Source organism: Peromyscus eremicus, chromosome 10 (genome assembly GCF_949786415.1).
Source record: "Peromyscus eremicus chromosome 10, PerEre_H2_v1, whole genome shotgun sequence".
NCBI classification, from domain to species: Eukaryota; Metazoa; Chordata; class Mammalia; order Rodentia; family Cricetidae; genus Peromyscus; species Peromyscus eremicus.
Window position 1 is genome coordinate 28,848,290 of NC_081426.1, and position 227,878 is coordinate 29,076,167.

A 227,878-nucleotide genomic window follows, 5' to 3' on the forward strand; every position below is an offset into this window, starting at 1 on the left:
AAGTCCCTGGGGCCTCAGGAGCTACTCCAGCTTCCACCCAGAACAAAGGCGAGCGTGGGCCCGCCACGGCTGGCTGATCGGGGGCTCCAACCCTGACGCCGGGTCTGTCCATCTGCCAGCACCTCCGCTGGATGGGCGGAGGTGAGGGGCACCCTCCTCTCGCCTCACTGCTGGGCTGGGACCCGCGGTCCTCTCATGGCTCTGAGCGGGGGGTGTGGTCGCGCCATTGTTCCAAACCTCCGCCTCTGTTTCAGGACCAATGGCCCTGATCTTGCCTCTGCTCCTGCTGGCCTGGACCACGGGCCGATGCCTTTGGGTGTTTATGGATCAGGGGTGTGGGGGGTGGGGGGTGGGGGGTGGGTGGGTAGCCAACTGACCCTTTCAGAGGCCAAGCTGAGGCAGCCTTGTGAACTTAATTCCCTAACACATATTTGATGGAGTGAGCCTGACAGTTGACAGGCGTTTGATTGATTTCCATCCTTTTCTCTTTGAGTTTTCTAACGCTCTGGATCTCCCTGCCTCAGCCTTTCGAATGCTGAGCTTACAGGCTTGAGCCATCCAGGGCCTGCAGTGTTTTCTGCGTATATATTTGGGGGTTGGCACTATAGTAATAGGAGTCCCAGCAGCCTGCCCTTTTGGATCTGTCCCTCGCCACCCCACCTTCTTAAGACTTTGCCCCATTGCATCTCCTCAGGAGTCCTGATGGGGTGAGTGGTGGTACTGACAAAACAGTGCCAGTTTAGGGGGCAGGTGTGACTGGTACCTGGGGTTCCTCACAGAAAGGAATCTCTGGGGACTGATACCCTGGGCTGATGACGTGGATACTAGCAAACCTGCCAAATGGTTCTCATGGCACTGATGACAAGGAGGCTGCTCTGCCCTCCCATTTTATAGCTCTAACAACTGAGGCTGGAGATCCTCCAGAAAACCAAACTAGGAACCTTGGGTAGCCATGGCATAAGGCCTGATGGACCCAAGTTAGGGTTTCCTGAGTTCAGTCATTACTACCCCAGCCTTTATGGGGCCATAAGCTCAATGAACTCAAGATGCTCAAAGGATAGTGCTCAGCATCCTGGCGTTAAGTATGTGGCCAAGAGGATTGGGGACTGGCTGTGTAGCACTGTCACCCCGAGAGTCTCACTCAGAAGCCTAGGGACTTAAGAAGAGTTTCCTCCTCCACTGTTCTGACCCTCCTAACTGCCTTCTAGATCTCAGAAATATCCTCCCAGGATCCTCCACCAAGCTGTTCCCTGCTGCCTACCCCAACTGAGTCCTTTCTCTTTTGCTTCAATTGCAGCTTCATGGAGGCTGAGGAGATGCATTGGCCTGTCCCTATGAAAGCCATTGGTGCCCAGAATCTGCTGACCATGCCTGGTGGTGTGACCAAGGCTGGCTACCTGCATAAGAAGGGTGGCACCCAGCTGCAACTGCTCAAATGTGAGTCTGAATCACGGGACTCTCCAAGGGAGGACATAATCCTGCTTCTCCTGCTTTAATGGGTCTTCTGGGGCTTCTTTCCCTTTTCTGGCAGCTGGCACACCGAGTGAACCTGATGTCAATTTCCTTAGCCTGGACCTTGTCAGGAGATCCAACATGGTATAGCTAGGCAAAGAGATAGGATGAGCATTTGGTATACAGTTCTGACCATGAGGGCTTCAGTCTGCAGCCAAGGCCTGCAGGACCTCAGGGGGACCTGATAGATCTGGCCCCTCAATGCTGGTCTTGCCTTGTGTGTGTTGTGGGTGAATTGATTGGTCATGTGGCACAGAATGAACCCATGTGCTAGATCAGGAGCCAGCTGAACGAGTGCCAGGATGCTGAAAGCAAAGAGTACTACAGCCTTGCCCAACTCTGATCAGCCGTGGACACTCCATGTTTTTGCCCCTGCAGTGCCCTGTGCTGGGGACTCCCTGCCCCTATGTTGCTTAGCTGAGATGCTCTAGGCTGGAACACTGGACTCTGTGCACATCAATTATACTATGTACGGACAGCCTCCAAGGAAGAGCCATAACTAACCTTCCCCCAGGCCTTGGTGGGTGCTGTTCTGGACGGGAACAGTAGAGCTAAAGCCCAGCTCCATACCTCGCTCTCATCAGCCAGCTCTGGGTGCCTTAGCCCTGTTCTCCTTGCCCTGCCAGTTCCTTGCCTCCCCCAACAGCCCTATTGCTCTAAGCATGGCTGCCATGGCCTCCTTAGGCCTCTGGTCCAGGCTCCACCCTTTCTTACTGTCCCTTGAGACCTCAATCGACCCCTTTTCTTTGTGTGGCCAGGCCTTCCCCAGAGTGGTGTCCCAAGACTGGCCAGTGGGCCAGTGAACTTGTCTGTATTTGACCCCACAGAAAACCCTAGGGAGGGCCAGCACACCAGCCCAGCTTCCTGCTCTATCCCTCTGCTGTCTCAGAGGTCTGGTCGAAAGTTGTCTAGGGCCTCTGGGGAGAGCCCCAGAGGGGAGCTGCCTGGTGGCTCTGTGGCTCACCCCTGCTGCTGCGTTGTCCCCAGGGCCCCTACGCTTCGTGATCATCCACAAGCGCTGCATCTACTACTTCAAGAGTAGCACATCTGCCTCTCCGCAGGGTGCCTTCTCCCTGAGTGGTTACAACCGGTGAGTGTCCATCCCGTCTGCTGACCAACCCCCGTGACGATTGTTTTCCCTCTCATCCTACACCACAGGGCCCATCCCTGGCTTTCCCGAGATGGCTTTCATCTGCTTGTGGGATGTCACCTCATATTCTGGCCTTTGCTGAGGGCAGGGGGTGGGATAATATGTGTAGGGTGAAGCTTTTATTAGGGCATCTAGACTAATGGGCAGGTATACCCTGAGCTAATGCCCACATGTTGACCTGTTGGTCATCCTGAGTTTATCCTGTGGCCTTGGGGGCTGTAGGGAGCCAGGTCCTATGCCCTGTAGCATTAGTCTGAGCCTTTCACCACCCCATAAAGGGCCCAGTCCCTTCTGCTTATTCTAAAGTTGCTCTGGGCTCCTGCTCCCCCCTGACGATAGCCTTGATGAGCTAGCCTTGCCGAAGTATCCAGGCCAGGTCCCTAGTCCAGTCCTAGGCACTAGCTAATCAAAGCTCTCTCCCTAGTCACTTTGCCCAGACCGGTGGCCCTCCTGCTGTGCCAGCATGAACTCAGCCCATTGACAGATGTGACTGGGCCCCAAGGATTGTTCAGCCCATTTGGTAGGCTGAGCCTGAGAGGCCCTGGCCAGGACCTGTGATAGGCCAGGCAGGTACCCTGCCCAAGTGCTCAGCCAGCCCCCATGTAGACAGATGTCTGAGAAAGCCCTGCATCTGGGAGCAGGCCACAGAGCAGAGAGGCAGTCCAGGGGCTGCATGGGACAGAGATGGGGAGTACTATCTGTATGAAATGACACTGATGAGCAATGAGAGTGAAGGGACCATGTCTCTGAGTTCTGCACACTGCTCCCCTGGGAAATCCTCACAGACCCAGCACCTTCCTGTGCTCGCTCGTACTCTGCTGCTCCTCTGAAACATCTAGATATTCTACCGAGAGCATGAGCAGGCAGAGACTGTCCAGATTTGCCCGTATTCTCCAGGGCATGATGCTGAGTGCTGAAATCAATTCAGGGGTGGGGTTGATGAGCCCATTTCTTGAGAGTGGACAGTCTGGTGACTTTTGGCAATGTGCCCTCAGAGTGATGCGGGCAGCGGAGGAGACAACATCCAACAACGTCTTCCCATTCAAGATCATTCACATCAGCAAGAAGCATCGCACGTGGTTCTTCTCAGCCTCCTCTGAGGATGAGCGCAAGGTGAACGAGTGTAGCAGGGTCTCAGGAGCCTGAAGTGGCACACTGATCACCAGGATTTGGCCTCCCATCACCTCCAGGCTAGGACCCAGAGGAGAAAGGCTTGGTTGGTGTATGGGTAGCCAGGTGGATTAGGCCCACAGCCTGGTGCCTGTACACACCATGAGAATGTGCCAGCAGGGGAGAGCCCCAAAAGGGCTGAGGGGCAGCTTGCAGCCCCAGGAGGGTGATTTCATCTCTGAGCCACATAGTCTAGGCTGGACCTAGCTAGGTTCCTCTCCCTGGATCTTGGTGGTTATTGCACAGGAGCTAGACAGTGGTGGGCGGAGGGTGAAGTGGGACCCCATTCTGGGCAGCATCATTCTTACTATGGCTGCTCCTGACCCACAGAGCTGGATGGCCTTGCTACGCAAGGAAATCGGCCACTTCCATGAGAAGAAGGAGCTACCTCTAGAAACCAGGTACGCCAAGGGATGTGATGGGTGGGCGATAGGCCCTAGGGCTTCTTGGCTTCTAGGACTCCCTTCCAGTCCCTGGGGGCTTGGCCTATAATCACTTCCATAAAGGCTTTTGTGGAGGTGCCAGGCAAGCTTCATGTGTGTGGAAATACATGCTGCTGACATTGTGTGCATGGTGTGCATGCACCGTCTCTGTTCTTGTCAGTCTCTAGCTGTCTGTCCCACTCTGTTGTACTTATTTGTAACTCCCGTTTGGGGGCTCATACGTGCCTTTTTCCCTCCCCTATTATAGAGGCCCAGCATTGCCAGCTCAGAGCTTTGGATTCCCAACTCCCTGTGTCCACTCTGTCCCTTGGGAGTTCAGTCAGTCCTGGTCTGCATCCTCACCTGTGAGATGGCCTGGCAAACAACAGGGACTTTCTAGGGGACATACACCAGTCCTATCATAGTCAGTGAAACTGTGATCCAGAGAGGGTTGGGCAACCCCAAGGCTGCCCTGAGGTTCTGGACTGAATCCAGAGCTCCTGGCCGTCGGTCTAGCCTGGCATCTTGTAACATCTCAGCCCAGGGTTGACTGAGCCTCCTTGGACAGGAGGTAGACATGTGGACCCAGCTCTGAGGCATCTAGCCAGTCAGGGTTGCACAAACCATGGTGAGGCAGGAAGGTGGCACCCATAGGTGGTCCCAAGCCTCCAGTCCTTATATCTGTCCTTGAGCCACATGTATATATGCGTCCAAATGTCTTTCTATATGACATTTGTGTTCTTTTGTCTATATGAGGTGTGTGAGGGATTGTCCTTGTATCTGTGTGTGTTCATATCTGTGTGTGCCCATGGGTCCCCAAGTGGATGTCAACATCTGTGGTGTCTGTTGGGAATGGGTGTGTGCACAGGTCACTCACTACATGTGAGTGCAAGGAGATCACTAGTCTAGTGCTCATTACCTGTCCCCTGCTCTGGGTTTCAGTGACTCTAGCTCAGACACGGACAGCTTCTATGGTGCAGTTGAGCGACCTATAGATATCAGCCTCTCTCCATACCCCACAGACAACGAAGGTAAGACCATCTCTGCACCATGTGTCCACTTGACTGCTGACAGTGAACCCGCTTGGGCTGCCTAGAAGAGAAATGCATGGTTTAGCTTTGCTCCCTGCCCTGTCCCCTGGCAGAGTGATGTGGCTTCTCTGCCTCCGACCTCCAGCAGTGTGAATTCAGGTTTCAAATGTTAACTCCTCCTCGTCCTCAACCCCATGCCTCCTGAGTGCCTTGTTCTCATGAGTGGAGCACTGTGCCAAAGCACAGTGAGCCATGCCATCTTGTTCTGCATGCAACGGACCTGGGCTATGTTGTGTCTCATCTTCCATTCACTACGTGTAGACTATGAACATGAAGATGAGGATGACTCGTACTTGGAACCTGACTCCCCGGGGCCCATGAAGCTTGAGGGTAGGTAGGGTAGCTGGGTCTGGGGGTCTCTGGTGGGTTGAGACTGGGGACTGGAACTAAGAACGGACCCTCTCTTACACTGGTGGGTCTTTCTGTTTGTTTGGTTTTTGAGACAGGGTCTCTCTGTAGCCCTGGCTGTCCTGAATCTCTCCTGACCAGACTGACTTCACACTCAGAGATCTGCCTGTCTCTGCCTCCTGAGAACGGAATTAAAGTCTTATACCACCATGCCTAGAAGGCTGTGGGTCTTGTTCTGGGTGGTCTCTGTTTCCTTTCCGTGATCCAGGTGTTCAGACGTTCAGGGATGATTGGCTTTGCCTGTCCACTCCTGCCACTGCCCTGGTTAACTCTGTGTGGATGGAGGGTCAGGTGAAGCTGTGGGTGGTCCTGGAGGCTGAGACTGAAAATAAAGGGACATCGAGAAGGGAGGTGGTCTGAGGCAGGTCCATTGCCATGGCAACAAGTTCCCTGTGGACCATAGCTATAGAGCAGGCTGACTACTGTGGCCTCAGTGTTCACTTCACCACCTGAAACAGTTCTGGGGCAGATGAGTGTACGGACAGTCATATGTGTGAGTGACAGCGAAGGCCAGGGCTGAGTAGGAAGGGCATGTCTCTGTCCTGCCCTCTGACCTTTACCTCTTTATTCCTTGTACTTTCCACGCTTCCTCCTCTCAGAACACTCCAGCTTTGTCTTGTCCATCATTATGTCTTGGGAGTGAGTGTCCACCTTCTGTTCCCATCCTCCATTGCCTTGTCCTTTGCTTCCCCATGCTCTCCTTTCACCTTCCTCCTGCTGGTTGTAGGCACTGGATCTTACTCCCTTCCTTGGGGTCCACTCTAGTGACACCCTTCAGGTACCAGACCATGCCTTTTATTTCCTATTCCCACACCTTCTTGCCTCAGGCCTCAACTTGACCACCAAAGAGTGGGAGAGTGAAGAGTCTCTGCCTTGAATGTAGATAGACACATGCAGAGTCCCTGCAGCCTCCACTGAACACTCCGACACTCTCCCTCTTCCTCTCTAGACCTCCCTGCTCATCACTGGCCTCGTGCCCCCACATGCCTGGCGCTCTGGCCCTTCTTGCTCTTCTATGTCCTGTGTTTACCTCTTGAGGGACACCCCTTCACCCCTCCTGTGACTGAGTGATACCTGGGCCTCAGGCCTCGTTCCTATCATTCCCACTGATCCTGGGCCTGCTCTCCTGATGGCCCATATGACATCTGGGCTAGATGTCACACAGTGCCTTTAGCTTGTTATAAGCACAGGCTTTCAGCTTCATGCTAGTGGTTCTTATCCTTCCTGCTCACCTCTTCGTTCAGAATTCACCCTTCCCCCTTGCTCAGGTGAAGGCCTGAGAATCCCCATTCTGCTCACTTTACCCTGTGGGAACCTTGATAGCTCTGTATGTGACATCAAGGCTGTAGGAACTCTGGATGGATGGAAAGGGCCAGGTAGCACTGGTGGTCTGGACCCAGGGAAACCTGGGTGGAGGGCTAGATATTGGCTATTAGGTGGGGCAAGGATGGGACCATGAAGGAGGCATACTGAATCGTCTGCTGCCGGCCGCCTGAAGGTAGGGCCATGAGGGGTGCATACCTGGTTGGCTCCTGCCGCCTGTTGCTAGTACAGGGTTGTGGTGGTCCAGCCTCTATGTGATGCCAACTTGCTTTGTGTGTGTGTGTGTGTGTGTGTTTGTGTTCTGCAGATTCCCTGACACATCCACCAGCCTACCCACCACCCCCTGTGCCCGTACCACGGAAGCCAACCTTCTCTGACTTGCCCCGTGCCCACTCCTTCACCTCCAAAAGCCCAAGCCCCTTACTTCCACCCCCACCCCCTAAGCGAAGCCTTCCGGATGCTGGCCCTGCCCTTGAGGATGCTAAGAAGGACCCGTTGGGCTTGCGGCGAATAGAGCCTGGCCTCAGGGTGCCTGCTACCCCTCGGAGGATGAGTGACCCTCCACTGGGCAATGCACCCACCATGCCCAGCCTCCGGAAACCTTGCTTCCGAGACAGTGTGCACCCCAGCCCGGAACCCTGGACCCCTGGCCATGGGACTAGCTCTGTCTCGAGCTCTGCCGCCATGGCCGTGGCCACCTCAAGGAACTGTGACAAACTCAAGTCCTTCCACCTGTCTTCCCGCGGGCCGCCCACGTCTGAGCCCCCACCTGTGCCTGCCAATAAGCCCAAGTTCCTGAAGATAACTGAAGAAGCCTCCCCGAGGGAGGCAGCCAAGCCTGGACTCTTTGTGCCCCCTGTGGCCCCCAGGCCTCCTGTGCAGAAGATGCCCATCCCTGAGGCTACAGTTCGGCCTGCGGTGCTGCCTAGACCAGAAAAGACACCTCTCCCCAACCTCCAGTGAGTCTGGCTAGGGTAGTGCCTCTGCCTGCCAGCCAGTAGGTTCCCTCAACCCAGTCTGTTCTCTATCCAGTACCCCTTACATTCTGAGGGGAAGCATCAGGAACAGGAGGGAAGGTTTTCCTCACCACCCCAGTCTTTCCCTACTCCTGGCAGATCCAGGGGTACAGGTGAAGTCCACCCTTGCCCATCGTGATGTGGGTTTATGTCTCAGGCCATGTATGACTTCTGTTAATTCTCCCCAAAGGCCTGAAGATTAGGCTCAAGAGGACCACCTGCTGCTGCCTATGCAGTGGACTGGACTCTTTACCATAGGTGTCTCTTGGGGTCAGATTGCACTGTTCTGCCTCTTTCCATCTCTTCACCCCCTCATAGCTTTGAAAGAACTGTGACTTTGCCAGAGTCCCAAAGACAATCAATTGTAGATCCTGGGCCCTGGCAGTGCCCAGTGCACTTTCCACTATATGAGAACACCTGAGCTCAGGTGCTTACCTGTATTAATGGCAGTCCTAATTTCCTAGTTGGGCTTTCAGACCTGTGATAACTCCTGCCTCCTTTGGACAGTGAGCACGAGTCTCAGAGCTCTGCTGTCCTGAGCAGTTACAGCCACAGGGCCATAGAGGGCTGGCACCAAGATGTTGATGCTAAGTGGGAACATGTGTGGAGGGAAGGAAGGAGTGACCTATCTGTGTCTGAGGGTGATCATATTCTTGTCTTTCTCCTTATTGCTCCAGGCGATCCCCCCCTGACGGACAGAGTTTCAGGAGCTTCTCCTTTGAAAAGACCCGACAGCCCTCACAGGCTGACCCTGGCGAGGAGGACTCAGATGAGGACTATGAGAAGGCAAGACGGAGTGGAGGGTCCAGGTCCCACCCAGTCAGCAAGTGGGCAGACATGGGAGAGCTGTAGGCCAGGGGCCCTTGCTGGCTATCCTGAACAAGGCCTCCATAACTCTAGATTTGAGGGAGGTGATACCATGCAGAGTACTGTATCCTGATGCAGGAGGCAGCCATTTGGGGGAGCAGTGATATTTGGAGGGTTCACTCGCGCTTTGACAGTGACCCCTGTTGACCTCTTTCAGGTGCCGCTGCCTAACTCTGTGTTTGTCAACACCACAGAATCCTGTGAGGTAGAAAGGTTAGTGCGCACGGTGCTTCTTGTCCTTGCTGTGACAGCGTGAGGTCCCTTGTCCCCCTTACTCACTTTGGTGTTGGGCAAGCCCAAGCTCAAGCATGTGGCCCGAACGAGGAAATGTGATAGCAGTGGGTCTGAATGGGTTGTTGTTGTTGTTATTTTCATAAGCCCCTCTGCTTAAATCCTCTATTACAACCTGAAACAAGAGTGGGCCGAAAGCCACGTAGTAGAGGGGGGCTAGAAGGTACTTATGAAAGCTGGCTGTCTAGGAGGTCCACCCACCAACACGGCTGTTTTACTTTAGGTTGTTCAAAGCTACGAATCCCCGTGGAGAGCCTCAGGATGGGCTGTATTGCATTCGGAACTCCTCCACCAAGTCAGGGAAGGTAGGCTGCTGCTGCAGGACAGCTGTGCCACCAGAGCCCGCTCTCTTCTTAGTTGGCACCTCAACGGAATTCTTTCTTTGGGGTCCTTGCCCAGCAGCACCCTCTCTCTGTTCCCAAAATGATATCTACAAATTGGGGGTGACTATGGCCGCCTTCCACTGGGGCCGTAGAGCGTGGATGAGGACGGGGTTTGTGCAGAGGAATAGCGAGGCCATGTGGGGTAGTAGAACTAGCAAGAGGTTGAGTGTCCACGTGTTAACGTGATACCTCACCCACCTCACTCATGTAAGAGATGGTTCCAGCTACTTAGGTCTCACCAGGGGCTCTGTAAGGGCAGAGGGACCCCCAGGGGGCGGGGCTGTCTGTGCAGGTGACTGCCGCTGGTCTCTGACTCACATTACCCCCAAGGACTACAGCATCTGTTCTTTGAGCTGTTGCTATCCTCTTAGGCTTTGGCCAGTCCTTGCAGCCTCTCTAAGCCTTCTGCTCCATATCTCCTTCCCTGTAGGTCTTGGTCGTGTGGGATGAATCCTCGAACAAAGTGAGGAACTATCGCATCTTTGAGAAGGTGAGGAACTGGGCCCCGCTCTGAGGGTGGAGTGGGGACACTGGCCTCCAGGCTTAGCAAAAGCCAAGCGAGTCCCCCTTACAGGATGCGGCAGTGGGGAACGGGACAGTACCTGCATAACATCAGCCCTGCCCTGTCCTTTGCCCTCTGTCTCCTCTGCATGGCCTCAGCCTCCCTCCTCTCCTAACCTTGCTTTATCCTTAGCTTACTCTAGAAGTGTTAGGCAGCTCTCCTTGGCCCTTGGTTTTATTCACAGACCGTGCCCTGAGAGCAAGCAGGTTTCACCTTGGACCCTTGGGGTTAATGCAAGAATACTGACTGGAGAGCTTGGGAACACAGTCGTGTTGTGCGCAGACAGGGAGGGGCGGGACGTGGACAGCTGGGAGCAAGCCTGGCTATCAGTGCCATTGTCACTGCTGACCTTCCCCTTTGAGAAAATGGGGGGAGGGGGAGGGGGTGGAGGAGGGATATACAGGCTTGAGGCACTGGGCTAGTCAGGCCCTGCTAGGCCTCATATCTTCTGCCCTTCTGCAGGATTCTAAGTTCTACCTGGAAGGTGAGGTTCTGTTTACAAGTGTGGGCAGCATGGTGGAGCACTACCACACTCATGTGCTGCCCAGCCACCAAAGCCTGTTGCTGAGGCACCCGTACGGCTACACTGGGCCCAGGTGACGTCCGTGCTACACAGCTCTTGGGTGGAAGCAGCCACGGGGCCACAGCCCTGCCACATAGATGGAGACCGGCTTGCATGGGAAGATGAGCAGGAATGGGCTTGACACCAGACCTCATCAACAAGACTCCCAGCCTCAGTGAACAGGCTGGGTCCCAGGCTGGAGCAGGCCAAACTCCTCGAGGACTGGCTGGCTGATGTGGCCCATCCAGCCCCTCCATGTCCCACCTCTCAAGAATCCAGGGCCGACGACACAAAATCCGGTCCCCATAGCATACCTACCCTGTAGTGGGGGCTGGGACCAAGCAAGGCTGGGGTAGTTGGATGGGGCCGAAGGCTGGTTCTAGGACCCATAGGAATGCTAAGACACAGGCTCAAGGAGGGACCATCGCCTCTCAATAAATCAGAGATGACTTGTCTCAATGGCCAGGGTTTGATTGGCACTGAGGTAGCAGCAGGCTCTACTGAGCATCACCGATGTCCGGGTAAAGAGCTACTGACAGCAGCCCTGATGGGTGGTCTTCAGTCTTCTAGGGCACAAGCTGCTAAGTGAACTGACTGGGGGACATAGCTCAATAGATCAGGATCCATCTGGAACAGTGTTGGCTGCACACTTCAAAGCCCCAGTTAGCAGTTACTGCGTGCCTCCTGTGTGACTGGCCTGGTGCTGGAGCTGGTTGTTGGCTGTGAGCAGCCCCTAGTCCGGCTTGGCAGAGCTTAGTCTAGAGCAGGTCAGTGAGTAGGAGGTGCTGGTGATGGTGCAGTGTTCTGAGAAGCTGTGCATGAAGGAGCCAGGAGCTTGGAATCCAGTGGGAGGGTCTGGGAAGACTTCTTACAGGAAGTGCTGGCTAGAGCGAAGTGGGGAGAGTGGGGTCTGGATGGGCCAAGGATGGGTGGGGATAGTCTCATCCAGATGCCCAAGTAGTTTGGGTGGTCCCAATTGGTCCCCTCATGAAATTCTGCCAGGCTACACCCTTGGTACAGCCATCTAGATTGGACTTTTTTGTGAAAATAAATGCATGTGGAGGTCAAGGCTGGCAAAGACCTTGGCATCATCTGGCCTTCACTGTACTTTATGTTGGAGAAGAAGAGTTTAATCTTTATTTTATTATTTTATGTGTGTATGAGTGTTTTGCCTACATGTATGTGTGTATTGTGTGTGTGCCTGGTTCCCCTGGGGGAATCAGAAGAGGATGTCAGATCTGGAACTAGAGTTATGGTTGTGAGCTGCTACATGGGTACTGGGAATTGAACCCGGGTCCTCTGGAAGAGCAGCCAGAGCTCCTTACTGCTGAGCCATCTCACTAGCCCTAGTGGAGAAGATTTTTGCCTAGAACCCAGATCAAGGACTGTACTTGTGCCCAGAGGCCAGGGACTGCTGTCTGATGAGAAAGACTTGTTTGGAACCCCAAACTCCTGCTGTATTTTGGAGGTGCGTAGTTGACTAAGTGAGTCAAATTCGTGGAAGTAGGAGGCTTTGGCCCCAGAGCATGATGGGGTGCAGGGAATGGCAGACACTGGATTCCAGTGGCCGTCTGCTTCAGGAACCGGACGGAGTCCATCCATCTTGACAGATGTTCCCTTTCAGCCTGCCAGGGGGGAAGGATCAGAATGCCATGGTCAAATTTAGGGCACATGGAACAATCCTAGAGGACCAGCCGTTTTCTCCCTGCTTTCTGTCCTAAACTCAATCAGGAGCTGGGGCCATGTACACTGTAACTACAGCATCCATTTCTGTAAAATGTAAAACAGAACTGGGTGAGAATAGGTTTTGATCCTGTGTCTAGGAATCTGCTGAGTGTGCACTGCAACACAGTGTACTGTTTTGGGGACCAGCTCAGTGGCTAACATGCCTTTCAAGCCCCGGGCTAGAGGATTTGGGGGTTCTTTGGCCCAGAGGCATGTGATGGATCCTTTAGGCTGACTAAAGAGTTGAGGTCTGTGGACATCCAAGGCCCACCTAGGGGTTTCGTACAGCTTTGTCTTATCTCTTGGGACTCTGGGCCAGCTGGTGCAGCTGACCACCTCTTTGAACTGCCCCAAGTCCAGGGCCTCATTTGCAAGATTGTGTGCAGAGGGTGATGGGAGTCCTGGCCATGGTCCTACAGCGTGAAAGAGGAATTCATAATGTGGTGGTCACCATGTATTGAACACTTCCAGCACTTGTGATGCTGAGCCGGAAAAGTAGACCCACTTTTAAGTGAGAGAACTGGGGCTCAGAGAAGCCTGAGTTGAAGCCCCAGCTTCGCTTCTCACTATCATGTGGATCAGTCACTGCTTTAGTGCTCTATGTCAAAACCATGACTCCTCATGGCTCCCTGACACTCCTCTTAGCCACCACTAATTATGGGAGTCTGGTCAGCTCTATTTACCCTCAGAGCTCTGAAGGTGCCCTCACCCACCCCAGGAGCCATAGCTCTGGGGGAAGAAATTGCTTTGCCTTCTGGTTCCCAGTGTGTGAGGCAGGGTTTGGGTGTGGGCAACAGGAGCTTCAGGTCCAGCCCTACGGACAAATTTACACCACCCTTCCTTCCTTCTTTTCCTTTTTTTGGGGCGCGGGGTTGTTCATTTGTCTTTTGAGACAGAGTTTCTTGGTATAGCCTTGGCTACAGAGAGAGAGCCACCTGCCTCTGCCTCTTGAGTGCTGGGATTAAAGGCAGGTACCACCACTGCCAGACCTTACATTCTTCTTCCTACTAAGAAAGAAAACGAAGCCCAGAGCGGGTTCCCTGACTTGCCTGCTGTCATGATATATTCAGAGATGGCTTCTGTTTGGGGCTTGAGGGAAGGAGGCATCATGGGAAGCAACCCTGAGTCAAGGCCTGGGGAGGAACACAGTTGTATGTTTCCTGTGTTTGATCTGAGAGTGTGGAGAGCCTTTCTGCCCTCTGAATTTCTCTCTCTCTCTCTCTCTCTCTCTCTCTCTCTCTGTCTCTCTCTCTGTTAGATTTTTGTCTAAAAGGGTTTTCATTTACTGTTCATTGGTAAAAGGGTTTTCATTTACTGTTTACAACTGATGGAACCCAGGTTCTTGCTGATGTTAGGCAATGCTCTACCACTGAGCTACATACAGCCCCAGCCCCATAGCTAGAAACTTATACAAGTACCAGTTGCTCCCACTCTGGACCATGTTGCTGTGAATATCCCCTGTTGATGGAACCAAGATGCAGCTTCATTCCCAGTACAGATAGCCAGTTCGACCTAATGGGGAAGGGGCTTTTGAGAGTGATGGAAGCCCTGGAGGGAATGACCTCGACAGTGCCAGGGCCTACAGAGCAGATCTAGGATGTGAACCAAATCCACATGTCTGGAGAAGGGGAAGGAGAGCATCACAGATCTGATCCTCACTGGACCCCTTGCACACATCCTACAAGCATCTGCCTGCATCTTCTGTTCCCTCCACCTGGATAAGATGCCTGGCTATGGAGTCCTTGAGGAAACCTTTCCTTGGAGACAGGGTAGTGGCCCCTAGAAGTACCACAACACCACACTATGAAAGTATATGTGTGTGGTGGTTCCCTCAAGGTACTTTCCTGTCTCTCCCTGGAGGAGACTGGAGAGGTAGAGCAGACCTCTGACTCATCTATCCTTCTGCACATCCTTTGTGAGTGCCAAAGGAACCTTCACAGGCATTCAGCTTCCTGACCGGCTGCCCCTGCACTGCCTGAGAGCTATATCCCTCACATGCCCTGAGCTGCTCTGAGCTGAGGCAACTCCTTTCCTTCTTCATTTCCTGTGAAATAAAACACACAGAAATGTAAATAAATTATAAATGTGCAGTGTGGCAAATTTCGAAGGGTGTCTCTACAGTGTCTAAGGACCAGTATCGAACACCCACGGGCCCTCCTTGTCACAGCCCTCCCCTCCTCAGCCCTGGCTCTGGTGAATCTCATGTTCTTGTTTTTCTGAAGAATCTTCACCACCCAGTTATAAACTCATCCCAGTATTTTCCTGTTTTTGTGTTTTGTAGCAACAAAATCATACAGATGCAATCTTTGGCATCCAACTCCTTTGGCTCATCATCAGATTTATTCATGTTGCCACGCATAGCTAACTTTGTTCAAGTTCATTGTTGAAACAGTGCCATTGTATGACTGTATCACTGGCCGCAGAGCCATTTCACTGCAGATGGATGTCTGATAGTTTCCACTTTGGGACAATTCCAGACAGTGCTATTAGCAGCCATCTTGCCCATGTTGCACACAAACATAATTTCTCTAGTGTTTGAGGGTCTTTCACTGCCTTCCAAGAATGCTGCTGAGAGAACCCCTTTGGCTCTATACCCTTGCCAGTGCTTGGGGCTGCCAGAACTTTTATTTTTGCCAGTCTAGGGGTGTAAAACTTTTTTATTTTACATTTAGTTATTTAGTAATTAGGTTGAGAACAAGTTCATATGTTTATTAGCCATGCTAGTCTTCTAAAAATTTATTTAATTTTATTTTATGTGCATTGGTGTTTTTCTTGCATGTATGTCTGTATGAGGGTGTCAGATCCCCGGGAACTGGAGTTACAGAAAGTGTTGAGCTGCCATGTGAGAGCTGGGAATTGAACCTGAGTCTTCTGAAAGAGCTCTGAGCCATCTCTCTAGCTCTGCCACACTAATCTTGACTTCTGTGAGGTGCCTATGCAAATCTTGCCCATTTTTTACAGGCTGCTCATCTTTTTCTTATTAATCAATAGGCTTTTTAAAAGACTTTTTTTTTTTATGTGTTTGAGTGTTTTGTTGGTTGGTTGGTTGGTTGGTTTTTTGAGACAGGGTTTCTCTATGTAGCCCTGGCTGTCATGGAACTTGCTCTGTAGACCAGACTGGCCTTGAACTTACAGAGATCCACCTGCCTCTGCCTCCCCAAGTACTAGGATTAAAAGCATGTGCCACCACTGTTCAGTGTGTTTAAGTGTTTTGTGTGAGTGTATGTGCACTATGTGTGTGCCTGCAGAGATCAGAAGAGGACATTGGATCCCCTGGAACTGGAATTATGGGTGGTTGTAAGCCTCCATGTGGGTGCTGGGAACTGAACCCAGGTCTTCAGCAAGAGCAACTAGTGTCCTTAACCACTGAACCATCTCTCTGTCCCCCTCCTCTCCACTTTTTTTGAGAAAAGGTTTCACTTGATCAAGTCTTGGATCTACCCACCTCTGCCTCTCAAGAGCTAGGATTAAAGGTGGGCACCACTACACGCTGATACTGATAGTCTTGATATTATCTGTGACATGATGTAAATATCTTCTCCAACTCTGGCTTATCTGGACTAACTGGACTAATTTTTATTGTTTCATTTTTCACTTTTGTTTTTCTGTCCTGGAGTAAAGCCCAGAGCTTTGTGTAGCACTTTACCGCTGGGTTACATTCCAACCCAATTCTTTTTTTTTTTAAATTTTTTTAAAGATTTATTTATTTATTATGTATACAATATTCTGTCTGCATATATTTCTACACTCCAGAAAAGGGAACCAGATCTCATTATAAATGGTTGTGAGCCTACCATCTATAATGTGGGTTCTGGGAATTGAACTCAGGACCTCTGGAAGAGCTGCCAGTGTTCTTAACCTCTGAGCCATCTCTCCAGCCCCCAACCCAATTCTTAGCAAGATCTGCCTTCTCCACTCCCCAGTTCTGGGATTATAAGTGAATACCACCATGCCTGGCTTCTTGGAATTAAACTTAGGCCCACATGCATATATAGCAAATGCTTTTACCAATTAAGCTCTCTTTCCGGCCTCCGGTTTTTATTTTGAAGACAGTTGAGGGCCAGTGAGATGACTCCGTGGGATGCTTTCCACCAAGCCTGAGGATCTGAGTATATTCTCTGATTTGGTAGGGCAGTGGCTATACCACTGAAGAAAATCTCTCACCCTCCTCCAGCCACCATTAATTTTGCATGGATTCTCAGAGAGGGAGAGGTCTTGTGGGCTCCTCCTCCAAGACTAATTTATTTAAGTTAGTTAAATTGTTTGCTTATTTATTTTGAGATAGCCTCTGGAATTTGCTTCCAGGCTGGCATTAGACTCACAGATCTGCCTGCCTCTGCTACTTCAGTGCTGGGATTAAAGGCATGTACCACCATGCCCAGTTTATTTTTTTTTAAAAAAAATGTTTTTTTGAAGGATAAGGTCTTATATGTTACCCAGGCTGTTATCAAAATCATAGGCTTAAATGATCCTCCTACCTCAGCTTCCTCAGTAATTGGGGATATAGATATTTGCCACTGCACACATGTCTACATACTAATTATTACTGTTCTTAGTATTTTTGGCTATTTTGACAAGGTCTCCTATATCCTGGGCTGGCCTTAAACTTGTGTGTCTAAAGATGACTTTGAACTCCTGATGCTCTTGCCTCTACCTCTCAACTGCTGGGCTTACAGGTGTGTTCCCCATGGCTAGCCTCTATATACAGTTTTAAACCAGCTCATCGTTTCTAGTAACAATTCTTTGTTATTTTGATTGGAATCCATTACAGCTATGAACTGGCCTGGGAAAATTGACATAGTGTGAAAATTCATAATATTGTGTCTTCTGAGTCATAAATAGTTCTCTGTTCATTAGGGTTGTCATTGGAAATAAGATGTTGTAATTTTGTCTTTATGGTTTTACTTACAGTTTGTTAAGTTTGATCTGTTGGCACTTTGTATTTCTTTTTGTCTATTGTCAAATTTTTCTTTATTTTTATTAGAAAGTTATATCTTGTCTTAAAAATTATTTTTATTTTGTGTCTGTAACTATATATATATATATATATATATATATATATATATATATAAAGTGCATCATGTGTACGCAATGCCTATGGAGGCTGCAAGAGGGTGACAGATCCCCTGGAACTGGAGTTATGGATTGTGAGCCACCCTGAGGGTGCTGGGAACCCAACTCCTCTGCAAGAACAACAGCTCTTAAACTACTGATCCATCTCTCCAGCCCGACATAGCACGTCTTTTTAACTGGAAGACTTCATTCATCTGTACCTGACCCCACAGCTCATTTTGTTGTTGTTGGTTTCTTTTTCAAGACAGGATTTTTCTGTGTAGCCCAGGCTGTCCTGGAACTGTCTCTGTAGATCCCCACCTGCCTCTGAGTGCTGGGATTACAGATGTGCACCACCACCTCCCAGCTTGTGTGTTTTCCTTTCTTACCCTTCTTTGCCACAGTCTTCTTTCATGTTATCCAAGCTCCTCTTGAACTCTTGGGATCAAGAGATTCTTAGTGGGGCATGGTAGCACACGCCTTTTATCCCAGCACTTGGGAAGAAGATGCTCTTTGAGGCCAACCTAGTTTACAAACGAGTTCCAGGACAGACAGATAAACCCTGTCTCAAAAAAACCAAACCAAGCCGGGCAGTGGTGGTGCACGCCTTTAATCCCAGCACTTGGGAGGCAGAGCCAGGAGGATCTCTGTGAGTTCGAGGCCAGCCTGGACTACCAAGTGAGTTCCAGGAAAGGTGCAAAGCTACACAGAAAAACCCTGTCTCGAAAAACCAAAAAAAAAAAAAAAAAAAAAAACCAAACCAAAACAAAAAAGCAAAAAAGAAATTCTCATGCCTCACCCTCCCAAGTAGCTATAGCTGGGATTAGGGGCACCTACAAATGTGTGTAGCTTCTTTTTTTCAATGGGGAGGAAGGGCAATTTTTTAAAATATAGCTTATTTTATTTATTTATTTATTTATTTATTTATTTATTTATTTATTTATTTATTTATTTTGTTTTTCGAGACAGGGTTTCTCTGTGTAGCTTTGTGCTTTTCCTGGAACTTACTTGGTAGCCCAGGCTGGCCTCGAACTCACAGAGATCCGCCTGGCTCTGCCTCCCGAGTGCTGGGATTAAAGGCGTGCGCCACCACCGCCCGGCCAAAATATAGTTTATTTTATTTTATGTGTGTGAATGTTTTGCCTGTTTGTGTGTCTGTGTATCATGTGTGTGTCTGGTGCTCACAGAGCCAGAAGAGGGCACTGGATCTACTGGAACTGGATTTCAAATGGTAGCAAGCCACCATATAGACGCTGAGAATCAAACCTGAGTCCTCAGGATAGTCAACCTCTTACTTACAGCCATCCCTCTAGCCCCATGATTTTGGTTTTAGAGACAGTGTCTTGCTATATAACCCAAACTGGTCTCTGACTTACTGTCGAGGCAGAGTTAGCTTTGAACTTATTAGTGATCCTCCTTCCTGTGACTCACAAACACTGGGATTACAGGTGTGCACCACTGCACATGGCTGTTCTTTTTCTATTCTTTTAGATTGAGCAACTTTAAAAAAAATTGTTTTATTCTACCCACCCACCCCACCCCCACACACTTTCTCCTAGTTAGAAAGTCTCTTATCTGTGCTGGGTGGTGGTGGTGCATGCTTTGATCCCAGCACTTGGGAGGCAGAGGCAGGTGGATCTCTGTGAGTTTGGAGGCCAGCCTGGACTACAGAGTGAGTTCTAGGACAGGCTCCAAAGCTACAGAGAAACCATGTCTCAGAAAGAAAAAAAAAGAAAGTCTTATCTAATTCTAGAGTTAATGTTCTTTTCTCCTTCCTAGAGATCACAAAAGTAAATTAGTAATCACTGAATCACTGAAAATAATAACCAAGTAGGCTGGAATAACTGACCCTCATAGTTTTTTTTAATATACATTTAATTATTGTATGTACATACACACTGGTAGTAGCCAGTTTCAACTTTCCTGGGTCCCCTAGTAGACAGGAACTCTTTGGAACCAGGACCTCTAAACCTAAGGGAGCTTATGGAGCAGAACTTCTCAAGTGGATCACTGGAATTACGTTTACTGGGGAGAGAGACTCATAAATCGTTTTTTGGTCCAGAGTGTACTACTTCCTGGTCAAAAGCATGCTGTCTCCATGTCAGTGCCTCATCTGAGTCTTGATGCAGTTATTCTTTTTCTTTTTTGGAGGTGGGGGTGGTAGTTCGAGACAGGGTTTCTCTGTGTAGCCCTTGGCTGTCTAGAACTCACTCTGGAGTCCAGGCTGGAACTCAGAGATCTGCCTGGCTCTGCCTCCTGAGTGCTGGAATTAAAGTTGTGCACCACCACCGCCCGGCCGAATTATTTGAATTTTAAAGTATGTGTATATGTGTATGTCTGCATGTGGGTTTCTGCACATATGAGTGCAGATGCCCATGGAGTCCAGAGGAATGTGTGGGATATCCTGTTGCCGGATCATAGGCAGTTCTAAACTGTCTGCCATGGGTGCTAGGACTCAAATTCTGGTCTTCCGCAAGGGCATTATGATCTCTTAACTGCTGAGGCATCTTTCTAGCCCCCATTTTGTAAGTTTTTGAGTCACAGTACTTGCTAAAGTACTGTAGGAAGAAAAGGCAAACCCACACCCAAATATGTAGTAATCCTTGTCAACTCAGCTTTGCCTTCTAGGACAGAAGGACTCAGTGTAATCACCTTGTCCCCAAGGGTTGGTTGGTTTGCCAAGGGGTTCAGATATAGTTTTTGATGCTTACAGGTTGGAAATCTGGTAGTATCAAGAGCTGGGTCAGCCTCTGTTAAAAGGAGTGTGCAGGGAGTTGGAGAGATGGCTCCGTAGTTAGGAGCTCTTGCTGCTCTTCTTTTTCCAGCACCCATGTCGAGTGGCTCATAACTACCTCAACTCCAGCTCTACATGACCTGACAGTCTCTTCTGGTGCTTCCTCTGGCACCAACGGATACAAACACACACACATAAATAAACATAATAAAAAAGTAAATCTTTAAAAAAAAAAGAAATTTTTAAAAAAGGCTGGGCGGTGGTGGCGCACGCCTTTAATCCCAGCACTCAGGAGGCAGAGCCAGGCGGATCTCTGTGAGTTCGAGGCCAGCTTGGGCTACCAAGTGAGTTCCAGGAAAGGCGCAAAGCTACACAGAGAAACCCTGTCTTGAAAAACAAAAAAAAAATGTAAATCTTTGGGGCTGGAGAGATGGCTCGGAGGTTACAAGCACTTGTTGCATTTGCAGAGGACCCCGGCTGGTTCCCAAAACCCACATGGTGGCTCACAACTATGTGTAACTCCAGTTCCGGGGGATCTGATGCCTTCTTCTGACCTCTGAGGGCACCAGCCATACACGTGGTACACATACATACATGTAGGAAAAACAATCACATACAATCACATGGCTTGTGCCGTCTTCATCCTGCTTCCAGGGCTACTTTGACTCTTGAGACCGGTTCATGATTGCCGCAGCTGTGAAGGATGGGGCTTGTTCACGCCAGCTGGGTGAGCTGTGGCGCTGCTTTTTCAGAGCCTCGATGGTGGATGCTGTCGAGTCAATGTGCAATACACAGATCTTCATCTGGTCTGGCAATCGGGAGGCAAAGGCAGACAGATCTCTGTGAGTTTGAGGCCAATGTGGTCTACAGAGTGAGTTCCTCAGGACAGCCAGGGCTACATAGTAAGACCCTGTCTCAAACCAAACCAAACCAAACCAAACCAAACCAAACCAAACCAAACCAAACCAAACCAAAGCTCTTCATCCTTTGTGCCAGCTCCCATAAGCCCACCCACAAGCCTCAGAGCAATCCATCCATCTAACTTCTAGATAGTCACTTTCAGGCTCCTGACCAATTAGCTAAGCCATTTACTACGGCCTCAGAGTCCAAGCCACATTCCTTTCCACACGGTGGGAATGGCCATGTTCGCTACTTGAAACTTTCCTACTGGGACATCTCCTCCTGTCATCTTTTTCAATGGAACTGCTCAATGGGGGCACAGCAGTCCTAGATTCATTTCAGCTTACACCAACACACCAGGACAAGCTTCCTTTTCTTCCTCTGTCACTGTGACATGAGAATCCTTAGTACCACACATATATATGGAATAGGAAACATTGGATCATAGTAGTGAGTGACCTGGGGTCTCGATCAGGTACTTCTTGATCTGGTTGAACCCACTTAGGGCTCAGTAGCATTTAGAGGTTAAACTTTCCCTTTTCTTTTTTCTGTATGTGTGTATGAATGTGATGCCTGTATGTGGAATATGTGCATGTATGTGTGCAAGTGTGGAACGGCCAGACATCAGATGCTTTTCTCTACCCCTCTCTGCCTTTATTCCCTTGAGGCAGAGTCTCTCACTGAACCTAGAGCTATTCTGGCAGCCAGAAAGCCCCAGTAACCACCCTGTCTCTGCTCTCAGTAGCAGGGTTACAGGGGTGCATGGTCATGCCCTGTTTTTAACATGAGTGCTGGGGATTCAAACTGAGGTCCTCATGCTTGAGCAACACCATCCTTACCTACTGAGCCATCTCCCCAGACTCCTACTTAAGCCCTTTGAATTTCTGAGCTTGAATCTCCAAGTATTCCTGCCCTCCCAGCCCTCAGCTCCATTTTTTCTGGGACTCCAGTGGCACATATACTAGGCCTATGAAGTCCTATGGCTGCCTGGTATGCTGTTCAGTCTTTCCCAGTTTCCTCTTGTTCCGAAATCGCTTCCCTATCTAATCAGCTCCTGATCCCATTCGTCATTTTGTTGTCTCAGACATCGTGCCTTTCACCTTTACATGTCTTATTTTTATATCTACATGTATCAGCATGGTCCACCCACCCACCCCTCTCTGCTTCAGCAAGCCTTCACTGACAGACATCGCTTATGGGTCAGACTTGTTTCTGGGCGCTGAGGGAACTGAAGTGATGCAAGAGAATTGAGGCTCTGTCAGAAAGTCATCTGAAAACATTCAACACGTAGGGGAAATGTTCCCAGAACAGGGGCTACTGACTGGAATCCCCAGACAACCTTCCTGACCCTTCTGGCGTCAAAGTCAGAGCTCCTGCTGTGAGGAGAGGCCTGGATACCACCCCGTTCTGCCACTTGCCAGGCTCTAGGCTTCCACCTTCAGTGGTATGAGGGAAACAAGAAGCTGTGCCCCTTTGTTTCCTTTGGATCTTTAGGACTGTGATGGGACGACAGGAGCGACAGTGCTGATCTGGTCCCTGAGGCTGGTTTCCAGGCCACTGCCAGACGGACTGGTTCTGCCAAGGCCTCGCCTAGCCCCATTCCCTGACTCTGAAGAGGCCTCAGTGTTTGATAATCCACTCATCCGGCGGGCCTTTCCTGTCAGTGGAGCCTTATCAAAGCCCACAGACGTTGCAGTCCTGACTCCACCCTGATTGACAGCTCAGTCCCCACGCAGCCTAAGGACCCTCTCTCTCGCAGCGCACTCAGACCAGGTCCATTCGCCGTGGGCGTGCACGAAGGCCCGGTCTGACAGTCTCAGTGGGAGAACCAGCGGGTAGGTGAGCAGGTGCAGCAGGCCGCCGGCCCGTCGCCTGCGGCGGCCCAGGCAACCGCTAACCCCACGGTGACGCGGCCTTCACCCTGAGGCCACAGACACCAAGCCTCTCTCCACCTCCCCGGACCCGCCCTTCCCCGGCTCAACCCCTTGCTCAAGATTGACCAATAACAGCGAGCAATGCTGGACGGCGGCGGGGCGTTCGGGCCAATGGCGCCGCGCGTTGTTTGACTGCAGCGCAGCAGGCCGCACCCAGCTGGGCGGCGGGGGCGAGCCGAAGGCTGAGGGCTGAGGGCGGGAGAGGCCGAGGGCTGCGGCAGGCAGGCGGCGGGGGTGCGCAGCGGCCAGGGGGCGGAGCCCAGCGCGAGCCGCAGGCGAGGCGCGGGCCGCACTCGGACCCGGGAAGCTGCGCGCTGCCCCCGATTCTCCGCGGAGGTGAGGCCCGCGAGCGCGGCGAGGTCTCCGGGCCCGCGGTGGGCGTAGGGCCGGGGCGGCGGTGCTGGGCGGGCCGGGCATGGCAGGGCTGGGGGGGCCTCCGGGGCGCCTTGCCTGCGCTGAGGAGGGCGCGGCGAGGTCGCTGCGGCGCGGGGCGCCCGGGGTCTCTGCGCTCGCCGCCGAGTGCGGGGGCGAGGACAGTGCAGCGTCGCTTCCCAGGCTGGTCCCCGGCGGACGTGGGCTTCTGTGGAAGTGGCCGCTCGGCTCTGAGCTGACTGGTGGGCCTCCAGGGGTCCTCCCGTGTCAGCATTGTGCTAGTGGTGGCCCCGTGCGCTGCTCACTGCAGAGATTGTGGCAAGGCGCATCTGGGTCCCGTTTGTCGGCTCTTTTTAAAAATGACACCGTCTGTCCAAAGAGAAAAAGCCAGCCCTGTCCACGGATGATAGTAAAGAGGTGGTCGTGGAACTTCCTGGAGATGGGGCTTGCCTTTCCTCTTTGCTTTTTCGTTTAGACCTCTCCCTAAAACACTTTTCGTTTTTTTTTTTTGTAATTCAGTTCCTGGTTCAAGGTATTTCGTAGGGTGATTTGTGTTTGCTTTATGCACACCCATCTTGAAATAAATATTTCGGTTCACCTGAAACTGCTGTTGGTTTGACCATACGATTTTCGGCCTAAAATTGCTAATTCCCGAAGACCAGGAACAGAGCTAATAGCTGTATGCATTACTGCTCAGTTATTACAGAGAGATTTTTGCGTTTGTCAAAAGTGGATTGAAATCTTAATCCAAATAGGAACTAGAATGCTGACAGATCGGCTGTCTCCTTTGTAAAACGCGTGAAAACAAGCCTGGAGTTCCGAGTAGATTCAACAGGCTCTGGGAAGAGAAGGACATTTCAGATCGGGAGTGAATTTTATAAGGGTGGGATTCTAAAAATTGCAGCCAGTGTTGTGTAAATCACGTTTGAATTCTAGAATTTTGAAGCACTCCTTTATGGGTAAAGTTGTGTGGATGTGTCGTGGGTGGTTCCCCCACAAGACAGGCTGTTACTCTGTAGCCCAGCATGGTCTGGAACTGAAATTTTCGCCCTCTGCCCCCTTAGTTCTAGGATTACGGTGTGAATTGATGCCACACCCTGCTAGTCAAGTTGTTTTTTGAGGAAGTGAATGGTTTTGACATTCAAAGGGCTTCCCAGGTTTTAGATGTGGTTTACAGTGGTGCAGGTGGTGTGATTTGTTAGTTTACTAATGTGTGTAGGTTAGTGAGATTCAGTAAATGAAATGAATCAAAATTCTGAACAGTCTCCAAACATCTTCCTTTCTAAAATCTGTTTTATACAAACTATTAGATTTTCACTTAACTCCTGGTATTATCTGATACTGTTGTTTAGTTTTGTTGGCTTACCACACAAAAACCTGTACCTTTCATAGAATCATATTGAATCAGGAAATTAAATATGGAAATGCTTCAAAAGATATTGTGCTGGCTAGGTGTTAATGTCAACATGACATAGGCTAGAGTTAAATTGAGAAAAAGTCCCCACCAGATTGGCCAGTGGGCGGGCCAGTAGTGCCTCCTTCTCTTGGTTGAGGTTGATGTTGGAACTCACAGTGTGGGTGGAGCCACCACTGGGCAGGGGGTCTGGGTGCTGTAAGAAAGCAGTCTGAGCAAGCCCTTGGAACGACCCTGTAAGCCTGCCCCTCCACGGCCTCTGCAGCAATCAGCTCCAGGTTCCTGCCTTGAATTCCTGCCCTAATTCCCTGGATAATGGACTACAAGCTGAAATAAACCCTTTCCTCCCCACTTTGATTTGGTGTTTTATTATAGCACTAGGAACCCTAACTAAGACAGGTTCCCAGGTATTTTTACTATATGAGACTTAGTTTGTACTGATGGCCCTTTTTCCTTCCTCTGCCATGGTGTACTCTTACATAGCCACACATTCATGTTTGAGAGAGTAGCATTAAACAAGTCGTTATTTACTCATTCAGTTTCAACAGTTAATAGCTGGATATCTACAAAATGTGTTACTCTACTTTTAATATACATTGTGTACTTGTAAACATCTAGAAAGACTAGGAATTCCAAGTAAGGACTTAAGTTTGCCCTGTGTATGCACATTAATGTTGAGTAAACTACATACACAGAAGTGATTATATCAGAAACTGCCTTTTTTTTTTGAGACCAGGTCTCTCTCTCTCTCTCTCTCTCTCTCTCTCTCTCTCTCTCTCTCCCTCCCTCCCTTCCTCCCTCCCTCCCTCCCTCCCTCTCCCTCTCTCCCTCTTTTTTTTCTCTTCGAGACAGGGTTTCTCTGTGTAGTTTTGCACCTTTCCTGGAACTTGCTTTGTAGATCAGGCTGGCCTCGAACTCACAGAGATCCGCCTGCCTCTGCCTCCTGAGTTCTGTTCTGCTGATGCCTTTTATTATTTTATTTTATGTTTTGGTGATAGTTTAATGTAGCCCAAGGTGGCCTTGAATTTTCGATGAGAGAAGGCTAGCCTTAAACTTTTCAAAATTAATTTAAATTTTTTATTTTATGAATGTTTTACCTGTATGTGTGTCTGTGAACCACTTGCATTCCTGGTACCATTGGAAGCCAGAAAGGTTGTCAGATCCTTTGAAACTGGAGTTGCAGAAGGTTGAGAGCTGGCATGTGGGTATTGGGACTTGAACTAAGATTTTTTCTGGAAAAGTAGTACTTGTGTTCAAACCACTGAGCCGTATCCAACCCCAGGAAATCAAAGTACTTGGAGTTTTTCTTAGAAATTAACAAGTGCTCTTAATTGCTGAGCAATTTTTTTTTTCTAGCCCCAACCTTTAAGTGATGATCCTGTTTGCTGCCTGTGCCCCTGGGAGTGCTGGGATTACAGTGGTGTGTGTGTGTGTGTGTGTGTGTGTGTGTGTGTGTGTGTGTGTGTGACCAAGTACGCTACCACCTGAGTTACAGTCGTGCCTTGAAATTGTTTAATAATAGCATCTAATTGTCATATGATTTTAAATGTTAAAAATTTCAGTATTGGGACTGTGAAATGCTGTTTTAATGAAAAATAGGAGCTTTGCATCCCTAATTAAAAATCTGAAATCTCAAGTGCTCCAAAGTCTAAAACAACATGGATTTTGGGGTTTCTAGGCTTATTTATTTTATGTATATAAATGTTTTGCTTGTATGTATGTAGCACATATGTTTAGTGCTGGAACATACCAGAAGATGGTGTCAGATCTCCTGGAACTGGAGTTGCAGGTGGTTGTGAGCAGACATGTGGGTGCTGGGAACTGAACCTCAGTTTTCTGTAAGAGCCCAGTTCTTTTAACCACTGAACAACTCTCTATCCTCGGGTTTTGGAGTTTCATTGTGACCCTGATCAGGTGGGTGGTCACAAATGCAGGCCTGTAACACATAGTTTACTAAACATCTCCAAAGCAAAAAGACCATTTCAGCCCCTTTAGCTGTGATACATAAACTTTGTTTCATGCACAAAATTATTTAAAATACTGTGTAGGGCTGGATGGTTAATTCACTAGGAGAGTACTGGTGTAGCATGTATGAAATCCTGGGTTTGATCCCTAGCACTGAAAAGAAAAAAAAAAATGTACACAGCTACATACACCTGTGTTTATAAGGTGTGTTGTTTAGACTGTGGTTCTGCTTCTGACATATAACACATGGGCAAATATTCCAACCTGAAATCAATTTTTTGATCCTATGCATCTTAGAACACTTAGACTGTGTTTAGAAACTACAATTTGGGCATTTGGGTTGCTCCTTGCTGTACCAGTTTAATCATTGTTTGAGCTAAAACTCACTAAGGCCAAAAAACAAGCCACCAGGGCTGGAATTGTACCTTAGCTGCTAGAGTGGTTGTGTAGCATGCATAAAAAAATGGTTCACTTTTTGGCATTGTATAAACTGGGTGTGGTGGCACACATTTGTAATCCAAACACCTGGGAGGTGAAGGCAAGAAGATCAGGTCATCCTTAGTTTGAGTTTGAGGCCAGCCTCATCTTTTTCTCAACAAAAATGAAACAAACCAACAGCACATTAATAACTAAATCTTACATAAGATATGGTTACTTAACATACATAAATATTCCAATGTCTTTTTAGTTTGGTTAGAAACATTTTGTTAAAATAAGAATTTAGCGTGATTTTTAACTTTAACAGAACTGTTTGATAGTGTTTGTTCTGACCTTCTGCAGTTAGGAAATATGGAAAGAGTAAAAGGAAACAGGTTTAGTTCAGTTTGCCTTTGAACTTTATTTTTTTTCAGAAGTACGATTTAGAGCAGTTGGTATGAGTGACCTGGAATGTATTGATAACTTGCTCCCCTCAGGTCTGAAGGAAAAAACAACATTGTTACTGATAGTTGTTGGGTTAACAGTGTTGGGCATGTTCAGATCTGGCTTCCTAGGAATCTGTGCTACTTAGGGGTAGGGGGAAACTACATCTTAAATGTAGGACTGGAGTCTGTAGGCCCGTCATCTTGGGTCTTTAAAAATGATACTGGGGCTGGAGAGGTGTCTTAGTGGTTAAGAAAAGCACTTACTGCTCTTCAGAGGATCTAGCATCAGGTCCCATTACCTGCATGGTGGCTCAAAACCATCTAACTCCTGTTCCAGAGGATCCAGAGCCCTCTTTTGAACCTCCACAGGCACCAGGCATACATGTGATACACATACATACATGCAAGCAAAACATTTTCATAAAATCAATAAATCTAAAAAAAATGAAGATACTAAGATGGGGTTCTAGGAGCTGGAGAGATGATTCAGCAGTTAAAGAGCACTTGTTGCTTTTATAGAGGACCCGTTGGGTTCCAGGCATCTGCACTGGGTGTCTAATGCAGGTTTCTACTGCCATGATAAAACACCGTGAGCAACTTGGAGAAGAAAGGGTTTATTTTGCTTACACCTCCACTTGACAGTCCATCAAAAGAAGGCAGGGCAGGAACTCCAGCAGGTCAGAGGTAAGAACTGGTGCAGAGTGCTCCATATCAATCGTATCCATCAAGAAAATGCACTAGGGCTGGTCTGGTGGGGACATTTTCTCAATTGAGGTGTCTTCTTCCCAAATGACTATCTGGTGTCAAAATGACGTAAAACTAGCCAGGACAAGGGATGAATCCTATTAAATCCAGTTCCAGGAGTTACTACACTGTTTTTGTTTTTTGTCTCATTAGGCACTTGCACACACACACACACACACACACACACACACACTCATAAATAAGAAACCTTAAGCCAGGTGTAGCACATGTGTTTATCTTGGCACTTGGGAGGCAGAGGCAAGCAGATCTCTTGAAGCCAGCCATGTCTCCACAGTAAGTTAGAGGCTAGCCAGTGCTACATAGTCAGACTATCTAAAAAACAAAAGTCATCTTTAAAGAAATAACCGGCTGGGCAGTGATGGCATAGGTCTTGGATCCCAGCATTTGGGGGGCAGAGGCAGGCATATCTCTGTGAGTTTGAGGCCAGCCTACTCTACAGATCGAGTTCCAGGACAGTTAGGGCTACACAGAGAAACCCTGTCTGGAAAAACAGACAAACAAATGAAATTAACTGGAGGGGACTGGAGAGATCGCTCAGCGGTGCACTGGCTGCTCTTCCAGTGGACCCAAGTTCTCTTCCCAGAACCTTCATGGCAGCTCACACCTGTCTATAACTCTAGTTCCAGGGGATTCAACTCTCTCACACAGACATACATGCAGGCAAAACACCACATAAGAAAAATAAATTACCCCCCAAAAGACAAGGAACTGGTGGTGATGGCATACACCTTTAATCCCAGCACTAGGGAGGCAGACGCAAGTGGACTTCTTGAGTTTGAGGCCACTTTGGTTTACAGAGTGAGTTTCAGGGCTACACAGATAAACCCTATCTCAAAAAACAAAAAGAAAGACAGACAGACAGACAGACAGACAACATATAGGTAAACTGGGATTATAACACACAGGTGGTCTGACTCCGGGGCCTAAACTGTAGACATGAATCCAACACATTTTAAAATTAGCATTGGGATGGTAATGGAATTTAAAAAATTTTTTAAATGACTTTAAAAACAATTTTTTTATATACTATTATTTTGATATTATTCTTTCCCCTTGCCCAATAGTAACGGAATTTTGACAGAATCCCAAGCCAGGTTTTCTGTACCAACGACAAAACACCACAGATTTTGGAAATAATAAACAAGCTAGGGTGCAATAGAGTTCACTTAAATTTGTCCATTTACAGATGGATGGTTTATCTCTAGTTGCCTCACCCATTGTTTTCCAAACCACACCCTTTGAAGGCTGTTCATTTAGGGGTTGAGTTGAAGTGAGAATCTTGTGAAATCTTGGTGCTACATGTGTTGCTTCAGACAGAATACGGTAGTTTACCTTAAAATACAAAAAAGGAGAAATAACATGAATATACAATAGAATGTTGTTTCTAAGGGCTAGGCATGTAGCTCAGTGGTAGGGTCATTACCCAGTGTGTGGAAAAGCCTTGGGTTCAGTCCCCTGCACTGTGTCCCCACAAACAACAGCCGTAACAACTTAAAATATTTTGAAGAGAGTTTCCTATAGTCTAGGCTGACCTCAGATTTGCAGTATAGCCAAGGATGACCTTGAACTTCTGATCTTCCTGCCTTCACCTTCAGAGTGCTGGGCTTACAGTTGTGTGCTACCACACCTGGTTGTAAGAATGGCTTTTGGCGCTGGGAACTTAACCCAAGAGCTCTACCACTGAACTAAATCCCTAATCCCCCAAATGAAGTTTTTATCTTGATGCTTCTATGTTCTGATCAGTGCTAGAATAATGAAAACATTTACCACTTATAGGTTATGCATTGTATATACACCAGACACTGCTAGATATTTTATACATACTATTTATTATTATTGTTGTTGTTATTACTACTTTTTCATTTTAAATAAGAGATTTATTTTGGCTCATAGTTCTGGTTCAGGCTTGAGAAATCATATCTGGTGATGGTCTTTTTGCTGGCAGAGTCCCAAGACAGGGCAGGGCAGAGGCAATTTGAAGTGGGAGACACCCTAGAAGTGTGTCTTGAGAGCAGATGGTATCAGTGTGGGGTTTCTCAGCAGGAAGCCAGCTATCCCTCCAAGCAGCTAACTTGCAAGGGAATGTTCCATGACTGCGCTAAAGACCAGGCCTGGATGTGGACCCAAGGCTATATTTTTTGACAAGTGCCTGGGAATGCTGTTGCTGTTGAAGGAGTAAAGTTCAACAGTTTTGGTCCAAGGTCAAGAAGCCACATCTGGTGATGGTCTTCTTCTTGATATAGTCCCAATACAGAGTCAGGTATCATCTGAGGAAAGAGAAGAAAGCCTCTGTGTGTTCCTGCCTGTTTTTGGAACATGGTTTCAGTTTGTAGCCCAGGCCGTCCTTGAACTCCCAATCCTCTTTCTTCCCTGTGCTGGCATTGTGGGCATAAGCCACCATGTCCAGCTTCACTTGCTATTTCTAAAAGGCTCAGCGGTTCTGGAATGCTGCTAAGTTTATTGCAAATGAAACTGGGCACAAAAAATGATAGGCTTTCCTGATGATGAAGCAGTTAAGGCACACTGCTGGTAGTGGAAGGTCAGGATGTGCTTCATGCAGCCCTGGAGGGGAGAGAAGAAACTGACCCACCTCTATGGGAAGGAGGGATCATTGGATCATTTAAATAACTAATGTACACATTCATCAGAGTCTGAGGATTAAAGGGGAAGGTTTGAAATGAGAGACACTGGGGGAAAGCAGATGAAATATTTAATAATGCTTTAAACCTTTGACAGCATTTTCTTTAATGTGTGCCTATGAAGAAGTGGTATTTTTTTATTTCTTTATTTTGACACAGAGTCTCACTGTGTAGTTCACGTGGGCTTGAAGCTCACAAGGTTGCCCAGTTGCCTAACCATTCCTCTGCTTCAGCTTCCTCGGTGATGGGATTACATGTGTGCAAAACCCTGCCCGGCAATGTCTTTCTTTTACAAATATTTATTATTATTTATGTGGGGGGCTGTGCTTGTGGGGGTTCAGAGGACATCCTCGTGGAGTAGGTTCTCTCCTCCTGTCCTTACAAGGGTTCTGGGGATCAACTCAGGTCACCAGGCCTTCACGGCAGGCGCTTTACCTCTTGAGCCTTCTGCTGGTCTAGTAACTTTCCTTTGAAAAGTAGAGGTCACTATGGAAAAAATGTACAAGAGTGGGTCTACTCTGGAAGCTGAGGCAGGAGGATCAAAAATTCAAAACCTGCCTGTGGCAAGTTGGTGAGAACCTGTTTCAGAAAAAGTACAAGAAGAATTGTAGATAAGGCTGAGGGAGGCCAGGGTTTAATCTCCAGTCTGACAAAGGCAAAGAAGAGTTTGCTGATGTGACTAAGTAAAATGTTAAACTATTTGCTTTTTGAAAACAGTGAAATTACAGATGATAATCTAGGGCAGTGGCTGTATTTAGTGCCCTCTCTACCCCAAGACAGGGTTTCTCTGTGTAGACCTGACTGTCCTGGAACTTTTCTCTGTAGATTGGCCTTGGCCTGAAACTCAGAGATGCATCTGCTTTTGTAAGTGCCACCACCACCATCCCCCAAACCCACCCACCCCCCCTTTCTTAAAATTTTGTTTAAGACAGGGTTTTACTATGTAACTTTGGCTAGCCTGGAGCTTGCAGGCTGGGCTGGAACTCATAGAGATGCACCTGGCTTGGCCTCATGGGTGCTGAGATTAAAGGCATGTGCCACCACACCTTGCCCTCTTTGATTTTAAAAATTTATTCTTAGACAGTTTCATACAAATAAACAATACACTCCTTCAAGAAACCCCAGCTCCTTCCTCCCACTCTCCCAGGAACCCCCAGCATGCCCCCCCTTTTTGTGAATAACCTTTGGAGTCTGATTCCTACTGCTGGTTGGAATGTTGACTGACCTTGTTGACTTTTATCTCATGGAGGTATCACAGCTGCAGTGCGTTCTGTGTGCAGTGGCCATACATGTCCCAGTGACAGCATTTCACAGTGCTCTCCTTATCCTGCTGGATATTACATTCTTCCTGCCCTTCTGCAGTGTTCCCTGAGCCTTGATGTGGAGTGGATGTCTCTCTTAGGACTGAGCACTCACTCAGTAGACACTTACTTTTAGCACTTGGACCAGCAATGAATCTCTGTATTAACTGCTGACCACTGCAGAGAAAAGCCCTGGCCAAGGTAGAAGGCAGCATTAAATAAATGTATGTATACACATAAATATTTAGAAAGCAGTTTGACAGCATGTATAGCAGAACAACAGTTCCTCCCTAGAACCTGTGACCTCTCAACCCTGGGCTTTTGAACCATTTTACAGTACCAGGTATGAATTTCTTCTTGTGGATCAGGCCTCAAATCTAAAACAAAAGCAGTTGAATAACCTTCACGCCGCAATTGTACCAGTGGGCATATCTTACCTGGTGGTTGGTATTGTAGCGTGCAGGGCTGGTGAAGGGATGCCACTGATGTCTTCTCCAGCAGTCTGCATAGTATCTTCTGGCACTGTGAAAGGTAGTCAGCAGGGAAGAAGGGTTCAGGTCCTTTCCAGCTTGATTTCTTTGTATCTTGTACCCAAAGTGTGTCTTCAGCAATAGGGTCTTACCATCTAGTTCTGTTGGGCAACAGACAGAGCAATGGCAGTAGGCCGTGTTGTTTTCAGAGGTCTGGGGCCTCCCTGACAGAGTTCATAAGGAGGTATCCCGGGCCTGATTCTCTTTCGTGATAGGGTCTCACAGTGTGGCCTGGCCTGGTTTGGAACTTGATTTGCTGTCCTTGAATTTAAAGAGATCTGCTTGCCTCTGCCTTCTGATTGTTAGAGTTAAAAGTGTGCACCACCACACCTGATTCCATTCTCTCTCTCTGCCGTGTGTGTGTGTGTGTGTGTGTGTGTGTGTGTGTGTGTGTGTATGTGGCGTTACTGGGGATTGAACCCAGGGCCTTATCTAATTATTTTCAAATTTATGGGAATAAATACATCAAGATTGCAAAAAATAAAAAAAAGAAATGAATGAAAGATTGAACCTAGGGACTTGTGATAACTTTACAAAAAATTATAGAGATAAATACATACAGATGCATAAAGGTTTGGTCTTCCCTCTTCGCAGATACACCCAGAAGTGTGCGTTATAGTTGATTCTAATCCAGTCAGGTTGGTAAGGAAGTTGAGCTGTCAACCCTGACAGTCTACCAAGCAGGAGAACTTGGACTACACTGCTGCTTCCTTCTGCATGTGTACTCCAAAAGAAAGTGGCTTTGACTGAACCCCAGCTCACTTTCTGCTGTGGGACTTCCCTTTCCTGTAACAGATGTTTCCAGTATCGGGATTGCCCTTTTGCTTTTTCATTTTTTCTTTTTTGTTTTGCTCTTTGAGACAGGGTTTTTCTGTGTAGTCCTAGCTGTCCTGGAACTCACTCTATAGACCAGACTGGCCTCGAACTTAGAGGTCCACCTGCCTTTGCCTCCCAAATGCTGGGATTAAAGGTATGCGCCACCATGCCTGGCAAGATAGGCATTTTTATCATCCCCCATTTTCTTTGGAAAAACTGAGGTGCACATAGTGACCTTGCCCAAGAGGTGTGTCTCATATGTATCAGCCAAGAACTTTTTGTTTTGTCTTTTGATACAGAGTCTCGCCTTGTAATCCAGGCCTGCTTGGAATTCTGTCTGCAGTCCAGTTTGGCCTTAAACTTAATTAGTCCTGTGTCAGCCTCCTAAATGATGTGTGTCACTGTCCTAAGAGTTGAACCTTGGTGACACCTAGATTTACCATTTCTACCTCGTACATTCCAGCAGTTAAAGGACTTGATGAGTGTCTGCTTACACACTACTGGCTACCACAGAATGTCAGATTACAGGTGGAGAATAGTCGTTGGGACCAACTGGCAATAACCCAGCAGATGACTGTAGAAGTTACAGAGAGAAGAGGGTGACAAAAGTGTGGAGTAGCTTAGTAAATGTCCTGGTTCTTGTCCCTGTTGTGTATCTGCCTGCTCCATGGCTGCAGTACAGTTGTGTGTGTGTGTGTGTGTGTGTGTGTGTGTGTGTGTGTGTGTGTGTGTGTGTGTGAGTGTATGAATTCCAATGTGTGTATGTGTTTGTACACACGTGGAGGTGAGGAGTCCATGACAAATGTCTTCCTCAGGTGCTTTCCACCTTAAGTTTTGAGACAGGTTCTCTCTGTCAGCCTGGAGCTTACCAGTTGAGGCAGTGAGCTCCAGGGGTCCACCTGTGCTTACCCAGAGCTATGGTTACAGACGTACACTGCTCCTCGCTTTTCCCTGGGTGCCGCGCACCCAGACTCCAGACCTCATACTTGCCTGACAAGCACTTTACTGATAAGCTGTCTCACCAGTACAGTACAGTTTTTTTTTTTTTTTTTTTTTTTTTTTTTGGTTTTTTTGAGACAGGGTTTCTCTGTGTACCTTTGCGCCTTTCCTGGAACTCACTTGGTAGCCCAGGCTGGCCTCGAACTCACAGAGATCCGCCTGGCTCTGCCTCCCGAGTGCTGGGATTAAAGGCGTGCGCCACCACCGCCCGGCCAGTACAGTACAGTTTTGTACATGCTATTTTAACAACAAATTATTGGCTATTCACTGATCGTTTAAACATTTATTTGATTTCTGGGGTAGGATCTTAGTTGGTAGCCTAAGCAGACCTGCAACTGTTTGAATCCCCCTGCCTTAGACACATGCAACATCATCTGGTTTTATATCACCTTTATTGCTGGGGAGTAGTGGTGCATACCTTTAATCCCAGCACTTGGGAGGCAGAAGCAGGCAGATCTCGTGAGTTCAGGCCAGCCTGGTCTACAGAGTGAGTTCCAGGACAGCCAGGACTACACAAAGAAATCCTGTCTCAAAAACAAAAAAGATCATTTTTATCTTTATTTATATTTAGTTTTGGTTTTCTGAGATAGGGTTTCTCTGTGTGGCACCAGCTGTCCTGAACTCACTCTGTAGACCAGGTTGACTTCAAACTCAGAGATCCGCCAGCCTCTGCCTCCCGAGTGCTGGGATTGAAGATGTGAGCCACCACCACTGACTAAAAAAGATCACTTTTATTATATATTGTTGTCATCTTGTCCTATAATTATCAATCATCCCAATATGCTCTTTCCATATAGAATCTAATATATTGACTATTAATTGCTTATTATATGTAATGGGAATGTGTAGGTATATCCTGTGTTTATATCGTTTGTGGTTCTGGGGACATGCTAGGCAAGTTACCACTGAGCTACATTTCTAGTCCTCTGATTTCCACCCCCCAACATTCTTACCTTAGGCTAGTATTATTGTCCCTCCTAATGTGTTTAATTAGATTACAGAAAGGCCCCCCTCATCAAATCTGTTTAGACTTCTTTATGCTGATGTGTGTGGTCAGCCCCTGCTTTCTGAATTAGCTGGGTCTTCTGCAGACTTTGTGGGTTCACTGTAGTGCTTTGCAAGCTTAGTTGTGGTGCCTGTGAGGTCTAGAAATCTTTTCTTTTCTCCCTCTGGGAGTTACACATACTCTTGTCTCCAAATCTAGTCGGCTAGAGACAGATAAAGCTGCTTTTGTTGTACATACTGACTTTGAGAATTGACGTAACCCTTTGAAACAGAAAACCCAGTTACAGAGATACACAAACCCAGTTTCATACACAGTCTGAAATTCCTTTGTGGATGGTAAACTGAAATGTGGAACCTGTTTGTTAGTGTATGACTGTATCTGTCCCCAGTGTCTTTTGAGTTACATGTCCCGTTGTGATTGAATGAGTTGAAACAGTGACTCTTCTCACAGCCAGATGCCCCTGGAATCCAAACAGAATTTGAATGACGTTGTCAGTCCAGAATGCTAGACCTGGAAGTGTACTTACTCAGGCCTTGGTATTCCGATTGTCCTGTGAGTAAGGCAGGGGTGGGGTGGGATGGTTTTTTGCTCTGTTGGGATTGCATTCTAGTGAGGGAAATAGTGCATTTTTGATCTGTTACTAATAGTTAACTTCCCCTCCCCTCAGTACTACTGGAAATTGAATTTAGGGTTTTACTTTACCACTGAGCTTTTAATACCCCCTCCTTTTTTTTTTTTTTTTTTGAGACAATGTCTTGTGATGTTGCTAGGGCTGGTTTTAAAGTCTTCATCCTCCTGTGTCAGCCTTCCAAGCAATGGGATTACAGGCCTAAACTATTACAACCCAGTTTAAAACAGCTATTTTAAAGATGCTTAATGAGGACTGGAGATGGCCTAGTGTGTAAAGATGCTTGCCATGTAAGAGATGAGTTCAGTGCTCGGAACCCATGGGGAAGGAAAGAACTGACTCCTAAGAGCTGTTCCCTTCTCCACATTTATGTACACACATGAAGAAAGTCAGGAAAATAGGGCATGTATAGAACTGGAGAGATGGCTAGTCAGTTAAGAGCATGTGTGCTCTTGGAGAGGATTCTAGTTCAATTCCCAGCATCCGTGATAGGAGGTTCACAACCACCTGTCACTCCGGGTCTGTGGTTCTCAACCTTCCCGATGCTGCGACCCTTTAATACAGTTCCTCATGTTGTAGGGACCCCCAATCATAAAATTAGTTTGTTGCTACTTCCTAACTGTAATTTTGCTACTGTTAGGAATTGTAATGTAAATATCTATTTTCTGATGGTCTTAGGTGACCTCTGTGAAAGGTAATTTGATCCCCAGAGGGATCAAGACCCATAGATTGAGAACCACTGTGTCTTCCTCCAAGAGATCTGGTGCCTGCAGCCATGTGCACATATCCCTGCCCTTCATGGAAAGTTTTTGGGTTTTTTTTTGTGACAAGGTCTCACTATGTAGCTCTTGCTGTCCTGGAACTTGCTTTGTTGACCAGACTGGCCTCAAACTTAGAGAACCACCTTCCTCTGCCTCCCAAGTGTAAGATTCAAAGGCTTGCACCACCATCACATGTCTGGAATTTTTAAAAATGTAAAGAAAATGGTGTAGTAACAAATTCCTGTAATGCCAGTACTCAGGAGTCTGAGGCAGGAGGCTCTGGAGTTTGATGCAAGCCTTGGCTGTGGAGTGAGACTGCCTCAGAAACAATCATGGCAGGGTAGAAAGGGAAGCAGGCAGGGCACAGCAGCACAAACCTGTCATCCTAGTACTGGAGAGGCTGCGGCAGGATATCAAAAATGTGAAGCCAGGCTGGGCTACTTAGAGAGGCCTGATCTAAAAGATGTAAAAACAAACAAGCAAAAACTGGGCATGGTGGTGTAAACCTTTAATCTCAGCTTTGGGAAGGCAGAGGCAAGCAGATCTCTGTGAGTTCCAGTCCATCGTGGTCTGGTCTGGTTTATATAGTGAGTTCCAGCTAGGACTATATGGTCAGACCCTGTTTCAAATAAAATAAGATACCATACGATGTAATACTATGCCACACCATAGAATAGGTATGATACAAGACAAGATTGGAGGAAATGCAGAGTTCTGTTTTGAGTAAGTTAGGTGTGAGTGGACATCTAAGTACATTATTATTATTATTATTATTATTATTATTATTATTACATACACAAGTTAGATTGATGGTTAAAAGTTTAGTAGTCCATTGGTATACATAGATCAGAGATTTTTTTTCTTTTCTTTTTTTTGGGGTTCAGGTCTGAAACACTTGAATGGCTTGCTAATACTTAAAAGCGTTGATAATTGGGTCCTGCTTTCAGAGATTTGTATTCCTTGGTTCTGGGCTAGTTTGTTTGTTTATTTTTAGAGCCCCTCCCCCCTCTGCTGCCCACATTGTAAAGATTTAGGGCTGAGTGTACTTGAGTATGTGTGTGTGAATCTGTATGCAGGCATGTAAGTGCTGGAGCAATAACTGAGAGCTTACATCTCAATCCACAGGCAGGCAGGCAGAGAGAGGAAAAAAAAACCTTAGCAGGGAACGCCATGGGCTTTGAAACCTCAAAGCCCCTCCCCCCCTTAGAGACACACCTCCTCCAACAAGGCCATATGTCCTAATCTTTCCCAAACAGTGTCACCAACTGGGGGCCAAGTGTTCAGATGCGAACCTGTGGAGGCCATTTTCATTCAAACCCCCATAACCCGAGTGGAGGTATACCCTGTGTGATTCTTACATGGAACAGTCCTTGTAGGCTGGAACTTCACTGCCTTAAGCAAGATGGAAATAATCTCTACCAAGTGGGGCTAATATAGATTCAGAAAATACTCAGTTTTATTTAGGCCAGGCTTGGTGGCACACACCTTTAATCTCAACACTTGGGTAATAGATACAGGGGGATCTCTTGTGAGTTCAAGGCCAGCCTGCTCTACATAGCAAGACTTAGGACAGCCATGGCTATACTTTGAGGCTGTCTCAAAACAAACAAACAAAGAAAAAAAAAACCAAACCAAAACAAACCCAGATACTCAGTTTTAATCAAGCAGTGTAGATTTAGAGAGAGAGAAGTCCTTAAGAGTTATTTAGATTCAAATGGAGACATTTTAAGCAGAGACCAGGAAGGGCCATATTTTGTTCAGTATCTTCTCAATCTAATTTAAAAATTTGTCTAATTTAGTATACTTATTTTAAGAAACAGTCTTTTGTTTTTTGTTTTTATTTTTTTCAAGACAGCTTTTCTGTGTGTGGCCCTGGCTGTCCTGGAACTCACTCTGTAGACCAGGCTGCCTCGAACTCAAGAGATCCAGCCTACCTGTTGCCTCCTGAGTAGTGGAATTAAAGGCGTGCACCACCAGTGCCCAGCTAAGACACAGCCTCTTACAAGCTACGTTTTATTGTCTGTGAACTTAGGTGAAGGCCACACTACTAAAACACTTCGATCACAGAATATATTTTCCTACCTGTGTAGACTGTAAAACCTGAAGCAGGTGGGGATGATGGCAAATGGCTCAGCAGGAAAGGTGCAGCCGTGTGCATACATGGCGACCTGCGTTGGATCCCTGGACCACACAGAGGTAGAAGGAGACAGCTGCCTCTACAGAGTCCTGTGGCCCTCCCTACAAGGATTAATAAATTAAAAGAAATCTTTAAACAAACGGGTTGTCATTCTGCTGCTGTCAACACTGTGCAGGGCATCCTCTGTTCACTGTGTACCCTCAGTGATGCTTATTATTTTATTTATTGTCTTAAGTGGTGTTTTATTTATATTTTGGTTTTCCGAGACAGGGTTTCTCTGTGTAGCCTGGCTGTCCTGGAACTTACTCTCTAGACCAGGCTGGCCTCAAACTCAGAGATCCACCTGCCTCTGCCTCCTGAGTGCTGGGATTAAAGGTGTAGGCCACCATTGCCCGGCTTATTTTTAAATTATTTTTATAAATTAACTATAAAATGTATGTATAATACATACATCCCTGCCCTCTGTCTTGTCCAATTCCTTACCTCTCTCTAGTGCTCTACTATTTTAAATTTCTTGTGTATTTTTTATTTCTTAATGCAGATATAATTGAGTTTTTACTTACCCCGCACATATCCCATTTATGTACTGTTTTGTGTATCTTGCTCTTTTCACTGAATAGTATATCCTTGTTTTGTGAAAACACCTGTACACTTAAAATTGCTTGATAGTACAAACCTCTGATAGTAATGTGGTGGCTTTTCAGAGAGCATACTTTTGACAGAGTTTTACTTAAACTTGTGTTTGAGGTTTTAAATGCTTCCTGCCTGGATCAAAAGAGGAAACCAGGCTCCGTCTTTAGACGCTTGAGAGCCGACAGAGCAGCACACGTAGCCTTTGCGTGTGCAGAATAGAGACTCGGTCTCACAGCCTTCAGCTTTGTGCTGCTCTCGTCCAAGTCCCAGAGCTCTCTTTTGTCCTTACTCCTCACAGAACCAATTACTTCACAACTAGGAACATCCAGACCATTGATTCTGGGGAAAATGCTTGTTTGCTGTGGTCAGTATTTTATTCTTTCTTACCTATAATCTTGCCAGACTTCCCCACTTACCCTTCCCCTCAGAAAAATAACTGAAAAGGCAGACCAAATTATTACTTAGCAACCGTCCTCATGGGATGTCCTTCAGAAAGAGTTTGGGTTCAGGGTGCGGTTCAGTGGTCGAGTATTGGCTTGGCACCCTTGAAGACCTGTGTTTGATTCCCAGCACCAAAAGGGGAGAAAAAAAACCATTACAGAAGTTGAAGCCTGGTGTGATCCTTTGATCCTAGCATTTGGGAGGGAGCGGCAGGCAGATCTCTGTGAGTTTGAGGCCAGCCTGATTTACACAGTGAGTTCCAGGCCAGCTGGACCTAGATTGTGAGACCCTGTCTAAAAAAAAAATTACAATAGTTCAACAGTAATCTAGTAAAGAAGCAAAAATAGAGAAAGCAGTTGGCATTATTGCAGGATAAAGTTGAGTTCTGTTATTCTTTATCCTCTAAGATTAAAAAAAATATGTGTATGTGCCTGTGCACCTGAGTTTGGTGCTGGTGGAGGCCAGAGGCATGCGAGCCCCTGCATCTGGAGTTACTGTAGTTGTGAGTCTCCTACATGGGTGCTGGGAAATGAACTCAGGTCCTGCAAGAACAAGAATTATGTGTTCATTATGGTCTGCCCCGTGGACTTCTGTCTTCATCTTTTCTTTTTTGAGGGGGTGGAGAATGAGTTAGACAGTATCTTGCTGTGTATTCCAGTCTGGCCTTGAGTTTACAGTCATCTTGCTTAGACTTCCTGAGTGCTGAAATTTACAGGTACACACCACAATGCTTGGTGATTCAGCTTTTTCCTACTTGGAAGCTGTCATGGTGTTTGACTCAGAATATGAGACCTGGTACGGTGACTGTGGTGAATAAACTCATTAAACACTATGTCCAAAACCACTTCCTTTAGAATGTCATTACTGCCTGCTTTGTAGAATTACTTTGTTCCTTCCCTCCTCTCTCCTCATCCTTACTCTTCCTCCCTCTCTTCCTCTGCATTTTGTTTTTCTTTTTATTATGTACTTCAGGTTGGTCTTGAATTCTTGATCCTCACGTCACCTGTGTGCATGGAATTTCTTGAAAGCATTTGCTTTAGAACATTTGGATTATATGTGCTCATGGGCCGTGTGAAGATAATGAGTATCAACTTAAGTGGATTTTGTTTTGTTTTTGTTTTTGTTTTTCAAGACAGGGTTTCTCTGTGTTGTTTTGATGCCTGTCCTGGATCTTGCTCTGTAGACCAGGCTGGCCTCAAACTCACAGAAATCCACCTGGCTCTGTCTCCTGAGTGCTGGGATTAAAGGCATGTGTCACCATTGCTTGGTGATTTTTTTTTTTTTTTTTTTTTTTTTTTTTTAAGATAGAGTTCCTCTGTGTATTCCTGACTGTCCTGGAACACTGTGTTTAGGTCAGGATGGCCTTGAACTCACAATGATCTGCCTGCATCTGTCTCCCAAGTGCTAGAATTAAAGAAATGCACCACTGCACCTACCCAGATATAATCTATATCTATCTATATCGTCCGTCCGACCGTCCGTCCAGTTGTCTGTCTATCTATCTATCTATCTATCTATCTATCTATCTATCTATCTATCATCTATCTATCTTTCTTTCTTTCTTTCTTTCTTTCTTTCTTTCTTTCTTTCTTTCTACCTATATCTTTCTATGTTTCTATGTTTTCTTTTGTTTTTTGGCTTTTTGAGACAGGGTTTCTCGTGTAGCCCTGACCATCCTGAAACTTGCTCTATAGACCAGGCTGACCTCAAACTCAGAGATCTGCCTGCCTCTGCCTCCTGAGTGCTGGGATTAAAGGTGTGGGTTGCTGCTGGCACCACTACCACCAGGCATTTTTTTTTTAAATGGAAGTAAATTTGGTGAAAATAAATGATGTAGAATAATTTTTGTACCTCTTTAACCCTCATTGAATAGCTGTTTTCTGAGGTCTGTTATATGCCAAGTAGTGAGGAGATGATGCTGACCCAGACAACAGCCTTGTTGTCTATACTGGTACTTCCTGAATTTGAATCTGACTGCCTGGGCTTCAGTACAGTAGAGTTCAGTTCAGTTCAGTACAGCATTGGAATCAGTGGTCTTGAGTCAGGTTCTGAATTCACTGATTTTTTTTTTTTGAGGCCTCTGGCACTTAAAACAGTGTGTGATGGGGCTGGAAAGACCATCCAGCAGTTACGAGCACTGAACGTTCTTCCAGAGGACCTGGGTTTGATTCCCAGCTCCATGGGATCCAAAGACACAAGGCACATACATGGTGCACAGACGTACATGCAGGCAAACATTTATACACATTAAAAACAAACCCTCCCCAGGCTGTTTTTTTCCATCTGCAAATAGAGAGACCTTACAGGGATGCTGGAACTAACTGTGGTGATGCAGCCATGCAGGGTTCATGACATGCAGTTGTCTGCTGCTGGACCTGTACAATTTGTGCACAGGTCCCTCTTCAGGATCCCTTGCGTTTCTACCTTTATTCTTTGCTGGGCTTAAGGAAAATTGGGTTTGGAGTTTGGAGGGTTTTAAGGATGAGGATTGTGTCTCTGTCTTGCCCCTATCCTGTTTCTAGTTTAGTTTACTCTCATTTGTAAGGGTGGGGGAGGTACCTTTACCTTAGTATGTGTGAGCCTTTAGCGTCATCCCAACCTGTGGGCTGAGAGTCCTGTGTCAGCTACCAGAAGGCAGGATAGTGAGGGGCTGAGGAGTGCTGGCTTCCATACCTGTTCTCAATGTCAACTTCTCATTTCTCTACTTAGCTGCCTGTTCAGTTGGAAGCAAGTAACTGGAATCTCTCCAGTAACACATTGCAGAATTGGTTGATGCAGTAATTAAAGCAACAGAACAATGTATTGTATTTAAAAAATAAAATGTGGAAAATTCAGGCTGGGAGGCTGTTAATTCGTTGTCATAAGGGAGCAAGAGGGTCTGCACAAATAATCAGTTCCTGGGATGTATTGCTTTTATTTTTAATTTGTGTCTTTGGAATCCTGTTCTTACTTGAGTTTTCTTAAAATAGGATGGTGAGCAGTGTGCATTGTTGGGAGGAAAGGGAACTCTGGAGCCAGACCACCTGAGTTTAGACCTGTTTGCTTATCTACCTTGTGCAGGGAAGAATAGTTGATACATGTAAAAATAAGTCATAATCAGTGTGTGGTACATGGTTGGCAGTGTTGATTTTAAAGGATCTTTTGAGCACTTTTCATCAGTAAGAGACATGGGATAGAAATTAAACAATCAGATTAATAAAAAGTCTTTATTGAACTTAGGTTCCTAGCAGTGCATATTCAATCAGTCTGAGGTGTTTAAAAATCTCCCGTATAAGGTGAGTGTTTCTCTTTTTTTGGAAATGGAGAACTGCATGGCTAGACATGGAATGGAAACCCTGTGAGATTGTAGCTAATCGTTTTATTTAGGGGAAGAGTACCAATTTGGACTTGCTTATTCCAGTAGATAGTAGGGATTCCCTTTCATTGATTGGCAGCATCCCTTTTAGCAACACCCTTCCATGTTTTTGTGTCATGGACTTCCCCATGATTTCTTAGGAGGAGGAGGAGGAGGAGGGCAGGATGGTCTAATATAGTGCTAATGAAGCCTAGGGGACTCAGGGATTTCTTTTAAGCCCTGAAACCATCTACCAGAAGGATAAGAGATTCTCATGTTCAGAAAAAGAGCCATGGAACATATTTTTAATATTTTTGTTTCAGACATTTATTTATTGTTTGACTTCAAAATTACACTTGAGCGGTGGCTACACACACCCTTAATCCCAGCACTCGGGAGGCAGAGGCAGGCAGATCTCTCTGAGTTTGAGGCCAGCTTGGTCTATAGAGCGAGTTCCAGGACAGTCAAGGTTACACAGAGACCCACTGTCTCAAAAACATACAAAAGGCTATCAAAGGGCTAGGGATGTGGCATAGTTGGTTGAGTGTTTGCCCAACATGCATGAAGCCCTAGGTTCAAACCCCTTGTACCCTACAAACCTAAACTGGGCCTGGTGGCACCGACCTACAATCTATAGCTCTTGGGGAGGTAGTGGCAAGAACATTAGGAGTTCAAATTTATTTTGGATACATGTATTTTAGGCTAGTAGTCAAGGCTATATAGACTTGTCTGGTAAACAACAACAGGTTTTGGAGAGATGAGTGAATGCTTAAGAACACTTGCTGCTCTTGAAGAGGACCTGGGTTTGGTTCTCAGCACCCATTTGCTGGCTTACAACCATCTGTAAACAAATTCCAGAGGTTTTGACTTCCTTTTCTGACCTCCACTGGTCAGAAAGGCATGTACATGGTATGTATACATACATGTAGGCAAAACAATCATACACATCAAATACATCTAAAACAACAGAACAGAACAGCAACAACCAAAGCAAACTGTAATCTCAAATCACGCCTGTAATCTCAGCACTTCAGAGGCAGAGGCAGCAGGATTGCTGTGAGTTAGAGGTCACCAGAATTATAAGTGAGACCTAGTCTCTAAAAACAGAAAGATGGGGTCCACAAAATGGCTCAGCAGGTAAAGGTGACTGCCATGAAATACTGAAGTTCTGAAATACTGGTGATCTAGAACCTTTGATAGAAAGGGACAACAGACTTCTAAAAATTGTGTGACTATGTACAAGCACACTCACATGATAGTAATACCAAAGGTCAGCACCGGATCATAGCAGGTTTGGTGCAGTTCAAGGCCTGTCTTTTCATCTATGCCCTTCCTATCTCTCTCTCTTAAAATTTATTTACCAGTGTGAGTGTCTGTTTGGGTGCCTGAGGAGATCAGAAGGTGTTGGATCACTTGGCACTGGAGTAACAGTGGTTTTTAGCTGCACAGTGTGGGTGCTGGGAGCAAATCTTGGTACTCTGGAAGCGCCACAAGTTCCCTTAACTGATGGGCTGTCTCTCCAGCCTCACCCTCCTGTCTCTTTAGGGCTTTGTTACCTGTGTTTCACGGATCTCACCACTGCTGCACTCGTCATCTTTATCATCTATGGTGTAGATCAGAGAGTTGAAGAACAACAGTTCTGGGCCTTGGTTTGAATTTCAGTCCTCATATTTTTCAGCTGAATCAATTTCCGTACCTTTTGTTTCTTTTGAGACAGGGCCTCATGTAGTCTAGACTGGACTGGAACTCAGGAGATAGCCTATGATGACTTTGAATTCCTGATCCCCCTGCTTATATATCTTAAGTGCTGGGATTAGCCAGGCCATGGTAGTGCCTTTAAACCCAGCATTTGGGAAGCAGAAGCAAGTGGATCTCTGTGAGTTCCAGGCCAACCTGGCCTACAGAGCAAATTCTAGGACAGCCAGAGCTACACAAAAAAAACCTTGTCTTGAAAAACCAATAAATAAATAAATAAACAATAAACAATAAACAAATAAATAAATAAATGAAATGAAATAAAATAAAAAAAAGTGCTGGGATCATAGGTGTGAGCTACCATAGCCAGCTGCCTTTTCTAATCTTTAAAAATGAGTGTGGTGCTGAGGGGATGGCTCAGTGATTAAGAGCACTGGCTGCTCTTCCAAAGGTCCTGAGTTCAATTCCTAGCATCCATATGGTAGTTCACAACCATCTATAACTGTAGTCCCATGGGATCCAATGCCTTCTGCTAGTGTGCAAATGTACAAATAGACAAAATACCAATATACATGAAGTACATAAGTAAATCTTAAGGAAAAATCAGGAAGTGTGCTGGTGTGGGTGTGGTGATGCACAGCTTTGAGCTTTGATTCCAGCACTCCAGAAGCAAGTGGATCTCTGTGAATTTGAGGCCAGCCTGGTCTTCAAGAGTGCGATACAAAACTACACAGAGAAACCCTGTCTCGAAACAAACAAACAAACAAACAAACAAAAACACACGAAAAAAGTAAAAAAAAAAAAAGTTTGGGTTGAGTGGTGGTGCATGCCTTTAATCTCAACACTTGGGAGGCAGAGGCAGGTGGATCTCTTTGAGTTCCAGGACAGCTAGAGGTGTTACACAGAGAAACCTTGTCTTGGAAAAAAAAAAAAATGAGTTTAACACTTCCAAAATCTGCCTGTCAGTGTGGGATCAGTCTAAGTGTTAATTATGGTCAAGTTCAAATTTCTAATTCCTTTTGGATTTGTCAGAGGACATACATAATAGCTTTGTTAGATTGTTTTCTATGCTCTAATAAACAATGGTCAGAACAAAATACAGCATTGATTAGTGGAGGGCGGGGAATGGTTGACCAGTCATGTGCTTCTGAACTATAAAGGAGCCAGCATGTCCCCACATAGAAGAATGTATTTCTGAGGTTGATGTACACATCATGAAATCTTAGTGAGCATTGATCTGAACACAAAAATGTCTTTTATTTTCATTCTGTAGGACCCTAGAAAAATTGTACCATGAATGGTGATACCCGGGCCGCAGTGGTGACCTCACCACCCCCAACCACAGCCCCTCACAAAGAGAGGTACTTTGACAGAGTCGATGAGAACAATCCAGAATATTTGCGGGAGAGGAACATGGCACCAGACCTTCGTCAGGACTTCAATATGATGGAGCAGAAGAAGCGGGTGTCCATGATTCTACAAAGTCCTGTAAGGATAAAGTTTGTTTCCTTCTGATTCCTGTGCTCTCAGGCCTGTTGTGTGAATGGATTAGTCAGTTCCTCACCACACAGCACATTGATGCTTCATGCTTACAGATATGTGTTGAAAGAATTCTGCTTGGTTCATGCTACCAGACATAATGACAACATTTTAGAATTATAAAGGATCGATGTTTATTTCTACTTTGAACTGTCTTGACTGTTTGTCCAAAGTGTTTTTATAAATAGAGGGACAATGTAAAACCCACTGTTTTCTACAAAGTACAGGTCAAGCATCCCTCTTCCAAAAATCCAAGACAGTTTTTTTTTTTTTTTTTTTTTTTTTTGGTTTTTCGAGACAGGGTTTCTCTGTGTAGCTTTGCGCCTTTCCTGGAACTCACTTGGTAGTCCAGGCTGGCCTCGAACTCACAGAGATCCGCCTGGCTCTGCCTCCCGAGTGCTGGGATTAAAGGCGTGCGCCACCACTGCCCGGCCCAAGACAGATATTTTAAGCATCAAGATAGTGGTTAAAACATTTGGATTTGAGAGCATTTCAGTTGCTTGAATTAGGCATGATCAACTGATAAAGCCTGTGCAGATATTCCCAAATCTAAGTTTTTTGATGCTCAGTGTGGCCTTCACTTGTTCTTGGTCCTACCTAGACTAGTAGCACCTGCTTTGTTAATGTCGGCATTGTGAGCCACAGTCATTCCTACCTGAGTGTCTTCTAGATGTTATGCAGTTAAAGCAGCCTTGTCCTCACAGCTTTCTCATGGTGATGCTATTCTTACCTATGCTGTACATTCTCCTCCCCCCTTTCTTCCTTTTGGTCTGGTTTTGCTTTGTCCCTTTAATTTTTAGGAGGTGCCATTGGCCTTTTAAAAATGATATTTATTGTCTCATATGCTGTGAGGACATACAGATTTGACTTATGAGCACCTAGTAGATTGAGTTTGATTGTATTGCTGTTATCAAGGTGTAATGAGCAAGTACTCAGATCTGTGCAGAACTTGATGAATTTTGACATACAAAGGACACATGCAGTCACTTAGATCAGGGCACAGACTTGACATTCCAGTTGATGGTGATGAAGAATAAAAACAGTCAAGTCTGAAACTGAGTGTGGCTGGTCAGAAGAGCCTCTCTGAGGAGGTTTGGCTAACAGGACTCTGTAGCATGGAGGAGCTGGGCATGTAGGTAGGTATGTATCTAGAAGAGAAGCATTCCAGCTTGAGAGATGGGCTCAGGTGAATTCTTGGAGTAGGGATGTGCTTGAGGGGACTTGAAGAGACAAAAGTTAGTGTGGTTGGTGCCGCCAAGATGGATTCTAGCAGTTAGAGAGACTCTGGAAGGCTATGTAGGTTGAGATAGGAACTTGAATTTCTTTCTTTTTTGTTTTTGTGAGTTAAAATAACACAAATGTATTATCTTTCACTTCTGAAGTCCTAAATTGAGGTGTTGACAGGGCTGGATTCCTTCTGGAAGCTCAGGAAGCTTTTCTTGAGACAGTATTTCTCTGTGTAGTCCTGGCTGTCCTGGAACTTGCTTTGTAGATCAGGCTGGCCTCAGACTCCCAGAGATCCTCCTGCCCCTGCCTCCTGAGTGCTGGGATTAATAGCATGTGCCACCACCACCAGGCACTAGACTTATTATTATAACACCTTGCCCACCTGACCTCTTTGGATGATGTTTGCTATTAGCTTTCACCAAATAAAAAAGGGCAGGGAAAATCAAGTTAATCAGGTTAATCTGAAGGGGGAACTTGAGGTCAGAGGTCATGAACTTGCAGTGAGACAGGGTAGGGTGTTGATGTGGTCTGGTCTTCATTTCTTCTTTTACCTTTGTGAAACACTACCAGAAGGGAAGAAACGTACTATTTAAGTGCTCTAGGGTTTTGCCACATGAAATGATAGAGAGTTGGAGAAATGATTACTGTGGGTCTAAGCAGGGTGAAGGGCATAAGGATATAGAGAAGGTGAGGCGTGGCGGAGAGTGTTAGAATCACAATGAATACTAGAAAGGGCCAGTTAGAGAGTCCATTTTTGTCTCTGAGATGGAATAGGGTACAGTTACTAGGAATGAGCAGGTCTAGAGTATGACTGCAGAAGTGAGAGGCAGAGGTCAATTAGAGAATAGAGTTATCACAGGAGAAAGGCTTAGCTGAGAGAATGTAGATTTGTTACCACAGTAGCACATAAGATCCTTGTGTGACTGCTGGCTAGAGGTAAATCGAGTTAACCGTGTGGGTATCTCCAGGCTCTCCCTCATCACTAAGTTCAGCTCTGTGCCAACCAAGCATATGGCATATAAACATTGCCTGAAATGCTGATGATGTAGAAGACCCTCATAACCTGCTTTTTTTCTTCCTAAGGCTTTGAGTTCCTTGATGGTGTGCATTGTCTTACCTATCTCAGTCTTCAGTGTCTAACACAGGGTCTGACGTTTGAATGGATTTTCCATAGATGTATATGTAGATTTGGAAAGCATTGAAATGGATTGTTTTAGTTTTCAGACTGAGAGTTCATGAGGACAGGAATGTTCATTGAGACATAAGTGTATCACCATGCCCAGCTTTTTTCCCCTTTTTCTGTTTTTTAAAAGTAGTTCCTTATGTAGCCCAGGCTGGGTGTGAGTTTGCAACCCCTGGTGATCAGTAGCTTGTGATGTGCAGTGGAGAGCAACAGCTCTGTAGACCAGGCTGGCCTCGAACTCACAGAGATCCGCCTGGCTCTGCCTCCTGAGTCTTTGTGCATGTGTATTTGTATGTATTCCCATGCATTATGCATTGATAACAAAGACCGATCAGTAGCTGTGTTTTTGCTGATTTATTTTACTGCTTTCTTCTTGGTTTTTCTTCTATCATTGACTAACGTAAGCTGTGAGCACTGACTTCATTTATCATGGGATGGTAGATGTTGGCCGACACTTCTTGATACCATTCAACTAGCAGCCATACATTTGTTTGTTGTGCGCTTCTCTGAGTGAGAGAGATGTACTACACTGCCCTTTGGCTGTTTCTTTCAATGAGTTTTCAGATTAAGCAGTGAAAAACTACAAATAAGTTTAATTTGGAATCACTAAGTACTTACAATTAGATGGCTCATCATCCAGTAAATTCATGTTTTCATCCGAGATAACATTCAAAATTATTTGAAAAAAGATTTATTTCTTTATAAGCTTTTTGATAAGTTATAACAGTCTGAGGGAAGTTAAAAATATCTGAGCTAGGTGTGGTAGCATACACATATAATCTCAGTCGTCAGAAAACCAAGGCAGGAACATCGCTGTAAGTTCAAGGCCTGGTCTACGTAGAGAGCTTTAGGCCAGCTATGGCTGAGTAGCTGCTAGACTTTGTTCCAACAAAACAAAACCACAACAAGATAGAGAAATCTGCCCTATTTAACTTCATGTTAAAATCCTTACCAAGCTATTGCATGTTTTTGCCTAATTTAGGATTATTTAATAAAAGATATAAATACAGGGTTTCTTTTGATGCTTTAGTTGACAGAGTCAACTTTGTAGCTCAGGATGGCCTTGAACTTGTAGTCTTCCAGCTTCAGCCTCACAGATTCTGGGATTACAGGTATGTTACCATGCTCAGCTTTCTTTTTCTACTTAAAGAAAATTGTTTTGAGATAGGGTCTCATGAGGGCTGAGGCTATATTTGAACTTGTTATATAGCGTAGGATGACCCTGGGCTGATCTCCTGCTTCTACCTCTCCTTCCAAGGATTACCATGCCAGTTCTTTTTCTACTTTAACAAAACACTTCCCTATTTTGAAGAAAATACTAGAAAGTACAAAGTAGAGTATGAAAATTATCAATAATCTTGTTACTGAGAATTGTAATTATCATTTGATATACTTTTAATCTCCCCCGCTCCTTACAGGGTTTCTCTGTGTAGTTTTGGTGGCTGTCCTGGATCTCACTTGGTAGCCCAGGCTGGCCTCAAACTCACAGAGATCCGCCTGGCTCTGCCTCCTGAGTGCTGGGATTAAAGGCGTGCGCCACCACCGCCCGGCCCGACTGTATTACCTTTTTACTCAAAAAATATATGAAGAGCAATTTTATGCCATTTAATTTTTAAGATTTTCCCATTGAGTGCATCTGTAAAATTCCCTGTGTGTCGAGTCAGTTCTTTAATTTCTGAAATGCGGCTACTTTTTAAAATCTGTGATGCTGAGCTTAATTACCTTATAAATAAGTCTTTAAGTAACATTTCCAATTATTTTGTTAAAATAGATTTCCATGAATTGAATCCTGTTCTAAGTTTTAAGCTTTTATTTTGTTAATACTTAGAAAAAAGACTATACCAGGTCATATTCTCAGAAGTGAAATGTGAGTACCACTGTGTGCTGTCCTAGCACTGGATGAAAATAAACATTTATCTGATAGTTACACATGTACTCTGGGCCCCCAAAAAGTGTTTGATTATTTTAATATGCATTGTAGGCCTTCTGTGAAGAGCTGGAATCTATGATACAAGAACAGTTCAAGAAGGGGAAGAACCCCACAGGCCTGTTGGCATTGCAGCAGATTGCAGACTTTATGACAGCGAATGTACCAAATGTCTACCCAGCAGCTCCACAAGGAGGAATGGCTGCCCTGAACATGAGTAAGTAGTTCCTGGCTTTGTGTGTGATCTGTAACTTTCCAGATAAAATCCTGAAGCTTTCTCAAGTGAGCCACATGAGTATGCAACAGTTGTGACCTGCCACGTGGGTGCTGGGAATTGAACCCAGGTCCTCTGGAAGAACTGCCAGTGCTCTTAACCACTGAACCATCTCTCCTGTCCCCAGAAAGTCTTTTTTGTTTGTTTTTCAAGATAGTGTTCTTTGTATAGCCCTGGCTGTCCTGGAACTCACTCTGCAGACCAGGCTGGCCTCCAACTCACAGAGGTCCTCCTGCCTCTGCCTCCCTAGCACTGAGGATTAAAGACATGCATTGTTATACTCTGCTTACTAGAGTACTTTTAATCTGTGTTCATAACTGACATTGATGTGTTGTTTTTCTCATAATGCCTTTGTGTGCTTTGCCAGGTAATGCTATTTACAACGAATTGGAAGGTGTTCTAGAAGAGGTGGTTGTGGTGATACTTTATTTGTGCTGTAATGTGTTATTTTATTTGTATGTTAATAAATAAAGTTTGCCTGGAGATCAGAGGTCAGCAAGCCATTAACAAAAGTCAGGCGGTGATAGCCTATGCCCTTAATCGGATCACATGGCAAGCAGAGTCTCTGTGTGGTCAAGGACACAGCCAAACGTGGTGACACAAGCCTTTAATCCCAGTACCAACCATAGAGACTTGGAGGTCTGTATAGACAGGCAGTGACAAGGGAGTCATGTGACTGGGCTTAGAGCCAACGAGAAGGCAGAACAGGAAGGCAATGAAAGCTCAGTTGAGACAGGAAGAAGGTCTCTCTGTGGACGCTACTGCTGGTGGTAAGCTAAGGCTAGTTGTGGCTATTGCTCTGATCTCTTTGGCTATTACCTCTGTATTTGGCTCTGTGTTTCTTTTTTCTTTTTTTTTTGTTTTTGTTTTTGTTTTTGGTTTTGGTTTTCGAGACAGGGTTTCTCTGTGTAGCTTTGCGCCTTTCCTGGAACTCACTTGGTAGCCCAGGCTGGCCTTGAACTCACAGAGATCCGCCTGCCTCTGCCTCCCGAGTGCTGGGATTAAAGGCATGCGCCACCACCGCCCGGCTAAAGATTTATTTATTATGTATACAGTGTTCTGTCTGCATGTGTCCTTGCAGGCCAGAAGATAGCACCAGATTTCATTATAGGTGGTTGTGAGTCACCATGTGGTTGCTGGGAATTGAACTTAGGACCTCTGGAAGAGCAGTCAGTGCTCTTAACCGCTGAGCCATCTCTCCAGTCCGTGTTTCTTATTTAATAAGACTGTTTAGAAATTCGTCTACACGTGGTATTAATTTTTCCTTGAATATTTGATAGAACTCACAGTATCCTCTGGGCCTCGAGTTTTCTTTGTGGAAAAGTTTGCAACTGCAAATTCAGTTTAATAGAGATACAGGTGTTTTCAATGCCGGTTTCTTCTGCAGTAAGATTTAATAGGTTGTGTCTTTCATCTAAGCTAAGGAATTTTGATGTCATAGTTTGTATCATTCCTTTATTATCATTTTCATGCCTATAGGATATATAATGATGTTGTCTCCCTCTCCCCCACCCCCCAGGCTCTCAGCTCTGGCTGGCCTGGGACTCACTGTGTAGACCAGGCTGACTTTGAACTCGCAACCAGTGCTCTTAACTGCTGAGCCATCTCTCCAGCTCCAGTTTATTTTATTTTTAATTTTGTAATTTTTTTCTTCTTTTTTTTGAGACAGGGTTTCTCTCTGTAGTCCTGACTGTCCCGGAACTTGCTCTGTAGACCAGGCTGGCCTCAAACTCAAAGATCCTCTTGCCTCTGCTTCCCAAGGGTTGTGATCAAAGGCATGCACCACCACCGCCATGCATTATATAAATTTTTAAATCTTTATCTTTAAACTATAGGTTTTGCATGACTTGAAAAGGAGATTGTACCAAACAGTGATCAAAGAAGAATCATCCATTCTCTGCCTTTTGTCTGGTCACTCAGAAGTATAATGTTAAAAGCTGTGATTGTTGTTGTTGCTGCCTCATATTGTTTTTAGCCATGTATTCACCATAATCCACTTTCCCTCCCACAAATATTCGAGCCCCCTTTTTACATACTGATGTACCACATTTCTGAGGCCTAATCAAAACAGTGATATTGTGTGCCATGATATCTTTTGACAGATGTCACCCATCTGGTCTACTTCACTGTCCCCTGATCACCATATCTCATTTGTTGCTAGGGGAAATATCGTTACTGAGTTTTTCTTTCTACCTGTTTCATGACTCGGTCCTGACCTACTTGCTATCTCATGACAGGGTCCTGGTCTACTCACTGACATAACTGAACATGATTCAGAGATCTTTCATGAACCAAACTGCTGGCTCTTTCGGACTCATGTCTTAGAAACTGATGAAATACCTGTAAGACAAGTCTTTGAAATATGGCTTCGGTTTTTTTTAGTCTAGTCTTTAGGCTTTTCCTGACATGCAGCACCCGACAGCCCCCCTACCCCTACCAGAGGCTGTAAATTTTCTTTTAATCTATTCTTTACTGCATTTCACAAATTTGGCTACCTTTTTCTTATCTATTTCTGAACTGTATATTAATGCTAGAGAGAACATCGTCTTTCTGTCATTGAAGGTTTTGAAATTTTATAGTCTAATGTGGACAATAAGTAGCACTATTGTAATTGGCTTACATTTGACAAATGCAAAAAATAAAAATACCAATAAAAAGTTTTAAAAGAAAGTTTGACTCTAGTTTTTCTGTATTTTAGGTCTTGGTATGGTCACTCCTGTGAATGACCTTAGAGGATCTGATTCTATTGCATATGACAAAGGGGAGAAGTTACTGCGGTGTAAACTGGCAGCATTTTACAGACTAGCAGATCTCTTCGGGTGGTCTCAGCTTATCTACAATCATATCACAGTGAGTACTCCAGACAGTAACTGGGCGGTGTAGCTCATCCCACAGTAGCCCCTGGGTGACGAGCGGCTCGTCCCACAGTAGTAACTGGGTGATGAGTGGCTCATTAACCGTCTAGCACCGTCTGTTCTCACACAGCGTTAGTAACTCTTAGAACACCCTCTCTTTGGATTCCTTACTACAGAACACAAGAGTTGGCAAGTGTGGGTTAAAAGTTATGAGAGTAGTTCTTTAAAACGTCTTTCTTGCATGCTAACCTAATAAATGAGTGTTTGTTAAATTATAAGCAGTTCCTAAAATTTATGACTTACAAATCTAACAGTAATGGTATTTTATTCCTGACTCTGGTCAAAGCTTCTCTGCATTGTGCATGTTTTTTTCAGCTACTCCACTTTTGTGCCACTTTGCAGCACTATCGGGGCCTCTCTATTCCTCAGTTTAGTTTTGTAACAAATGTTACTGTCTGTCTGCTCTCTGTACTAACTGTTGTTCAGCTCAGGTTGTATCAGGGAACAGCGTGAGTCCTGCCCTTGTAAAGGTTCCTTCTGTTGTCTAGCCGGGCAGCCCATCCTTTCTGTTTTATTGAGCTTGTTTTCATGGTCCATCATTTCAGTCAGGCTCTTTGCTAGTTTTATGCCGCCTGGGACAATCCCTGGACCCACACGGTGGAAAGAAAGAAAGGGACAGACCCTTTCATGTTGTTCTCTAGCTTTCACACAGGAGCTGTGGCATGTGCTCACCTTCCCCTCCAATAAATAAATACATGTAAAAAAAGGAAATTCAAGATTGTCCTTGACTGTATTTCAAGGCTAGTTTGAACTCCATGTGATCCTGTCTCAATAAACAAATACATAAACCCAGAGAACAACAACCTCCTGCCCTGCTTTGAGTTCTTTGAGCAGTTGCCCTCATCGTGTTACAGAAATAAGGGAACTCTTGCTGTGTCTGGCCACATTTCTGCCTGGCGGGGCATCCCGTTGCCTCCTTCCTTCTAGACTCCTAAGGGACTGCAGCTTGCTTTCTCTTTCCTTATTCTGTGATAGTTTTTCCAGCTTGTCTCAATTTCTTGTTTTGTATTTTTTTTTTTCCGTTTAGTTTCTTTCACTGGATTTTTAAAAACTTTACTTTTGTTGTTGTTGTTTTTGTTTTGTTTTTCTAGACAGGATTTTTCTGTGTAACAGCGCTGGCTGTCCTGGAACTCACTCTGTAGACCAGGCTGGCCTGGAACTCAGAGATCCACCTGCCTCTGCTCCTAAGGGCTGGGGTTAAAGGCGTGCGCCACCACCGCCTGACTAAAACTTTACTTTTTTTTTCATTTTTTATTTTTTTTATTTGGAGCTGAGGACCGAACCCAGGGCCTTGCGCTTGCTAGGCAAGTGCTCTACCACTGAGCTAAATCCACAACCCCTAAACTTTACTATTTTTAAAAGTGTATTTTAGTGTGTGTGTGTGTTTGTGTGTGCATGCTTGTGCTGAACTTGGATCCCCTGGAAGAGCAGAGAGCACTCTGAACCACTGAGCCGTCTCCCCCACCCTCAACATTTACTAGTTTTTGAGGGTGGCCTTTACTCAGTATATGACCTAGGCAGATCCCCAACTTGCAATATTGAATTTTTAAAATTATTATCATAATGCTTGCTTATTATAACAAGTATGCCTTATGTAGGTGTTGCAGATGTCTAAAGAAAACCTCACAATCCTGCCAAACTTGTGTTTGTCTTGAGGTAGCCAGTGCTTGAGTCCTTTCTCCACATACATCTGTGGAGGTTTTCCACTGTGAACTCACGACTAGTGCTTAGCTTAGCTCCTTTCTGGGCTCAGAGGAATGCGAACCCTCCTGAAGCTGAGGTTTGGGGCCTCCCTGGTTAGCAGTGTGCTGTGCCCCTGTCTCTTGGAAGGCATTGGTCTGTACTGCAGATGCTGAGTTGCCTCCTTCCTGTCTGTTTGCTACGTTGCTGTTCAAATGAACTTTTCCAAATGCCAGCCTGTTACTGTCTGCTGTACTCTGGTGTGGTGTACAGTGTTGTCCTGCTCTATTCCCATGTAGCAGTGACTGTTAGCAATCTGTGCACATTCTTATGGCCTAGTTGTCCACAGGAGTGTCAGCTCTGTAAGCAGGGCTGCTGTTGTGTCTCTGGCCTGGGACCAGGAGCAGTGCTTGGCACAGTGTAGGTGTGCCCTAAAACATTAAATGCTGACCAGCCTGGGCTGACCTAAAATTACTTTAGGAAAATTGTGAAAAAGAATTCACTAGAAACTGTTGATAGCTGAACAGTAAGTCCAGTTAGCTTCATTCTTGTGCCAGTGCACATCTTGGCATGCTGGGAAGTTGTTGGCCTTTCTGGCTGATTATACTGGACAGAAAGCTTAGATGGAGATTTAATGCTAATTGGTTCCATGCAGATGTTACAGCTGTAATAGGAATAGGAAATGTGGTCCCTGCTTTTAACAGTAGCTTCATTATTTGTGTGTTTTTAAGATGCTGTGTAGAACTCACCCTGTTATGAATGCTATTTTAGTGATTTTGACTCAGATTGTAGGCTTTCCCCTCTCCCCTGTAATTGGTTTGGCATTGACAGAATTAGAATGCCAGTTAAATGTTTACTGTTCTGTCTTTAAGTGACCTGCTTGGTTATTAATACAGTGTTAAAAAAAACCCAAGTTAACAAAGATATTTTTTCTATTTTATGAACTAGAACCAGAGTCTTTGAAGAAGAAAGCACCCCCACCCCTGGCTTGGCTTTTTAAATTTTAGAGTGTTTTTGTTGTTAAGATTTATGACATCCATTTGTTTTGCCATTAGACATCATCTAGGTATTATTATGTAGGTATTATTCTTAACAGGGAAGAAATATTAACAATATCAGTGCAAAAATAAGTGCTAAGAGGTCATTCTGTCCTTTCTCTGAAAGAGGATCAGGGATTTTCTGCTAAGGGGATTTTAAAGTGCTGACAGGTGTTGTAGGCTTGGACAGGATAGTCTGACTTAGATCTTTAACATTGTGTCAGATTTAGAGAAGCCTTGGAGATGGGGGAAGGACAAACCAGGGTGGCCCAGCTGGGGTTTGGGGCTGAGGTCCTTTCTTGGTGATCCTTTGCTGGTGCGTGGCCTTTCTGTCCTGTGTTAAGTCTTAGCAATGGTAGATCATCACAGATGATTGTGTCCGCTCTAGTCCGGAATTTACCCTCGGGCCAGTGCACTGGGTGTGGGGATACAGTATTGATCTCTGTAGCCATACAGCCCACCTCTCCCTTCTGAGTGCCGGGCTGTGTTTGGTTTTTAGGAATGGCTGAGGGTCTGAGGCTGTCCATCCTCGTTTACAGAGGAGGGATGGTAGACGAGGGTAAAGACAGACACAGAGACCACTGCTGAAGAAGCCTGCTTTGAAATGGTCTTCTTTCATCTGATGTCTGGATTGTGTGTAATCCCTTTTGCTCTAGGCTAAGAATTTCATATTTTAAGTGTTTTCTGTTAAAACATGTACATCTGTTAAGCTTACAATTGGAATTGTATATTGTTGTTATCTTTTGAGAAAGGGTCTTACTATATAGCTCTGGCTAACTTGGAACTTGCTGTATAGACCAGGCTGGCCTCAGGAAAAAAGAAAAAAAAAAAAAAAAAAGGAAAAATCAGCATAAAATGAATAAAATACAAGAAAATAACTTTGTAAAAAAAGTTAATATTTTATCATATGAAAAATTGTCCAACTCATTAGTAACCAGGAAATTCTTCTCCCCTCCCCTTGTTTCCCCTCCCTCTATAAATACTGTACCTAAGCTTAGCTAGTTTTACAGTTTGTTAACTAGTAGCAAGTATATAACATGCTTCTGTTTAGTCTGTAAGAACTTTTTTTTTTTTGAGACAAAGTCTTACCTAGGGGCTCTTGAGAACTCAAGATCATTCTAATTTAGCTTCCTTCCCAAGTGCTGGGATCACAGGCATGCTTCACCATGGCTGCCTTGTTGGAGAGGCACTGAAGTCTATCCAAACATCATTGCTTATGAAAATGAGATTTCTTTTATTGTGGGAAGAGTCCTTTTTCATTGCTGTATTTCCACTGTCTGGTATATGCTGGATAGACAGTGCCAGTGGTGCTGAATGCATTGTCGTAGAGAGACTCACTGAGGATGATGCAGAAAAACTAGAGGGTGATGCTCTTTTGGTACAGAGACTTTCAAAACCACATCAAACCCCGAGAAAAGAGTGTGTTCAGTTGTGCTCTCATCTCTCCATGGTCCTACAGGATTGCGTGTTATCAAAATCTAATTGGAACTTTTACTCATTATTTATTTTCTGTGTATGTGTGTGCCTGCTTGTCTGTGTGCAGGCACATATGTGCTCGTATCTATAGCAGGCTTTTTCTTTTGGGTCACCAACTAGCTCTCAAGTCATGACACAGAGACTTCTTATTAGTTATGAATGCCCGGCCTTGTCTTATGCTTGTCCCACTAGCTCTTATAACTTAACCTGTTTCTCTTCATCTACGTTTTGCCTCAGGGCTTTTGACTTTTCTTTCCTTCTGTGTATCTTACTTTCGCTGCTTCTCCTGTCTGTCTGGCGGCTGCCTGGCTTCTAGCCCTGGGCGTGTCCCTCTCTTTCTCCCTCCTTCTCTCTTGAGCCTAGGTTTCCCCTAGATAAGGTGGAGCCTACTTATTCTCTCTGCCCACCAGCCCCGCCTATCCCTCTCCTGCCTAGCTATTGGCCATTCAGCTTTTTATTAGACCAATCAGGTGCCTTGGGCAGGCAAGGTGAAACAATGCAACACATCTTCACATAATTAAACACATGCAGCTCAAACAAATGTAATACATCCTTACATTGTTAAACACATGCAGCATAAACAAATGTGACATATCTTTACCTAGTTAAACAAATATTCCACAACAAGTACCCACAGAGTCCAGAAGTGGGGTTGGATCTCCTGGAACTGGGGTTATAGGTTGTTGTGAACTGTCTGATATGCGTTCTGAGAACCAGACCTGGGTCCTCTGCAAGAGCAGCAAGTGCTCTTAATTGTTAAGCCATTTTTCTAGCCCCTTGAAAAACTTTAAAAAGGGTTTTGTTTTTCATTCTACTTCTGAGGATTGACACATTTTGCCATGAGACTGATAGCTACAGAATAACTTTACAATGACTAATTGACATGTCAGAGGGGGTGTTGAGCTGGGTTGTTTGGCTCTTTCCCTATAAAGTCAGTTTTCATTGGCGTGACCAGTATGTATTTGATAAGTTCAGTTGCTGTACAGTACAGTAAGTGTTCAGCACATCTTAGCTTTGTGATAGACTGTATGCTTTAGTTCCTCCCTAATCATTCACCTGTGACTTTGTGTCCTGTAAGTGACACAGTTAATCTTAGTTGGACTTCTGTGCTAACTCAGACATTTTCCCATAGACCAGAGTGAACTCCGAGCAGGAACACTTCCTCATCGTCCCTTTTGGACTTCTCTACAGTGAAGTGACTGCATCCAGCTTGGTGAGAATGCCCTTCTCTTTGGCATTGTGTTTATAAAGATTGTATTGAATCTTTTAAGTGCTCTCACGTTTTGTTGCAGAGCCTAATTGAATAAACAAAACTGTGGTTAGTTTAGAGAGGAACCTTTAAAAGAAGTTATAGACACTTTGAACTTGGCTTTCAGTGTTTTCTAGTAAAGGTACCTTGAAGTCATCTTGAAATTTAAAGGTTTGCCTCGTTATTTACAGGTTAAGGTCAATCTACAAGGAGATATAGTAGATCGTGGAAGTACTAATCTGGGAGTAAATCAGGCTGGCTTCACATTACATTCTGCAATTTATGCTGCACGACCAGATGCTAAGTGTATTGTGCACATACACACGCCGGCAGGGGCAGCGGTGAGTGTGCTACCCTGTGGCTTCGCAGGCTTGAGTTTTTTACTTATTTACTTACTTATTTATTTAGTTGTTGTTGTTGTATTGTTTTGTTTTCAAAACAAGGTCTCACAATGTATCTCTGGATGTCCCGGAACTCACTCTGTAGACCAGGCTGGCTTCAAATTCACAGAGATCCCCTTGCCTCTGCCTCCCGCATGCTGGGACTGCAGGCACACGACACTGTGTCTAGCTTTCTTCGAAGATTTTAAAGCTTTGACTTGCTCTTGCTTGTTATAGCAATTAAATAATTCTAAATTCTTACATATTTTTATACACACACACACACACACACACACACACACACACACACATATATAAAATGCTTGGAGCTGGGGAGATGGTCAGCAGATAAGAATGTTTACTTCTTGAACAAAGGACCTTAGTTCAAATACCTAGCATCCACATAAAACAAAAAAACTGTGTGTGGTGCCAGGTGGTGGTGGCGCACGCCTTTAATCCCAGCACTCAAGAGGCTAAGGCAGGCAGATCTTTCTGAGTTTAAGGCCAGCCTGGTCTACAAAGCGAGTTCCAGGAAAGGCGCAAAGCTACACAGAGAAACCCTGTCTCAAAAAACCAAAAAAAAAAAAACCCCAAAAACCAACCAGCCAAACAAACAACCTGTGTGTGGTTATGTGCATGCCTGTAACCTTATCACTGTGAGGGGCAGGGAAAGGAAGATCACTGGGCCTTGATGGCTACCAGCCCAGCTGTAGGTTTAGTGAGAGACACTATCTCAAAGGGAATCAGGTGGAGAGTGATGGAGCAGGATACCTGCTGTTTTTCCCTCGTATGTGCTTGCACAGGTATTTACCCACACCTGCACTTTCCTGTACGTCACAGACAGTCACACACAGGAATAAAAAACTTTCAGTGTTTGACTTTTCTCTTTTAAAAATCTCATTTCTTTCTGTGTGTATGTGTTGCTGGGGATAGAAATAAGCCTACATATAACATTCAGCCTCTAGTTTGACTTCCCTCCCTCCCTTTGCCCCTCCCTCCCTCCGTCTCTCCCTCCCTCCCTCCCTCCTCCCTTCATCCCTCCGTCCTGTCCCCCCCCCCCCCCCCCCCCCCCCCGTCGTCCCGTGTCCGTGTCGTGTCCCCCCCCCCCCCCCCCCCCCGTCCCCCTTCCCCCTTCCTTCCTAAAAGATAAGATTCTTGCTATGTAGCCCTGGCTGACCTGGAACTGTATGGCAACTTGTAGCAATTCTTTTGCCTCAGCCTGCTAAGATAGGGTCTCCTTATGTAGTCTAAGTTGGCCTTGAACATGAGCCTTAGCTGCTCAGTGTCAGGATTATAGGTCTACTCCATTGCAGCGGAACAAATGTTTCCTGTATTTTTATTTGTTCTTACTCTGTTTTTCGAGACAAGGTCTCGCTGTGTAGCTCTGGCTATCTTGGAACTTTCTCTGTAAACCAGGATGGTCTTGAACTCACAGAGATTCACCTGCCTCTGCCTCCAGGGTGTTAGGATTAAAGGCTTGCACCACCATGTTTGGCTTAAATAAATGTTAAAAATTAACATAGTTTTGGACAAATTTTTGGGGAATTTTAGGAAGTATAAAGGCTGGGTAAATTTTTGTTTGTTTTTTTGTTTGTTTATAGTACTGAGGATTGACACCGAGGCCTTATGAATGCTAGGCATGTGCTCTACACTGAGCTATTCCTTAATTTCATTTTTACTTTATATTTTGAGTCAGAGTTTTACCCCTGTAGCCCAGACTGCTTTTAAAGTTGAGATCATTCTACCTCTGTCTGTGAGTAGCTAGAGTGACAGTCCCTACCATGCCTGGCTACTTATTTTTTATTTGAGACTCAACTTTACTTTAAAACTTTCTGTGAGTTCAAGGCCAGCCTAGTCTACAAGAGTTAGTTGCAGGACAGCCAAAACTACACAAAGAAATCCTGTCTTGAAAACAAACAAATAAAAAACAAAACAAACAAAAAACCCAAACCCTTTACTATGTTGTCATAGTGGTACACGTCAATGGCACAGGCAGATAGATCTCTGTGAGTTCGAGGCCAGCCTGGTCTACATAGGTGAGCTCCAGGACAGTCAGGGCTACACAGTAAGACCTGGTCTTGGAAAACAAAACAAAACAAAAACAAAAAAAACCACTACTTTATTTATTTAAATAAGTATAAGAGGAATTACAATTATATAATTGTCAATTTGTTAGAAATTTTTATCTAATTTTCAGATGTTTTTTCTCTTATCTACAGCCTAAATTAAAATGTGAAAAAAACCCTGTAGCCCTTGAACTTTTCCCTTTGAGACACACCTCCTCAGAGAGGCTGCTCTGTGCTCCTTTCATGAACCCGTGACTCACTGTGTTAATAAGAACTGACTAGCATAGCATTTGTGATCGCTGGAAAATTCCAGGCATGGATTTTCTCCCAAGTTCTCCCAGCTACTGTCAGGGGCCCTAGAAGTAAAGTTTATATTTAAGTTGATGGGTTTATTTATTTCCAACAAGACAATGAAATTAAACATATGTCACTGTCATTTTATTTCTCTGAGGAAAGCATTTGTGTGTTATGAGTTGCTGTTTAACTGTGACTTTGCTTTGTCATGGTGACCATTTGGTGTCTAGGTCTCTGCAATGAAATGTGGGCTCTTACCTATTTCCCCCGAGGCACTTTCCCTTGGAGATGTTGCTTATCATGACTATCATGGCATTTTGGTTGATGAAGAGGAAAAAATTTTGATCCAGAAAAATCTGGGCCCTAAAAGCAAGGTCAGTAGCATCTCATGGTATTTCAGTTGTAGAGCCCAGAATGATCAGTCTTGGTGTCTTGTCACAGATCTCCCTCACTTTCTCTAAGGTTCTCATCCTCCGGAATCATGGGCTTGTGTCAGTTGGAGAGAGCGTGGAGGAGGCCTTCTATTACATCCATAACCTTGTGGTTGCATGTGAGATCCAGGTAGGCCATTCCATTTAGCTTATAGTTTATTTGGATGTTTCTGGGGTTCATGTGGATTTTCTGATACTTGACTTGCAAGAATGAAGGGTTGAGCAATCCCTTAGCCATGATGTGCTCATGGTTTGGAACTTACAAAAGATTGCTGGGATTTTTATTTCTAATTTTTCATCCATATGCATGCATATATCACTTACGGAGTATTGGTATGTGCTATATCTTTATGTATGCCACACACATATATACATATATATTGTGTATATATATATGTATGTATGTATGTGTGTGTGTATATATATGTAAATATATATGTAACTGCTTTTGACCTTCCCTCACGATCCTTTTGAAAAAGCTGGAGCAGAAATGTAGAGGTTTTTTGCTTCTCAGCTTCAGTGTTCCTCACACTGCTCTACTCTGCCTCCAGCTCCCACTGCCCCCACCACTCATTACGGACATCTGTCAGGTCATGAGGAAAAGTTCCCATTTTCTTATGAGTGTCCATATTTTGTCACTGTAAGGAAAATCTCTGAAAATGGCCTTGTAATCGGTCTGTCCTATACGTTGATTGCTTTCTGTGCGGAGCTGTGTGTGTGTTACAGTTATCTCTTCGCGGTCTTCGGAGTCTCTTGCTCTCCATATGGGATCAAGCCATAATGTTTGCTTGTTTTTGAAAAGGTTCGCACTCTGGCAAGTGCTGGAGGACCAGACAACTTAGTTCTGCTGGATCCTGGGAAGTACAAAGCCAAGTCCCGTTCTCCAGGGACTCCAGCAGAGGAGGGCACTGGATCACCTCCCACGTGGCAGATTGGGGAGCAGGAATTTGAAGCTCTTATGAGGATGCTCGATAATCTGGTGAGAATGGTGCTCGCGTTTGGCAACTTCCTGGTCAGCAATCCAGGCACCAGTGAACTCTGAAGGCTGCAACCAGAGTATTGGCTAGGCCTGGCTTCATCAGGAAGCTCAGCTGAGGGACGATCCACTTCCAGAGAATATTTCTGTTTCTTAATAGCTGCAGTATCCATGGTAGCTTGCTTTTTCAGAGCTAGCAATGTGGAGGGAGACCCACAGAATAGGCACCATTGTTTTTGTGTGATCTATGCCTGTTACCTCTAGTGAATGCCAAGGCCTAGGAGCACATTTGGAAGATCCACCTAGGGTCTCCTGTACAATCTCTTTGCCCCAACTGTTGGGTGCTAAGTATTGGGTATTTGAGATGAGGAAGTCTCCAGCTATCTGTGAGGAGTTAGCAAACAAGCTGACCCAGCAGAAGTGTGGATTAGGTGGGGCACATCTCCAAAGCATAGCAGAGGATCATAAACTCCAGCTGAAGACTGAAGTCAAATACTGTGCTCTAACATCGGAGTTCTTGAGATTCTGTGTGTGTGTGTGTGTGTGCTTGTGAAAGCCAAAGGACAGCTTTGGGTACCAGATACCCAAAGTGAAACCTTGTTTTGAGATCTGGAGTATTGACTGCTTTTTCCTCTGCTTGGGCCCTAGGGCTACAGAACTGGCTACCCTTATCGATACCCTGCTCTGAGAGAGAGATCTAAAAAGTACAGCGATGTGGAAGTCCCTGCCAGTGTCACAGGCCACTCCTTTACTAGTGACGGCGACTCGGGCACTTGTTCGCCTCTCAGACACAGTTTTCAGAAGCAGCAGCGAGAGAAGACAAGATGGCTGAACTCTGGCCGGGGTGATGAAGCTTCTGAGGAGGGGCAGAACGGAAGCAGTCCCAAGTCGAAGACTAAGGTGTGGACGAACATTACACACGATCACGTGAAACCCTTGCTGCAGTCTCTCTCGTCCGGTGTCTGCGTGCCAAGCTGTATTACCAACTGCTTGGTCTGTGCCTACCTTACTGTTCATAGTTAGATGATGTAGAGCAAGTTGGGCAGCTGGGGCTTCGGAGGCTTTGGGAATTTCCCTTTCGGACCTCATTAATGAGCACTGCTTGTGTGACTTGCTTCCTTCTGAGCCAAAACCTGTTTTGTGTCTTAGCTAAAATCCCAGTCAATACTGTCTGCTTGAAACTGCTTAAGATACAATGTACCTCTTTATTAATTCCAGCTAACCTAACCTCACACATAGCAAAAGTACTAAAAGCACTTACATGAGTTAATCTAAAAGCAGGAGTTCTCCTCTAACTCAGTGTGTGTCTGAGGAACCTTGTACTTACGGCATAAACCTTATTCTTCAGTGGTTCAAACTTGGTGCTCGGTTGTCAGAACCTCTTGGTCTTCTTACGCAGTTTGTTCTGGTGGCTCGCTGGCCTTTCTTTACTGACCCTGGTCCTCGTTCAGCATTGTTGCCTCCCTCTATCCCACAGCCTCCGAATGCTCATACCAGCCGCCCTCTGCATGGACTGTTGCATGTGAGTAGACGGCCATGGTGGCGAGTCTTTGGACTCCTGCTGGGTGTGGCATGACCCAAGTGCAGCGCAGGCCATCTACAGGCACCAGCGACAAGACGCGGCCAGGGGTGCTGGTTTTATTATGATTGCTGCTCAGGGTTCTCATTTGCCTTGAGGGATGCTTGATGCCCTGGGGCCGAAACATTCCTCTGAGGATGGGCCATAGTTTTGTATAGGCTAGCTTGGACAGTCGGCCCAGATACTGATCTGGTGCTCAGATACTGATCTGGTATGGAGCAGAACTCATTGCCACAGTCCCTTATGGAGGGACACTCTGTCCATGCATGACAAGCTCAACTAGCCCAGCTTGTCCTGAGGCAGGGACAAGCAGACAGGAAAGTGTTCTCCTTGTAAAAGTGCTTTTACTTTAAACACTTAAAAGAAAAAGAAGGTTTTCTCTTTTCTAGGTGGTTCTGGTGTGGTGAGAAGCCGCCATGCTCCTGAGCAGCTGTGTCCTGTGGGCAGGCACCCTGCTTGGCTGCAGCTGGCCTCAGGGCTGGGGTGTGCGGCTCTCTTCTTCCTTCAGCTTGCCCTTGTTTTCTTTATTTGATTTGCTTGTAAAATGAAGTGTACCTTACAAACAAAAGCCCCGTCTGCTGATGCTGGGAGCGCTCTGCATTGCCTGGAGTCTTTGCAGTGTGCGTCTGCAGCAGAAGCTGTGAGTGCTGGGACTTAGCTTGAAAAGGCAAGTTTTTTGAGCCATTTAGTCGATGTGTGCCTCAAAGGGCCTGGTCAGCATATGTCTGTGTTTCTTACTGTTCTGGAGTAACACAAGTTCTGTGCAGTGTGCCCAGGTTGGTATATTTTAATTTATAATAATTGCTATTTTCAAATGTGTTTGAGCTTCTGAGTGGCTGTTTTAATGTTTTACTGAAATTATTTTTAATAAAAAGCTGGAGTTTTTTTTGTCTCAGAAGATAAGCATCAGTGAGTACCCACGGCTCCACGCCCATCTCACACTCCTTCACAGTGGCTAAGCATTTGACTGCTTTGTTGCTTCCTTTCAAGTCTTATGGTTTATGGCTCTTTTATTGCCTCTCAAAAATATTCTGAAAGGCATAACACTTGCAAGATGGCTTGTTTTACTGTTCAGTGCCCACTCGTGCTTAAGTTTTAGAATTTGGCTAAAAAGCTCATATTTTATTGGAGAGCCAAAAATCAGAATAATGAATAAAAAGTGCAGCATGAGGACAATGCACTGATATCTAAAACAGCCTTCGAGGACTCGTGAAGCGCTTTAAGTTTGGTTGGGATATTTTTGTAACACTTAAAAGTATTAAGTTATATAAAATATTTGACATCACCAAAATACTAGGTAGCTACTGTATTGGTGCTAATACAGTACTTTTCTTGGGTTGAATAGTGTATAATCGGTACATTCTGATGCTATCATTTATTTTAATGCAAAACTTTGGTGATGCCCACTCTCGCCTCACAGTGCAGACTTTGCCTACCTACCCCTGGGGTAGGAGCATCACATCGCTTCTCATGGTTGTCATCCCACGCTTCCAGTTGGCTTTGGTGTTGGGTGACTCTCAGGGCGGTGAACCAATGGTCTCTGAGGGGCCTTTTCTGGCAGGTTCATGGGTTATGAGGCTCAGCTGTGTGGTCACCTTTGCGTGCCAGATTTTGAGCTTTCTTCATGACCCTTTTTATCAGTCAGGACTTTAAGTCCCGTCACTTGCTAGGTTTTTTTTTTTTTTTTTTGGGGGGGGGTACATCCCATTCCTATGGTGACTCCACTGGGTGACCCAGGAAACGTGGTCATTGGTTCCGTCCTGTGATGTTCAGTGCATGATCAGATGTGAGATCATTTGGACAAATTGGATGCTATGGTTTCATTTAGTGCTGTCATAATCCTGACTTTTCACCTATTCTTGATATTACAGTGGACTAAAGAGGATGGACATAGAACTTCCACCTCTGCTGTCCCTAACCTGTTTGTTCCATTGAACACTAACCCAAAAGAGGTCCAGGAGATGAGGAACAAGGTGTGTATTGCTGTCGACGTTTGGTGGGCATGTGGGTGTAGAGTTGGGAGGGGTGTCACATGCTGTGGGGTAGAGAGTGTGCTTGCTTGTAGCAGAGTTATCTTTCCTCAGCGTCTCTTCTGCTCATAGTTTGGGGTCCCAGTGTTTCTTAAACTGATGCTTGCTAAATAGCAGTTCTGAAGTGGAAACTGCAGAGCCTGATCCTAATAGGAACAGACCTCTGCTTCTGCCTTTCAGGGTTCATTCAGAGAGCTGTGAATGGTATTTGGTGTGTTAGATCATGAGATCCATCAGCATTCACAGCATTAGTAGAAGATGGATGCATAGCAAGATTTCCCACTGACTTACTAAGTACAGTGAAGGGTCTGTACCTTGCCAGAGCTATATGGAGGGTATGAACAGACAAGAATAGTCCAGCCCTTCATGCCTGTAGTTCATCACCCCTCTGTGCAGTTAGGCCGGTACCCAAAAGTAGGTGTGTCCTAGCCATCCTACCATCATGGGCCTAGATAGAAGTACAGCTTGCACATGGCCAGAGTCTTAAGTGTGTAAACAATAGGATTGGAAATTACAGCTTGCCTTCTTTGTACTGCTCATGCGCCTCTTTTCTTCCTATCCTCAGATTCGAGAGCAGAACTTACAGGACATTAAGACAGCAGGACCTCAGTCCCAGGTTTTGTGTGGTGTAGTGATGGACAGAAGCCTTGTTCAGGTAAGAGAACACAGTGTCTCTGACATTAGTGGGTGGTGACTAAGACCATCCTCCAAAGTTACTCATATCTTGGGAGAGAATGATGTTATAAGGTGAGTATTCTAGGACAGTGGGTATCTTTGTTAAAAAATATTTATGATAATCCAGACACTTTACTTGAGTTCTAGACCAAGTATAAGCATGCCGAGGGTGTGTCTACCCTTCTAGCCCTGCTCCTTATAGTGCATGCATACTCAAGGGGTTCCTATGCCACTGCTTTGAAACTGGGTTTCCTGGTAACCTCTGGGTGCTGTTTAATGCTAGGAGAGGGGTGGGCTATGGACCTTTTTTTTTTTTTTTTTTTTTTTTTTTGGGTATCTATTCATGTCTGCAACAAAGTGCTGCTTGGGATGCAGAGTGGGTGGGTGCTTGTAAATGTGGCCCATCCACATTTACATGCATTTCTGTAAAATGACTTACATAGAGTGGCACATTGATGCTAATTGTGTAAGTAGTTATCTCTGAAAATCAGGATGCCATCTGATGCTTTCAGTCTGACTGCAGGAGTAGATGATTGTTGTTGCATATTTTAAATTTGGCCAGCTGTGGTCCTGGTTTCATGTCCAATGTCTGCACGTACCACTGTCATCACCAACCCATGCCGTTGATAACCTCCCCTGCTGCATGCTCTTAGCTGGCTTCATCCTGTGGTCTTGGTTGATATTTTTAAGGCTGGGCCTGGTGTGCTCTGATGACTCAGTTTACTGTTGCAGGACGCACCCCTCTCTGACTGTACGGAAACTATCGAAGGGCTCGAGCTTACAGAGCAGACCTTTAGTCCCGCTAAATCTGTCTCTTTTAGAAAGGTACTCACTGCCTGTCCTTACCTACCTATTGGTCCGCGGTGCTCTTTCCCTTCCCTCCCCCAACCAGCTTCCCTCTTTAGGCTTTGTCTTCGTTGATGAGCAGCTTGACGAGGACCTGTAAGTCCTCTGTGAGGTTGTGTAGAAGGTGTGCTCTGCCTCCTGCCTTTTTTTTTAATAACAATTTTCAGCATTCTAAGTTTTTCCTGAAGTGGCCCACTGGAGCCACATGGTGCATTTGTGAAGTCTGAGTGTGACCTTGGTCAGTGCTTGCCTTTGGGTGTCCGAGTCTTCCTCTTACAGGACTCCAGGTGTAAACGGGCTCGTCTGGGCGCTGGCGGTGCCTTTGGCTGTGACCTTCCCTCACTTGTTCAGCTTCGACTGGAGTGGTTGGAGGCCAAATAAAGATGTCCTCTCAGAAGGATGAAAAAGAAAACATGGCAGTCTTTGTCAGCCCTTGTAAATAAAATGCATTTATTTTTAACTTTAAATAAAATCTGATCTAACACTTGGGAGGCTGAGGTATGAGGACTGAGAGTTCTAGACCAGCCCGAACCATATAGGCAGATTTATCTCAACAAACAAAGGAGTAAGGCATAGTGGCACAGCCAGTAATATAGGGCTGAGGTGAAGAGGGTTCAAGGTCTGCCTGAGCCTCAGAGAGGCTCTTTTATCTAATAATAATAATAAAATAAAAAAATAAGATAAAGTAAATAAAAAATAAAAGAGAAACAACTTAAAATAAAAGGTGCTAATTCCTGGCTCTTCAAGAGATTGACGTTGGGTATTCCAGGTTCTCTCTGCATTCTGCACACTTGATGTGGAATTCCAAGTATTGATTTCAAGGTGTTTTGATTGCCAGATAGAATTAGATAAGTACTGGGCTCCTTAATTCCTGCCTAGAATTTCTCACAATAACATTATTTTGCACATTTTCATATTTACATGTCAATGAATCTTGCTTTCCCACTTTAATATTTATTTCTACCTACTTCTTGAAGGAATCTGCCAGAGAACAGGGGAGGGGTTACTCTTTACCCTCCAGCTTGCCTTTCCTGTTGGTACTTTGAGCCATAAATCATGTGATCCTCTCAGTTAATAATAGTCTTTCTCTGCTGTATGGGAAGTTGGGTGTGATCTGCAAGCCCCAGATGCAGTCTGTGGTCTGATCCTCCAGCTCTGTGGGCTGCAGCATAGTCACAGTCACAATTGCTGTTCTGTCTTTTGGGTCTTGTGGTGCATTTCATAGATTTTGACTTGTCAGGGCTATTTGGAAAGCATCAGGGTAGCCAACTCTACTAGAGGGTACATCTTGGGCTGGTTCTTCATCCCGTGCCAGCTTTATTTCCTGTTCCTAGCCCTGTTCATATAAGGACAGGTCATGTGGCTGCTTCAAGGGCACGCCCTTACCGTCTCAACAGGTTCACACCTCAGGAGAGCACATTGCAGGCCAACCCCAGGTAACTCACATTGGGTTGGGGACATGAGCCTCCATGACAAGCAGGCACACTGCTACTCAGCTACTCACCCAGGTCGTATGAAAGCTTCTTACAAATCTAAGTTCCCTGCATTAGTTACTTTTCTTATTGCTGGGACAAAACACCCAATGAAAGCAACTAGGAAAGGAAGGTCTGTTTGGCCCAGAGTTCAAAACGGCCTGTGTCCTGAGCGTGCCCTCCCGGTGAGGCAGGCACAGGGGACTGGAGGACCTGAGAAAAGGGTTTGAGGACTTGGGAACCTGTGGCTTTTTGGGAAGGAATTGCTTAGCCTTGGACTTTTCCTCTTTCTGATGGCTGTTCACCAGTGCTGGGATTGCCTTCCTCAGGCCAAGGAGGTACCAGAGCCTTTCTACTTACCTTTTGCACAGCCTGCTGTGGGACCTATAAAAATCTGGGCCACCTTCTGGATTTTATTGCAAGTGCATTAAGTGGTAGAGCAAGGGATAAAGGCTGTGTTGCCGTCTGCTATCATTTGATGACATGAACTTGGACCGCCCCTCAGGCCTGCCACCCTTCTCATTTGGTTGTAGTCCTGGCAGCTCTCAGGTGCTGACAACACACTGCTGTGTTGACAGAACGTCGTTGCCTGGAGGGTCTTGCTGATAGGATCCTTTTTGGATATTAAGGCTGAGTAAGGCTTTTGGACAAGAAGGGGCTTGTTTCAGCCGTATTAGCAAGTGACAGAATTCTAGTTCCTTTCTATCTTGCAGTGGGTGGGCTACTGTAAATGAAAAGTCAGTCATCCTTACGAGAGACCTAAGGAAGGGTCCCTTCACCATGAGTCTCGAAGCTCTTCAGCAAAGCTGCCATTCAGTATGTTTGCCCTTGTCGCCTGTGGGCATCTGTCTGTGTCACCATTTACACTTGGGGCACCCTAAATACTTTGTCGTCTATTACCCAGACACACCAGCTTCTCCAGCCAGTGTCTGAAGAGTAGTTGCTGATGTAGGTTGACTGTCCCTAGGAACTGGCACTGCCAAAATGCCGACTCCCCCTGGTGTTCACCACTTGCCAGTGTGTGATCTGAGGCCCCAGGCCTCCCTACCATCTGAATGGTTGGGATACCTCTTTTCATAGCTGTCATTTAATTATGTGCATATTCGTGTCTTCTGGGCCTGTTCTCGAGCACTTGAGGGCTGCGTTCCTCCCTGGCTGTGGGCTGGGATAGGCTGCCCTCCGGCTCACAGTGTGGGTAGGTCTTTGCAGTCTGCCATCTTGTCTTTGGCGGTGGTCAGGAGCTGCCTTAGTGCTTTGCTTACTTTTTTAGGCTGTACATTTTCAGTTTGCAGATTCATCAGGCAAACCTGCTATTTGGGGGTCTTTTGTTACCTCTGAATGCTGTGGGATAAATTCAGGAACTGGTTGTAAACCAGTCAGAAGGGCAGAAAACTTGTTAAACTTTAAGAACCTAAGCAAATCTCAGGCTAGGCATGGTGGTGTTCACCTTTAATCCCAGTATTTAGGAGACAGAGGCAAGTGGATCTCTGTGAGTTCGAGGCCAGCCTGGTCGACATAGTGAACTCCAGGACAGCCAGAGCCACATAGTGAGACCCTGTCTCCAAAAACAAAACACAATAAAAGAATGTAAGCCAATCTCCACACACTTTGCCCTGATTGTTGTAGGATGAACATTTTCTGAGGTCACGTGGGACTGGATTGCTTAGTAAGCAGTACCCAGGTATTCCTGTCTAGGGGGCAGAGGAGGCTGCTCCTCTAGGGTGTCTGTGCCTCTGACTCTGTATCTTAAGTGCCTTTGCTTTTGAAATCTGCCTTGGCCTTGGGCCCTGGCAGTGCGGTCCAGGAATGTCTGTGTGCTCCTGGAAAAGACCTCCACCCCCTGCTGCTGTTTGCTCAGGAGGAGGGAGGCCCCACAGGGCCAAGTGGTACAGTCTTAAGTCTGTGTGCTCCTGGAAAGCCCCCATCTCTCCCTGCCTGCTGTGTTCCTGGGAAGAGGGTGGTCCTACCAGGTCAGGCTCCTGCATACCAGTCTCTTTGTCCACAGGGGGAGCTGGTGACGGCCTCCAAAGCTATCATTGAGAAGGAATACCAGCCCCATGTAATTGTGAGCACCACAGGCCCCAACCCCTTCAACACGCTCACAGACCGTGAACTAGAGGAATACCGCCGAGAGGTGGAGCGCAAGCAGAAGGGCTCTGAAGGTGAGTGCTCTTGATATCTGGATGAGGGCAGCTCCAGAAAGCAGGAGAGAGTGTCTGGAAGCGTCTCTGTATGAGAAAAGTCTTGTGCATGAAGCACAAATCTTGTTTGGTTAAGACCCAAGGGGTATGTTCTCACAGTCCTGCTCTAGTCATTTGGGCTGGAAGAAAAGAATTACAAGCTTAAACACACTGGTAATGGTGCTTGTCAGGATGGACTTGTATAAGGGACACTCCGCAGTGATGGGTCCCAGCACATGTGTATCATCATAGCACAGTGTATGGAGAGGGGGTTCTGCCCAGAGGAGGCTAAGCTGGAGATCAGCTCTGCTCTTCCAGAAGCTGCAGTGAAGAGAGGGTTGGAGGACTCAGCACTCGGACTGGGGGTGTGCAGAGCTGGGCATTTGGGATTTCTATCCATTTGACATCACTGATTTGGATTAGTTATTGAGAAAGACAGCTTAAATACTATGTCTAAGAGATGCTTTTTATTCGTGAAGTATTTGTGCCAAAAGTTTCCCTGAGAAGAGGCCTCCTAATTCATGTGATTCATTAATGCTTATTGGTCACAACTAATCAGTGCAGTCCTGGCTGTCCTGGAACTCCTTCTATAGACTGGGCTGGCCTTGAACTCAGAGATGTGCCTGCTTCTGCCTCCTGAGTGCTGGGATTGAAGGTGTGCTCTCGGTTGGACTGTGATCTCTGTCCCTACTACAGTGGTTGTCATAGTTGGATCTTGGAGTGTAGTCCTTTTCTCCATGACCCCTCTCCTATGGTCATAGGATGTGAATTAGAGTGTTGGGAGTGCCGGGGGTAGTCATGGGCTGAGTTGGTATGCTGATTGCTCTGGCATGTTCCCAGACTACGTCAAGAGTAGCATTGCATGCTGCCATGACCTCTTTTCCTCTTGGTCACCTTTTGACAGCATTGGTCATGATTTTGTCAAGAGTTATAGGACGGTTTTACAACAAATGGGAACAGAGCTAAGTGTCAGAACTTGATAGAACAGGTACCTCCAGACTCTGGTTTTGAGAATCAGACCCTAACATTTGAGAACTAACAGAAGCTAACTCTAGACTGTGGGACAGCTTTTGTGGGGCCACATTAGCCTCTCTCTGAGTTCCCTGCTCACCGTGCAGTGGGAACCATTGACTAGTACTGGGAGGACCCTGGGGCAGAGAGAGGTCATGCCCGTGAACTTTTATGCCAGTGTTCTCAGAGCCTTGAGCTGGGCTCCAGCCCAGTCCTTTGTACTGAATCCCAGGTGTGCTCCTTCTCCTTAGCTAAGTGTGTCGTGTGTCGTCCCCCCAACCCCCCAGCACAGCCTTGCAGGCAGTTCTTAGTGTGAAGGGCGGACCACCCTCCTGGCCATAGGGCTCCTCAGATGACAGTCTCATTAGACTCAACTTAGTCTGGGCTTCTTTTAGACCAAGTACTGCGTCGTGTAGCTGCTGAGGAAATGCGAGTTATATGGAAAGTAGTCACTCAGTCACTCGGTGTGCACCACACTGTCACTTGCCGCCATTCAGGTCTTGACGCAGTGTGAGGCCTCAGAGGGGCTGCTACGGTGGTCCTGCTCCTGTAGTTGGGGCTTGTGCAGGTTTGCCCTCTGATGCCTCTAGAGTGGCTTTTTTTCTTGAGTCAAGCAGCGCACAGGAGTTTCCCTACATTTGAGGCCCTTGGCAGGGGTGGAACGGAACAGTAGAGTGGGACTTGCTTTGCCTGTGCCCTGTGACCAAAGCTGGCAGTAATGGGAGTGCCATAGGGCACTGCCCGGAGACTTGCTTGCTGTTGGTGCAGCTCCTGGCAGAGGGGTGGCTGTGGTGAGGAGCTGTTCCCATTGTTTTCTCAGAGGGCATAGGAACCTTTTGTCCTTAGGCTACTCATAGAAGATTTTTAGATGAAAGGTGGAGGGAGATGTAAAAAATTATGATAACAATTGATTGATATATATATATATGATATATCATATATATATTCCCTTATATGAGAAGTAAATGGGGTTTTCTGGATCTGGGGTCCCAGTTTCCTGTCCTTTTTTTTGGTCCTCATCAGTCTAGTTTATTTTAGAAAATTAGAACAAAAACAACACTGGAGTTAACAAGTTTAAATTACTGGTAGGGGTCTGGGGAAACGTCTTAGAGGTCAAGCACTTGCTGCATAAACCTGGATCCAAATGCATCTGTAATCCCAGTAGAGACAGGAGAATTTCAGGAATCTCGTGCGTAGCTAGCCTGGAGTCCGCAGGCGCACACAACAGCGATGAGCCTGTCTCAGAGACTGGAAGTGAGGGCTGACACTCGGGCAGTGCTCTGACTGCCGCCGCTGATGCTCTGCACTCACTTGTGTGAGCACACATACAGATTATTGTAGGAAACATTTTATGTGAGAAACTGAAACCTGCCGGGCTGTGGTGGCGCACACCTTTAATCCCAGCACTCGGGAGGCAGAGGCAGGTGGATCTCTGTGAGTTCGAGGCCAGCCTGGTCTACAGAGTGAGTTCTAGGACAGCCAGGGCTATTGAAACCCTAAATAATGCTAGTGTGACTTCCTGATTGGCTGTGTGTAGGTGTTACTTTGTAGCCAGAGGGGCTTCACCCAGAGGACATTCCCACCAGTCAGTCACAGGGCAGCACTGGAGGAGTCTCTTTGAGTGATGAAAATTATTTTGTTAGTGTGTATGTGAGTGTAGGTGCACACATGTCAAGATGGGTGCGTGGAGTCAGTCAGGGTAACCTGTGGGAGTTCTTGGCTCTCCAGTATGTGTCCCCAGGATTTAATTCAGGTTGCCTGGCTGTGTGGCGGTTGCTTTTACCTGCTAAACCATCTTTCTGCCCTGGATATAGTCTTTGTAATAAGGATAGAAATTAACCAAGTGTGGTGGCTCATGCCTGTAGTTCTAGCACCTGAGAAGCTGAGGCAGGGTAGTTGCTAGTTGGAGGCCACAGCTGGTTAAGTTTTTGAAATTCAGTCAGTACCCCAGTTGTGTAGAAAGAGCAGATCCCGGGCTGGGGGCCCAGCTGACTTCTGTGCTGCTAAGGAAGGGGGTAGGTCCTGGACCCCATCTCTGCACCTGTGCTCACTTTGTTTACATCTGTAGAGAATCTGGACGAGACGCGGGAGCAGAAAGAAAAGTGTCCCCCAGGCCAATCAGCTGTGCCTAGCACCCCCCCCAGCACTCCTGTCAAGCCGGAAGAAGGTGAGTCCTGTGGGAGGTATGGCGGCAGCTCCACGGTGCAAGGGTGCATGGCCTGTGTGCACTGGGAATGGAATGTGGCCATCATTCCATTAACATGGATGAAGACGTGTGCGTTCCACAAAACCAGTGCGGCCGCACACAGCTCCGGAAACCTCAGCTGTTTCTTCTGTACCTGCTCCGTCCTGGGTAACCCCAGTCAGCATAGTTTTTGAGCTGTTGTGACTGGGGGAGGGCAAATTTCAGGGAGTGCCCCACCATCTTGTCATGTCTGTTTTGCCCTTTGCCTGCACACTTCCAGCGTTGACCGGAGTCTGATGACACATTGGTGCCTTCAGTTGTGTGGGCATTGCAGGACTCCAGACCTGCTGCATTAATCAGTCCCCTGAGAGTGCTGTATGTGCCCCTCTGCCTCTCAGACCACCGCATGTATGTGTTGTGTGGTCCAACACGTGACACGTGTGTCCCTTAGTCTCCCGTGTACGTCTGTGTCTCCTGGTCCCCTCACCCCAGTCTGTGGTCTATAAGAGTGGCTTGGCCTTCTTCTTATGTAACCCAATGGCTGTGACTGAGTGCATCGATTCTCTACTTGTGCTTTCTTTCTTGTGGCCGCCTTACAGCAGGAGACGGATGTGCTAAAGAGTACCTGTTACCCTAGTAAGTACCCGCGCCTGCCTCTGCTCTAACCAGGTGCTTGCGCTGTGCCTTGCTTTCCTGCTTCTCTGTTGCTGTGTTTTCTGTAAATCCAAAGTAAAAACGGGACCTTGTTAATAGGCCCAGTTTCTCAGTGGCCTCCTTGGTCACTAGAAGCTGAAAGCTTCTGCTTTCCAGGATGCTCCTGGCCCCTATCACAGTGCTGCCCAGAGTACCCTGGGCCACAGAAAGCTTTTAGCTTAACCTTTGAGACTATTTCTTGATTGCTTGGTGGGGAGCTTTTGCCATAAGGGGTCAGGAGTAAATGTGTGGACTGGGTTCTGACAGGGTAGATCCTGCCACCTGCTGGTTTGGAGCCTTGTTTGGACCTGTGCTTAAGTGGGGACTGGCGACTTAGTGGGCTGGAGTGATGGTTGTTCTGCGGTGAGCTTGGCAGAGAGAGCCCCGGTGCCGGAGTGTCTGGAGCCTATGGGCCTGCAGCCCTCTCTCTGCCAGGGGTCCTGGGTCAGAGGATAGCCATCCGCGTGCTCTCTGGGGCATCTCCAGCCTCCCAAGCTTAAGCACTTATGTTTGAGGCCTGGAGCCTTTGACAGCCAGGCTGCTCCTAACCCTGCTTAGCTCAGCTGCTCTTGGTCCTGATCTTCAGCTTGATTTTTAAGTACTAAATGGTTTGGTGTTGCCTAACATGCCAGTTGCTTATAATTTTACAGACTAAATGTCTGTAACACTGGAGTCCCCTGGTCAGTGTAGAAATGTATTGTGCCATAGATGGAAACCTGCCCTCTGTTACATTTTGCTCCTTATGTTTAGCTATTCAAATTGTGAAGGCGGCTTACCTTACAGTTTATTTCACAGCTAACTATAGTTTTGTTTTATTGCATATGGGATCTAATAGTTGACTCATGGTTTTCTATTGACTGCCTTGGGGGAGATCAAATGTTGTAGAACCAAATTTAGACCTAATTCCTGGACACAGGACACAAGCAGACCTCTCTTCATTGTCCAGCAGAGTGGCATGTCCTGATGGGGTCTGTTTGCAGAAGTAGCAGGCCATAGCTCTGGTTTTGTCAGTATGTTCTTCATGAGAAGGTACTAGAACCCCTCTGAGGTTGGGAGGTTTTATAATGTGCTCTCTCCAGCTATAAAGTAGAGTACACCATATGTCACATTTCTGGTCCAGGGAATATCTAGAAACTACCAGAAGTTGGCAGCTCTGGTCAGTGCTCTTATTTCCAACTGCTCTGTCCGGATTTTAACCCATCTCTCTCACCGTCACCATCAGACCTTCCCCAGGAGCCGACATCCAGGGATGAGAGCGACGCCACCACCTTCAAGCCGACTCTCCCTGACCTCTCCCCCGATGAGCCTTCCGAAGCACTTGGCTTCCCAACAGTGGAGGAGGAAGCCCATGGTTCCCCAGACCCCACTCAGCCCCTTGCTGAGGCTGACCCTGAGCCAGCCTCCGCTTCAGCTCCAGGGGCTGAAAATGTAGCCTCCCCTGCCACTGAGGAGGGGTCTCCCATGGACCCTGGCAGCGATGGGTCTCCGGGCAAGTCCCCATCCAAGAAGAAGAAGAAGTTCCGCACCCCTTCCTTCCTGAAGAAGAGCAAGAAGAAGAGTGATTCCTGAAGGCCACCTGCACATCGTCATGTCTCTCGTCTTGTGTTCTGTCCTCTTGTGTAATGGAATGCAAAAGCCAAGACCTCCATGTACCTAGAGCCCCTCCCCTGTGTGATGAGCCCCTTCCCAGTGCTAACCCAGTGTGTGCTCAGCCCCCTTACCCTGGGCCTTGGGTTCTGTGGGGAGATGGGCTTAGCCTGCACCTGTGAGTTGTGTCCCCTGCAGGAGGGGGACACTGAATCCTGGTTCTGGCTGGAAGGCATTGGAGGCTTCTGCCAGCTCTGGTTACAGCGTCACCCTCCTGAGCCTTGCCTCTCACTCTCCTTCTGTCGTGAGTATCGAATTGTCTGCTCGGTTTCCCTCCACCCCGTGGAGTCTCAGGTGGCTGATTTGGACTTGGCTTCTGCTGGCATCCGCTGCTCAGTGTGTCAGCTATCCCCATTCACAGGGAATCCAGCCGTGGTCTGAGAAAACACTCTCATGCCTATCAGCGGCCCAGGGCACTGTGGCTGCCTTAAAGAAGTGGGTTGAGCCTGCTGCCCTAGCAGCGAGCAACCCTGTGTACACCCAGCACAACGCTATGCATGGTCTTACAGGTGACCCCGTGACCAAAACCAGATTCAGGCGCTCATAGTTTATCTTACTGGAGTCTTGGATTCCAATCATAGGGAACAGACACCAGGAGGGGGGAAGAGTCCTTTCTAGAACTTTCTTTCAGCGGGTTTGCAATTTAGCCTACATTTTGACTGTGAATTTGAACAGGCCACTTTTTGCTTTAGTTTTTGTTGTAGAGCCTGTGACAGACTGCAGAACACTCTTGACTTGTGTGGGGAGGTTTTATAGTGGAGCAGGGATCTTAACTGAGTCCGAAAGATGCCCTGGCTTTGATAAAAGGTAACTTATGGTAGAAGCCAGCCTTGGAGGTGCCAACTAATGTCTTGCATCATTCATGGAGCCCATGACTTTCTTGATCCATCCTATTATGAATTTTTACTTTCATCCCTGGAAAAGGGCTTGAAACTGCTTGGTGGGAAATGCAGGGTGGTCAGGTGGAATCCTGAAGGGGGCCCTGTTCCAGGAGCTACCACTGCCAGCCTGACTAGGAGTGAGGAAGCCTGTTGGAGCCCTAGACACCCTGCTGGGGTTGGGGCTCTGTAGAGAAGGTGCTAGGGTGTGGACTGAGCCATGTGACCCCCACTAGGCCAGGCAGGACCCACAGCCTGCCACAATGCTTGTGTCACTCGTCACCAAGGTGGTATGCAGTTCTCACCCTGTCCTGATTGCCTCCATCCATCCGGACTCTCCTCCTCCTCCTCCTGCCCTTCCTTCACCCACATATGCAATGACTTCTCACTTTTGTAGTCTAACTCTTTGTATCACACATGAAATACCGTTGCATATATGGACAGACTTGGAGGACAGGGCCTGGGTGTCCTTTCCTCATTGTAACAGGTTTTACTCACAAATAAAAGTCTTTAAGCAGTTTCCTTGTCTGAGGTTGGGAAGCAGTTTTATATTTTGATGTCTTTGTTCCCTTAGTTTATTTAGCTGTATGAATGTGTGTAGGCATGTGTGTTCTATGTTGTGTGCATGAAGGTCAGAAGAAAACCTGAGCCAGTGTGTTCTCTATCATGTGGATTCTGGGGACCAACCTCAGGTCATTAGGCTTTGGTGACAGGTGCCCTCCTTGTCCACTAGGCCACCTTGCTTGCTCTAAAATAGGGTTTTCTAAGTTTGTCTTGTGTTAAGAATCAAGAACCTTAATTCTTATGTGCAGTGGTGTTTTTCTTGCATATATTGTCTGTGCGAAGGTGTCAGATCCTCTGGAACTGGAGTTACACAGTTGTGAGCTGCCCTGTGGGTGCTGGGAATTGAACCTAGGTCCTCTGGAAGAGCAGTACTCTTAACTGGTGAGCCACCTATCCCACCCAAGCCTTTATTTCTTGATCAGATGTCACCAATAGTTACGAACTGTTGGAATCCTTTTTACTGTGTACTTACAGCTGCCTTTTTTGTGCATGAAATTTGGGCCTGGCAACATTCCATCACTGATGGGGAGGAGCTTGGTAGGCCTCACCCTTCCCTAAGGATGAGCCATTGGAAGTTAAGGTTGCTGGGGAAGGGAGTAATTTTTCTACCGTGATGTGGCCCGTGTTCCAGTAAATAGCCCCACACCATACCCACACTAGTTAAATTCCAAAAAAGTGAAAAGGGGGTGTTGTTGGAGAGTGGTTCATCAGGAGTGGGAAGGGGATAAAATGGTAATGGGGTATATATATTACCAGATAACATTAGTATGAAATTATCCAAGAATAGTAAGACCAAAAGAAAGGCACTTGGTACAAAATAGCTGCTTTATTGGTCATTCAGAAGGATGACAGATAAAAACAATCAGAAGCCTAAAAGGCTTTGGAGTAAGAAGAGAGTGTAGCTGCCCAGGCTTCCTGCTGGGACGCCATACTGAGGGGATGTGTGTGGCAAGCCTTCCTGGACCTGGAGGAAGGAGTGGCCTAGGAGTGGCGAGTGGTCCTGGCCCAGGTTCCCACTTGGCAGCCAGGGTGTGGCAGCTCAGCTACTCCTCCTTGAAAGTCTGTGCTGGGTGCCTCAGCTTCCGCAGGAGAAGGAAGGGGAGTAAAAAGAGCCCGGAGCACACAGTGAAGCAGACCTGGGCCCCAGCCAGCCAGTACACTGTGGAAGAGAAAGGTGTTCACCCAGGCTTTTCAGAGCCCTGTTCCTGCCCCTGTTCCCTCAGCTGCCAAGACTGAGCAGAGCAGGCAGGTGGGCGTGGTTGCTGGAGGGACACAGCCAGCCTTGAGCACCAGCCTACAGCACTTACCTGAGGCGGCCACCATGGGCCCCACTGCCCTACCTAGGGCGCCGAGGCTCCGCAGTATGCCCATGATTGTGCCTTTTTGCCCTGGAGAACCTGAGGGGAGAGGACTTGTCAGGTGCTAGTTGGCCCTCTACTACCCTGAGTAGCCTTTGGGGGAGGGCTCTCACCATAGCTGGAGACCATGGTGGACAGACCGGGCACCACAACAGCAGCAGCTGGTGGGAGAGATTTGGGAGGCACCTGTCAGCTCAGGAGAGGCATGGGGATGGCCACACCAGCCCTGGCAGGGCCCACTCACCGAAGGAGTAGAGCAGCAGCCCCAAGCCCAACATGGGCAGTGAGTGCCCCCAGCCAATGAAGAGAAAGGCTGGTACCAGCAGCAACAATGCCTGGGGAAAACAGAAGTCTCAAGACCAGTTCCACAGCCTGCCAGAGTCGAGAGCACCACCAGTCCCAAACTGTAGAGAAAGGAAGTCCCTTACCCGCTTCACAGCTGCAACTTCCTTGCCAGGGCTGATTCGTCGGGCGTAGGTGCCCTGTATGGTGGCCATGGTGAGGCCGATGAAGAAAAACATCTTGCCCTGCTGCAGGCTAGGAGGTGGAGGGTGAGCACCCAGCCCCCTAGGCTACCAATTGCCTGGGGGATGGGCAAGGCCAGGATGCTAGTGGGTGTGCCCCAAAGGCTTCCTGGACCTGGGGTCTGAGAGCCTTGAAGCAGAGCCTGAGATGGGCACCTACCTGCTGAACTGGAAGCGCTGGTGTGCAAGGAAGCTGAGTGTGTACTCCAGGCCCGAGAACAGGAAGAGGTAGAGGAAGTAGACGAGACCCAATCGGCGTAGGCTTCTGAGTCCTGCAAGCCAACACAGACCACAGGTTGATCTTTGCTCATGCTGGGTAGTCAAAACACCGAGCTCTGTAAGGGGTAGGTAGCCTCCTTACTGTCTTCAGCAGGTGGATCCTGACTGTGGGTAACGGCTGCAAAACGAAGCAGGGCCAGGGGGCTGAGCAGGTTCGCGGCAGCATGGAAGCCCAGGGTGACAGAGGGAGCCTGTGGGACAAAGTGAAGGCTGGTCAGGAGGCAGGAGCACATGACCTGGCAGCCTAAGGACCAGGATGATCAGCTCACACTGCAGGAAGCTGAACCTCTGAGGCCTTAGGGGCAAAGATCCAGGGAACCCAGGAGGTGCTGTGATGCTAGCAGCTTGAGGGCAGGACAGTCTCCCTTGGCACTGGCACAAATAAAAGGAATCCCTTCACACCTACAGAAGAAGCCCTCACCCCTGGACCTGGGCCTACCCGCTTCTCCTGGGGCAGTGTCTCTGGCAAGAAGAAGAAGATGAACAGTATGTCGGAGACCGCAAAGAGTAAGCTGATCCAGGGAACCATTTCCACAGACAGGAATGCTCCAAGCATGGGGCCCACGGTAAAGGCCAGGGAGAAGGCTACTCCGATGACTGCCTAGGGAAAAGGTGACTTGAGCTGGGCACAGAGACCCAAGCCTAGACATCAATCCTTTTTCCTTGGCTCTTTTCACTCACCATGCCTTGGCTTCGGGTTGGAGGTGAGCCCAGGTCAGCAACGATGGCTGTGGAGAGGCTAACGTTCCCCTTGCTGATGCCTCCTATCACCCGGGAAGCCAAGAAGGCTGTAAAGCTCCGAGAGGCAGCCCATACTGCATAGGAGATGGCCAGACCTGTCTGCCAGTGGGTGGAGGCCAAGTGGCAGGAGCGGTCACTTGAGGTCAGGAAGGTAAACAATATAACACCCCCAGACCCATGCCACTTGTGTCCCCCATGCCTTCCTTAGTCTATTTAGCTTGATGTAACACCAGGGGTCAGAGGTCCCTCTGGAAGGGATGAGAACCTGCTGTTGGCGGAGGAACCCACAGCCGTATCCTCTCCTCTGCCTGTGGGCATCTGGATCCAGAGACTTACCAGGGACAGCAACATCATCGGGCGCCTCCCCAGGCAATCAGAGGCAGCTCCGGTGAGCGGTGCAGAGAAGAACTGAAGGAGGGAGAAGGCTGAGCCGATGAGACCTGAGACAGAGGTCACCATCACTGGTGGCTTTAGCCATGTGGATCAGTCCTAGAGTGCAGACCACACCGAGCCTTACACTCACAGGCCATCGACTGAAGCTCAGGTGGCCTCAATGAAAAAACAGAACTGCCAGTCAAAGGAGGCTCTGCAGGAAAGCAGCAGACTGGCAAGAACCCAGGGCGAAGGGGAGGGCTGACCAAGAGCACAGAAGGAACAAGCTCTCCAAGAAAGGGTTGTGGGCCCCAGCCTGGCACACAGGGACATACCTCCGAACAGGACGCTGTTGTATCTCTTCTCGGCTGGCATCCCGATGGCTGTGGCAAACCAGTCTACCCCGCGCTGCCAGGAGCCATAGAGGGGGTCCTGGGTGGCAAGGAAAGCAACTCCAGCTGGGTGAGTCTAGTAGGCTGGGCAGGGGGAGCGCTCCCGCCTTGGGGGAGGGGCTCACTTGCTGGCGGCCGTGGCTCTCCAGGAGCCCTGGCAACAGAGGTAGCAACAGCGTGAAGGCCAGGAGGTCGAGTAGCAGGCCGAGGAAGATCACGGTGACCACGCGGCGCTCGGACGCGGGCCGAGGCCGTATAGGAGGACGCGGCGTGCATCCTGCATCTCCTGCCCATCCCATGGTGGAAGTTCTGACCCTGCTGGGGTAGGGAGGGTGTGGTGAAGACACAACTGGGTCGTAAGCCCCCGGTTTACCTTTCCTTGAAAAACTCAATTTCCACGTTCTCGCCAGACATAACGGAAGTGCTTCCAAAGGGGTCCCGGGGAACCCTGCAAGGCTCGACTCCCTTACTGACCCAGGGTAGCAGTAAGCTCTAAGCCGTAGCTATCAGGACCCCCTGTTGCGAGGCGGGTAGCAGGAAGAAGATGGGGAAACCCTGATTGGGAGTGGGGCACGCCCGGAGCGCCTGTTCCGCGCGCCACTTTGGTCTCTCCGTGCGATACCTAAACCCTTGCCTCTTGCCCACCCACCTGGGACCTGTGCACACGTGCCGCAGCTCCTGAACCGGGACCCACGGGTGGATGGACAGGGAAGATCTCTGGATAGCGGCCACGCCCCGGAGGCTTTGGAGCAGGAACCTCCTCTTCCGGGAGGCCAGGCGGCGGGAACCGGCGTGGATCCTCCCAGCAGACAAGTGTAGGGGCGGCTCCTCGGCCTCCAGAGGCATTAGAAAGCATACAGTGAAGTTCGGGAGAGTTAATGTATCAAAGAGACAGCTTGCCTGCCCAGTTCTGTCTCCTTGGCACTTAAGTATCTTTCTTTTGAGTCAGGGTCTCAGGTAGCCACGGCTTTGAATTCCTGATCTTCCTGCCTCCACCTCGCTTATTCTAAACCATGCTGGAGCTGGGCATGGGTGGAGACAGGAAGACCAGGATTCAAAGTCACCCTCAACCGACTACAAAGTTTGAGAACAGCCAGAGCAGTGCAATGTTGAGACCCTGTCTCCCAAATCCAAAACAAATAAACTAAACTTTCAGATAGAGAAACCGTCAAAGTCCTGCCCCTCCAATGCTGTTATCCTCTTGCAGTCCACATTGGTTCTTTCCAGAGGATACACCAGAATGCACCCTTGGGTGATGGCCTCTTCTAGCTGTAGTGTTCCCCTTCTGATGACCCAGGACAAAGGCTGGGGCTCTATGAGCTTCTCATTGGCATGTCCCCCACTAGATACTCAGTACCAGATTTGTGCCCCTACCCCCCTGCAGTTGGATATGCAGAGGGCAGAACCCTGTGGCTAGTTTAAAATGGAGGAACCCAAGGCTGGATGATACCTGCAGTGTTGCAGAATACTATTTTAAGGTGTGTTACTTTTGTTTATGCTGCGTTTGTTTAACTCTGAAGTTGTGTTACTGTGCCTGTCTAAAACACCTGATGGTCTAATAAAGAACTGAATGGCCAATAGCAAGGGAGGAGAAAGGATTGGCGAGGCTAGCATGCAGAGAGAATATATAGGAGAAAGCTGGGAGGAAAGAGAAAGCAGCCGCCAGAGAAGGAGGACTCCAGAGGCCAGCCACCCAGCTACACAGCAAGCCATGGAGTAAGAGTAAGATTTACAGAAGTAAAAGAACGGGAAAAGCCCAGAGGCAAAAGGTAGACAGGATGATTTAAGGAAAGCTGGCAAGAAACAAGCCAAGCTAAGGCCAGGCATTCATAAGTAATAATAAACCTCCGTGTATGATTTATTTGGGAGCTGGATGGTGGGTCTCCTACCAGGGTAAAAAAGAATAACACTGTAGCAAGGTGTCAACCAGCCTAGCTGGTGTGTGTCAGGCCCCAGGATTCATGGCCATGCAGACTCCATCTCTGAAAAATCCTTAGGGAAGTGATAGAATGAGTACATTCGGTTCAATGAAGCCTCTGCAAGCCAAGCTGCTGAGCATACGCCCCTCTAAGGTTGTTCTTGACCAGCTCATTCTGAGCTCCAGAGTACCCACAGCCAACTATCCTGTGCTCTAATGGTGGCTTCACCACATCCAAATCAAATTCCTAATCAGCACCACCAACTGCTGCACAAGATCTCATACCTCAGAAGCCACAGCAGGTGACAAGACCCATCTGGACATAACGATCCAGTCCCGTACTGTCATGTGTGATGAGATGGTCTCAGAAGTGTGCAGGTAGGCGACTTGGTTGTACAAATATTATATGGTGCACTTACCCAAACTATGAAGGCTTGTCACAGTTTTATGGGACTGCATAAAATGTCATTCTGTGGTGTGGCTGTCATCTAACAGTGAAGAACTCTCTACAGTACTTCTAGTTCTGAGCTCACTGTCATTGGAATTTGCTTTGTAGACCAGGCTAGCTCCAAGAGATGCGCCTGCTTCTGCCTTCCTGAGTGCTGGGATTAAAGGCGCGTGCCGACACCCCCACCCCCTGGCAATGGAGGCTGTTTTAACAGGTGCTGAGGCATGGCAGGGGGACAGGATCAGACACTCCACAATGTCCCTCCAGAACCCTTCATTACAACACATTATGCAACCCTTGCTATATTTACAAAACAATTTATTTTTTAAACTTTTTCCTCTTCAGAGCCTTCCATTCACCTTCTTGTGTGGCCAAGCTGTTAAAAAGCTGTTTTACTTTGCGCTTTCTTTCCGCATCCCTAAAAAAAAAAAAAAAAAGAAGCAAATGTCACTTTTGCATCAGTTTTCAGGATATCTTGCTTTTCTTCTGTTTGAACACTAACAGTTCAGAACCATACATATTTGGCTCAACCCTCAGCCTTGCCAAGGCTGCCAGATACCAGTCACCATGCTTCCTGGTACTGAGAAAAACCAGTGGCCTATGAGTGGTGCCCTAGTCCCCCCCACACAGTCCTTCCTCACCGTTCCATGATTTCTGAGAGCTGCATCCTGGCCAGGAACTGATTGTCCTTTCGGATCTCCCGGACGGCGCCTTTAAATTCCCGCTTGTGTTTGTGGATTAGTCTTTTCCTTTCCTGCTCTTCCTTAGTGCTGCCTTGTTTCCGTCCAAACTCAAGCCTAAAGTTAGAGAGTCAACAAGACTATGGAGGTGAGCCTAGCCGAGCCTGCCCCCGAGTGCAGCATCTCTCCTCTCTCACATGCTGCAAGCAGATGCATTGCCTGCCTCTAGCCCGTCCACAGTCCTGGCCTTCTCAGGGCACCCAACACTTACACTTTGACTAATCGGGGGGTGAACAGCTTTAGAGGGACTGGCTTGCTCTTCTCGCATATCAGCGGCCGACAGTGCTGCTTCTGGCTTTCCATTTCTGACAGTATGCTTCGAGACAGCTCCTGAAGAACAGGATAATAAATAGCAGGTGCTGGGACAGCCATGACAGCATGGCTTCAGAGGTCCTCCTAGAGGCCCCACTTGCCACTGCCTGCTGCAGCTTGGCTGAGTCACCATCTTCTACACAGGGAACCACATGCGATAATGGTCTCTTAAAATCTGAAGTGGGCTAGTGAGATGGTTTCACCTGACAAGGCCTTCTGCCACCAAGCCGAAGTTCAATCTCTAGAAACTAAATTTTGAAGGCATTGCCCTCTGAACTCCATACATGTGCCAATGCATGAACACCTCCCACCCCCAGTGAGAAAATTGTAAATGTGAGGGCTTGTATCCAGAGAGTAGCAGATGGCCTCTCTGCCAGGGAGACAGTGGCACGGCACCAGCGATGACTTTTAAACTGCAACTTCAATGACAAAAAATGCCACTAAGCTGGTGCCAGCCACCTAACAGTCTGAGACCAGGGCAAGACGCCTAGTTGCCAGTAAGGCTCACCTGAAGGTCTTGGGGGAGGCTACAGTCCACAAGATGCTCTGTCAGGAGGGCTTGGTGGGGCCTGATGATGGCATGGAAGGATGGCAATACACTGTACATGAGCACACAGTGCTTCAGCAAGGTCAGACATGAGGCCAAGCAGGACAGTCTGCAAGGGCAAAGGACAGTGAAAGGGACAAGCTCATCACTGATAGGCCGACAATGCTGGCAAAATGGAAGCTCTCCCCACAGCTTAGGAAACCTAAGTGGAATCATATCAGCAGAAAGGCTAATGGCTCACTATGGTAGTCAAGACGATATTGTTTGCCTGGAGACCAAGGAGGCACAAGAAATGCAGCGATGTCTTTAAAGGGGACTCAGTTTCAGTTCCCAATCAAGTTAGTACACTTTGAAAATAATGCTATATATGTTAGGACAGTCACTCCAAGATGTCCCTGGGGTATCCACACATACCTGGTATGATTGGCTTCAGTCGCTGTCATGGAGCTTAGTCTACTTGCCCAATGCAAGGAGAGGCTTCCTCTCTGCCACGTGGCCATATCTGCTTTGTCAGAGACCACGAGCAATTCCGAATTCTTCCCAAGTGCTCTAAAAGGGTGCACCAGAGCGGAACCTGAATCCCAAGCATGACAGGTCAGAAAGGACCCGGATATTACTGGCTTACCGAGCCTACTCTGTAGTGGCTTGATCTTTAAAAGTTATCTCTTCACCAAGTATCACCAGGTCTTGCTAGATACCAGTAAAGCCATTTCAACTGGGCAAATAAGCATAGAAAGGGTACCTGTTGGGGAAGCTCCAGAGGGGATAGGTGAGGCAACACACCTAACTTAACCTGCAAGCCTGCTAGCAACAGACTTCCTATGGCCTTCTTCAGGTAACACATAGTTTAGCACTTAGGCCATGGCATAGGGAAGTCAGGCATAAACAGCACCCTTACTGAAAAATGAACTAGCTAGGGAGAAAGCAAAAACAGATGCCAAAGCCAGAATAGAATGAGGAGTAGCAGGAATGCTGGAGAGTGGGTAGGCGGGAGTTCACCAGAGGTCAGAGCAGACTGAGAGGATGGACAGATGGACATTAGCAAAGACCTGAAAATGGACATCAGTTAATGCCAGAGGCAGAAAAACATGCTGGGAGAGAGTTCAGGCATGGTTAAATGGAGGTGGCTGGGTACGTGAGGGGCGAGTAGATGGTCACCTTGTCCCAACCCCCTACCAGGCCAAGGGACCCCCTTCTGATTCCACTATAGTACTCGTACTTTCTACTGCAGCACTCTTTACAGGGAACTACATCATCTGTGACAGGTCACGCTGGATGGCTTGTTCTCAACCCAAGCTTGATACCCAGGGGCAGGCAGTGTTTGGAATGTACGTAATGCCATAAGGGAGCTCTGTGCAGGAACATCATGTGACAGGAAATCCAAAGTCCGGTGGCAACTGGAAGGGTGAACTGAATAACTGGCCACCACTTCAGACTAGGGCAAAGCTGAGCTTTGTTTCAGCCTTAAGGATGGAAATGTCCACAGAAACAGAGGCCCATGAGCATGCCATGGGGATCTTGAGGAATGCACCCTGTCCCATGGAAGCTCCCAGAAGGGAGGGAGAACAGGAACCAGAGAAAGAAATCAGTTAAGATCAATAGACTTTGAACTCTCCAGTGCTCTGGCTTCCCCTAGCTCTCCTCCTTAGAGTCCCAGCTTACAGAAAATACACTGAGCAGTCCTGGCCATAAACAGTAAAAAGAGAGCTGGGTGTGGTGGTGCATGCCTGTAGTCTCAGCTACCTGGGAGGCTGAAGAAGGAATTATTTGAGCCTAGGGATTTGAGAGCAGGCTGGCCTTGAACTCAGAGATCTGCCTGTCTCTACCCCATGAGTACTGGGACTGGAGCTAAAGGCATACGCCCACACACCTGGCTGAGAATATCTTAAAAATCAAAGTGGGGAGGGCACTCAATCCCTATTGCCCCTCCTCCCTAAAAAAGTGAAAAGAGAAAGGTAAGATTAATTTTCACAATGTATTTAGTCCCCAATACTTAAAGCTCCAACACTTAAAATGTGCTGAAACACTTTACATGGCTTTGGCATCAGTCCCAGAGAGGTGAACTCCAAGTGTGAAGCTGGTGTCAATGTGTGGGCTGTGCACACACTAACAGAGAAAGTCAGTTGGTACTCGAGTGTTTTTTTTTCAGTGTTCTCTCAACTTTCCAGAATGAGTATGTACATACTTAAAAACTCTTATGCACATTTCAAAGTCTCCATAAACCACTCACCTTGGCTCTTAGTGTTTGGAGTTGCTATGTAAAGAATCCCAAGAAGAAAATTTAAAAGCTCAGGGATGAGTCTCCGAGAGAGAGACACATACTCCAGGAACAGGCAGCACACAAACAGGCCTTTTACCACATCTTGTAGGGACAGGACCGGGCACTACAAAAGAACCCACAGGCACAGTTATACTCTGGAACCATGTTAGGGAATACTGCACTGTTATGGCAGACAGCAGCACCCCACTGAGTACCACAGGAAACCCTGCACCCTGATAAAGAGGCTGATTATGAAGGCTACCTGAACATGGGGCATGGTAAGCAATGTGCAAATACAGGAAAAGGAATGGTCTGAACCCAAACCGAAATGGGGGATGAACACAGCCCCCATCAAACTTGGTAACTGTCCTACTATTAGCTTGTTTTGGAGTCACACTCCCCATCTAATCTTGTACTGCTGATTCAAACCTTCTACCCCAGCTCTCTCTACCCTGCTCCATCTGGAATAGCTCATGCAGGAAGCTCTGCGAGCGGGACAGCGCTGCTGACCGACCGTGGAACTCTTAATCCCCATGGGTTCCTCACAGGCCCTTTAAGATGAGCAATTTTATGCCAAATCTTAATGGTCAATAGCTAAGGATTTATTTTTTTTTTTTTTGTTATTTTGAGGCAGGCTCTCTATACTGTTCAAGCTGGTCTTGAACTACTGGATTCATGTGAACCTCCTGCCACCTGTAATTCAACTACAGGCTGTATCACTGTGGATGTGGAAGTACACTCTTGTTTAAGATAGTCCTGAGATGTGGGGCTGACTCTACCAATCCTTGGAAGATGGGACCCACCTTAGTAAGCATCTGGCTCATGCACATCAGGGCAGGGGTCACAACTGGATGCCAGAAATCAGAGGTTGGAAATAACAGCCCGGTGATTTTCAAATAAATGAGCTGGAAAAGAAATGTTCCAGTACAGATTAAAGGTAAAGTGATATTAAAAAAGGCCCCATAGCAAAACTGATCCTAAAAGTCCTGGCGAGATACAACAGGCACTGACAAGCCACCACACTTCACTCTAGGGCAGGGCCTCCCTCACTACCTCCCAGGACACTCTAGCACTCCCATGCTTTCCGACACACAGCTGGGCTCATGTGGAATTCCAGAGGGATGGGGCTGTTCTGTGAGCTTAGCAGGGTCTTTGTCCCTGATCTCCAACCTGCAGAACTGGGGCTGCAGGCTACCAAAGTTGGGGACACCAGTGCTTCCCTGCTGGATACCAAGTGATGTCCTGTGTCTGCTTGGAAGGAGACAGCACGTCTCAGTGTCCAATACCTGACCTGTAGTTCCACTCCAAGCACATGGGAAAGCAGGGACAGCAAAAGGCACCAGAAAAACTTCCAATGCACACAATTCACTTTTCTGGTCAGGCAGGGACTCTCATTCTTGAAGTGACTAGAACCCACCCCAATTTGGGGTGGGGGTAAGGGCAGCAGCCTTGCTGGCTCCATGGCCTGACAAGCTTCTTGTATGCCACAGCTCCTTACTGCAGCAGCAAGAGAACCACAGTATGAGCCATACAGCTACTACTATACTGGCAGCTGTGTCCCGGCACCAGCAGGGTCATGTGAAGTTTAGTGTGTCACCAGCACTCATATTAGCTTATCTGATATAATTAGGCATAATTACAATTAATACCCACCAAACAAAAAAGATGCTGAGAGGATGAAGACCCCACACATGACCATGTGGCCTGAAAGGACTGGAGACTTAACCCCAAGCAGCACCCTGATGTCCCCAACTGCAGGACTTCCCACTGGCACTCCTCAGCAGGAAATGAGCTATCAGGAGGCAGAGACTGGGTCTTCTGGCCATGGCTCTAATCTTAGTGTTCACAACAGCACTCAACAGCCTTAGCTAAATAGGTGAGTGTGTAAGAAGTATGCTAGAGAGGGTCAAGCAGCCCACCTAACTAGTCAGCTGACTAAAACCACGTATCTTTCAGGATGCGTATAAAAACCATTAGCAAAAACTTAAAAATCTGTTAACTGCTGCCAACCCAAGTCAACACAAATGCCAGAAAATGAAGCAGCCAACCCTTCTGAGTATTTATTTCTTCAAAGGTACTAATTCAGTCAAAGAAGCACATGACTATGACAAAACTGTTAAAACCTTAGAATGCAGTGGGATCACTCTGCAAAAAGTGGTTCTATTAGCCTTAAACTCCATCTTTGCCATTATGATTCAACATAGCCCATTCACAGACTCAAGCCAGAGTTCTCCTATGCATTAATCAAGAATGAACCTCCCAGGGTTGGGGATTTAGCTCAGTGGTAGAGCGCTTGCCTAGCATGCTCAAGGCCCTGGGTTTGGTCCTCAGCTCCGAGGGGGAAAAAAAAAAAGAATGACCTTCCTCTCTTCCTCTCTTGCCTGGACTGCTTAACAAAATGTTGTATTGACTGGACATACAGGACCCATAGAAAGGGGACCATCAAACTTTACAAGGCAAAGCCAGGCGGTGGTGGCACATGCCTTTAATCCCATCACTTGGGAGGCAGAGGCAGGTGGATCTCTGTGAATTCGAGGCTAGCCTGGGCTATAGAGTGAGTTCCAGGAAAGGCGCAAAGCTACACAGAGAAACTGTGTCTCAAAAAACCAGAAAAAAAAAAAAAAAAAGGGGGGGGGGATGCTGTGGGATAATGCTTTTGTACACTGGTTTAATAAAATGCTGATTGGCCAGTAGCCAGGCAGGAAGTATAGGCAGGATAAGCAGACAAGAATTCTGGGAAGAGGAAGGTAGAGTCAGGAGACGCCAGCCTGCCTGCTGTCCAGGGAGCAGCATGTAATGGCACACAGGTAAAGCCACAGAAAATGTAGTGACATATAGATGAACAGAAATGGGCTGAGTTTAAATGTAAGAGCTAGTCAGTGGTAGGCCTGAGCTAATGGCCAAGCAGTTTTAATTAATATAAGCTTCTGAGTGCTGTGGGGCTGGGCAGGACTGGAGAAAACTTCAGCTACATTCCTCTCATGTCTTGCAGTTCTCTCAGATCATTCTGGAAGGTCTAGCAAGGGGTATCCAAGCTTTCACATTTCAACATGACACTCTGATGTACAAATGTGTTGAGCCACACTCATGGGTAATCTAGGATGCATAGGCCTACAGGCTGGACACCTAAGGGACAGCAAATCTCTCAAAGCCATAAGCATGGTATCCAATGCCAGCCATTCTGTGTGATGATAAAATAAACTTGATTACTGGTGGATGAGAAGAAATGATCTGATGAACCTTGTCTATGCTTACCATATCCAACCCTGGAAACAATGCCCGGCCTTTGGTCTCAATCATTTCTTCCATCTCATGCATGGCATCTCGGAGAACAAATTTGATGGAGTCACTTGCAGATTCAGGAAACATCTGACAAAGATTATATAACTGCCTGTTAAACAAAGACATAACAGAGATGATTTTAGAGAATAAAACCAAAAAACCCAAACAACAAATCTCAAATCTATTTTCCTTTGCGTCACTTGCTGACTCGGCAAGGAAGAATGGGAAGCCTACAGATGAATACACAATTCTGTTTTGTGGTTGCTGGGTACTGAACCCCATTTCATGCATGGCAGGCAGTACCACTCTACTGCTAAACTATGAGACCAGTCTGAGGAATCCACTTTCCTTACCACCGACGGCTGACCTTTCTGGTGGTCCAGGTGATATTTCAAGTAGCATTTTATGCTTTTACATACTGTTTTTTGCCATTTCCTAAAACCTTGGTCATAGTGTTTATGTGGTGGTGGTAGGAGTATGTGAAAGTGCCATTGGTGTCTGTAATATCAGTACTACTAGGAGCATATTCTAAGTGTCGGCCATAACACTTCGTGTCTAACCTTACTGTCTCCTCACACACAGTGCAGGAGCATCTTTCTGCACATGCAGCGGACACACCGGCTAGTTACGCAGTACAGGAGGAAGTGGCTTGAGTGCCCCCGCCAGTTGCAGATTTTCACTGACCCCACCTCCAGGACACAGCTCCTGACAGAGATCTCTGTCCCTTCTGTCCTTCCAGCCATTGCACAGGAAGCAGAAAATGACCACAGGGGTCACAGGTTGTGGTAAAGGCCAGAACCTTCTGTAGCTACTTCTGTGTAGGACAGTGGACATGCTTCCCCAGCAGGCACCCTCAGACTCAAGCAAAGCACCTCCTGTGTGACTCCAGTGAGGCAAGGACTGGTGGGGCGGCAAAGGGTCCCTCTAGCATGTTCCCAAATACCTCTGAACCCACCCAGAGCTGGAGGTCCAGTGGCGAGTGAAACAGACACACCAATGAGTACTAATGCTATAAGCTGAAGGGCTCACTAGCTTTGTTTTAGATGTCAACTGGTTGGTAACTTAAGGTTATCTCATCCCTGCAATGGTAGCAGCATGTGTCAGAGGGGAGGCTGTGGGTATGTGCTGTGAGGCCTATCTATGTAGAGCTCTGGGGGCAGTCACCTGCCTGCTAAGGTCACACTAACACTCGACTGCCACAATGATGCCAAAATGTGTATTGTGACATTAGATAGGAGAAAAACTTCAATTCAGGCCCATATTCCTCTTAATACAAACATTTTTACTTACACAACCAACTTATCGATGGTCTTGAGGTCTGGTGCACTGTCTGTGGCCAAATCTCCTACGTATTGCAGAAGGAAGCCAAACAGTTTCTGCAGGGACACAGATTGGGAGATCACCCAGTGCCTAATACCAAATGCTAAACCACAGCCTACAGTTCCCAGAACACCTGCATGCTGGCCAGAGCCCATTGGGACAGACTTCTTCAGGAGAATAAACAAAATTCAAGCAAAAGCACTGCTAGAAAATGCTAGACATAGATGAGTTAAGAAAAGAAAGCTAAGGATCAGGCACATTCTTTATAGAATGGCACAGTGTATAATTCATTAAAACCAAACAAGGAGCTAGGCATGGTAGCACATGTCTATTATCTCAGCATTTAGAAGCCAAGACAAAGTTTGAAGCCATCCTGGGTCACAAAGTACCAGACCCTGTCTCAAAGAAACAAAGGAAAGCTGGTGTGGTGGCTTACTTATCATCCTAGCACTTGGGAGGCAGAGGCAGGCAGATCAGAGTTTGAGGCCAGCCTGACCTACATGAGTTCCAGGACAGCCAGGGGCACATCGTGAAACCCTGTCTCAAAAACAAAATGGAAGCAACAACAAAACAGATGAGGAAAGCTGCAGCCTTGCATTGTCTAGATAAGGACATGACAGTCTCCCCCAAGGAATAAAGCCAGTGAGAGAAACTCAGTTTTTCAGTCTCAGCCACTTGGTGGCTATGAGTATAAGTTTCTTGACAAGTGAAATGAGGGTAATAGGGCTGCTGTGAGGCAGAGAGGTGCTTGATGCCATGGGTGGCTTTCTCCTCCTCATCAAATGCTTCCCAGTGCCACCACAGTGGTATCAAATGGGAGGCAGGCCCTGAGAAGACACCAAGACACCCTGTACTGTGTACCTCCAACAAGTTTAACAGTCATAGAAACAGGATCATGCTAATACTCCCATACCCACAAATTTATCCCAGCGTACTTCTAATTTTGCTTTGTTTCCTACTGCAAGACTTGGATGGTTACATTTCTGGATTCTCTCCACCACCATAAGCTGTTGTTCTGTTGATCTTCCTGATAATAAAGACCTCAGCTCCTCATAGGATTCAGGAGCTATCAAAAACACCAAACACATTTCACAGTTAACCTTCAACAGGACAACAACCCACATGACTACTTCCACTTTATAAAAACATTATTTAACCTAAGTTTCATATAAGGTGTTTGTTTAACCGCACATATATCTACGTTTATCCAAGGAGTGTAACATTACTTAAATGGCCTATATTTGACAATCATGTACCCAAGGACAGCCCCAAAGAGAAGACAACCCTGGCTTTCATCAAGCAGGAATTTGCCTCAAGACCCACGAACCATTAAGGCAGTGCTGGTTTCAGTACATATATGTCAGACAGGCTTGGAGACTTACACAAGTCTGGTCCTTGTAAGCCAGTTTTAATCATCAGTTATCTTTTCTGGAAATAACCTTCAGTCACAGAACAAGTCAGGGTTACTTGCTGTAACTGGAGAGTTTTTCTCTATGAACCAGATCAAACACCCTGTATTTGATAGAAGCTATTTGTTGTGGCCAAAGCAGAGTGTACAGACTGTTCAGGAATCAACCACATCCTGCTGCAGAAAGGTGCCTCTTCATCTGTGCATAGTCATGGAACCAATGTCAAATTGATGCTAATATGGGGACCCACAGGTACCAAGAAGAATGACACACAGCAAAGATGTCACAAATGGGAATGTGACTATGTACTCACAATAGCATCTCCAGGGAGGAAAAACTAACAAGTACATCCTGTGGCCCATTATTTGGAAAACAAGAAAACTCAACAAGGCTGAGGACTGAATCCCAGCCCTGCAAACAGAACAGAGAAAACAACTGGGTTCTACCTGCAAAGACATAGGGTAGCTCAGCTCCAGCAGCCTTTTGAGCTCTCTGACCACCACTTGGCAGTTTTCCCCCAGCAGTCTGATGTTGCTCACTCTTGGGCCTCTCACTTTCCTCCTCACTCTCTGTATTAGACTCTAGGTCTGAGTGGCTGTCTGAGGCATCGCTCTCTTCCGTGTCCTCCCTGTTCTCATCTTCACCCTCTTCCTCATCACTCTCCTCTTCGTCCTCTTTCTGGTCACCCTCTTGGCCTGCTTCCTTGCTTTGCTCTTCCTGGACATCTTCAATGTTCATCTTCCCATCCTAGGAAAAGATCATGGTGACCACAGTCAGAACATTCTGCAGCCACACCAAAATACCCTACGTGGTATCAAACTTTCTTATCTGCTTGGGCCCTCTTGCCCATTTCTCTGAGGTACCCAAGCCACAGGAACTGAAGCTCTTCCATAGTGCTTTCATTTGGAAGCATGGTCCTCAGTGTTGTGCTGTGAGAGGGGAGGGACCACTGGGAGATGAGGCCTGGAGGGAGGTCTTTAAGTCAGTAAGTGCTGCTCTCAGGAGGAATTAGTTCCTGAGAGTGGTTAAGGAGCATGCCTGGGCCTTCTCTTTCTCCTGGACTTCCTGCATGGCCATGTGGTCACTTTCTCTTACATGTATCCCCATCAGTAAGGCCTTTGCCAGGGCTGAGCAAAAGGTGGCACCAAGCCCTTAAACTTCTACTAGAGACTATTCCAGCCTTCCAGAGAACCCTACAGCTGGGACGCTGGAAAAAGCTTAGGTTTTGCCACAGAGCTCATGGGAGGGAAATGTTGATGGTATCCAGTGGTTGTGAGGGTTTACAGTGTCCTACCACTGGTTTGGGGGCTAGTGAAAAGAGAAGACAACAGTGGCTTTGGGGTAGAACTTGTTCATGTAAATGGTTTTTTTTTTTTTTTTTTTTGGTGTATGTGTACTTTTTAAAACATCCAGTTTTACATATCAGACCCTTCTCAAAACAGTAGGCCCACCTATTTTCCTGTTCTAAGCTCTAGCTAATACACTCTAAAAACACTCATACTTTAAATGTTGTAAATTAAAAACTACACTAGTACTGAGGAAGTAACTTAGTGGCAGAGTGCATACCTAACATACACAAGTCCCTGATTCAGCCTCCAGCACCATATAATAAATAAATGGCACCTAGAAACTAATTATTTCACTCAAAAGTATTCATGGTGGCACATCCTCTAGTCCCAGCACTTGGAAGGCAGAATTGTGAGCTCCAGCCTAGCTCAGGGTATAATACACCAAGAGCCTATTCATAAATTAAAACCCAATAATAACTTCTTCTTCTTATTATTATTATTACTACAATACAGAACTCTAATCATGGGTTAGCTCTGTCAATACTATACTGAATTAAAAAAGATCATCAATATATTAAAAATGCCAGATGTCAACAACTGAGAACCAGCAAAAGTCTAGTCTGTGGTTCTGTACCAGCTCCTTCTCTGGACAGAAGGACACCATTGTTACCATCTTCTCTATAAAGTTTGATACCTGCCATGGCATAAATATACCATGAAAACATGACAGAAATTGTTTAAAAGGGCTTCAATATTCCAGCTACAATGAATCCCTTGAATAGACAATGTGGTTTTTAAATGAAAGGAGTGGGCGGTGACAACTTACTTTATAAGAAAGCAAACGCCTATCGTCTTTATCTAGTATAAAGCCATCATTTAAATCATCTGCTGACATATGTTTTGGTTTCTTTTTATTTTCATCTTCATCTTTTCCAAGCATTCTTCGAAGTCTTTCAGCCTGAGGCAGTAAGGAAAGAGAAGTCACACTCTGTTCATCAAATCTAACTAGAAACACTCAGGGTACAGAAGAGGCCTGTGACACAGCATGTTGAAACAGCTATAGAGCATTTTTCTATTTCATTTGTTTAAACACACTAAGACTTGTAGAAGGCAATGTACTCACTCCAGTGTCAGCAGCTGTTTGTGGGAGAGGTGTTACCAAGAATACCTTGGGTACTATTTTCATTTTACTTCATACTGTTACTTTTATCAATGAAAACAACATTTATGTCTGCCAATGTAAAATTAAGAACAGCACACTTCAGCAAATCTTCAAGACAAAGGAGAAGCACTTATGAAGGAGAGTCAGCACTCAGGCCTCACAGGAGGGAGCTGAGCCTCTTGGGTTTCAGCTGGGCTGTCCACTCAGTTACAGGTCACCCATACCTCTAATTTCCGGAGCCGCTCTTGCTCCTCCTTTGCCAATTCCTCTTCCGTTTTCATCCTGTTAGAGGGCTGTGCCTTCATTTCAAAGCCAAGCTCACGAACCATCATGTCATATGCATCTGGCTAAGGTAAAAATAAGATATTTTTCAGGATTTTTTTTTTTTTACAAAAAGTAAAGAATATTCTATTAATGACCAGACACCATTATATAAGGAAGGGGACAAACCATGCCTAAGTCTTTTCTTTCACATAGAAATCTGTGCTCGGGGCTGGAAAGCTGGCTCATAATCCCCCACATTATAATAAATATAATAATTAACAATAAATAAACAAAAGCAGGCTGTCCTAATTGGCCCTAAAAACTGAGAAACAGGTAGACATGTGGGCTACATGGATATTGCTGCTCATAAAAACTTTGGTTTTTTTTTTTGAGACAGGGTTTCTCTGTGTAGCCCTGGCTGGCCTCAAATAGTGGTGGCCTCAAAGATCAAATACATCTTTAATCCCAGCACTCAGGAGGCAAAAAATTATTCTTAAAACATATAAGCTGCTGGATTCCAGCAGTCAGGAGGTAGTGGCAGCTGAATCAGGAGGTCAAAGTCACTCTTGGTGAGTTCAAGGCCAGGCTTGTCCTAAATGAAAACTTATCTTAAAAGAAACAACAACAACAACAACAAAAACCCCTAATCCTCAGACAAACCCACTCCACCCAAACTAACATATCTGCTTTAACAGAAAACATCACTCAATTGAGTATTAGCCTGAAACATGGGAAATTATGTCAGTAACATCAATTATATGGCTGACTTAGAGAGATACATACATGCCATGCTACAATATAATCTAGTGAAATCCTATTTCTTTGGTAGAATCTCGATGCTAAATAAATGTACCATTTTTTCAACAGTTTAGGGGAAATGTAAAAAGCAACACTGTTAAGAGGAAAAGAAATTAAGCAAATGCGTATTAAATATATTACACATGAATATAAGGATGTGCAACAGAAGTACAGCCTTCCGATGTTTCTACCCTAAAGTACTTTTCTCCTGAGAAACACTGTAATTCACTTAAAGAAAGAGGTGACTTTGGGTCACTTCCACTCTATATAACAAACATGAGGTAAACTAAGTGAAAGCTGAGCACAGTGGCACGTGCCTTTATTCACCGTAGGAGGCAGAGACAGGTAGATCTCTGTGAAACTGAGGCAAGCCTGGTCTACACAGAGAATTCTAGGCTAGCCAAGGCTACACGTAGAGACTCTGTCTCAAAAACACAGAACAAAACAAAAAGAGAAGAAACTTCTGACTAAAAATAAGGCCAGTAAAATGGCTCTGTGGACCCGACTTTGCACACATACTAAACCCACCCTAACAGGAAAGAGCCAGTGATGCTGAAATGTCACGTCAAAAGACATTAGGTTCGTGTTGCTTCTTGTGAAGGGTGCTGCCCACCTGGGGTTTTTCCTTTTTCTCTTTGTTTTCTGACTTCTGAGATTTACGTGACAGGAGAGTCTGGATTTCTTTCCAGTCTTGGTCTAGCTTCTCTGTGAGCTCAAGGGCATCTTCTCGTTGAGCTTGTCTCTCCCTCTGGGGAAAAAAACCAGCAAACACATACCATACACCATTATTATTAGACTTCCACGAGTGGCCTGGTGTCAAGGCTAAGAACACACAATGACCCACTTAATACCAAATGCATCAGTATGAAATATGGGACTAGAAGCGAGTATCTTAAACGTAAATCTCTAAGATCAAACAGAAGTAACTTCCTGTTACTATGTACTCAGATGCTCTGAGCAGTACACTGCAAGTTTAATAAACAGTACTGTTCTGCAAATACTAAAGCCAACAAAAATCATTAGAAGTACATCCTTAATGAGACCTAGAATATTCCTTTTCAAAATGGTCCTATATTAAATTCAGGTAAAAATCAAATGCAGCTGATAAATGTACATGGGAAGAAAGTCTGGCATACTTTGGTGCTGTCCACAGTAAGAACATTAGCCGCCCACCTTCTCTTGCTTTGACTTTGCAATGAGCTCTTCAATCAGTTCCTTCCGTGACTTTGGCTTATCCCCATCCTCACCTTCCTTCTGAGAGGTATTCTTGGGAACCCCACCACCAAAGTGGGAAGCAGTCAGCTCAGCTGGAAACAAATAGCAGAAGATATTATATTAGAGCCCAGGCTCTAACTTTGTAACCATTTTTGGGTAGAACTCTGTCAACATTTCTCCAAGAGTACTTCAAAAAAAATTTATTTTTACATGTGATGTGTGTGTGGGCATTGTGTGCCACAGCAATCATGTGGACAACTCTGCAATGTCAGCTCTCTCATTCTTTCTCTCTCTTTTTTTTTCCCCCAGAGCTGAGGACTGAACCCAGGGCCCTGTGCTTGCTAGGCAAGCACTCTACCACTGAGCTAAATCCCCAACCCCCAGCTCTCTCATTCTATCTTTATGTGGGTTCTGGGGATCAAACTCAGGTTCTCAGGCTTGTACTGCTGGGATGAAAGTGCCTTTATCCAGGCTGGAGAGATGGCTCAGAGGTTAAGAGCACTGGCTGCTCTTCCAGAGGTTCTGAGTTCAATTCCCAGCAACCACATGGTGGCTCACAACCATCTATGATGAGATCTGGTGCCCTGTTGAAAACCCACCAAGGCTTACTTCTGGATTCTCAGTTCTATCCTGTAGCTTTGGGGTCACTTTAAAAAAAAAAAAGGAAAAAAAAAAGGAAAGTGCCTTTATCCAACAAGCCATCTTGCTGGCCGTCTCCCAGAATACTCTGAAATTCTCACAACTGGCATGAGGTCACGGGCACAATGATACTCAAGGAAATGCAAGCTTAGCACTCAGACTCCTTAGATCACCAACTAGCTATTATCTAAGGAAGCAATATGTAGCTTTTATTGTTCATCTGTTCTCATTTAACACCATCATATCCAGGAAAACAGACTGGAACCAGTCTTGGAGGGAGAAGAGTCCAGGAGCAACACAAGGCAGGCATCCCTGCTTCCTCCTACACAGACGAAGGCCCTGGGCCAACGGTGAGAGCAAGAACCGTAAGGGCCCCTCGTCTCCAGCTTATTCTAGCTGCCATAACAGAAGATAAAAACTGCAGGAACCGTCAAATGTGAACTACAAAGAATTTAAAAAACAAAACAACAAAACAAAACTAGTTTCTCAGATGTAAATTGATTCACCTAGAACAGAAAAAGAATGTTCAGAATCTTTTTCCAGCTCAGGTCTTATCCAGCAGCCCCCTAGAAAGCCAAGCCCTTAATCATTTGTCCATTATCCTTTTGGTCCATGTTCCCATCATGCCCTTGACCCTCTGAGCCAATCAGGCTTCCTGTGTGAGCTGCCATTTATCTAAACCAAATTCTACATTTGCTCCCTGCTGACATGGTTACAGGTGACAGCGTATCTTACCCTTTCTACTTTTCAGTCTTACAGTAACACCTCTAGAATTGTCTCTGCATCATCTTCAGTCTCCCTGTCTTCAGGCACTGCTCTGGCTCTCCTGTGGAGTCTTACTAACAGGCCAGCTCAGGAGTGCTTGATACACTGGTGCTCTCTCCAGAAAGTACTCGACTTGGCTTCCAGCCAGCATGCCCACGGCATTCTGACTTTGCTTTCTTCAACTATTCATGCTTCAGCTCTTCTTTCATTTTGTGTGTGTGTGTGTGTGTGTGTGTGTGTGTGTGTGTAGACGAGAGGGAGTGGACACTGGATGTCCTGCTCTACCGTGCCCCTCCTGTTTCCTTAGGACAGGCCTTCTCATTGAACCTGGAGTCAAGCCAACCACCTACAAGCCCCAGGGCTCCTTCTATGTCTGCCTCCACAGCGCCATGCTCAGATTTCGTTTTTTAAGTTTTTAAAAAATTCCATTATTAAGTCAGGTGGTGGTGGCGCACACCTTTAATCCCAGCACTTGGGAGGCAGAGGCAGGCGGATCTCTTAAGCTCGAGGCCATCCTGGTCTACAGAGTGAGTTCTAGAACAGCTAGGACTACACAGAGAAACCCTGTCTCAGAAAATGCAAAACAAAAAACAACAACAACAAAAATATTATTATTGTGTGTGTTTGAGTGTGTATGACTGGAGTGGGAAACGGGGTTGCTTGAGTCACAGCACACAATGGGAGGTCAGAGGAGAACTTTGTGGAGTTAGTTCTTTCTTTCTTTTACTTGGGTCTTCAACTAGATACCAGGCTTGAGGGGCAAGCATATTTTACTTACTGAGCCATCCTGCTGGCCCCACACCTGGCCTTTCTTTATGTGGATGCTAGGGATCCTCGTGCTTGCATTGTTCCCCATGGAGTCGTGTCCCCATCCCATGCCATCTCTTTTCTATGTGTTCTAGCTCCTTTGGTGCCCTTGCTCAGTCTCCATGTTGGCCTCTGGTTCCTAGCTCTCCAGCTGCTTATGGATGTTTCCCTGTAGAGTTCCCCAAATCTATCTCACAGTCCTCCCCATTTCAGTGAATGGTATCCAGTTTTCTCAGTGGATTAGGCCAAGACCTTTACAGTCATCTCCAATTTGCCTTTCTCCCTCATTCATATCCAAATTACTAGTCTTATCAGACAAAGGAATGCTGCAACATGTCTCAGTCGTTACCCTTGCCAAAAGCAAACTGTCCTAGAGCCCATAAAGGCATCAGTCACATACCATCCTAAAGTTCTAAAACAGACAAACAAAACAAAGAACAAAAGCAAAAACCCTGTGGGGCTTATCAAGAGGTTAAACTATCATATCCCGGAGAAAGGCCAATACTGAAGACATTGCCCCTTGCTCCAAGCTACCAGGTTTCTGTGGTGCCACCTCCCACTTACCAGACAAAGTTCCTCGTTCTTCAGTATCACTGTCACTATCCACAATGTCATTATGCTTTTCAATGTCAGCCAAAGACTGGCCATAATGAGTCAATTCTTCATCTTCATTTAGGTTGTAGATATTTTTTTTCTCATGATGTCGCTTGACAAAAAGGGGTTAAAATCAGTTACCTAAAATTATTACATTTACTTCCTAGAAAATTAGTTATTTTCCTCTAAATGTGAAACATGACAACACAAATCAGTCTGAAGATTATTCTGGATCATCTGAAAGATGACTGAAATACAAGCAGAACTTGTAGAGAAATTTTTTAAATAAGTCAACGGACTAGGCTAAGCTACTGCTAAATCATTCCCATCAGCAATGGTCCTCCATTCACTTGTTCTCCATCCAACAAAACTGAAGGCAAGACCTTAGCTAACAACTGTCACTACTCACTATTTGTTCTGGTTAAGGTATTTCTCTACTCATTAACTAACTGGTATCTCTTGAAAGTGCCCTTTCTCTATGTCTACCCAGATAGGACGCACCAACCGAGACATCCCCTGTACACGGCAGGCAAACAACTCAGAGGCGTCAATGAACAAGGAGAAGGGTTTGGTGTATTTGTATACTGTACTGTGATTGGTTTAATAAAGAGCTGAACCACCAACAGCTGGGCAAGAGGTATAGGCGGGACTGCTGGGCAGAGAGAGAGGAAGATGAACCCAGAGACGAAACTAGGTGCGCACCAGACACTAACGAGACGTGGAGGTAGTTGGACATACAGAATGAAAGAAAGGTAAAAAGCCACAAGGCAAAAACGTAGATTAATATAAATGGGTTAATTCAAGTTATAAGAGCTAATGGGACAAGCCCAAGCTAAGGCTGAGATTTCTTAACTAGTAAGTCTCTGTGCTGCTGTTTGTGAGCTGGTGTCTGAGAACAAAGCTTGCTACAGAGAAACACCCTTTTCTTTGGCTGGCCTTGTGTAAAATTTATAGCAAAGACACCCCCCCTACACACACACACACACACACACACACACACACACACTTTTTCCATACCTGTTGCTCCAGAGCAAACCTCTTCATCATCTTTTCCTCTGGACTCATGTTGCTATTATATTCCCCAAAGCGTTTATCTGTGAAGACATTGGACTTGTTCCTTTCTTTGTATTCCTTTAGTAAAGTCTGTGTTCGCTGAAAAACAGATCACACATAAATAATTCTCATACAAGCTCCTGTCATCTTCACTGAAGAGGCCACCAGAATGGGCTGTGAAGTTGAGAACTATACAGTATGATATCGAAGTTCATAACATGCTTTCATCCCTGGTGATGACAGAATTTTGAGAAGAGAAAAATCAATTTACACTTAATGGAAGCGAGATAATCATTCTCCTCTTTGGAATCTACTTGTCAGTGCTGAAAGTTGTAGAAGCTGTGTTACAATTTGGGAATATTTACTGTAGGCATGATTCACTTGGAAAAGTGCTTAGATTTCTTCCACAGAAAGGAGGGACTTTACTTCCCACTGAACATATCCCAGAGAATGTACAGTTGTGCTTTCATGTGTGAAACTATATCATAAATGAATTTATCAAGTGGGAGCACAATTCACTCTTTACACCTTAAAATACCTTTTATCTTGCTGGGTGGCAGTGGCGCACGCCTTTAATCACAGCACTTGAGAGGCAGAGCCAGGCAGATCTCTGTGAGTTTGAGGCTAGACTGTTCTACAGAGCGAGATCCAGGACAGGCATCAAAACTACAGAGAAACCCTGTCTTGAAAAACCAAAAAAAAAAAACAAAAACAAAAACAAACAAAAACAAAAAAAAAAAAAAAAAAAACAACCCAAAAACAAAAAAACAAAACAAACCCTTTTACCCTTTTATCTTCATATTCTAAGCACAGAACAACTAATAGCAAGTACCTGAAAATTGGGTATCCTTCTAATAGCAGTAATAAACACATTTAGTATTATTCAGCCCTGAGGTTGAATGCCCTAAGGTAAGGATGGAGGGGGAAGCAAGGAAGGGTGATAGCCTCAAGAGACCTGAGTTACTGTAATAGCAACTTTCATTCTTTGTAGAGATTCCTTTAAAAAACAAACAAACAAACAAACAAACAAACAAACATAGCCTCATAGCCCATGCTGGCCTGGGATTCTCTCTGTGGGCAAGGATGGCCTCAAAATTCTGATTCTCCTGCCCTTCCTCTAGAGTGCTAGGATTTCAGGTACGTGCCACCATACCAAGCTTTTTGCAGAAATTTTTACATTTGCCAATAGATTGTTATTTGAGAGCATTTCTACACCAATCAATGCCGAAAGTAGTGTCAGTGTAGAACCGTCAAGTAACAAAAGGCTTTTGTAACGTTCCAATTCAATGGCTTCATAAATCCACAACTAATGAGGTATCTTGTCAGCATCTGAAACCCCTAATGGAACCTTAGATTTGAGCATTTTTGCATTTTTTACTCCAGTCATTTTTACTCAAACTGACTGGAGCTCAGCCCCAACAGTAGTGACTGTGTCTGAATGAGACACTGCTCCCCAATCCTTTCTAATTTCTCCATGCCCCTTGGGTCTTGGTGTGGCATGGTCAGTACACCTAGAGCCCTTTGACTCTGTGCCTTACCCTTCCCCACTCCAGTACAGTGTGCCTCCAACTCACCTCCTCAGTCTAGCCCACTGGCCCTCCAGGGCGTGAGTATGATTCTATGAACAATTTTCTGATGTTCTACATTACTGCCTCCTGACTGTGACCTCCCAAAGTTCCCAGCTTCTACTTAGGATTTCTTCAAATATTTGAATTTCTGATGTGGGCCAAGTGCTTGGAAATTCAAAAAGGAACTAAGATCCTTCTCATCCATACTAGAGGGATGCACAAACTTTGCTATTTGGTCTGTGGGATGTGAAAAATGACACTTGTACTTTAGCACCTTTAGGAATTAAGGCAAGTCTTTTTTAAGAAATTGAGTTGCAAGAGACAAAACAAGGACAACAGGCCAAGCAGTACAAGAACAGTAGTATTTAGAGACAGCTCACTATCCACTAAATGTGCTATTTTATCTAATGCTTACAACCACTACAAGTGGCAGGGTATGTTCCATTATTGCAGGAAACCCAAGGCTTAACTGGAAAACGCAGATGTGGCTCTTTTAGAGGTTACATTATCCTATTCCCCAATGCGCCCTCTGCTATCCTTAGCCTATAGTGTATAGTGCGAATTATTAGAGTCAGTCTTTTGTGTTTCCTACAATGCATACATTGGACCATGCATACAGGACAGTGACAGCTCCTTGCAGTATGAATATTTCACCCTATTCAAAAAACATTTCATTCAATTTAAAGATCTTATGTGAAATGCATCCTTTGCAACAAAGTACAGATTAGGAGCTGTGAGGGCAAAGGCCAAGTCTTATTTATCTCCCCTACAAATATTACCAATTATTCTAACCTATTAACTTTCTCAAAGTTACCAGAAATTGTTCTTTGTTTATTTAAGTATATTTATTCATTTATTGAGACTCAACTGGAAGTTTTGAGTCTCATTATGTAGCCCCTGTTGGTCTAGAACTCACTGTGTAGACCAGGTTGGCCTTGAACTCAAGACATCCACCTGCCTCTGCTTCTTCAGGGATTAAAAGCATGCACCACAACAGGCAGCCACAAACTTCTTTTTAAAATCCCAAGGAACATCAACAGCTACATACAGAATGCCATTTGTTGAACTGAATTTGAAAGGAAGGTACAGAATACACTTAAGAAAGGCCCATAAGAACCAGGATGAAAGTTATGAGATTATCCATAAAAGGTACTATTTTAATTGGGGACAAGCTCATGTAATTCAGAGGAGGGACATTTTTCAAACATTCAAAGAGCATGGGGTCGCATACTGGCATGGTCAAAGCCATTCAATCCCAGAGAAAGCACAGGCGGTGCTATGTTAAGAGTCATGATCTCTGTGCTGGCTAGTTTAAAGCCAACCTGATACAAAGTACAGTCATCTGAAAAGAGGGAACTTCAAGTGAGAAAATGCTTCCATAAGATCCAGCCGCAAGCAAGCCTAAAGAGCATTTTCTTAATTAGTGATTGATGGGGAGAGCCCAGCCCACTGTGAGTGGGCCACCCCTGGGCTGGTGGTCCTGGCTTCTATAAGCAGACAGAGCAAGCCATAGAGAATAAGCCAGTAAACAGCACCCCTCCATGGCTTCTGCTTCAGCTCTTGCCTCCAGGTTCCTGCCCTGTTTGAGCTCCGGCCTTTAATTCCCTCAATGACGGACTACGGTATAGAGGTGTAAGCCAAATAAACCCTTTTCTCCCCCAAGTTGTTTTGGTCACGGTGTTTCATCATGGCAATAGTAATCCTTACTAAGACAGTCTCCAAGAAGTATGCAACTAGCCATTGGAGAAGCCAGATACTGGCAGCGTCCCCTTACCTTCCGGATGGCTCGGGCGCGGGACACCCCGGGCAGTCCCACATCGTGGCGCGTCTTCCTGCCGAGGATCTGGAACTTCTGCCTGTTGACTTTCACCTCAAACGGGTTTGGGTTAGTCTTCGCCGGGCCTCCGAAAGCCCCTGCGGGTGCTTTGTGGACCTGCCTCCGCGCACCAGCCCGCTTCGCCTTCCCCATGACATTCACTCTGCCACACTTTGGAATCCAGTGCCTACAGATCCTCCAAGCAGCAGCCGGTTGCCTCAAGAAACGTGTGCGGAGGCTGCAGAACCACGCCCAACCTCGTCTCGCAATAACTACGTCAGCACCCCTTACCTCGCGAGAAGTACACAAGTCCTGTAAGACACCGAACTGGCGCTTTCGTGAATTAAAGACTACAACTCCCAGGAGGCAACACTGCCGGACTTCCTGGCGCTGGGCGTTATGGGATCTGTAGTGTCCCGTGAGCTGCCACAGTCTCCTCAGGCACCGCCCCGAGGGGAGCTCTCGGGCTCCCTCTGGAGGAAAACCGTTAGCCGGGGCCAGGCTGCTGTGCGAGTTATCTGGCGGCCCCGGCGGCGGCGGCGGCGGCTGCGGTAGCCGTCGCCGCCGGAGACGGCTCTCCCGTTAGTGAGCTCTCCCGTGGGGTGGGGCGCAGCGGAGGCTCAGTGCCGCGCCAGGACCGGGCGCTGAGGCGAGAGTTACGCGCCGTGGGCTTGGGCGATGATGCTAGGAGGAATTCCAGCAACCGCGCGCCGGCGCCGGTAGCGGAGGCCCCTCGCCCGGACAGCAACGTAGCTGGAGCCCGTGGCGAGCCTTCCCCGGGCCTGCATTCGCACCGACGGCGACGGCGACGGCGGCGGCGGCGGCGGCGACGGCGCCACTGGTGGCAGTGGTGGCGACGCAAGAAGAAGCAGAAGAAGAGACGGCGGCGAAAGCGGTCGCGGCGGGCCAGCATCCAGAAGCCCAGTGCCCCGCCGGAGGTATGCGCGGAGGCTGCCCCTGTGGCTTTAGGGTCTCCTCCCCGCCAGCCTTCCCCGCCTCCGTTGCCTACACCCCCAAAAGTTCGACTCCCGCCGCAGCGGCGCCTGCGTCGCAGACTACGAGCCATGGAACTCGAGAACCTCGTGGCCAACACTCTGCTGCTGAAGGCTCGTCAAGGTAGGTGCACCCCAGGCACTCGGTCTCCCCGAAGGTAGTGCCTCCTAGCAGCTCCAGTGTTTCAGAGAATCCTGATCTCGGTGGGACCTTGACACTGTCCTCTAAGGGAGCTTTGATCCCACTGGAACCAGTCCTGGGTTCGTGCTTGCTGCTTGGCCCGTGTCAGCAAGTGGTCAGTGTGGGCTAACCTTTGTTGTGTTTTGAAACCATAGCGCTTGCCTAACGTGCTGAGTTCCATCCCATCCTCAGCGCTGCTAATTTGAAAGACAGAGTGTGGAAAGGTATGAAATGTACACTAAATTCCTAGGCTTTCTAGATTACCCAGGCACAAGTGTCTGGGAAGTAGCTGTATAAAATATTATTAAGAAGTTTCATTGTGTCAGGTGGTGGTACACGCCTTTAATTACAGCACTTGGGAGGCAGAGGCAGGCAGATCTCTGTGAGTTCGAGGCCAGCCTGGTCTACCTAGTGAGTTCCAGGACAGGCTCGAAAGCTACACAAGTCCTAGGAAGAGGTGCCATATCAAAAAACAAGGTGGGACCTTGGGTGATGTGGATGGTTCTGTAGGTAAGGTTCTTGCTGCACAAACATGAGGACCAGGGTTCAGATCCCAAGCACCCTCATACATACTTGGTGTAGTGTCACAAGGAAATAGGAAAATAGCTGTAAATCCTGTGTGTGTAAACACACACACACACACACACACACACACACACACACACACACACGGAAGTCAAAAGACAACTTCCAGGAGTTGGTTCTCTTTAACCATTCAACCAGAGCCTTCACTGACTGAACCTACCTTGGGGTGGTAGGAATAGAAATCAAAACAAAACAAAACAAAAAACCAACAGTAAAGTTGAAGCTGGGTATATCAGAAGATATATTGGTAGAACATTTGAGTAGTTAAGCTCTGATTAAATCCCCAGCACCATAGAGAGATGAGAATGGGAGAGAGAAAAGCAAAGCCTACCACCTAAACTTGTTCCTTCAGGTATCCAGGAAATGGATCTGGGAATTTTCCACAGATGTAGGAAAACCATACTCTAAAAGGGGAGGAAAGGAATACTGAGTCCTGTTCATGGGCCTGACATCTATCTAGATAAGTAAGCTCATTTAAACTCCATAGCATCAATCTTTCTGGGAGCCAGGGGCCTGAGAACTCAGAGATCTCACCTACCTTAGCATGAACACCAAGACCAGCAGTGGACTTGGACTTAGTGGTAACCTTATGCTCTTTGGGCATACCTGTGAAGGTTGGGCCAATGCTATCTAAGCTGGGTGATGGATCTAGTCTGTGTGGTGTGACCGTCTCACAGTAGGGTTGTGTGCTGCTGAAGCAGTACCATGCATATTCTGTGGTACTGGCAAGTGCTTATTACATGTTTATTTTTATTTTTTTAAAGGCTGAATATGGGGGTGGGGCGGGGAAGTAGTGAGTGTTTTGAGCATATTAACACACCATGCTCTGGGTGATAAGTATTTTGAATCCCTGGTAATGGGTTTCTCTGCCTATGCAGTAAACCAAATCAAGCCGAATTAATAAGACAAGGTTTAATCTGAGCAAGGCACTCCTGGGTGATCTAGGCGGGGGTGGGGGAAAGGAAGAAAAATCACATGGCGGGTCTATGGATGGGATCTTAAATACCCTGTAGACGTGGTCTTGAGCAGATCCAGGGAGGAACTGTGAGTTGGCAGGCTTTCTGAGGGGCTGGGTTTGGAGAGGGAGGAGGGCATGCTGAGGCAGAGCTTCCAATGGAACAGTGGGCAGTAGGCTGTTGAATTCAGAGCTTCTAGTCTTGAGATTTGCAATAGAGTATATGAGGAACACAAGATGACTGAAAGAGCCCTTGGACCTATACCTACCTGCCCTGTTCTAGCAGAGCTTTCTCTCCTGAGCTTGGCCCAACCTTTTGATGTAGCTCACAGTATTTCTAGACCACTGCATTGAAGACAGAGCTCACCAGATCTCAAGGAAATGTGGCTTTCCTCCCAGTTTTCTGAGTCTTAGTTGACACTTAAGCTACATTACACTGTTGGATGAAAGTCAGTAAAAATGTATCTTTCAGAATGTTTGAGATTAAAGATTTAATTTCTCTGACTTAAGCAAAGTTTTAGTTTTAACAGATCTTTTAAAAAACATTGCAGTTTAGCTCTTTACCCCATTCTGGTTTCATTATGAGTGCCTTTGTCCTAGTTAGGGTTATTATTGCTGTGATGAAACACCATGACCCAAGCAACTTAGGGAGGAAAGGGTTTATTTCAGCTTATACTTCCAGGTAACAGTCCATCACGGAGAGAAGTTAGGGCAGGAACTCAAACAGGACAGGAACCTGGAGGCAGGAGCTGATGCAGAGGCCATGGAGAAGTGCTGCTTATTGACTTCTGGAGGCTTGCTTAGCCTGCTTTTTTATAGCACCCAGGACCACCAGCCCAGGGATGGCCTCACCCTCAATCAATTAAAATGCCCTACAGCAGAAGTTCTTAACCTTCCTAATTCTGCAACCCTTTAATACAGTTCCTCATGTTGTGGTGACCCCCAACCATAAAGTTATTTTTGTTGCTACTTCATAACTGTAATTTTGCTACTGTTATGAATTGTAATGTAAATATCTGTTTTCTAATGGTTTTCGGTGATCCCTGTGAACGGGTTGTTCAACCCCTAAAGTTGAGAACTACTGCCTACAGGTTAATCTTATAGAGGCATTTTCTTAATTGAGGTTCCCTCCTCTCAGATGATTATAGTTTGTGTCAAGTTGACATAAAACTAGCTAGCACAACTGACTCCTTGTCAGTTTGATACACAAAAAAATCACTGTTTGTTTTTTCAAAACAGGGTTTCTCTGTGTAGTCCTGGCTGTCCTGGAACTCACTCTGTAGACCAGACTGGCCTCCCAACTGAGAGATTCAATTGCCTCTGCTTCCTGAGTTCTGAGGTTAAAGGCGTGCACGACCACTTCCCAGCACAAACACATCACTGTTAAGTCACAACCTTTCCTTTCTTGTTCATCCCCATAAACACACATTAATAAATATATCACAATATAAAACATTTTACAAACTTAAGAAGTCCCACACCCTTTAAAAATTCAAACACTTAAAATATACAGGCTCTTAAAAATCCAAAACCTTTGAAAATATAATGTCTCTTAACTGTGGGCTTACATAAAACAAAAAATAACTTAAATACTTTCTTACTTCAAGAGGGAAGAACCATGGCACTGTCACAACAAATCAAAGCAAAACCAAACTCAAACTGTGTAAATAACTCAATGTCTTATGTCTGGGATCCATTCATGATTTTTCTGGGCTCCTACAAAGGGCTTGGGTAAGTCTCTGGCTCTGCAGCTTGTCTTGGAGGCTCTGGCTGGCTCTACTCCACCGCTGCTGGTGATCTTGGTGGTCATCCCATGGTACTGGCATCTCCAAAATGGCTGGGATTTCTTGCTGCAACTGGACTGCACCAGTTGCCTCTCCTGGGCTCACTTCAGGGATCCCAGCCCTGCCACATAGTGCCAAGCCTTAGATGCTCTCCATGACCCCTTCATGCCTTCAAAACCAGTACCACCTGGGTGACTCTAACACTACCAAGTTAGCCTGCCAGCACGAGGTGAGATCCTGGCCTCTTCTGGAACACGGATTCTGTGTGCTGACCCTGAGGAAACATTCCCAGAAGACTTCACCTTGATGATGCTGGTCTCTTAATCATAGCTGATTCTTCAGCCCCAGCTGACCAACATCCATTGTCCCGGCAAAATAAAGGTTTTACTTTAGTGGTTCTGGTCTCTTGTTACTTACAGCAATTCTTCAGCTTCAGCTGACCAGACACCAGATTCTTTATACAAATGGTCTGGTAGAGTCTGCTTCAGAAGTTTCACTTTAAAACTTCACAAGCAAGGCCTCCATTGTCTGCACTGCTTTCAACATTCTTAACTTCCAAACTCCTACAGAACAGCTCATTGAACACTTAATACTCAATAGTTTTTCTAGCCTAAAGTTCCAAAGTTCCTCCGATAATTCTCCCCAAAACAACATGGTCAAGTCTGTCACAGCAATACCACACTATCCTGGTTCCAGCTTCTGTTCTAGTTAGGGTTACTATTGCTATGATGAAACACCATGACTGTGGTGGTTTGAATAGGTATGGCCCTCATAGATTCATTTGTTGAGTGCTTAGCCCATAGGGAAAGGCACTATTAGGAGGTATGGCCTTGTTGGAGTAGGTATAGCCTTGTTGGAGGAAGTGTGTCACTGTGGAGGTGAGCTTTGAGGTTTCATATATGCTCAAGCTACACCCAGTGTGGCACACAGTCTCCTGCTGCTGCCTGCAGATCAAGATGTAGAACTCTTAGCTCCTTCTCCAGCACCATGTCTGCCTGCATGTCACCATGTCTCACCATGATGATATGCATCAAACCTGTGAAACTGTAAGCCAGCCCCAATTAAATGTTTTTCCTTTATAAAAGTTGCCATGGTCATGGTGTCTCTTCACAGCAGTAGAAACCCTAACTAAGACAATGACCAAAGCAACATGGGGAGGAAAGGGGTTATTTCAGCTTATACTTCCAGGTAACAATCCATCACTGAGGGAAGTCAAAAACTGGAGGTAGGAGCTGATGCAGAGCCCATGGAGGGGTGCTGCTTACTGGTTTGCTCCTCATGACTAGCTCAGCCTGCCTTCTTAAAGAGCCCAGGACCATCAGCCCAGGGGTAGCCCCATCCATAATGGGCTGGGCTCTGTCCATCAATTACTAAGTAAAAAATGCCCTATAGGCTTGCCTATAGTTTGATCTTATGGAGGTATTTTCTTTTTTGGGTTTTATTTTTTTTGTTTGTTTGTTTGTTTGTTTTTGGAGGCATTTTCTTAATGAGAAGTTCCCTCCTCTCACACGACTATAGTTTATGTCAAGTTGACATAAAACTAGCCAGCACAGCCCTCTTCTCCAGTCTTCTAGAGGCTCTTGTCCCATGTTCTTCAAGTGTGTCCTCATGAGATTCTTGCAGGGATGTCTCCTTCAATGCTACCTAGTCACAATAGCACCTTCCACCTTTTAACTTCGATTTTATTTCATACTGTTGACCAATATTACTAATTTTTTCTAATAATTTATTATTGTATGGCTTATTAATCTTTTCTCCCTTACTTAGGATATGGGGGGCAGGGCTAGAGAGATGGCTCAGTGGTTAAGAGCATTTGTTTCTTTTGCAGACAACCTAGATTTGGTTCCTAGTGCCCACATGGTGGCTTATAACCTTCCATAATTCCAGTTCCAGAGGATCTGACCTCCATGGATGCCAGGCATTCGCATGGTGCACACATATAAATTCAGGCAAAACACTGACACAAATAAAATAAATCTAAAATTAAAAAAAATATAGAGAAGGGACTTTGTTTTTGTTGTTGAGGATGGAACACAGGCCTCCATGCATGTATGTACTCTTATCTCTGAATTCTACTTCCACACCAGACTATACTTTTTTTTCTTAAAGGGATTTAAAAAAAATATTGTGTGTATGTCTCTCTGTCTCTACCTGCTCAGTGCCCCCGCCTCCGTGTGTGTGTGTGTGTGTGTGTGTGTGTGTGTGTGTGTGTGTGTGTGTGTGTAGAGTATAGTGTCTGTAGAGGCCAGAAGAGGATATTGGATCTCTTACATTTGGAGTTACAGGCAGTTGTGAGCTACCAAATGTGGGTGCTGGAAATAAAACTCAGGTCCTCTACAAGAGAAGTATGCATCTTTACATACTGAACCCTTTCTCACACCACTGTTTCTTTGTTTTTTAATTGACCATTGCATTCTCAGTGCTTTTAACGTGTTTGACATGTGGTAGGTGCTTAGTAAATATTTGTTTAAAAATAAATATAAATATCTTCTGAACCAATGTTTATAAGTAGCACTATACAGTGATTGTGTTATGTTGGATCTAGTTTACAAATTTTGGAAATGAAAATTGAGAAATTTTATACTTAATTAAGCTGATACCTAGTTAAATAATTATAAGCTTTATTCATTTTATGTATCTACTCAAATAGTATCTACTCAAATAGATATATTAAAGACAATAGTATTTACAATACATGAAAAAAATCTTTTCTATTGTGACTACCATATTGATTAACGATATTTTAATAAAGAAACAAAAAAGAATTTTGGGGGGTCTAGTTATGATAATCTAGCTGTGTAACCTCAGCATGCGAAGGAAGTTAATGCAGAAGGATCCAGAATTCAAGACCTGTCTGGACTACATAGTAAGACCTTGTCTCAAAAACAAAAACAACACAATTTGAAATCTAAATCTTTATCTTCAACTTTAGCAGGATTTAGCAAGAAGAATGGCCGTAGTAAAAAATGGAGGGAGATGCTGAAGTTGCCCCCGATCAGCATGTGCACTGAGCTAAGATACTCCATCGGTGAGTAAGTAGTGCCTTCCTATGTCTGCAGGGTGTCTGACATTACATCAGTACTTAGATGTTATTAGTTCTTCAGTCTATATTTGCTTCAAAACTTTCCTGATAAGTTTTTCATATAACTTCTTTAGTCTTTTGTGTGTAGGAGAGATTTTAGGTTTTCTAGAGTGAAGTTAGGTAAGATGATTGCTGATTTTTTTTTTTATTAATAAAAATTAGTATATATTGAGGCTACAGAGTTGGCGTAGTGGTTAAGAGCACTTGCCGCTTTTGCAGAGTACCCAGGTTTGGTTCTCAACATCCACATGGCTGCTCACAATTGTCTGCAGCTCCAGATCCAGACACCCTCTTCTGGCCTCCTCAGGCCCTGTACACATGTGCACAGACATATATGCAGGCAGAGCACCCATACACCTAAATAAAAAAAAAAAATAAAAAAAATTTTAAGCTGTGACTGTGTATGGCTTTGTACATATGAGTGCAGTGCCTGTGGTGGCCAAAAGAAGGTATTAGATCTCTTGAAGCTGAAGTTGCAGGCTATTGTGAACCACACAATTTGAGTGCTAGAAATTGATTGATTGGATCCAAGTAGCCACCGTGACCACAGCCAAGTTCATTTCTGTGCTTTTGTTTTGTTTTGTTTTGTTTATCTGCTTCATGGGTCTTGAAGTTGAAGGCCAGAGATCTAAGGCTACTCATTTTCAAACCATTCCTGGCTTCTGATACTGCTGTCCAAATAACTCAGGAGGATAAGGTGACGATCTCTGCATTCTTACTCTCCTGGATAGGGCCCAGCATGTGTTATGTTACCAAGAGGAAACCTGGTAAAGGAAGCATGTGTTAAAGTGCTAGGGGGAACACATGGTGTCCTCCTCCTTGGTGAAATGTGAAATGGTGAAAGTGCTCTGACCTCAGAATACAGTCTGCAGGAGGTAGAGACAGTGCCCTCCACATACTTCAGGAACATTTAGAGTAAAGAGAAGCCTTTCTCATTGTTGACCCATTGAGGAGGGAAACTGAAGAGTGAGACCTCCTGTTTTCTGTACTGCAGAGGGACTCTGACCTTAGGTCTTCTCTGAAGTAGCTGAGAAACAACCACAGGAATAGACTCAGTCAGAATTCAGACTGAGCTACAATTGTCAGAAGAGTGGTTCTAAAGATAATTTTATCTTCTTTGTTAATACCAACTACAGACAGTATCAGGAAAATAAGGAGAGTGAAGAGGAAGCGGTAGCCTGTATCTTAGCAATGAACTTCTTGTTTAGGGACTATCTGCCAGTTCATTTGGGCTTGGACATTTGGGCATCTTTGAATTCTTCTCCTGTAGGTGGGAACAGAGTCCCCCTTTGAACTGACTTGGAGAATTAAATCACTAGTCAGTGATGTCTTGTAAAAATAAATAAATAAGTGTGCACAATTCAATGCTTTATTTATTTAGATATATTTTTTGAGACATGCATTTATGTAGGCCAGGCTGACCTTAAACTTGCTACATAGACAAGGATGACCTTGAACTTCTCATTTTGCTTTTACCTCCCAAGTGCTAAGATTATGGGCATGTACTGCCATACATGGTATAGATAATGCTAGGGATGGAACCCAAGTGCATGCTATATAAGCACTCTGTCTACTGAACTCAATCCCTAGCTCCCTTGCCTAGACATTTCCATATTTAAACCCAATGATCTAAAATGAATGGCTTAGACTCCCAGAATTACTTGATATTAATAAACTCTTTAATGAAGAGATTTGTTATGGTTTGCTCACTTACTGTAATTCTTTAGCTTTAGAGTTACTTTTGGGAAACCAGCTATGTTTGTCCGTTTCAAGTTGAGAGCCACTGTCTTAGTTAACCATTGTGAAAATACCATGGTCAAAAGCAACTTGGGGAGGAAAGGATTTATTTAAGTTTACAACTCTTAGGTCACAATCCATAACCAATAGAAGTCAGGGCAGGAACTCAGGGTAGAAACCTGGAGGTAAAAACAGAAGCAAAGGCCATGGAGGAAAGCTGTTTACTGGCTTGCTTCCTATGGTTTGCTCAGTTTGCTTTCATATACACCCCAGGACCACCTGCCCGGGTGGAACCACCCATAATGAGCTGGACCCACCAATGCCAATCATTAATCAAGAAAATGGCCTATAGACTTCCTATGGGCCAATTTTACAAAGACATTTTTCAATTACGCTTCTCTCTTCCTGGGACTGGAGAGATGGCTCAGTAGTAATGAGTGCTGGTTGCTCTTACAGAGGACCTGGGTTCAATTCCTAGCACCCACACTGTGGCTCACAACCATCTGTAAGTCTAATTTCAGGGGATCCAGTGCCCTCTTCTGACTTTCAGATATTCATTCACATAAAGTAAATCTAAAGAAAAATTCCCCTCTTCCTAGATATGTCTAGGAAGATTTGTATTGACAAAAACCAACCATTGTAGTAGCCACTGCTAGCAGAGCAACTGGCCTACCTCCCCTCCCCTTCCAGTCCTCTTTCCTTCCCTCCATTCCATTTCCTTCCCTTCCTTTTCCTTTTCCCATCCCCTCACTCCCCCCTTCTTTTGTTTTTAGTTAGCATACAAAATAATGTGTGGTTTATATATTATGTACCCCAATAAACTTATCTGGGGGTCAGAGAATAGAACAGCTACTATATTAAACATAGAGATTAGGCAGTGGTAGCACACACCTTTAATCCTAGCATTACGGAGGCAGAGATCCATCCTGATCTTTGTGAGTTCAAGGCAATACTGAAAATAGCCAGGCATGGTGGCACACACCTTTAATCCCAGCACTGGAGATCTCATGTCTTGCTTGGGAAAGACATATGCCTTTAATCCCAGGAAGTGATGGCAGGAAACAGAGAGGTATATAAGTCATGAGGACCAGGAACTAGAGTTTTTTTTTTAGGCTTTTTAAGCTTTTAGGCTTTTAGCAGAAGCTCAGCTGAGATCCATTTGGATGAGGACTCAGAAGCTTCCAGTTTGAGGAAACAAGATCAGCTGAGAAGTTGGCAAGGTGAGGTTGGATGTGGCTTGTTCTGTTTCTCTGATCTCTCAGCGTTCACCCCAATACCCTGGCTCTGGGTTTGTTTTTATTAATAAGACCTTTTAAGATTCATGTTACAGTAGTGGGCCTATGTAGTAGTACCCATATTTGATCCCAGCATTCTGGGGGCAGAAACAAATGGATCTCTGTGTGTTCTAAGCCAGCCTGGTCTACATAGGAAGTTGTGGGCCAGCTAGGACTACATAGTGAGACCCTGTCTCATAACAAAACAAATGAACAAAAACTAAGTAATGGGTTTCACTGTTACATTTTAATCCATAATGTCATTAGACTTTGTTCTTATTTGTGTTCTCCTGCTGCTGAACATGGTTTTCTTGCTGAAGGTTTACTTGTTCTAAACAATGCTTTTGTTTTAGAGTTTTTTTGGGGTATGGGGTGGGGTTTGAAACAGGGTTTCTCTGGGTAGCCCTGGCTGTCCTGGAACTCACTCTGTAGACCAGACTGACCTAAAACTCACGGAGATTGCCTGCCTCTGCCTTCTGAGTACTGGGATTAAAGGTGTGCCACCCCCACCCTCTGGCCAAGCTGTCTGGAACCTTGTTTTGTATTCTTCTTGACACAATGCTGGAATCCGAGGGCCTTATTCTCAGAACAATATCACTAAGGTAAGGAGAGGCAAGGGATACAATTTTTTCTACGGAAAAGAAAAAATAAGCAAATAACTATAAAAGGGGAAGGTAATAAACATTAAATATAAAAAAGATCAAACCAATAAGCATAAATATTTTAAATTTTGTTTGCAAGTATAAAAAGTAGATGGAGAGAGGTTTTTAAAATTCTGATTTAGTGTATTACTGCATATGCAATTTATTCTATATACCTAGGATGGGTGAAGTAGTAGAAAGTTCCCTTTATGTTCCTGCTTTCCTTGTGGATGGCCATCCCTAGAACTTATCTATCTCCTATATATTTTATTTTTGAAAAGAACAGTCTATTTCAAGTTAGACTTTACAGGGGTTGCGGATTTAGCTCAGTGGTAGAGCACTTGTCAAGCAAGCACAAGGCCCTGGGTTCGATCCTCAACTCCAAAAAAAAAAGAAAAAAAGAAACAAAATCAAGTTAGACTTTACAAATTCTTACAAGTTCTAGTTGTTTTTTGGTTCTGCCTTGGTTGGTTTTGTTTTTTTGAGACAGAATCTTACCGTGTAACCCAGGCTGCCCTTGAATGTACAGTCCTTCTGCCTCAGCCTCCAGAATTATAAGCGTATGCCACCACAATCATTTCTGCTTATTTTGTTTTTATTTATTCATTATTTATATTTGTGTGTATGTGTCTGTACATGTTTGTGTATGTGCATGTGTAGGCTAGACAACATTAGGTGTCTTCCTTGATAATTTTCCACCTTATTTTTTGAGACAGAGTCTCTCACTGAACCTGGAGCTTGGCAATTCAACTAGATTGTCTGGCTAGTGAGCCCCTGGAATCTGCCTTTCTTCACCTCTTCAGCCCTGGGATTACAGGAACATTCCACCATGCCCAGCTTTTTATGTGGGTGCTTCATATATGAACTCAGGACCCCATGCTTGTGCAGTAAGCACTTTGTGAACTCAGACGTCTCCCATCCCTGCTTGTGTCTTTTAAATGTGTCATAATTCAGTTTAAATTAGTAAACAGTTTAGAAATTACCATAGAAATATTGTTTTTGACTGCCATTATATTAAGTGAAAACAGAAAGTAGATTCAGAATAGAACTTAGTAGGTAGTAACTACTATGCTTGTTTCTCCCCTTTACTCAGAAAAGGATTTTAACAGCCTTTGTGACAAGCAGCCAATAGGAAGACTTCTTTTCAGACAATTCTGTGATACAAAACCAGATCTAAAGAGATGCATTGAATTCTTGGATGCAGTGGTGAGTGATTCATCTCAGGGTTGCACTGCCCGATTTTGTGCTTTTGAGTATTAAAAACTAGACTTGGCAGAGTTGGTAATTGTCTTGATGTCATATTTTCCTCCTTCTCTCCTTCCCCCTCTTTTTGAGATAGGGTCTCACTTTGTAACCCAAGCTGGTCTGTACCTTACTTTGTAGGTCAGGGCTCTCACAATGTATCTTGGCCTGGCCTTGAACGACAGCAGACCTACCTCCAACTCATGATTGCTGAGATTATGGGCATATATAACCTTCCTGGCTCCTAATGAATATTTTTATATATGAAAAAGCATCAAGAGATGAATACTACTCTTCATCTTGCTTTCTCCTTTAAAAAAATATTTTATGTGTGAAAACCTGCATGTTTGTGTGGAAGTGTGCCATGTATATGTCTGATGCCCCTTGTGGCCAGAAGATGGTGTTGGATCCTTTGGAAGTGGAGTTACAGGTTATTGTGAGCCACCATACAGGTTCTGAGAACTGAACCTGAATCCTCAGCAAGAGCAGTAAGTGTACTTAACTGCTAACCATCTTCTTAGCTTTGTTTTCTCTTTTTTTATAAGCTGGAACTCCAGCTTATGGGATAATACACTGTCCACATTTAGGGTAGATCTTTCCTGCTCAATTTATCCTTTCTAGAAACACTTTCATGGAAATATCTAGAAATATCTAGGAATATGTTCCTATGGTGGGTTTAAATCCAGTCAAATAAACAATGAAGATTAACCCACCTAACCTCACTGACTTTTCTGAGACAGTTTTTTAGAGTTTTTTGGGGGTGTGGGGTGGGGTTTGAAACAGGATTTCTGTGTGTGTAGCCCTGGCTGTCCTGGAACTCATTCTGTAGACCAGGCTGGCTTTGAACTCACAGAGATCAGCCTGCCTCCTGAGTGCTGGGACTAAAGGCATGCACCGCCACACCCGGCTCTCCCTGACATTTTTATCCTGGCATTGTCCTTACATTCTTGGAGAACTATTTAAATTTAACCCATAGAACTGTTCTCTGGTTCTGAGGGTGCCATGTTAGTTCATAGATTAGATAATTTAAAGCATTATGAAATACTGTTAGTAAGTAACATCACTAACCTTTTTTTTTCCTAATCTCTTCAATCAGGCAGAGTATGAAGTTACCATTGAAGAGGAGCAAACAGAGTTTGGACTGTCAGTCTTAAATAGATTCTTCAAGGAGGTATGGTTTCTTTTTTCTAATAAAGATTTTTGTAAGTAACATAAAGTGTATAGCTCTTTTTTTTGGATAAGATATAACAAATACATTAAAGCTTTCAATTTCTTACAAATGTTTCTCCCAGACTGGAGAGATAGCTCAGTGGTTAAGAGCGCTGGCTGTTCTTCCAGAGGTCCTGAGTTCAATTCTCAGCAACCACATGGTGACTCCCAACCATATGTAATGAGATCTGGCACCCTCTTCTGGCATGTAGTCAGAAAACTGTATGCAAAATAAATAAATAAATCTTTAAAAACAAAAAACATATTTCTCCTTTGTATTTTTGTTTGGATTAAGAAGAAATAATAAACCTTTTAGAATATTGATTTAAAGAATTTAATTGTTTTATTTGCCTAATTTGAACTAACATTTTTTCCTAAGTTTTTATAAGCATTAGTTTTTATTCCTTCTTAAAAATCAAATCCATTTACTTATTTTTTTGTTTATTTTTATTTTATTTTAGTTAGTTAGATTCATCCACATCCACACAGGCAGGAGGGTCTCTCTATGCAGCACTGGCTGGCCTGAAACTTTCTTTGCATACAGACTGGCCTCAGACCCACAGATATTCACCTACCTCAAGGACTGTTGAAATTGAAGGCATGTGCCGCTATGCTTGGCCAAATCCCTTCTGTTTTAATGTGTACCTCAGAGACTCTTTGATTTTTCAACATAGGGTTTCTCTCTATAGTTTTGGTTCCTGTCCTGGATCTTGCTCTGTAGACCAGGCTGGCCTCAAACTCACAGAGATCCGCCTGCCTCTGCCTCTCAAGTGCTGTGATTAAAGGCGTGTACCACCACCACCCAGCCATGGGGGACTCTTCTTATACATTTCAACTTAGTTTGTGTTTTTTATCATTATCACAATGATTCTCTAGTTTTCTGATATTTTGTTTTTGTTTTTGAAAAATGTTAGTGTGTGTTTTGCTTGTATGTTTCTCTGTGCACCACATGTGCACAGAAGAGGGCACCAGGTCTTCTGAGACTAAAATTATAGACAGTTGTGAGTTGCTATGTGGATGCTGAGAATTGAACCTGGGTCCTCTGGAAGAGCAGCCATTGAGTGCTGTTAACTGCTGAGCTATCTCTCCAGCCCCAGTTTTGTTTTTTTTTTTTTTTTTTTTTGTCAAGACAGGGTTTCTCTTTGTAGCTTTGCGCCTTTCCTGGATCTTGCTTTGTAGACCAGGCTGGCCTTGAACTCACAAAGATCCGCCTGCCTCTGCCTCCCGAGTGCTGGGATTAAAGGCGTGCGCTACCACCGCCCAGCCAGCCCCAGTTTTTATTTCTCTTGATTTACTAGATTCTTGTACTTAGTGTATTGTCATATTAATAGAACTAGAATCCCACACCAAAGGCATGACATGGGGTGGAGAGTATATCCTAACATGTTAGATCTAACCACTTGCCACCAAAGAAAGCATTTTTTTTTTTTTTTTGTTTTGTTTTGTTTTGATACAGTGTTTCTCTGTATAGCTTTAGATGTCCTGGAACTTGCTCTGTAGACAGAACTCACAGAGATCAGCCTGCCTCGGCCTTTGCCTCTGGAGTGCTGGGATCAAAGTTGTGCACCACCACTGCCTGGCCTCAAAATAGAAATTTGAGGAAGATGTAAATTAAGAATTTCAGGCCATCTGTGTAATGACATGAGCTTTAGGTTTAAACAGAGGAAGAACTGAGTCACGGGGTAAGGGACAAGAGGCATGTATAATGAAGTCACGCTGTGGTCTGGCTGGTTGATGTTTGTCTCAGTTCTGGTATTGCAAGATGGCCTCAGAAAAATTCTTTCCACTTCAGGGGATATTCTATCTTCAGTGATGACTACTACTACTTAGGGGTAGAGTGTGTTCTTATTGTAGGGTAATATATCAGAGAGGCTTTGCCGTTCCTGGAATCCAGGTGACTGCAGGTTTAGGGTGATATTTGGGTCTTTCAGGATCCTTTTCTAGAAACTAGGTATTGGAAAAGTTGTTGGTAGAATACTCTTTCTGCTTTTAGTCTTAAAGAGGCATGGGGCAACCTAGGTATCAATGATTAACATGCCTACATGTAAAGTTAAACAGAATCTGGCCCAAACTAAAAGAGAGATACAAAATGTAGACAAAGATGCCAGGCTTTTATCCTGCTGTTAGCTACCTTTGTTTTGGGAGGGTTTTTAAATTTTTTAAAATATCTTTTAATTGAAGTAAGATTACATCATTTTTCCCTCTTCCTTTCCTTCCTCAAGCCCTTCCCATGAACTCTCTTCATCCTCCATGTCTCAAGTTGATATATATGTATATATATACATACATACATATATGTATATATATACATACATACATATGTATGTATATGTATTTATGTATGTATATATATCCAGCAAGCTTATATGTGTACACACACACACATATTCTGCTGAGTCTATTTTTGTTGTTTGTATGTGTATGGTTTCAAGGCTGACCAGTCTGCTTTGGACAAGCAATAAGGGGGCTCAGCCTTGGGAGTGGCTAATTCTCCTTCCCTCAGCAGTCATTAGTTGCCTGTAGTTCTTTGTCCAGGGATGGGACCCTGAACAGTTTTACCCCTTTCAGTTAACATGTCTATTAATATTGCCGTTTTTCTGGTCTTGTTTATGCAACCATTTCTAGGAGGGACTGTTTCACAGCAGACTTCCTGGTATTCTGGCTCTTAGAGTCTTTCTGTTCCCTCTTCTGTGATATTCTCTGAGCTGTAGATGCAGGAGCAGTAATATAGATATATCTTTTGAGACTGGGCTCCCAATGATCTATTGATCTCTGCATCATGTCCAATTGTAGTTTTCTGTGATGATCTCCATTTTCTTTATTAGCTTCTTGGATGAGGGGTGGTAGCTACACTCATCTGTAGGTATAAGAATAAGATTTAGAATATAGTAAGGGATTATGCTTGTCTTAGTCACTGTTCTGTTGTTGTAAAGTGAGCCTTAAGTCCTTTGTAAGTCCAGATCCAGATGAGCCAATGTTTTTCAGCAAAAGCAGTTTATTAAAACTTGTTATAACTGAAATTATGTATGTATATATGTATACATATATATATATAATGCTGTGAACAACTTCCTTTACTGTGCCTTCTGTTTGGTGGCTATTTAGAAGTACTAGGGAGATGGCTTAATTGGTAAGAGCTTACTGTACAAGCATGAGGGCCCAAGTCTAGATCACCAGCACTCATATAAAACATTGATGCATACTTGTAATTTTTTTTTTTTTTTTTTTTTGGGTTTTTTCGAGACAGGGTTTCTCTGTGTAGCTTTGCGCCTTTCCTGGAACTCGCTTTGGAGACCAGGCTGGCCTCGAACTCACAGAGATCCGCCTGGCTCTGCCTCCCGAGTGCTGGGATTAAAGGCGTGCGCCACCACCGCCCGGCGCATACTTGTAATTTTAATGCTGGGCCAGTGGAGACATGAGTAACTTAGGGGCTTGATGACCAGCTGGTCTAGCCAGTCAGTAAGCTCCAAGTTCAGTAAGAGACACTGCCTCAGAAAATAAGACAAAAATAGGATGATACTCAGTGCTGACCTCCACATGTGCATATATAGATGCTTACATCTATACACACATATATGTATACACACACACACACACAGGGGGAGGGAGGGAGGGAGCGAGGGAGCGTGAGCACATCCTCAGTTCTGGGAAGGGTCCTGTGATGTAGCAGTAGAAGGGGAACAGCTATAACTATGGTAATTAACATTAGTGACTACTCCTCTAAGCCTTATGCATGTAATAAATCACTTCATCCTCAAACAACCTGGTGATGTACTTACTATTTTTATGTGATAGGATTGGAAAGCATACTTACATAACTTACTCAAATTTGCACAGCTAGTAGATATTTATGCCAGGAATCAAACATATAGAGGTATCACGTGGGAGAAGGATAGGAACTGATTTGTGAAACTAAAAAGTCAGCCTTGTAGAAAATAGGGGTAAATGGGGATGGAAAAATTTGAATAAGGGGAATCAAAAATAAAGAGTGGAAAAAATTAATTCTGATTCTCCTTTAGCACAGTAGGGTAATTATTAGTTGAAATACTGTGATATGTTTCAGAATAACTAGAAGAGTATGAAATTCTCAGGCTACATCAATAATGATTAGATAGAAATGATAGAGATAGAAATTCTTATTACTCTGATTGATGAATACATATTGCTATATAGGCATTAAATTACTATAATGTACCCAATAAAGATGAACAGAGTTTGGGCCAGGCATGGTGGTGCACATCTTTAATTTCAGCACTCAGAGGCAGAAGCAGGTGGATCTCTGTGAGTTTGAGGCCAGCTTGGTCTACATAGTGAGCTTTATCCAGGCCAGCCAGGACTACATCCTGAGACCCTGACTCAAAAAATAACAAAAAAGGGCCGAGCGGTGGTGGCGCACGCCTTTAATCCCAGCACTCGGGAGGCAGAGCCAGGCGGATCTCTGTGAGTTCGAGGCCAGCCTGGACTACCAAGTGAGTTCCAGGAAAGGCGCAAAGCTACACAGAGAAACCCTGTCTTGAAAAACAAAACAAAGCAAAAAAAACAACAACAAAAAAAGAATAAAAAAATATACGAAGTTTAAAGATAATAATAGAGAAGGGCAAAAAGAGAATGTAGGAAGGGGCAAGCCTATTCTCTAGACCAGTGGTCCTCAACCTGTGGGCCATCAAATGACTCTTTTACAGGAGTTGTCTAAGACCATTGGAAATATCAGATATTTTACATTATGATTCATAACAGTAGCAAAATTACACTTACAAAGTATCAATGAAAATAGTGTTATGGTTGGGGGTCACCACAATATGAGGAACTGTATTAAGGGGTTATAGCATTAGGAAGGTTGAGAACCACTGCTTTAGATGGACATTAATCCTTTCAGGAGGGCTCTGTACTCATGACCTAAAGATTTCTTAAAGATCCTAGATCCCAATATCATTGAAATGCCAGTTAAATCTCAACATGAGTTTTAGAGAGATGAGACACTCAAACTACAGTATATGGTGAAAGATGTTTGTGAACTTCCTTTTTTCCTTTTCCTTTTTTATGTATTTGTATGTGTGTAGTATGTGTACATGTATGTATGTGCTTGAGTGTAAGTGTACATGTGTTGCCATGTGGGTGAGTTGCCATGTGGGTTCTGGGACCCAAACTTGGGTCCTCTAGAAGAGCTAACTACTGAGCCATCTCTACAGACCCTTGTTTTATTTTTTATGTGTATGCGAGTGTTTTGCCTGCATGTATATTATATCTGTGTGCAGTGTGTCCCACTGAAGCTAGAAGAAGGTATCAGATTCCCTGGGACTGGAGTTACAGATGATTGTGAGTTGCCATGTAGGTGCTGGGAATTGAACACAGGTGCTCTGGAAGAGCAGCCAGTGCTCCTAAACACTGACCCATCTCTCCAGCCCTCTTTTACCTTTGTTTGCTTGTTTGTTTTATTTTTGAGATAGAGTCTTACTATGTAGCCCGGGCTGATCTGAAACTATGTAGACTAGGTTGTCCTCAAGCTCAGAGGTCTATTTACCTCTGCCTCCCAAGTGATGGCATTAAAGGTATGTGTTATTACATCTGGGTTTTTTCAAATTATTTATTATTGTGTGTGGCCACAATGTGTGTGTGTGTGTGTGTGTGTGTGTGTGTGTGTGTGTGTGTGTGTGTGTGTGTATGGGCCAGGGCATATATGCCATGGCATATAATGGAGGTCATAAGACAACTCTCTAGAGCTGGTTCTCTCCTTCCACCATTGTGTGGGGTTCAGGGTTCAAACTCAGATTGTTAGTCATGTGCAATAAGCACCTTTTCCCAGTGAACCATTTTGCTGGCCTCCACCTTATTCTTTTCAAGGTATTATCTTTTAATCAAAATGAGAGCTCATTATCCTGTCACCCAGGGTTCCCAAATACTAAATTAAGCCAATTTTCTTTTCTTTTCTTTTTTCTTTTTTTTTTAGACAAGGTTTCTCTATGTAGCCCAGCCTGTCCTGGAGCTCACATAGATCTGCCTGCCTCTGCCTCCTGAGTTCTGGGATTAAGGATATGCACCACCACTGCCTGGCTAATATATTTTCTTTTTTCTTTTTTTTTTTTTCTTTTGCTGAGACAGGGTTTCTCTGTGTAGCTTTGGATCCTGTCCTGGAACTCACTCTGTAGACCAGGCTAGCCTCAAACTCACAGAGATCCTCCTGCCTCTGTCTTCTGAGTGCTGGGATTAAAGGCGTACACTACCACTACCCAAAGTTTTTTTTTTTTTCCTAACATAATTTCTTTATTGAATCTTTGGGAATTTCACATCATGCACCCCAGTTCTACCCACCTCCCAGCCCAGCCAGTTCAGTCTCTGCATATCTTCCTTCTACTCCTGCAGTACCCCCCAATAAAAACAAACAAACAAATGAAAAAAAAAAGAAAACAAACAAAAGTAACAACAACAAAACCTCTTCACTCCTCCATCTTTCCCACCTCTCTAACACCTCCTCATTCATCCTGGTGTCATTGGGAGCCATGGTGTGTCACACAGCATACCCTTTTGTCTAATCAGCTTTACTTGCGAATGTTAATTGCAGTGAGTCATTGGTCTAGTTCAAGGCCTCTGGTTTGTGGTACACCATCATTACTGGATCCTTACCAAAACTCCTCTTGAATATCCTCTGTTTCCCCAGTCAGGGAGATCCTCCTGTTATTGTTCCACAGGACCAGTCCCTTCATGAGCTCTAGCAGGTCCTTGATGGGGGTAGATGTTAGAGTGGGCCAACCCAAGACCCAACCTTGGTTGACTGGTCAGTCCAGGCCAGTAGGGCTGCCTCCCTCAGGTAAGGGACAGAGCCAGCTCCCCTATACCCATGCCATCAGGGTTAGTTCTCCCACCCCCATGGTGAAGGGTGGGGCCATCTCCCTTGCTGCAGTGTCCAGTGAGGGGCAGGGCCAGCTATCTCAGGGCCAGTGAAGGATGGGACCAGCTCAGCATGGCCCTCTGATTTCACCATGCTTGGTTCCTATGGCCCCCTGAGATGACACAGGCTACAGATATCAACATAGACTCCAGCTGCAGCAGGACCACAGACCTAGACATGTCCCTCAATGGCAGCTCTGGCCTGGATATCAAAATGGCATCGGGAAGCAGCTCAGACCACTCATATCTACAAGGCCCCAGCTGCAGTATGGCCCTTGCCTACCAACATGGACTCAGGTGGCTGACCTGACCCTGGGCATCCACATGACCCTCAGTAGCAACATGGGTCACAGACTTCAACACAGACCCTGGCTGTGTTAGGATCCAGACATGGTCCTCAGCAGCAGTGTTGGTGGCAGCAACCTGTAGGTGGAAAGTTTCTCTCTTGCCTACCTGTTTGCAAATACCCAGCAGCTGCTTCTTAAATAATTGACTCTGAGGCTTAATATTACTTACAAATGCTCAGTGGGTAGCTCAGGCTTATTACTAACTCTTACATTTAAATTAACCCATAATTCTTATCTATGTTTAGCCATATGGCTTGGTACCTTTTCTCAGTGCGGCATTCTCATATTGCTTCCTCTGCATCTGGCTGGTGACTCCTGACTCTGCTCTTCTTCTTCCCAGCATTCTTAGTTTGGTCACCTTGCCTACACTTCCTGCCTTGCTCCTGGCCATTCAGTGTTTTATTAAACCAATTCAAGTGACAAATCTTTACAGTGTATAAGAGAATTGTTCCACAGCAGCAACCTGGGTCTGGATGTCACCATGGCCCCAGATGGTGGCACAGACCACCCAGACCAGCATGCATGGCCGCAGGTTGCAGCCCAGACACCAGAAATCCACATAGCTCTCATGGTAACAGACATCAACACAGACTCTTGGCTGCAGTAGGGTCACTGACCCAGACATGGCTCCCAGCTACAGCCCTGGCTTGGAAGTCACCATGGCACTGGATAGCTGTACCTGCTACTTAGATCTGTATGGCCCTGGGTGTATCATGGTTCCTGGGAACCAATATGGTCCCAGGTGGCTGATTAGACTGCAAGAAACCACACAGCCCTCAGTTGCAACAGGAGCCACAGACATCAACTCAGACCTTGACTGTAGGGCCGTGACCCAGACATGGCCCTTGGCAGTAGTCTGGGCCTAGATGACAGCATGGCTCCAGTGGTGGCATGTCTCTTGGATACCTACATAGCCATTGGTTATTGTGATTTCTTTCTTTCTTTCTTTCTTTTCTTTCTTTCTTTCTTTCTTTCTTTCTTTCTTTCTTTCTTTCTTTCTTTCTTTCTTTCTTTCTTTCTTTCTTTTTTGAGACAGAATTTCTTTGCATAGCCTGGCTGTCCTGGAACTCCCTTTGTAGACCAGACTGGTCTTGAACTCACAGAGATCTGCCTGCTTCTCCCTCCCGAGTACTGGGATTAAAGGCATGCACCACCACAACATGTTTTGATTTCTTTTATTGTTTATTAAAAAATAAAACTCCAGGGCTGGAGAGATGGCTCAGAGGTTAAGCCTTGACTACTCTTCCAGAGGTCCTGAGTTTAATTCCCAGCAACCACACGGTGGCTCACAACCATCTATAATTACATCTGATGTCCTCATCTGGCATGCAAGCAAACATACAGACAGTACACTGTATACATAATGAATAAATAAATCTTTAAAAAAAATAAGACTCAGGGATAAATATTAATAAACCTGAGAGAACTACAAGTGACTATGACACACTACCACTGTCAACTTCCCGGCTCAAAAGGCTGCACAACCACATAGTCCTGCCTCTTTCCTCTTCTGAGGGCCTCTCTTTCTCTTCTTCTGAGTCCTTCAAGAAACTTTATGATCCATTCTGGCCAGCTGAATGTGAACCCTTAATCTCGAACCAATTCCTGACTCCATTGGACATCAGACCACAACACAGACAAAATTTCCATTAACATTTCCCTCTTTTTGTCTAAAAGGGAAGGATTCTAACTCTTAACATAGTAAAACTATATACAGTAAGAATGATTATCAGATTTATCTAAACAGAAAGAAAAGGTATTAACCTTAACAAAATGAAACTATATACAAGAACAATTATCAAGTAAGAAATACATTCAAAATGTCCAGTCCATTTGAATTTGGCAAATTTAGAGAAAATGCTCTATTAGTGTCCTCTCCTTGTGAGTCCAAAGTTTCGTACCTAGTTTATTTTCTACCATAATTAAGGAGCACTGTAACTGTAACTATATAGTCTTCAACTCCATCAAAGACCTGAGAAGGATATATTACCTGAGTAAACAGGAAGTGCAGAGCAAGCAACTTGCAAAATTATTAGAAATGACAGAAACAGCTGGCTGCCTGGACAGTCACCCTAGGTTCCTCTGCGATGTTGGCATAACCAACTTCAGCCTACAGGCTTAGAATATCTGACAGACATTTCTGAGAAGCAGAAAATTTTGAAGGACTGTTCTACCCTGTCTTGGCAAAGTTCAGCAGTTGCTTTTGTTTGTGTTTTGCTGTCCAATTTGGACAGCACACTGTTAGCAGTCGAGGCAAGGGCAACTTCTTGTCCAAATGGCTAGCTTTTGCCAGAAAGAACGTAAACTCCATATAGCAATTCTTCAATGCCCAACATCCTTTTTTGAAGTAGAATGGTGCCGCCTAGAGCAGATGTGTCTCATTGTCAAGAAAAACTTTATGTTATTAAAACATTTAAAATGCCACATTCTATAGGTCTTTGAAGTGTTTGAAGATCACCTATCTAAAATATATCTCTGTATGATCTTGAAAACATACCTAACATGACTATAAGTTTGATAGTTACGGGTGACTAACTATTAACCTGTATTTTTTTATTATCCTAAATAGCTTTCATGGACTAAAACTTTACATTACATTAAGCGATCTGCATAGGTACAATACCTTAAACAAAAATAGAAATATATATGGTATAACAAAAATAACCTTAAATTTGTATCAATATATAAAAATATCATAGACAAGAGTAGAAACATACATACAATATAACAAAATATCTTAAACAATTTATATCAATATACAAAAATCCATACCAATGTAAAATTTTTTGAGATTAATAGTTGCTTTTTGGATTAAAGTAGATTTAATAATCTACCCTTTTTTTCCCTATCATTCCTATATCCTCCCTTTTCTTTTCAGAAAAAGACCCTTGAATCTAACCTCCTTTGAATAGTTTTTTTCTTGACCAAGACCAGTAACAACTTGCAACCAACACCCCTAAACAATGACAAACATTCACTATCCACCAAAGGACCAAAAACCATTCATCTCACCTCTTGGGAATGTGGGCGTTGTATTTTCTAGACTTTCCTGTTGACGTGGGGTTCCGGCATCTTTAGGGAACCCTGAGAAAATGGAGATAATAGCCAAGTTCTAGGGAATCTAGCTATTGTCCAATCTTGGTGTGAGGGAACAATGCAAGGCTATCTGAAGTCCTGGCTGGAGTAGTCTATGAGGCTGGACAATCTTAACTGTCTTGAAATTGTCCTGAGCAGTTTATAGTCAGCTTAGTGGCATTACCACAATCCAGGTGGATTCATCATTGTGGAGCCCCATCATCTTTTGGAGACTTCAAAGGTCGATGTTAGGAATGTTCATTATCCACTGTGAAAACTTTAACATTTTAAATGTCATATGCAACAGATCTTAGAGAGGTGAAAGGACCATAATCTGTTAAATACACCTAGGATATACAAGCTGAATTCCTAAATACCTGCTTCAGACTCAAGCCTGAAATCACAAATGGGAAGCTACATGAAGCCTAAGGTTAGAATTAGTTCATACTCTATAAGACCATTAATATCACAACAGAAAGTTTAAATATACATGTATATTGATCTTATGAATTTTGAAATAATATTTATACCTTAAGAAAAGTTTTTAAGTGTCAAATCCAAGGGATATGAGATTAGTGACAATATAATAGTCCCTAGATTTTGGTCTTCTTCTGTACCATATCAGGTGGCTCTTCTGACATGAGACAGAGACTTTGGATTTTCTTTTATCAAGCGTACTTGGGTTTAGAGGAGAGAGCCACACTTCAACTCCAAAGCCAACTTTAGTTTTTTATTGAGATTGGACTACATAAAGACCATCTATCTTAACATGTCTGTAGAGAACAGCAAAAGCAAACATTTTGAAAGATTTATGAAATTTTATCCTGTAAGAAGTGTGCTACACCATTAGGCCAATTTACTCCTTTTCTTGGGACATTTTTTTTCCTGATTCTTCCTTTTTCAGATGCTTCATTTGTCCAAAGATCTTCAGATTCCTTAGTTGGATGCTGTTATTCTCCTGGAAAGACGAAAATAAAACCCTGCTCCTACCTTAACTTTGGGGAGTTTTTCTTTCTGCCAGGTTGAATTGCCATGCTGTTTGATGAACTATTGACTCTCCTAATCAAGAGGTCTCTCATATTCAAATCAAATCTATCAATTTTGATGGTATCCATAGTTTTTTTTCTCCTGTGGAAACAAAAGCAAAACCTCTTCCCCAGTATAAGACATATCCTGGTTTCCATTCTGACATCAACACATCTTTAAAGTATACAGGCTGATTTAGTTCAGAGGTTTTTTGTTTTTGTTTTTGTTTGTTTGTTTTCCTATTATCCCACGTCTCTCTGTAGCTGTTGTTCCTTTTTCATTAGCATTTAAAAAATTTAAAGTTAATAAAGCATTGTGCAGTCTATCTCTAGGGGTCTTTATTACTCCTTTTTGTTTATTAAACGTATCTTTTAAAGTGCTGTTAGATCTTTCTGTAACTGCTTGTCCTGTAGCATTGTGTGGTATACCTGTAATATGCTTTATGTAGTTATGAAAAAAAGAACTGTTTCATTTTACTAGAGACATATGCTGGAGCATTATTAGTTTTAATTTGTACAACTATTCCCTTAATGGCCATAACCTCTAATAAGTGTGTGATTACAGAATCAGCCTTTTAAGAACTCAGAAATCCTAAATATGAGCCAGGTAGTGGTGATGCACACTTTTAATCCTAGCACTTGGGAGGCAGAGGAAGGTGGATCTCAGTGAGTTTGAGGCCAGCCTGGTCTACAAAGCAAGTTCCAGGACAGCCAGGACTGTTACACCAAGAAACCCTGTCTTGAAAAAAAAAAAATCCTAATTATGTATCTGTGATATGGTGCACATGCTTTAATTTTCCAAGCTCCTCAAAATGAAACACATCTATTGGCCAAATTTCATTTCTTTGAGTACTCTCGTGATTACTTCCTGCAGGTAGTGGAGTTTGGTTATATGGAGAACAAGTAGGACCATTTTCTTAAAATTTCCTTTGCTTGTTGCCAAGTGATAGAAAAATCTTTCTTTAAACCTTTGCTATTAACATGGTGTTTCTTATGATATTCTGAGGCTTCTAGCACATTTCCTACCAATAGCTGATCAATTTCATAATTACCTTGTGCTTGTAGGCCTGGTAGGCCTGTATGGGTTCCAATATGTATTATATATGGTATGATTTTTATTTCTATTTCCTGAAATTGAATAAATAACAAAGTTAGTTCTGAATCATCAGGAATAAGTTCAGTGGTTTTAATATGTAAAACAACTCTTTTTGCATTATGAGATTCAGTAGCTATATTGAGAGATTCTGGAAAATCTAATAATACCATAAGAATAGCGTATAATTCTAAATGGAATCATAAGGACTTTGAGCCACTTTACTTAAATTTCCTGACTTATAACCTGCCTTTCCTGATTTATTTGCATCAATATAGAATGTAGAGACTCCAGGTATTGGTGTTCCCTGCACAATGTGAGGAAGGACCAATTGGTTCTTTTTATGAATTGAAATCTCTTGCTTTGGGGTATTTGTTGTTAATTTCTCCCAAAAAATTATTGCAATCTCTTTGTAAATGTTCATTTTCTGCCCTTAATGAGGAAATTTTAGCATTAGTAAAAGGTACTATAATTTCTGCTGGGTCCATTCCTGTTAATTGATGAAGTCTCAATTTTCCTTTGAAAATCAATTCAGAAACCTTTCCTACATAGGTCTTTAATTTTTTACTCTGTGTGGCAAAACAAAACAAAAAAATCCATTCTAAAATACTATCTTCTTTCTGCATAAGAATTTTTGTAGGAGAATGAGTAGAAGATAGAATGACTAGGGTACAGTCAAGCTCTGGATCCAAGTGATCCACATGTGCATCTTGTAATTTTTTTTTTAAATACCAGAGCCAATTCTCTCTCAGCCTTAGCTGATAATTTTCTTGGACTATTTAAGTCCTTATCAGCTTGTAAGGTTTGAAATAAATTACTTAGTTCTTAAGTTGTTAATTCCATTGTGGGCCATAGCCAGTTAATTGGAGTTAATTGGAGATCCCAGTGATTTTTGAAAGTCATTAAGAGTTCACGATTGATCTCTTCTGATTTGTACCATTTGTGGTTGAATTTTTTGTAAACCTATCTTATATCTTAGGTAATTAATAGAATCTCATCTTTGTATTTTTTTCTGGAGCAATTTGTAATCCCCAGCAAGGCAATATTCTCTTTAAACATTTTTCCTAAGGTATCTGTGTTTGAATCAGCTAGTATGATATCATCCATTTAATGGAAAATTATAAAATTGAGAATGTATACATACATGATTGCATGCTCTCAGTTCTCTGCTCTTACACAGTTTAGGGCTGATATTCCAGCCTAGAGAGTGGTGGTGCCCATGGTGGGCCATGCCTTCTCACATCAATTAACTGAATTAAGACACTCTCCCACACACATGCCCACAGGTCAACCCAATGTAGACTGTCTCTCTTTGAGACTTCCCAGGTGACTTTCAGTTGTATCAAGTTGACAATTAAAGCTAACCATCAAGGACAAAAAAAATATAAAATTGAGGAAACTATTTACAAACTATTTCCAGTGGCTATTATACAAAATATTGACACAAGGTGGGGCTGTTTAACATCCTTTGTGGGAGAATTTTTCACTGATATCTTTTAATGGCCTGGGAATTATTATAAGTAGGCCATGAAGGCAAATTTTTCTTTATCTTGTTCTTGTAAAGGTATAGTAAAAAAGCAGTCTTTTAAATCAATCATTGCAATAGACCATCCTTTAGGTAATAGAGAAGGCAAGGGAATTCCAGGCTGTAAAGAGCCCATTGGTTGAATTACCTTATTTATGGCTCTCAAATCTGTTAGCATTCTCCATTTTCCAGATTTCTTTTTAATGACAAATATAGGAGAATTCCAAGGACTCTTCGATTCTTTAATATGTTGAGCATTTAGCTGCTCCTATACCATCTGTTCTAATGCCTGTAATTTTTCTGATGTTAAAGACCATTGTTCTACCCAGACAAGTTTGTCAGTTAACCATTTTAAAGGTAGGGCTGTTGGTACCTTTGAAAGTTTACCAGCTGTTGTGACCTGCTTATGTACAGCCTGAACAGTCTGTGACTTCTCTTGAAATACCTTCTAATATTTCTCAGAAACATTCTCTACTTTATGGTTTGCTTTTGAGATCGGAGGAATATTGATCTATATTTTCCATTTGCTATTATAAATCATGTCCCCATAAATTCATTGTTATGTTAGCCACGTTAGGTTTTAATTTTCTTATTTGTCCTTCTGGCCCTATGCATTCAACCCATCTTGAACTTTGTTTTACCTGAGATAAAATTCCAATCCCAAGAAGTTGAACATTTACTTCCTGAAGAGGCCAATCTGAATGTCAAGGTTTTGGACAAATTATTGTTACATCCACGCCTGTGTCATCAAAACCTTCAGTTACAATGCCATTTGTCCATATTTTCAGCTTTGGTCTTTGGTCATTTATAGAAGCTTTCTAAAATACTTGTTTTATTGTCTCTCTTGAAAATTTTGTTGTATCTACTGAAGCTGTTTTGTCACCCAGAGCAGTATGGTTTTTAACAACAGGCATTAGGTCCTTTAATTGCTGTGTGGAGGAGTTTCCCCTATGCTTACAAGTAATGATTGAACCAAATTTGACATGGGGCCTGCAAGAGCCACAATTAAAACATATGACATTTTGATTTTTCTTAAAGTTTTTGGAAATCACCTCTCCTATCCAAGTATCATCATGAGTATGAGATTCAATATCAACTGTATTTTGAATCCATTCATGTATGGGTGCTGATATTGCCTTTAAAGGCCTGATTACCCTTTTGCATTGTGACTTAGCATTTTCAAAAGCAAAAGTTTCAATTAATATATGTCTAAATTCTGGATCTGATATTTTATTTATAGCTGAAGTCAATCTTTGTAAAAAAAATAAGTGAAGGCTTTTTTTAAAAGATTTACTTATTTGTTTATTGTGTATACATTGTTCTGCCTGCATGCCAGAAGAGGTGCTAGATCTCATTACAGATGGTTGTGAGCCACCATATGGTTCCTGGGAATTGAACTCAGGACCTCTGGAAGAGCAGCCAGTGCTCCTAACTGCTGAGCTATCTTTCCAGCCCTAAGTGAAGGCTTCTTTTAGGCTTTGTATAATTTTAGTAAATGACTTAGTCCTCTTTCCCAATTCTTCAACCCTGTCCCAAGTATTCAAAGCTGCTGTACAGCATAGAGCCAAGGTATGTTCAGCATATATAGACTGTCTTTGCAAATCAGCATAATTGCCTTCACTGAGGAGCTGATCCTGGGAAATCTCAATACCTCTAGCCCTACTTCATTGTTCTATGACCCTAGCTTCCTCTCTCCACCATGTCTCCCATTGTAACTGAGGACCAGCTTCCAATATTGCTGTAACCAAATCTTTCCAGTCTTGTGGAATAATTCTGTTACTAGTTGCCCATGAATTTAATATCTGCCTCCCAAAAGGTGAATGCTTTTGCTTCCTTAAATCTCCTGAAATCTAACATTTCGACATGAGTCCAGTAAGCTCTTCCGTAGGAGATGCCTGTCATTTAGTGGTTCCTGTATGGTGACTGGTGTGGTGGTATTTTACTTGTACTGAAATGTGATTTTAATTGTATGTTAATAAATAAAGTTGCCTGGGGGTCAGAGTTATAGAGCCATAGCAAGTGCATGGCGGTGGTGGCGCACGCCTTTAAGGACCTGGAGGGCGGTACATACAGGCAATGACAAGGCAGTCACGTGTTTAGTTTACAACCAATGAGAAGGCAGAACATCTAGACTATTTAAAGACGTACACACAGGAAGTAGGCCTCTTTTTCGGAGAGCTCTCTTGGCTGAAGCAGGATAGCTGAAGCAGGAAGGGTAAGGCTCTTAGTTCTGACCTCTTGGCTTTCTTCTCTGAATCGGCTCTGTGTTTCTTATTTAATAAGACGGTTGGTTACATCTACAGACTGGATAAATTAAAGTTTTTGTTTTTGTTTTTCTGATAACCTTGGGATGCTCATCTTCAGTTTCATAATGTAATGATGTGATAGATTCTGCTCTGTCTCTGAATATTTTTATTATTTTTATTAAGTTTTTCCAAGGCTTGTATCTTATCAGTCAAGTTTTTATTATTTTCATTAGTAAGCAGTCAAACTTTTATTATTTTCGTTAGTAAATATTTGTAAGGCTTGTAAATTTTTTTTTTTGGAGCTGAGGATCGAACCCAGGGCTTTGTGCTTGCTAGTCAAGTGCTCTACCACTGAGCTAAATCCCCAACCCCGTAAGGCTTGTATTTTATCAGTCAAATTTTTATCTTTTTCAATAGTAAGTATTTGTAAGGCTTGTATTTTATCAGTCAAGTTTTTTATTTTCATTAGTATTTCTAAGGCTTGTATATTATCAGTAGTAACCTTTTCTAAGGCTTGTATGTTATGAATTGTAAGTTTTTTTAAATGTTTGTATCTTATCAGTAAAATTCTATTTGGCACAGTTATCAAACCATTTTTTAAGAATAAATCAAGAATTACCAAACTGATAATAATTATGACTGATATTATGTCGATTCCAGCTAAGTTGTTTATCTTTTCATTTATCTTTTTTATTTGCATCCATCCATAGTAGCAGTAAACAGGGTCTTAATTCCCAGCATTGTGATATGCCCGATTCTTAACATGGGAAAGATTTTAAGATTGTCTTTACACCTTTATAAAAAAATAATTAATTTTTTCAATTCAAAGTTTTAAAATTGCCAAGTATCTTACCAGCGCAGATGCAGATGCTGGAAGGGTGGGATTGTGCAGGGGTAATCAGATGTAGTGACAATGTTCTACCAGCAGGGGGAACAGGCCCAGCACTAAGGCAGGAGGGGAGCTGTTACTGAGAGATCCAAGTACAAGAGAATGCAACAGTTCTGGCTCAGCACCTGGCAGCCAGTAGCAAATGAGCTGTAGCCCAGGCAGCAGTGGTGGTGGCAGTGACCAGTGGGGCCAGGCAGCTGGACTACCTTCTGCCCTGGTGTTTGGCCTGAGAGAGGAGTGGTGGACACAGGGATGAATTGTGAGGAGCAAGGGGTTTGTGCCTGGGAGGGCAGCCTGGTGGCAAGTGAGGGCCCGGGCCTGGTGAGACAGCTAACCCTAGCAGTGTTTTGGGACCAGGGGCAGGCAGCAGCTGAAGGCTGTTGTAGAAGAACTGCAATGGAAAACCCCCAAATGCAGGAAAGCAGGTAGGGAGTGGCTGGGGGAAGGGAGAATAAGCTTTCTGCTCTAGTAGTGGTGTGGCAGAGTCACACTGCCTTGGCGTGGTTTGATCATGCCCCATATGGCCACCAGATATTGTGATTTCTTTTATCATTTATTAAAAAATAAAACTTGGAATAAATATTAAGGATATAAACCTGAGAGAACCGCAAGTGACCGTGACACACCACCACTGTCCACCTCCTGGCTCGAAAAGGCTATACAACCCCATGGCCCTGCCTCTTCTTCATCTGAGGGCCTCTCTTTCCCTTCTCTCAAGTCCGCCATGGAATTCCATGATCCATTCTGGCCAGCTGAATGTGAACCTGCCTCTCGAAACATCACGTGACTCCACTGGACATCAGATCACAACACAGACAAAATCCCTATAACAACGGGTGGCAGCCCAGACATTGGGCATCCTTGTGGCCTTTGGTGGCAACATGGGCCATGAATGGCCACACAGACCCTGCCTGTGGTAGGACCCAGACATGGTCCTTGGCAAGTATCTGGGGACTGGATGTCACCATGGCCCCAGGTGATAAGAAGGCCTCCCGCATCAGCCTACATCTCACCCCTTCACTTCAGATTGTCCCCTTTCCAAGCACTTGAACCATTCCGCTTCTCTTTCTCTCCCATTTTCCACCACATGCTTGCTCATTATAATGGCAGGCCCGTGGATGTCTTCCTGTCAGCTCAGGTTTTGAGGACTTTAGTAGAATGTAAAAATTTACAACAAAAAAAGTTGTAAAAATAGACATAGACACCAGAATTAGATAATCATCTACATCTTTTTTATAATAAAAGCATTGAATAAAGCAGATTTTTGTTGTTGTTTGAGATAGGGTTTCACTGTGTAGCCCTGGCTGTCCTAGAACTCACTCCATAGACCAGGCTGGACTTGAATCTGAGAGCCACCTGCCTCTGCCTCCCAAGTGCTGGGATTAAAGGCATATGCTACTTGCCCGGCCAAACTAGGATTGGAATGGAACTTGTTCAGCTTGATAAAGGGCATCTACAAAATACAGATAACATCACATATTTTTAAGTGTGAAAGATTACATGGTTCTCTCTTAAGATTAGGAACAAAATAGTTTTTGCTGCATCTATTGAGCTAGAGGTTTGGAAGTTTCTTGGTGTTGGTTCTAGCCTGGGGCAGTTAGGTAGGAAAAAGAAGTAGAAGTAGGAGTTGAGAGGTAGCTAAGCAGTTAAGATCACTGGTGCTCTTTTTTTTTTTTTTTAAAGATTTATTTATTTATCATGTATATAGCATGTATGACTGCAGGCCAGAAGAGGGCACCAGATCTCATTACAGATGGTTGTGAACCACCATGTGGTTGCTGGGAATTGAACTCAGGACCTCTGGAAGAGCAGTCAGTGCTCTTAACCTCTGAGCCATCTCTCCAGCCTACTGGTCCTCTTTTAGAGACACCCAGTTTGGATTCCCAGCACCCACATGGTGGCTCACAACCATCTGTGTCTTGTTGTAGGCGTTATAGAATAGAATCTGATATCCTCTTTTGGCCTCCAAGGACACCAGGGACACAAGTAGTACACAGACAGGTACACTGGCAAATCACTTATACACATACAACTTAAAAATAAATTTAAAAAAGAAGTAGAAGTATTCAAATTGGAATTTTATTTGAGATGATTTTGTTTGTTTGTTTTTACTTTTCGAGACAGGGTTTCTCTGTGTAGCTTTGCGCCTTTCCTGGAATTCGCTCTGTAGCCCAGGCTGGCCTTGAACTCACAGAGATCTGCCTAGCTCTGCCTCCCAAGTGCTGGGATTAAAGGCGTGCGTCACCATTGTCCGGCTTTGCCCGGCTTTGTTTTTGTTTTTCAAGACAGTTTCTCTGTGTAACCCTGGCTGTCCTGGAACTTGCTATGTAGACCAGGCTGGCTTTGAACTCACAACTCAGAGAAACATCTGCCTCTGCCTTCCACATGTGCCATCACTGCCCAGTGAGATGATGTCATCTTGTATATAGAAAATTCTAAGGAATCGACATACACATAAATAAGAAACATTACCAGAGCTAATAAATGAGATTGGCAAGGCTGGTAGGTACTAGATTGTTATATAAAATTTTGTTGTAATGTTATACACTTAGCAAATAAGAATAATAAATTAAGAAAATAATTCCATTTATATTTTCATCAAAATGAATAAAATGCTTCGATACAGCAGAATAAATACAACATTTGTATATTCAGCAATGAAACACTGAAAAATTAAAGAACATTTAAATAAATGACAAAACATCAAATGTTCATGGATCAAAAGACAGTATTGCTAACATGGTCATACTCAGCAAATTGGTATGTGTTTTTAATCTATTCTTTATCAAATTTATCTGTTCCTTTTGTGGAAATCAGTAAACTGAGTTTAGAATGCATATGTATATTTAAAGGTACCCAAATAGTTGTGGTATTCCTGGGAGGAAAAAAACATAATTGGAGAATTCACACTTCTCAGCTACAAAGTTACAATAATCAAGACTTTAAGGATAGATATATTGGGTTGGGGATTTAGCTCAGTGGTAGGCAAGGCCCTGGGTTCGATCCTCAGCTCTGGAAAAAAAAAAGGATAGATATATAGGTCAGTGGCATAGAATGAGAGATTCGGAAGTAAACCAATATGCTTACAGTCAATCAACTTATTGTAAGTCCACCAAGACCACCCAGAAAGAGAAGGCATAGTCTTTTCAACAAATAATTCTAGAATAAGTAGAAATCTACATATAAAAAAATGAAGTGGTACTCTTGCCTCATACTACAAACAAAAAGTAAATTCCACATGGATGCAGACCAAAACGAAATAGCCAAAGTATACAGCTTTCATTATTAGATATTTTAATAGTAAACTGTAAGGAACTTTTATAACTCAGTGATAAGAACCCTGAAATTAAAAAAAAAAAAATCACATTTATTTGATGTATTTGAGTGTTTTGCCTGTAATGGTGCACAAATTCAGAAGAGAGTGTTGGATCCCTTGGGACAGTCGTTACGGTTGGTGGTGAGTCACCATGTGAGTTCTGAGAATCAAACCTGGGTCCTCTCTACAAGAGCAGCCAGTGCTCTTTACTGCTGATCCATCTCTCCAGCACTAAAGATGTATTTTGTGTGAATGAGTGTTTTGTCTGCATGTATATCTGTATACTAATGAAAACTGAGACTTCTTCCCTCGGAAGCCATCAACTGTCAGTAGTGCCTTATCTAGGGGTGGGGCTTATGAGACCTTTCCCCTCCATGCTAGATTGATGACGGACTTGGTCCTGTGAAGGTTTTGTGCAGGCAACCACAGCTAATGTGAGTTCAAAAATGTAGTGGTCTTGTCATGTCCAGAGGATACCATTTTGATTCAGTCCTTCCCAACTTGTAGCTCTTGTAATCTTCCTGTCCCCTCTTTCAAGAGTACCTGAGTCTTGGAGGTAAAGAGCATGATGTCCCATTGTGGCTGAGGATTCCATAGACACTTTTCTTTACATTTTGACCAGTTGTGATTTTCTGTTTAACCACCTACCACTGCACAGAGAAAGTTCTCTGGTGTGGACTGGGTATAGAGATACAAATTTAGAGGACAATTTGATACTATGTCCACTTAGCAAAATAATAATAATAATAATAATAATAATATGTTCACCCCAGAAGACTATGAACTCCTGGATCATTAGTTTTGGGCCAGATTTACAGGCATGAGTTTCCTCCCATAGAATTGGCCTTAAATCCAACTGAAAAGTGATTTGTTATCCCCATAACGTATTACGTCCATGAATATACTTCAATATGCTGTCCATTATTGTAGCTCACAGGGTTTACAGCTGGCTAAGATTGTGGATGACTTTCTCCCTGAGAAGCTTACATGGCACCTTCTGGGACTGTGAAAGCAAATTAGTCAGGTGGAAGTTTCCAGGCCAGTACTAATTAATTTCTTGGTGTCCTGTGACCAGAGTGTGTGGTATCTGTTTCTAAGTGTATATAGTTCAATAATGTTAAATACATTTACACTGTTATGTAGAGAATCTCTAGAACCTTTTATCTTGCAAAAAGAAAACACTGACATCAGCAGTCTGATTTCCTTTGTCTCCCACACATAGCCGTCACCCTTCTACTTTCTTCCATTTTCAGTTTTACTACCCACATGTATATCCATAAGTGAAATTAATTCTTTTGGGATTGGCTTATTTTATTCAATGTAGTGACCTTAATGATCATCCATGTTGTAGAACGAGTCAAAATTACTTTTCTAATGTTTTAAAATTAATTAACTGTGCAGTGCTAGGGATTGAATTCAAGGCAAGTAAGTATTATACCACTGGGCTATGTCCTTAGCCCCAAAATATCCTTTTTAAAGTCTTTTCTCAGGCTGGAGAGTTGGCTCAGTGGTTAAGAGCACTGGCTGTCTTCCAGAGGACCTGGGCTCAACTCTCAGTGCCCATGTGATGGCTCACAACGGTCATAACTCCAGTTTCAGGGGATCTGATCCCCTCTTCTGATTTCTTTTGCCACTACACACATGGTGCCCATACATGCAAATAAAACACCCACATACATAAAACTAAATTATTTTCTCCTTTTTATGTCTGTCCAGCCATCCATTCATGGACATGGACTGTTTTTCATGCTAGGCTTGTGCAGTGCTAGGGACTAAATTCAGGTCCTGCTGCATGCTAGACAAATACTCTACCTATCAACCACATCCCCAGCCCTGCTAGCAAGAGTGACATGGCAGTAGATGTGGGTGTGCAAATTCTTCTTTGAGAGCCTGTTTTTTGTTCTATATATGTTTTGAGTTTCTAAGAACAGACCTAGAAAGCAGAAAGCAGGCTGAATGCTGGAGAGGGGGACTGGGGTGGGTGGTACTTTGACTTCTTTTATATACTTAAACATTTATAGTAGGCATGAAGTTCTTTGTATGATTGGTAAACTATGACAAAACTAATTGTTATATATTTGGTTTGTGCAACATTTAGAAGTCAGAAGTCTCCTTACCACAGATACCTTCAGCTGTTGTGAAAGACTGTAAATGGAATCTAAAGCGGAATTCCTTCCCTAAAAATGTTTTCCACGAATGTGCTAGGTAAGTGTTCTATGCTCAGCCTTGCCTATATTATGGGTGTTTGGGTTTGCTGAGACAGGTTCTTATATAGCCCAGGTGGGCCCCAAATTCACTTTGTAAGCTAAAGTTAGCCTTGAAGTTTTGATCCTTCTGGCCCTACTTGTGAAGTTCTAGGATGGTAAGCATGTGTCATGTGCTATACCTGGCTTGTGTGTATATTATCTATTGGTAACCTCAGGATAGAAGATGACAAAAAGTTTGTTTGTTTTAATTTTTTATTTTTATTTTATACGAGTTGAATTTTTTTCCCTTTGAGACAGGGTTTTTCTGTGTAACAGTCCTGGCTGTCCTGGAACTCAGAGATCTGCCAAAAGGCTTCAGCCAACACCACCCAGCTTTTGAACTTTTGTTTTTAATTTTTTTTTTTTAACAAGTTGAGTTCTCATTTGGATAGTTTTGCAATTAGAATAGTCCCTTTCAGTAATTTTGTGTAGAAACGGTTAAGTGAAGAGTAATGATCACATGTACATAAATGTTATACTGAATGGTGTCGAGCCTCAATAGCACAGCATTTCTATGATAACTCTGAGCCATCTTTCCTCCACATTCCAAAGTGCTTGTGTGGAGCTTGAAAGGGATCTAAAAATATTTTTCGCCGGGCGGTGGTGGCGCATGCCTTTAATCCCAGCACTCGGGAGGCAGAGCCAGGCGGATCTCTGTGAGTTTGAGGCCAGCCTGGGCTACCAAGTGAGTCCCAGGAAAGGCGCAAAGCTACACAGAAAAACACTGTCTCGAAAAACAAAAACAACAACAACAAAAAATTCTAAACCTAAGCAATTGCTGAAAATGGTTTTTCTTTGGATTTTTGTAGTATGGACGGGGAAGTTTTTTTTTTTTTGTTTTGTTTTTTGGTTTTTCGAGACAGGGTTTCTATGTGTAGCTTTGCACCTTTCCTGAAACTCACTTGGTAGTCCAGGCTGGCCTCGAACTCAAAGAGATCCACCTGCCTCTGCCTCCTGAGTGCTGGGATTAAAGGCATGCGCCACCACTGCCTGGCGGGGAAGTTCTTAAGAACGACATTTTGACTAAATTCAGCTTCCTTATGAACACAGGAAAAAAGTGGTTTCTGAGGAAATCTGGTAAAAGGAAGTGGTGTTTTGTGCAGCTGTGTGGATAGTCACTTGTCTCACAGAAAGGAAACTAAGGCCCAGAGAAATGTGGAAAAGCTTGTCCTGAGCGCTGAGAATGTTTAAGTGCTATTTTCATTGTGGTTTGAAGATTGCTCTGGTCAGATGTGATTCATCACTGTACCTCCTGCATGCAGTGGGTAGTGGCAGAAGGATCATGATCTGAGGTAGACTTTGACTACGTACTGTCTCTTGGGGCCTAGAGAGATGGCTCAGCAGTTAAGAGCACTGGCTGCTCTTCCAGAGGACCTGTGTTCAATTCCCAGCATCCACATGGCAGCTCACAACGGTCTGTAACTTCAGTTCTAGGGTACCTAGCACCCTCACATAGACATAAATGCAGGAAAAACACCAATGCACATATAAATAAATAAATTTAAAAAAAGACCTTGTCTCCAAAAGAGCAAACAACAACAAAAGCCAACAGTACAGAACAGAAATGAAAAACAGAAACAGAAAACATAAAAAATCTTGCTCCAGCTGCAATTTAGAAGGAGCTTGGAGGGAGGGAAAATATATGCAAAAGCTGCCCTATATAGTTGGGTATTATCTGACCCACCAATCTATAAAGTAGGATATACACAACATCAATCCATTATCTTCTTTTTTTCTCTTCAAGACAGGGTTTCTCTGTGTAGCCCTGGCTGTCCTGAAACTCCAGGCTGACCTGGAACTTAGAAATCCACCTGCCTCTGCCTCCTGAGTGTCCATCACCACCGCCCACTCACAATCCATTATCAAGTGGAAGTGGTATATATGTGTTGGACCCAGGCAGGTCCTGAAGGCACAAGCATGCTATATGAAGAAGTTGTCCAAATGCCTATGGTTTCTATTTCCATCACAATACCATCTGCTCCCAAACATGCACCTTTAGCCTCATGTGGTATGCTCTATGATCAGTTGACTAAGGCCTGGTTTACTAATGGCTCTGCATGTTATACAGGCATCACCCAAAGCTGTTTCTGAGACACCCATGAAAGATAGTGACAAAGGGAAATCTTCCCAGTGGGCAGAATTTTGGGCAGTATCCATGGTCATGCATTTTGTTTGAAAGGAGATATGGCCATATGTGTAATTTATGGGCTGTAGCCAGTGGATTGACTGGATGGTCAGGGACTTGGATTTTTGAGCATGATTGGAAAATTGGTGAGAAAGACATTTGGGAAAAAGTATATGGATCTCTCCAGATGGGTTAAGGATATGAAGATACTGTGTCCCATATAAATGATCATCCAAAGATGACTTAAGCAGAGAAAGGGTTCAGTAATCAAGTAGACAGGATGGCCTAGTGTGTGGACAGTCAGCCTCTTTCCCCAGCCATGCCTATCATTGCCTAAGAACAGAGTGGTCATAGTGGCAGAATGGAGGTTATGCATGGGCTTGACAACATGAACTTTCACTCACCAAATCTGACCTGGCCACAGCTGCTGCTCAGTGCCAGATTTGTCCGAGATATGACACCATTTCCAAGGGTGACTGACTATTAGATACTTCCTCTATGGAAAGGATAATTTGTTCTTACTGGAGTGTTGTATATCTGGTGGGGGTTCACATGGGTCCGTGGAAAGAAGGCACAGAGGCACTCTAAGGATGAAATTTTTAGCCTTTCCAGCTGCAGATGGATCATTCTCTCATGGACTGACTCACTGTAGCTTAGCAAAAGGACCTTTTATGGTTATACAATTCACACCTTTAGCAAGTCAGTTCCATATACCAAAACCTTTATCTAAGTCCCCCAAAGGGACAATGCCAAATGTAAATTCTCAGTTGAAAGACATCCTGGTTTGCCAGGTCCTCTCTCAACCAAGTTTTGCATAGGCTCTGAACCCCTAGGAAACACTCAGATAAAGACTTCAAACAGAAGGTTCCAGAGACGAAAGGTAGCAATCACAGAAGGCAGATTAAAGCTAGGTGCTAACACTCCAGAGTCAAACCAGCTGCAGAAATCTGCAGGAATTCTCCCAACATATCCCCCTTTTTTATATGCAACAATTAATTATATTGGAGATTATGTAGCTTTACAGCATATACAGCCTTTTCTCTTTCTGTTTATCAATCTTATGTAAGTAAGCCAAAAAACATTTTAAAGCCAATAAGGTTGCTATTGCTAGCACAAGAGTAACACTTGCCTAAACAAGAAATCTATTCAAGTGATTTTACAGGGTTGAATGAGGCTATAGTATCTGCATGGCTTTCCAGATCAGTTAACTTTTTTGTGAAAGTTTCCTTAACTTTTTTACTGTAAATCATAAATCATTTGAGAAGAATTAGGGTGACCTTTCAAATGCATCTTAACCTTTTTCCAATCATACTTGCTTTTATTGAACTTTAAAGGTATAATACAATAGGATGTAACATTCAAATCACATTTTAATTTTATCTGCTCCTTCAATATTTCTTTTTATTTATAAATTGTATGGCTTATGTCAGGCCTCTTGCTACCTAGCTCTTATATTTCAGTATTTCTAACTGATCTCCTAACAATATAACAGCTTGTCTCAAACCAGCTAATTCATTAACTATCTCACTATTTTATTTTGTTCAGTTCAAAGTTCTGTAGAATGTTTATATCAGTCTCTAAATAACTCAGCAGTTTGAATTTCTTTATGAAGGGCCACTCTGGCTGTTGCAGTAGTAGCAGTCAATGCAATAATTCCCATAATAACTGCAGTAGTCATTCCAACAATTTGACATGTTCGTCTTAATAGTCTTTTTGTTTGTTTGTTTGTTTGTTGAAACAAGGTTTCTCTGTGTAGTTTTGGTGCCTGTCCTGAATCTCACTCTGTAGACCAGGCTGGCCTTGAATTCACAGAGATCCACCTGGCTCTGCCTCTCAAGTTCTGGGATTAAAGGTATGCGCTCTGCCTCTCAAGTGCTGGAATTAAAGATATGCGCCACCACTGCCCGGCTCTTCTTAATATTCTTTCAGTGAGCTTCTGTACCAAGATCATCATAGTGAGTTTTGCCATGGCCTTGACAACTTCACAGGTATCCAGATTGCTGGCCTTGTTTTTAAGAATGTATAAACTTTCAGAAGTTAAGTTTAAAGACATACTAGCATTAATACAAGTATGAAGGGTACAGCATTCACAAGTGATGCTATAATTTTTAGGGTGCCATTGTATAGGCCTCTTCAGTAGCAAGTAAGGCAATGGTACACACACCATAAAAGGATGGCTTTGATTTAGTCTAAAAGACCAAGTATACGTATCATCCTTAATGTTTAACTTACCTTCCCACGCTTTAAGAGGGTGGAAGGCACTTGCTAATTTCTACAAGTTAATCTGAATTGAACTGCTAAATTGCAGGAAAGGACCTGACATTCCAACTCCATGCCATTGGATAGGATCATTAACAGAAGAACTAATTTCTACAGTTCCTTTCAAACTATACCGCTTCCATCTTAACTCTGAGTGAGAATATTTTCCTTGAGGGGAGCCATAAGGGCTCTAATAAATTACGTCTCTGTAGGAGATATTAATTAACACTCGAGGTTTCTCACTCTTACATTGTTGCCAGTGTACCTAGTCAGATTCCTTGATGGTAACCCTCATCTCATAGAATGGTAGATTTATGGAACTAGCAGCATTAATCTCCTGTCCTTTGAAACCAGATGCATGAAGCATATAAAAATTATTATGATAATCTTGGGTAGTATTGACTGTAGATAGCCACACTTGAAAGGTCATATCTAAACATCGAATTCCAATCCCCAGACAAATAGGAATTCCTTGTACACTCACAGTATAATTTTTAATCTCTTTACCCTCCTCCATTGGCTGAGCAGGACTTTGGTTGTCATAAGGACCAGGTAGCCAAGAAGATTCATTAACCACCATAGGAATATCTGTATCTCCCCAACTTACGTTACATTAATTGGAGAATTAGGAATAAAGTCCCAGTAAGTATGATCAGTTCCTGTTGCCTGTACAGTTATCACAGATAGCACGGCAAGGAACAGATTTGTAGCATTTACAGGTCTTTGAGTCATTCGAATTATTGCCTCCTCTTTGTCACATGAATTCTTTTTTTTTTTTTTTTCCGAGACAGGGTTTCTCTGTGTAGCTTTGCTCCTTTCCTGGAACTCACTTGGTAGCCCAGGCTGGCCTCAAACTCACAGGGATCCACCTGGCTCTGCCTCCTGAGTGCTGGGATTAAAGGCGTGTGCCACCACTGCCCGGCAAAGATTTTGTAGTGTTCTGCCTGTAGGTATGGCTGCAGGCCAGAAGAGGGCACCAGATCTCATTATGGATGGTTGTCAGCCATCATGTGGTTGCTGGGAATTGAACTCAGGACCTCTAGAAGAGCATCCAGTGCCTTTAACTTCTGAGCTCTCTCTCCAGTCCCTTGTCACATGAATTCTTGAACTGTCCTGTAGCTGTAAGTTTCTCTGGTCCCACCCAGCCCTGCAGTCTTGTGGCCACTTACAAAATAATCACTCAGAGGCTTAATATTAATTGCAAATTATATGGCCTATGGGCCAAGCTTCTTTCTAGCTAGCTCTTATAACTTAACTCAACCCATTTCTATTAATCTATATATTGCCATGTGGCCATGCCATTACTGGTCTGCTGGCATGTGACTCCTTTGACATTGGGCTGGTGTCTCCCCTGACTCCACTCATCTTCATCTCATCCTCAGTTCAAATGTACCGCCTAACCTTATCCTACCCTGCTATAGGCCAATGCAGCTTTATTTATCAACCAATCATAGTAACACATATTTACAGTGTACAGAAAGACATTCCACAGCAGTGTCCACAGGTGGGAGGATTAGCTGTCTGCTCCAAAGGCCTTATGTATCTTTTCTTTCCCAGAGGCATCTCAGCAGTCAAAGCATTCAAGAGACTCCTCTTGCTCATACTGAATTTTTTATCAATATTGATGGGATCCACAACCTTTTATCTCCTTTGGAAACATAAGCATACCCTCAGCCCTATCTTAATACTTTCCTTGGTTCTTATTTTGATGTTTAAACATTTATAATACATAGAATGACTCAATTTATCAGTTTTTCCACAATCCAGTGTTTTTCAGTAGCTGTTGTCCCTGTTTCATTAGCATTTAAAAAAATTTTACAGTTAGCAAAGCATTATCCAGTCTATCCTTAGGGGTCCTCATAGCCTCCTTCTGTTTAACAAGCTTCTCCTTTAGAGTGTGATTAGATCTTTCAACAATTGCTTGTCCTGTAGGATTATATGGTATCCCTGTAATGTGTTTTATGTTGTAATGTGTAAAAAAAATTGTTTCATTTTACTGGAAACATTAGCTAGGGCAATACCAGTTTTAATTTATATCAATATGCCCATTACAGCCATTGTTTCTAATAAATATGTAATTATAGAATCAGCCTTTTCAGAGCTTAAAGCAGATGCCCATTGAAATCCAGAGTATATATCAATAGTATGATGAATATATTTTAATTTTCCAAATTCTGCTATATGAAATACATCCATTTGCCAAATTTCATTTCTTTGTGTACCTTTAAGATTAGTTTCTGCAGGTAAAGGAACTTGATTATACAAAGAACAAGCAGGACAGTCTTTTTATAATTTCCTTAGCTTGTTGCCAAGTAATTGCAAATCTTTTCCTTAAGCCCCAATTATTAACATAATGTTTCTTATGAAATTCTAAAGCTTCCAACACATTTCCTATCAGTAATTGATCAATCTCTTTATTTCCTTTTGCTAATGACCCAGGCAACCCAATATGGGACCAAATATGAGTGATGTATAATGGCTAATTTCTGTCTTGGATTGCTTGTTGTAGTTGCATAAATATTAAAATCAATTTTGAATTATCAGGAATATGTTCAGCAGTTTCTATATGTAATACAACCCTTTCTGCATATTGAGAATCAGTAATTATATTAAGAGACTCATTAAAGTCTAATAACACCATCAGAATGGCATAAAACTCTGATTTTTTAAGTGAATCATATGGACTTTGAATTGCTTTTCTGATGTTTCCTGCTTTATAACCAGCCAAACCTAATTTGTTTGCATCAGTATAAAATGTAAGAGTTCTAGAAATAGGTGTTCTTTTCACTATATGGGAAAGAATCCTTTCAGTTTTTTTTTATAAATTGAAGTTGCTTACCTTTTGGATATTTGTTGTTAAATTCTCCTAAGAAATTACTACAAGCTCTTTGCCAATCATCATTAACCACCCATTACTGCACAATTTCAGCATTAGTATAGGGTACTACAATCTCAGCTGGATACATTCCTGACAATTATGTCTTATTATTCCCTTTATGATTAATTGAGAAACCTTTTCTGTATAGGTTTTTAACTTTTTACTGTTTGTGAGCTAGAAAAATCCATTCCAAAATATTATCCTCCCTTTGCATAATGAGTCCAGCATGGGAATGATTAAAGGTACAATTACTAAAATACATTTAGTTGTGAGATTTCTATTTGCCCTTAAGGCTCTATACATTTAATCCACTCTGTACTCTGTTTTACCTGAGATAAGGTTCCAGTGCCTACAAATTGAGTGGAGACTTTTTGTAAGGCCAATTGGGATTATAAGATTTTTGAAAATTTACAGATATATCAGTTTTAGTGTCTAGTAAGCCTGAAATTTCAATGCCATTTACTTGTAATTTTAACTTTGGCCTCTTTGTCAAAATATTTTCTTTCCAGTATTTCCAAAACCTCCTGTCCTATATATTGGAGCTGCTTTACCTTTAAAATCTGGAAGTAATAACAACTGAGCAATTTTACCACCAGCATTTATTTACATAGTCCTTTTCACATAAGCCATTTAATAGAAGCATTAAAATGAACAATCTCTATAGATTCTAGGAGGCAATTTTATGCAATACTACAGAGTATTTTTATAAAAAATTTTAAAGAGAAGATCTGTTTTTATAGATCCCAAGTATCATGTTAATGTAACTTGTCAATTATTAACAGTGTGGATCAAACAATTTACCTGTATTTTATTTAGTGGAAAAATAATTTTTGTAAGCTCTTTATCAGTAAGAGATCATTTTTATGAGCTTTTACCTTAGTAACCATATTACCTAATAAGCTAATAGCCCAATCTGTTGCAGGTGATACATTTTTATAGAATTTAACAAAAAATTTCTAGAAAGCAACATAAAGAGCAGAGCCACATTTTCAGTAATGATAAACAGAGTAGTGTTATGATATTGCACATGAGAGGCTCCCCGTCTGGCTGGGCCAGGGAATCCCATGTGTGAGGGAAAATATGCTGGGCAGATGCAGCCACAGGCTGCAGTGTGTGGACAATCACTCATCCCCCAGGCACTGCATCCACATGGAAATGAGTTTATTATAATAGAGAGATAAAGAGAAAGATAGGGAAAGAGGGAGGCAGAAAGACAGAGGTGGAGGAGAGGGGTCAAAGGTGCAAACCTCGTGGGAATGGAGAGAGGGTGTGGGGGAGGAGCAGTTTTCTTTTTAAAGGGGGCTTCAGGGCAGGATACTGGGCAGGTCTTCAAGGAGCAGGATTTCAAGGGGCAGGTCAGAATACTAACATTCTTCCATTTTGATTATTATAAAAAGGCGAGTTATGGATAGCAAATGTAGGAACAAGGGTGCTGAATTGAGACTGCTTCACGCTGACAAGGGGTGAAGTGGGAAGGGGAAGCCGGGAGTTACACATGGTGGCAAGAGATCTCAGGTGTCTGTTCCTTGAGGGACCTGAGGAGGCAGATTGCAGCGGTGATGTTCCAGGAGCTTGGGGGAATGGCATGCCAAATCAGGAGTACAGAAGCCATGGCATCTGCTGTTTCTCTGGAGGACAGGCGGAACAGTGACTCTGCAAAATATGCTTGAAAAATAGGTGGGGTCAAAAATGGTCTCTGGAGATTGTTAGTTTTCATCAGACCAGATTTCTTGATACAGTAGCAGAACTTTTCCCAGGAACCTGTAGGTATCTGTATGACAGCTGGAATAGATTTATATCATAGCAAAAGGGTTAAAAATCCATAGCAATTTAAGGACTCTTAACTCTTTGTAGTCAGTGCTCTATCAGTTTATCAAAACTGTATTTACCAATATTAAAAATTTGAACCACTGGAGTTATATCTGAAACTAGTCTATCCTGTACAAAACCAGTCTATCCTATACATGAAGTCTGTGAATGAGGCATACCTATCTGTATTTTTAACAGGAAACTTATTAATGAGCTATTAAGGTGCTTGTAATCTTGGGATTGGGGCTGTTAAACTGATACCCTAGTCATCAAACATCATCAGATCTGAGAAGGATAAATTTGAGAAGTAAGACAGCTTTCCAGCTACCTAGTCAGCAATCCCAAGTCTCTCCATGGTCATTGAGGGGAACAGAAGCCCCAAAGGCAGCACTTGTTCAGCTGATAAGCCCAGAAGATCTGATAGATTTTTTTTTTCTGTGAGTAGAAATTTGGGGAGATCATCCCACCTATCTTTGCAGAGAGGACAAGCGATCTCCTCTTATTCACAGTCTAGACAAGATCTCAGCTTTTCATTGTGTGGCTGGCCTTGCCATAAGCTTCCAGGTTGAAATTCTTCTGTGGCCATCTATCTTCTTGGAGAAGATACAAGATGCTGCTAGGAGTTGACATGTCTCTCTATCATTAAAAGCTTTTATATTAAATGCTATATTTTCAGATCTCTAAAGGTATTTGAGGACTAGGAGAACAAAATATGTTAGATGTATTTAAATTAACTTTGAGAGCATACATATAAATTAAATCTGAATATGCAGGTTTCCCAGTTGGTCACAGCTTAATGAAGTTAGCAAGGACAAGGTGGCTTACATTCTTAAGCCTGAACAGACCTTGAGTAAGGAGAGATATTTTTTTAAGCCGTTGACTGTGATATCTGATTCTATTACCTTTTTTTTTTTTTTTTTTTTTTTTTTGGTTTTTCGAAACAGTTTCTCCATGTAGTTTTGGTGCCTGTCCTGGATCTCGCTCTGCAGACCAGGCTGGCCTCAAGCTCACAGAGATCCACCTGGCTCTGCCTCCTGAGTGCTGAGATTAAAGGCGTGCACCACTGCCACCTGGCTCTATTACCATTTTTAAGGCCCTGTAGTTGTAATTCTAATCTTTGAGTACAGCCAGATTATAATCCTGAATGATTTATATAGAAATAATTATTTCTTAGGGTCATATAATACCTCTTTGGTTCTGCATAAAGCAGGTCAAGTGTCTTATCTTATTGCAATATTGGGTCCAGTTTACTGGTATATTATTAATGGGCATTTGGTAGCAAATTTGGTCCCCTATGCCAGGGGTTCCACCTTTAACTCAGCCCTCTAGCCTATCCTGGGAACAAGGAGCAAAGGACAACATATTTTTCTCCGTAATTGCTTCAATCTGAAACGGGACGTAGATGGTCAGAGAGCCTAGGAAGGCCAAAAGATTGGTCAAAGGTAAGGAAGGAACCCAGGCAATGGAGTATTTATCAGAAGTATGTAGTCCTCTGGCCTAGGTGTAGAGAAAGGAAATAATTACGTTTGGCTGGACTGGTCCACATCAGCCTTTAGCAGGTCCATGTCATCTCACGGGTTGAAGTCAATAGCCAATGCCTGGATGTGTCACTCATCCAGAAGGAAGCCCACTGAAACAGATACAGACTAGAGACAAGAGTTAAAATTTTATGAATTTATTTGCAACCTCTTGGCCCATGGTCTTAGTAATTGGGAAAGGGAGGCCAGGAAGGAGCAAAATACCATCCTCAGGAACAGACATGTGAGGAAACTCATTTGTTTAGAGCTCGTTTGACCTCTGTGAAGTGGATCCAATGGTTTCTTTTGATCCTGTGAAGTTTATATGAATTTTTAGTTCATAAAAGGACATAAAAGTTTTAGATAAATCAGTATTACCAATCAGTACTGAAATCCAAATTGTAAAAAAGCAGGTGAAAATTTAAAATCCTGAGCTTGTGACCCAGATAGTATCAGAATTATATAAATGTTAAAATCTGAAAATTTAAAATCTTAATATAATGATATCGCCTGCATGTGGTAATGCTGATGCCCTGGAGGGGAGCTCATACCTCTCTGGACCCTGTCCACACATGTAGCCTTGGAGTCAGATGGCTAGAGTACCAGGTGCCCCACCCATACTTGAGCCACTGACAGGAAGTGGATTTTTTGCTGCCCTTAATAAAGATGGCAGTGAGGTCATATGACCTTAGTAAAGATGTCTTGACCTTAGAAAAGATGGCATCTGCCTGACTTTGTGATGGCCCTTATCAAATATGGCAACTGATTAAAAACTGTCATTTTTTTTTTTTAAAGACAAAGTGAGCAGATAAGGAACAGATAAATTGAAGCATTTAAAAGTCAGTCAGAAACAAGTTTATGTGGCCATCTCCTGAGCCCTGGTAGCATGGTAGTGGCAGAGGGAAGGTGGGCTGCTGGAGGAGGGAAGAGCTTGGCTCAGCGTGCCTTGCACTGAGCAGTGACCGGAGCAGTGGTGGTGGCAGTGGTGGCAGGGCAAGGAAGAAGAGTGAGAAACGGAACAGACAGAGACAGAACAGTATGAGACAGTAATGGTGAAGGGATTAGACTGTTGCAGAGGCAAGGGATGAGGGGCAGTTTTAAAGGGTGTACATGCTGTGGAAACAGAGTAGCAGGCGGGAGAGAGGACCCCCCAGTCCCCTCCCCCCCATGCAGCATGGTGTGAGCTTGAACCCAACAGTGTGAGCAGCATTATCAACAGCGGCAGAAATACAGTCAAGTGACCAGATATTTATGTGGCTAGTCCTCCACCCCTTTCAATTGGCAGCTGGTAGGGCGGGCTCAGGCCTTCACACCAAGTCCTGTGGGTGGAACAGGCAGATGAGGTCCTGGCAACAGAGTTAAGTGACAGAGAGAAAAGATTTAAGAGATAAAATTACAGACAAGGAGAGGAATTTGGCAAGGGATAGACAAAGAGAACAAACTTTGCCTGGTGGGCAATTTTACACGTCACACATCACCTGGTAACAGGTGATGATGTAATTGCTTAGCAGAGTCTGGAGGAGCATGGGGAGTGCGTGATGAGGAAGGAGATGGGATAGGAGAGGTTAGGTGCGTTTTCCACAGTGAGGTACAAGGTCCAGTGGACTGATTTCCAGCATCCCAGAGGATCAGCAAACACCGATGAACGGTGCAAGATAGCCAATGGACCGTTGTAGCAAAGGCTATGGGCCATGGAATTGAGTGGGCACATACTGTTTCTATATGCCATCGCATAGGATTGGGGGCCGGAGGGCTTAAAGCCTGAAAGATACGTGTAGATACTGACACCGGTACTTTGGGAGACTCTGGTGGAGAGATTAACAAATCTCAGTTGTGGGAAATGCCCAGAAGGGAAGGGAGAAATCTTATCAATAGGGTGAAAAGTCCCAGCAGTCCTCTAGTCAGACAAGTGGTGGATGGTACAGGGTCCCAGAGTTCCTGAGACTGCTGGCAGGCAGGAGAAAGCAGTGGGAGGGCCTGCCGATGTCACAGCACCAATGCCAACGTAATGATATTGCACACAGGAGGCCCCAGTTGACCAAGCCAGGGTTTTTCAAGTGTGAGGGAAAACATGCTGGGTAGATACAGCTGTGGGCTGAGGCTCGTGGACAGTCACTCTTACCCTAGGCATTGCATCCACATGGAAATAAATTTATTATAATAGAGAGGTGAAGAGAAAGATAGGGAAAGAGGGAGGCAGAAATAGAGAGGGATGCAGGGGAGTGGTCGAGGGTGCAAACCTTGTGTGAATGGAGAGAGAGTGAGCTGGGGGGATGGGAATGGGCAGTTATCTTTTTTAAAAGAGACTTTATGTCAGGACGCTGGGCGGGTCTCCAAGGGGCTGATTTCCAAGGGGCAGGTCAGAATACTAACAAGAAGAGCAAACAATACTATAGTTTAAAATCTATTCTTTTAGTTCATTTACTATGAAATTTAAACATTAATTATATAATCAAGAGACGAGAACATCTTTATACAGTGACTGAGTAATATCTCTGGAAATTCAAACAGCATTGACTTAGTACTTTATGCCCTGACCATAGTTTTTTGTTTTGTTTTGTTTTTGTTGTTTTGTTTTGTTTTTTTTCGAGACAGGGTTTCTCTGTGAAACAGTCCTGGCTATCCTGGAACTCACTCTGTAGACCAGGCTGGCCTTGAACTCACAGAGATCTGCCTGCCTCTGCCTCCCGAGTGCTGGGATTAAAGGCAAGGACCACTACCACCTGACCTCTGCAATTGTTTTTTTATTAGAAGTTTGGCTTGTTTAAAATTTTTTATTTCTCCCATGAAGGGACCATTGATAATGAGTTATTCCCACTACTAGGGAAAAAAATAAAAAACATCTCCCATGAAGGGATCTTTAATATTGAGTTATGAACATTTTAAACCCAAGTTAAGCAAACAAACAACAAGAAAATTTAAGCTCTGGGCCTGCTGTGCTTGATCAGGCTGCAGCAGTAAGGCTGCTCTCTCTCTTTGTAATTCAGATGTGGCTCTGTGCTGACAGGCAGATCTGTGACAGAGCTGACAGGCAGAGGGCTCTGAGTTTCAGCTAGCCTTTTTTTCTTTCTCTATTTTTACTGGGAAGAGGCTTTTTTCTTTCCTTTATTTTTCATTTACAGGGCCTTTTATTTTTTAGGGCTTGATTCAATATATTCCCCATTTTTACTGGGAAAATCCTTTTTCTTGATTAAGCATTTCTCCCTTTTCCATTGGAAAATTTCCTTTATGTTGGTTAAGCGGCGGTGCTTGTGGCTGGCTGATGGATGTTGCGGTGGCAGAAGAATCATGAGCCATGGTTACCTTTCTAGAGCTTTATACAGAAGGAGAGACGGCACACCTGCTTTTTAAGGCTGGGACGCCGTTGCAGGCTGGTGATGTAATTAAGGACATAATCCTTACATCCCAGACTTATTAGAAAAAAAAAGCAGGTAGATGGGAATAGGGGCGTCGTTTCTCTCAAAAGCTGCTTCCAGCTGACTGTTGGACGTCGGTCGGCTCTTGGGGGAGTCTTCTGAGGTAGACAGGCGTTGTGGGATACTGTCTGCCATCCGTTTGTTCTAGAGACATTTATCCTTCTTGGCTGTGGCTGGGAACCTTTTGTCTGACAAGATTCTGGTGACATAGAAAAAAGCTTAGAGAGAAAAGAATCTTTTTTTTTTTTTTTTTTTTTGAGACAGGGTTTCTCTGTGTAGCTTTGCGCCTTTCCTGGAACTCACTTGGTAGTCCAGGCTGGCCTCGAACTCACAGAGATCTCCCTGGCTCTGCCTCCCGAGTGCTGGGATTAAAGGCGTGCACCACCACCGCCCGGCCATTATTATTTTATGTTGTTAGATCCAGCCTGTCCAGATGAATTTTGAAACATGTTAAGCTTTATCAGAGACAGATTATTTTAAAGCACCTGTTTCCTTTACTAGTTTGGCATCCAGGAGACAGGTGATCAATTGTTAAAAGCAACTCACAGTAATAGATGTTTACATTAAAGTCTTTTTTGTAGCGCCCAGACACTTTTGGGTCTGGGGGTGTAAATACCTTTTAGCTGTTATAGTTTCTTACTTGATGATCTCTGGACTCCAGCTATGTGGTGGTCCTGTACCATTAGCTGAACAGTGAGTTAGAACAGGGAACTGGGAAGAGAAAAGCTTGTGGTGTATGATAATTTTTTTTTTTTGGAATTAGGGACAAGGCAAAGATCAGGGCCCTGTGTGTATGCACATGAGAAACACAGGCAGTAGATCCGGAGTGAGACAATGAGCTCTTATCTTAGCTGGAAATCTTTTTCCATTAAGTAACTCTGAAAGTGCAATTAAATCTGGTGAGGTGGATAAGAGAAAGGAGAGGTGACATCCCAAAACTCCCAGGACCAAGTCAGTGGCTCTGGTGTCCCGAAGGACAGAAATGGACCGCTTCCCTGCTGCGTTCTGGGTTCCCTGCCATGTCTGTAGCCAAGCCTAGGTCTGCTGGAGGTCTTAGCTTGATGTACTCTTGGTGCCTGGGGGCAGTCAGCTGACTGGTTGTTTTTATAGCTGTTGATGGCCTAGCAGGGCATTCGTTAGCCCGTGGCCTTTTTTTCACTTAAAATAGGGACTCAACAGCTTTTGGGAGTCAGTGAGTGCCAGCACTTGGCAATTTTGTTTTCGGGCTTTTATCTCTTCCCTGGCACACCTTAAATGCCACAGATGACTCTTTTGCCTGTGGGGTCAGGAGCCTTGCTCTCCAGATGCTTAAGTTTTAGTCGGGGAGGTCTGGGGAACAAAAGACGGGTTTTATTCCGTGTCCTGAATTTTTTTTTCCTGATGATTGATGGCTTAAGGACAGCTTTTGGAAGGTCTGCCAGGAGGCAGACTATAAACCGATTCTTTTGGAAGACTTGTCTGAGGCTATAAGCTGATTTTTGGCTTAAGAGCCATCCTGACTACTGTAAACTTATTTGTATGGATCTTAGCCGCTACCAGACCGGTCTGTGTCTCTCAAGGCAGTTTGAGAATGAGTGGGTGGAGTTAAGGTGAGTTAGGGCGAGAGTCGTAGAAGCCGCCCAAGCCTGCGCATTTGAGCCCGCCCACTGCCGGAGGAAGTCAGACAGAAAAGGCAGATGCAGAAATGGGGAGGGAGAAGAGTTTAGAGCTTTAGCAGAAAGCTTGAGGATAAAGTAACTCTTTTATTTGTCCATTCACTGGCAGAAGTTTCCACGATGCTGTTATGTGGCCATATTTACCAGTATCCACCCCATCCACCAATGTAAGTGGTAAATGTATCCGCCCCTTTGTCCCATGGCTGTAGCCGAGAGAAAAATAAAAAATTAAAATAACAAACCAGGATCAGACTCCAATCCCGGGCGTCCCCGAGGAGTGAAGAGAGATGTGTGAATCAGCTCAAGTTAGCCATCCTCTTTGTCAAGGGATGGTAAGGGCTGCTGTGGCTGCGCTGCAGTTGGTCCACCGTTGGACCCGAGGCAGCATTGACCCCCTCGTCAGGAGTGAAAATGTGCCTGCTGTTGCCAGCGCAGCCCGAGGACAACCCCTGGGGTGTCCGTTGCAAAGAATATAGCTCAGACTACAGCCGTGAGAATGGCCGGACTCACTCACTGTGGTGAAGAATCATGGCAGTAGCAGTAGTAGTAGCTGTGTGTGGGTCCAGTGGAGGAGAGGGACGAGCACGTGCTCACTGTCTCTCGGTCTTGCTGGATGGGGGAGGAGGCAGCAGCGGTCACAGCTGGTCCTGGGTGGTCTATCTGAGTCACGGCACCAATGTTGGTTAAGCAGCGGTGCTCGTGGCTGGCCGCTGTCCGACAGATGTTGCAGTGGCGGAAGAATCATGAGCCATGGTTACCTTTCTAGAGCTTTATTGGGAGAGAAAGGCAGAGAGAGAGAGAGAGAGAGAGAGAGAGAGAGAGAGAGAGAGAGAGAGACCGTGTAGAGGAGGGAGAATACGGAAGGAGAGGCGATACAGAAAGAGGGGGCACAGAGAGGGCATGCCTGCTTTTTAGGCTGGGATGCCGTTGCAGGCTGGTGATGTAATTTAAGGACATAATCCTTATACTTTCCTTCCCTCTTCTCTGTTGGGAAGACTTCCCTTTTTATTTCCTTTCTTTCTCTTTTTTCTATTGAGATGGGCCTTTTTCATGATTTATTCCTTGTCTCAGGAGCCATTCTATTTCTATCTTTAATGCTTATAAAAATTGCACAGTTACCACCTTTTCTTTTAACAAGTGTTTTAGCAACTGTACATTTTGTTGCTCTTGAGATGGGGGAATTTAAATTTGCCAAGACTCTGCTAATTCTGGAGTCCTCTTATCCTGAGAGCAAACTTCCTCCAGTCCTTAATGTGTCTGGATCCACTGTTCTTCTTCAAGCCCAAGTTGGCACACCAAATGACACAGGTCCGTGGAAAGTAGGCACAGAGGCAGTCTAAGGGTGAAATTTTTAGCCTTTCCAGCTGCAAGGGAATTGGTCTCTTGTAGACTGACTCACTGTAGTTTAGCAAAGGGCCCTTTTATTATTATATAATTTATATCATTAGCAAGTCAATTTCATATTCTGAAACCTCTTATCTATGCCCCCACAAAGGGACAATACCAAATGCAAATTCTCAGTTAAAAGACATCCTGTTTTGCCCCCAACCAAGTTTTGCATAGGCTTTGAACCCCTAGGAAACACTCAGGTAAGAAGACTTCAAACAGAAGGTACCTGAGACAAAAGGTAGCAATCACAAAATGCAGATTAAATCTAGATCCTAACACTCCAGAATCAAACCAGCTGCAGAAATCTGCAGGAACTCCCCCAACACTGGGGTAGATACTTAATCTGGTTATATATTTGCCTTTCCTGCACATATTGGTTCTGTGAAAACTACTGTCCATGGATTTGCAGAATACCTTATCCACCATCATGGCGTTCCACACCATATTGTTTCTGACCAAGGAACTCATTTCTAGTGAAATGAGACAGTGGGCCCACAATCATGGAATCCACTGGTCTTACCATGTTCCCTACCATCCTGAAGCAGCTGGCCTGATAGAAAGATGGAATGGCCTTTTGAAGTTACAGAGCCAATTAGGAGACAGTAGTCTGGAGGGCTGGGGCAGGGTTCTCCAGAAGGTGGTGTATGCTTTAAATCAGCATCTAATATATGATATAGTTTCTCCCATAGCCAGGATCCATGGGTCCAGGAATTAAGAGTTAGAAAAGGGAATAGTTCTACTCACTATCACCCCTAGTGACTCACTAGGAAAAATTTTGCTTCCTATTTCTGTGACCTTAAGTTCTACTAGCCTAGAAGTTTTGGTTCCAGAGGGGGAAGCATGCCTGCTAGGAGACAGTACAAATATTCTAATGAACTGGAAGCTCAGACTTCCCCCTGGGCTTCTAATGATCTTTAACCAATAGGCTAAGAAAGGAATAACTGTGTTAGGAGGGGTAATGGGTCCAGATTAACACAAGGAATCTGGATTGCTTACCATTGGATTGCTTCTCCACAATGGAGTTAAGAAAGGTTATGTCTGGAATGCAGGAGGTCCGTTAGGGCATCTCTTGGTGCTACTATGTTCTGTGACTACACTCAGTGGGGAACTACAGAACCCAATCCTGGCAAGATGACAAAGGGCACAGACCTGTCAGTAATTGAGGTATGGATCACTCCAGGAAAAGAGCCTGGGGTGCTTGCTGAGGGTGGAGGAAATACAAAATGGTTAGTACAGGAAGGCTAAGGCCATGTGATGAGTTTCAAAACAAAGATTATAATTGACATGAGTGTTTCTGTCATGTTTTGTTAAGAATGTGTTTGTGTAGCTACTTATGTGAGAATGGAGCCTAAAGATGAGGTGGACTAAAGTCTCATGTAATAGCCAACTTTATTCAGAATACTGACAATTTATCCCCTGGGAGTTAAGGACAATCACATTAGTGAGATGTTCAACACAAGGAACAACATGCTTTTCCATAGAGACATATAAAAAAATAACAATAATCAGTTGTAATGAATAATCTAAAGTAAACTCATTTCTATCTGTTATACCTGGGAGGGGCATGACAATGCATTCCAAGAACAAATTTGTGTTTTTGAAGAAACAGGTCATAAAGCTTGTTTTCTTAGAAGCACTCATAATTCCCTTCACACTACTCCATTCTTGTACCATGTTGCAACAGTTAATCATATTTAAGTTTTGATATACTAAAAGAATATCCCTCAAAGAGACTTTGCCACCTATACTAAAATTTATAATATGGGATAAATATATCATGTTAGGCATAATCATGACCTGGCTATTGTTTTCATTTGGAAATTATGACAAAAGGAGATATGATTGTGTGTCAAGTTGATGTGGTGGACTTATAATGGCTATTCTTGGTTGTCAACTTGTCTATGTCTGTAATTAACTAAAACACAAGTGTTGGAAAAATCCCCTGTAAGGGATTTTTCTTAATTAAATCATTTGAAATGAGAAGATCCACACTAAATCCAGATCTTATGAAGTGGGAAGATGCACCTTAAATCTGGACCACACATTCTAGTGGTAACCTATATAAAGGACATGGAAGAAGGAAGCTCCTGCTCTTTGCCTGCTTGCCCTCACTCTCTCTGGGAAATTTTTTCTTTGGAATTCTAATATATGCTTAAGACCACATGAGACATCCAGCCTTGTGTGATGGTTATGATAAATGGCACTGGTGGCAGCACTAGTTATCGGCGGAAAAGTCATGGACCACGGCTGCACTGCTAAGAGTTATAAAGAGCTTTATTAGAAAGAAAGAAGGAGGGAGGAGAGCCAGGCCTGGACAGAGAGGAAGATGGTGGGAGCAAAGGGAGAACACAGAGTGTGGGGGTCTGAGTCAGGCTTTTTAACGTGGGGATTGCGTGCCCACAAGGTGGTACCACCCCGCTGATGATGTAAGATGTAAGACACAGGACCCCAATCTGCGCATGTACAGAATCCTAACATTGTGAACTGAACAACTACTGTATTCTTGATTTTCTATTGTTGAACTAGCTAGACCACAAGCCTGTGAGCCACTCTTGTACATCCCATATATTCATTCTACCAGTTCTGTTCCTCTAGAGAACCCCGACTATACAGGAGGACAATAATGAAGACAAATGAGTGAGCTTTAGAGATGCTTAGGAGACTGAGGCAATGGTAGAATCCACAGACTTTTGGGGTTTCGAGGTATGTTTGAATAATCAAACAAAGTTGAGAAATAAATAGTTGAATCACCCATGTCACCTGAGAGGCAGAGAGACTGGATCTGAGGCTTAGGAGTGACTGATGTTATAGGTCCTTTGGCAGAAAAGAATTAATGAAGAGAGACTGTAGATATCTCTACCTCTTCATCCCTGACATTCTTCAATTCAGTATGATAGCTCTCCCCTCCTTCTACCATTGGAGGATCTTTGTCACCTTGATTAGAACTGTGTTGGTGGAGGGAAGATACAGACACCAAACCACATGCATTGGAGAGTGCTGTACAATAAAGAAGCCATACACTAGTGTTAGAGACAGGCCATACGTTAGGGGTGGGAATGAGAAAAGGGTGGTCAGTTCAGAAGGGTGGGCTATTTTCAGTAGCTATGGAAATAAGAGTAAAAACTTCATTTTTGACTCCTGCTGGTATTGCCATGTGTCATGTAAGAGCTTTCAGTTACTAACAGATTACATACATGATGGTGAACCCATAAGATTGTATTGCCTAGTGATGTGGTAAGCATCAGTTTATGTAAGCACTATGTGATGTTCAGACAGCAACAAACTCCTAGCTATCAGCATGTAGCCCTAATCCATTTAATTATTTATTTGTATGTTTGTTTGTTTAATTATTTAATTTTTTTCTTGAGACAGTTTCTCTGTGTAGCCCTGGCTGTCTCTCTGTAGATCAGGCTGGCCTTGAACTCATAGAGATCCACCTGCCTCTGCCTCCCAAGTGCTGGGATTATAGGTGTATGACACCACCACCCAGCTCCTAACCATTATTAAATGACTGGTAATTACTTAAATTTTTTAAATAAATCTTTTATTTATTTATTTTAAGATTTTTTTGCTATAGGATGGTCTGTATGTCAAATACTCTGATTGGTCAATAAATAAAACACTGATTGGCCAGTGGCCAGGCAGGAAGTATAGGCGGGACTAACAGAGAGGAGAATTGAGAGAACAGGAAGGTGGGAGGAGACACTGCCAGCCGCCGCCATGACAAGCCGCATGTGAAGATGCCGGTAAGCCACAAGCCACGTGGCAAGGTATAGATTTATAGAAATGGATTAATTTAAGATATAAGAACAGTTAGCAAGATGCCTGCCACAGCCATACAGTTTGTAAGCAATATAAGTCTCTGTGTTTACTTGGTTGGGTCTGAGCGGCTGTGGGACTGGCAGGTGACAGAGATTTGTCTTGACTGTGGGCCAGGCAGGAAAACTCTAGCTACATTTTTTTTTATGTATACAGTGTTCTGCCTGCATGTATGCCTGCAGGCCAGAAGAGGACACCAGATCTCATTACAGATGGTTGTGAGTCACCATGTGGTTGCTGGGAATTGAACTCAGGACCTCTACAAGAACAACCAGTGCTCTTAACCTCTGAGTCATCTCTCCACCCCTATAATTAGTTAAAGTTTTTAATAAAAATATTTAATTATTGTTGTTATTTGTGTGTATAGTGTGTGCATACCATGACACACATGTAGAGGTGAGAACTTACAGGAGTCAGTTCTCTCCTTATACTGTAGAGTCTGGGGATCAAACTCAGGTCACTAGGTTTGGTTACAAACACCTTCACCCACAGAACCTTTTAAAGACCTTCTTATACATTTTTTTTAAAAGCCCAAGCAAGTTTTCAGATCTCTTTAGCTTATTTTGGTCTGTCTTGATGTTGTAAGTGGGAGCTCTAAAGAGAGTTAATTTCCTCATTTATTTAGTCAACATAAAGTTAAGATTTCTCAGTAAGATACTTAGGTTCTAATCAAAGAGTCAAGGTTCCCCATCTACTCTGGCTGCTTCTTGAGGTATATCACTCTGCATGCTAAGGAGGTGAATGGTTTAGATGTTAATTCCCTTCATTGGGAAATTAAATTAGCACTCCTATGCCCACAGATGGATAAATGGTTTCTACTTCTTCTTTTCTTTTTCTTTCTTCCTTCCTTCCTTCCTTCCTTCCTTCCTTCCTTCCTTCCTTCCTTCCTTTCTTTCTTTCTTTCTTTTTTTTTTTTGAGACAGGGTTTCTCTGTGTAGTTTTGGTGCCTTTCTTGGAACTCACTCTGTAGCCCAGGCTGGCCTCAAACTCACAGAGATCCATCTGCCTCTGCCTCTGAAGTGCTGGGATTAAAGGCGTCCGCCGTGTCCGCCGCCACTGCTGCCACCACGACGACGACGACAACCACCACCACCACCACCACCACCCGGCTTTGCCTCTTCTTTTCTAGCCAGGCATGATATTAGAGTAGATGTTCTCTGAAAAACAAAACAAAAAAAATTTTTTGAGACAGGTTCTCAATGTACATATAGCCCTGACTGGCATGAAACTCACTATATAGACCAAGCTGGCCTTGAACTCATAGAGATCCATCTGGTTTTGTTTCCTGAGTGCTTGGATTGAAGGTAGCACCACCATTCCAGGAAAGATTTTTAATTTTGTCATCATTTGCTTGTTCTCACGTAATATTCAAATTCCTGATGTTCTAGTGAATTGAACATCTTTCTAAAATATTTATTTATGAGCAAGAACAACAATAGACATACTAATATAACTGGAGTAAAGCCACAAGGCTTCAACGCTACACCAAGAACTACAGGCAATTAAGGAATGCTGAGAGTGGGAGAAAGTTTTCCCCAGGGAAGAGCACACCAATTGGTTATCCAATACCAAATGGTCAGCCTTAAAAATATTCAAGTAAGTACAGTACATAGACTGAGCAGATTGTACTTATATATTTAGAAATATATATAGAGGTATAAATAAATGACATATAAATATATTTATTATTTAGTAATATATATAATATGTAATATATCATAATATATATTCCTAAATAATAAATATATACTTTTGAAAAAGAGCAAGGAAGGCCATATGATAAGGTTCATTTGGTGGGGGCAGGGAGGGAGAAATAATGTGATTATAATCTCAAAAAATAGAAGAAATAATAAGGAGCAAGTCAGTAAGCAGCTCTCCTCCATGGCCTCTGTACCAGCTCCTGGTTCCTGCTCTGTTTGAGTTCCTACCCTGACTGCCTTCAATGTTGACCAGTGATGTAGACGACTTTGCTTGCAAGTGTTCACTGCCACGAATCAAGGTTCAAGGCCCCAAGGTTTTGCTACATCATCAACCAACACTGGACCCTCACTGAGACTCCTCTTTGCCATCCTGCTGTTACTCCGAGTCATGGAGATCCTGCAGTTATGGTTCTGCCAGCTCTCCCACACTGTGACTGGTCTACAATAAGGCAGAATACCATGATGCTAGCAATATGAGGATGAGAGGGCTGCTTACCATGCAATGGACAGGAAGCAGGAGAGGACCCAGAACCAGTTTTAACTTTCAAAGGCATACCCCTAAAGGACTTCCTTCCTCAAGCCCTGCCTTGGAAATAGCATTACTAGCTAGAGACCAAGTATTCAACATTTGAGCCTCTGGGGAACATGACCTATTCAAACTGTAAAAACAAGCATGTATAATCAAATTCCAAAAATTATTGTAACAATCAATTGCACAGTATTCAGATTTACTGTATTGAAATACAAGATTCTTGTTATAAAAGATGTTGGTTGCTATAGTCAAAGTAATTGCAACTGAGGATTGAATGATTAAAAAAATATTGTTAATATTCAAAAAAAGAAATAATGAAAACATTTGTGTGTGCGGGGGTGGGGGGGTATGTGCACATGCCTGCAGTGGTCTGCAGATGTTCTTTTTCTTCCCTCTCCCTTCTTCTTTCAGTTTGTCTCTTCCACACTTCCTATAGCTGAGGACCAAACTCAGGGCCTTGCCCTTGCTAGGCAAGCACTCTACCACTGAATAAATCCACCACCTCCGCTTGAATTTACTTTGCAAAAAGATGTTGGTTCTGTTTGTTTTATTCTCTGGTATCGAAGACAGACAAGGCATATAGTCTTGTCTCTTCACTACACACCTAGGACATTGTGGTTAAACATAAAACTTTTCCTTTTCCTTGATTTCAGAGACACCAGGAGAGACCTGTTCTTTTTACTTTATTGTCTTTTAAATTCCTCTACTGGGGGTGAGTCATGAACTCTTCCTGTCATACGTGCACTAAGAGGCATGCAGTGGTAATGACGACTACAGATTAGTTACTTTGCAAATATTATTCCATTTGTCCCTCATGGACATGATTTACCACTCACTCGAGAAACTGAGGCCATAGAAATTGGATAATTTACCTCAGCCCCCCTGCTTGTGAATAGCTAAGGCAGGACTTGCCTAAGTAGGCGTTCTGGTGATCTTGATTTCTGTACTGTCCTCCAGGTGACTCTTTCTGCTGTAGCTTACATATAGGAGTCATATTACTTGAGGACAGATCAGCTGACACCCTCACATGGACACATTCCTCAAGAACACACATCAGCTTGGTTTGTACAATTTTTGCAAAGATATCAATCATGAGAGAAGGTAACATCTAAGGAAAGTTTCCTAGAGACAGGGACAGGCCTCCTTGAGTCATTGGAAAACAAGGGCTGGTTTAAAGAACTTCCTGTGGAGTATTCACACTGAAACTATGAGGACACCATTCTCATTCTGAAAATCCCACCTTCATTCTGAAAATGCCTGAGGCTGAAAGCTTTTATTTTGTGGGTTATATTTTTTTAGTAAATAAGAAACAGACATTCCACTACCTTTGAGAAAAATAATATTGTATGTCCTGTGGTTGGGAACCCGCCTATCTGCTCATGAAGGAAGTTTCAGAAAAGCACAGTATGTCTCAGTGCTAGATACCTATTTACTAGTGCACACCCCTGTGAAGGCCACAGTACCCAGAGGGGATCCTCATTGTCAAGAACATATGAATTACCTCTTTAAAAATAAAGTAAGACAGAAATCATGTGACTGGCTCAGATTCTAAAACTCAGAAGAAATCATGGGAGAATTTCCAAAGCCTCTTCAATTCCTACTACCAATTTCATAAACAAACCACAGTATTTTTCCATTTGGACTCTGTGCTTGAGTACTTCCCCTTTTGCAATATCTGGGTAACTTCTGTGATTCTTCAATCCATATCCCCACCTTCTTCAGAAGGCTTCAGATCATTTCCTTCCCCACCAAAGTGACCTGTATACATTGAGCCTTGTCCCGGTAGCTCTGTCTGCCCTGTTGTCTTGGAAGTAGTGTACCTGCCCTTGTTTCATTTTTGTGCTATTAGGGAGTGAACCCAGAATGTCAGATGTTATGTAAGCACTCTACCACTGAACCATATTCCAAGTCTCCCAAATATGAATTTTAATACTCCTATAATAGAATTATAAATAAAATCCAAGAGACAGGGCTAATTTCATACAATTTCTCAAAGAAATATGTAGTGTAAGGTGATGGTTCAGTGTTTAAAGAACATTTGCTGTTAAAGCAAGAGGACCTGAGTTCAACTCTCCTCTACTCATATAAAAGCCCAGTATGACTACTTGTGCCTATAAACCCAACATGGGGGGGGGGGAGACCAAGGGTTTGGTGGCCAGTCAATGTACCGCATACACACATGCACATGCATACACAATATAGACATAATGCACACAAAGAAATATGTAGCATAAAATAATTTATTAGGTGATTTTCATTTCAAAAAAAGATAGTGTAATATATATTATTTCCCACCATAGGACAATTACTGTACATTTAAGCACTTTTGTTTTATTGGTAAAAGGTTGACTTTCTCCTGAAATACACACTTATGCAGACACCTTGAATGCCTTTTTGTTGTTTCTTGTTTGTTTTTGTTTGTTTGTTTGTTTTTTGAGACAGGGTTTCTCTGTGTAGCTTTGCACCTTCCTTGGAACTCACTCTGTAGTCCAAGCTGGCCTTGAACTCACAGAGATCCACCTGCCTCTGCCTCCCAAGTGCTGGCATTAAAGGCATGTATCACCATTGCCTGGCTTGAATGCCTTTTAAATTATTATCTTCCTATTCCAACATTCTTGTATGTTTGTATGTAGTAGATATAGTTGTTTGTACGTGTGTGCATGTGTGGATGCCAGAGGTCACTATTGAGTGTTGTCTTCAGTTGTGTTCCATCTTATTATTTGAGACAGGGTCTCTCCCTGAATATGGACATGGCTGTTTTGACTAGACTACCTGGCCAGCAAACCCCTCAGGATCTTTTGGTTTTTACTCCCCTACACATACTCCCAAGCACTGAGGCTGCAATATTTAGCTTTTAAGACAGGTTCTCAGGTAGCCCTGGCTAACCTTCCCTGGCTAACTTTGATCTCACTATGTAGTCAAAGATATCCATGATTTCCTGATCCTCTCATCTCTACCTCCCAAGTGCTAGGAATTTCAGATATACACAACCAACCCTGGCTTTTAACGTGGTTTCTGGGGATCCAAACTTAGGTCCTCATGGCTACACAGCACTCTACTGACTGAGCCATTTTCCAAGCCCCATTACTGATGGACTCTCTTTCTTGAATTAGAGTAAAGGGACTCCCTTTCTTTTAAGTAATTTGTATGTTCACTGATAACACCAGAATCTATGGACATCTATAACAGCAAATTCTGTATACTAAATTGTGTATAAACCACCTTTCTTAGTGGATACTTCTTAACTATGACACAGATATCATATGCTTACATGATAAATGTATATAATTGCATAAAATCTTTTCTAGAATTGTCTATACCTATTTGAGTGAAACACCATTTGAAGAATACCAAGACAGTATATACTTCTGTCGATTTTTACAATGGAAATGGCTGGAAAGGTAGGTTTTAATTTAATACTAAATAAAAGTAGCTTTTTACATTGCTTACTATTTGATGCTCAGGTCAGTTTTCTACCTATCACAGTACTACTGGGAATCTTGAGTTGTATGTATTATTTTACGTTCTAGAAATCTTTAGTAGGTGGAATGCTATATAATTTCTTCCGATTCAGTGGACCCTGTTCTCTCTCTCTTTTAAATGGCTTTGTAGTAATTCAATGCATTAGTTGAAACTTTGCAGTCTAAGCCTCTGTTCAAATTCTTACTAGCTGTGAGGCATTAGGCAAGTGACTTAACCACTATGAACTATAGATCCTTTTTTTCTGTACAGAGATACTTATGTCTATATCTTAGTTAGGGTGTCTATTACTGTGAAGAAACACCATGTGTAGACGAATTTCGAAACAGTCTTTTTAAATAAGAAACACAGAGCCAAACACAGGAGTAATAGCCGAAGAGATCAGAGAAATAACGAATAGCCATGACTAGCCTTAGCTTACCACCATGCTGTAGCTTCCACAGAGAGAGCTTCTTCCTGTCTAACCTGTGCTTTTATTGCTTTCCTATTCTGCCTTCTCATTGGCTCTAAGCCCAGCCACATCACTTCCTCGTCACTGCCTGTCTATACACACCTCCAGGTCTCTATGGTTGGCACTAGGATTAAAAGCTCGTGTCACCAGCTTGGCTGTGTCCTTGACCACACAGAAGCTCTGCCTGCCATGTGATTGGACTAAGGACGTGTGCTACCAATGCCTGACTTCTGTTTATGGCTTGCTATGTGACCTCTGATCTCCAGGCAAACTTTATTTATTAACATGTAAAATATCACCACAACCATGACCACAGCAATCCTATAAAAGAAAAACATTTAATTGGGGCTGGCTTATAGTTCAGAGGTTTAATCCAATATCATGATAGGAAGCATGGCAGCGCACATGAGCCTATGGGGGCCATTTTAATTCAAACCACCACAATACCCTATGCTGCTTTATTCTTGCTAGGAGATGCATGTGCAATGTGTAGCCCAGTATATGGTGCACAAAAGAAATACCACCAACATATTAGTTGCTATTAGTACTATTGTGATTATTATTCCTAAAACAACTATTTTTAAAAACTAATAGTTGACAATACCCCTCCCCTTTTGAGATGAGGCTTCATTATGTTGTCTGGTTGTCTTGGAACTTGCTATGTAGACCAGGCTGGCCTTAAACAGAGATCTGCTTGCCTCTGCCTCCTGAGTACTGGGATTAAAGGTATGTGCCACCACACCCAGCATGCATGCATATATATATATGTGTGTGTGTGTGTGTGTGTGTGTGTGTGTGTGTGTGTGTGTGTTTTTGAGAAGTTACATTTTGAGGTACTTTACTTAAAGGAAAGTATACTATGTTTATGTAGTTTTTCTCAGCAGCCTTTTGACAGGTTGTAAAGTATGCCAAAGATTGATCCATGAGCTGTAAACACATGTATTTCCTAGAATGGGCTGCTTGTATACTCATCTTAAATTAGAGAGGGTAATTGAACTGTTCTATGTTTTGTGTCAGTGACTTTAATAAATTTTAAGTGTGGTTGTTTCTCTGAGTAAAAAGTTCTGAGCTGTGATTCCTGACCATAGACACCTTTGTCTTAGGCACTCTGTTTCAGACAACATGGGTCAACAGATAAGATTAACACCAGCTCTAGGTTGGCTTTTCTATTTTAAAATAACAGTGCAATGTGAGATCTGAAACTTTTTTTTTTAATTGGTTAGGCAGCCAGTAACAAAGAACACGTTCAGACATTACAGAGTTCTAGGAAAAGGCGGATTTGGAGAGGTGAGTAACCTGTGCCAATTATGCTAGTAATTCTGTTAGAAAGGTAGCCAGTCATCTACAAACATGAGCTCAGGTAATGTATCAACTTTGCCCATACACTTATCTCCTTATTGTGCATTTTTAAAGCTTTTTATTTAAAGATTTATTTATTTATTATGTATACAGCGTTCTACCTATATATGTGCCTGCAGGCCAGAAGAGGGCACCAGATCTCATAGATGGTTGTGAGCCACCATGTGGTTGCTGGGAATAGAACTCAGGACCTCTGGAAGAGCAGCCAGTGCTCTTAACCTCTGAGGCATCTCTCTAGCCCCTTATTGTGCATTTTGAGAATAATTTGAGGCAACTTGAAATAAAGGTGAATCTTTGAGCAAAATGTACTTCTGCTTTAAGCTTTAAAACAGTAACAACAACATAATTTACTTATTTTGCCAACAGTAATTCTTTTGCTTATGCTCTAAGTGCTGTAAAGTCAATCTCCAGCTTCCTGGGGCAAGCACAGTGGAAAGCACTTGGGCTCATGGCTGGTTCCAAAGGTAGCACAGTGTGGTGAGAAGAGGGTGTACTTCAGAGCTGTACAAGCCCAAGGTCAAGTCCTTTTCGCCATTTCCAGTTGTGTAATCTTGTGTCACCATCTTGACTTCATCTTTGGCAGGAGAGTGATGGTCCCTCCTTTAGCTTCCTAAGGACATGAAGCCATTGTGCCTAACCTTGAACTTTTTAATTTAAAAAAAATTTCAGAATTATTCAAATTTTATATTCTAAAATTTTTGCTTTTATAAGAATCTAAAGACATATCAGGACATCCTTAAATAGACTCAACATGATCACATACAAAAACAAATTCCATTTGCGTCTCGATAAAGCACACTATTTCATTCACTTTACTCCTAACAGCTACTATTGACAAGAAAGTGGGAGTCAGAGGAAGATCCAGCTGAAAACTTCCAGTTATCAATACCCAAATGGCCTTGGCTTATCACATGCTGTGTCCAGCCTTTACCAGGGAAGATTATCATAGAGAAAACAGTTCACTTCATATACCCTAAAAATGTCAGGTATATATAATCCTTTTTCCCCCCTTAAACTAGGTTTGTGCCTGTCAAGTACGAGCTACAGGAAAAATGTATGCCTGCAAAAAACTAGAAAAAAAAAGAATAAAGAAGAGGAAAGGTGAAACTCTGGCTCTGAATGAAAAAAGAATCTTAGAAAAATTGCATAGTAGATTTGTAGTAAGTATTTTATTTTAGTTATGGTATCAGTTACTTTTCTTGTTGCTGTGATAAAATGCTTGTCCAGGGCCGGGTGGTGGTGATGCACGCCTTTGATCCCAGCACATTGGAGGCAGAGGCAGGTAAATCTCTGTGAGTTCCAGGTCATCCTGGTCTACAGAGTGAGTTCCTGGACAGCTGGGGTTACACAGAGAAGCCCTGTCTCGAAAAACAAAACAAACAAAAAATTTGTGTCTAAAGCAATTTAAGTAGGAAGCATTTATTTTGGCTCACGGTTTGAGAAGGGATACAACCTATCACGTCAGACAAGGCATGACATCCAGTGGCTAGTCACATTACATGTGCATCAGGAAACAGAGATAAGAATGCTGGTGTCAGCTTGTTTTCTCCATTTATTCAGTATGCGACCCCAGGCCCTGGGATGGTGCCTCCAATGTTCACGATAGGTCTTACGTCAGTTAAACCTTTCTGGAAATACTATCCCAGACAGAGTCTGTCTTCTAGGTGATTCTAAATCCTATCAAGGTGACAAAACTTAACCATCACGGTCTTCCCTTGTATGTCGTTTGAGTCATAGCATTTTGGTCAACAGTCCTGTAGTAAACTCTCATTCGAGTCATGGACTCGGGTGCTGTGTTTCTTCACTGAGTTTTTGTGGGGTTGTGCTGTCCCCTATTGGAAACAATTTCATTTTATAATGATGTCCCTCTTATTCTAGCTTGGCAAGCATAGGGCAGTGCTGATCCTGCTATCGATCTGTGACTTGTTACCAGTTTTATGCTGTCCACCATCCTATGCTGTCAGGTCTTCTTCACACCTTGATGATTCCTAATCCCCTATGATAAGCCAAGTTCATGTGTTAGCTGCCTCCCGTTGATCAGCTCTAGCCCATCAGCATGGTGACTTTGAGTTACTTGAAGGTTCTTTTTCTAGTCCTTCTAAAGTGGGCGTCCTCTCCTCTCTGATCTCAGTCTCTTTTTCATCCTTTGATTTTCTATATTTTTATTTTCTGCACCTGAAGTGTTTGCCACTGGACCTTCAACTACCATACTCCAATTGTAGGAGCTTTCAAATTTCACCCTCACTCTTGCAGATAAGAACTAAAGATGGAGTGGAGTGGTGTGAAACAGAGGAGTGATCCCAGGTTGTAGGCTCTGTGTTGTATAGTGTGGTTTCCCCACTCCTACTTAGATATTCCTTGGAGCATCTTTTGAAGTATAAAGACTGGTTAAGCCAGAGGATGAACGATGGTGATAAGACATCTTCTAGTGTTAAAATTTATTTCATTGAAGCCATCTATTTCTTGGTATCAAGATTATCTGCTTTGTAGAGACAGATGTTCCAAACCAGCACCTCTTCATAGTCAGCATCTGTATTTAGTAGAATGACTCTATGTGTTTATTATGACAGTTTTGCATGGAGTGAAATGATAGTCTTTAATAAAATACATGCATCTTAGAGCTATTTAAACATGTTGTATTACGTTGAAACATAGAAACCTCAAATTTAGCTTTATGAGAAGGATATAAGTATTTATGGCTTATGACACAACATAATTTTGTTTCTATATTTTTAGCTTCTTCCAAAGAACCTAGACATATTTCATTTTATCTGTGATTCTGGTTTTTTTTTTTTGTCCTGTTTAAAATGAATCATTGGCAGGTTCTGTACCCTTGAATCATGGTTCTTCCCACTGCCACCTCATCTATTCAGCAGTACCCTCTCCTGAGTTCCCACCTCTGTCTACACTTGCCCCTTGCTGTCTGTTCCCCATGAAGCAATAATCTGTGAAAGAGTTAAATTGGTCTACACTTTCCTACACTAACTGTCCTGTGGTCATCTTCACACTGAGAGTGAAATTTAACTCTGCTCCATCTTCTCAGGCACTAAGGCACCAGGCTCCTGCAGCCTCTACCACTCAGCTAACCAAGATGTCCCATCAGGCCTGGGAGCTGGGTGTGCCCTCCATCTGGAATATGGCCACCACCTCTGTTCATCCTTGAATATCACTGCTTTCTATTTCTGCATTAGTCATTCTGTGCTTCACTGTCTAATGTTTACAAGATAGAAAAGCAAACCCCTTTGGTGTCTTGTTTGCCACTGGTTCCTGGTATCTAGATCAAGGCTGGCATGATAAATGGTTCTCAGTATTATTTAATATGCATTAAGTGTATATAGGATGGATACTCATTCACAGGAGGGGAGAAAGTAAGGGTCTTTGTTTCTTGAAGCATGAATGAGAAATACCATTCATTTTAACTCTGGTCCAACATATGTTAGCTGATGATGAAGTGGACAGCATGGATGCTGTGGATATGTCATCCCACCTTCCTCAACCCTCTCCCTTCTACCTGCAACTTTACTCTCCTAGGGTTTAATAAAAAATGTTGACCAAGTTGGATTTATTCAAGACATGAAAATCAATTAATATAATTTATTATATTACTAGAATAAAGGGGGAAACCATATAGTCATTTTAATAGTTGTAAGGAAAGCTTTTATTAAAATCCAGGTCCCATTTATAATTAAGAGTTCTAAGCAAGGCTGGAAAGATGGTTCAGCCATTAAAGGCTAAGCTTACAACCAAAATGTCAAGAGTTCTAAGCAAACTAGCTTTACTTTCTAGTATGCATCATTTATCATGTGAGCTATTGGAATGCCTGCCCCCATGTCTAGGACACCCACTCTCACTATCTCTACTTCATATTGTATTGGCAATTCTAGCCAGTGCAACAAAATAAAGGAAAGGAGTTAGGGTTAAATTAGATTAGAATTAGAGCTAGAGAAAGAGGTAAAGGAGTAAAAGATTGTATTTTTGAACAATGTAACTGTATGTGGAGACAATCCTACACTTTCTAGATAACCAACATAAGATTTAACTAAATGACCAGAAGTAAATCAGCCACAGGCAGTTAGGAGGTGGGCGTGTGTGCATATGTCTGTATGTCTGTCTGTACATGTAAGTATATACCAAATACATACCTGTGTATATTCTCTTTTGTTTATTATTTTATTTTCTTTTTGAGACAGGGTTTCTCTGTATATCTTTGGAGCCTGTCCTGGAACTCGCTCTGTTGACCTGGCTAGCCTTGAACTCACAGAGATCCACCCACCTCTGCCTCCAGAGTGCTGGGATTAAAGGCAGGCACCACTACTCTGGCTCCCATGTACATTCTTACATGGGCCAGAGGAGTACATTGAGTATTCTGCTCTATTACCCTTCACCTTATTTTCTTGAGACATAGTCTCTGACTGAACCTGGAATTTGCTGGTTTGTTATTGTTTGTTTTTTTCCAGTTAGGCTAGCTGGCTAGCAAGCTTCATCAATCCTTCTTTTTCCCCTCCACCCCGGGACTGGGATTACAGGTATTCATGGCCATGCCCAGCTTTTTTTTCTTCTTTCTTTCTTTCTTTCTTTCTTTCTTTCTTTCTTTCTTTCTTTCTTTCTTTCTTTCCTTCCTTCCTTCCTTCCTTCCTTCCTTCCTTCTTTCTTTCTTTCTTTCTTTCTTTCTTTCTTTCTTTCTTTCTTTCTTTCTTTCTTTCTTTCTTTCTTTCTTTCTTTAAACTGGGGTCAAAACTCAGGTCCTCATGTCAACATAGCCAGCACTCTTCTCCATTGAACCATCTCCCCAGCCTGTAAATGAAAAGTGTATTAGTAACATTTATAGTAGCACCAAGAGTCATCACAGTCTAGGCAAAAGTCCTACAAAATATGCAGGACTTCTACACTTAGAAATGTAAGATGCTGTTATAAGAAATTAAAGAATGCCTTAACAGAGAGGGGAACGTGTTCCCAGACTGAGTGATTCAGTGTTGTGAAGATGCTGCCTCTTCTCAGTTGATCTAGAGATTAAATGAGTTAAGTATAATCACAACCCATATCCCAGCAGTGTGAGTTCATGTGTGCATGTGCATGTTTGTGTTTGAATTGTCATACAAGACTATAGAAAATGAGGAAAAACTTACCAGGGTCTAGGTATGTAGCTCTGGGGGAGAGTACTTGCCTGACAGATATGAGGCACTAGGTCCAACTAACAGGAAGAGGAGAAGTAATATTACTTTTGACCAGATGCACCTGTAATCCCAGCTGCTTAGAAAACTGAGGTAAGAGGATCACTTGATCCCAGGAGCTCAGGGCCAGCCTGGAAAAACTTCATTTTTTCAAAAAGCAAAAGAAAACAAAAAGCATAAAGGCGTTTCATAAAAAGGCTGCAACTGACTAATAAATTTATGAAAAACTATGGGCGGGTATTCATTGCAGGTTAAAACAAGAATTACAGTTCAAGGCTAGCCCTGGCTATATAATAAGTTAGAGACCAACCTAGGCTACATAATGAAATCAGTCTTCCAAAACTAAGGATTGGGGATATGGTTCAGCATCACAAAGCAACAACAAAATGACATAATCAGAAGCCATTGTACCTGACCATCTTTGCTTAAACCAAAAAGATCAACATCACCAAATGTTGAAAGAGTGTAGAGCAGCAAGCTCTTGCCAGAACTGCTGAATGCAGGTGCACCAGAAGTTCTTAGTGTCACTCAGTCAGACCACAGTGTGGAGAAATCAGTATCCAACTATTCACTTTCCATGCAGAGCTGCAGTGAGCACTTGGCTAAGTAAAGGTCCAGAGACATGATGTGTGGTGTGTACTTCTCTGAAGCGCATAGTGTTTGGGTGTTCTAATTCTAAACCTAACAGATAATTGAGGCTATTGTTAGCAAAAAGAGTAAGTCAAGAGTAAACAAGCAGGGGCTGGAGAGATGGCTCAGAGGTTAAGAGCACTGCTTGTTCTTCCAAAGGTTCTGAGTTCAATTCCCAGCAACCACATGGTGACTTATGATCTGTAATGAGATCTGGTGCCCTCTTCTGGCCTGCAGAGATACGTGCAGACAGAACACTGTGTACATAATAAATAAATAAATCTTTAAATAAAAAAAAATTAAAAAAAAATAAAAAAAAAGAGTAAACAAGCAGATTTTTTTTTGTATATTGTTTTTTATGTTGCTGTTGTCTTTAGGTTAGTTTAGCCTACACTTATGAAACCAAGGATTCCTTGTGTTTGGTGCTAACCATTATGAATGGAGGGGATTTGAAGTACCACATTTACAACCTGGGCAATCCTGGCTTTGAGGAGCCGAGAGCTGTGTTCTATGCTGCAGAGCTGTGCTGTGGCTTGGAAGATTTACAGAGGGAAAGAATCGTATACAGGTAAGAATAGTGCAACCTAACAGGGCCTCTAAGTGTTGAAGCCTGTTCACCTAAGCCCTGGCTTCCACTGGGAGCTTCCTCTGGCTCATACAGGCTATCATGGAATGGGAAAGGGACAACAGGGAGGCCTTGGGTGGCATTCTGAGGGGTGGGGGTTGTCCCTTAAACTCTAGGGCACAGCCAGTCAGAAGTGTACCTTGGTTTCCTTCTTACTTTGTCTTTATTCTTCTAAGAAATTGTCCTTTTCCCTTAAGCTGATCATATAGACAGTGCTATTTGTGTAAGTATGAGAAATCCTGTTTCCACAATATTTGACAGCTCTGATAAAGACATTCCAGGAAGATAACAGAATCAAGTGTATTAAAAATGTTTTTACTGGGTGGTGGTGGTGCACTAGGAAGGCAGAGCAAGGTGGATCTCTGTGAGTTCGAGGCCAGCCTTGTCTACAGAGCGAGATCCAGGACAGGCACCAAAGCTACACAGAGAAACCCTGTCTCGAAAAACCAAAAAAAAAAAAATAAAAATAAAAATAAAATAAAAATAAAAAATGTTTTCTTGGGGCCTAGGAGATGGCTCAGTGGTTAAGAGCACTGGCTGCTCCTCCAGAGGACCTGGGTTCAATTCCCTGCCCCTACACAGTAGCTGACAACTATTTGTAACTGGAGTTCCAGGGGATCCGACATCTTCAAACATGCAGGCAAAAACACCAATCTACATAAAATAAAAATAAATAAATTTAGAAAAAAAAAAGCCAGGCAGTGGTGGCACATGCTTTTAATCCAGCACTCCAGAGGCAGAGGCAGGCAGATTTCTGTGAGTTCGAGACCAGCCTGGTCTACAGAGTGAGTTCCAAGACAGCCAGGGCTGTTACACAGAGAAACCCTGTCTCAAAAAAAAAAGTTTTCTTTTCATCTTAGACTTCATTAAGAAAATCAGATTAATCTTTGTAGTTAGAATTATCTTAGTACAATCAGTATATTTAAAATTTGAAAACGGCTTATCTCTCCTAGATATTAGGATTGTTATGCAATGAATCTCATATTGATCACTCTCTCTGGGGACTTTTGTTTTCTCTTCCAGAGATTTACCTGCCGGTCAATCCTTAATGAAAATTTCTTTCCTTTTGAAAAACTGTTTTTGTGCATGTGCATGTTTGCAGAAGCACCTGGGTGGACGGCCAGGGATAGCTTTGGGTGTCACTTGTCACCTTTCGGCTTCTTTGAGATGGGGTCTTGCTGTGATAGCTGGCCTGTGAGCTTCTGGGGATTCTCTTGTCTCTGCTTCTCATCTCACCATAGCAACACTGGGATTAAAGATACTAAATCACCTGGCTTACATGGGTTCTGGGTCCTCAAACTCAAGCCCTCATGCTCACAGAAAGTGTGTTTACTCACTGAGCCATCCCTCCAGCCTCCTAATGAGAATTCCTACCCTTGTGCCTGTTTTAAAAATGTACACATTTCAGAGGGATCTATGTACCTCTTGCTCTCATCTTCTCCACTCAGTTGTCATCACTTTACTTTGGAATATCTCCATCAGTCTCTATTTTCCATGGTGAGCAGCTTAGTTCATGTCTTTCTCTTGCCAGCCAACTGACAGAGACTTGTGTTGGTCTCCATACTGCCTGTGTTGCCCCAGTGCTTTTTCCAGAAGATCCTGACAAGGCATGTTTGAATGCAAATTTGACTTCATTTCATCTTCCTCTGGCTTGGGACCCTTGTTCACCAGGTGTTCAGACCCTTAAGTAGTTAGCTTCTTACTGACTTCTCAGCCTTGTTTCCTGATGACCCACATCAGTCTCCTCAGTCCTTGTTATGCAAGTGCATTTGTGGTTTCCAAAACATCTGAAAAGTTTTTATAACTCCAGTCTTGGCAGTGTGTCCCTCTGTGGATGTTTTCTTCACTGCAACCCCTCTTCCCATCGATAAAAGGACCTCTGCTTATCTTTCCTGAGTTATTCCAGTAATGTCTCGTCATAGTCACTGTTCTATTGCTGTGAAGAGACATACTGATCAAGGCAACTCTTACAAAGGAAAGCAACTAATTGGGGGCTTGCTTACAGTTTCAGAGGTTTAGTCCATTATCATAGCAGGGAGCATGGCAATCTGTAGGCTGGTGCTGGAACAGTAGCTGAGAGCTACATCCTGATCTGTAGGCAGAGAGAAGCAGAGAGAGGGGCTTTTGGAACCTCAAAGCCCATCCCCAATGACACACTTCCTCCAACAAGGCCATACCTCCTAATCCTTTGTCAAAGAGTTCCACTCCCTAGTGACTAAGCTTTCAAATATATGAGTCTGTGGGGGTCATTCTTGATCAAACCACCACATCCTCTCCCTAGCAGTATGAGTGCTGTCCCTCCAGCATCCCTATAGTGCTCTGGAGGGCAACTCTCAGTCTGGAGTTGGTCACATCAGACTGTGAGCTTCTCAAGAGTCCCTTGTCTTGTTCATGCTACAATGATTGACCTTCAGTTTTTCTCTATTGTCTCCCACAGACCAGACACTAGCACTGCAGAGGAGCTGATACAGCCTTACCTTCAGTTACTGAGCAAGGGGGAGGTTACTACCCTGACCATGATTCCTTAGAGACAAAGGTGTCGTATCTGAATTGAGCATACCTTGTTTGCTGTTATTTAGAGGTAGAGTCAGGTCTCACTGATTTAGAAATCAAATCTGGAGGGCATTGGATTCTGGGTTACTCCTGTAGTAAATCAGGTTTATAAGTGACTTCAACTGAGACCCACCTGTTTGCCTTTAACCACAAGGTGAATTCCTGGGTTGTCTGGAGGAGTCTCATTTTCTTAATCTAGTGCCTACTTGGCCTTCAGGTAGTACCACAGAGAAGGTATGATTGGGGCATTCCATGGGAGCTGGTCTGTGTCTCCCTCCTTTGATATCCACAGTGCTTGCCTTCAGTGATGCCCTGAGTGTTTTGTGAATGAATGACTTTGAGCTTCTAAAAGTGTCTCTCTGTTCTGTTTAAACAGTGGTATAACTCAAGGAAAAGGTCTTGTGTTTATTTTTAATGTTTTATTTCCTGTTTTCAGAGTTTGCCACCTAGCAATTTATTTATTTATTTAAATTTAATTTTATTTTTTTCGAGACAGGGTTTCTCTGTGTAGTTTTGGTGCCTGTCCTGGATCTCGCTCCGTAGACCAGGCCGACCTCGAACTCACAGAGATCTGCCTTGCTGTGCCTCCCAAGTGCTGGTATTAAAGGCATGTGCCACCACCGCCCAGCAGCAATTTTTATTAAACCATGTGCCAGAGAGATAAGGTTTTGTTTTGTTTGAGATAGGATCTTACTGTGTAGCCTTGGATGCCCTGGAACTTGCTATATAGACCAGGCTGGACTCAAACTCATAGAGATCTTCCTGCCTCCACCTCTGCTAGGATTAAAGGTGTATAGCACCACTATACATGAACTTTGTCAAAACCATGATCTAGAGAGACAATATGGTTTAAAATGTTTGAATTTTCAGCATTCTGAAAATCAGCAAAAAGGAAGAACTTCTGTGTAAGGAACATGGCAGGGCTTCGATTAATTCTTTGCAGTCAGAATTGAGAGCCTAAGGGAGGTGGCACAGTGCCAGGATGTATTGCTTCAAGCAGGTACTATGACATGCTTGAATCTTGCCAAGCTGAACCTTATTCTTTCCATATATTTGCATGGGGTCAACTCCTGAGAATCTTTCTAGGAGTCCTGCTTTTAATCAGGCTGGACAATGGGAGGAAAAGGGTAGCCTGACCAGGATGGAAGGGCTTCTGTGAGCATTCTGGTGAACGCCAACATAACAGTTCACTGGAACCCACATATTTGGAAGGAGACAGACAGAAGTAATTGAGGGCCTTCTAGGTCCTATGCTATGTCTTTTTCCTCTCTCCAGAGCCCTCTTGTGTTTGTTCAGATAGAATTTCTGAAGCAAGCAGTCACCAGAGGTGCCTGGCTTAGGATGGCTCAGGAGTGCTGTCAGGCAGTGAGGCTGTTGTACTCCATAAGCACAAGCAATGAGCTGCCCAGGCCCACAAGTGTAAAACAGGATCCTGGCAACAAAGGCTTGCTTGTGTGATCCTTGAGCTGTCATGGTTGCTTTAATATCTCAGATACCTCTGCCTTATAACATACTATTTAAAATAGTATGTTATATAAAATAGAAAACAAAAATCAAGTGAATGAAATCCAGTGTATGTGTTGGGAGAGTCTTGAGAGAAGATAATTGTACTTTGTATTTATTTATTTATTTATTGTTTGTTTGTTTGTTTGTTTGTTTGTTTTTTAAGACAGGGTTTCTCTGTGCAGCTCTGTTTGTCCTGGGACTTGCTCTGTAGACCAACCTGGCATTGAAATATAGAGATAGAGATCTACCTTCCTCTGCCTCCCAAGTACTGGGATTAAAGGCATGTCCACCACCATCGAGCTGCAAAAACATTTCTTGATTTAAGAAGTCAACTTTCAGTTTAAATGAAACAAAAAATTACAAAACAAATAGTTATGTTTGTCTGGCTCAGTTCTTTACTCTCATACTCTTACCAGACATCCCAGCTGCCCACTGTTGTGCAGTGTGTCACTGTAGGTGTGCTTTTAAAAGATATATTTTTGTCCCTGGACTCTTCCTGTTCAGTTCTCTGCTTTCTGCCTACCATGAGGTGAGCAGGCTCTTCTGTCATATATATTCTGCCCACCTTGTTGTTCTTTCTCATCAAAGTCCTAAAAGCAATGAAGCCAGCTCCTAAGGCTGTGAGCCAAAAGAAATCTTTCCTCTTTTAAACTGTTTCTCTCATATCTGTCCCAGTGTCAAAAAGTCTAGCATTGGTCATTCTATTATTTTGTTTGGTTGGTTGGTTGGTTTTGGTGGTGGTGGTGGTGGTAGTGGGATCCATACTTAAGGATATATGCATGCTACATCCTCAGACTTTTACTGGCCATTCTTAAATATTCTTTGGTAAAATTTCTATTCAAATAGTTGGCACATTTTAAAATTGGGCTATATGTTGTCTTATTACTGAGTTGAATTTTTCTTTAAATATTCTAGAATCAAGTTCTTTACCCTATATAATTAAAAAAGTTCCTTCTATTGTTGTCCACCTACTTTTCCTTTTCTTTTTTCCCTCCCTTATTTCTACCCTGTGTTTGTGTATGTGCACACATGCATGCTTGTCCTTATGTATGTAGGTGTATGTGGATGTGTGTGGAAGTCAGAGTACAATCTCAAGGAATTGTTTCTCAGCTGCCTCCTCCTTCTGTTTGAGACAGGGTTTCTAACTGACCTGGAACTTCACCAAGTAGACTAGGCTGACTGGCCAGCAAGCTTTAGGGCTCTATCTGTCTCCCATCTTGACATTGCTGGGATTACAAGCATGCACATCTTTGATTTCTTTTTTCTTTTTTTAAAAAAATATTTATTTATTTATTTTATGTGCATTTGTGTTTTGACTACATATATGTCTGTGGAGGGTGTTGGATCCCTTGGAACTGGAGGTACAGACAATTGTGAGCCATATGGGTGCTGGGAATTGAACCCGGATCCTCTGGAAGAACAGCCAGTGAGTGCTCTTACCCACTGAGCAATTTTTCCAGCCCCACATCTTGCTTTCTACTTGGGTTCTGGTGATCAAATTCAGGTTCTCTTGATTGCAAGACAAGCATTTTACTAACTTAGCCATTTCCCACTTCCCTCTGGTTTGTCTTTTCATTTCCTTAATAATGTCTTTTGAAGTGAAAAAAAATTATGAACAAGTTGAGTTTATAAATTTTTCTTTTTATCTATCATATTTGGTACCATAGCTAGTAATTCATTGCCTCCTCCATTTTCTTGTGAGAGTATAACTTTTTAAATTCTTGCTAACTAATTTTTTAGGCTAGTGTGGAATGCAGTGAGGATTTGTTAATATAGCCCAAGACCATGTTTTGAAAGCACTCTCATTTCCTATTGAATGGCCATGACTCTTTTGTCTGGAATCAGTAGATGGAGAGAGGGTTTATTTCTCAAATTTCAAGTTTCTTCGTTCCATTGGGCTGTTTGTCTGACTTGAGGCCACATTCACACTGAATTAATTATAGTGCTTTTTAAAAACCACTGTGGCTTGCTTCTGTAAGGCAGAGGTGGTTGGTCCCATGGACTTAGACCATATATCTGATAATGTTGGTGACCAAAGAGGAATTACTCAACCGGAATTCCAGTCCAAATTTGACCTCACAGAGATGAGCCAATGATACCTTTGCACTTTGGTTTGTTTGTTTGTTTCTGAGTATCACTGTAGTTAGGAGGCAGCCTGCTGTGTATAGCAAAACCATGTTGGTGATGAACTAACTCTAACAAGAATCATTTACCTGTAGAACATGTAGCATTTTAGAGCAGTGGGCCTGTGTCTTAGTTTCTTTCTCCATAAAATGCCCTGGCAAAAGCAACTTAAGGGAGAAAAGTCTATTTTAGCTCACAGTTCTGTGTTAACAATCCTTCATAGCTGGGAAGCTGGAACTTGAGCTAGGCAATTGGAACTTGAGGGAGCTAGTCGCTGTAATCAGATTTCTCTTTGGCCACGAACCAGCTCCTAAATCATGATACAGAAACTTATTATTAGTTATGAATGCTCAGCCTTATCTTATGCTTGTCCCACTAGCTCTTATAACTTAATTTAAGCTGTTTCTCTTCATCTAAATTTTGCCTCAGGGCTTTTTACCTTTCTTTTCTCTTTTTTTCCCTAGATGTTGGTTTTACTTTTCATTTCTTTTTTTTTTTAATTTATTTAAGAGTTTTTAAAATTTATTTTACATACTAACCACAGATCCCCCTCTCATCCAACCTCCTGCTCCCATCCCCAGCCTATCTCCCCCACTCCCATCCCCTCCTCCAAAAGGGTAAGGGCTTCCATGGGGAGTCAGCAAAGCCTGGTACATTCAGTTGAGGCAGGTCCAAGCTCCTTCCCCCTGCATCAAGGCTGTGCAAGGTGTCCCACCATAGGTAGTAGGCTCCAAAAACTTAGCTCATGCACCAGGGATGGATCCTGATCCCACTGCCAGGGGGCTTTCAAACAGACCAAGCTACACAACTGTCTCTCATGTGCAGAGGGCCTAGTTTGGTCCCATGCAGGTTCCATAGCTGTTGGTCTAAAGTTCGTGAGTTCATACGAACTTAGTTCAGTTGTTTCTGTAGGTTTCCCCTGTCGTGACCTTGACACACGACACCACCACCACCACCACCACCACCACCACCACCACCACCACCCCACCCCACCCCAGCCACTTGCTCATATAATCCCTCTTCTCGCTTTTTGACTGAACTTCCAGAGCTGGGCCTAGTGCTTGGCTGTGGATCTCTGCATCTGCTTCCATCAGTTACTGGATAAAGGTTCTATGATGACAATTAGGATAGTCACCAATCTGATTACAGAAGGCCAGTTCAGGCACTCTCTCCGCTATTACTAGTAGTCTAATCTGGGGTTGTCCTTATGGATTCCTGGGAATTTCCCTAGTACGAGGTTTCTTCCTAACTCCATAATGACTCCTTCTATCAAGATACCTCTTTCATACAGGTCAGAATTAATCCAGGGGGTCGTGCTGACCACAGTGAGCAGGTCTTCCCATTTCAATTAATGAAATCTGGATAAATTCTGGCTGAGGTGGTCAGAGGCCTACTTCCTAGGGTTTTCTTGATATTGTTAAGTTGACAATAAACACTAATTATCACAGCATACATTGTCATTTTATCTTCCCAATGGATGGCATTCATTCACAGAGAGGAATGAGGGAGGAATGTGGGTCCAGGAGGCTCTAGTGTTCTGGTCATTTCTATAACAGAAGGAGAAAACTGAAATCTTGACTGGTAGTTTCAATGGAGTGTTCTAATTTCCTTGTCCTTTATTAAATAAGATATAGACTATGAGATTTCATCTACTTGGAATACTGTAGTTGTAAGCTATAGCTAAAGTTTTCCTGCCTGGCCCACAGTCAGGACAAATCTCTCTCACCTGCCAGTCCCACAGCCCCTCAGACCCAACCAAGTAAACACAGAGACTTATATTGGTTACAAACTGTATGGCCGTAGCAGGCTTCTTGCTAACTGTTCTTACAGCTTAAATTAATCCATTTCCACAAATCTATACCTTGCCACGTGGCTCGTGGCTTACCGGCATCTTCACATGCTGTTTGTCATCGTGGCGGCTGGCAGTGTCTCTCTGACTCAGCCTTCCACTTCCCAGCTGTATTCTCCTCCTTGTCCCGCCTATACTTCCTGCCTAGCCACTGGCCAATAAGTGATTTATTTATTGACCAATCAGCAACACATTTGCCATACAGAACATCCCACAGCAGTAAGCAATTCAGAGAAAATATTATTATAAAGTTACTAAGAAAATGAATGTTTAGCTATTTATTGAATCTCTTTGTCTTGTGAATAAATTATGGATTGAAAAACCAATGACCAGACTGTTGTCAAACTCTCCATCCTCCTACCTCAGCTTCCCTAATGCTGGGATTGCAGGTGTGATCAACTCCCTTCTTCATACAGTGGAGAAAGAGTCATTGGCATACACCTGCAATCCCAGGAGGATGGAGAGTTTGAGAGCAGTCTGTCTGGTCTACACTGTGAGACCTGCCTCCAAAGAGTAAAACAAAAGGAAAAGGAAGAGGGTGGTGGTAATAGTCTGGCTTGGAGGAGAAAAGCAAGGGGAGGGTACAGTTGGACTTCAAAGTTTTCCAGTGGTGAGCTGGTCAAATAGGCCCATAGGCAGTGTAGATGACTGTTGTCCTATGAGTTAATCAGTAGCCAGATGTATCCCTGAACTGCATGCTAGGACATACTCTGGGAGATAAGGCAAGAGATATGCCCCACCCCCAAAACTCATATCCTGCTGATGGAGGGACAGTGACATTGAATGAAGACACATGTTAGAATCTATAGTGAGTAGTTTGAAAGATAGACTATGGATTTCTTTTGTCCTTTCTGAAACTTGTATGGCTAAGGAAAGGATAACACTTTTTAAAAATGTTTTTAAGAACTGCTATGAGCCATATTCTTCTAAGTTAGAATTTCTGCTGCTTACTAAATAGTTCTCTATATACTATGATTTGAACATCTCTAATCCTAATATCTGAAATTTGAAAGGATCTTAAATCCAACACACACACACACATATACACACACACATATACACACACATATACACACACACACACACTTTCTCAGTTGTGCATAAGTATATGCTAGTTTGTGTGTGTATGGGTATATGTGTATGTGTGGGTACATGTTCATGTATGTACACATGCATGTGGAGGCTCCAAATTGACAATGGTTGTCTTTCTTAATCACTCTTTATTTATTGTAGTAGGGTCTTGGTGAATTCGAAACTCACCAGTTCCAGCTAGTCTAGCTAACCCTCTTACCCTAGGTACAGACATCCTGTCTCTGCCTCTTAAGTTCTGGAATTACAGGCTGCTGTCATGTCTTTACTTTTTTGTGGGGAGGAGTGCTTTCTTATAAACATTTAAAAGGTTTCTTTGTATAGCATTGGCTCTTCCAGAACTAGCTCAGTAAACCAGGCTGGCCTCGAACTCACAGAGATCTGCCTGCCTCTGCCTCCCAAGTGCTGGGATTAAAGGTGTGCACCACCACAGGGCTTGTCTGTGTACCTTTGATGTTGCTCTAGATATCTGAACTCCAGTCTTTATGCTTATGTGGTAAGTACTTTATTCACTGATCCATCTTTTTAGCCCTCAAAACTTTTTGAGCACTGATAAGATACCATAAGTGGAAAATTCCACATTGGACCTTATGTGATAAGTCACAGTCACAATGCAGATAGTAAGGTTGAAGAAGTGGCTCACTGGTAGAATGCTTGCCTAGTGTGCATGAGGCCCTAGGTTCAGTCTACAGTACCACACTCAAGTGTATGTACACTAAGAATAGTATGGAAATTGCCTTCAGGTTATGTGTATAATATGTATAAGAAACATAAAAGACTTTTATGTTTGTATCTTAGTCTGTTCCCAGAGTATCTCATTATGTATGTAAAGTATTTTAAAAGTCTGAAATCCAAGAGCACTCTTTTTCTCAAATATTTCTTTTTCTTTCTTTCTTTCTTTCTTTTTTTTTTTTTTTTCAGAGCTGAGTACCGAACCCCGGGCCTTGCACTTGCTAGGCAAGTGCTCTACCATTGAGCTAAATCCCCAACCCCTCAAATATTTCAAGTAAGGGATACTTAACCTGTGCTAGGAAATAAACCCATTTCTTGAGTGCTTTCAGCAGCATCTCAGTATTTGGGGAAGTGGACTCTAACTGACACTAACTTGCTTTCAAGTTTACTAGGTCCAAGTTTCTTAATCAAGATCACTTAACACTCTTGGCAGTGGGGACTGCAGAAGTGGCTCAGCAGCTAAGAGTACTTACTGTTCTTACAGAAGACCATAGTTCCCAGTGCTTATATCAGACAGTTCATAAATGTCTGTGACTTTATCACATAGACACAGATGCAAACACATCAATCCAAAAATGAATCTTAAACATTCTTCATGGTAATGAGCCTTTGCCTTTGCTTTCCTCTTTCACTCCAACCAGGAGCATAGCTCTTCCCTGTGCATGTTGGTGTCTAGAAGGCTGGTAACGTGTGCAGTAAAGTAATTTTCCAGTGATGATCATAAGCAAAGTAAAGATCTATTGACATCTGCAGAAGAGGAAGCAGATGAGCTCCTGGAAAGAGGATTGTATAGTAAGAGAGAATAAGAGCTCTCTTACAGGATTTAAGAAAAAAGTTGTTAGAAACCACTGGATAGGACTCATATTTGGATGGTTGGGCAGACATTTTATTTTGCTGAAGGATAAGTCTGATAGCATATGTGAGTTGTTTCTTCCTGGAGTGAGACTACCTATGCAGTACTACTTGGTCTACTAGGGACAAACTCCCTATAATCTGAGCCTGCTCATTGAGATGTAGAGAGCTCTGTAGTAGTGTCATTGCTCCCTAAGACAAATTGCATCCAGGGCTTGTTAAGGTGAATTTGGGTCCTGCTTGGAGGTAAGAATAGCCTTGCTCTATGCTTAACTATCATTTATCTCAGAACAGCATCCACTCTCTTGATGCCTTGAGATTGGAATACCATATCCTTTTTAAGATCTTGCTCCTTTTTAAGATCTTGATCTAAATGTTGAGGCTACACTAAAGTTTCAGTTAATCCAGAGTGCTTGTGCCAGCCCCATGTTCTTTCTCTTAGTGTCATTCTCAAGTGTGCCTAGCATGTTGTTCACAACATGGGTGCAGCAGATCAGCATTCTTCTTTAGTGTTACTCCTCAGAAGAGGCTGATGACATTCACCTGAGGCATCAATGAAAAACAGAAAACCTTGCACAAGGCCATGCTGGGGTGGCTGTCAGGGCAGCAAGTGTGGACTAATATGAGTTGTGAAAGGTGATAGACAGGTGATCCATACTATTTCAAAGCATTCTTTCTGAAGAGTATCTTCAGTTATGCTATCTCATGATGAGTCAAGACTCAGTAACAAGTTGGAAAATGGAGTTCAGATGCAAAAGTACTATCTTTAACAGGAATAGGAATGTGGAACTGGAAAAGTGAGCTGGTGTGGTATATGATGAATGTTAGCATACCTGAGAGTCCAACAATTACATATGTGTTGTATACAAGTCAGCAGGGGATCCTGCAGTTTCAGCTGTAAAAAATAAATACAATGTTATTTATCTTTAACTCATGGATATGTCAAATAGTCTATCTTCCTGTTTTAGGATTATGATTAGATCATCACCATTCAACCCAAAAGGAGTCAAGAGAATGCATCTAATAAACCCTTTACAGTTGAGGGCCTGGAATGGCCTAACTACTAACAAGGGCATATCACATCTCATTATGTTGTGTTCAGTGACCTCTTTGCTAAAATATGTTGTGCCCAATCTCAGGGATGGTTTGAAAAGAGCTATTTAGGCAGTGGTGGCGCACACCTTTAATCCCAGCACTTGGGAGGCACAGCTAGGCGGATCTCTGTGAGTTAGAGGCCTGCCTGGGCTACAGAGTGAGTTCCAGGAAAGGCACAAAGCTACACAGAGAAACCCTGTCTGGAAAAACAAAACAAAACAAAACAAAAAGGAAGAAAAGAAAGAAAGAAAAGAAAAGAGCTATTTACTTTCATCAAAAGCCTAGAAAAATAAAGCTTATGAAGGAAGGTTTGAGAAACAGCACTTGGTGGTCTAATGCCCTGGTGCTTACTTAGCAACACACATCCAATATCATAGCTTGTCTCCTAGTATGTGTCTAGTATGTTTCCACTTAATTTTGCAACACCTCAAGTGTATTGCCTTATCTGTACTTACTCTGGAGAATCTTTGTGAAAATGGCTAGAGATGGAGTATATACAGTTTACAGTCATGACATACAGTGGGTATTCAGTGACAGATGGCTAATGTTATTACTTTGGATCTAGACAATGGACCACAGTATGTCAGAGTTTGAAGCATTTAGATATCAGATTTTTGACTAGTGTTCAGCATGTATTATTGCAACAATTATATTCTAGTTTAGTTTTTGTCACTGTGATTAAATACTCTGGCCAATTCTCTGGGGAAGGAAAGAATTTGGCTTATGCTTCCAAGTTACAGTCCATCACTGACAGAAGTCAGGGCAGGAACTGAAGCACGAACTTGGAAGCATTAACTGAAGCAAAGACAATAGAGAAATTTTTTGTAGTAGTGCTTTCTCGTCAGGACCACCAGCCTGCAAATAACAACATGGAGACTTCTTATTAATTATGAAAGCTTGGCCTTTAGCTTAGGCTTTTTCTCAACTAGCTCTTATAACTTAATTAACCCATATTTTTAAATCTACATTCTGCCACGTACCTCTCCTCTGTATCATATATCTGACTTTTAGTCTGCATCTCAATGGCATCTCCACCTTTCTTCTTCCCAGAGTTCTTTCTCTGCCTGAAAGTCCTGTATTCTCTCTTGTCTAGCTATTGGCCCTTCAGCTTTTCATTATACCAATCACAGCAATATATCTTCATACAGTGCACAAATATCCCACAACAATGATTCTTGGTTTTTTAAAATATTAATGGTAGTTTTATTTTTTTGTAATATTTTAATTGATTCTTTGGGGATTTCACATCGTATACCTATCACATTCACTTCCCCCTGCCCTGTGACCTCCCCTGAGCAAAAAAAAAAGAAAAAAAAAGTCCAATTTGTGTATACTCACTGAGGCGTGGTTGAACTCTCAGTGGTCTGTCCCTTAAATAGGACTGAGCCCTTGCCCTCCCACACCCTTCAGGAAGCCATCTACTGTGGAGAGTGACACTGTTATTGGGTTGATGTTTTCTTTCATTCTTTTGAGGGGCCCACCACCCAGCTCCCAAATAAATCACTCACGGAGGTTTATTCTTACTTATAAGTGTCTGGCCTTAGCTTGACTTGTTTTTTTGCCAGCTTTCTTTAACTTAAATTATCCCATCTACTTTTTGCCTCTGGGCTTTTCCCAGTCTCTTACTTATGTAAATCTTACTCTTACTCTGTGGCTTGCTGTGTAGCTTGGTGGCTGGCCCCTGGAGTCCTCCTCCTTCTCTGGCTGCTGCTTTCTCTTCGTTTTTCCTCCCAGCTTTCTCCTATATATTTTCTTTGCATGCTAGTCCCACCTATTTCTCTCTCCTGCCTCACTATTGGCCGTTCAGCTCTTTATTAGACCATCAAGTGTTTTAGACAGGCAAAGTATCACAACCTCACAGAGTTAAACAAATGCAACATAAACAAAAGTAACAGACCTTAAAATAATTTTCTATAACATGACACTTCAGCATCCTATCACAGTTTTGAAGAGTTCTCTTCAATAGCTTCCTGTCTAGGCTGTTTAGGCTGTTACTATTTTGGAGGGGTAGAGGTGTTGGGGTAGAGATAGGAATTGTCATAAAAGATACTTACTGGCTCACAATAGTATCTTCATTTGATCGTATAGCTATTTATATAGAGGGGGCCAGACATAGGGTTAGCTTCTAACACTTTATTTTATTTTATTTTATTTTATTTATTTATTTATTTATTTTGGTTTTTCGAGACAGGGTTTCTCTGTGTAGCTTTGTGCCTTTCCTGGAACTCGCTTTGGAGACCAGGCTGGCCTCGAACTCACAGAGATCTGCCTGGCTCTGCCTCCCGAGTGCTGGGATTAAAGGCGTGCACCACCACCGCCCGGCACTTTATTTTTTTTTAAAGATTTTTTTTAAATTTATTATGTATATAGCATGTATGACTGCAGGCCAGAAAAGGGCATCAGGTCTCATTACAGATGGTTGTGAGCCACCATGTAGTTGCTGGGAATTGAACTCAGGACCTCTGGAAGAACAGCCAGTGCTCTTAACCTCTGAGCTATCTCTCCAGCCCGGCTTCTAACACTTTAATTAACCCGTAGATCACAAAGGACCAGGCAGAAATGTACATCTGAGGCAGGACTCAGGGGAGCCATAGTGATGGCAGGCCACATTTGAGCAGAGAGGTTTGGGGTTGGGTGCTCTGAGACATGTGAAATGGAAGGATGACTGGAAAGGGTAGAAAATCAATGAGATTGTGAAAATTCCATGTCAAGAATAGTTTAGTTTTTAGTAATGTTTAATAGGGTTTTTTATTACTAGAAAGATAGAAAGGAAAAACAAAAATACTCACTATTCTTGTACCTAGAGAATGAATGCATATGTGCCCACTGGAAAACAGCCCCTGCCAGGCCACTTGGTTTTTCCTACCCGCTTTCTACCTTCTGCCCTGACAGCAGTGATATCCACCATGAGCCTCCTGAGCAGATGGCAGGCACCAGCTGTCTGCTGCTGGCAGGGGCTCACTTTGGATCTCTGGGATTTTCCTGTCTTGGTTGTCTGGCTCATCTTGCTGCTATGGCATTATTTCTAGGGTATTGTCTTATACTGCTGGCTTCAGATTATCCTTTTCTTGTGCTCTAGTGATATGTCTACAGATTGACAGAGGTACTTAGGGAGGTTGGACTGTCCTCAAATGTGGAGTCATAATTAAATATAAAACCATTGAAAGTACTTTTTCATGAAATGTAATGCATTTTAAAATATATTAACAAGACAGAATGAATGATGTTCATTAAGGACTAATTGCTTTCCTTACTTAGGCCTGCATATAGAACCACTAAAATGTCTTTAACTCGGCAGGACTATTCAAAGAAGTTCATTTTATATTTAACATGTGTATGATGCTTGCTGAGATTCTTTTTGATTTTTATAGGCATACATCACTATGCCTAGCAAATTTTGTAGCATTCTTCAGCTACCTGTAGTTGTGTCTGAAGCCTGTAACATTTCAGATTGCTCACAGAGGGTGGTTTTGCTTTCTGCCCTTCTAGCTACTGATTTTTGCCATCGAGATATCTGTGGCTGTTTCTTCTCAGTGCTCAGGAACTACAGCACTGATTTCTGAATAACAGCTTTTTGTTGTTTCTTTCCTTGTAGAGACCTAAAGCCAGAGAATATCCTCCTTGATGATCGTGGTAAGTAAAGAGAGGCTTTCACGCTTAAGTGTACACCTGTCAGAGGGACACATATACTTGGAAGCTAATGTGGATATAGCCAGTTAATGCAGACTGGAAATAATAACTAAAAGAAACTCTTTGGGATGTGTTCTTAAAAAAACAAAAACAAAAACAAAAACAAAAACAAACCAACCCAACAGATGCATTGCTGTCACCTGTACTTATGTAAAAGCAGAAATGCCAGATGTTAATGATGGATGTTTTAAGTAGGTGAAAATAAACCCAAAGTGAGTATTTGCCCTCTGGGTTTCTGCTATTGGCCCATATTTATTTTTCTTTACTCCTCAGCTCTCTGAACTTGACATGCTGTCTTCAGTGCTATTCTTGTCATATATCGCATGTCACAGGTCAGGGATGTGGACTTCTGTTATGGAGACCTGTGGTGGTAGATGGGGACTAGGCCTTGTAGTCAGCTCCTTGTCAGCATCATAGTTCCTTCTGCTCTTGGTGTCTCTGGATCTGAGGAGGAGCCCTATTGCTAGGATGCTGGCTGTGTTTACACTAATTAGGTTAGCAATATTGAGAAGGAGCTTCTGTCTAATGATTCTTAGTGGCTAAAAGGATCCTCTTGTATGGTAGAGACCATGAGCCAGAACCAGAGCCAGAGTGATTGCTACAGAGAATAGGCCCGTGTGGCTGAGTCCTGAAGGCAAATATGGGGCATTAATCAGTACATAGCTTTATGTCTACTTCTGCCACTGCTTTCTGCTTGTTACCTAACTTATGTACTGACCCCGTGAAGAGGAAAGGTGCTGGAAAAAGTAACTTTCCCAGGTTGTGTCTGCAGCATCTGACTCTAAGCTTGTGATTTGTGGTCAGATGTGCTGCACTGCTATCTAGAGTTGGCACTGAAGTTGCTTTAAAAGAGAGGAGGGAGAGGACATGTTATATTGTAGGACACAGAGTAGTTTACTAGGTGTGGTAATAGGGTGGGTCTGAATCCAATGGCAAGTATCTTTAGAAGAACATTTTTTGTAATTTGTTACTTTCATAGGAATTTAACAAACATTTATGCCCTTCTATACATAAAACATTTGCATAGTCAAGGTCTCTAAGTAAAGGGTCTTAATTTCATTATTTCCACTGGTAGTTATAAGGAAATAATAAATATGGTACCTCTGTTTTTATCTGGTGATAAACTGTTAAAGGGCTTCTTCAAGTATAATCTAATTTCGTACTGTTAGTGAAACTCAATGTGCTATATGAAATTTCATTACATGTGTAAAGGTTAAATGTAACTTTTAGATACTGCTATTTTTTTATACATATTTGGTATGTGTGTGTGTTTTGTAGCACGGGTATGAAATCCAGAGCTTTGAATATGCTGGGCAAATGTTCTACTTCTGAGCTATATCCTCAGCCCTCATTAATGCTTTTTAGATAGACTTTGCCTCCCAGTTAAAATTGTTACTAAAATGCTATTACTTCTTCCCATGATCTATACATTGTGTTTGAACACACACAGGACACATCCGAATTTCAGATCTTGGTCTAGCTCTGGAAGTCCCAGAAGGGGAGCTGGTTCGAGGAAGAGTTGGTACTGTTGGCTACATGTGTAAGTGAAAGATGCCTTTGGTGGACCTTATCCTTTCCTGTCAGGTGGCCCAGTGCTCCAGAACCTAGAGAAAAAAAGCTTTTCATTTACTTTAATAGTATATACCTCATTAAGCCCTAAAAGTAATGTCACATTGAAACATATTAATTAAAAATATTGTATTGCATTTATTATTGTGTATCTGTATGTGTACGTATGAGCATGCCAGAGAGCACATGTGGAAATCAGAGGACAACTCAAGTGAGTCAGTTCTTTCATAAAACTCAGGTAAGTCAGGTTTTAAGGCAAGCACTTTTACTCATTGAGCCATCTTGCCAGCCCCTGAGATAGCCTTTAATAAAGCTAATTATCACTGTGATACTTTATATACAAACACAATAGTTCATGTTCTTCAGGACTGAAAACAATGATTATGTATAAATTTAATTTTAAAAGAACAAGTATTTTGGGGAGCAAACATGGTGATAAATGGGATTGAAGGTGTGTATCACCATGCTTGGCTAATAGGCATTTTTTTCTCTGCCCCCTCCCCAATTCTTTTTGTTTGTTTTTCAAAACAGGGTTGCTCTGTGTAGACCTGGCTCTCCTGAAACTTACTCTGTAGACCAGGCTGACCTTGAATTGGGAGATCCACTTGCCTCTGCCTCCCTAGTGCTGGTACTGGAGGCATGTGCCAGCACCTTCTGAATTCTTTTCCCCCTTTTATTAAACATAGATTCTTTTTTCATACAAAATAATCTGAGTACAGTTGAATACAGTTTCCTCTCCCTCTGCTTCTCCCAATTCCTCCCCAGCTCCTCTCCTATCCTGATCTACTCCCTTTCTGTTTCGTATTAGAAAAGAATAGGCTTCTAGGAGATAACAACAAAATAAATATAATAAGATAAAATGAAAACCATCATGTTGAAGTTGGACAAGCCCAAGCCAACAGAATAATAAAAGAGCCCCAAGAAAAGGTATAAGAATCAGAGACTCACTTGTTTACATGAGTCCCATAAAAATACTAAACTGAAAACTATAATAAATATGTAGAGGGCCTGGTGGTGTTGGTGTGTGCCTTTAATCCTTGAGTGGCAGAGGCAGACAGATCTCTGAGTTTCAAGGCCAGCTTGGTCTACAGAGTGAGTTCCAGGACAGCCAGGGCTACTCAGAGAAACTCTTTCTTGAAAAACCAACCCCCCCCCCAAAAAAAAAGAAAGAAAGAAAGAAAAGAAAGAAAGAAAGAAAGAAAGAAAGAAAGAAAGAAAAATGTAGTGTATATATATGTATATGTATGCAGAGAACCTGGTGCAGACTCATGTAGGCCCTGTGATTGCTGCTTCAATCTCTATGAGTTCATATGAGATTTGCTCAGTTGTTTTAGAGGTCTTTGTTCTCCTGGTGTCTTCTGTCTCTTCTGTCTCCAGCTTCTTCTGCCTCTTCTTCCTAGTGGTTTCCTGAGCTCTGAGGAGAGGGATTTGATGGAGACATCTCATTTAGAGCTTTGTGTTTCAAAGTCTCTCTGTCTCTGTATCTCTGTCTCTCCCTTCCTCCCTCTCTCCCTCCCCCCCTCCGTGTGTGTGTGTGTGTGTGTGTGTGTGTGTGTGTGTGTGTGTGTGATGTCTGACTGTGGGTCTCTGTAATTGTTCCCATCTGTGGCAGGAGGAAGCCTCTTTAATGATGGCTGGAAAGGCACTGAACTATGAGTATGGCAGAATATTATTAGGAGTTATTTTATTGTTACTTTTTTTTTTTACCAGTTGTATTTGGTTTTACCCTAGGTCTCTGGGTTATCTAGATGCTATTTCTTGGTCACCTAAGCAGTGTCAGGTATGGGTTCCATCTCATGCAGTGGGCCTTAAGTCAAATCAGACATTGGTTTGTTACTCCCACAAGGTTTGTGACACTATTGCCTTAGGTTTTTTTTTAAGTTTTTCGAGACAGGGTTTCTCTGTGTAATAGTCCTGGCTGTCCTGGAACTCAATACTCAATTTGTAGACCAGGCTGGCCTCCAACTCACTGAGATCCACCTGCCTCTGACTCTCAAGTGCTGGGATTAAAGGCGTGCGCCACCACTGCCTGGTGCCCTAGCATATTTTGCAGGCGGAACAGAGTGTAGATCAAAGGTTTTGTGGTTAGGCTGCTGTTTGCTTTTCTCTTTTGGTAGCCTGCAGAGTACAGTTCCATGTCATAGACACTAGAACATGGGGATAAAGGTTCTATGTAGGCACCATCTTGATCTTTCTGTTTTCAGTGAGTTGTGTAGGTGTTGTCTTCAGCAATGGGGCCTTGCTGTCAGTTTGTGAAGAGCAACCTATTATCTTGGCAACAGCCTGGGTTGTTTGGGGGTTTCCATGGGACCCTTTCAGCTAACAACTCAATTGGATGAAACTCAGTCCTGGCACTGGAAGCTTTGGTGATGGCCATTAGGGATTCTGACTCCCTCATTTATTTGGAGACTTCATTGAGATTGCCTTCACATATTATAGAAAGTTTCCACTGCAGTAGGTTTCCATTCCTGCTTCAAATGCTCTTCAGTTCTAGCTGTCTCTCCTCTCATTCCCTCCTTCAATTCCATTTCCCCTCCCCCTTTCTACCTGATTCTCCCATTCTCTCCCAAACCTCTGGTCTAGTCCATGTATAAAATCTGTTCTATTTCCCCCTCCCAGAGAGATTCGTATGTCTCCTCTAGACCCTTCCTCTATGCCTAACCTCTCTGGGCCTATGGATTGTAGCTTGGCTATCATTTATTTAATGGCTAATATCCAGATATAAGTAAATTTACCATATTTATCTTTTTGGTTCTCTGGGTTACCTCATACAGGATGATTTTGTTTTGTTTTGTTTTTTTTTGAGACAAGGTTTCTCTGTGTAACAGTCCTGGATGTCCTGAAACTAGCTCTGTAGTCCAGGCTGGCCTCAAACTCACAGATATCTGCCTGCCTCTGCCTCCTGAGTGCTGGGATTAAAGGCATGTGCTACCATCACCTCGCTCCAAAGGTTAATTTTTTCTAGTTCCATCCACTTGCCTGCAAATTTCCTGATGTCTTTTTTTTTTTAAAGCTGAGTAGTACTCCATTGTGTAAATGTACCATATTTTCTTGATCTATTCTTCTATTGAGGTACATCTAGGTTGTTTCCAACTTCCAGCTATTATTAATAGAGCAGCAGTGAACATGGTTGAGCAAATGTCCTTGTGGTAGGATGAAGCATCCTTTGGGTATATACCCAAGAATGGTATAGCTGGATCTTGAAGTAGATCAATTCCCATCTTTCTGAGGAACCACTATACTGATTTCCGTAGTGGCTGTGCAAGTTTTCACTTCTACCAGCAATTGAGTAGTGTTCCCCTTTCTCCACATCCTTGCCAGAAGGATCTGTCACTTGTATTATTGGTCTTAGCCATTCTGACAAGTATAAGATAGGATCTCAAAATAGTTTTGGTTTGCATCTCCCTGATGGCTAAGGATGTTGAACATTTCTACAAGTATTTCTCAGCACTGAAGTTTCTTCTATTGAGGATTCTCTGTTTAGATTTGCACCCATTTTTAAATTAGGTTATTTATTTTTTATATTGTTTTTTGAGTTCTATATATATTTTGAATATTTGCCCTCTATCAGATGTCAAGTTGGTAAAAATCTTTTCTCATTCTGTAGGCTGCCACTTTGACCAAATGTCAGTGTCCTTTGCTGTGCAGAAGCTTTTTAGTTTCATGAGGTCCCATTTAATTGATGATCTTAGTGCCTTCACTATCGGTGTTCTTTTCAGAAAGTCATCTACTGTGCCAATGTGTTCAAGGCTATTCCCCAATCTCTCTTCTGTCAGGTTCAGTGTACCTGGTTTTATGTTGAGGTCTCTGATCCATTTGGAGTTGAGTTTTGTGCAGGGTGCTAGGTATGAGTCTATTTGCATTCTTCTACATGCAGCCATCCAGTTTGACCAGCACCATTTGCTGAAGATGCTGTCTTTTCCCAGTGTGTGTTTCTGTCTTCTTTATAAAAAAAAAAAATCAAGTGTCCATAGGTATTTGGGTATATGTCTGGGTCTTCCATTCAATTCCATTAATTAGCGTTTCTGTTTTTGTGCCAATACTATGCAGTTTTTATTGCTATAGCCTTGTAGTATAGCTTAGGATCAGGAATGGTGAGACCTCCTGCAGTTCTTTTGTTGTTCAAGATTGTTTTAGCTATCCTGGGTTTTTGTGTTTCCATATGAAATTGAGAATTGTGATTTTAAGGCCTGTGAAGAATTGTGTTGGAATTTTGATGGGGCTTGCAATGAATCTATAGATTGCTTTTAATAGGATGGCCATTTTTACTGTGTTCATCCTACTGACCCATGAGCATGGGAGATCTTTCCATCTTCTGATATCTTTTTCAATTTTTTCTCGAAGACTTGTTTTTATTGTATAAGTTTTTCACTTGCTTAGAGTTACCTCAAGATATTTTATATTATTTGAAGCTATTGTGAAAGGTGTTGTTTTCTTATTTCTTTCTCAATCTGTTTGTCATTTGTATGTAGGAGGACTACTGATTTTTGTGAGTTAATTTTGTATCCAGTTACTTGGCTGAAAGTGTTTATCAGCCATAGGAGTTCTCTGGTGGAATTTTTGGGGTCTCTTATGTATACTATCATATCATCTGCAAGATACTTTGACTTCTTCCTTTCCAATTTGTATCTCCTTAATCTACTTCAGTTGTTTTATTGCTCTAGCTAAGACTTCAGGTATTATATTGAACAAGGATGGAGAAAGTGGACAACCTTGTTTTGTTCCTGATTTTAGTGAAATTGCTTCGAGTTTCTCTCCATTTAAGTTGATATTGGCTATAGGCTTGCTGTAAACTTCCTTTATTATGTTTAGGTATGTCCCTTGTATTCCTAATATCTCCAAGACTTTTATCATGAAAGAGTGTTGGATTTCGTCAAAGGCCTTCTTTTCTACATCTAATAAGATGATCATTTGGCTTTTTTCTTTCAGTTTGTTTATATAGTGGATTGCATTTATTGATTTTCATATAATGAGCCATCCCTGCATCTCTGGGATGGAGCCTACTTGATCATTGTGGTGGTTTGCATAGTTATGCACCCTCATAGACTCATGTGTTTGAATGCTTGGCCCATAGGGAGTGGCACTATTAAGAGGCGTGGCTTTGTTGGAGGAAGAGTGTCATTATGGGGGTGGGCTTTGAAGCCTTATATGCGCAAGCTATGCCCAGTGTGGCACACAGGTCTCCTTCTACTGTCTGCAGATCAAGATGTAGAACTCTCAGCTCCTTCTCTAGCACCATGTCTTCCTGCCTGTCGCCATGTCTCACCATTGATGATAATGGACTAACCCTCTGAAACTGTAGGCCAGTCCCAATTAAATATTTTCCTTTATAAGAGTTGCCATGGCCATGTTGTCTCTTCATAGCACTAGAAACCCTAAGACAGTCATGGTGAATGATCTTTTTGATGTGTTCTTGGACTTGGTTTGCAAGTATTTTATTGAGTATATTCACATCTATGTTCATAAGGGCAATTGATCTGTAATTTTCTTTCTTTGTTGGAGCTTTCTGTGGTTTGGGTATTGGGATAACTGTGGTCTCATAGAACAAATTGGGCAGTGTTCCTTTTGTTTCTATTTTATGGAATAATTTGAGAAATATTGGTGTTAACTTTTGTTTTGAAAATTGAGTAGAATTCTGCACTAAAATCATCTAGCCTGGGCTTTTTTGTTGTTGTTGTTGTTTAGGAAACATTTTTTTAAATGTGCATTGATGTTATTGCTTATATGTATGTCTGTGTGAGGGTGTTGGATCCCCTGGAACTGTAGCTAGATAGTTGTGAGCTGACACATGGATGCTGGGAATTAAACCTGGGTCTTCTGGGAAAGCAGTCAGTGCTCTTGACTACTGAGCCATCTTTTATTTATTTATTCATCCATCTATCTATCTATCTATCTATCTATCTATCTATCTATCTATCTATCTATCTATGTTTTTTGAGACAGGGTTTCTTGGTGTAGCTTTGTGCCTTTTCCTGGAACTCACTCTGTAGCCCAGGCTGGCCTTGAACTCACGGAGATCCGCCTGCCTCTGCCTCCCGAGTTCTGGAATTAAAAGTGTATGCCACTACCGCCTGGCATCTGAGCCATCTTTTCATGACTGCTTTTATTTCACTATGGGGTTATAGGTCTGTTTAAATGACTTATCTTGATGTAACTTTAGTAAGTGGTATATATTGAGAAAATTATCCATTTCTTTTAGATTTTCCAGTTTTGTGGAGGACAGATTTTTGTCCTTATGATTCTCTGGATTTCCTCAGTGTCTCTTGTTTTGTCCCCCTTTACCTTTCTGACTTTGTTAATTTGGATATTGTCCCTCTCATGCATTTTAATTAATTTGGATAAGGGTTTATCAGTCTTACTTTTTTTTTTCCTGAAGAACCAACTTTTTGTTTCATTGATTTTTTGTATTGTTTTCTCTGTATCTATTTTATTGATTTCAGTCCTTAGTTATTATTTCTTGCCATCTACTCCTTTTGGGTGTGATTTCTTCTTTTTTGTTTTAGAGCAGTGGTTCTCAACTTTCCTAATGTTGTGACCCTTTAATATAGTTCCTCATGTTGTAGTGACCCTTTGCCATAAAATTATTTTGTTGATACTTCTGTTATGAATTGTAATGTAAGACCCAGAGATTGAGAAATGCTGTTTTAGAGCTTTCAAGTGTGCTATTAAGTTTCAAGTATGAGATCTCTTCATTTTTTGTTTTTTATTTTTAAACTTGGGGCTACAAACTTTCATCTTTTATTGTATCCTATAAATTTGGATATGATGTGTATTCATTTCATTCAATTCTAGAAAGTCTTTCTTTCTTGACCAATTTTTCATTCAGTAGAGAGTTGTTCAGTTTCCATGAGTTTGTAAGATTTCTGTTGTTGTTGATATCCAGCTTTAATCTATGATGGTCTGGTAGGATAAAGGGAATTATTTCAATTTTCTTGTGTCTGTTGAGACTTACTTTGGGTCTAAGTATGTGGTCAATTTTGGAGAAAGTTCTATGGGTATGCACAGAAAAAGGTATATTCTTTTGTGTTTGGGTGAAATGTTCAGTAAATATCTGATAGGTCCATTTGGTTTATAACATGTTAGCTCTAGTATTTTTCTGTTTAGTTTTTTTCTAGATGACCTGTCTTTTTGTGAGAGTGTGATATTGAAGCATCTCACTGTCAGTGTGTTGCAGAGTATTTATTTACACTTTATGAATATGTATCACTGTGATTGGTATAATAAAGAGCTGAATAGGCAATAGCTAGACAGAAGAGAATAGGCAGGATTTCCAGGGAGAGAGAGAACTCTGGGAAGAAGAGAGTCAGGGAGATGCCAAGGAGACATGGAGCAAATCGGACATATAGTACAGAGGAGAGGTAACTGAGCCACCATTAAAAAATATTGGTTATGCTGGGCAGGGGTGGTGCACTTGGGAGGCAGAGGCAGCCGGATCTCTGCAAGTTCAAGGCCAGCCTGGTCTACAGAGTGAGTTCCAGGACAGCCAAAAGCCACATAGAGAAACCCTGTTCCCCAAAACAAAAAAACAAACAAATTAAGGAACTCTGATTTACAAAGTAATTGGGGAAACAGAGGCTAGAAAAATATCCCAATACCTGAGTTGTCTGTGCAGCAGCATTTGAGCCCATGAGTGCTCAGATTGTTAGATGACAACTGATGCTACTTCCCTAAAGAATGGCTGTTTCCTAATATCAACTCCATTACTTTCAAATGTTATCTAAATGTTAAAATTTAACCCAGAATCTTTGTAAATGTTTTGAGGATCTAGAGAAGTGGTTCTCAACCTTCTTAACGCTGTGACCCTTTAATATAGTTCCTCAACCATAAAATTATTTTTGTTGCTACTTTGTAACTGTAATTTTGCTACTCTTACAAATTGCAACATAAATACCTGTGCTTTCCAATGGTTTTAGGCAACCACTGTTGAAAGGGTCAGTCAACTCCCAAAGGGATTGCAACCCACAGGTTAAGAACCACTGATCTAGACTGTATGAGGATTTTTCTAGTCTACAGCCCTCTTTTTATAAATGAGAAGTGGTGCCCATAGACCCCACTACCAAGATTATGTGGTTTCATGAGGGCAGAGTCAGGTAAGGCCACAGGACTCCTCATGCAGCTAGCATCCCATGTGGGCACACAAATCCTACCCACATGATCCCTGGGAAATTAATTGTGTTCAGATTATTCCAAAGATGTATGGGCAATGCCAGCCTAATCTTGGTAGCTCCTAAGTGCATGGTGGGTCTCTCAGAGCCTGACATTCCTCCCCTTGCAGGTTTCTGGGGTTTCTTCTGACTTGGGAACAGATGACACTGCACTTGAGGCACCCATGGGAACATTCGAGTGGAGGGAGCACCCCCAGGAGGCAAGCTTTCTTTCCAGTACCATTTTACCATATTACCTACCCTGCAGCAGTCAAGTTTATCCAGTATAGATACATAGACACTGTTACAATTATCCTTTACATATCAAAGACTCCAACTATTTGAAGTATATGATTCAGTGGATATTAGTCAATTGTAGGCAGAAGTTTCTCTCCTGCCTGCCTGTTCCCAAATACCAGGCATTGCTTCTTAAATAATTGACTCTGAGGCTTAATATTACTTATAAATGCTCAGCTGGTAGCTTAGGCTTATTACTAACTAGCTCTTACACTTAACCCATAATTCTTATCTGTGTTTAGCCACATGGCTTGGTACCTTTTCTCAGTATGGCATTCTCATTTTGCTTCCTCTGCATCTGGCTGGTAACTCCTTGACTCTGCCCTCTTCTTCCCAGCATTCTCAGTTTGGCTTTCCCACTTAACTTCCTGGTCAGCTACTGGCCAGTCAATGTTTTATTAAACCAGTTCGAGTGACAAATCTTTACAGTGTGCAAGAGGATTATTCCACGGCAGTCCATTTACACAGTTGTGCATCCATCATTACCATTACTTTATCTAATTCTAGAACTTTCTTTAATCACTTCAGATTTTAATGACCTGTTAGCAACCACCCCCTATTCCTCACTTTCTATTCCCAGGCCTTTCAACCATGAATTTATGTTCAGTCTCTGGATTTGTATATTCCATGTATTTCATATAATATAATCATATGATGTTTGGTTTTTTTGATCCTGTGTGGTTTTTTAACTTAGCATGTTTTTAAGGTTCTTAGATCATGTTGTAACAAACATTAAATTAATAATGTATTACTTGGAACTAATCATAAGAATATTTAAAACTAAAATTTAATTAAAATTTTTCTTATTTGTTATGTAGCTCCAGAAATTATCAATAATGAAAAGTATACATTTGGTCCTGATTGGTGGGGACTTGGCTGTCTGTTATATGAAATGATTGAAGGACACTCTCCATTCAAAAAATATAAAGAAAAAGTCAGCCGGGAGGAAGTAGAAAGAAGAGTGAGGAATGATACTGAGGAATACTCTGAGAAGTTTTCAGAGGATGCCAAGTCTATCTGCAGCATGGTGAGTCAGGTTCCACAGAGATAGGAAAACGATTGACTCGATTCATCTTGTTCTTTTGATGGTTCAGAAGGCAGTAGTGAAGTAGGTAGACAGTCTTTAGAAGCAGGGCAGCCACCCACTTCCAGCTTCTAAGCCCCGTTCAATAGCAAGACCCAGGTGCAGGTGAGCTCAGCCAGGCCTCTCAGTAACCAACCTTCTTCCTGATGCTCTTGCCTGGAATTTCATCTCAGGCAGACAAGGAAAGCAGAAATCAAAGTTCTCCACCCAGGCTTTGGAAATGACTGATCAACCAGAGCAAAGCAGAGGAAAATCCATGACTCTCCTTTTGTATTGACATTACTGAAAGGAAGAATGGTACCAAGTTACTCTGTTTTCAGAAAACAGCTGCTGAGTCTGGTTCATTGACTCATTTTATGTGAAATTCAATCTAAAATCATTTGTAATGTATTTTGAAATGGGAAGATTGTCTCTGCCAATTTCTTTTTCTTTAAATCGTCACAGACACTCTTACTTGAAGGCCTGTATGGGCCAGACTGACATGTACCTTACAGATTTGATTATTGTATTAGGGCCTTCACCTTTCGTGTGACACAGTGATGCCAGAAATCCAGTCCTAAGCCATAACTATAGAATGAGCTAGGAGCAATTGTGTGCTGTCTGCCCTCAGGGCTGGTCTTTTTTTTTTTTTTTTTTTTTTTTTTTTTTTTTTTTTTTTTTTTTTTTTTTTAATCAACTGTTGGCTGCCTATACCAACATTTGTCACTTGCTTACCTTAAAACCTATAGGCTTTTTTTTTTTCTTTTGAGACCTGTCCTTTATAGCATCTTTAAAATTTTTCTTTCAACAAGGAATTACTGAGTATCTTCCTAGGCACTGTCCTAGGCACTAGGAATACAGCTGTGATTAAACAGAGGGAAGTCCTGGCTCTTCTGGTGTTCTCATTCTGTTGCAGGTTTGGTAGCCACTAATACTAAACAGAACAAATACTACAAATGTGCCGGCTGCCAGAGAAACCTGAGCATGGGGGCTGATGAGACACTATAGTTGGGAGGATTTAGGGCCAAAGAGCTGAAAGAAATGTGAATGTAGGTGTGGCATGGATAGAAGAGCAGATGTGAGAAATGCTCAGATTCTGGGTGGACCTTGTAGGAGTTGCTGAAGTGGAGAAAAGGGGTCAAGATTGAATCCCAAACTGACAGAGCAGCAACACAGAATAGGGGGAAACTTGAGCACTTGTGTGGGGAAGTGTAATTGCTAGATCAAAAGCCTTGAGTAGGGGAGAGAGAGGCACTAGTGTACAAGGGAAGATGTGAGTAGTTCCCTCTCATAGTTTGGGGGCAGTGCAAGTGGCAGATTCACTGTGGGACTTCCGAAAAGGGACTTCTGTCTTCTTAAGCCCTCAGCATCGTGGGGGCAAGTATGGGTTCAGGTAAGGTATGAAGCACCATTTAGAGAACATGAAGCCGAAGAACTGGGGAGTGCAAGAACCTTCCTCATAGGCATCAGGTGCATGCATAGGGAGATACTGTCCATAACCTATTGGTGTCTTATTCCTGCCCTGCTCTGTGCAGGGACAGGGGCCCAGAGACAGCAGAGAGCTATCTTTGCCCAGCTCTACAGTTTGGCTAGGCAGGTATGAATCAGGTATGAAGACATGCAGGGAAGCTGGCTGGGTGCAAAAGAGAACTGAGTACTGGATCATACAGTCTTAAGTTGATGAAGAAAAGTGACAGAGGGAAAGGCAAGGAAAAGACAGTAGGTGATTATAGCCAAGTGTGAGCTGTGGGTTGTTGGAATTGAGGCAAACCAGCCTAGGGTTGGAACAATTGGGGGAATACACAGACAAGAAACATTTTGAAAAGCAGCTGATGAGGCTGTGCTGGCCCTGAAGAACCTAGCTTGTGACTCAGGGAAAGAGTGGCTTGGCAGGATAGGAGATAAAGGGCTGGGCCTATGTGGATGTGAGAATGGCCAACAATTGTGCCTATTACTGAACTATACTGGTAACTTGTGTGAGTTGATACTATCTGGGGAATAATTATTTGGGGCGCCTTTATTTTGTTCTCATATACAAAATGATGAGTGTTACCGATTTGTCACTGAGCCGTGGAATCTTTCTGGCTTTTTTCCCAGCTAGCCTACTCAGCTTGTAGCTGACAGCATTTCACAGTGTTTTGACCAAGCTTCTTTTACATTCGGCTTTGTAAATATTGACTGAGTGCTTGCTGTACATGGGACACTGACAGAGCTGTAATGTGAAAGCAGAGATAGAGCCTGCCCCCAAGGAGCTCACAATTTAATCTTAGGCCTACATCCATAAGAATGACTAACAGGCAGAATTTGGGTACTCTAAACTTAAGTTAAAGAAGGGCCCAAGGATTCCAAGGATAAAATTCTTCTTATGCTAGAGGCACTGGAGAAGAATGTAGACTCTGAGCAAAGGACAGCTTTTTGTTACTGTTGTTTTTTTGAGTCAGGGTTTCTCTGTGTTGCCCTGGCCATTCTGGAACTTGCTCTGTAGACCAGGCTTGCTTTGAACTCAGAGTTCACCTGCCTCTGCCTCCCAAGAGCTGGGATAAAGGGGTGTGCCACCACTGCCCAGCTAAACTAAAAAACAGCTTTTGTAAGTAGGTTAGCTTTGCAATTAGCCTAGTCTTAGCATCCTATGTCTTACCTCTCTAAGCCTCAGTCTGTTGTCTATAAGATGCAGGTGAGACGAGATGCTGTGAGGATAAAATCAAGTAATGAAGGTAAGTTGTTGAGATACATAGTCCTTGTCTCAGTTTGTTTCCTATTGCTGTGATAAAAACAGCTTAGGGGAGAAAGGGCTTATTTGGCTCATAATTATAGGTTATAGTCTGTTACTGCAGGGAAGTCAAGGCAGCTGGAACTTGAAGCAACTAGTCACATCACATCTACCTTCAACAGCAAAGACCAGTGAATTTATACAAACATACCAGTTCTCTTCTGCCTATCCCCATTCAATTCAGGATCCAGACCATGAAATGGTGCAGTCTACATTAAGAGTGGGTCTTCCTACCTCAATGAATTCAATTAAGAAAATCCCTCACGAGAATGCCCTCAAGTCCTGCACTTGGGACCCTTTTCCTCCTACTGGGTTGCCTCATCCAGCCTTGATATGAGGGTTTGTGCCTAGTCTTATTGTAATTTGTTATGCTATGTTCAGTTGATATCCCCGGGAGGCCTGTTCTTTCTTCTTATTTTTCTTCTTTCTTTCTTTCTTTCTTTCTTTCTTTCTTTCTTTCTTTCTTTCTTTCTTTATTTATTTATTTATTTATTTATTTATTTATTTATTTTTTGGTTTTTCGAGACAAGGTTTCTCTGTGTAGCTTTGCGCCTTTCCTGGAACTCACTCTGTAGCCCAGGCTGGCCTTGAACTCACAGAGATCTGCCTGCCTCTTCCTCCCGAGTGCTGGGATTAAAGGTGAGCGTCACCACCGCCCGGCTCTCCCCCCCCCTCCTCCTCCTCCTCTTCTTCTTCTTCTTCTTCCTCTTCCTCTCCTCCTTCTCCTTCTCCTCCTTTTCTTCCTTTTTTGAAGGGAAATGGAAAAGGAGTGGATCTGGGAAGAGGGGAAATGGGAGGGAGACTGGGAGGAGTGGAGAGAGGGCAAACTGGTCAGAATGTAATATAAAATAATTATAAAAATTATGAGTTAAAATAAAATAAAATAAAAAGTTTAAAATAAAAAGAAAAGAAAAGAAAAAGAATGCACACAAGTAAATCTAATCTGGACATTTCTCTTTAAGACTCCCTTTCCAGATGATTCTAGATTGTGTCTATTTAACAGCTAAAATCAACCATCATGCTCAGTAACTATTGTAAAGAGAAACAACTGGCTCTTAAACAATGGGTTAAATTTCTTACAGATGGATGGTAGGAAAGCATCTAAGGACACATGGGTAACTTGCCCAAGAGCAGAGAGGAGGCTATACAAGAATTTGAGCCAATCTTTTTTTATTGATAGTAATTATAGAGGAAAGCTTATTTGAATTTGTGACAGTTGTAGACACGTTAAGAATACTTTTGAAAGAGACTGTTTGGTGTGTAGTTGGCACATGTCTATAACCCCAGCACTCTGGGGGTACAGATATGCATATGAGGACTTCAAAATCAACCTAGGCTACAAGACCCTGTCTTGAAAACACCCAGTGGCCCAGGAGATGTTTCAGTGAGTTAAAACATTTGTCGTATAAGCCTGATGACATGAGTTTTATTTCCAGAATCTATGCCAAAAGCCAAATGTGGTGGCACACATCTGTAATCCCTGTACTCCTAAGGTTAGAATGGGTGGTAGAGATAGGAGATCATCTGTAAGTTTGTGGGGCCAGTTAGTCTGGAATACACAACACAGCAGCAGAAACAATGAGGTACCCTGCCTCAAAAAGGTAGAAGGCAAGGAGAGATTCCTGGTCTGGAAAACTGTCTCCTGACCTCCACACACACACACTATATATGGCATGTACTTACACTCACACAATTATATAAATAAAACCAAAAGGGGGGAAAGCTGAGATGATTTTAGAGATTGGAAAGAGACAGAGACAAAGAGTTTCTAAAAGGAAGCTTACTAAATTTTTTACTCACTTGGGGTCCTTAGTACTCTAATGAATAAAGGCTTCTTTTTATAAATTCAGCAACATTAAAATGATTTTCTTGCTGGGCGGTGGTGGCGCACGCCTTTAATCCCAGCACTCGGGAGGCAGAGCCAGGCGGATCTCTGTGAGTTCGAGGCCAGCCTAGGCTACCAAGTGAGTTCCAGGAAAGGCGCAAAGCTACACAGAGAAACCCTGTTTCGAAAAACCAAAAAATAAATAAATAAATAAATAAAATAAAATAAAATAAAATAAAATAAAATGATTTCCTTAATAATTGTCCCCTAGTTATTATAACATTTTTACTTGAGGATTAGTTTATTCAAATTGCTGGGGGTTTTTTGTTTTGTTTGCATTTTTCTTTTAGACGGAGTCTATATAGCACTCACTACCTGGCCTAGAACTCATTATGTAGACCAGGCTGGCCTCAAACTCACAGAGATTCGCCTGCCTTTGCCCAAGTGCTGAGAATAAAGGGGTGCACAATGAGGCACGGCACTTCAAGCTTCCATCTCTTGATCACCCAAGGAAGACTTGAGTTTTACCCTTTGTGAAACTATAACGTACTTAGTTAGGTCTGAAGTTGTACAGTCTGATTGATAACTTGGAAACTGTAGTGGCTATTTAGTTGGATATATGCCCTCTCTGCCACCCTACTTCTTTGGTTGTTAAAGAGGACGGTTTGCAGTTTACATATCTACCGTAATAGCTTCACTTGATTGTTTCTCTCTTGTGTAGTTACTCATCAAGGATCCAAGTCATCGGCTAGGCTGTCATGGTGGAGCTGCTGCTGTAAAGCAGCACCCAGTGTTCAAGGACATTAATTTCAGCAGGCTGGAAGCAAATATGTTAGATCCCCCTTTCTCTCCTGATGTAAGTATGCTTCCCAGAATAGCTAGGTCCCCAAGAACACCGATCCCCATAGCAGTCTTTTGTTAAAGCACACTTGATACAGCCAGCATGTGGGTTCTGCTCTATGAGGTCTGTTATTTCTGCTTCTTCTTGTGCCTATATCCCACCACCTCCACAGCCTCAGGCAGACCTTTTAGTAGCTCTCTGGCTCCCAGGCCTGGGGTGTGCAGTCTGTCACTACTGGGATAGCCAAATTCCTATCCTCCCAATTCTCAGTGCCATTTCAGACCTCCTTGGCATGCCCTTCAAGGCTCTTTGTGTGCCAGTGTTTCTGTTCACATCTCAGTGCTGGGTTCACCTCCGTCCCTGTGCTCACTCATTGCATTGAGTCCACGTAGCTGCTTTAGTCTGGAGTGTACATCCCTCAGGAGCTGTCATTTGTGTGCTTCCTCAGGAGTATGCATTGAGATAAAAAAAAAAAAAAAGTCACGCCTGCAGAAGCACAGGGCCTGGCACTTGTCAGTGCCTGGTATATAATAAGTGAACTGCTGATGTAAAGATAATTGAATGAAGATACCCTTAGCAGTCTGCTATAGACACATTCTAAAAATGGAAAGATACGTTAAATTTTATTGTTGTGTAGAATTAAGACAGAGCTACAATTGAGATATTTTTATTTGTAAGACTTCTTCAGAACTTTATGTGTTTGCTTAATATCCATAGTATTCATTATAGTGGTAACTGCTTCCTTGGAGCTAATGTCTACTTGAGATATTCAGGGCATATGCAATATCTCCAGCACAGCTCTAGGTGTGAAAGCAAAGGGAGAACAAGGTAGACAAGGCAGTGCCTCTGCCTAGAGAGACAGGCAGGAAGACAAACTGGCTGGCATGCTGGGAAAGTGTTGCCTGACAGTGCCAGTAGATGGCGTGTCCTTAGTTGCAGAGTTCTGTGCCTTGTGTTCTCCTTAGTCCCAGAAGGGCAAGTAAAACTCTGCAGGAATGGAGGCCTGGGCCTTGACAGCCCTGGATGCTTGTCTGATCTCTTGCTCCTGAGGACACCAGTGCCAAGGTAGAGCCTGCAGGCCTGGGCCCTAGTCGTACAGGAGAAATTGCTAGCAAGAAGGTTGCTTCTACTTTTCACCCAAATGCTAAGTAGGATGCTCAGGGCCAGAAGAGGACTAAAAATTGTCACTAGTGGATCCCATAGCCAGTGGTCTCCATGGCTGTTTATAGTTCTCTTTGTGTCCCAACAGAATCAATCCATTCTATCCTTCTATAGTTTCAGCCTTTGCAATCTATTTTCTGCTGCAGAGAAGAAAAGGAGTCTTCATGAGGTGTATATGAATACCTGTGGTGGTGGGGGGGACTGGACAGAGACACCACAGGATCTGTGACACTGAAAGTTCCTTGAGAAAAGTGACACAGAAACTGCTGTGTCACAGAATATACATGATATAAATTAGAAAATTTGTTTGAAAGGGTAGGGAGCATTATGTGTGGACCTGTTCTTTGTAATTAAGGAAGCTCAGAGTTGCTTTAGGACTGGGAATGTAGGTAAGCGGTAGAGTTCTTACCCAGCATTTGCAGGCTCTATGTCCAGTTCCCAGCAGCTGAAAATTAAAAACAAAGTATCTTTTATAAGGTAGATATGGCACCTGGGGGTGGTCAAGGCAGCCAGATTGTGAGTTCAGGGACAGCCTAGGCTACATATCCCTGTCTCAAAATCCAGAAGAAAACAAAACTAAACAACAAAAAAAGAAAAGTTATTCTAGTTGTCTCATAGGTTGATCCCTCTCTTTGTTCTTGGTGCCCAGCCTCAGGCCATTTATTGTAAGGATATCTTGGATATTGGGCAGTTCTCTGTAGTGAAAGGAGTCAGCCTGGACAACAATGATGAAATCTTCTATGCCGAATTTGCTACAGGGAGTGTCACCATCCCCTGGCAGAATGAGGTACTACTCTTCCTAGCAGAGTAGGTTTCTAGTTTCAACAATGACCTGTGTATGTGTGTATCTGCAAAGTAAATTTATGCAAAAGACTTGACCATGAGAACTAGATCATGGGTAAGCCAAGACCATATTGGCAGTTTCCAGAAGCATGACAGCTATTCTGGTCCTAGTTACAAGAGGTGTGCAAAGATGATCTTGGGATTTGCCTGCCACCCTGGAGTCATACTTCCTAAGCAGGGCTAGCTGGCAGTTTGGCTCCATTAAAATTAGCTTTTTAGGGGGTGGGGGTACACTTGGAGAAGGGAATAAGAGGCCACTTTACTTATTCCCAGAGGAGGTCAGAAACCAAGTGTCCAGGAACCATGATGTGCCCCACATTGAGATCAGGTGCTGGGTGGGAGCTGATGATGCTGGGAGATCACTGACCTCATGGTGTCTCCAAAGCTGCTCTGTCCTGTCTTCTGTGCATACAGATGATTGAATCTGGATGTTTCAAGGATCTCAATGAAGAGGAAGATGGAGATTTGCCATCACGTAAAAAAGAGTATTTGTGTCCTGACATTCTCAGACCAAAGAGAAATTTCTTCCGTAGACTCTTCAGAAGAGGGGTAAAAAGATCTTTTGTAAAAAGTAAACTGTTGTGGCTGGGGTGTTGCTTAGTGTAGAACATTTGCATAGGTTTGGTTCTGAGAAACAGGTGTGGGCATGTGTGTTTACACGCCCCTCCATATGTGTGTATATATCAAAAGGAAACTATTTTCTAAGGAAAACATGACTTTCCTTTTGTTTTTGTTTTTGTTTTTGAGACAGGGTTTCACTGTGTAGGCCTGGCTGTCCTGGAACTCAGTCTGTAAACCAGGCTGGCTTCCAACTCAGACATCTGCCTGCCTCTGTCTCCTGAGTACTGGGATTAAAGGTGTGTACCACCATCCACCAGTTACTTTCTTTTCTTTCTGCAACGCCTCATATAAGAAATTTCAGCCTGGTTGTAGCTCATACATAGGAGACTGATGTAGAAGAATCACTGAGTTTGAGGCCAGCTCACTACATAGTGAGTCCTTGTCAGAGAGAAGGAAGAAGGAAGAAAAGGAGGAAGAGACAGGTAGACAGACAGACACACACACACTCAGATTGATTTCATATAGTTTAAGAGCTATATGGTTGTATTTAAAGCTCACCCAGAATAATTCACAATGCTGCCTGCTGTTGGTGGGAAGACTATTCTGATCTACAAAGCAGTGACTTATTGGCACTGAAGCTGCCTCTTGTTTTGGTGAGAAAGCATTTTGACCTAACTCAAAAGTCAGCATCTGATGGAATTCCCAGAAACAATGCATGTTTAGTCCTCCATGTTCTGATTCCAACCACTGTTCTCTCATGTCCACTTACACAGGAAAAGCAGGTTCCCTTCTAAAATTGGAAATCCTTTGGAGAGACTTTCTGTAGTAGCATTATTTTTGTTTGTTTGTTTTCTCATGTATCTAAGGCTGGCTTTGAACTTGTTATATAACAAAGGAAGAACCTGGACTCCTGGTCCTCCTGCCTCGGCCTCTTGAGTGCTGGGATTAAAAGTGTGTACCAATATACCTGATAAGGTTAGAAAATAATTTCACCAAGTGGATTGTTTTGCTTTGTACCTATCAATTATTTTATTATTATTATTATTATTATTATTATTTATACAGAAGAGGGCGCCAGATCTCATTACAGATGGTTGTGAGCCACCATGTGGGTGTTGGGAATTGAACTCAAGACCTCTGGAAGAGCAGTTGGTGCTCTTAACCTCTGAGCCATCTCTCCAGCCCCTGTACCTATCAATTCTTTTCTTTTTCTTGTACCTATCATTTCTTGAAGAGTTTACTAAAAGATTGTTTGCTAGAACCTAATTTGTATTTTTTTCAATATAGAAAAACAAGACTTTGGTAGTAAAAATCTCCCAAAGTGGTTGTTGTTATGACCATATTTTCTTTCACAACTAGGGTATAACTATATGAACTTAACAAATCAGTCTATTTCTGCATACAGTTAAGTCCTACTAGGCATCCCTCCTTATTCAGAGCATATAATGACATCCACTAGAGAGCTTTCCACTGATAGAATAGAGTTGCACAGTGTGAAGCACCTTCTTATGGTGGCACTTATTTGTGAAATACCCAGTGAGCCTCATTTGTCTTCTGCACTTATTCAACTATTGAATTTGATTTAGCATGCAACAGTAACAGAGCAGCAAAACTCATCTTGAGGCAGTATCTCTGTATACAAATTAAGCATATGCCTTTAAAAATTATTTTTAGCAGTATAGGGATGGAAGTTAGGACCTTGTGTACACCTATAAGTACTCTAACCCTGAGCTATATCCCCACACCCTCCACCTTTTGTTTTTAAAACATTTTTGAAACAGGCTCTCACTAAGTAGCCTGGGCTAGTCTTGAATTTGAGATTCTTTTGGCTCAGCTTCCAGAGTAGCTGGGAATACATTTAGAATTCTATTTCTTGAAGTAAATAAGAAAAATGCATTTAAAGTTTTTGCCTGCCTCATAATTAGTATCCTCCCAGTTTCTAGAACATGCCATTTGTTCCTAGGTATCTTTGGAGATTGGTTCCAAGATGCCAAAGTCTAAAAGTGCTCAAGTCTCTTTTATAAATGGACAATGTTTTCATAAATCACCTCTAGATTGCTTACAATACATAAAGCAATATACATATGGCATTGTCATATGATTTAAATTTTTTCTGAATATTTTTGATTCAGGGTTGGTTGAGTCCATGCTTATGGACCTCATGACTACTCAAGCAAAGCAAAGCCATCTTGGCATTAGAGACATGGCTGAGGCTGGCCATTGTGCTGTGTGTTTCAGGGCTGCCTGAACATTGTCCCCAGTGAAGAGGGGGAGCCAACACAACGCTGACTGTTCACTGTGCAGACCACAGAGTGAGACCCTGATGTTAAGAAGGAACGCGTCACATACTCAGTGTCTTGTCCTTTCCATGAATTGTAATAAACAGTCTATGACACTGTTTGTAATGTGCTTTCATATATTTTTACATTAATATCTGCATTGTTGTTTTACTGAAGCTGTATTAAAGAAGAAGCCTGAGAACACCACTGTGTGCCCTGAAGCTCCCAAGTGTGGATGTCTTGTGCATTTGAGCAGTTCTCATAAGTCTTGTCCCTATATATCTGTCCCGCACTGTCCAGTTTTCCCTGAATTTTGCTGAGGTTCTTCCGGAACTGTAGTGCTGCTTTTTAAATTGTTAATTCAAAACTCTCTCCCAGAATCATAGGTCCTTCCTTTGTTTTAAATCTCCCCTGCCTGCATACAACCAGTCCCTTGGAACCCCCACCCATCTCTGCCCCAGTTGCCGGCAAGCAAGGAAGACTCCTGCAGGCAGGCTCCCCCACCAAAATCCCCCATCAGACCCTGCAATCTACAAGACTCATGCCCTACTACAAACCCACCCACCCCCCTGTGACTTGAGTGGCTTCCTGAGACACAGAATCTGCCAGCTCTCATTGGACCAAGAGGTAAGTGACTCTTCTCCCACCCAGAGAGTCCTGCCTCTAGAACCTAGGCCCTGGGACACAACCAATCCCTGGGAACCCCCACCTATTTCTGCTCCAGTTGCCAGCCAGCAGGGAAGACTCCTGCAGGCAGGCTCCCCAACCAAAACCCCCCATCGGACCCTGCAATCTACAAGACCTATGCCCTACTCCAAACCTACCCATCCCTCTGTGACTCCAGTGTCTTCCTGAGACACAGAATCTGCCATCTCTCATTGGACCGAAGAGGCTTCCTGAAACATAGAATCTACCAGTTCTGATTGGACCAAGAGCCCTGATAAGACCAAGAGCAGCTCCCTGAGACACAGAATCCACCAGCTCCAATTAGACTAAGAGCTAAGATTGGACCCAGAGTGGCCCCCTGAGACACAGACACAGTAAACACAGAGTGGACTAAGAGCAGCTCACTCAGACACAGGCACCTCTTGCACCTATTGGAGGAAGAGATGGGTAGACACCAGTGCAAAAATACAACAACATAAAGAGCAATATGGCATCACCAGAACCTAGTGGTTCTATAACAGCAAGACCTGAACATCAAAATATAGAAGCAGCAGAAGAGGGTGACCTTAAAAATAACTTTATGAAGATGATAGAGGCCTTTAAAGAGGAAATTAAAAATTCCCTTAAAGAAATTAAGGAAAAGACAAACAAAAAATTGGAAGAAATCAATAAATCCCTTAAAGAAAGCCAAGAAAACCATGAAAAATTAATTAAACATGTGAAGGAAACAGTTCAAGACCAGAAAATTGAAATAGAAACAATGAAGAAGACACAAACTGAGGGAATGCTGGAAATAGAAAATCTGAGTAAATAAACAGGAACTACAGATGCAAGCATAACCAACAGAATACAAGAAATAGAAGAAGAGAATCTCTGGCATAGAGGATACAATAGAGGAAATAGATTGATCAGTCAAAGAAAACACCAGAGTCAAAAAAGTCATAACACAAAATGTCCAGGAAATCTGGGACACCATGAAAAGGCCAAACCTAAGAATAATAGGGACAGAAGAAGAAGAAGAATACTAACTCAAAAGCACAGAAAATATATTCAACAAAATCATGGAAGAGAACTTGCCAAACTTAAAGAAGGAAATACCTATGAAGATACAAGAAGCTTATAAAACACCTAATAGACTAGATCCCCGAAAAAAAGTCCCCTTGCCACATAATAATTAAACCACTAAACATACAGAATAAAGAAAGAATATTAAGAGCAGCAAAGGAAAAAGTCCAAGTGACTTAAAATGGCAGACCCATCAGAAAAACACCTGACTTCTCAATGGAAACTCTGAAAGCCAGAAGGTCCTGGACAGATGTCATACAGACACTAAGAGACCATGGATGCCAGCCTAGACTAATATACTCAACAAAACTTTCAATCACCATAGACAGAGTGAACAAGACATTCCAAGACAAAACCAGATTTAAACAATACCTATCCACAAATCCAGCCCTACAGAAAGCACTAGAAGGAAAATTCCAACCTAAGGAAGTCAGATTACCCACGAAAACACAGGCAATAGATAATCCCACAGCAGTAAATCCCAAAGAAGGGAAATACACACACACTACCACCAAAAGATAACAGGAATTAACATTCACTGGTCATTAATATCCCTTAATATCAATGGACTTAAAATCACCTATAAAAAGACACTGAGCTGGGCAGTGGTGGTACACGCCTTTAATCCCAGCACTTGGGAGGCAGAGCCAGGTGAATCTCTGAGTTCAAGGCCAGCCTGGTCTACAGAGCTAGTTCAAGATAGGCTCCAAAGCTAAAGAAAAACCCTGTCTCAAAAAACCAAAAAAAAAAAAAAGACACTGAAAGACAGTTAAAGAATTGCTCAGCATCCTTAATTATCAGGGAGATGCAAATTAAACAACTCTGAGATACCATCTTACACCTGTCAAAATGGCTGAGATCAAAAGCACCACAGAGGGGTGGCTTGGGAAAGAGGGCTGGGGGATGGGAGGAGGGAGAAGGAGGGGTCTATGGATAGCATGTGGAGTGAGTAGAAAATTTCTTAATAAAGAAAAATGAAAAAGAACCACAGACAGCTTATGTTGGAGAGGATGTGCAGCAAGGGGAGTACTCCTTCACTGTTGGTGGAAGTGCAAATTGGTACAGCCACTTTGGAAATCAATATGGCGGTTTCTCAGAAAATTGGGAATCAATCTACCTCAAGACCCAGCTGTACCACTCTTGGGCATATACCCAAGGAATACTCAATCATACCACAAGGACACATGCTCAACTATGTTCATAGCAGCATTATTCGTAATAGCCAGAACCTGGAAACAACCTAGATGCTCCTCAACTGAAGAATGGATTAAGAAAATGTGGTGCATATATACAATGGAGTACTACTCAGCAGAGAAAAACAATCATGAAATTTGCAGGCAAATGGGTGGAACTAGAAAATATCATCCTGAGTGAGATAACCCAGACTCATAAGGACAAACATGGTATGTACTGACTCATAAGTGGATACTAGATATAAAGCAAAGGGTAATTAGGCAACAACCTACAACTTCAGAGAAGCTAACTAACAGTGAAGACCCAAAGAGGGACACATGGACCACCCTGGGAAGGGGAAATAGATGAGGTCTCCATGACTAAACTGAGGATGAGGGGTGGGCAATGGTGGGTAGGGAATAGAGGATGAGAGCGTAAGGGAATGGGATGGTTGAGCTGGAACAGCGAGGGAGGGGGAATGCAATGAAAGAGATACCATGATAGAGAGAGACATCATGGAGATAGAGAAAAACCCGGTGCAAGGGAAGTTGCAAGGAATTCCCAAGGATGACCTCAGCCTGGGTTACTAGCAATAGTGGAGAGGGTACCTGAACTGAACTGGCTTGCCCTAGAGATCAGGCCAGTGAATACCCTGTCATCACAGAACTTTTCTCCAATGATTGATGGAAGCAGATGCAGAGATCCACACAGTCACTAGACAGAACTCCAGGAGTTCAGTCAAAGAGAGAGAAAAGGAATTCTATGAGCAAGTGCATCAGGATCATGATGGGAAACATGCAGGGATGACCAAACCAAACTAGAGGGGACTCATAAAAATTGGATCAATGGCTGTGGAGCCTACATGGGACTGGACTAGGCCCTTTGCATAGTGAGACAGTTGTGTAGCTTTATCTGCTTGGTAGGCCCCCTGGCAGTTGGATCAGAATCCATTTCTGGTGCATGAGCAGTTTTGTGGAGCTCACTACCTATGATAGGACAACTTGTGCAGCCTTGGAGCATGGGGAAGGGCTTGGACTTGCCTCTACTGAATGTGTCTCCACATGGGAGGCTTTGCCTTCTTATGGGAGGGAGTGGAGGATGGGTTGGGATGGGAGGCTGTGGGGTAAGGAGGAGGGAAGAGGAGGGAAGAGGAGGATCATTGATTGGTGTGTATAATGAATGAAAAAATCTTAAAAAAAAAAAGAAAGAAAAAAGACACAGGCTAACAGAATGGATATGAAATCAGGATCCATCCTTGTGCTGCATACAAGAAACACCTCAACTTCAAAGACAGATACTACCTCAGAGTAAAAGGCTGGAAAAGACTTTCCAATCAAATGGACTTAAGAAGCAAGGTGGTGTAGCTATCCTATAGCTAACAAAATAGACTTTAAATTAAAATCAATCAAAGGAGATCGGGAAGGATATATACTCATCACAGGAAAATCTACCAAGATGAAGTCTCAATTCTGAACATTTATGCCCCAAATACAAGGGCACCTACATATGTAAAAAAAAATTACTAAAATCACATATCAAACCCCACACATTAATAGTGGGAGACTTCAATACCCAACTCTCACCCATGGACAGATCTGCCAGACTGAAACTTAACAGAGAAATAAGGGAACTAATATGTTATGACTCAAATAGACTTAATAGATATCTACAGAACATTCCACCCTAACAAAAAAGAATATACCTTCTTCTCAGCATCCCATGGAACCTTCTCTAAAATCGACCACATACTCAGTCACAAAGCAAATCTCAACAGATACAAAAAATTGGAATAACCTGTATTTTATCAGACCACCATGGGTTAAAGTTAGATTTCAACAACAACAAAAATTACAGAAAGCCTACAATCACATGGAAACTGAATAATGCTCAACTGAATCACCAATGGGTCAAGGAAGAAATAAAGAAATTAAAGATTTCCTAGAATTCAATAAAAATGAAAGTACAACATACCCAAACTTATGGGACACTATGAAAGCAGTACTAAGAGGAAAATTCATATGCACACATAAAGAAGTTGGAGAAATCTCACACTAGTGACTTAACAGCACACCTAAAAACTGTAGAACAAAAAGAAGCAAACTAACTCAGGAGGAATAGATGCCAGGAAATAATCATATTGAGAGCTGAAATCAACAAAATAGAAACAGAACAATACAAAGAATCAGTGAAACAAAGAGTTGGTTCTTTGAGAAAATCAACACAATAGACAAGTCCTTATTCAAACTAACCAAAAGGAAGAGAGAGCATACAAATGAACAAAACCAGAAATGAATGAAAAGGGAGACATAACAACAGACAACAAGGAAATCCAGAGAATCATCAAGTCATACTTCATAAAGCTGTACTCCACAAAATTCGAAAATCTAAAAGAAATGGACAATTTTCTAGATGGGTACCACATACCAAAGTTAAATCAAGACTAGATAAACAGTTTAAATGGACCAATAACCCCAAAGAAAATAGAAATCATCATTAAAAGTCTCCTAACAACAACAACAACAACAACAACAACAACAACAAAAAGCCCAGGACTAGATGGTTTTAGCGCAGAATTCTACCAGATTTTCAAAGAAGAGCTAATACCAATACTCTTCTATGGTGGTGTTTTATTTGTACTGAAATGTGATTTTAATTGTATGTTAATAAATAAAGTTGCCCAGGGGTCAGAGCTATTAGAGCCATACCAAAAGCTGGGCAGTGGTGGCACACGCCTTTAATCCCAGTACTTGGTAGACAGAGCTAGGTAGATCTCTGTGTGTTCAAGGATACAGCCAGCATTGGAGACACATGCCTTTAATCTCAATACCAACCATAGAAGACCTGGAAGTCTCTACAGACAGGCAGTGACGAGGCAGTCATGTGTTTGGGTTTACAACCAATGAGAAGGCAGAACAGAAAGACTATATAAAGACAAACACACAGGAAGTAGGTCCTTTTCAGAGAGCTCTCTTGGATGTAGAGGATCGTTGAAGCAGGAAGGATAAGGCTCTTAGCTCTGACCTCTTGGCTTTCTTCTCTGAATCGGCTCTGTGTTTCTTATTTAATAAGACGGTTGGTTACAGCTACATTTGGTGCCCAACATGACAAGAATCCATTAAAAACCACTTGACTTGGCTTGGCAGCAGGTCTGGTTTCCCGCCTGGGTGGCCGGCTCCTAGCCTGGGCCCAGGTCGGCTTGGCCTCAGGCCAGACTGACCGTAGCCCCAAGCGGTTAGCTTAAAGCTGGTGCTACAAACAACTCAGGCCTGCCCTGCTGAACAGGGTCCCTGCCTGTAAAGCCAACGCACGTGGTTGGAGCTTAAGGAAGCCAGAGCTAAGCCTTGACTCGGCTCAAGCAGGAACACGTGGCTGGATTCAAGCTCTTAGGCAGAACTTGTGGCTACACTTGCTCGCTCTCTCTCTCTCTCTCTCTCTCTCTCTCTCTCTCTCTCTCTCTCTGGATTCACACCTTGGACACTAGGTGGCTGTTTTGAAATTCCCTCGGATTTCTACTGTTCTACACAGACTTGGTAAGTCACTTAACATATCAGATATTTTAAAGGAAACTATTTAAAAATTTTTTTTTCCACATTAAAAAAAATGGGTTTTCTGTGTACATTGGAAGAAAATTGGGCTTTGTTTGCAATTTTAGGCAGTCTGACAATGGAACAACTATATGAGAAGATTAATGTTGATTGAATTATGCAGTTTATTACTATGCTTATCCTCATTTTACTATTTAAAAAGATAGTCACTTTACGTGCCAGGATGACAGCTTTAGAAAAACTTGTTAAACCTGTAAAAATTCAGACAGAAGAAATTAACAGTGAAGTTGTTTCAAGATTGGATTATAAGGTTACAGAAAGAAAGCCTGTTTTCACACAGTCACCCTTAATTTATCCAGTAACCGTACAGCAGTTGCCTAATCAAATGACTACACAAAATATTTGGGCTCCAATTGAAATGTTAGATTTACGAAGGTTTAAGGAGGTAATAGTATCTTATGGCATGCATTCCCCATATGTAAAGCAAATGTTAAACTCTTGGTCAACACATAATAGGATTGTACCACAGGACTGGCAAGAGCTGGCACAAGCTGTTCTTGAACCTAGTCAAAGGCTTCAGTGGCTAACTTGGTTCAAGGATGAAGCTAAAAACATAGAAAAACAATGGACAGATAAAGGAATACAAGTCTGCCAGGATCAGCTTATTGGAGAAGGTCAATATCCTTCAGTACAAACAATGTTTATATGATGTCCAAACCCTAATTTTATGTCGAACAGCAGCCTTGAATGCATGGGACAGAGTTGAGGAACCAGGAAAAAAAACTGAGTCATTTACAAAGGTTATACAAGGCCCAAAAGAATCCTTCACAGATTTTTTTACAAAGACTGGCTTCAGCAGTAAAGAGAATGGTCCCGATTCAGAAGCTAGTCAGATAATAATTGAATCTTTGGCCTTTGAGAATGCGAATGCAGCATGCAAAAGAATAATCAGGCCATTAAAGGCAAGATCTGCACCTTCGGAAGATTGGATTAGAGACATGGTTAATGTTGAGGCTCATGACCATGATGATATGTGGGTAGGAGAAGCAATTTCAAAAGGTTTGAGGAATGTTAGATGTTTTGGATGTGGAAAGCAAGGACATTTGAAAAGGGACTGTAAACAAGTCATTCCTAGAAACAATGTTTTTTCAAGGAACAATGGCAACAGAATGCCCCTTCCTTCTGGAGTATGCAGAAGGTGTGGTAAGGGAAAACACTGGACCAAGGAATGTAGATCAGCAAGGGACAGACAGGGTAATCCTTTGCCTCAGTCTTCGGGAAACTCCCAGAGGGGCTTCATGCAGGCCCCCATAGCAAATCCAGTTCAAACCTTTCCTGCAGTCATAGAGGAAACCCCTACTCAGAGCAATTAAATAACCAAATGCCTATTGGAATAAATCATGCTGGTCAGGATGATAAAACAGAGAGAATAGAAAATTCAGGAGAAAACATGAAGAAAAATTTTTGGCAAACTTCTATTAATGAACAAAGACCAAAATTAACAATAAAAATAAATGGTGTTTTGTTGTCTGGTCTGGTAGACACAGGTGTGGACGTTACCATAATTGCATCAGAATTTTGGCATCCAACTTGGCCTCTTCAGGAGGTAAACGTTCAACTGTTAGGAATTGGGACATTATCTCAGGTGAAACTGAGTGCAAGATGGCTTGAATGTATAGGTCCAGAAGGACAAAGAGGAAAATTAAAACCATATGTGGCTAACATAGCTAGGAACCTGTGGGGTTGAGACTTGTTGCAACAATGGAATACTCAGATTAACATCCCTCCAATCTCAGAAACAAATCATAAACTAGCACATGTTTCTGAGAGAAATATTAGAAGGCATTATTCTGAGTGGTCACCAGCCATCCATATTATACAAGAACAGGGCACAACAACTGATGATCTTCCAAAGACACCAACAGCTCTACCTTTAAAATGGTTAACAGACAAGCCTGTATGGGTCCAGCAATGGCCTTTAACAACAGAGAAACTACAGGCTTTAGAAGAGCTGGTAGAAGAACAGTTAAATGCTCATCATATTGAAGAATCAACCAGCCCTTGGAATTCTCCTGTATTTGTTATTAAAAAGAAATCTGGTAAATGGAGAATGGTAACAGACCTTAGAGCAATTAACAAAGTAATTCAGCCAATGGGCTCTCTACAATCTGGAATTCCTTTGCCTACTCTGTTACCAAAAGGATGGCCTCTCATAGTTACTGATTTAAAAGACTGTTTCTTTTCAATACCCTTACAAGAAAAAGACAGAGAAAGATTTGCTTTCACAGTGCCTACTTACAATAATTCTCAACTGGTTAAAAGATTTCAATGGAGGGTCCTCCCACAGGGAATGTTGAATAGCCCAACTCTGTGCCAATATTTTGTACAACAGCCATTAGAAGTGATACGTAAAAAATTTCCTAAATCTATAATTTATCATTATATGGATGGTATTTTACTAGCTGACTCAAATGCAGATACTTTAGAAAGAATGTTTTGTAGAGAGCTGCATACAGCCGCGCCTTAAAGATGGCGCTGGCTTCTGCCTTCCACCCTCCCGACGGTGAGTGCTCTCTGAGATAAACAACTCCTTATTTGGCTAAGGCTAGGATCTGGCTTGCTTCCGCGCACCTGGACCTATCCGCAGTACCCACGTGGCAGACTGGGGTAGGCTACCCAGAGGCTATTTAGGTTGTGGGTTGGCTCTCCCCGGGGTCAGAAGATTGTCTCAAGGTTCCTGAATAAACTGCTTGGAGAAGAGCCTGGTGTTGCGTCTTCCTTGCTGGTCGAGGCGGACACGACAATGTTTGAAGAAGTAAAGAAAATTTTGCCTTGCTGGGGATTACAAATTGCTCCTGAAAAGATACAAAGAGGAGATTCTATTAATTATTTAGGATGTAAAATAGAGCTACAAAAAATTCGACCCCAAAAGGTGCAAATTAGGAGAGATAGACTACAGACTTTTAATGACTTTCAAAGATTATTTGGAGATATCTCATCTACGAACTATTGTTGGGCTAAAAAATGATGAACTGCATAATTTGTTCAAAACCTTAGAAGGTGACAAGGACTTAAATAGTCCAAGAGAATTATCAGCTGAAACTGACAAAGAATTGGCTTTGGTGAAAAAGAAAGTACAGGAAGAACATGTGGGTCATGTGGTTCCAAAGCTTGATTGCATTTTTTTAACCCTCTAGGCATTCTCCTACAGTAATTTTAATGCAGAGGGAAGATATTATATTGGAATGGATATTTTTACCAAATAAACCAAATAAAAAATTAAAAACTTATGTGGAAAAAAATCTCTGACTTGATTTTAAAAGGAAAACTGAGACTTTATCAATTAATAGGAATAGACCCAGAAGAAATTGTAGTACCTTTAACTAAGGAGGACATTGAAAAATTATGGACAGAAAGTGAACCTTGGCAAAGAGCTTGCAGTAACTATTTGGGAGAAATTAACAGCAAATATCCCGAAAGCGATAGAATTGATCTTATAAAGAGAGCTGATTGGATCTTGCCTCAAATTGTACAGGAAAAATGCATATCTGGAGTTCGTACATTTTATACAAATGACAACAAACAAGGAAAGGCAGGTTACAAATCAGAAAATTTAAGTAAAGTGGTTCAAAGTCCTTATAATTCAGTTCAAAAATCAAAATTGTATGCTATTCTGTTGGTATTAATGGATTTTTCAGAACCTCTCAACATAGTAACTGACTCTCAGTATGCTGAAAGAGTAGTATTACATATTGAGACTGCAGAATTTATCCCTGATGCTTCAGAATTAACTTCACTATTTATTCAATTACAAGATACAATCAGGAAAATGAGTCATCCTTTATATATAACTCACATTCAATCCCATACTGGTCTGCCAGGCCCTCTAGCACAAGGCAATGATGAGATTGATAAATTATTGATAGGAAGTGTGCTGGAGGCCTCAGAATTTCATAAAAAACATCATGTCAATAGTAAAGGTTTAAAAAAGGATTTTTCCATAACCTGGCAACAAGCCAAAGAAATAGTAAAGAAATGTCCTACTTGTTCCTTCTACAGTCAAACACGATTACCAGCAGGATGTAACCCAAAGGGTACTCAACGGAATGAAATCTGGCAGATGGACGTGTTTCACTTTGCAGAATTTGGAAAATTGAAATATGTACACCATACCATTGATACTTATTCAGGATTTCAATGGGCAACTGCTTTGAGTTCTGAAAAAGCTGATTCTGTAATCACTCATTTGCTAGAAGTTATGGCCATCATGGTTGTACCTACACAAATCAAAACTGACAATGCTCCATCATATGTCTCTGTTAAAATTAAACAGTTTTTTGCTTATTACAATATAAAGCATATTACAGGCATACCACATAATCCTACAGGTCAAGCAGTTATAGAAAGATCAAACAGAACTCTAAAGGATATGCTAAATAAACAGAAAGGGGTAACAAAAAACCCCAGAAATAGACTGCATAATGCTCTATTAACTTTGAATTTTCTTAATGCCAATGAGAAAGGAACAACAGCTGCAGAGAGACATTGGATAATAGAAAAAACTACAAAATTAAATCACCCTATATACTTTAAGGATGTGCTGACCTCAGAATGGAAACCAGGGTATGTGTTACGTTGGGGACGAGGTTTTGCTTTTGTTTCTACAGGAGAAGGTAAGCTGTGGGTACCATCAAAATTGATAAAGGTTCTATTTGAACAAGAGAAACCTCTTAATTAGAGGAGGTGATAGTTCTTCAACCAGCATGAACATCCAATTTAAACTAACTTATACCAGTAACACATGCCTTTTCATTTAATCAGATAATAACTTGCCAAAAAGGAACATCCCCAAAATTAGTCTTGGGGAAAGGTTTTTGTTTTTGTCTTTTAGGAGAATGAAGGTTAAGGAATCTGAAGAACACTGGACAAATGAGACAACTGAAGAAAAGGGACCAATCATCTATCCCAGGAAACAGAGTGAAACGGCGTATGGGTATATATTATCTAAAACATTTTATGTCTTCCTAAATGTTTGCTTCTGCTTTTCTCTAAAGATTTAAGTCCCGGTTCAATTAAAATTTAAAGCTGACTTTGGAGTTGGAGAATGGCTCTCTCCTTCTTTAAACTCAGGCATGTTGTTAAAAGGAAAATGCAAACTCCCTGTGTCATGCCAGAATAAAAGAGCCATCTTCTGCTATGGGACAGGAGAAAAGCCAAATTAATTAAGGGACTATTCTATTACTAATCTCAACTCTTTGATTCTATTCTGATTCTTTAAACTTTTCTTAAAGTATAAATTTTATATCAAAAATTTTAAGATTAATATATATAGATATATAGATAAATATACATTTTAAACTTTGTTAAGATATGAATGGTCATATAGAGTACTAACTAATTCTAGAAAAAAGGCTTCAATTAGCTGCATATATATGTCTTTGTGTTCAAGTCTCTTATCAGTTTTCTGCAGGAAATCACGGCCAGGCCTAACATCAACTAAAGTCTCCAGGAAGAAGATGGGGCCCCAAAACAACAACAGTTTCACGTGGACAATAATAATATCACTAAGCTGACAAACATCATCTACAAATCAGCTTTGAACTACAAGGTGCTCAGAGCAATTTTGAGAGGACTAGCTGAGATGATCCAGTCTCAAAGACTACTTGAACAAAGGACTTGAGATAAACCCTGAACTTTGGCATTATACACAGATTGGATAATGAAGGATATAGTTACCTTTCCTAGAATTTGACAA

General features: G+C 43.3%; 5 protein-coding genes and 1 pseudogene across 19 annotated transcripts; 3 read left to right on the plus strand and 3 right to left on the minus strand.

The window, feature by feature from the left end:
* Positions 1 to 1,299: 1,299 nt before the first annotated feature.
* Sh3bp2 (SH3 domain binding protein 2) lies at positions 1,300 to 11,869 on the plus strand. The gene is made up of 12 exons (XM_059275027.1): positions 1,300 to 1,437; positions 2,500 to 2,602; positions 3,658 to 3,775; positions 4,163 to 4,233; positions 5,197 to 5,285; positions 5,607 to 5,675; positions 7,384 to 8,035; positions 8,770 to 8,878; positions 9,117 to 9,172; positions 9,474 to 9,555; positions 10,064 to 10,123; positions 10,658 to 11,869. Exons 1-12 carry the CDS (start codon positions 1,302 to 1,304, stop codon positions 10,793 to 10,795), a joined length of 1,683 nt encoding a protein of 560 aa, XP_059131010.1. The 5' UTR covers positions 1,300 to 1,301; the 3' UTR covers positions 10,796 to 11,869.
* An 11,468-nt stretch (positions 11,870 to 23,337) lies between these two features.
* Positions 23,338 to 79,773, plus strand: Add1 (adducin 1). Of its 8 annotated transcripts, XM_059275724.1 has the most exons (17): positions 23,338 to 23,438; positions 46,675 to 46,889; positions 51,332 to 51,494; positions 54,250 to 54,401; positions 59,792 to 59,872; positions 60,100 to 60,249; positions 62,879 to 63,022; positions 63,111 to 63,209; positions 63,882 to 64,058; positions 64,704 to 65,048; positions 67,506 to 67,607; positions 68,230 to 68,319; positions 69,072 to 69,164; positions 72,663 to 72,819; positions 75,917 to 76,015; positions 76,633 to 76,669; positions 77,949 to 78,064. In XM_059275724.1, coding segments are annotated over exons 2-17 (2,085 nt in total). In that variant the 5' UTR covers positions 23,338 to 23,438; positions 46,675 to 46,694; the 3' UTR covers positions 77,950 to 78,064. The 8 variants fall into 8 exon arrangements, with proteins under 8 accessions (XP_059131707.1, XP_059131702.1, XP_059131705.1 ...); XM_059275719.1 differs by lacking the exon at positions 76,633 to 76,669 and having other exon boundaries at positions 77,949 to 79,773; XM_059275722.1 differs by lacking the exon at positions 76,633 to 76,669 and having other exon boundaries at positions 64,704 to 64,955; positions 77,949 to 79,773.
* Positions 53,427 to 54,094, minus strand: LOC131920801 (single-stranded DNA-binding protein, mitochondrial-like; annotated as a pseudogene).
* An 848-nt stretch (positions 79,774 to 80,621) lies between the features above and the next one.
* On the minus strand, positions 80,622 to 84,300 carry Mfsd10 (major facilitator superfamily domain containing 10). Its single transcript, XM_059275028.1, has 13 exons — positions 84,131 to 84,300; positions 83,607 to 83,799; positions 83,425 to 83,521; positions 83,054 to 83,157; positions 82,658 to 82,816; positions 82,416 to 82,577; positions 82,059 to 82,167; positions 81,858 to 81,969; positions 81,602 to 81,710; positions 81,418 to 81,508; positions 81,287 to 81,334; positions 81,123 to 81,212; positions 80,622 to 80,974 (listed from the first exon to the last, which is right to left on the minus strand). Exons 2-13 carry the CDS (start codon positions 83,778 to 83,780, stop codon positions 80,859 to 80,861), a joined length of 1,371 nt encoding a protein of 456 aa, XP_059131011.1. The 5' UTR covers positions 83,781 to 83,799; positions 84,131 to 84,300; the 3' UTR covers positions 80,622 to 80,858.
* Positions 84,301 to 86,150: 1,850 nt separating this feature from the next.
* Positions 86,151 to 108,388, minus strand: Nop14 (NOP14 nucleolar protein). 3 transcript variants are annotated; one of them, XM_059275729.1, is made up of 19 exons: positions 107,979 to 108,388; positions 107,646 to 107,874; positions 104,268 to 104,402; positions 103,221 to 103,362; positions 100,404 to 100,537; positions 99,844 to 99,978; positions 98,393 to 98,515; positions 97,833 to 97,964; positions 96,164 to 96,464; positions 95,244 to 95,374; positions 94,279 to 94,364; positions 92,962 to 93,097; positions 90,510 to 90,611; positions 89,677 to 89,830; positions 87,861 to 88,020; positions 87,408 to 87,555; positions 86,799 to 86,917; positions 86,489 to 86,644; positions 86,151 to 86,265 (listed from the first exon to the last, which is right to left on the minus strand). In XM_059275729.1, exons 2-19 carry the CDS (start codon positions 107,838 to 107,840, stop codon positions 86,166 to 86,168), a joined length of 2,589 nt encoding a protein of 862 aa, XP_059131712.1. In that variant the 5' UTR covers positions 107,841 to 107,874; positions 107,979 to 108,388; the 3' UTR covers positions 86,151 to 86,165. The 3 variants fall into 3 exon arrangements, with proteins under 3 accessions (XP_059131712.1, XP_059131713.1, XP_059131711.1); XM_059275730.1 differs by lacking the exon at positions 107,646 to 107,874 and having other exon boundaries at positions 107,979 to 108,387; XM_059275728.1 differs by lacking the exon at positions 107,979 to 108,388 and having other exon boundaries at positions 107,646 to 107,969.
* Grk4 (G protein-coupled receptor kinase 4) lies at positions 108,108 to 215,794 on the plus strand. 6 transcript variants are annotated; one of them, XM_059275731.1, is made up of 16 exons: positions 108,110 to 108,803; positions 115,117 to 115,212; positions 120,012 to 120,124; positions 121,257 to 121,331; positions 143,869 to 143,975; positions 170,424 to 170,516; positions 172,270 to 172,333; positions 173,425 to 173,565; positions 178,584 to 178,774; positions 194,227 to 194,264; positions 195,772 to 195,861; positions 205,150 to 205,358; positions 210,711 to 210,845; positions 212,641 to 212,778; positions 213,249 to 213,383; positions 215,634 to 215,794. In XM_059275731.1, the coding sequence occupies exons 1-16, from the start codon at positions 108,752 to 108,754 to the stop codon at positions 215,682 to 215,684; spliced, it is 1,728 nt and encodes a 575-aa protein (XP_059131714.1). In that variant the 5' UTR covers positions 108,110 to 108,751; the 3' UTR covers positions 215,685 to 215,794. The 6 variants fall into 6 exon arrangements, with proteins under 6 accessions (XP_059131719.1, XP_059131714.1, XP_059131715.1 ...); XM_059275732.1 differs by having other exon boundaries at positions 115,120 to 115,212; XM_059275733.1 differs by having other exon boundaries at positions 215,528 to 215,640.
* The last annotated feature ends 12,084 nt before the right edge of the window (positions 215,795 to 227,878 follow it).

Bases quoted from the DNA above. Each gene is read 5' to 3' on its own strand.
- Mfsd10 (XM_059275028.1), bottom strand. From the start codon at position 83,780: ATGGGATGGGCAGGAGATGCAGGATGCACGCCGCGTCCTCCTATACGG. The intron at 81,711-81,857 runs GTAGGTGCCCAT...TCCACCTCCTAG, and splicing joins CAGCGCTTCCAGTTCAGCAG to CCTGCAGCAGGGCAAGATGT. The intron at 80,975-81,122 runs GTAAGTGCTGTA...TCTCTTCCACAG, and splicing joins GCCCATGGTGGCCGCCTCAG to TGTACTGGCTGGCTGGGGCC.
- Add1 (XM_059275719.1), top strand. From the start codon at position 46,695: ATGAATGGTGATACCCGGGCCGCAGTGGTGACCTCACCACCCCCAACC. The intron at 59,873-60,099 runs GTGAGAATGCCC...CGTTATTTACAG, and splicing joins AAGTGACTGCATCCAGCTTG to GTTAAGGTCAATCTACAAGG. The intron at 63,023-63,110 runs GTCAGTAGCATC...ACTTTCTCTAAG, and splicing joins ATCTGGGCCCTAAAAGCAAG to GTTCTCATCCTCCGGAATCA.
- Grk4 (XM_059275731.1), top strand. From the start codon at position 108,752: ATGGAACTCGAGAACCTCGTGGCCAACACTCTGCTGCTGAAGGCTCGT. The intron at 108,804-115,116 runs GTAGGTGCACCC...CTTCAACTTTAG, and splicing joins GCTGCTGAAGGCTCGTCAAG to CAGGATTTAGCAAGAAGAAT. The intron at 172,334-173,424 runs GTGAGTAACCTG...CCCTTAAACTAG, and splicing joins GAAAAGGCGGATTTGGAGAG to GTTTGTGCCTGTCAAGTACG.
- Nop14 (XM_059275729.1), bottom strand. From the start codon at position 107,840: ATGGGGAAGGCGAAGCGGGCTGGTGCGCGGAGGCAGGTCCACAAAGCA. The intron at 94,365-95,243 runs GTACGCTGGGAT...GTGTCCCTGCAG, and splicing joins GAAACAAAGCAAAATTAGAA to AAACTGTTTGGCTTCCTTCT. The intron at 93,098-94,278 runs GTAAGTAAAAAT...TTTGTTTAACAG, and splicing joins ACCATCGATAAGTTGGTTGT to GCAGTTATATAATCTTTGTC.
- Sh3bp2 (XM_059275027.1), top strand. From the start codon at position 1,302: ATGGAGGCTGAGGAGATGCATTGGCCTGTCCCTATGAAAGCCATTGGT. The intron at 2,603-3,657 runs GTGAGTGTCCAT...ATGTGCCCTCAG, and splicing joins TCCCTGAGTGGTTACAACCG to AGTGATGCGGGCAGCGGAGG. The intron at 3,776-4,162 runs GTGAACGAGTGT...CCTGACCCACAG, and splicing joins CCTCTGAGGATGAGCGCAAG to AGCTGGATGGCCTTGCTACG.